Genomic DNA, 251,596 nt, shown 5'->3' with positions numbered 1-251,596 from the left:
GGAGGTTCTGGTGGCCAGGGTTGCGTAAGAGTATTGAGAATTACGTGACAGCTTGTGAAACCTGCGCTCGGTCAAAGGTTGCTCATACTCGACCGCCTGGTTCACTTCTTCCATTGTCTATTCCATCTCGTCCTTGGACGCATTTGTCCATGGACTTTATTACGGACCTGCCGAGTTCCTCCGGGAGAACAGTAATTTTGGTGGTAGTCGACCGTTTCAGTAAAATGGCTCACTTCATACCACTAACTAGTCTGCCTAACGCTAAGACTCTGGCGCAGATTTTTGTGGATAATATTGTGAAATTGCACGGTATTCCTTCGGATGTGGTCTCTGATAGGGGCACGCAGTTTGTCTCCAGGTTTTGGAGGGCGTTCTGCTCTCGACTTGGCATTCAACTTTCTTTCTCGTCAGCTTTTCATCCACAGTCGAATGGTCAGACGGAGCGTACCAATCAAAACCTGGAGACCTACTTGAGGTGCTTTGTGGCTGAGAATCAGGAGGACTGGTCCTCATTCTTGTCCTTAGCAGAATTTGCATTGAATAACCGTAGGCAGGAGTCCACGGGTAAGTAGCAATTTTTTGGCGCATACGGTTTCCATCCTCAGTTTGGTACCTTTTCTGGGTCTGGTTCCTCCGGGATGCCAGAGGAGGAGAGATTCTCTTCTGCCTTGTCCTCTATCTGGCGGAGGATTCAAGGGAAATTGGAGAGGATGGGTGAGAGGTATAAACGAATGGCTGACAGGAGACGTGTGACTGGTCCGGACCTGTAAGAATATCAAGTTGAGAGTGCCTTTTTGGAAACTGGGTCCAAGATTTGTTGGTCCGTATAAAATTTCTGCGGTGATCAATCCTGTGGCGTTTCGACTGGATCTGCCGCAGACTTGGAGGATCCATGATGTCTTCCACAAGTCTTTACTAAAAAAATATGTTAAACCGGTGGTACCATCGCCATTGCCTCCTCCTCCTGTTCTAGTCGAGGGAAACTTGGAGTTCGAGATCTCCAGGATTCTCGACTCGAGAGTTCTGCGGGGTTCCCTCCAGTACCTGGAGCACTGGAGGGGATACGGTCCTGAGGAGAGGATGTGGGTCCCGGCGTCAGATGTCAAGGCCAGCCGACTGGTGAGGGCCTTTCATAGGTCCCATTCGGATAAGGTTGGTCCAGGGTGTCCGGAGGTCACCCGTAGAAGGGGGGGTACTGTCATGCCCCACTCTGACAATGTGCGGAGGTCAGCCAGGGTAGCAGCACGAGTTTAGTATTTGTTTTGGTGCCGTGCTGGATCCGCCTCTCATCAGGTGCACTGGGTGGAGTCATTAGTTTAATTGGCCTCCAGCTAAGTGCTCTGAGCGGATTATACTGATCATTTTGGTCTGGGAAGTTTGGAGGGAAGGTTGGCTGTCAGTTCCTGCTCTCAAGAGATGTGTCATTTCTAGTTTGGTTGTTTGTGTCATCTATCCCATCCAGGTTCTGTGCGAGCAGGCTGCTCCTCTCTCCCCACTTCACCATCTCAGGGAGTTCAGGGTTTTGTCAGTCCAGGCTGGAGGACACAGCACACCTACCTTCAAGGTCTGCCTGTGGGCTGAGCAGTGCAGGGAAAGAGGTCAGGGAGAAACTAGGAGGTGACCCTTCCCCTGTCTCTCGTCCAGAGCCTGGTTGGTTTGTTATCTTTTATACTGAGTGCACGTCCGTCGTGACACCTATAAGCCCTAAGAGCTAAACATATGCTCATGTCCAGGGTAGCATTCTGATTTCTAAGGTGGCCTTATAAAAGCTATTTGTGGCTTTATTCTGCGGAAAAACAGGTTTTACTAACCTGTCAATAATTGAATTAAGGTGCCCAAGCAGGGGAGGTCTGTGGATGCATGGTCCCCGGCCGCATGCATCGCCGTTCGTACCCAGTGCCGCCTTCTACTCCTCAGTGCCGCCTCTCCCTCCCTCCCCCTCCTCCCACTCTTCCCACTTTGAGATCCCTCGCGTGCGCACAGGCTCAGCCTGATGTGCCGTTGCGGACTGCTGGCATCGGCTTCTTCTTGCACTGTGCGCACGCGCCGAGAAGGGTACACTGCTACAGGTTGCCGGAAAGGTTTACTGCAAGTAAACTAGAGATGGGAAGTTCGAATCTTTCACATGAATCGGTTCATTTGAATCAGTTCATCTTCGGTTCATTCGCTGAGTTGACAAGAAGCAAGTAAACCGAAGCTTAGGTTGCGCAATGCGCATGCGCGGGTGCTTCAATTCACTTTCTGACTCACTGAGTCGGCTCTTGGTCTGAGTCAGGAAGTTTATTCTTTAAAACCCTGTGTGTAATTATCTACCCCACTGTAGGAAAAAAACAAGCATCCAGGGGGTGTGAATTTAACACTGGGGTAAATAATATAATTAAAATGGAGGGTTAAATGTGTAAATGTGTTTAAAAAAAATACATCTCTCTCAATAGTTATATAGCTACTGAATGAGACAAAAGAATGGATGCTTTTAACATACAGTATATATCTCCTTAAGAAGCCAATTTGACCCTAAAGGGTTAATTCAACCTGTAATGTAAACTCTGTCCTGTCACTTCTCTTATATCTCTGCTCTGCTATCAGTAAACCTTTCCGGGATATATTGTTTCACATGAGGGTGTAAGGGAGCCGCTATCTAATAGCGGGAGACTCCCTGAACGTCCGGGAGACTTGAGATCCCTGGGTCTGAAGATCTGATATGTGGGTCTGATCTGTTTCTGATATGGGGTCTGAGGATATGATTATGGGGGTCTGATCTGATCTGAGATCTGATATGGGGGTCTGAGAATCTGATATGGAGGTCTGACTCTTATCTGACGTCTGATATGGAAGTCTGAGAATCTGATATGGTGGTCTAAGGATTAGAGTTGAGCGAACACCTGGATTTTCGGGTTTGAGAAGTTCGGCCGAACTTCCCGGAAATGTTCGGGTTCGGGATCCGAACTCGACCCGAACTTCGCCCCGAAGTCAAAGGGGACCCGAACTTTTCGGCTCTAAAAAGGCTGTAAAATAGCCCAGGAAAGGGCTAGAGGGCTGCAAAAGGCAGCAAAATGTAGGTAAATCCCCTGCAAACAAATGTGGATAGGGAAATGAATTAAAATAAAAATAAAATAAATTAAAATTAACCAATAACAATTGGAGAGAGGTCTCATGGCAGAGAATCATGCTTCATGGCATAGCAGAGAATCAGGCTTCATGTCATAGCAGAGAATCAGGCTTCAAGTCATAGCAGAGAATCAGGCTTCAAGTCATAGCAGAGAATCAGGCTTCAAGTCATAGCAGAGAATCAGGCTTCAAGTCATAGCAGAGAATCAGGCTTCATGTCATAGCAGAGAATCAGGCTTCACCTCACCCAACAATGGAACAGGCCATTGTCAGATATTTAGGCCCCGGCACCCAGACAGAGGAGAGAGGTCCCATAGCAGAGAATCAGGCTTCATGTCATAGCAGAGAATCAGGCTTCAAGTCATAGCAGAGAATCAGGCTTCACGTCACCCAACACTGGAACAGGCCATTGTCAGATATTTAGGCCCCGACACCCAGACAGAGGAGAGAGGTCCCATTGCAGAGAATCAGGCTTCATGGCATAGCAGAGAATCAGGCTTCACGTCACCCACCACTGGAACAGGCCATTGTCAGATATTTAGGCCCCGGCACCCAGACAGAGGAGAGAGGTCCCATAGCAGAGAATCAGGCTTCATGTCATAGCAGAGAATCAGGCTTCAAGTCATAGCAGAGAATCAGGCTTCAAGTCATAGCAGAGAATCAGGCTTCAAGTCATAGCAGAGAATCAGGCTTCAAGTCATAGCAGAGAATCAGGCTTCAAGTCATAGCAGAGAATCAGGCTTCATGTCACCCAACACTGGAACAGGCCATTGTCAGATATTTAGGCCCTGGCACCCAGACAGAGGAGAGAGGTCCCATAGCAGAGATTCAGGCTTCATGTCATAGCAGAGAATCAGGCTTCATGTCACCCAACACTGGAACAGGCCACTGTCAGATATTTTTAGGCCCCGACACCCAGACAGAGGAGAGAGGTCACATAGCAGAGATTCAGGGTTCATGTCATAGCAGAGAATCAGGCTTCATGTCACCCAATACTGGAACAGGCCACTGTCAGATATTTTTAGGCCCCGGCACCCAGACAGAGGAGAGAGGTCCCATAGCAGAGATTCAGGCTTCATGTCATAGCAGAGAATCAGGCTTCATGTCACCCAACACTGGAACAGGCCACTGTCAGATATTTTTAGGCCCCGGCACCCAGACAGAGGAGAGGTTCATTCAACTTTGGGTTGCCCCGCAATATAATGGTAAAATGAAAATAAAAAAAGGATTGAACGAGGAAGTGCCCTGGAGTACAATAATATATGGTTAAGGGGAGGTAGTTATAAATGTCTAATCTGCACAAGGGATGGACAGGTCCTGTGGGATCCATGCCTGGTTCATTTTTATGAACGTCAGCTTGTCCACATTGGCTGTAGACAGGCGGCTGCGTTTGTCTGTAATGACGCCCCCTGCCATGCTGAATACACGTTCAGACAAAACGCTGGCCGCCGGGCAGGCCAGCACCTCCAAGGCATAAAAGGCTAGCTCTGGCCACGTGGACAATTTGGAGACCCAGAAGTTGAATGGGGCCGAACCATCAGTCAGTACGTGGAGGGGTGTGCACACGTACTGTTCCACCATGTTAGTGAAATGCTGCCTCCTGCTAACACGTTCCGTATCAGGTGGTGGTGCAGTTAGCTGTGGCGTGGTGACAAAACTTTTCCACATCTCTGCCATGCTAACCCTGCCCTCAGACGAGCTGGCCGTGACACAGCTGCGTTGGCGACCTCTTGCTCCTCCTCTGCCTTCGCCTTGGGCTTCCACTTGTTCCCCTGTGACATTTGGGAATGCTCTCAGTAGCGCTTCTACCAACGTGCGCTTGTACTCGCGCATCTTCCTATCACGCTCCAGTGCAGGAAGTAAGGTGGGCACATTATCTTTGTACAGTGGATCCAGCAGGGTGGCAACCCAGTAGTCCGCACACCTTAAAATGTGGGCAACTCTGCTGTCGTTGCGCAGGCACTGCAGCATGTAGTCGCTCATGTGTGCCAGGCTGCCCAGAGGTAAGGACCAGCTGTCCTCTGTGGGAGGCGTATCGTCATCGTCCTGCGTTTTCCCCCAGCCACGCACCAGTGATGGGCCCGAGCTGCGTTGGATGCCACCCCGCTGTGAACATGCTTCATCCTCATCCACCTCATCCTCGTCCTCCTCGTCCTCCAGTAGTGGGCCCTGTCTGGCCACATTTGTACCTGGCCTCTGCTGTTGCAAAAAACCTCCCTCTGAGTCACTTCGAAGAGACTGGCCTGAAAGTGCTAAAAATGACCCCTCTTCCTCCTCCTCCTCCTGGGCCCCCTCCTCTTCCATCAGCGCCCTAAGTGTTTTCTCAAGGAGACATAGAAGTGGTATTGTAACGCTGATAACGGCGTCATCGCCACTGGCCATGTTGGTGGAGTACTCGAAACAGCGCAACAGGGCACACAGGTCTCGCATGGAGGCCCAGTCATTGGTGGTGAAGTGGTGCTGTTCCGCAGTGCGACTGACCCGTGCGTGCTGCAGCTGAAACTCCACTATGGCCTGTTGCTGCTCGCACAGTCTGTCCAGCATGTGCAAGGTGGAGCTCCACCTGGTGGGAAGCGGGAAGGCCGAAGTTACGCTGTAGCGCAGACAGGCGAGCAGCGGCAGGATGTGAACGCCGGAAGCGCATTGACGGCCGGCACTTTATGCAGCAGCTCTGACATGTCGGGGTAGTTGTGAATGAACTTCTGCACCACCAAATTCAGCACATGCGCCAGGCAAGGGATGTGCGTCAAACCGGCTAGTCCCAGAGCTGCAACGAGATTTCGCCCATTATCGCACACCACCAGGCCGGGCTTGAGGCTCACTGGCAGCAACCACTCGTCGGTCTGTTGTTCTATACCCCGCCACAACTCCTGTGCGGTGTGGGGCCTGTCCCCCAAACATATGAGTTTCAGAATGGCCTGCTGACATTTACCCCGGGCTGTGCTGAAGTTGGTGGTGAAGGTGTGGGGCTGACTGGATGAGCAGGTAGAAGAAGAGGAGGAGGAAACCGAGTAGGAGGAGGAGGCAACAGGAGGCAAAGAATGTTGCCCTGCGATCCTTGGTGGGGGAAGGACGTGCGCCAAACAGCTCTCCGCCTGGGGCCCAGCCGCCACTACATTTACCCAGTGTGCAGTTAGGGAGATATAGCGTCCTTGGCCGTGCTTACTGGTCCACGTATCTGTGGTTAGGTGGACCTTGCCACAGATGGCGTTGCGCAGTGCACACTTGATTTTATCGGATACTTGGTTGTGCAGGGAAGGCACGGCTCTCTTGGAGAAGTAGTGGCGGCTGGGAACAACATACTGTGGGACAGCAAGCGACATGAGCTGTTTGAAGCTGTATGTGTCCACCAGCCTAAATGACAGCATTTCATAGGCCAGTAGTTTAGAAATGCTGGCATTCAGGGCCAGGGATCGAAGGTGGCTAGGTGGGAATTTACGCTTTCTCTCAAATGTTTGTGAGATGGAGAGCTGAACGCTGCAGTGTGAGATGGTTGAGATGCTTGGTGACGCAGGTGGTGGTGTTGGTGGTACATCCTCTGTTTGCTGGGTGGCAGGTGCCAAAGTTCCTCCAGAGGCGGAGGAAGAGGCCGAGGCGGCAGCAGCAGAAGAGGCAGCAGGGGGATCCTGAGTGACTTCCTTGTTTTTAAGGTGTTTACTCCACTGCAGTTCATGCTTTGCATGCAGGTGCCTGGTCATGCAGGTTGTGCTAAGGTTCAGAACGTTAATGCCTCGCTTCAGGCTCTGATGGCACAGCGTGCAAACCACTCGGGTCTTGTCGTCAGCACATTATTTGATGTACTGCCACGCCAGGGAACTCCTTGAAGCTGCCTTTGGGGTGCTTGGTCCCAGATGGCGATGGCCAGTAGCAGACGGACTCTCTTGGCGGCAGGTGTTCTGATTTTGCCACTGCTCCCTCTTTTGCTACGCTGTTGGCTCGGTCTCACCACTGCCTCTTCCTCCGAATTCTGAAAGTCAGTGGCACGACCTTAATTCCATGTGGGGTCTAGGATCTCATTGTCCCCTCCATCGTCTTCCACCCAGTCTTCCTCCCTGACCTCCTGTTCAGTCTGCACACTGCAGAAAGACGCAGCAGTTATCACATGTGTTTCGTCATCATCAGAGACGTGCTGAGGTGGTATTCCCATGTCCTCATCATCAGGAAACATAAGTGGTTGTGCGTCAGTGCATTCTATGTCTTCCACCACTGGGGAAGGGCTAGGTGGATGCCCTTGGGAAACCCTGCCAGCAGAGTCTTCAAACAGCATAAGAGACTGCTGCATAACTTGAGGCTCAGACAGTTTCCCTGATATGCAAGGGGGTGATGTGACAGACTGATGGGCTTGGTTTTCAGGCGCCATCTGTGCGCTTTCTGCAGAAGACTGGGTGGGAGATATTGTGAACACGCTGGATCCACTGTCGGCCACCCAATTGATTAATGCCTGTACCTGCTCTGGCCTTACCATCCTTAGAACGGCATTGGGCCCCACCAAATATCGCTGTAAATTCTGGCTGCTACTGGGACCTGAGGGAGTTTGTTCACTAGGACGTGTGGCTGTGGCAGAACGGCCACGTCCTCTCCCAGCACCAGAGGGTTCACTAACACCACCAAGACCATGTCCGCGTCCCTTACTTTTCCTCATTGTTACCGTTCACCACAATAAGAAAAAAATTATTTGGCCCAATGTATTGAATTCAAATTCAGGCCTTTTTTTGCAGGCACCTAACACTATCTGGCTATCTATTTAGGTACTGTATTACACTAATACAGGCACAACAGTAACGACAGATTTAGCTGAATATAAATTGTAGGCCTATTATTTAGGCCCTGGATGACAGGTATCCCTTTTACGGACAGAATTAGACTTGGAAATGCACGGTAGCGTGTGAAGATATTGAGGATGACCCTATCCGCACCTTCAATGTAATATACCCTTTTATGGATAGATTTAAACTTGGCCTGATACAGTAGAAACCACTGATTTAGGGAATTGCTAAGTTGGGAATTGTATTTCAACCCAGAACAAAAACTGTGCTTCGGCAGACAGCAGACAGTATTACAATTGGCTAGCCACAGCTGAAACACCAGATTTAGGGTACTGCTATTTTGGCAATTGTATTTTACCCCTGAATAAAATAGCAAGCACAGCCAAGCCCCTGATGTAGGATATAGCAAAAAAAAAAAAAAAACACTATTGATGGTTAAAAATGGACTTGGTGGCAGCTTGTGCTGGCGCACCACAAGACACAAAATGGCCGCCGATCACCCCAGAAAAAAGTGACTGTAAAACGCTCTGGGCAGCCTTAAAACCGTGAGCAATTGAATAGCAGAGGTTGTATGATACACAGCTGTATATCGATCACTTCATAAAGTAAATCAGAGCAGAGTGATGTGCGGCGCTACGTGACTCCAGCTTAAATAGAGGCTGGGTCACATGCTGCACTGGCCAATCACAGCCATGCCAATAGTAGTCATGGCTGTGATGGCCTCTTGGGGCAAGTAGTATGACGCTTGTTGATTGGCTGCTTTTCAGCCTTTCAAAAGCGCCAAGAAAGCGCCGAACACCGAACCCGGACTTTTCCGAAAATGTTCGGGTTCGGGTCCGTGTCATGGACACCCCAAAATTCGGTACGAACCCGAACTATACAGTTCGGGTTCGCTGATCCCTACTAAGGATCTTATAAGGGGGTCTGAAGATCTGATATGGGGGTTTGAAGATCTGATATGGGGGTCTGAGGATCTGATATGGGGGTCTAAGGATCTGGTATGGGGGTCTGAGGATCTGATTTAGGGTTCTTATGATCTGATATGGGGTTATGAGGATCTGAAATGGGGGTCTTAGGATCTGATATGGGGGTCTTATCAGAGGTATATTGGGGTCTGATCTAAGGTCTGATATGGAGGTCTGACATGGGGTTCTAAAGGGGGTCTGATCTGAGGTCTGATATGGGGGTGTAAGAAGGTACAAGGAATCATCATGGATGATAAGTGCGTGTCACCAATGTTTCTGGCCTCGGTGTAGTAAGAGCCGGTTTTTATGTGTCAGCAGTAGTTGCTGTTTGACACCTTAATACCTAATATGGCTGTATAGCTGATCCAGGACGGCTCTTTCTGGGAGTAGTCAAAGTGCTGGGTGGGTGACTACTCCCCATGTTCCAGGCCAGGTTTTGCCAGGCCAAAAAAACAGCCAGCACTGCCAGGTGAGATTGATTACCTCAGTCTGACAGTGGAGCTCAGGAGGTGTGTGTGCTGGGATCTGAGGCTTGTGCCGTGCTGTGGGGCTGAGACCCGTCTGTAAGGGAAACGGGCCCCCTAAAATCATGCTATGGACTGCTGGAGGCAGAACTGCCAACAAGGTTATTTTTGTTATGTGGACCTTCCATTGGGTGTGAACTAACACCAAGACAGCAAAGTGATGTTTTGTTTTTGCTTTATGGGTGAATAAACACGGAAGTTTAATTAAAGAACTGGTAACTTGCCTCTGTACTGCGTCCTTACACCCTGTATACCAGAGCGAATCCCACAATTGGTGGAGGATGCGTGCAAGAGCAGTGAGGCTGGCGTGAACGCCGATATTTTGGGGTTCTGCATTTTTCCAGATATGGTTGTATGTTGTACATTAAACCAGCTGTATTACAATCAGTGGCCCATGACAAAATGGAGGCTGTTGTGAAGGCCCTCATGGAGGCTAATCTGCAGCAGCGAGAGACAAACCTGCACCAACGCGAGGCTAATAAGCAGCAGCAGGAAACTAACCAGTTGCTGCTACAACATGTGATGGCTTTGCAGACAGCAGGAGCAACACCGAACATCCACAATGCCCGGAAAGCAGTCCGTGCTGCGATTCTTTCGATGACCCCCGCAGACGACATCGAAACGTACCTGGAGATGTACGAAAAAATGGCCATCAGGGAGAAGCTACCCCGAGACCAGTGGAATGAGGTCGATGCTCCGTTCCTGGCATTCGATTCCCAGCCAGTGTATTTCGACTTGCCGGACGATCAAACGGCCGACTACCAAAAAGTAAAGGGTGAGATTTTGGCAAGACTGGGGTGAATGTGTTGGTCCGGGCACAGTGGGTACATCAGTGGGGGTTTAAGTCGGCGGAGCCTGCGAGACCCCAGTATTATGACTTATTCCACCTCTTGTAAAAGTGGCTACAACCTGATGTGCTGAGTCCCACGGCTATGCTGGATAGACTATTGGCTGATATGTTCTAGAGGGCTCTGGATCGGCCAGGTGTCTCCTGGCAATGCCCTGGAAATGGTGGACCTGGTGGAGCCCTACAAGGCTACTAAGAATCTTATGGGGGGTTCTTTTGGGAGGGGGGCAGTCAAATCCCGTAAATTTCCATCCCAGACCCGGCGAACTGTACCAACCAAACCCACCAGGGATGTAACCCCTACAAACCTGGCTCCGATAATCTGCTGGCGGTGTCAGGAGCCTGGCCATGTAAGAGCTGACTGTCCACATCAGGTGGAACCCATGGATACTAACTATGGCTACCGTCAGTCATCATTATATGCCAGGAAGATGTGTGCAGCTGGTACCCCAGAAACTCTAAACCACTTGTGTCGGGTGGAAGTGGGAGACACTCCAGCGGAGGCTCTACTGGACTCACGGAGTATACTGGCCGGAAAGTCGAGGTCATGTGAATCCATGGAGAATTAAAAGACTAGCCCACCGCCCTGGTGTCTCTAACCACAGGGGCTGGCATGTGGATTCACAAAGTATCAGTTGCCACAAATTTACACTACAAAATTATAATAGGGAGAGGCTTCCCAGCACTGTGGCCTGCTACGAGAGTGACTGATACCTATGAGACAGGGGTAACCCCATCAGAGTGGTCTGGCTCCAGGGAGAGGCCAGAACTCTGGGAACCCGAGGCCGAAGGGCTAGCGGTAGGGATGACCGCCATTTCAGTGGAAGAGGGGGGGTGACAACCCCACAGAATGTAATGGTGGGAGATGTAGAGGACTTGCCTGAGCCTGAGCTGGCTGACCTTAATGTCTCTGGGTATAATTTTGGTACTGCACAACACCTAGACCCAACCCTATCCCGAGCTTGGGGAAATGTATTAATAGTAGCTGGTAAGCCACAACAACCAGGGGCAGAGTCGTTTTGTGGTTCATAAGGATATGTTGTATTGGGTAAACCAACTGCAGGGTGAACATATTGAACAGTTAGTGGTGCCCCAGGCTTATCGCAAACTCGTCTTAGAGTTAGCCCACCAAAATTTTCTCGGGGGGCATCTGGGAATGCAGAAAACACAGGACCAGATAATATAGCGGTTTTACTGGCCCATTGTGTTTAAAGAGATAGACGAATTCTGTAAGTCTTGCCCGACCTGCCAAGCAACTAGCCCCCAGCACCTTTTCCGCAGTTCCTTGGTACCTCTCCCGATCATTGAGGTACTGTTTGAGCGAGTCGCGATAAACCTCGTAGGCCCAGTACCAAAGTCCGCTAGAGGACACCAACACATCCTGGTCATCCTAGATTACGCCACTCGGTACCCGGAGGCGGTGCCACTGAGACATACAGTACAGACCAAGAGTTTGGACACACCTTCTCATTCAAAGAGTTTTCTTTATTTTCATGACTATGAAAATTGTAGATTCACACTGAAGGCATCAAAACTATGAATTAACACATGTGGAATTATATACATGACAAACAAGTGTGAAACAACTGAAAATATGTCATATTCTAGGTTCTTCAAAGTAGCCACCTTTTGCTTTGATTACTGCTTTGCACACTCTTGGCATTCTCTTGATGAGCTTCAAGAGGTAGTCCCCTGAAATGGTCTTCCAATAGTCTTGAAGGAGTTCCCAGAGATGCTTAGCACTTGTTGGCCCTTTTGCCAAAGAGGTGTGGGAACAGCAACCCACTCCACATAGAAGTGTCCTTGAGTATGTTACCAAGATGCAACAGTGGATAGAGACTATTTTGTCTCTTGTCAGGGAGCTTATGGAGGCCGCTATGTGAGAGCAGAGTCGGATCTCTGGTCAGGATCTTTAACCAGGGTGATCGGGTTTTGGTTCTGGTGCCGACCGTGGACAGTTAGTTCCTGGCCAGGTGGCAGGGGCCCTACGAGGTGCATGAAAAAATTGGAGAGGTAAATTACAAGGTACACCAGCCAGGGAGGCGAAAGATGGAGCAGGTGTAGCAGGTGTACCAGGTGAATCTACTCAAACCTGGAAAAATAGGGAAACCTGCACTGAAGACAGTCTGCAGCCATGTTTTCTAGGGGAAGCGGATTTGGCTCCTCTGTCTGAAGCATAGGAAGCGGCTGCCACAGTAAGAATTGCTGACAGCCTCTCCTCTAAGCAGGCTCAGGAGGCCAGGGAGTTTATTAGCCGGAACACGGATGTGTTTTCGGATCTCCCTGGACGCACTTCCACAATTCGGCATGACAAGCCATCTCAGAGGAATTGCAGATGATGCTGAGGCTAGACGTTATTGAAAGAGTCTAAAAGTCAGTGGGCTAACCCTATAGTGCTAATACCCAAGCCGGACGGGACACTCTGGTTCTGTAACGATTTTCATAAACTGAACGAGATTTCCAAATTCGATGTGTATCCCATGCACTGGGTGGATGAGCTTATCGAGAGGTTAGGACAAGCATGGTATTTTTCTGTTTTGGACCTCACAAAAGGGTACTGGCAGGTGCCCTTAATGGAGACTGCCAAAGAGAAAACTGCCTTCATCAGAGAAAACTGCTTTAATCACACCTGAAGGGCTGTATCAGTACAAGGTGCTACCGTTTGGTCTGCATGGTGCCCCTGCCACTTTTCAATGACTTATGGACATTGTGCTGCGTCCACATCGTCAGTACGCTTCGGCTTACCTGGGCGATATTGTCATCTACGGTACCGATTGGGAAAGTCACCTAATCAAAATGCAGGCTGTAGTAGACTCCCTTCGGAAGGCGGAACTAACCCACCCCAAAAAAGTGTGATAGGGTTAGAGGAGACTAAATACCTGGGGTATGTCATTGGGCGTGGCGTGATCAAACCCCAAGTAAACAAAATAGAGGCGATAAGAAATTGGCCCCGACCTGTCACCACTAAACAAGTAAAGTCATTCCTAGGAACGATTGGCTATTACATGAGATTTATTCCCCACTTTGCTACTGTAGCCGCGCCATTGACAGGGTTATTGAAGGGGCGCAAGTCAGTGATGGTTGACTGGAATGACCAGACCGGAAGAGTCTTTCTCCGCTTTGATGTGGGCACTGTGTGGGTCCCCGGTTTTGGTGACGCCCCAATTCAAGCAGGAATTCATAGTGCAGACAGACGCTTCCGAAGTAGGCCTCAGTGTTGTACTGTCTCAGGAAGTCAATGGGGAGGAGCATCCCATTGTCTTTCTAAGCCGCAAGCTCAGCCCAGCCGAGACCAGGTACAGTATAGCGGGGAGAGATTGCCTGGCTATCAAGTGGGCACTCGAGTCTCTCCACTATTATTTGTTAGGGAGAACATTCCGTCTGGTGACTGACCACTCCCCTCTCAAGTGGATGAGCCAGGCCAAAGAGAGAATTGTCCGAGTCACCAGGTGGTTCCTGTCCTTACAAAACTTTAAGTTGTCGGTAGAACATAGAGCAGGCCGGTTGCAGGGAAACGCGGATGCCCTGTCCCGAGTATACTGTATGGCATGTGTTCACCCCCTCAGGGTTGAAAAAAGGGGGGAGGTATGTAGGAAGGTACAAGGAATAATCGTGGATGATAGGTACGTGTCACCGAGGTTCCTGGCCTCGGTGGCGTAAGAGACGGTTTTTATGTGTCAGCAGCAGTTGCTGTTTGACACCTTAATACTTAGTATGGCTGTAAAGCTGATCCAGGACGGCTCTTACTAGGAGTAGTCAAAGTGCTGGGTGGGTGACTACTCCCCATGTTCCAGGCAGGGTTTTGCCAGGCCTAAAAACCAGCCAGCACTGCCAGGGATTGTCTCAGTCTGACAGTGGAGTTTAGGAGGTGTGTGTGCTGGGATATGAGGCTTGTGCCATGCTGGAGGCCTGAGACCCGTCTGTAAGGGAAACGGGCCCCCTAAAAGCCTGCTATAAACGGCTGGAGGCAGAACAGCGAACAAGGTGATTTTTGTTATGTGGACATTCCATTGTGTGTGAACTAACACTAAGACTGCAAAGTGACGTTTTGTTTTTGCTTTATGTGTGAATAAACATGGAAGTTTGATTTAAGAACTGGTAACTTGCCTCTGTACTGTGTCCGCACACCCGGTCTACCAGAGCGAATCCCCACAGGGGTCTAACATGGAGGTCTGATGGGGGGTCTCATCTGAGGTTTGATATGGGGGTCTGAGCATTACTTGCAGGTTACAATATGTAGGTGGCACCACAAATGAAATAAAAAAACAAGCGAGGAAGCATATCAGCACTACAAAAACAGAAACTTCTAAGCAGTCTCCTTGCTCTTTGCTACAGTGCATTTTGGCGATATTACATTTCTCCCTATTCAGAGCCTTGGAAGGGTTAATGCTCTAGTCAGAGAGATCACAAAAGGAAACTGTTGAACAGTGAAACCATCTGGATGTTTCAGCTCAGAACTTGCACTCCTCCTGGCCTAAATAAATGGTGTGAGTTGATTATTGACTGTTAATGTACTAGTTTTTATTTACTAAATATTTTTATATGCTTTATATAATCCAGTCCGGGTTTTCCTTGAATTTGTAAAGATACAAGAAACACGAGTGGGATTGGCTCCTTCAGACTATATATACACTCACCTAAAGAATTATTAGGAACACCATACTAATACGGTGTTGGACCCCCTTTTGCCGTCAGAACTGCCTTAATTCTACATGGCATTGATTCAACAAGGTGCTGATAGCATTCTTTAGAAATGTTGGCCCATATTGATAGGATAGCATCTTGCAGTTGATGGAGATTTGAGGGATGCACATCCAGGGCACGAAGCTCCCGTTCCACCACATCCCAAAGATGCTCTATTGGGTTGAGATCTGGTGACTGGGGGGGGGGCATTTTAGTACAGTGAACTCATTGTCATGTTCAAGAAACCAATTTGAAATGATTCGAGCTTTGTGACATGGTGCATTATCCTGCTGGAAGTAGCCATCAGAGGATGGATACATGTTCTCATTCTGTTTACGCCAAATTCGGACTCTACCATTTGAATGTCTCAACAGAAATCGAGACTCATCAGACTAGGCAACATTTTTCCAGTCTTCAACAGTCCAATTTTGGTGAGCTCGTGCAAATTGTAGCCTCTTTTTCCTATTTGTAGTGGAGATGAGTGGTACCCGGTGGGGTCTTCTGCTGTTGTAGCCCATCCGCCTCAAGGTTGTACGTGTTGTGGCTTCACAAATGCTTTGCTGCATACCTCGGTTGTAACGAGTGGTTATTTCAGTCCACGTTGCTCTTCTATCAGCTTGAATCAGTCGGCCTATTCTCCTCTGACCTCTAGCATCCACAAGGCATTTTTGCCCACAGGACTGCCGCATACTGGACGTTTTTCCCTTTTCACACCATTCTTTATAAACCCTAGAAATGGTTGTGCGTGAAAATCCCAGTAACTGAGCAGATTGTGAAATACTCAGACCGGCCCGTCTGGCACCAACAACCATGCCACACTCAAAATTGCTTAAATCACCTTTCTTTCCCATTCTGACATTCAGTTTGGAGTTCAGGAGATTGTCTTGACCAGGACCACACCCCTAAATGCATTGAAGCAACTGCCATGTGATTGGTTGACTAGATAATTGCATTAATGAGAAATAGAACAGGTGTTCCTAATAATTCTTTTTTAGGTGAGTGTGTATATATATATATATATATATATATATTTTTTTTTTTATATTTTTTTGTCTTGTACAGCATTATGTCATGAGTAAGGGCCTGTATGCAATGACCCGAAACATGTAGACGCTGTAATCTGTGTGTTTGGCTTTTTATCTAGTTGCATAAATAAACTATGGATTTTAATAGAAGCTGGATTTCTCCTTATTTTTGTGTCAAGATTGGTACACTCGATCCAGGTGTTATCCACAGATCAGCTGGACTTTATATTTGGTGCTTTCTACTTGTGCTATATGTTTTAAATCTACCACTGAAATAAAATCTGTGACATTTCAAATAACTATTTTGTCAAATTGTCACCTGGATCATCGGTATTCTTGCAAATATATTGCTTAACAGCACATAATACCTAATTTCCAGATGTACCTTTCTTTCTGTGATTCTAATGACAGATCTGGTTTGTTCCATTTTTATTTAATACAAACGTATCCTAACAGAACAGATGCATCCTGATGTGTTGAATCCATCAGAGCTATGTTCCTGCCCTCCACCTTCCACCTCTCAGTGTTATAAGGGGCAGAAAATCTACAGATGGAACCTTACACAGGCTACAGACAGGGAGGAAAGCACACACAAGGAAGTTTGCAGGGGAACACTGTAGCATCCTTAAGGCCTCTTGCACATGAACATTGTGCATCCGTTCCTTGCATTGGGGACCGCAATTTGTATAGTGCTTCCGATCAGTGCTTCCGTTCTGCATCTCCATGATTGCGGATCCATTCAAGTGCAGAGAGCACACGGGCCAGTGTCTGTGTATTGCGGACCCGCCGTATGAAGGCCGCAACACGACCACACAATGTTCATGTGCAAGAGGCCTAACACATAGATCCAGCATGAATTATGAGGAGGAATACACCCACATTAGAAAAGTTTGAAAAGAGTAAGGGCTATTTCATACGAGCAGATGCTGTGCGTGTCATCTGCAGCGTGAGAGAGAGCCAAACCGCGCTCCGGACAGCAGAGACACGGAGCAGTAACATGAATGATAATGCTCCGTGCCTCTCTGTGATCTTTTTACTACAAAATCACAGTGAGATAAAGTTGTCACTGTGATTTTGTAGTAAAAAGGTCACAGAGAGGCACGGAGCATTATCAGTCATGTTATAGCTCTGTGTCTCTGCTGTCCAGTGAGGGGCTAAGGCTAGTTTCACACCTGCGTCCGGTGATCGGTAAGTAAAGGATTAGGTTTAAGAGAAAAAAAATAAAGATAAAGGAAAATACCGGATACAACTTGAATAATATTTTACCGGATCAGTTTCTCAGATCTTACAAACCACCAGATCCGTTATATCTGGTATATCAGTTTTTTTTTGGTTTTTTTTATTATATAAGATCCATTTAAACTGCATTTCTAGAAAATAGCACCCACGGAAATAAAATTAGGTATCATACCTGATTCAGCAATACCAAATGCTGCCAGAAAGTTATCCAGAAGCAAAATCTGTCAGCTTTGTTTGTGATCCAGTATTTTGGCCAGACAAAAAGCCACTGCATGCTACAGTTTCAAATCTGTCTAAGAGCCCTTGCACATGACCGTATGCCCTCCGAGATATACAGTCCGTGAGTGGGCCATATGTCCCGGAGCGGCATTGATCGTGCGCACGGGATCACACAGCATCATAGATTACAATGATGCTGTGCACATCGGGCTAACCGCAGGGCTATTGTCCCGCACTCATGCGATCTTATGGGAGCAGGACAATAGTCCAGCGGGCGACCCGACATGCACAGCACCATTGCAATCTATGATGCTGTGTGCTCCTGTGCACACGATCAATGCCACTCCGGGACATATGGCCCGCTCACGGACCCTATATCACGGAGGGCATACGGTCATGTGCAAGGGCCCCAATACTGGATTTGTGACAGAACAGATGCACCCTGAAGTAATTTTGGGCCAATAAAAATGTTTTAGATATTCTGATCCTCCGGAAAACCAAACGTAGATGTGAAACTAGTCTGGTTACCAACTGAATATAAGGGAGTCTGGAAAGGAATGAAGGTTGCAGACTGTACCTCAGTGTAACTTTTTTACTCAAGGTGACCACAAACATATCGAACAATCATTTTTTCATGACAAAGACGTCCTTAGACTTTAAGTATTTCCTGTAGCAAGCGATACTACAATAAAACAGTGCTGCTTCACATACAGCATCTATAAAATTTATAAAGTTCAATAAGTAAGGCTGAGTTCACACTTCAGTTATTTGGTCAGTTACTTCCATCAGTTAGGGCTTGTGCATAAGACCGTATGTATTTTGCGGTCCACAAAACATGGATGCCGATGTCGTCCGTGTGCATTCCATATTTTGTGAAACGGAACAGCTGGCCCCTAATAGAACAGTCCGATCCTTGTCCGTTATGCGGACAACAATAGGACATGTTCTATTTTTTTTGCAGAATGGACATGTGGACATATGGAAACAGAATGCACACGGAGTAATTTCAGATTTTTTTGTGGACCCATGGAAATGAATGGTCCAATATACGGTCCGCCCAAAAAAACGGAACAGACGTGGAAAGAAAATATGTTCGTGTGCATGAGCCCTTATTGTGAGTTATAACCAGGTGTGGGTCAAAAACACAGAACAGGTGCAGATCAAATCATTACTCCTGATCTCTGAGTAGCTTCACTGCTGGTTTTGGCTCACAGTAAGGCCTCATGCACACGGCCGTGTTCCGCGGCCGAGAGCGGTCCGTGGTAACACGGCCTGGATTCCTGTAGAGAGCAGGAGCGCACGGCGTCATTGGTTGCTATGACGCCGTGTGCTTCATGCCACTGCTGCACTCCAGTAATACACTATACGAGTGTATTACTGTAGTTCAGCGGCGGCATGAAGCACACGGCGTCATAGCAACCAATGACGCCGTGCGCTCCTGCTCTCAACAGGAACCCAGGCCGTGTTACCACGGACCGCTCTCGGCCGTGGAACACGGCCATGTGCATGAGGCCTAACTGATGGAAATAACTGACCAAATAACTGCATTGTCCCCAATGCACGGAAACTATCTGAGCAGCTGCCGTGACGGATCCAGACCCAACTTGAACATATTCTATTTTTTGCGGTGCACAAGCACAGACAGAAACCCCACGGAAGCACTCATTAGTGCTTCCATGGGGTTCCGTGCCTCCGTTCTGCACTGATTTTCAGGATTGCGGACCTATTCCAGTGATGCGGGGTGCACACGGCCGGTGCCCACATATTGCGGACCTGCTGTTTGCGGGCCGCAATACAGGCATGGTTGTGCATGAGCCTTAAGAGTAGCAGACTAAGGGTTCTTTCACACGACCGTATGCCCTCCGAGACATATGGTCAGTGAGCGGGCCATATGTCCCAGAGCAGCATTGATCGTGCACACGGGAGCACACAGCATCATAGATTACAATGATGCTGTGCACGTTGGGCCGCCCGCGGTGCTATTGTCCTGCACTCATATGATCATATGTGCCCGACGTGCACAGCATCATTGTAATCTATGATGCTGTGTGCTCCCGTGTGCACGATCAATGGCGCTCTGGGACATATGGCCCGCTGCCCTCCGAGACATACAGTCATTTGCAAGAGCCCTAAGTGAACCTGAACTGAAGTCCTCCTTCCCTCAAAACAAAATTAGGGGTGCTTTATGCACCTGCTGGGCAGGGAATGTGAGCAATGCTTTTAGATGAAAGCTTTGTCAGCCAGAGTCTCTCCTATAATCAGTGGTGCAGAGCAATTTCTAGCCTGTCACTTGGGTCTCATGCACACGACCGTATTTTTTTCTGCATCCGATTTACATTTTTTTGTGGATTGGATGGGGACCCATTCATTTCAGTAGGGCTGAAAAAATGCACCCATATGTCTGCATCTTTGCCTGTTTTGCAAACAAGTATAGGCATATTGACAATGGAGCCCGAGGGGTATACATGAACGGTATCCGTGGTTTGCAGGCTACTAAATTCATATGGTGATGTGCATAAGAGCTAAGTGGTAGGCAATTAAGAGTGCCGCATTTGTGTGAGGGGAGGCGGGGCGTTCACTATTTAAACCTGGCCCTCCTCCCCCCACTTGTCGGTTCGAACGATTTCAAATCGGCTTGTGGGTTGGTGCCAGAGAAGGGCATGCGTCACTGGGGGATCGGCTGCGTCGAGCTCGTCGCTACGGTGATTAGGTAGGCAGGGTGGCTTGCACACCCGTCTCGCTATGTATAACATGTGGGTCTGCCGAGCGTGCCGCCGGTCCCCAGCTGCGCTGGAGACTGCCCGCACTCCCGATCGCTTCCGGCACCCCGAGACAGGCACCCCGATCCGCTCCAGGCCCTGCGCTAAGCACCCCCGCTCCCACATGCAGCGTCCCCCAGGCAGGCACCCCTCACCTGTGGCTCAGCAGCGTCGGGTCACGACGTCCGCTCGCATACCCTGAGCATCGGTCACGCCGGCCGTCGGCTCCACGACGCAGCGTTATATATCACTCACTCCCGTATCAGAACGTTCCGCAGTAGAGGAAAACGCCGTCCGCTCATACAGGGATCTATTCATTAGCTGCAATCAGTAAGCGGAGGTCCAGCTGCAGGATCAGGGGACGGAAGCCGAAACCTATAGGCGATTAATACGCCGCGGCTTTCCCTGTACAAATAGTCGATAGCGGTGGGCACGGGATGCAATGTTCCACATGGCGGAGCGCAAATCCCTCACAGCCGATCCTGATGCACGTTCTCCTGGTAATTACAATTAGCGAGGCTGTTAAGGTGGACATGCTTATGTGACTTTCAGTCATGTCTAGGAATCCGCTGCAGAATAAACTCATCTTCTTTACTGCGCCAAACTCAGGCAAGACAAGATAAGCAGATACTCAGACATGTGCACTGTATAACAAGTTAGGATTTCAATGGTTAATTCTAACCTAGAAGGGAATCACTGGCTTGCTGCGCTCCAGCAGGTCCTGGCTTGAGAGAGGGCGGGGGATGGTCGACACCTACAGGCCCATACTGGTACTGCAGTCCAGGTGCAGGGCTCCTCTGCTCAGGCACAGTGGCTAGGTACTAAGGCAGGAGTATAAAAAATAAAAAAATAAAAAAAATATTTAAATAAAATTTGGAATATGTTCAAGGATCAAATATAAAGAGGGCTTCAAGGAGGGGGGCTGGCCACGTCACTTTGCGCACGCAGCCGGGCCGCCCGTAAGCCCATACGGTCAGTCAGGGGGTTGGTTCGGGCGCAGTCACAATAATCCGGTGGTTAGCTAGGTAGCGGTGGCATGAGTGAAGTGTCGCCCAGCTGGCGTGCGCTCACTCACACGTCTGTTCTTGGTTGTTCAGGTCCACAGGTGGTGGGCTAACTTACGATACTGTGGGGTTCGTGGCTGTCATGGCCGCCAGGTGAGTCAGGGGTGGTGCATGCGGGGGCCAACCCCCTCTTTTCTCCTGCATAGGCTTGGGGGACGGGGGATGGTGGACTATTATGTCCAGGCCTCTGGCGCATCTCTTACAGGGTGGCGCCTACAGTCGTGGCCTTTGGTGGGGGGGAAAAGAAAAAAAAAATAAAAAAATAATAATAATGGTATAGATAGGAATGTTGCTTTGCCAGGTCTGTCACGACTACAGACTCCTTATAAAGCCCTGCCACGACTGCAGGCATCAGTCTGTCACGACTACAGACCCGCTCTAAAGCCCTGCCACGACTGCAGGCAACAGTCTGTCACGACTACAGACCCGTTATAAAGCCCTGCCACGACTGCAGGCATCAGTCTGTCACGACTACAGACTCGTTATAAAGTCCTGCCACGACTGCAGGCATCAGTCTGTCACGACTACAGACCCGCTCTAAAGCCCTGCCACGACTGCAGGCACAAATCCGTTACGACTACAGACTCATTATTAAGACCGGCCACGACTGCAGGCATTAGTCTCATGTCAACAGACTCATGAGGTAATACTACCACGTCTACAGGCGATGGTCCGTTACTGCTACTCTCGATGTAGGGTCCCCTCACGACTACAGGGGCTAGTCGGTCACATCCACAGACTCGGTCGCACTCCCGTTAACTACAGGCACTGGGTGGGCATCTACGGGTAGTTGCGTCACGACTACGCACGTGGGTCAGCCACGGCCTGGGAGGTCAGCCTTCACGGTCACAGGTAGGTCCAGTTAGGCTTCAGTCTCCCAGCGGGTTCCAGTCACAATAACCAGCCCCTAGGTGAGGGGGGGCACTCCCGCACCGGCGCACAATGCCAGGGAGCTGTGCGGCTCCTCACGCGGCACACGGTTCAAACCAGCGGGGGCCGGGGCACGGTAAAGGAAGGGCTCCCTCTGATCCGGTGCACATTGCCAGGGAGTGGCGCTGCTCCCCACGCGGTACGAGTGTCCAGCCGGCGGTGGGTCGGCCCTAGCTGAGGAGGGGGGCTCCCCCGCACTGGTGCATTCTGCCAGGGAGCAGCGTGAGCTCCCCACGCGGCTGGGGGTAAAGGCTCCTCATCTTCAATAAAGTCTGGCACGGGCCGCCGTGCCGTTAGGTAGGCAGGGATCAGGGGAAGGAGTACTTGGCTCGGTCAGAGGGAGCAGATCATAGGCGGTGGCTTCCTGCTGCCGGCCGTACATTAGTTTCCAAGGGGGTTATTTAGGCACAGGATGTTAGTTAGTCCGTGCAGGTGATCTGCGTTATACCATGCTATTCATGCTCGTACTCAGAGCTGTGCCCATACGGGAGCTGCTTAAGTGGTTGATAGTGAAAAAAAAAAAAAAAAAATACATTTTTGAGTCTCTCACGCAGAGCTTCTCCGTTTTAGGTTTACACATATGACTCCGCCATTAGAGTCTCTCACGCATGGCTTCCCTGTTTTAGGTTACACATATGACTCCGCCATTAGAGTCTCTCACGCATGGCTTTTCCGTTTTAGGTTACACATATGACTCCGCCATTAGAGTCTCTCACGCATGGCTTTTCCGTTTTAGGTTACACATATGACTCCGCCATTAGAGTCTCTCACGCATGGCTTCTCCGTTTTAGGTTTACACTTATGACTCCGCCATTAGAGTCTCTCACGCATGGCTTCTCCGTTTTAGGTTACACATGTGACTCCGTCATTAGAATCTCTCACGCATGGCTGCTCCGTTTTAGGTTTAAACATATGACTCCGCCATTAGAATCTCTCACGCATGGCTGCTCCGTTTTAGGTTTACACATATGTCTCCGCCATTAGAGTCTCACGCATGGCTTCCCCGCTTTAGGTTACACATATGACTCCGCCATCTGAGTCTCACGCATGGCTTCTCCGTTTTAGGTTTACACATATGACTCCGCCATTAGAGTCTCTCACGCATGGCTTCCCCGTTTTAGGTTACACATATGACTCCGCCATTAGAGTCTCTCACGCATGGCTTCTCCGTTTTAGGTTACACATATGACTCCGCCATCTGAGTCTCACGCATGGCTTCTCCGTTTTAGGTTTACACATATGACTCCGCCATTAGAGTCTCTCACGCATGGCTTCCCCGTTTTAGGTTACACATATGACTCCGCCATTAGAGTCTCTCACGCATGGCTTCCCCGTTTTAGGTTACACATATGACTCCGCCATCTGAGTCTCACGCATGGCTTCTCCGTTTTAGGTTTACACATATGACTCCGCCATTAGAGTCTCTCACGCATGGCTTCCCCGTTTTAGGTTACACATATGACTCCGCCATTAGAGTCTCTCACGCATGGCTTCCCCGTTTTAGGTTACACATATGACTCCGCCATCTGAGTCTCACGCATGGCTTCTCCGTTTTAGGTTTACACATATGACTCCGCCATTAGAGTCTCTCACGCATGGCTTCCCCGTTTTAGGTTACACATATGACTCCGCCATTAGAGTCTCTCACGCATGGCTTCTCCGTTTTAGGTTACACATATGACTCCGTCATTAGAATCTCTCATGCATGGCTTCTCCGTTTTAGGTTACACATATGACTCCGCCATCTGAGTCTCACGCATGGCTTCTCCGTTTTAGGTTTACACATATGACTCCGTCATTAGAATCTCTCACGCATGGCTTCCCCGTTTTAGGTTACACATATGACTCCACCATTAGAGTCCCTCACGCAGAGCTTCTCCGTTTTAGGTTACACATATGACTCCGCCATTAGAGTCTCTCACGCATGGCTTCTCCGTTTTAGGTTTACACATATGACTCCATCATTAGAATCTCTCACGCATGGCTTCTCCGTTTTAGGTTACACATATGACTCCGCCATTAGAGTCCCTCACGCAGAGCTTCTCCGTTTTAGTTTTACACATATGACTCCGCCATTAGTCTCTCACGCATGGCTCCGCCATTAGTCTCTCACGCATGGCTTCTCCGCTTTAGGTTTACACACAGGACTCCGCCATTAGAGTCTCTCACGCATGGAGATTAAAAAAAAAAAAAAAAAAAAAGGGGGGCCTATCACTCACCTATTGGGCTTTGTCGGGGTTTTTGCCACTCTCAATTAAACCTGTCCTATAGCATTGTTAACTATACCTGGCAGGTATTCAGCACCATTGGTACATCCTACATCCGGACCTACCGTCACTCTTCTCCGCCCACCCGATCAAAGCGGCGTTGAAGGGTTTGCGCAATATGTCTGTTGTGAAACGACATGGGCGTCAGCCATTTACCGGTAGCTTGTTCAGGCCGTGACAGGCAAACTGCAGGGGCAAACCGTTCGGGCCACAGGTTAGCGCTCTGGTAGAAACAGCCTTGTACCTGGCCTTCCATGGATTCCTCAGGTCAGGCGAGCTCATGGGCACCAATACGCTGGCTGGGTGCCTGCGGAAAGGTCAGCTCATCCGGCGCGGGTACCTTCAATGCCCTCACCTTGGCCTCGTCCAAGACTTCACGGCCGGGGCAACCAGTGGCGGTCAGATACTTTCCCACGGACAGCAGATGGTGTCCGGTGCAGGCCTTGGAGGCTTGGCTGCGTAGTATTTAGTCCAAGCGGCATGTTCTCCCGTACTCGAACTAGGCAATGCCCGGCTAACCTCCGCGGCCTTTCTTACGTACATTCAGGTTAGTTGACAGGTTCAGGGGTCGGTCCTCGCTGGATCACAGGACATTCCTTCCGCATGGACGCGGCAGCGGCGGCGTCCATGCATTAGGTGCCAGTACATGTCATCAAACGGTTGGGTCGTCGCAGTTCCGCGTGTTCCATGCTTAATATCCCGGATCCTTATACGAAATATCATTGGCTTTCGAGTTTTGGTCTGTAGTTTCTGTTATCAAGTTTTCTAACTCCTATGCATGGTTCTTTTGGCCCCTTTAGGCTACCCTTCGATAAGCAGTTCCGGCATAACTCTGCTGCTTCTAGGTTGGGGGGGGTGGAGTATAGGCTTAGGTAGGGTACCCTCTCAGCATGAGCCGATCCGAGCACAAGTGGTAGGCAATTAAGAGTGCCGCATTTGTGTGAGGGGAGGCGGGGCGTTCACTATTTAAACCTGGCCCTCCTCCCCCCACTTGTCGGTTCGAACGATTTCAACCCACCCAGGAGCCCTCCCTTCTTTCAGGTCTCATCATTGGGGTAGCCCCCTTTAGGCTACCCTTCGATAAGCAGTTCCGGCATAACTCTGCTGCTTCTAGGTTGGGGGGGGTGGAGTATAGGCTTAGGTAGGGTACCCTCTCAGCATGAGCCGATCCGAGCACAATTGGAGGAAAGCTGCTGACTGTTCTCTTCTCTAGCAATTGAGAAGATTAGAGAATGTTTTACCACACCCACAAACAAGTTTTTTTGGGGAAAGGAGTTGTACAATGTTAGCTCTGCTGCATCTATTCTAACTCTGTTATCCTACAGATACCTGTATCTCAATGTCATGACAGTGGTAATGCCATTAAAAGGCATATAATACTTTCTGGCATCTTACCAGTTAAAACAGGAAACGGTCACAGAGAAACCATTCACAATAAGCAAAAGATAAACTTACAATAACTGCAGCTATCCCCTCTGGCTCTGCACATACTGAGATCTCTATATTTGTAAAGAAAAAGATATGTAGATGTGAACCGCATCATGGGTTATTCCCTTGGCAGATGCAAACAATACTTCTCTCTGAAAATAACTTCATCCAGGAAAAAAACATGCTCAGTGTTCCAGTGTATCGTAGCAGCCAGCCAAAAGTTTTCCCCTGCAGCCAAGAGAAGCAGAGATGGCTCCTGTCCAACATAGGGTGTTTTCTGTGCCTGCATGAAGTCATTATTGAACTATGGCATGTTGAAAAAAAAAAAAATCTAAACCTGCACATCTAGGAGTGCCGTGACATGGAGTGTATTCTCTGAAACACACCCCTGGATCTGAAAAGTTTGGAAAATTCACATTTCACCTCCCACTGGGTGGAGCAGGGCTTAAAAGAGAAGCTGGAATGTAGTTTCTGGCAGTGTTTTGCTGCAGACTTGTGTGTTATAGTACCCTATCAAAGCAAACACTAATCAAAGGAGAAGAGAGAACAACTGCTACTTTAACAAAAAGTTCATAAGAAATATCATAAGAAAACACAAGAGAAAAGTGAGGCAGCTGCTCGGCAGAAATTGTGAACATCTGTGAACATGGAAGAAGATACAATTCAAATAGAGAAGAACAACGAAGAGTTTCAGAAAAGTGGTGATCATGAGAGCCAGGAGTTGGTGGTGCCCAGCCACAGCCCTGCAGAGTCACCCAGCTCTAGTCCAACACCACAGCAACTAGCAGCAGACTCCATCAAAGACAGTAATCAAGTCAACGCCATCACAGTTCTCACCCTGCTGGATAAACTGGTGAACATGCTGGATTCAGTGAAAGAAAACCAGCACAAAATGGAAAAGAGGCAGATTGACATAGAAAATTCAGTAAAAGGTATCCAAAATGATATTACCAAACTATCAAAAAGTCATACATCGACCAGCAACACAGTCAGTAAACTTTTGGAGAAATCTCGCAAAGTCAGCGCCAACATGAGAGACGTCAAGGATCGTATGGATAAGCAGACTGTGCAGGTGAAGAAGCTGGAGAGCAACCACAATCAGCTCTTGAGAAGAAACAATTTCAAAGTATTGATCTTCCAGGTGAGTTACACAGGATTTGTACAAAATATTACTTTTTCTGTCATGTATATATTATTTTTATAGTGTTTCTTTTTTGCATAACATGTACCGACTGCTAACCTGGACAGCCACTCCCTTATCACTGTGGAGCCAGTGGTACTTACATTTTAGCTATCATTGTATCTCATGAGGATATATGCAAGTTGTTATAGATAGTTATTGTGTTTCTATTGTTCTCCTTTTGTATATTTAAGGCAAATATGAATATCATATAAAATACAAACACACACATATGTATAGCTGTTATAGCTGTGTGTGTGTGTGTGTGTGTGTATATATATATATATATAATATATATATATAATATATATATATATATATATATTGTGGGGACTTGCTCTGGTAGACAGGATTAGCGGACGCTGTATAGAGGCAACAAGTTCTTTGGATCAAACAATTCAGTGTTTTATTCACACTTTAGGCAAGTGACAAAACAAGCAGTAATATTCAAACAAAAAGTCACCTTGCGGTGTTGGTGGTAATTCACACCATGCGGCAATTCTGCCTCAAAGAGCCCTTGCTGATAGCAGCACCAACCTGTTTTCACGCCAAACAGGTAGCAAACTTTCATCCAGACACAAGGCTCCCAGATCCCAACACAGAGACATGGCTTCTGAGCCCAGCTGCCTATTTAAGGACAGCCAGGTGCTGCCAAAACCCGGACTGGCATTTAAAATCCGGTCCGGTATTTGACCTCACCTGGTTGTAAATCAGCCCGGCAGCACATGCTGGGATGAAAATAACTGTTTTCCCTGACACCTCTCACTGTGTCACAATATATATGTACTGTATATATACACACATACACCAGTCTCAACAAAAATGCTCACTGCAAGAAGTTCCACGATTGCAATGCTTAAAATAAGTACCATATATGGTTGAAAAGAATGGGTGTGGCAATTTTGGATGAAACCATAAACCATGTGGAAGAAATGAATGATCCACAGTTAATGGTTTTTCACTTTGATCTTATACTAAAGTAACAAAGATTTCACTTGTTGTCTAACATATATTAAAGGGATTTTCCCACAAAAAATGTGTTTAAAGATCATGTCAGGAGATGGTGTCAGACTGCCAAGACTGCTGGAAATCCCAAGAACAAGTGTTACTCTAGTGCCCTCTTTGAATGGAGAGGTAGTGTGCATATCGGTCCACTGCTCTATTCAATTGTGCGGCACTCACATAGACAAAGCTTCATCGGTCCCACAGAAATGAAAAGCGTTGTCCCATCTCTCCATTTCCACGGCAAGAAACAGTTGAGCTCCGCTGTTTCCATAACTCCCATTGTAGTGAATGAGAGCTACACAAGAGTGTGCACTACCGCTCAATTCAGAGAGGGGAATCTGGGGACCCTTGTTCTCGGAATTGCTGTGGGTCCCAGAGTCTGACCCATCACAAATCCAATATTTATTACCTGTGAAGAAAAGTGGATGTGGTATTAAAGGGAGCTTGATGATTTAGGCTCCATTCAAAACACGGACACTGGCGATGTGCGTTCCGCATTTTGCGGACCGCACATCGCCGGCACTAATAGAATATGAATACTAATAGAAATGAATGGGTCCGCAACTCCGTTCCGCAAAATGCGGAACAGAATTGCGGACGTGTGAATGGACCCTAATTTGGAGGAAACTGCACCCCTTTTATATTCTAATTAATCCTGCTGTAGATTTAATTTCCTGACTGTCAGGCAGCTTTCACAGTCAGTGTTTGGTCAGTGTTTGATTAGTGATCTCCATCAGTGATTGTCAGCCAAAACCAGGTGTGGGTTTAAGAATACAGAACGGGAGCAAATCTTTCCATTATCTCTGTGTAGCCTCCAGTCGTGGTTTTGGCTAATAATTACAGATGGAAATCACTGTTCAAACACTGACTATGTGAAAGCAACTTTAGATGGATAAAAATGCACTAAATTTCATAAGAGAGGTGTAACTTTTAATACATCTAGTGTGAATTACTCCAACTTCCATCTTTCACCTGCTGTAAACCGGCCGTATACATTAGTGGTATGTACAGAGAAATGAGCATATGACAATTGTCTCTAGAATCTCTAAGAAGCTTTATTTTACATATAGGGGTGACTACCACAGAGGCGGACTGGCCATATACTCTACAGGGAAATTTCCCAGTGGGCCGATGCTCAGAGGGCCGCCCGAGCCCTCCTCACGGCTGCTGGACAGATACATAATGATCTGATGTTCTCAGCATTATTTAATGCTAGGACCATCAGGTACTCATGCACCTGGCCAGGTCCATCCTGAATTCAACTGTATCACTGTCCTCAGAATGGTAATACGGCAGTGTCTTATGCTATGATATATGGTTTTCCTGGGGCCGTATTTTGGGCTACACTAAAGTATTGCTGGCCCCGCCTACTGCTGTTATTATTGCCTACTTGTGGCGTGTGTTGCCCCTCCTTCTGCCAATTTGGACTTGCCTACAACTTGGAGCCACTTTTAGGTTTACTGTTCCAGGGCCACTTTAAATTCCCAGTCACCCCTGGACAACCATATTTGCACCATCCTGCAAAAGTTGATAAGCAAATCATCAGGGCAAGCTGAAAGATATTTGTAATTGCGTTAAAGATTTGCAAACAGAAACAAGAAAAACTGTGGGTGAGAATTATCAAAACTGGTGTAAAGGAAAACTGGCTTGGTTGACCAATCAGATCCAACCCTTTATTTTTCAGAACTCTTTTGTAAAGTGAAATCTGATTCGTTGCTTTGGGCAACTAAGCCAGTTTTCCATTAGACCAGTTTTGATAAATCTCCCCCAAAGTTTGCATTGTAATTATCTATTCCAGTATCCTTCAGACTCCTTAATGCTGATTTATTTATTTATTTGTCCTCTCAGTTGAAATAGTATGTTTGGGCTGTTAGATGACAGTGGAAACCTCTGCTAGCAGGTGACATGATGGCCACTCCACGCTGCTAGTACTGACTGGGGCACAGACTGGTACATTGCACCAGCACCACTGGACACTGTGGCCTACACAGCAAAGTAGATGCATTTAGGTGGTTGGCTGTAAATTGTATGCATAAACTATATGGGATAGTTTCCTTCCCACCCCTACTGTAGTGTTCAGAAGGGCTGGGGTGCTGTTCATGCTTCTTCATGCATCTATTCATATATTACTCAAGAATATTTTAAACATTTATAAACATCACAAACTAAACTGCAGTCTCCGACATAGTATAAAGGACCACTTTATTATGTTTGAGTTTTTCCTTTTCACTAACAGTGAATACCATGTGCTCAAGTTAATCATGAGTAATTCAGACCAAAAATGGAAAAGTTGAATCTTCAACTATTTTACCATGTGTCCAATGCTGTGCAGCGTTTCTTAATTTAACCCTGTGCTGTGACAGTTTTCCTGCTCAGACTGGGCACAGTTGAATGCAGAGAACTAGGGTAAAATGCAAGTGTCCAGCTGTCTGAAGCTCCTTATGGTCTTTACACTCCCTGAAGAAATGAATAAAGCGTATACTGTTTGTCATGTCTTTAAGGTGCTATGCTTTTCAGGACTGTCTACACATCTTATAACTAACATAAAGTTACTTAACAAGAGAGACAAAGTCTATAAACATACTACCCACCATTAACTACTGTAAACTGTAACAATATAATCATAAAGCAGAACACTAAGCAAAGAAAGCCTAACTACTGTTATATCATGAAAGGTTAGCCGATGAAATGTTCTTGAGGCTGCACTGTCCCCAGCTTACCTCTACCCTCCACTGCCTGACATCTGGTGGAGATGGGCGTACAGCCTGGGCATGGCATTTCCTGCTGGGTAGTGAGAGTGGTTGAGGATCAGTTGGGGAAGATGGGATTTTCTTCATCTCCAAGAGAGCAACTATAGAGAGCAGCATTTGACAACTGATTTCTACTGAAATTCCAGAATGATTGCAAATCTAGAACACTCAGATATTGGATGTCTATACAGATGTAAATCATACTCAAGTCAGTTAGCTCCTTGTAGCATAGGACCGCTCTGCAATTAGATGTTACATGCAACACTGGTACATTTTCATTAAATGTCTGCCTTGACAACCTGCAGCAGTTAAAGGATGGGTCCAGATATGATGGATATCTATATCCTTATAAATGTAGCAGTCCATTGTGCATATATAACTAGTTACAAATATTTGTGTGGGCCCTTTTTTTTTATCTGGCAAAGGTTAGGAAAAAATTGGCCTTGTGTCACATTTCTGTATGTGGTGTAAAATCCCAGCTCCAAATAGTTTACATTCCTCTTGAGCAAGCAGACCCAGCCCAGGACTAAGCTGCATTGTTGTGACACTTACAGATAGCCTCTCGTCTCCCACTGCCTCTCATGGAAGCAATGTATTTCCCACAGATATGCCTACTTTATTTTTACACATTTTAAATTTTTTCCCATTAAACTACAAGGAATGTACGAGACGCCGGCACTAGTGACTGTTAGGCCAAGGCCTATCTATTGACGCTCTCTGTGCTTGTTTACACAACTGTTTTTATGCTTCAAGTTCCCATCCCAGTAGAAGATAGCAAGTAAAATACTCCATATGCCAAAACTTAAAAATAATATGTCTAGCTTAAATTAGACTTTTGGGACCGCATGTATAAAAAGCTAGTGTGGACAGAATTGGAGGCTATGCCCATAGCAACCAATCAGAATCCAGCTTATTTTTTTTTTCAAAATAGGTCTAACAGTAAAAATAGTGATTACATTGTTATTGATCCAAGTTTCATAGTGTGTATATGCACCCACATGCTGCTCTACATGGTAAGGCTATATTAACACCGCCGTATCCAGTCCACAAACCGCAGATTCGTAAAATGCAGATACCGGTCTTGTGCATCCCCAACTTTCCATCCCCAACTTTCCGCATGTCACAAAACGGACAAGAATAGGATATGCTCTATAGTTTACAGCATAGCCGCACAGATGCGGACAGCGTCTTCATTTTATGAGGTCACTTAGAAACTAATGAGTTTAATGTGCGATCCACAAAAAATCTGCAGATCAGATGCGGACTAAAAATATGGTTGTGTGAATGAGGTCTTAGGCTGGGTTCACACCTGAGCGTATTCGATACAGGCATTTTTATTGGGCGTCTTTGAAGCGTATTTTGGGGCGTTTTTGTATTTTGGAAACGCGCATCGTACGCGCGTTCTTGCTATTGACCACAGAGGCGTACAATGAAAAACAGAGGTGTTACGCGCGACAATATTCCCCAAAGAAGCTCCTGTACTTCTTGGGGCGTAGGGCGTTTTACAGCACGTTCGTACGCGCTGTAAAACACTCAGATGAGAACCATGCTCATAGGGAAACATTGGTTTTTGCCTGTTGAGCGTTTTACAGCACGTAGGAACGCGCTGTAAAACGCTCAGGTGTGAACCTAGCCTTAGTGATGAATATGAAGGCTGATGATTCTGTCCTGCTTTTATTTTTATATTTTTAAAGAATAAATCATTAAATAATGGTGAGGGCAGAGACTTTGGGGCACATATATCCATATACAGGTGAAATAGAGCTGAATTTGACTTCCCTGCTGTGCTTTGTCATAAAAGCACTGGGACACATTTATTAATAAAGACCCTGTGCTGGTGGTGGATCCGCCAAAGTTATGAAGAGGCATCGGCATCAACATAACTTCGGCACATCCAGCGCCAATTCTAAATGTAAGCCAGCCTCTGAGCTGTCTTACATTTAGACAATTTTCTATGCCCAAAACAGGCTTAGAAAATGATGAATGAGACTGGCCTGCTGGCCCCTCCCCTTTCCTGCCCTTGTCACACCCAGAATTTCAGACCTGCCGTGAGCAGGGAAAAGTTGCAGATAGTGGCGCAACTAACCATTGCCCCGCAATCTGAGCTTGAAATACGCCTACTTTAGGTGTATTTCAGATTAGTAAATGACCCCCAGTATGAACAAAGTTGTCACTGAAGTTTTTCATTTTCAATGTCCCATTCACTATTTCACTTCTGTGTTGGAGGCTCCGTCTCAGGTTCGGCCAAAAAGACCAGACAAAAAAACGTGTGAAAAAAACCTGAAGACTTAGGCCCCTTTCACACGGGCGAGTATTCCGCGCGGATGCGATGCGTGAGTTGAACCCGCCCTGAATCCTGACTCATTCATTTCTATGGGGCTGTGCACACGAGCGGTGATTTTCACGCATCACTTTTGCGTTGCGTGTAAATCGCAGCATTTTGTGCGTTTTTCACGTAACGCAGGCCCCATAGAAATGAATGGGGTTGCGTGAAAATTGCAAGCATCCGCAAGCAAGTGCGGATGTGGTGCGATTTTCACACACGGTTGCTAGGAGACAATGGGGACCCGATCATTATTATTTTCCCTTATAACATGGTTATAAGGGAAAATAATAGCATTCTGAATACAGAATGCATAGTAAAATAGGGCTGGAGGGGTAAAAAAAATAAAAAAATAATTAAACTCACCTTAATCCACTTGCTCGCGCAGCCTGGCTTCTCTTCTGTTTTCTTTTTTGCTGTGTGCAGGAAAAGGACCTGTGGTGACGTCACTCCGGTCATCACATGGTCCATCACATGATCCATCACCATGGTAAAAGATCATTTTTTATTTTTTTTAACCCCTCCAGCGCTATTGTACTATGCATTTGGTATTAAGAATGCTATTATTTTCCCTTATATATATGCTGTAAGGGAAAATAATACAATCTACAGAACACAGATCCCAAGCCCGAACTTCTGTGAAGAAGTTCGGGTTTGGGTACCAAACATGCACAATTTTTCTCACGCGAGTGCAAAACGCATTACAATGTTTTGCACTCGCGCTGAAAAATCGTGCATGTTTCCGCAACGCACCCGCACCTTTTCCCGCAACGCCCGTGTGAAAGAGGCCTTACAAATAACATCTCCTAGCAACTATCAGTGAAAACCGCATTTAGATGCAATGCATTTTTCATTGAAGCCTCATTCACTGAAAAATGCAGAATATAAAACATGCTGCGATTCTTACGCAACGCAGAAATGATGCGTGAAAAACATGCTCATGTGCACAGACCCATTGAAATGAATGGGTCAAGATTCAGTGCGGGTGCTATGCGTTCACTTCATGCATTGCACCCGCGCAGAAAACTCGCTCATGTGAAAGAGGCCTTAGGGAATCTTCACGTGTGGTGTAAAATTCCACCAGAAAATTTTCAAGTGCAGATTTTTACAAAGTTGGAGATTTTTTGGTGTAAATAATGGTGCAGATTTTGTTGTGGATTTACTGTATGAGAATCTCTCCATTCAATTCAAAGGGAAATTTATTCTGTAGTGGAAAACACTGTGGAAAGATTCGCTACAAAATCCAAACATATTTTGTTGCATATTTTTCTTTTGAATTGAAAGGATAGAGTCTCAAAAGGAAATCCCCCAACACAACCGCGAAATGTAAATTCCGCAGCAGAACACAGTGCAGGGATAGACAATTTTCGGGGTTTTTTTCAGTCTGTGCACGAGACTAAAAGCTATGAGCTGGTGTAGATTTCAATCATTTACGCCATGTGTCAGGGCTGATGACCTCACCCACACTTCACCCTTGCCACACACCCTTTTTTTAAATACTGGCTGGGGTGGTGTAAAAATGGCAGTTGTGATTAAATCTAGTCACAATGTCATTAAAGTGTCAGAAAACTAGGCTGTGCGACTTTTTAGCATCAATCCATGGCATAGGGGTTGATAAATCTTCCCCTATGTGTTTTTCAAAAAATATTTTCATCACGCTGGTGGTCATTTACAAAGGCCACCATTTAACAGCTTCTTCCATGCACCAGGAGTGAAAGTCTACTCCACTCCCTACTCCTAAAGCTGGCGTAAATGTAACAGAATATGCCAGGTGTGGCAGGCGCAGCACTATAAACTGCCTTTTGCACTGTGGCATTAGAAGAATTCTGATATCTCTGACTTTTAGTCTAACCAGACTGTCTATTACTCTGTAATTCCTCTAGTGCCGTTCTATGGAAACAGTTGGTTTAAAGAGCACACCAAATGCTTGAAATAACTTCTCTATTAACTTGAAGTTTTCTTCATATATAACACTGCCGTCTTCGCAGCAGATAGTCCATGTACATAACACGTGTTGAAAAGATATCACAAAATGGCGGTATGCATAAGATGGTGGTTTAACTGTTCAATCTTGTCATTCAACATAAAATGGTGGATATATTTCTCTCTTCAGTATCTGCACTCTCACTTTAAGTTATTTAAGCACTTTATGATCTCTCTGAGAGGTATATCTGAGGTCTAACTTATAGTTCTACTTGCTGAATATAGTCGCAATTTGCAGTTAGCAGTAACTATTTGCAGATTGGTTGAGTATGATCTGGTATGGTTGTATGTAATTTGGATTGCAATATGGAATTTGGATTGTGAACTTTGTAGTTTGCAATTGAATTTGTAGTTTGCAATTGGTGAAACTGTAAGTAAACACACATATAACTGGTTCAGTATACAGTTCTAATCACTATATTAACAGTAGGAACATTATACAGGGTGGGCCATTTATATGTATACACCTTAATAAAATGGGAATGGTTGGTGATATTAACTTCCTGTTTGTGGCACATTAGTATATGTGAGTGGGGAAACTTTTCAAGATGGGTGGTGACCATGGCGGCCATTTTGAAGTCGACCATTTTGAATCCAACTTTTGTTTTTTCAATAGTAAGAGGGTCATGTGACACATCAAACTTATTGAGAATTTCAACGTAACTTTATTCTTTCATGAGTTATTTACAAGTTTCTGACCACTTATAAAATGTGTTCAATGTGCTGCCCATTGTGTTGGATTGTCAATGCAACCCTCTTCTCCCACTCTTCACACACTGATAGCAACACCACAAGATAAATGCTAGCACAGGCTTCCAGTATCCGTAGTTTCAGGTGCTGCACATCTCGTATCTTCACAGCATAGACAATTGCCTTCAGATGACCCCAAAGATAAAAGTCTAAGGGGGTCAGATCGGGAGACCTTGGGGGCCATTCAACTGGCCCACGACGACCAATCCACTTTCCAGGAAACTGTTCATCTAGGAATGCTTGGACCTGACACCCATAATGTGGTGGTGCACCATCTTGCTGGAAAAACTCAGGGAACGTGCCAGCTAGATGAACAGTTTCCTGGAAAGTGGATTGGTCATCTTGGGCCAGTTGAATGGCCCCCAAGGTCTCCCAATCTGACCCCCTTAGACTTTTATCTTTGGGGTCATCTGAAGGCAATTGTCTATGCTGTGAAGATACAAGATGTGCAGCACCTGAAACTACGGATACTGGAAGCCTGTGCTAGCATTTATCTTGTGGTGTTGCTATCAGTGTGTGAAGAGTGGGAGAAGAGGGTTGCATTGACAATCCAACACAATGGGCAGCACATTGAACACATTTTATAAGTGGTCAGAAACTTGTAAATAACTCATGAAAGAATAAAGTTACGTTGAAACCAAGCACACCATTGTTTTTCTTGTGAAATTCTCAATAAGTTTGATGTGTCACATGACCCTCTTCCTATTGAAAAAACAAAAGTTGGATTCAAAATGGCCGACTTCAAAATGGCCGCCATGGTCACCACCCATCTTGAAAAGTTTTCCCCCTCACATATACTAATGTGCCACAAACAGGAAGTTAATATCACCAACCATTCCCATTTTATTAAGGTGTATCCATATAAATGGCCCACCCTGTATAACTGTTTTAAATACCTATTTTGGCCTCTCTGCTTCCATAAAACACAGCTCTTAGTGGAGTGAATGTCTGTTCAGCTTCTCTCTTTGGTGAATAATAATTTCTAGCAGCTCCTGCTAGGGAATTTCCCACAGAGGCTGTGTGTGAGGCTGTCTGTGATTGGCCAAGACTCCTGCTGTGTGTGAGGCTGGCTGTGATTGGTCTAGACTCCTACCCAGCATCAACAATTTAACTCTATGCTTCCTGTTGTTTCTGCTGTGTCATTGAGCTTACCTCACATCCATATAATGAATCTTATCTTTTCTGCTTCTGTGAACACAATATATAACAGTTATATGACATGCAAACATTAAGTCACTGTAAATAACTCTTCGTTTTTCTTTAACACACAAACATAGGAACTGTATTAAGGTTATTGGCAGGTTTAGCTGTATAAACATATAAGCTATATTAGCAACCTAGGACAGGTCTTAGCTGGCCAGCTACACCAGGGCAGATGATATGGCCCTGGTGCTGCCCCCTTCCAAGTGGTGAGGATGGTGTAAAAATGCAACGTGCAACAAAATATTGTGGCATGGGCATAAAAAAAAAATAGCAAAAAGGGGTCTTGCAACGTTTTTATTTCCAGTTTTGCGTATTTAGATGACCCCCCGTGTCTCAGTCTGTGGATAAAAAATTTGGTGCATTACTGGTCCTTTTTGTCTAACGCTATGTGAACTATGGGGGTCATTTACAAATGGTGCTATGCCTGTTTTTGGTGTAAAAAAGTCATAAGGGCCTTTTTGTGACTTTTTAAACACCCATTAGACAATAGTTGCGCTGCATTCAACATTTGGGAGTGTTGAGGGAAAGACAGTAGCGTGGCGGGGGCTGGGATATTGGCCCCAATAGATTTACAAACATTTACACCTGGCATTAATGTTGGTGAGAAACTACAACAGCCAGGGACTGGAGTAGTTTTGACTACTGGCGCAGAGACTGCCTAATTTATGATGAAGCACATGTCTCGTCTAAAATTAGGCAGGCAATGGGGAAACAAAGGTGGAGATTTATCGAACTGGTGTAAAGGAAAACTGGCATAGTTCCGCATAGCAACCAATCAGATTCCAACTTTCATTTTCAAAAGAAGCTCTTAAAAATGAAAGGTGGATTCTGATTGGTTGCTATGGGCAACTAAGCTAGTTTTCCTTTACACCAGTTTTGATAAATGCACCCCAAAGACTGGAGTAAAATCTAGTCTTTGTAAGTGACCCCCTATTAGTAGGCTTAGTTTGAGACCGAATTTAACTCCAGAATTTTTGGCACAATTTATATCATAATCTATACAAAACTGTCCAACAGGAAAATTGTCTTAGTTGCCCATAGCAACCAATCAGAACTTACCTTTTATTCCTTAAAGTGTTTTGAAAAAAATGAAAAGTGAACAGTGACAGTTTTGATAAATGAGGCCCAATGTGTGTCATTATTAGATAAAAGAGTACATACAGTCAGGTCCATAAATATTGGGACATCGACACAATTCTAACATTTTTGGCTCTATACATCACCACAATGGATTTGAAATGAAACTAACAAGATGTGTTTTAACTGCAGCTTTAATTTGAGGGTATTTACATCCAAATCAGGTGAACGGTGTAGGAATTACAACAGTTTGCATATGTGCCTCCCACTTGTTAAGAGACCAAATGTAATGGGACATAATAATAATCATAAATCAAACTTTCACTTTTTAATACTTGGTTGCAAATCCTTTGCAGTCAATTACAGCCTGAAGTATGGAACCTATAGACATCACCAGACGCTGGGTTTCATCCCTGGTGATGCTCTGCCAGGCCTCTACTGCAACTGTCTTCAGTTCCTGCTTGTTCTTGGAGCATTTTCCCTTCAGTTTTGTCTTCAGCAAGTGAAATACATGCTCAATTGGATTCAGGTCAGGTGATTGACTTGGCCATTGCATACCATTCCACTTCTTTCCCTTAAAAAACTCTTTGGTTGCTTTTGCAGTATGCTTTGGGTCATTGTCCATCTGCACTGTGAAGCGCCATCCAATGAGTTCTGAAGCATTTGGCTGAATATGAGCAGATAATATTGCCCAAAACACTTCAGAATTCATCCTGCTGCTTTTGTCAGCAGTCACATCATCAATAAATACAAGAGAACCAGTTCCATTGGCAGCCATACATGCCCACGCCATGAAACTACCACCACCATGTGTCACTGATGAGGTGGTATGCTTAGGATTATGAGCAGTTCCTTTCCTTCTCCATACTCTTCTCTTCCCATCACTCTGGTACAAGTTGATCTTGGTCTCATCTGTCCATAGGATGTTGTACCAGAACTGTGAAGGCTTTTTTAGATGTCGTTTGGCAAACTCTAATCTGGCCTTCCTGTTTTTGAGGCTCATCAATGGTTTACATGTTGTGGTGAACCCCCTGTATTCACTCTGGTGAAGTCTTCTCTTGATTGCTGACTTTGACACACATACACCTACCTCCTGGAGAGTGTTCTTGATCTGGCCAACTGTTGTGAAGGGTGTTTTTTTCACCAGGGAAAGAATTCCTCGGTCATCCACCACAGTTGTTTTTTCGTGGTCTTCCGGGTCTTTTGGTGTTGCTGAGCTCACCGGTGCGTTCCTTCTTTTTAAGAATGTTCCAAACAGTTGTTTTGGCCACGCCGAATGTTTTTGCTATCTCTCTGATGTTTTTTTGTTTTTTTTTAAGCCAAATGATGGCTTGCTTCACTGATAGTGACAGGTCTTTGGATCTCATCTTGAGAGTTGACAGCAACAGATTCCAAATGGAAATAGCACACTTGAAATGACCTCTGGACCTTTTATCTGCTCATTGTAATTGGGATAATGAGGGAATAACACACACCTGGCCATGGAACAGCTGAGAAGCCAATTGTCCCATTACTTTTGATCCCTTAACAAGTGGGAGGCACATATGCAAACTGTTGTAATTCCTACACCGTTCACCTGATTTGGATGTAAATACCCTCAAATTAAAGCTGACAGTCTGCAGTTAAAGCACATCTTGTTTGTTTCATTTCAAATCCATTGTGGTGGTGTATAGAGCCAAAAATGTTAGAATTGTGTCGATGTTCCAATATTTATGGACCTGACTGTACATATGGGTCCGCGCTAGACTTGAATGGTGAGTGTTTCACAAACAATAAGTCTTCATGGAGATTTTGCAGCTTCACAGATGCATCACCAGTATATGGTCTCGATACCCACCAGCAAAGCGACTTCCTTCAAGAGGAACAGATCATAGTGCAATACCCGAATCTTTTGTTAAAAGGTATAATTTATTGTACTTACAATAAAACAACTTGCATAAAGCGTGTAAATTATATGATAGTTTCCAGGCCTTTTTTGCCCTTTTTTTTTTTTTTATCCCACCATGCTCTTGGTGTAGTGTATTTTCCCATAGACTATAAACATCTCAAAAAAATAAAAATAAAAATGTTGAGTGACTAAAAAGGACCGCCCCCAAATAAATGCTTGTAAGTAATGCATTCATTTTATGGCATTTTTACAAGCCAAAAAAGCCAAGAAAAAAAAGTCGTGTGGCAGCCACAGAGTTTTAACAAGAAAACATAAAATGATACAAAATTCTATGTGCGACTCCAGCCTTTACTTTACAGTAGCCAAAATGCCCCATCAGCTCTACTGATTGGCCCTGTAAACAACACCTCATAGCACATATTCCTGCACCCTTGTGAGTGTCATATGGGGGAGGGGGAGAAGACAAATGTTTGGATAAGGGTCCATTCACACGTCACAACTGTTTTGCGATCCACAAAGCACGGACACTGGCCATGTGCGTTCAGCATTTTGGGTACAGCACATAGCCGGCACTATGATAGAAATGCCATTTCTTGTCCGTGGCTGCGGACAAGAATAGGACATGTTCTACTTATAAAATTTTTTTAAATGAATGGGTCCGCACATGTTCTATTTTTTTGCGGAACGGAAATACGGACATATGGAAATGGAATGCACATGGAGTACCTTCAGTTTTTTAGTTTTTTTTGCAGACCGCATACGGAACCATTCATTTCAATGGGTCCGCAAAAAAAACAAAAACGTGCATTCCATTTCCATATGTGTGTATTTCCGTTGTGCAAAAAAAATAGAATGGTTCCGTATACGGTCCGCAAAAACGGAATGGACACGGAAATAAAATACATTCGTGTGCAAGAGGCCTTACTGTGTGAATCCTGACCTCAGCAGCATAGACGGACTAAAGGAAGTGGGTGTGCCTTTCTTCACTGGCTGACTGCAGAGCTCAGTGTGCAGAGGCCCCTTTCCCATCCAGAACACAGAGCTTAACCATTGCTGAATGCTCAGCATCTCAATCTGCAGTTTTCGTTGTATGACAGCTACATCTTCCCTCCAGTACATTGTAATGACATTTCTTACTCATTCATTTATGACATGATTGAGTGCCTCTGTATGTTTTAGCTTATTAGTCAGCACCCCTGAATGGACCAATTCTGCATAGCACTTGCCCCATCTGTGCTGGAATCAATTTGTCTTGGTGTCCTGGATCTTTCCCCTCATAAGCCCTCACTCTCCCCCATAAACTGTTTTCTGTGATCTACAATCCGCCTCTCTTTGCTGTTATGAAAATGTGTATTCTGAGTCCTAGATATGTGTGCTATGAATATACGTATGGGAAAAAAAGTCTACAGCAGTTAGTACTGGCAGGCTGCCTGTATTATGACACATCCCAAGGCTTGAAGAGAACTTCTGGATGCAGAAGCACACTGGAGCAGTCCATATAAGCGTACCAGTGCACTGGAGGAGGCTGGAATGTATCCTCACACTGTCCCCAGCAAAAAAGCAGAAGTTAATTTGTGAGAAGGTCTAAGGCTCATGCACACAAATGCGGGTCGGATGCAGACCCATTCACTTCAATAGGGCAGCAAAACATGCGGATGACACACCTGTATGCTGTCCACATCCGTATGTCCATTCTGCGGCGCTGCAAAAAAAAATAAAAAATGGAACATGTCTTATTCTTGTTCGTTTTACGGAGTAGGAGGCTAGGACAGTTCTATAGCTGGCAGGATGTTCTGTTCTGCATAATGCGGAACACATGCGGCAGGTATCAGTGTTTTGCTTATCCACAATTTGCAGACTGTAAAATGGCAACTGCCGTGTGCATGAGCCCTAAAACTAAGTCACTTTAAATTACCTTAACCTTTTGAAGGGGTTAATTTAAATCGATTTTGTGATTAAAGTTTTCCCTTACGTCCTACCAGCAGCACAGATGAGGGGTTAACCACCCCCCGTGGACTGGTAGGACCAGCTGAATTTTTAATGAGCCCAAGCAATAAAACAATAAAACACTTTAAGTATCCCCTATAAAGAAGGGAATCACCTCCAGCCCACTGTGGATTAGGCAGTGATTCCCCCTCTTTTCTAGGGCGATCTTTTTTTCATTTTGTCAGCGGGTTATGCCCTCCTTTTGCTGAGTGATTTGCCGGCAGCTTACCTGTTGCCAGCTCTGCTCAGCGGCGCTTCGCTGCGGTGGGTTTTGCGGCGTCCTCGGTCCAGTTTTCCTGCGGCCGCTGGGCGCCGCCATCTTCCGGAAGTGACGTTGGAGTGCTCTGACGTCACTTCTGGAGCTTCCTTGCGACACGGTTTCGTGTCCTCTTGCGATTTTGTATTATATTCGGCGATCTTTCCTCCTGTTGGAGGATTTCTAGTGTTTGCCTTCTTTGGGGGGAAACTTTTATTTTGTTAATGTGGAGTTTCTCCCTCTGGGGGCAGGGGTTCGTTTCTGGGCCCATACCCTCCCCTATTTAAGGAAGCATTGTGCACCAGGTAGGTCTCTGACTGCACATGTTTTCAAGCTAGCTGCCAGAATCCTATAAGTCTGTGTTTCTCCACTTATTAGTGCCTTTTTCTTCTGGTCCTCATTTTCAGCTTCCGCTGGTCTACCTTTTTACCTTTTCTCCTTAACATTTTGGGTTTTTTACAAATGTTTTACTTGTCTTTTTTTCCCGCAGTTATGTCTTCTCCACGAGATTCGGAAGGCAGAAAGGTGAATTCCAAGAGGAAGCATTTATCCTGCTACAACTGTAGTGCTCTTTTTGAGGATAGCTGTCCCTACTACCTCCGTCCGAGGGTTCAACCTGCTAGTGAACCTACGAGGCAGGACATGTATCAATGGGTGAAGACCTATGTGGATGGGTCTATCAAGGGAGTCGTAAGCATGCTTGATTAAAAGCTTTCTGCTCAGACCCCTATGGAGTCCTCTGCTCCTGTGGAGAGACCTTCTATGGTCTCCTTAGTTTCTTCCTCCTCGGATGAGGAAGAGCTTACTTCATGTTTCTTTCCTCCTGAAAAGATACAAAGATTGCTTAAGTCCATCAGGTCGGGGGACCATGATGTTGACCCGGGGGAGCCCTCCGATCCCGCTAGTCGGGCACTTCGTGTCTTTAAAGCGGATGAGACCCTCCTCTCTGTCATGCGTACAGAGTGGAAGAAACCTGAGAAAGGTCCGGTTCTAACCAAAAGGTTTAAAACCATGTTCCCGATGGCTAAATCCTTGTTGTGGGTCGTGGGGTTCCATTCCCAAGGTGGACATGGCTATTGCCAAATTGTCCAAATGCACTCTGGTTCCAGTAGATGATGGGTCCCCTTGACAGGAGAGTGGAGTGCATTCTGAGAAGAAGTTATACGGCAGCCTACAGCCATTGCTGCTACAGAGGTATCTACGTTCCTCCGGACTCGCCTGAACCAGATTCAGACGGACGTGGATCAGAAGGTGTCTCGGGACGACATTCTGGCTGCTTTCAAGACTATTAACCTGGCGACATATTTCCTGTGTGATACCGCGCAGCTGCAGCTGAAATTGGCGGCCAAATCTATGGCCCTTGTGTCAGCGGCCCGTAGGCCTTTATGGCTTAAGCCTTGGCTCGCTGACAACTCCTCTAAATATAATTTATGTGGCCTTCCCTTTGAGCCCAACCGTTTGTTCGACTCGGAGCTAGATAAGATCATGGAAGGTCTGTCGGATAAGAAGGGGAAGAGTCTTCCCCAGCAGTCCATTCGAGGGCGGGGCAGACCAAACCATGGTGGTAGGTCTGGCTAGCAGTCAAGAGCCCAAAGGGACTGGGGAACACAGCGAAGAGGTTCGAGGCGCTCTCGCGAAGTAGCCAAGGATAAAATATCCACCTCCTAACTACGGGCCTCCTCGAGGCTCTTGGATGACTCCTGTTACTGCTGCCGTCCTGCCAGAAAACTTCCCCACTCCTCTTCCTCATCTTACTGTTGGGGGGTCGTCTCTTCCACTTCAAACACATTTGGATCCGAGAGATTTCGGATCCCTGGGTCCTGAACGTCATCTCCGAGGGGTATTTAATCAATCTTATTTCTCTTCCTCCGGAGAGGTTCATCAGGACCAAGCTCTTACAGGCTGCCAAGCAGTCGGTTCTTTAGGCTTACATTCAGGACTACATCCACAAGGGGACTCTGGAGGATATTCTGGCAGGGGAACAGGGCTTAGGGATCTACTCACCAGTTTTTCTGGTTCCCAAGACGTCAGTGGATCTCCGGATGATTATCAAGATATTTCAATCAATATATAAGAAAGGTGAGGTTTCTATGGAGACCATCAGGTCAGTTGTTTCACGTTCTCAATCCTGGAGACGTGATGGCAACCCTGGACCTCAAGGATGCGTATCTGCACATCCCGATTCATCCTGCTTCCAGGAAATATCTTGCGGTCCAGGTTTCGGGAGTCATCAGACACCTTCAGTTTGTTGCCCTTCCTTTTGGCATTTATTCTGCCCCTCACACTTTTACCAACAGATGCGTCCCATGTAGGCTAGGGCACTCACCTAGATGACACTCCAGTCCACAGTACCTGGTCTCCTCAGGACCGGCTTCTCTCATCCAATCTCTGCAAGATTCGTGCTATCCGGCTAGCCCTCCTTTACTTCGCCCCTCAGATCCGGGGCAAAGATGTGAAAGTCCAGTCGGACAGAATGACTGTGGTACTTTATATCAACAATCAGGGAGGCACAAGATCACTCCCCCTCTTGTCAGAGATCGCAGTGATTCTGTATTGGACAGAGTCGAACCTTTCCCACTTATCTGCAATTCAGATTCGAGGCTCCCACAATATGATAGCGGATCGGCTGAGCCGCGGTCTTCCAACGGTGGAGTGGTCTTTACATCCGGAGATATTCAAGCAGATAGTTCTCAAGTGGGGAATGCCAGAAGTGGATCTTATGGCAACAAGGTTCTATGCCAAGGTGGAGAGGTTTTGTTCCCTTTACAGGGAGGACAACCCCTTGGCAATAGATGCTCTGTCAATATCCTGGAGGTTCAGGCTGGCTTACATCTTCCCTCCGCTTTCCATGTTTCCGAGGGTATTGATGAAAATCCATCAGGATAAGGCCTTGGTGATAGCCATCATACCGTTTTGGCTGAAGAGATCCTGGTTTACCCAGCTCACCCAAACGAGTGAAGGGCAATATTGGAGGCTCCCCCCTCAGCAGACCCTGGTGTCGTGGGACACTTTCCTCTGCTCAGATCTGCACAGGTTCAGCCTGGAGGTTGATCAGTCCCTTCCCAGACTATAAGGGCTTTCAGAGTCGGTCCTGAGAATGCTGTCTCATTCAAGAGCGGACTCTACCAAGAGAGCATACTCATGGATTATGAGGATATTCTCATCCTGGTGTACTTCAAAGTAGGTGGCGTCTGCAGATCCGCCCCTCTCCGCCATCCTTCAGTTCCTGCAAGACTGCCTTGACAAGGGCCTTGCTCCATCTACTCTGAGGGTTCAAGTTTCAGCCATCTCACCTTGCCTCAACAGGTTTTTTTCTCAGGACCCACTCATCAAACGGTTTCTTAAATGAGCTAAAAGATTAAAGCCTACAGTACTGAGACCCATTCCTCAATGGGATTTGTCAGTAGTTCTCAAGGAGTTAGCATCTCTCCCCTTTGAGCCTTTGGAGGAGGTAGATTTCAAGTTCGTCACATGGAAACTTTTTTTTTTTCCTTGCAGTGACTTCGGCCAAGAGGGTCTCTGAGCTTCAAGCTCTCTCAGCACACGAGCCCTATACCATCTTTTTGCAAGACCGGGTCCTTCTAAGATTTCTCCCGTACTTTAGGCCTAAGGTTCCTTTGTTCCAGAATATCAACCAGGTGATATCCCTTCCGGTTCTTTCTACACCTTCTACCTCCTCCGAGGAACCTGTTAGACATCCTCTGGATGTGGATAGATCAAAGGAGTTCAGGAGAGATAAAAATCTTCTAATCCTGTTTGCCGGTAAGTTTAAAGCCTATAAGGCATCTAAGCCGTCCATCAGTCGATGTATTAAGGAGGCTATTAGGGAATCCTTTGTTTCCCAATCTCTAGACCCTCTGGGGTTTGTGAAGGCCCATTTTACCAGGGCCGTAGCTACTTCTTTTGCCAAGAGGAGTCTTCTTAACCCCCCCATCTGTGCTGCTGTTAGGACTAAGGGAAAACATATTATCGTTAGAAATTAACGATTGCTGTGTGTTTTCCCTTTGCTAGGTGCATATTTTTGTAAAAAATGCATGTGTTTTTTGGTGTGTTTTTTTGCCACGCCAAAAACACAGCAGCGATATTTTGCAGCACAATTAAAGGGGTTGTATCACAAAACATTGTCTACATTTTTCAAACCAGCACCTGGATCTGAATACTTCTGTAATTGCATGTAATTAAAAATGTATTATAGCCAGTGAGCTATTCAATAAAATGTTTCTGTATAGCGCCAACTGCTGTTTCTTCTTTTCCTTATTTTTTGTCTGTCTCACTGAGCTAGTTGAACAAGCTCAGTTTAAATCTTTTACTGTCACCATACATATGTTCTGTTAGAAGCTGTGGCAGTTACAGAGAGAGGGAGAGTGTAACGGGGTTCCGAAGGTGCACTCGGTCCCCCATTACCCGCAGACCTGTTGCTTAGCTTTGGGAATGAGGATCTGTGTTTGACCTCATTCCCAGGGCGGCGTTACTAGCTGGGTGGCTCCCTGCTCCTAAGTCTGCCTTGAGCGCCGAGCTGATCACTCGGTGCTCGACTGGTTGGTCTGTCGGTCATGTGACGCTGGCCACGTCACATGACCCTCACTCCCCACTATAAATACAGGCAGCCTGCTGGCCACAGGTTGCCTGTTAATTTAGGTTCCACCTGTGATTTGGTCTTTCCTGGCATACTTACCTCCTGCCGAATTCCTGACGATCCTCTGCCTGCTCCTTGTGTACTTTGATGCTCTCCTGGTATGTATGACCCCGGCTTCTCCTGACAATTCTCTGCTTGCTCCCTTTGTACTTTGTAGCTTTCCTGGTATTGACTCGGTCCGTTCACGTCCTGTTGTTTGTCTGTCTGTCATCCCTGCACTTATTCCAAGTTAGGGATTGCCGTCCAGTTGTCCCCTGTCATTAGGACTCGCGAGGCAAGTAGGCAGGGCCAGGGGTAAGGGTGGAGCGCAGTGGTCACTTCCCTTCCCCCTGTGTGTGTGTGTACGCGACCGTTACAGAGAGAGAGAGAGAGAGACGCAACAGAAAGGACACGCCCCCTAAGCTAACAGGCTGAAGACAATCTAACAGAGCAATTAGAGCAGTAAATGTGGAGATCTCTGGACCCATGTGCTGTACAGGGCTGGCTCTGTTAGAAAGGTATTTCCATGTACTATATAGTGCAGTTTTTTTAATTTACAGTATTTTTCACTGTATAAAACGCTCTTTTCTCCTCCAAAAGTGGAGGGGGAATGGCAGTGCAACTTATAAAGCGAATAGTGCAATTTTTACATTGCTGACACTGATTCATTGCCGGCCGCTATGCTGCACAGCGCGGCCTGCGATGTATCAGAGCTCTATCACATGGGGTGGGAGGAGGTCCTGGAGGCTAACAACTGCTGTTGCACTCGCGGCCGGTTCCCGGTGCAGTCACTGTACTCCATTACACCGGACCCTGCTCACAGCAGTCTTCATATGTAAATTCTAGTCATGTATAATCCTCAACCAGTGGCTCTATCAGTGCGTCATCCACAGATGCCCTCCATAACAGTGTAATCCACAGATCCCCCATAATAGTGTCATCCGCAGACAACCATTAGTTCAAAACCCACCAAAAGCACACTTTTTGGTTCAAAATATTTTATTTTTATTTTCCTCCTCAAAAACCTTATTGCGTCTTATCATTAGGTGCGTCTTATAAAGCAAAAAATACAGTATTCGTGCAGTGTAATAATATTACAGGCTATAGCTACTAGAGATGGGTCGTTAATCCAGGGAGTTACCGTATTTTTCGCCCCATAAGATGCACTTTTGCCCCTGCGTCTTATGGGGGGAATGCTGACAGTTTAACATCGCTGGATGCGATGTACGAGCGAGCGGGGGAGGGACTGGGAGGAGGAGCTGGGGGCCGGAATAGCGGCGGGGCGGTGCAGTCAGTGTACTATAGCCCCGCCCCGCCGCTACGGTATAGTAATATTATGGGCTGGGGGTCTGTGGATGGCGCTCTTATGGGGTGGGGGGGTCTGTGGATGGCACATATATAACAGTGCCATCCACAGATCCCCCCTGTAACAGTGCCATCCACAGATCCCCCCTGTAACAGTGCCATTCACAGATCCCCCCCTGTAACAGTGCCATCCACAGATCCCCCCCTGTAACAGTGCCATCCACAGATCCCCCCTGTAACAGTGCCATCCACAGATCCCCCCATAACAGTGTCCATCATCCACAGATCCCCCCTGTAACAGTGTCCATCATCCACAGATCCCCCCTGTAACAGTGTCCGTCATCCACAGATCCCCCCTGTAACAGTGCCATCCACAGATCCCCCCCCTGTAACAGTGCCATCCACAGATCCCCGCCTGTAACAGTGCCAGCCACAGATCCCCCTGCAACAGTGTCAGACATCCACAGATCCCCCCTGTAACAGTGTCCGTCATCCACAGATCCCCCCTGTAACAGTGTCCGTCATCCACAGATCCCCCCTGTAACACTGCCATCCACAGATCCCCCCATAACAGTGTCCATCATCCACAGATCCCCCCTGTAACAGTGTCCATCATCCACAGATCCCCCCTGTAACAGTGTCCGTCATCCACAGATCCCCCCTGTAACAGTGCCATCCACAGATCCCCCATGTAACAGTGCCATCCACAGATCCCCCCCTGTAACAGTGCCATCCACAGATCCCCGCCTGTAACAGTGTCCGTCATCCACAGATCCCCCCTGTAACAGTGTCCGTCATCCACAGATCCCCCCTGTAACAGTGTCCGTCATCCACAGATCCCCCCATAACAGTGTCCATCATCCACAGATCCCCCCATAACAGTATCCGTCATCCACAGATCCCCCATAACAGTGTCCTTCACAGATCCCCAGTAATAGTGCCATCCACAGACCACTATTAGTTCCAAACCCACCAAAAGCACACCTTTTGGTTAAACATTTTTTTTTTTCTTATTTTCCTCCCCAAAAACCTAGGTGTGTCTTATGGGCCGGTGCGTCTTATAGGGCAAAAAATACGGTATTCTGATTGGAGTCGGGAAGGATTGGCTTCTATCTCACAGGGGTTTTTTGCCTTCCTCTGGATCAACTTGCAGGACAACAGGCTGAACTGGATAGACAGATGTCTTTTTTTAGCTTTACAAACTACACTCACCTAAAGAATTATTAGGAACACCTGTTCTATTTCTCATTAATGCAATTATCTAGTCAACCAATCACATGGCAGTTGCTTTAATGCATTTAGGGGTGTGGTCCTGGTCAAGACAATCTCCTGAACTCCAAACTGAATGTCAGAATGGGAAAGAAAGGTGATTTAAGCAATTTTGAGCTTGGCATGGTTGCTGGTGCCAGACGGGCTGGTCTTGAGTATTTCACAATCTGCTCAGTTACTGGGACTTTCACGCACAACCATTTCTAGGGTTTACAAAGAATGGTGTGAAAAGGGAAAAACATCCAGTATGCGGCAATCCTGTGGGCAAAAATGCCTTGTGGATGCTAGAGGTCAGAGGAGAATGGGCCGACTGATTCAAGCTGATAGAAGAGCAACGTTGACTGAAATAACCACTCATTACAACCGAGGCATGCAGCAAAGCATTTGTGAAGCCACAACACGCACAACCTTGAGACGGATGTGCTACCAAAATTGGACTGTTGAAGACTGGAAAAATGTTGCCTGGTCTGATGAGTCTCGATTTCTGTTGAGACATTCAAATGGTAGAGTCCGAATTTGGCGTAAACAGAATGAGAACATGTATCCATCCTCTGATGGCTACTTCCAGCAGGATAATGCACCATGTCACAAAGCTCGAATCATTTCAAAGGGGTTTCTTGAACATGACAATGAGTTCACTGTACTAAAATGGCCCCCACAGGCACCAGATCTCAACCCAATAGACCATCTTTGGGATGTGGTGGAACGGGAGCTTCGTGCCCTGGATGTGCATCCCTCAAATCTCCATCAACTGCAAGATGCTATCCTATCAATATGGGCCAACATTTCTAAAGAATGCTATTATCACCTTGTTGAATCAATGCCACGTAGAATTATGGCAGTTTTGAAGGCAAAAGGGGGTCCAACACCGTATTAGTATGGTGTTCCTAATAATTCTTTAGGTGAGTGTATGTCACTATGCTGCTTCAGTGACTCTACTGCTACACAGCAATCTTTGGTAGCACAACGTGGTTTGGTGGCAGAGATCACTTTGCAACTCCAGTCTTTAAGGAAAATTTCATTTTGGAACCATAGCAACATTTTACAGTACACATATTTGACATCACAGAAGAATTAAAAGGTTTGTTGTTGGGGTAAACATTCTTTAAGTAAACACTGAACATGAAAAAAGATACTGTATGTTTCCTGTTCATGAACATTTTCCCTAGTAGAACGACAAAATCATTGCTATCAACTTTTAAATAATAATAAAGTTCTATGTGCATCAGAAACAAAAAATAATCAACATTCCAAAAGGTGAAGTTTAGTTCTGGAGATAAAGGCCCCAAACACCCCTGTTCATGAAAGGGTTAAATATTTGTTTCTATTCTTTTCTTCGTCTTTTTTTTTTTTTTTTTGTTCTTTGCTGGTCTCTTATAACCAGACGTACATTTTTTTTAAAGCATAGCTGACACGCCTGACATGTATGTGATATGATACTTTTCATAATTATGTTGTCAAAACAACTGTTTTCTATTGATTTAGTGAGCACAATTTTCCGTAGTGGAAGCAGAACGATTGTTCAGTGCTTTTTGCTTTAGTGCAGAACTAACATACAGTGAATACTAATATAGACTGACACAATGATAAGGAACCACAACAAAATGTCCCTAGATAATTAAACATGCCATTTACCAAATACAATATACAGTAAGACAAAAATTCTCCATCAGAAAATGTGTGGGAAAAGAGAAGGATCATGTTGGAAAGGAACCAATATACATTTAGGCTTCCTTCACACATAGAGGCACATTTAATTATCTAGACCAGAAAAACCTAGGAAGATGTGACAAATTTATCACAGTGGCTTAGGCTGGAAAATAAAGTGGGTGCATTATTAGACACTTTTGTCTAACTTTCTACCAACTATTGGTTGGCCTACTTTAAGACAGAATTATCTGTAATGGCACAATTATAGTGCAAACATTTGTACCTTAGGTCTATTGCTCTTTTCCAATAAGGCACATCCCCTTACCATTAATCCACACCCCTTTATGAGATTCTGTAGGTGCAGTGGACTAGATTTCCCAAATTGCACCAATTTGCACAAAATTGTGTGCATTTTGACAATGTCTTGGTGTACTCACATTAGTAAATTTGAGACACAGACTTATTTAGTGGTAAAAATTGTTTTATTGTGTCACACTCACTTTCACTGACACCACTATAATCAAAGTCACCAATGATCTTCTAGCTGCCAAAGCTAAACACCATTACTCTGTGCTCCTCCTTCTTGACCTATCTCCTGCCTTTGACACAGTCAACCAACAAACTGTCATATCTTGCAGCATCAGAGATTTGGCCCTCTCCTGGATCTCTTCCTGCCTCAACAACAGAACTTTCAGTGTCTCCCATCCACACACCACCTTCTTATCAGACCCTCTCTCTGTTGTGTTCCTTAAGGTTCTGTCTTGGGACCCCTACTTTTCTCCATTTATACCTTTGGCCTTAGATAGCTCATAGTCCTATGGCTTTCAGTTCCACCTCTATTCTGTTGAAACTCAAATTTATCTCTCTGGCCCAGATGTGACTTCTATGCTATCCAGAATCCCAACATGTTTGTCAGCTATATCTCCATTCTTCTTCTCCCATTTTTTAAAACTCAGCATGAAGAAAACAGAATTCATCTTCTCTTCCACATATCACTCAGCACCCCTACATCCATTACAGCTAATGGAACCATGCTTTCTCCAGTCTGAAAGGTCTGTTGTCTTGGGATAACATTTGATTCTGTCCTGTCTTTCAACATCCAAACCCTTATCACCTCCTGCAGCTTTTAACTCAGGAACATCTTTTGTATTTGCTCCTTCCTCAACCCTGCGTACACTAATATGCTGGTGCTTGTCCATTGTCATCTCCCACTGGGATTACTGTACCATAGTCCTCTGTGTTCTCCCATCTAGCACTCTTGCACCCCTCCAATCTATCCCCAATTCTGCTGCCGGTTAATCAATCACTTCCTTTATTTCTCCTTTGCTTCTGCCAATCCCTTCACTGGCTCCCCATTGCCAAGTGAATTCAGTTAAAAACACTAATACCAACATATAAGGCCATTCACAATAAGTTCTGACCTCTTTTCCCAATGCATCCTCACATGAAAATCTTCGATCTTCACAAGACTTCCTTCTTTGTTCTCCTCTTGTCTCTTCCTAGCACAATTGTCTACAACATTTCCAACGTGCATCAGTCATACACTGGAACTCACTGCCCCAGCACATCAGACTCTCCCCCAACATTCAAAACCAACCTAAAGACCCTCCTTTTTCAGAAAATCCTACCACCACACAGCCAGATGAGCAGCTTTACCCTCACTTCCTGGGGATCATTTACAAAAAACAGCATTTTACTCTGGTCTTTGATTCCCCCTGTGCTAGCAGAAGATGTGCATAATTTACGATGAGGCATGCACCTCATCATAAACTAGGAACATTTACAGCACTCTGTGCACCTGGAGTGAAAGACTACTCAACTTCCTTAAAGGGGTTCTACAGCATCTCATCGACTGGGGTCCGACACCCGCCAATCAGCTGTTTGAGAAGTCAGCGGTGCTCCAGCAGCGCCGGGCCTTCTCATTTTTTTCCCGCTGGCCCAGTGACGTCACGACAAGTATCAACTGGCCTGGGCGGGGCTAAGCTCCATTCAAGTGAACAGAGCTTAGCCGTGCCCAGGCCAGTTGACACTTGTCGTGACGTCACTGGGCGAGCAGTACAAAGTGAGAAGGCTGCGGCGCTGCTGATCGGCGGGGGTCTTGGGTGTCGGACCCCCACCGATCAGATGCTGATGATCTATCCAGAGGATAGATCATACGTGAAAACAAACTGCAGAACCCCTTTAATGGAGTAGTTTTTCACCAAATATACTGTTTCCAAGTGTAAGTATTAGTAAATTTGCCCAGGCCAATGTTCCAACCCAAGCTACACCCCCACCACTCCCTCACTAAAATATTGTCCAGCAGACATTTGAAAAGTTGCAAAAAGGGATCTTGTGAATTTTTATAATAAAATCTGGTGTAAAAGTTTTAGTAAATGATCCCCTTTGTCTCTGTAGGCTCCACACCTGGTTTTGGCTTACAAATACTGATGTAGAGTACTGACCAAATACTGACCATATGAAAGTGGCCTAAGTCAGATGAAAGCAGCATAATTTCAGACCGATTTTAATGAATACATTAAAAGGTCTGATTCATGCTTTGTGTTTTGATGTAATAATTTTACATGCAATTTTTTGAGTAAAAAACTGATTCCAAGGAGAGAACCAAAAGTATTCACACGCAACAGATTTGTCCTACTTCTCTAAATTGTGCTTGCAGAAATTCATGCACATGCTGCAAGACTAGCACAATGGAATTTTTTAGTCTCAGACATTTCTGCAATGAACTTGGCAAGTGTAAAAGGAAATATTAATTATTAATATTTAGGGGTTAATATCAATAATGAATCATAAATAGGTGTAAGTTGTCTATTGATGACTCCGCCTATTTTATACTAAAAATACTAACTACCACTATTGGACCACAGCATTTCTGCTGACTTGTAAGCGGTGGGGAGGATGTGGTTAAATGTACTGTGTTTAGCTAAGTGTAGTAGCATTGAGAAGTCCATAATCAGGTTTTGTTGAGAAACCATCTTCTCTGGTGCTGTCTTTCCTGTCCTTGGTTCGCTGCTTGGAGGAGGTCTCTAGTACCCGAAACGCCTTTTCCCGCCCAGCCAGACTTCTTCTGATCAGCTCCAACGGCTATGGTTCTTTCAAAGCGACGGTATGCAACTTCTTCCGTAGACGCTCGCACGTTTTCATGGTTCGTGTAAGTCAGCAACAAATCGTTAAAATACAAAAATCAAAAGATTTAGGTTCTCTAATGTAGATATTAGAAAAACACACTTTATCTGTCCGAACTATCAGGCCCCGGACGCACAGAAACCACTGTCCAAGTCTCTCTTGCCTGATTAGTTCACAGAGTAAGCGGTTTTCCTCACCAAAGCCAAAGACAAAAACAAATTCTTAGCAGTGGGCCTGGCTCGCCAATGTAAAAGAGAATATGAATTATTATTTTGGGTTAATATCAATAATTAATATTCATAAATAAGTGTAAGTTGTCTATTGATGACAAAAAATACTAACTACCTTGTTGCTTTACCTATTTCCTGAACTACGTGTGTTGACTTGCGACGGCTATTAAATGGACTATAAACTGCGTATTGAACAATAAAGGAATTTATTACAACAATACAAGTCTACAGTTTATTACCGTATATTGCTACATCTATATATATATTTATATCACTGGTTATATACAGTCAGGTCCATAAATATTGGGTCATTGACACAATTCTAACATTTTTGGCTCTATACACCACCACAATAGATTTGAAATGAAACTAACAAGATGTGCTTTAACTGCAGACTGTCAGCTTTAATTTGAGGGTATTTACATCCAAATCAGGTGAACAGTGTAGGAATTACAACAGTTTTCATATATGCCTCCCACTTGTTAAGGGACCAAAAGTAATGGGACAATTGGCTTCTCAGCTGTTCCATGGCCAGGTGTGTGTTATTCCCTCATTATCCCAATTACAATGAGCAGATTAAAGGTCCAGAGTTCATTTCAAGTGTGCTATTTGCATTTGGAATCTGTTGCTGTCAAATCAAGATGAGATCCAAAGAGCTGTCACTATCAGTGAAGCAAGCCATCATTAGGCTGAAAAAAAAAAAAAACAAACCCATCAGAGAAATAGCAAAAACATTAAGCGTGGCCAAAGCAACTGTTTGGAACATTCTTAAAAAGAAGAAACGCATCAGTGAGCTCAGCAACACCAAAAGACCCGGAAGACCACGGAAAACAACTGTGGTGAATGACCGAAGAATTCTTTCCCTGGTAAAGAAAACACCCTTCACAACAGTTGGCCAGATCAAGAGCACTCTCCAGGAGGTAGGTGTATGTGTGTCAAAGTCAACAATCAAGAGAAGACTTCACCAGAGTGAATACAGAGGGCTCACCACAAGATGTAAACCATTGGTGAGCCTCAAAAACAGGAAGGCCAGATTAGAGTTTGCCAAACGACATCTAAAAAAGCCTTCACAGTTCTGGAACAACATCCTATGGACAGATGAGACCAAGATCAACTTGTACCAGAGTGATGGGAAGAGAAGAGTATGGAGAAGGAAAGGAACTGCTCATGATCCTAAGCATACCACCTCATCAGTGAAGCATGGTGGTGGTAGTGTCATGGCGTGGGCATGTATGGCTGCCAATGGTACTGGTTCTTGTGTATTTATTGATGATGTGACTGCTGACAAAAGCAGCATGATGAATTCTGAAGTGTTTCGGGCAATATTATCTGCTCATATTCAGCCAAATGCTTCAGAACTCATTGGACGGCGCTTCGCAGTGCAGATGGACAATGACCCAAAGCATACTGCAAAAGCAACCAAAGAGTTTTTTAAGGGAAAGAAGTGGAATGTTATGCAATAGCCAAGTCAATCACCTGACCTGAATCCAATTGAGCATGCTTTTCACTTGCTGAAGACAAAACTGAAGGGGAAATGCCCCAAGAATAAGCAGGAACTGAAGACAGTTGCAGTAGAGGCCTGGCAGAGCATCACCAGGGATGAAACCCAGCGTCTGGTGATGTCTATACGTTCCAGACTTCAGGCTGTAATTAACTGCAAGGATTTGCAACCAAGTATAAAAAAATGAAAGTTTGATTTATGATTATTATTCTGTCCCATTAGTTTTGGTCCCTTAACAAGTGGGAGGCACATATGCAAACTGTTGTAATTCCTGCACTGTTCACCTGATTTGGATGTAAATACCCTCAAATTAAAGCTGACAGTCTGCAGTTAAAGCACATCTTGTCCGTTTCATTTAAAATCCATTGTGGTGGTGTATAGAGCCAAAAATGTTAGAATTGTGTTGATGTCCCAATATTTATGGACCTGACTGTAAATATATATACATATAGACACACACCGCAATACAGTAACAACACTATGATACACCTAAACTACCCTAACACAGTACAATCCCAATTCCACCGCACAAACTACACTCCCTTCTTACCCTATACGCTGTCCTTATGGTGTATACAGGGTTACAGGGGTTAACCGGGGGATAGTGGCACTGCAAGGGTTAATACAATGCAGGCCAGGGGTATAGGCAGGGATGTAGCTGTGGGCTACAGGGTGTGGCACTGCAAGGGTTAACACAGAGGAAAGGGTTAACCCAGGGTTGGTGAAAGGTAGTGGAATCAGGGCAATGCAGAGCAGGGGTTATTGCAGGGATTATAGGGGTTAATGTATAGAGGTAATGCAAGCCAGGGGGTATAGCAGGGGTTATTGGTAGCAGTGAGAATGATAGGGTTAATGATATCAGGGAATTGTTGGTGGTATAGAAAAAGGGTTACTTAGCCATTCCAGGGGGTAATCCAGGGCCTGCACGGCTCAACCCTTCTTCCTTCATGGAGCTGCTTGTTTCATCCTCCCTCTTCCATTCCTCTCTTTGTGGTGATGAGCCCTCCCCTAGTCCCAAATTCTGGACTATTTATCTATCATAAGTAGAGGGAAGGTGTTTGGCCATGGAGCAGATGTGTGGATAACCCATGCTATAAAAAACAGGTTTAGCATGTCACCAACGGCTTGTTTGGGGTCTTCACAAAAGTGGACCTGATACTGATCAGCTGTTATAAACCTTAACAATGCAAGCCATGGCCTACAGGCTATCAACACCAGTGTATCTGTAAACATGGGCCTGTATCAACTAGTGGGATGAAGAGTTGATAGGGAATTGAATCTAGAGAATATTTAATACACTTCCCTCTACAGGGCCCAATATGCATATATGTACAAATATAGATACATACACACAATGGGGCATATACATACAGTACAGACCAAAAGTTTGGACACACCTTCTCATTCAAAAAGTTTTCTTTATTTTCATGACTATGAAAATTGTAGATTCACACTGAAGGCATCAAAACTATGAATTAACACATGTGGAATTATATACATAACAAACAAGTGTGAAACAACTGAAAATATGTAATATTCTAGGTTCTTCAAAGTAGCCTCCTTTTGCTTTGATTACTGCTTTGCACACTCTTGGCATTCTCTTGATGAGCTTCAAGAGGTAGTCCCCTGAAATGGTTTTCACTTCACAGGTGTGCCCTGTCAGGTTTAATAAGTGGGATTTCTTGCCTTATAAATGGGGTTGGGACCATCAGTTGCGTTGAGGAGAAGTCAGGTGGATACACAGCTGATAGTCCTACTGAATAGACTGTTAGAATTTGTATTATGGCAAGAAAAAAGCAGCTAAGTAAAGAAAAACTAGTGGCCATCATTACTTTAAGAAATGAAGGTCAGTCAGACGAAAAATTGGGAAAACTTTGAAAGTAAGGGCTATTTGACCATGAAGGAGAGTGATGGGGTGCTGCGCCAGATGACCTGGCCTCCACAGTCACCGGACCTGAACCCAATCGAGATGGTTTGGGGTAAGCTGGACCGCAGAGTGAAGGCAAAAGGGCCAACAAGTGCTAAGCATCTCTGGGAACTCCTTCAAGACTGTTGGAAGACCATTTCAGGGGACTACCTCTTGAAGCTCATCAAGAGAATGCCAAGAGTGTGCAAAGCAGTAATCAAAGCAAAAGGTGGCTACTTTGAAGAACCTAGAATATGACATATTTTCAGTTGTTTCCCACTTGTTTGTTATGTATATAATTCCACATGTGTTAATTCATAGTTTTGATGCCTTCATAGTCATGAAAATAAAGATAACTCTTTGAATGAGAAGGTATGTCCAAACTTTTGGTCTGTACTGTATATATGTGTATATATATATATATATATATATATATAATGTTGGTAAGGCTGATTTGTCAGCCTGCATTTGTGGGAGGGGCAGAGGCCCTTCATATACGAGCCACAGCCTCACTCACAGGCATGCGTTCTCAGGTGCAGGGGGGGGCGTATTTTCATCCCTGCCCCAAGCAGCTCACACCAACGCTGAAGTGTGCTCGACTCGTAAGTATGCATGGGCCCCGGTGCCCTGAGCCAGCCAAAGTTTCTTACGGTATAAGCGCAACTCGGGTTCAAGGACAACCGCCGCTCTCGGTTTGTTTCTCACTGGGCTTGCAGGTCGGGTAGGGCTCCCGCAGCTCTCAAGCACACGGATCATTCTGATCTCCCTCCCGCCTTGCGCTTTCCTTACCTGCACTCGCGACCACGCCATCAGCTTCCTTGCACGTGCGGCACACTCACGGTCTCGCACGGTGTGGCTGTTTCGTCTGTCTGTTAGTTCGCCCCCTGGTCTCTCGTTCACCGCTTCTAGTGTCGCAGTTACGGGGTGTCTGCCTCCAGCGTTCTCTACCCTATCGGCTATGCTCCCTTGAATCCATCTGTCTGGCACTCAGCTGCCATGTTGTACCAGCATTGCCAGGAGGAATAATGGAGGGATAGCAACAGTTCTGTTAAAGCATAGCTATTTTACTGGAGAGCGGTTCTGTTACAACAAAAAAAAAGCGGTCTGTGGTGCTTGGGTGAGCTGGTTTTTGTGTTACTGTTGCATTCATGCCTCGGTTCTTATTCACTCAGCTTGGTCTCCTTGCCTTTGCTAGTCAAAACAATCTGTTTTGATTTACTTCAGCTGAAGCCAATAATTCAATAGGAATGAGTTCCTACTAGGTATAAGGAAGTTTTACTATTCACTTTGTATGTTTTGGTGAAGGGTCATGATTAGCAAAATGAAATTTGTCTTCTTCTTTCCGCGTCTGGATTTTAGTTTTCACAAAATTTTTTTAAAAAAAGGGGGAAATACAGGTAAGATGGCATTAGGCGTGATGATGTCACGTTGTAGAACCTGTGACGCGCGGCGCTGCTACGAAGTGCTTGATTTGTTGCCCCGAGTCGGTCATGCATCGGACACCGATGCGTCACGGCTTTTCCCCGGACTTCCCGATCTCTTACAGGAGCATTTCGCACTCCCCGCCCCCGTACCGCTTTCCTGGCAGACGCCGCTGTTCTCCAGGCAGCCGCTCCCTCCTCTCAACCACCCCCCCCGCCGCCACGGCCACTCCTCTGAGAGTCGAGGCCAATCCCGCTCCTGTTCCAGTCCCAGCCGCTCCTGCTCCAGACTCGGCACTCTCGCTCTAGAACCCGCCATTCCAGATCCCCCGCTCCCCGTTCCCGCATTAACGGTACTCAGGCCGGTGCCGCTCCCCTGGTGACCCTCGCCGGTACGATGGCTGCAGGAGCAACCAGCTTCAGGGCTCCCCCAGTCACCTCTCCAGTCCAGCCAGTGACCATCATCCTCTGGCCAGCAGAAATGACAGGTACTTTAGTCTGCAGTCGGTCTCAAGTTGGAGCAGGTGCTAGGGCACAATAACATTGTTTTGCCACTGCCGGAGGCAGCAGTCTGGCAGTCCGTGAATGTGAGTACAGTCGCCTTAAAAAAATAAATAAAAAAAAATTACTATTTTTTTTTTTTCACTCAGGGTTTCTGACGAGGGTCGTCTTCATTCCCCTCACGGTTGATGAGTTCTCATCACTTGGTCGATTCATCTGGCTCATGTTTTCAAATTATCAATGTTGCCGCCTGTCACATTGTTAGACTCACGCTCATCACACCGTCCAATGTCTCTTGCCCGGTTGTTTATTCAGGTTTTTACGTTTATCGATCATTAATGTCTGTCACCTGTTTTAAGTCTTTCAGGCTGTATTCATTGGTCATTGATATCTGCTGCCTGTTTACTCTATTCAGGCATACGTTTATTATTTAATGTCCGTTGCCTGTTTAAGTTATTCAGGCTTACATTTATTAATTACTAATGTCTGTTGCCTGTTTGCATTATTTAGGCTTATGTTCACTAACTTCTAATGTCTGTTGACTATTTACATTATTCAGGCTTACATTAATTGATTACCGTTGCCTGTTTATGTTATTCAGGCTTACGTTTACTAACTATTAATGTCTGTTGCCTGTTTATGTTATTCAGGCTTACGTTTTTCTAACTACTAATGTCTGTTGCCTGTTTACGTTATTCAGGCCTACATTCATCGATCATTGATATCTGTCGCCTGCTTACGTTATTCAGGCTTACGTTTACCAACTACCAATGTCTGTCGCCTGTTTACGTTATTCACGTTTACGTTTACCAACTACCAATATCTGTTGCCTGTTTACGTTATTCAGGCTTACGTTTACTAACTTCCAATGTCTGTTGCCTGTTTACATTATTCAGGCATACGTTAATTGATTACTGTTGCCTGTTTACGTTATTCAGGCTTACGTTTGCCAACTACCAATATCTGTTGCCTGTTTACGTTATTCAGGCTTTCGTTTACTAACTATCAATATCTGTTGCCTGTTTACGTTATTCAGGCTTACGTTCACTAACTTCTAATGTCTGTTGCCTGTTTACGTTATTCAGGCTTTTGTTTACCAACTACCAATGTCTGTTGCCTGTTTACGTTATTCAGGCTTACGTTTACTAACTACCAATGTCTGTTGCCTGTTTTACGTTATTCAGGCTTACGTTTGCTAACTACTAATGTCTGTTGCCTGTTTACGTTATTTACGTTTACCAACTACCAATATCTGTTGCCTGTTTACGTTATTCAGGCTTACGTTTACTAACTTCCAATATCTGTTGCCTGTTTACGTTATTCAAGCTTACATAATTAATTACTAATGTTTGTTGCCTGTTTACATTATTCAGGCATACGTTAATTGATTACTGTTGCCTGTTTACGTTATTCACGCTTACGTTTGCCAACTACCAATGTCTGTTGCCTGTTTACGTTATTCAGGCTTTCGTTTACTAACTATCAATATCTGTTGCCTGTTTACGTTATTCAGGCTTACGTTCACTAACTTCTAATGTCCGTTGCCTGTTTACGTTATTCAGGCTTACGTTCACTAACTTCTAATGTCCGTTGCCTGTTTACGTTATTCAGGCTTTCGTTTACTAACTATCAATATCTGTTGCCTGTTTACGTTATTCAGGCTTACGTTCACTAACTTCTAATGTCCGTTGCCTGTTTACGTTATTCAGGCTTACGTTCACTAACTTCTAATGTCTGTTGCCTGTTTACGTTATTCAGGCTTACGTTTACTAACTACCAATGTCTGTTGCCTGTTTTACGTTATTCAGGCTTACGTTCACTAACTTCTAATGTCCGTTGCCTGTTTACGTTATTCAGGCTTACGTTCACTAACTTCTAATGTCCGTTGCCTGTTTACGTTATTCAGGCTTACGTTCACTAACTTCTAATGTCCGTTGCCTGTTTACGTTATTCAGGCTTATGTTCACTAACTTCTAATGTCCGTTGCCTGTTTACGTTATTCAGGCTTTCATTTACTAACTATCAATATCTGTTGCCTGTTTACGTTATTCAGGCTTACGTTCACTAACTTCTAATGTCCGTTGCCTGTTTACGTTATTCAGGCTTACGTTCACTAACTTCTAATGTCCATTGCCTGTTTACGTTATTCAGGCTTACGTTCACTAACTTCTAATGTCTGTTGCCTGTTTACGTTATTCAGGTCCACGTTTATTATTCAATGTCTGTTGCTGTTTACGTTATTCAGGCTTACGTTTACTAACTACCAATGTCTGTTGCCTGTTTTACGTTATTCAGGCTTACGTTTGCTAACTACCAATGTCTGTTGCCTGTTTACGTTATTCAGGCTTTCGTATACTAACTATCAATATGTGTTGCCTGTTTACGTTATTCAGGCTTACGTTTGCCAACTACCAATATCTGTTGCCTGTTTTATGTTATTCAGGTTTACGTTTGCTAACTACTAATGTCTGTTGCCTGTTTACTTTATTTACGTTTACGTTTACCAACTACCAATATCTGTTGCCTGTTTACGTTATTCAGGCTTACGTTTACTAACTTCCAATGTCTGTTTCCTGTTTACGTTATTCAAGCTTACGTTATTAACCACTTGCCGCACGCCTAACGCCGAAAGGCGTCATCGCGGCGGCTCCCTCAGGCTACGCTAACGCCAATAGGCGTCATCTCGCGTGAGCCGAGATTTCCTGTGAACGCGCGCACACAGGCGCGCGCGCTCACAGGAACGGAAGGTAAGAGAGTTGATCTCCAGCCTGCCAGCGGCGATCGTTCGCTGGCAGGCTGGAGATGTGTTTTTTTTAACCCCTAACAGGTATATTAGACGCTGTTTTGATAACAGCGTCTAATATACCTGCTACCTGGTCCTCTGGTGGTCCCCTTTGTTTGGATCGACCACCAGAGGACACAGGCAGCTCAGTAAAGTAGCACCAAGCACCACTACACTACACTACACCCCCCCCCGTCACTTATTAACCCCTTATTAGCCCCTGATCACCCCATATAGACTCCCTGATCACCCCCCTGTCATTGATTACCCCCCTGTCATTGATTACCCCCCTGTAAAGCTCCATTCAGACGTCCGCATGATTTTTACGGATCCACTGATAGATGGATCGGATCCGCAAAACGCATCCGGACGTCTGAATGAAGCCTTACAGGGGCATGATCAATGACTGTGGTGATCACCCCATATAGACTCCCTGATTACCCCCCCTGTCATTGATTACCCCCCTGTCATTGATTACCCCCCTGTAAAGCTCCATTCAGACGTCCGCATGATTTTTACGGATCCACTGATAGATGGATCGGATCCGCAAAACGCATCCGGACGTCTGAATGAAGCCTTACAGGGGCATGATCAATGACTGTGGTGATCACCCCCCTGTCATTGATTACCCCCCTGTAAAGCTCCATTCAGATGTCCGCATGATTTTTACGGATGCACTGATAGATGGATCGGATCCGCAAAACGCATCCGGACGTCTGAATGAAGCCTTACAGGGGCATGATCAATGACTGTGGTGATCACCCCCCTGTCATTGATTACCCCCCTGTAAAGCTCCATTCAGATGTCCGCATGATTTTTACGGATGCACTGATAGATGGATCGGATCCGCAAAACGCATCCGGACGTCTGAATGAAGCCTTACAGGGGCGTGATCAATGACTGTGGTGATCACCCCATATAGACTCCCTGATCACCCCCCTGTCATTGATTACCCCCCTGTAAAGCTCCATTCAGACGTCCGCATGATTTTTACGGATCCACTGATAGATGGATCGGATCCGCAAAACGCATCCGGACGTCTGAATGAAGCCTTACAGGGGCATGATCAATGACTGTGGTGATCACCCCATATAGACTCCCTGATCACCCCCCTGTAAAGCTCCATTCAGATGTCCGCATGATTTTTACGGATGCACTGATAGATGGATCGGATCCGCAAAACGCATCCGGACGTCTGAATGAAGCCTTACAGGGGCGTGATCAATGACTGTGGTGATCACCCCATATAGACTCCCTGATCACCCCCCTGTCATTGATTACCCCCCTGTCATTGATTACCCCCCTGTAAAGCTCCATTCAGACGTCCGCATGATTTTTACGGATCCACTAATAGATGGATCGGATCCGCAAAACGCATCCGGACGTCTGAATGAAGCCTTACAGGGGCGTGATCAATGACTGTGGTGATCACCCCATATAGACTCCCTGATCACCCCCCTGTCATTGATCACCCCCCCTGTCATTGATCACCCCCCTGTCATTGATTACCCCCCTGTAAAGCTCCATTCAGATGTCCGCATGATTTTTACGGATGCACTGATAGATGGATCGGATCCGCAAAACGCATACGGACGTCTGAATGAAGCCTTACACGGGCGTGATCAATGACTGTGGTTATCACCCCATATAGACTCCCTGATCACCCCCCTGTCATTGATCACCCCCCTGTCATTGATCACCCCCCTGTCATTGATCACCCCCCTGTAAGGCTCCATTCAGACATTTTTTTGGCCCAAGTTAGCGGAATTATTATTTTTTTTTTTCTTACAAAGTCTCATATTCCACTAACTTGTGTCAAAAAATAAAATCTCACATGAACTCACCATACCCCTCACGGAAACCAAATGCGTAAAATTTTTTAGATATTTATATTCCAGACTTCTTCTCACGCTTTAGGGCCCCTAGAATGCCAGGGCAGTATAAATACCCCACATGTGACCCCATTTCGGAAAGAAGACACCCCCAGGTATTCCATGAGGGGCATATTGAGTCCATGAAAGATTGAAATTTTTGTCCCAAGTTAGCGGAACGGGAGACTTTGTGAGAAAAAAATTAAAAATATCAATTTCCGCTAACTTGTGCCAAAAAAAAAAAATTTCTATGAACTCGCCATGCCCCTCATTGAATACCTTGGGGTGTCTTCTTTCCAAAATGGGGTCACATGTGGGGTATTTATACTGCCCTGGCATTCTAGGGGCCCCAAAGCGTGAGAAGAAGTCTGGTATCCAAATGTCTAAAAATGCCCTCCTAAAAGGAATTTGGGCACCTTTGCGCATCTAGGCTGCAAAAAAGTGCCACACATCTGGTATCGCCGTACTCAGGAGAAGTTGGGGAATGTGTTTTGGGGTGTCATTTTACATATACCCATGCTGGGTGAGAGAAATATCTTGGTCAAATGCCAACTTTGTATAAAAAAATGGGAAAAGTTGTCTTTTGCCAAGATATTTCTCTCACCCAGCAAGGGTATATGTAAAATGACACCCCAAAACACATTCCCCAACTTCTCCTGAATACGGCGATACCACATGTGTGACACTTTTTTGCAGCCTAGGTGGGCAAAGGGGCCCATATTCCAAAGAGCACCTTTAGGATTTCACAGGTCATTTACCTACTTACCACACATTAGGGCCCCTGGAAAATGCCAGGGCAGTATAACTACCCCACAAGTTACCCCATTTTGGAAAGAAGACACCCCAAGGTATTCCGTGAGGGGCATGGCGAGTTCCTAGAATTTTTTATTTTTTGTCACAAGTTAGTGGAAAATGCTGTTTTTTTTTTTTTGTTTTTTTTTTCATACAAAGTCTCATATTCCACTAACTTGTGACAAAAAATAAAAACTTCCATGAACTCACTATGCCCATCAGCGAATACCTTGGGGTCTCTTCTTTCCAAAATGGGGTCACTTGTGGGGTAGTTATACTGCCCTGGCATTCTAGGGGCCCAAATGTGTGGTAAGGAGTTTGAAATCAAATTCTGTAAAAAATGACCTGTGAAATCCGAAAGGTGCTCTTTGGAATATGGGCCCCTTTGCCCACCTAGGCTGCAAAAAAGTGTCACACATCTGGTATCCCCGTACTCAGGAGAAGTTGGGGAATGTGTTTTGGGGTGTCATTTTACATATACCCATGCTGGGTGAGAGAAATATCTTGGCAAAAGACAACTTTTCCCATTTTTTTATACAAAGTTGGCATTTGACCAAGATATTTATCTCACCCAGCATGGGTATATGTGAAAAGACACCCCAAAACACATTCCTCAACTTCTCCTGAATACAGAGATACCAGATGTGTGACACTTTTTTGCAGCCTAGGTGGGCAAAGGGGCCCATATTCCAAAGAGCACCTTTCGGATTTCACTCGTCATTTTTTACAGAATTTGATTTCAAACTCCTTACCACACATTTGGGCCCCTAGAATGCCAGGGCAGTATAACTACCCCACAAGTGACCCCATTTTGGAAAGAAGAGACCCCAAGGTATTCGCTGATGGGCATAGTGAGTTCATGGAAGTTTTTATTTTTTGTCACAAGTTAGTGGAATATGAGACTTTGTATGAAAAAAAAATAAAAAATAAAAATCATAATTTTCCACTAACTTGTGACAAAAAATAAAAAATTCTAGGAACTTGCCATGCCCCTCACGGAATACCTTGGGGTGTCTTCTTTCCAAAATGGGGTCACTTGTGGGGTAGTTATACTGCCCTGGCATTCTAGGGGCCCGAATGTGTGGTAAGGAGTTTGAAATCAAATTCTGTAAAAAATGACCAGTGAAATCTGAAAGGTGCTCTTTGGAATATGGGCCCCTTTGCCCACCTAGGCTGCAAAAAAGTGTCACACGTCTGGTATTGCCGTACTCAGGAGAAGGTGGGGAATGTGTTTTGGGGTGTCTTTTTACATATACCCATGCTGGGTGAGAGAAATATCTTGGCAAAAGACAACTTTTCCCATTTTTTTTATACAAAGTTGGCATTTGACCAAGATATTTATCTCACCCAGCATGGGTATATGTAAAAAGACACCCCAAAACACATTCCTCAACTTCTCCTGAATACAGAGATACCAGATGTGTGACACTTTTTTGCAGCCTAGGTGGGCAAAGGGGCCCATATTCCAAAGAGCACCTTTCGGATTTCACAGGTCATTTTTTACAGAATATGATTTCAAACTCCTTACCACACATTTGGGCCCCTAGAATGCCAGGGCAGTATAACTACCCCACAAGTGACCCCATTTTGGAAAGAAGAGACCCCAAGGTATTTCGTGATGGGCATAGTGAGTTCATAGAAGTTTTTATTTTTTGTCACAAGTTAGTGGAATATGAGACTTTGTAAGAAAAAAAAAATAAATAAATAAATCATCATTTTCCGCTAACTTGTGACAAAAAATAAAAAGTTCTATGAACTCACTATGCCCATCAGCGAATACCTTAGGGTGTGTACTTTCCGAAATGGGGTCATTTGTGGGGTGTTTGTACTGTCTGGGCATTGTAGAACCTCAGGAAACATGACAGGTGCTCAGAAAGTCAGAGCTGCTTCAAAAAGCGGAAATTCACATTTTTGTACCATAGTTTGTAAACGCTATAACTTTTACCCAAACCATTTTTTTTTTACCCAAACATTTTTTTTTTATCAAAGACATGTAGAACTATAAATTTAGAGCAAAATTTCTATATGGATCTCGTTTTTTTTGCAAAATTTTACAACTGAAAGTGAAAAATGTCATTTTTTTGCAAAAAAATCGTTAAATTTCGATTAATAACAAAAAAAGTAAAAATGTCAGCAGCAATGAAATACCACCAAATGAAAGCTCTATTAGTGAGAAGAAAAGGAGGTAAAATTCATTTGGGTGGTAAGTTGCATGACCGAGCAATAAACGGAGAAAGTAGTGTAGTGCCGATTTGTAAAAAAGGGCCTGGTCTTTAGGGGGGTATAAACCTGTGGTCCTTAAGTGGTTAATTACTAATGTCTGTTGCCTGTTTACATTATTCAGGCATACGTTAATTGATTACTGTTGCCTGTTTACGTTATTCAGGCTTACGTTTGCCAACTACCAATGTCTGTTGCCTGTTTACGTTATTCAGGTCCACGTTTATTATTCAATGTCTGTTGCTGTTTACGTTATTCAGGCTTACGTTTACTAACTACCAATATCCGTTGCCTCTTTACGTTATTCAGGCTTACGTTCACTAACTTCTAATGTCTGTTGCCTGTTTACGTTATTCAGGTCCACGTTTATTATTCAATGTCTGTTGCTGTTTACGTTATTCAGGCTTACGTTTACTAACTACCAATGTCTGTTGCCTGTTTACGTTATTCAGGCTTACGTTCACTAACTTCTAATGTCTGTTGCCTGTTTACGTTATTCAGGTCCACGTTTATTATTCAATGTCTGTTGCTGTTTACGTTATTCAGGCTTACGTTTACTAACTACCAATGTCTGTTGCCAGTTTACGTTATTCAAGCTTACGTTATTAATTACTAATGTCTGTTGCCTGTTATCATTATTCAGGCATACGTTAATTGATTACTGTTGCCTGTTTACGTTATTCAGGCTTACGTTTGCCAACTACCAATGTCTGTTGCCTGTTTACGTTATTCAGGCTTTCGTTTACTAACTATCAATATCTGTTGCCTGTTTACATTATTCAGGCTTACGTTCACTAACTTCTAATGTCCGTTGCCTGTTTACGTTATTCAGGCTTACGTTCACTAACTTCTAATGTCCGTTGCCTGTTTACTTTATTCCGGCTTACGTTCACTAACTTCTAATGTCCGTTGCCTGTTTACGTTATTCAGGCTTACGTTCACTAACTTCTAATGTCTGTTGCCTGTTTACGTTATTCAGGCTTACGTTCACTAACTTCTAATGTCTGTTGCCTGTTTATGTTATTCAGGTCCACGTTTATTATTCAATGTCTGTTGCTGTTTACGTTATTCAGGCTTACGTTTACTAACTACCAATGTCTGTTGCCTGTTTTACGTTATTCAGGCTTACGTTTGCTAACTACTAATGTCTGTTGCCTGTTTACGTTATTCAGGCTTATGTTTACTAACTACCAATATCCGTTGCCTGTTTACGTTATTCAGGCTTACGTTCACTAACTTCTAATGTCTGTTGCCTGTTTACGTTATTCAGGCTTACGTTTGCTAGCAACCAAGGTCTGTTGACTGTTTACGTTATTCAGGCTCACGTTCATTGATTACTAATGTCTGTTGCCTATTTGCGTTATTCAGGCTTACGTTTGCTATCAACCAAGGTCTGTTGCTTGTTTACGTTATTCAGGCTCACGTTCATTAATTACTAATGTCTGTTGCCTGTTTGCGTTATTCAGGCTTACGTTACTAACTTCTAATGTCTGTCGCCTTTTTACGCTATTCAGGCTCACCTTTACTAACTTCTAATGTCTTTTTTTTTTTTTATTCTTTATTTTCAGAATTTTTCAAAACAAACAGACCATTTGGCCATATATAGTAGTATACAAAGTTGATATCACAGGTCATATACATTACATATATTAACTATTTGACGTATCTTTATAGATCCATAAGTAATATCATGCGGTATAGCAATGATCTCAGTCACCTATATGACTCCTAGAGGTGTTAAGTAAAGACCTAATAATTGCATAGCAAAGTATATCAAAGTATCAAGGGAGACCATGGTTGTCTGGACCATATGCCATTTATACATAAAAAAGATAAGATAGAAAAAGATATTGAAAAAGAAAGGGGGAGAGAGGAGATAGAAGGAGAAGAAAGATGAAGAAGAGGAGGGGGAGTGGAGGGGGGATAGATAGTAAGCGAGGTTTAAACTATTTCAGTGCTCAGTAGAACTGTGTATGAGTTGAGGAACTAAGGAACTAAGCTCAAGATCTAGATCAGGGTGTCGGTTAGATGACTCTAGCTCATCAGTGGTTTGTTATGATATGGGGTTATCAGCTAATTTCACATCACTGCCCATCATTCCATGACCTCCAAGGGTGCCAGGTTTTCAGAAATTTCTCGTGGTTTCTGTTGATCCAACTTGTCATTTCTTCGAAACTACAAATTTGATTTACCTTGGTAATCCATTCCTTTATTGAGGGGGCGTTTGCGTCTCTCCAGTGGAGAGGTATGATAGATTTGGCAGCCACTATAAGGTGGGTTACTAAATTGCGTCTGGATGGTCTGTAAAGGTCAGTTGGAAGTGAGAAGAACACCATTTCAAGTGTGATCTTTAGTTCTATAGCCGAGACTGTATTTATTATCTTATTAACGCCTTCCCAGAATGGGGTGATTAGAGGGCATGACCACCATATATGGGATAAAGATCCCTCTCCAATGCCGCATCTCCAGCAAATCCGGTCACCTGACAAACCACATTTGTGTAAGATGTCTGCTTCTTGTTTGTCTGCTACCTGTTCAGGTTATTCAGGCTTAAGTTAATTGGTTACTGTTGCCTGTTTACGTTATTCAGGCTTACGTTCACTAACTTCTAATGTCTGTTGCCTGTTTACGTTATTCAGGCTTACGTTCACTAACTTCTAATGCCTGTTTACGTTACTTAGGCTTGAGTTTTTTAAATTTCTAATGTCTGTGGCCTGTTTACATTATTCAAGCTTACTTTTATTAATCCCGAATGTCCATTGACTGTTACGTTTATTCAAGCTTTGGTTTATCAAATGTCTGTTGCCTGTCACGTTCTTCAGGTTCACTTTTTATCGCTAATGCCTGTCGCTCCCCTGCTAGAAGTGTTTCAGAACTCAATGTCTCGGTTGCCCCTTCCATCCAGGGTCCAAGCAGTAATAAAAAAAATATATATATTTTTTCGCAGCTGCTTTGTCTTGTTTTAATTCTCCATACTTTCTTTTAGGTCATGCGGGGGGATGAACAAGTAGGGCTATCCTCTCCAGCATTTCAGTCTCTGATCACGGTCAAAAGGCATACATCTCTTCAGCCAAGTCTCTCGTGCAAAAGTCGTGGTCTGTTAATACGGTTACAAGTTACTAAACCGCCTGGAGCATTAATAGCAAATTTGCACTCCTTCACCCACGGGAAGACATCGATAGGACCTCGTACATTATGACCTTGCCATATTGACCCTAGACTCTCACAACATAGTTAAATTGTATTTGGCCTAACCTCAGACTCCCTACAACCACGTTGAATCGGGTTTTGAACAAGGTCCAGCATTTTCCTCACGGTAGAAGATTCAGATAGTAGGTCGGTCTTCACGTCTCAAGCGTTAAAACAATTCTCAGGGGCTTACAGTAGAACAACGCGCGGACCACAGCTAGCAGATAGCTGTTGTCTGGGGAACTATTCAAGGATTCTCTTCCTATCTACATGGTTCTTTGGCCCTCATTCCTGCATAGTCTAGGCAGTTAAGTTTCGGTCCCACAATCTCCTGAGGCTGGGGTATTGCCAGTACTCGCACTAGAGCCAAAACTTTACAGGTTCAGTTGGTTTTCATGATCCATTTCTCAACGTATTCCCGGTACTCCATTCCGCTTCGGGGGCAGTATCCGCAATATTGAGCATCATGTCTCTCGCCTTGTCATCCACAAGACGGGTTGTAGGTCTCCTTCTGGCCTTGCCTCACACACCCCGAATTTTCGCTCTAGATTCCTGACGCCTTGCAGTTGGCTTGGGGATCAGTTCGCACATGCCATTTGAGTTCTTTTTCTACCCTACTTGGCTTGGTTTTTGCCCACTTATAGGCCTACCCTCGATCATGGCTTAGGGCACACAACAGACATTTAGTCAGGTTAGTTAAGACACGCCTAGCTGGGTTAGGTTGTTCCCGTTGTTTCTCTCCCAGGGTTCTTCAGACATCTCTTGGCCGTAGCCATGACCACAAGTTGGTAAGGCTGATTTGTCAGCCTGCATTTGTGGGAGGGGCGGAGGCCCTTCATATACGAGCCACAGCCTCACTCACAGGCATGCGTTCTCAGGTGCCCCACCCTCCCTCCCTTATCTTCTCACTTCCACAGGGTATGCTCACTTATAGGCCTACCCTCGATCAGGGCTTAGGGCACACAACAGCCATTTAGTCAGGTTAGTTAAGACACGCCTAGCTGGGTTAGGTTGTTCCCGTTGTTTCTCTCCCCAGGGTTCTTCGGACATCTCTTGGCCGTAGCCATGACCACAAATATATATATACACCTACCAGACACTTCCCTCTACAGCATGAATAAGGCTAGAATCAGATCTGTGCTCTCCAGCAGGGTGTTCCATCACAGAACAGCCTAGGGGTGGGCGATATGGCCTAAAATCTATATTGCGATATAATTTTAAGCATGTGCGATATGCGATATATATTGCGATATATTGTTTTCTATATTTGGGGGGGCGTTTAAACTTTTTTTTACTTTTTATTTAATAACTATTAGTCTCCTTAAGGGCTAGAACGTATAACCCTTGTCATATTCACCCTAATAGAGCTCTATTAGGGTGAATAGGACTTTACACTCTCCCTGCTGCCCTGTGCTTTGTGCACAAAACAGCAGGGAGCTGATCCCCCTCCCCTAAATGGTGCCATCCACAGATCCCCACCTCCCCTAAACGGTGCCATCCCCAGATCCCCCCCCTCCCCTAAACGGTGCCATCCACAGATTCCCCCCCCTTCCCCTAAACTGTGCCATCCACAGATTCCCCCCTCCCCTAAACGGTGCCATCCACAGATCTCCCCCCCCTTTAAACGGTGCCATCCACAGATCTCCCCCCCCACTAAACGGTGCCATCCACAGATCTCCCCCCCCTCCCCTAAACGGTGCCATCCACAGATCCCCCCCTCCCCTAAACGGTGCCATCCACAGATCTCCCCCCCCTCCCCTAAACGGTGCCATCCACAGATCTCCCCCCCCTCCCCTAAACGGTGCAATCCACAGATCTCCCCCCCTCCCCTAAACGGTGCCATCCACAGATCTCCCCCCCCCTAAACGGTGCCATCCACATATCTCCCCCCCTCCCCTAAACGGTGCCATCCACAGATCTCCCCCCCTCCCCTAAACGGTGCCATCCCCAGATCCCCCCCCTCCCCTAAATGGTGCCATCCACAGATCTCCCCCCCTCCCCTAAACGGTGCCATCCCCAGATCCCCCCCTCCCCTAAACGGTGCCATCCCCAGATCCCCCCCCTCCCCTAAATGGTGCCATCCACAGATCCCCACCTCCCCTAAACGGTGCCATCCCCAGATCCCCCCCCTCCCCTAAACGGTGCCATCCACAGATCTCCCCCCCTCCCCTAAACGGTGCCATCCACAGAACTCCCCCCCTCCCCTAAACGGTGCCATCCACAGATCCCCCCCCCCCCCCCCCGACGCTCACAGGAATACATTTAAAAACTAATCAGTAACTTTAACTTTATTCATTGGTGATCTCTTTACTGTATACCTTACTAGGTCTTAGCTCCGATAACAGCAGGCAGTGTGGGGGGCGGCGCTCACTCACTGACGTCACGCGCCTGCGCCGCCTAGTGGGAGGAGCAGGCGCGTGACGTCAGTGAGTGAGCGCCGCCCGCCCGCACTGCCTGCTGTTACCGGAGCTAAGACCTAGTAAGGTATACAGTAAAGAGATCACCAATGAATAAAGTTAAAGTTACTGATTAGTTTTTAAATGTTCTACTGTCAGCGGCGTGGCCCTGTATATTCTAACCCCCAGGCAAGCGTCCCTGTCACCATGGGAACGCCTGGGGTTTAGAATATACCATCGGATTTGAGTTTTCACGCGCTCACTGAGATCGTGAAAACTTACTCAATGATTTACTGTCAGTCCCTCCCCTCCTCCTCTTTTGTCATTGGTGGTCAGCGGCAGCCGTGCATAGTGGGGAGGGAGGGACTCTCTCCTTCTCCAGTGTGCCGGCTAAGGATCATATCGCGGTCCGGCGATATAGGCGATATGCTCAAAATCCATATCGTGGCACAAATTTATATCGCATATCGCCTATATCGTCTATATCGACCACCCCTAGAACAGCCCTCTGCAGTTCTCTTAATCTGGCATTGCTGGATAGTGCCGCTTGCCAGCCGGACCCCATTGACTATAATGGAATCTAGCGGAGATCCATCCACTCCCTGAAAAATATACCAGGATTCGCCTTGACAAAAATTGCTGCACGCAGCTGTATTTGTCCAGCCAATTTCCAGCATTATCTAACCTAACAGCCTGCCAGAAAAACCAGCAACAGATGTGAAAACGAAATATACCCTAACTATTTCAATAAGGCTGGACTCTGGATTTTTGTGGCAGTTTTACTGTTTTTCAAGCCCAACACGAGTGGTTACAAAAGGAATAAAAAGAAGTATAGAAGGAAACTTTTCCTTTCTCTCTACTTCTATGTTTGGCTCAAAAAATCTGTCACTAAGAGCTCTTGCACACGACCGTGTTATTGTCTGCATCTGGTCTGCACTTTTTGTGGATCGGATGCAGACCAATTCACTTCAATGGCACAAAAGCCTTGTACTTTCCGCATTTGTATGTATGTCGGCACCCACAAAAAAATAGAAAATGTCCTATTCTTGTTCTTATTATGGACAAGGACAGGATAGTTCTACAGAGGGCCGGACGTTCCGTTCCACAAAATGCAAAACGCACATGGCCAGTATCTGTGTTTTTCAGACCACAAAAACACCAACAGCCATGTGCATGAGCCATAAGACTGCATGCAATTTCAACCTTATGCATTCTTTAAGCTCCTTTTACTTACAGGTTTTATACAAATGTATGCAAAATCTCTGATGCAGTGTGTTAACAGGTGGGTCTATAATGTACAGGACATGCTCATAGAGTATGCAAACACATTTTGTGAAATGCTCCATTACATACTATATTGTGTAAGTATTTTATTCTAAAAACATCTCTATTCAGGATACCGCACACTACCTTCCTCGCTATCCTTCCTGGTTGTCCTGCCTGAAAAGGACCAAAGGTGCATGCCAATATGTAAACCAAAATTACCTTGCTATTAAACCTGCCTCCGTGGTCTCTGTTTTTCCTCTGTTGCAGGTTTGACTTCAGGGTTTAGCGGGTTTGATCTCTTTCTACTCGAGCACGCCCCGGCTGGTGGCGTTGCTCTGTACTAGTGAATTGAAAGCTTGCACTCATGTGGAGTGACCTAGTGTCGTCAGTATATGAGCTACAGATCATTACGAGTGCCAAACTTTCAACGTGTTTCGGACAAAGTGTTGTCCTTCGTCAGGGACTCAATCTGGCGCTTGTAGATACTACCCTTTATATGCCTGCTCGATTTTCATGTCTTAACCCTTAATGTACCGCATCTTGCTTTCATCTCAGCAATGCTATTCTTCTCATTCTACTTTCTAATTTCCCCCCATTAATCAAAACAAACAATTATATCTCAGCATTTAAACCCATCGGTACCAGCGTGTTTATATTAAAAATCCACATTGTTTCTGTTCTTGACATGCTTTTAATATAATCACTACTGATGGACGAACATCGGCCGTGACGATTCACAAACGCGATCAAACGTTCGCAAACCGCAAGTTCGTGGCAGGCCACATTCACTTTATTGGCAGGCGAACCTGAAAAACCTTCAGGTCATATTTTCAGCCACCAAATAATTACAAGAAGTGCAGAAATCGTCTCAAACCATGGACAGTGACATACCAGAGGAGGATCAATGGCAAAAATTCCTACAAGAAATATGTATTTTAATCAGGGGCCATTTTTATGCATCTTAAAGGGAAACTCTCAAAAATGTGTTATGCTGGAGCCTAGAAATTTTTTATTTTAGGCCACAGGAGAAGTACAGGCCCCAAAAATTAGGCATTCACCTGACAGAAAAGAACAAGCGATTATGTGGCTGGAGGTATATTAGATGGTCATTGGATATCAATTTTACTTCAGGCCAGTGGAGTACAGGCCCCAAAATTGATTCATTCAATGTACAGAAAAGAACAAGTGATTATGTGGCTGGAGGTATATTAGTCGGTCATTAAATAACAATTTTACTGCAGGCCAGTACAAATACATGTCAAATACATATGCTTAAAAGAACTAAAAATATAAAATTAGATAAAAAAACATGGCTAACGAAATCCCCCCTCTTGAAAAAAAACCAAATGATAATAGTTGAAATTCGTTAACACATGGTCGTCACAGGTGTTGAATTCCTTCAAGGTCCCAAACATTAGGAATTCACCGGACAGAAAAGGCCTTTTATGCCGCTGTATTTACATAAGACAGGGACCATTATTTGTTCTGGGTGGTGACGGATATGTGTGAGCTGGCATGAGGAAATTCAGTTAAGTGTGGTCGTCAAAGGTGTTGAATTCCTCCGAGATCCATGCCTCATTCATTTTTAGAAATGTGAGGTAGTCCACACTGTCGTGAGCTAGGCGAGCGCGCTTATCGGTCACGATCCCCCTGCTGCGCTGTACGTCCTTTCGGACAGTAGACTCGACGAGGGGCAAGCCAAGAGTTCCATGGCAAATTGTGCATGCTCTGGCCACAGTTCATGCCTGCGTTAAACCGATGTAGTCGGACACCTGTCGGTCTAGGCGTTCCCTGAGACTGGATCCGGAGGGTGGCTGTCGATGGGTTGTGTGCAAGAATGATCTCATCGGAAGTGACCAAAACATCTTCAAACTGCCCTCTTCTTGCATGCGCTGTAGGATTGGTACTCGCAACTGTTTCTCTGTGGGTGGAAATTCCTCTGCCAGCATCCGCAACAGCAGAATGCAGCATCTCTCAAAGCAAGGCCTGGAAATGCTGTATTCTGACAGCAATCTGTGATGCTGGTAACATGTCCGACATTTTGTGTCTAAGTACGTTGCCACCGAATACTGGTCCTTGCCCTTTATGCTTTTTATACAGGGGTCCCTCTTTAAACACTGGAGCAGGAAGGTCCCCATTTGCACTAAATTGGAAGCGGTGGAGCTGCCTGGCTCTCGCTCATCGCCCAGGAGAATGTCGTCCTCGGTCTCCTCCCCCATCCAAGGAAAAAACCAGGGATCCCCGAAAAGTTTAAAGTCCCCCTCAAAGCCTGCTCTTCTTGCTGCTCCTCCTCCTCCCCCCAGGCACCATCCTCCTCTGACTCCTCTTCAGACTCCTGCTGACTTGTCTCAGATGGAGTAGCCCCCCCTGGGAATTCATTCAGCATTGTGACTTCCTCATCTTCCAGCTCCTGCTCCTTGACGGAATGATCAATGACACAAAGCAATGCAAGCTCCAGAAAGAAGGCATAAGGTACGATGTCACTGATGGCTCCCTGGCTGCGACTGACCAGTTTTTGGTGATCTCAACAAATGGCGGCAGAAGTCTGCATGCATCGCGCATGAGCAGCCACCGGCGTGGTGAAAAAAAAACAAGCTCCCCAGAACCTGTCCTTCCGCAGAGTTTGTACAGGTAGTCGTTAACAGCACGCTTCTGCTGGAGAAGCCTTTCAAGCATATACAAGGTGGAGTTCAGCGCGTCGGGCTGTCACAAATCAGACGTCTGACGGGCAAGTGATTTTGCCGCTGAACATAAGCAAGGCGAGCCATGATCTTCTAAAATGGCCAGAGATTTTCCTGGCCTGCCGTAAGACATCCTGGACCCTGGGGTATTTGGTAACGAATCACTGCATGACTAAGTTCAGAATGTGTGCCATGCACAGCACTTGTGTCATTTTGCCCTGTTTCAGCGCGCTCAGCAGATTGGTACCGTTGTTCCACACCACTTTACCAAATGTCAAATTGAGCGGGGTTAGCCACTGATCGGCCTGTGAACGCAGAGCTGAAAGGAGTGCAGGACCGGTGTGGCTCTTGGCTTCCAGGCACAACAGCCGCAGCACAGCATGGCAACGTCTCACCTGGCACGTCGAATAGGTTCTGGGGAGCTTGGGGGGTGCAGCAGAAGAGGCGGTAGCAGTGGAAAAGGAGGAGTCAGCCGAGGAGGAGACAGACGATGGAGTAGGAGGAGGAGAAGAAGAGGCAGGCCTGCATGCAATCCGTGGCAGTAACAAAAATCCACAAGGGTGCCACGGGTTATATGCTTGACAGCCGTCAGAAGGTTCACCCAGTGGGCAGTAAAAGTTATGTACCTTCCCTGCCCGTGTTTGCTAGACCACGTGTCTGTGGTCAGATGTATCTTGGCACCGACACTGTGTCCCAGATATACATTCACTTGCCGCTGAAAATGGTCAAATGGTCATATAGCTCTGGGATGCCATTCTGGGAGAAATATTTCATTCCGGGGACTTTCCAAATCTAAAGGCATCTGAGTCCGCCAGTCTGTATGGCAGTAGTTGGCAGGCTAGCAGTTGCGACAAGCCGGTGGTCAGCCGTTGGGCAAGAGGGTAATCCGGCGTCATCAACTTTTTACGTTCCAACATTTGGGCCACGGAAGTCTGCCTTTTGCCAGATGAACGCGATGACGGCATGGTGGAAGGTGGAGTAAAGGACAAATGGGAGGAGAGAGGAGAAGCAGAAGAGGCAGGACGTGGAGTGCCGGGAGTGTGGCTTTGTGGGTTCTGATGGTGTTGCTCCCACTGGGTTCCCAACTTGGGCTGATCTGGGTACTGTTGTTAGACCGCTGGGTGGCGGCTGTTGCTACCTCCTCTTCCTTCTCTGATGCCAATAATGGCTGTGCATTGGTTAGGTCTGGAAATTGATGGGAAAATAATTCCTCTGGCTCGAGTGGAGGGTCTGTGGTGGTGTCTTTGGGGTTGCACACAACAAAGAGTGAGGAGGGTGCTGCTACAGAGGATGAGGAGGGTGCAGAAGCGGATGGCTGAGTGAGCCACTCAACCAACTCTGGTGCATCCTTTGACGTAATCGCAATCACCCTCTCCAACTTTCCACTTACAGTCCGGCCTGGTGCACCTGCCTGACCCCTACCACCCCTGCGGAATGGTCTGCCTCTTCCTCTACCTGTCATTAGAGATGTCCCGAACTATTCGCCGGCGAACAGTTCCAGGTGAACATAGATTGTTCGCGTTCGCCGCGGCAGGCGAACATATGCGATGTTCGGTCCGCCCCCTATACATCATCATTGAGCAAACTTTGACCCTGTACCTCACAATCAGCAGACACATTCCAGCCAATCAGCATACCCTCCCTCCCAGACCCTCCCACCTCCTATCTAAAAGCAAGGACAGCATCCATCTTAGATTCATTCTGAAGCTGCAGTGTCACAAAGTTGACTAAGTTGTAATCGCAATGCGATTAATACAGGTTATATTAATCGCATTGCGAATTCAACTTAGAGCTGGGTTCCTAATGGTGGTAGAGCTGGGTTCATAATGGTTGTATTGCTAGAATATAATGAAGATTGAGAATATAGTGCTATATTCGTTATATTCGTCAATTCTAGCAATGCAACCCTTAGGAACTCAGATCTAAGTTGTAATCGCATTGCGATTTAATGCAGGTTAAATTAATCGCATTGCAAATTCAACTTACCACACTCTGCGTCAACTACGTAATTTTCCATGGGAGTTTTGCCATGGATCCCCCTCTGGCATGCCACAGTCCAGGTGTTAGTCCCCTTGAAACAACTTTTCCATCACTATTGTGGCCAGAAAGAGTCCCTGTGGGTTTTAAAATTCGCCTGTCTATTGAAGTCTATGGCGGTTCGCCCGTTCGCGAACATTTGCGGAAATTCGGTTCGCCGCGGAAAATTTTATGTTCGTGACATCTCTACCTGTCATTTTCATGAATGAACCTGTGACAAAAGCCCTATAGAAGAGCAGTATTGGTGGAAGCAGGTATAAAGAACCCCTTAATGAGTATTTGCTGGAAGCAGGTATATCAAACCCCTGAAACAGTTTATTTTGGGGCAACAACAGGTATATCACACCAGTTGCAATTAGTTGTTCCAATAGTGTTTGTCCCTCTGTATAGCTGCGGTATCTCAGCAGAACCACACACAAATGCTGCACAATACAAATTAACTATATATAAAGTATATTTTAAGTATATCACACCCCTGCCTTAATCAGTTTATTTTGGGGGGGCAACTGGTATATCACACCAGTTGCAATTAGTTGTTCCAATAGCGTTTGTCCCTCTGTATAGCTGCGGTATCTCGGCAGAACCGCACACAAATGCTGCATATGCACTATATATAAGTTGTATTACAGGTATATCACACCTCTGCCTCAATCCGTTTTTTTTGGGGGGCAACTGGTACATCACAAGAGTTGCGGGGCAACTGGTACATCACAAGAGTTGCAATTGGACTCCCATATTGTTGAATGGATTAGGCAGTGGCTGAGGGACAGGCAACAGAGGGTTGTAGTCAATGGAGTATATTCAGACCAAGGTCTTGTTACCAGTGGGGTACCTCAGGGATCTGTTCTGGGACCCATATTGTCTAATATCTTTATCAGCGAAATTGCAGAAGGCCTCGATGGTAAGGTGTGTCTTTTTGCTGATGACACAAAGATTTGTAACAGGGTTGATGTTCCTGGAGAAATACACCAAATGGAAAAGGATTTAGAAAAACTAGAGGAATGGTCAAAAATCTGGCAACTAAAATTTAATGTGGATAAGTGCAAAATAATGCACCTGGGGCGTAAAAACCCAAGAGCAGAATATAAAATCAGTGATACAGTCCTAACCTCAGTATCTGAGGAAAGGGATTTAGGGGTCATTATTTCAGAAGACTTAAAGGTAGGCAGACAATGTCATAGAGCAGCAGGAAATGCTAGCAGAATGCTTGGGTGTATAGGGAGAGGAATTACCAGTAGAAAGAGGGAGGTGCTCATGCCGCTCTACAGAGCACTAGTGAGACCTCATTTGGAGTATTGTGCTCAGTACTGGAGACCATATCTCCAGAAGGATATTGATACTTTGGAGAGAGTTCAGAGAAGAGCTACTAAACTGGTACATGGATTGCAGGATAAAACTTACCAGGAAAGATTAAAGGACCCTAACATGTATAGCTTGGAAGAAAGACGAGACAGAGGGGATATGATAGAAACTTTTAAATACATAAAGGGAATCAACAAGGTAAAAGAGGAGAGAATATTTAAAAGAAGAAAAACTGCTACAAGAGGACATAGTTTTAAATTAGAGGGGCAAAGGTTTAAAAGTAATATCAGGAAGTATTACTTTACTGAGAGAGTAGTGGATGCATGGAATAGCCTTCCTGCAGAAGTGGTAGCTGCAAATACAGTGAAGGAGTTTAAGCATGCATGGGATAGGCATAAGGCCATCCTTCATATAAGATAGGGCCAGGGGCTATCCATAGTACTCAGTATATTGGGCAGACTAGATGGGCCAAATGGTTCTTATCTGCCAACACATTCTATGTTTCTATGTTTCTAATTAGTTGTTCCAATAGCGTTGTCCCTCTGTATAGCTGTGGTATCTCAGCATAACCGCACACAAATGCTGCACAATACAAACGCACTATATAGAAAGTATAATATAGGTATATCACACCCCTGCCTCAATAATTTTTTTGGGGGGGCAACTGGTATATCACACCAGTTGCAATTACTTGTTCCAATAGCGTTTGTCCCTTTGTATAGCTGCGGTATCTCAACAGAACCGCACACAAATGCAGCACATACATTATATATAAATTATATGTATATCACACCCCTGCCTCAATCAGTTTTTTTGGGGGGGCAACTGGTATATCACAGCGTACCATAGCGTTTGTCCCTTTGTATAGCTGCGGTATCTCAGCAGAACCGCACACAAATGCTGCACAATAGAAATGCACTGTATAGAAATTATATTATAGATATATCACACCCCTGCCTCAATCAGTTTTTTGGGGGGGAGCATTTGTCTTCTGTATAGCTGCGGTATCTCAGCAGAACTGCACACAAATGCTGCACATGCACTATTTAGAAAGTATATTATAGGTATATCACACCCCTGCCTTAATTAGTTTTCTTGGGGGTCAACTGGTATATCACACCAGTTGCAATTAGTTGTTCCAATGGCGTTTGTCCCTCTGTATAGCTGTGGTGTCGCAAAAGAACCGCACACAACTGCTGCACAATACAAATGCACTATAATATACATTCTATGTTGGAAAGTATGTTATAAGTATATCACATCCGTCAGTTTGTCACACCTATCAATAGCACACCTATACCAGTCCTTAAAAGGACTTTTGTGGCCCTATTAGCTAGCGTTTAGTGTTTCTAACAGTCTGTCTCTGCTCCACACAGCAACCTCTCCCTACACTGGCAAAAGACTGAATGTAAACTGGTGGCAAGATCAGGTTTATTTATAGGGTAGGGGGGGTGTCCATGTGCTGAAACGTCCATGTCCATGTGCTGAAACGTCTCAATGGGCTGTCCTGTCCCACTTGATGGATGTGTCATGGGTCAAAGTTTAGCACAATGCAAAAGAATATGGCGTTGGCGGACATCGCCATATGTTCACCTGTTCGGCGAACCACCACTGAGCAAAATTCACCGCAAAACAACCACCTGGGCGAACCGCAAGACCATCTCTAATAATCACCCCCCCCGTTCATCTATCTTAACTATTTCTAACCCATAAAAAATTGACCCTTCAAACTTTCCTTCATGTTTTTCTTTATAGTGCCTCGATAATGGATGCCCCACAAATCTTCTTTGAATGTTATATACATGTTCTCCCATTCTCTTCTTTAGTTGTCTCTTCGTAGAGCCAATATAGACCTTATCACAGGGACATGTAATTGCGTATATTACCCCCCGATTATTACATGTTATATGTTCCTTAATTTCATATTTATATGAACCATCTCTATTCTCTATCTGAACTTGTTTTTTTTATTTTTTGGGAATTTTTACACCCCAAACATCTTTTACATGGGTAAAAGCCTTTTGGTAAGCTTTTATTTTCCACCTTTCTATTGCCAATTGCCGCACATTCTCTTGTGGATGCCACCATATTCCCTACAGTTCTTGTTTTCAATAGATAAACCTTGGGATATCTGGAATACAATCTCCAATTCCCTTTTTCCTCTTTTAAAATACCCCAATATCTACTCACTACCTTTCTGAACTGTTTAGTTTTGCCATTGTATGGTATAATAATTGGTGAAATTAGTACTTCTCTTATTTTTTGCGGTTCATATATTTTCTTATTTTCCGTATATTCCAACAGGGTTTGTCTATTTAATTGCTCTATTTTATTTTTTTGCTCTATTAATTTTCTTTATTGCACCCCTTAGATTCAAATTTTTTCTGCATGTATTCCGCTTCTTTTTTATATTCCATCTCAGTGCAGTTCCTCTTGATGTGTAAAAGCTGGCTTCTTGGTATATTTTCAAGCCATCATGGTAAATGGCAACTCTCTTTGGAGTTAAAGCTATTGGCATCCATTGGTTTATTTAAAAATTTTAGTGCAAATTTTGTCCCCTTCAGTATAAATAATCAAATCTAAAAAATTTTTTTTTTTCATACTATAATTCGGTGTGAATTCTAAATAAAAATTATTGTTATCTCTTTAAAAAAAACTCCAACAGTGTCTTTTCACCCCCCTCCCATGTAAAAAGGACAACATCAATAAAACGCCGCCATAGGACGAGGCCCGCCCAGAGCCTGCCATTAGGGTGTATAAATTTATGCTCCCACCACCCTACATATAGATTGGCACACCCTAGTGTGAACCTCGTCGTGGTACCCCATGTTTGGAGATAAAAATCTTCTTTATAAATAAAATAATTCCTATGTAAGATAAACAGTGTACACTCCCCTATGTACTCTCTGTGCTTTTGGCATTTTGCCTTTTTTATGTAATAAGAATTGGGCCGCCTCGCATCCCTTTTTATTTTCAATAACAGTATATAATGACGTTACATCTAGTGTACCCATTATGTACTCTGATTTCCATTTTATATTGCTCAAGATTTGCAGCGTATGTTTGGTATCTTTTAAGTATGTAGAAAGGGATTGGGCACATGGTTGTAGATATTGATCAACATATTTTGAAAAGAAACTAGTTAGGCAGGCTATTCCGGACACTATAGGTCTCCCTGGGGGACTGGGGGATGCTGGATGTTTTTGTGTATTTTGGGATTATGATAAAAGGCTGCTATTTCAGGATGTTTAATCTAAATAAATGCTGCCTCATTTTTATGTAAGATCCCTTGCTTCCTACCTTTTAGAACTAGTTCTTTTTTAAAACCTTCTGTGGGATCCCTCATTAGCTGTTTATATGTTTTATCATCTCCTAATTTATTCTGTGCCTCTTTGTCATAATCTTCGCTATTCATAATAACTATGCCTCCGCCCTTATCAGCTGGGCAGATAATGATTTTATTATTTTCTTGCATAGAAATAATGGCTTCTCTTCCCATCTTAGTGATATTACTCATATATTTGGGATTTTTTTTATATCCGTAGTTACTTGGTTCATAAAGGTATTGAAGGCTGGTTAATATTCCTGTAATGGATGATATTTAGACTTGGGCCTTATGTCAGTATGTTTATAACTGTTCCCAGGTTCAATATTATCTTCCTTTTCCATTCCTCTACTTAATCCATTCATATCTCTTTTCATAAAGTATTTTTTCAATGCCAGCCTTTTCATAAATTTTCTCACTCCTATAAATGCCTCGAATCTATTGAAAAAGGTGGTTGGAGCAAACTTTAAGCCCTTTTTGAGGATCATATTTTCCCCCTTTTTGCCCCAAAACCCCTTCTTCACTCTTCTTTCTTATTTGTTGTTGCTTCTTCTTTTTGGTGAGTTTCCCCCTCTGCATCCCCTTTTTATATTTTCCTTTCTCCGAGTCTGAAAGAAAATCCTGTTTCATATTTTTTTTAATCGCAGTTTTTTTCTTATTGTCGTCTATGTTTTCACTGAGGCTCTTTCCTTCCTCTTTTCTTTTTCTATCTTTGTCCTCACTCCCCCTCTTGTTCTCTTTATACTTTTGCCTATTCATTCTCTCTTCTCTATTTTATATGGTGTCAGTTGTTGTCTCTAGAATAGAATTTTCCAACATTTCCCCCTCTCCTTCTTCCTGATCATTGCTTTCCTGGGATAGAAGGTCATATCCATTCCGAGTCGGGACATTTGGGGCAACCATCCTCTCTTGTATTATCACTAGAGATGAGCGAATATTTTAAAAAGGAAAAATTTGGTTTGATCAGAATATATTTCCGGTGAATTACGAAAAAAAATGGCTATTTCCTGGCTGCTGAGAGCCTTTATAGTGGTGTAGAACACTGTGCCTTGCAGTAACACGCATAGGGAGTCTGCTTTGGTAGTGAAATAGTACTGTGAGTCCGAATGCCATGCATATGACAGGCGTCGCTCTTAGAATCCCTGCACACTTCACTTATTTGGGCAGTCATGGGGCCAAAACTGACCAAATAACTCAAATTTGAACTCAGCCTTACAGGTCGATGTTAGCGCCAAGAAGAAGCGCACTCCTTTTACAACATCACCAGCTGATTCCACATAGATGTCTACAGAACCTGTTCTATTAAATGCGTATACAAGTGGAGCCCCCCCCCCCCCCCCCGGACAGAGTGGAAAGGGTGTCAGCAGTAAGTTTGTGTTGATGTCACTGATTAATTTGCTCTTCCTCTGATCCGTCAGAACAATAACCCACAAAAACCGGATAATGTCTGTGGAGCATACTCCTTCACTCGGTCAGCATTTTCTCAATAATCTTTCAGTATTGCTAATGCCAAAAAAAAAACAGGAGTGAATGTAAAACAGAGATGACATGTGAATGGAATATTTGCATGTCTTCTGTATTTTGTACCCACTCCTGCTTTTGGATACCAAATCATAAGCCAATTATGATGGGACCATACAGGCCTTACAGCTGCTACACAGACAGGATCCGTTATGCGTCTCATTTTTCCTTCCTTCTGACAGATCAGAAGAAGGGTCAAATAAATGATGTCAGCCAGGCTGAAAGGCAAAATAGTGGCCCAGACATGAAGTGGGGAGGGTGGTAACACAGAGTGGACCTATGACATAGTGGTGAGGTGGAAGCAGCATAAGAATATCACAAAGTGGCCCAATGACAGAGTCTGGCGGTGGCGGCAGCATAAAGAGGCCACAGAGTGACCCGACGACGAAAGATTGTGGAGGTGTCAGCAGCATGAGGAGGCCACAGAGTAGCACAACAACGAGAGATTGTGGAGGTGTCAGCAGCATGAGGAGGCCAGAGTAGCACGACGATGAGAGATTGTGGAGGTGGCAGCAGCATTAAGAGGCCACAGAGTTTCACGCCGATGAGAGATTGTGGAGGTAGCAGCAGCATGTGGAGGCCAGAGTAGCATGATGACGAGAGATTGTGGAGGTGGCAGCAGCATAAGGAGGCCACAGAGTGGCACAATGACGGAGTCTGAAGTTGGCAGCAGTATGAGGAGGCCACTGAGTGGCACAATGACAGAGTGTGGAGGTGGCAGCAACAGCAGCATCAGGAGGAGTCCACAGAGTGGCACAGTGACCAAGTCTGGAGGTGCCAGCAGTATGAGGACCACAGAGTGGCAAAATGACCTGGAGGTGGCAGCAGTATGAGAAGGCCACCGAGTGGCACAATAAACGAGACTGGAGGTGGTGGCAGCATGAGGAGACCACAGAGTGGCCCAATGGCAGTGTGGAGGTGGCGGCAGCAGCAGCATCAGGAGGAGGCCACCAAGTGGCACAATGACCGAGACTGGAGGTGGCAGCAGCATGAGGAGACCACAGAGTGGTCCATTGAGATAGTCTGGAGGTGGCAACAGCAGCAGCATCAGGAGGATACCATAGAGTGGAAAGGTGAAATAGTGTGGAGATGGCAGCATCATTATCAGGAAACCACAGAGTGGCAAGGTGACATTGTGTGGAAATGGCAGCAGCAGCATACCACAAAGTGGCAAGGTGACATAGTGTGGAGATGGCAGCAGCATCAGGATACCACAGAGTGGCAAGGTGACATAGTGTGGATATAGCAGCAGCATCATCAGGATACCACAGAGTGGCAAGGTGACATAGTGTGGAGATGGCAGCAGCACCATCAGGAAACCACAGAGTGGCAAGGTGACATTGTGTGGAGATGGCAGTAGCAGCATCAGGATACCACACAGTGGCAAGTTGACATAGTGTGGAGATGGCAGCAGTAGCATCAGGATACCACAGAGTGGCAAGGTGAAATAGTGTGGATATGGCAGAAGCAGCATCAGGAGACAACAGAGTGGCAAGGTGACATTGTATGGAGATGGCGGCGGCGGCGGCAGCAGCATCAAGATACCACAGAGTGGCAAGGTGACATTGTGTGGATATGGAAGCAGCAGGATACCAAAGGGTGGCAGCATCAGGATACCACAGAGTAGCTAGGTGACATAGTGTGGATATGGAAGCAGCATCAGGATACCACAGAGTGACAAGGTGACATAGTGTGGAGATGGCAGCAGTAGCAGCATCAGGAGACCACAACGTGACCCAGTGACAGAGTGGGGCGGTGGGTGGCAATACCAGTACCTGCTGCTGAAGGTGGGTGAAAGAAGGAGCACTTGGCATCAGATGTGTGTGATCAGGTGGGTGGCAGCATCAGAGTTGTAGCTGAGGGAGGCAGCCAGAAGAAACCGGTCTCTTTTGTCAAAGTCTTGGTGTGGCACCATGGATGATCTAGTCTGAAACATCAGGAATTGGTGGTTGGAAATCCTGGCTGATCCAACCCTGATTGATCTTGAAAAAAGTCAGTCTCTCCACATTTGAGTGGACAGGCGAGTTTTCCTTGGGGTAACTATGGCCCCCACCGCAATAAACACCCGCCCTGATAGCTTTTCCAGGGCAAACTCTGCTAGTTGCAGCCACAAATCCAGTTTGACTGTCCAGTAGTCCAGCGGATCTTCAGTGTGGATTGCCTGCTGGTTCAGGTCCCGCTCCAGGTCTACCTGCTGCTGCTGGTGAAGAAAGCTACTTATCAGTGACTCTAGACTCAGGCTGCTGCTGATGGAGCTGGTACTGCTCCTGCCACCCCACTCCTTCCCAGTAGCCATGGCATTGGAACGTGAGCACAGAGGGCCCCCCCGGTTAGACCTGCGAGAGGTTGGACGATGGCTCAGATAGGCAGCGGGCTAACTAACTAACTATATAGGATGTCTATGTAGTAGTTCAGTTTGTCCTCCCTCTCAGTGGGTGTAAAAAAGGCCCCCATTCTGGACCAGTAGCGAGGGTCCAACAAGGTGGAGAGCCAGAAGTCATCCCTCTACTGAATGGTGACAATTCAGCTGTCAATACGCAAGCAAGTGAGCATGCATCGGGCCATTTGTGCAAGTGACTCGGTGGGACTCCCTGCCTCCATCTCCACTGCATACTGCCACAGTGTGTCTGGGTCTTCTGTCTCGTCTTCTTTATTGCCCTGCAGCTCATCTGGCTGCGCCTGCTCCTTCTCTCCTGTCACCAGAGTAGAAAAAACACCCATTTCCAATGTCATCCTCCCCCTCCTCCTCCTCTTCCAGTTCAGCCCCCACAAGGTTCATGTGGCTGTGAGATCTAGACACCACGTCTACAGTCCCCTGACCAGCCATTGTTACCACCATCTGTTCCAAGACATGAAGCAGTGGAATGACGTCATTCATCCCTTAGTCCTTGTGACTGACAAATAATGTGGCATCCTCAAAAGGCCTGAGCAAACAGCAGGTGTCACGCATGAGCTGCCACTGGCTAACATCGAAGTTACATAGGGGAGTATTCCTATCCGCTTGCATTATCAAGAAATCGTTGATGGCCTTTCTCTGTTCGTATAGTCAGTCCAACATATGGAGTGTGGAATTCCAACTGGTGGAAACGTTGCATATCAGCCTATGTTGGGGGATGCCATTCTTCCGCTGCAGCTCAAGGAGGGTGTGCTTTGTGGTGTACGAGTGGCTGAAGTGCATGCAAAGTTTCCTGCCCATTTTTAGGATGTCTTGCAGATGGGTGGAAGACTTCAGGAACCGCTTGACAACCAGATTGAACACGTGTGCCATGCAGGGAGCATGGCTCAGCCCTCCTTGACGCAGCGCCGACACAATGTTCTTCCCGTTGTCGGTCACCATGGTTCCGATTTTGAGTTTTCGGGGAGAAAGCCAGGATTTGATTTCTTGCTGAAGTACACGGAGCAGTTCCTCCCCTGTGTGACTCTGTTCGTCAAGGCTAATGATGTCAAAAACAGTGTGACACCGCCGTGCCCTGCACATGTGGTATGCTGGAGGGGCACTGTGACTTGTCCCTGTGGTGGAGGCTGAAGACATGGTGGATGATGAGGAGGCACAGGTGGACATTGTCGCAGGACCAATGCATGACAACGTGGAGGTGGAAGCGGCGTGTCCTGGCCAAGTTGCTGGTGTGGCTGTGCAGGAACCACATTCACCAAGTGGGCCGTAAAGGACATGTATTGTCCCTGACCGTAGTCCACACGTCGGCGCTGCTGTGCACTTTGGCAGACACCGAGAGGCTCAAGGACTGGCCCACCTTCTGTTCTACATATTTGTGCAGGGCTGGTACTGCCTTTTTCGCCAAAAAATGACGGCTTGGGACTCTCCACCTCGGCTTGGCACAAGCCATCAGTTCTCTGAAAGGTACAGAGTCCACCACTTGGAAATGGAGGGACTGCAGCACCAGAAACTTGGACAGGAGCACATTCAGCTTCTGCGCCGTTGGATGAGTGCACGCATACTGCTGTCTCTTGGCAATCGCTTCGGTGATCGATTGCTGATGGAATGACTGAAGAGGAGGAGCATCAGGACCAGCAGAAGATGGGAATGACAGACAGATCCCTTCAGCTGAGGTGGTGGAGCCTTGACTGCCTGAAACCGAGTGCGTCCCAGTGGGTGATGCAGCAGTTTCTGCGGCAGGTTGGACCACTACATCGAAGCCACGGTTCTCCCAGGCCACTTTATGGTGATGCTGCATATGTTGACGCAGGCCGTGGTGCCAACATAGGCACCCTGGCCACGCTTGACCTTCTGCCCACATATTCTACATATGGCCATGTTAACCTCCTCCAGTGGCTTAACAAAAAATTGCCACACCGCCGAGTAGGTGATTTTTTCCCCCATCAGTCTGCACTGACTGACGGCTACCGCCGCTGCCTCCGTGAACCCCTGCACCACTACTTCCCGGGCAGGTAGGATGCTGCGAAGCAGGTGGTCTACCCCGGGCATGTTTGGCTCCCATCCTCCCACTGCTGCCACCCTGCTGACTCCTGGTCACCCTATCAACTTGCTGGCTCCATCGCTGGCTCACGGGAAAGCTGTCACCCTCTTCTCCTGATGATGATGAAGCCCCTACTGTACCCGGCTTCCATGTGCGATCGGCTTCATCATCATCGAGTACTGTCTGCACGTCACTGATGTCCTCCTCAATGGTCTCTGGGTCAGGAGCCTGACCGCTCGCAACACCACCTCACATGCCACTCTCCTCATCACTACTTGCCCGCCTAGCGGAGGAAGCGGCAGATCTCTCCTCCAGATCTTGACTGGGTGGTAGTTGCTGAATGTCCTCTATTAGCTCTTCCTCACTGTATAGTGGAGCTGAGCCCACAGCATACAATACTTCTGTGGCTGAGGGAACAGGAAAGGACAGAGGCAGGTTGAGGACAGATGAGGGCACAGGGCCTGCTCCCGGGCCGTGCCAACTAAGGGTTGTGTCTGACGAACCTAGCGACTGTTGACTGGTGGTGTCTGATGTCGCTCATCGCTTTATTAGTGAACTCATGGAACATCCGTTCCAATTCTTCAATGATTTCATTATTCCCTATGTCACCTGACAATATTTTTTCCACCTTTAGCCCTTAGGGATTATATCCCATTCTAAACATTTTTCTAGAGATGTAATCTCCCTTAAATCCTTCATCTCTATAATCAATAGATACTCTAGTTGCTGGGGAAATTGCTGGGGGGGAATTAGAAAGTAGAATAAGAAGTATAGTGTTGCTGAGATGAAGGCAAGATGTGGTACATTAAGGGTTAAGATGTGAAAATCAAAAGGTATATAAGGGTGGTATCTACAGATTGATTCCCTGATGAAGGACAACGCATTGTCCGAAACGCGTTGGAGGTTTGGCACTCGTAACAATCTGTAGCTCGTATAGTGACATCACTAGGTCTCTCCACGTGAGCGCGAGTTTTCAATTCACTAGTACGGAGCAACACCACCGACCAGGGCGTGCTCGAGTAGAAAGATAACGAACCCGCTAAACCCTAAAGTCAAGCCTGCAACAGAGGAAAAGCAGAGACCACGAAGGAAGGTTCAATAGCAAGGTAATCTTGGTTTACATATTGGCACGCACCTGTGGTCCTTTTCAAGCAGGAGAACCAGGGAGGATAGCGGGGAAGGTAGTGTTTGGTATCCTGAATAGAGATGTTTTACAGTGAGGCATTTTTAGCACCAAGTATTGACAGTGGTGACGTGCATGTAGATGTCACATCCCACTTCCAGGTAAGCAGGGACCAGAATAGAGGAGACGGTAACTGGATCCATAAGAATCTTTTTTAACCTCTACACATATGAAAAGTGGTGCCCCATCTCACAGAATACCTTTAATTAAAATCTAATTATAAAGTCCATTGTAACATGTGAAAGGAATACTCTGGACAGCATGTATACCTTTATTGCAAAATCTAAGGGGGATGTGTATGACAAGAATACAAAGAGCATAAAAGACTACCCCAGTGTCTGCTCTGTTCATATGTATAAATGAGAAAGGGAAAACCAGATGAGCTCAAGACTCCATTCTGCCTATTCTTGACCTCATATTGGCTGGTGCACGATCAAAGCTGCTTCAGCTGTAGTTTTGTGACGAAGAAAAGAGATTCAATCTGGCACTTCGTCCATAAAATCTTCACTCTTTATTTTCTCATTTTCAAAGCAGGAGCTTACAAGGAAAAAGCTCAACCAACGCATTTCGGACAGTTATAATCATGACATGATTATGGATAGATTGTGACTGTCTGAAACGGGTTGGCTGTATTTCTTCCTTGTATGCTCCAGATTTTAAAATGAGAAAATAAAGACTGAAGATTTTATGGATGAAGTGCCAGATTGGATCTCTTTTCTTCATCACAAATCTGTGCACATCTGGTAAGGGATAGCCTTGCCACCAGGCTCTGACACAATAATGGGACCCAAAGGTCTAGCAGAAGACAACTCTATTAGCATATATTTTACATGGAGTGTTAATTTAACCCTGCTCCTTTATAGTAAAAATAAGAAAAGTATGAACTATCGGTAATAGATTGTAACAGTATAACATTGCCTTTTTTCCGGCCTGGGAAGATATGTGATCCCTTCATCAGAAAACACACATGACTATATTTAGATATTAGTTAGTGCTATTCATATGCAATGCAAGTTTATTTTATTAAGAGTCTAAGCGGTTTCCATGACACTTGATAGCATATATATTGCACAGCATTGGCACCATGCTGTGTAGGTTCTTGATGAATTCCCTCAAGAGCCGTTTTACTACAGTAATCAGTTTTCGTAGTGATCATTAGAATAAGTTACTTAATGCTTTTGGTTTTAAATTAAGAAATTCTAGTCTTGCAAAGAGAGATTTCACTTAACGTCATAGCATGTCAGTACACAAAGAAACCGTAGTTCTATGTTTAAACACCTTAGAAAAGATGGAGCGGTACAGGAAGAAGTTTTTCCATCCAAATCAAATGGAAATGATTTATTATTTATGTAATTATTTATATTGAAGGAATAAATCAACTGTAACAGACAGAAAAAATGAGAACCCCTTTTCCCTTTACATATTTACATTTAAATGCTATCCACCTCCTAATTCTGATATTTTTACATTGTTACTTTCCTCACAATTGTATTATTATTACTGGAAATTATTATAAATTCTCTTTTCATGTGATGGACACCTTTTTGCTCGATTCCTAGCAAAAACAGAATTCGGATGCAGTAGGGTACATAGAGAAGTAAGGGCCCCATAGCTAGGATCAACCCCCCACAGACAGGACAGAAGGGTTTCCGCCTCATAGCTCAGGTACATTTTGTGTATGGTGGGACTTAGGGTGGGGGTCTCGGTCTCTTAAAGGGCCAGGGACATGGACGCCATTTCATAAAAGTTTATGGGACGGAACTTTATGACAGGTCCCAGCACGTGAGCGCACTGATCTAAAACATAGCGGTCACAGCAGCAGCAGCCTTAGTGTCTCTCCTTGTCATACACAAAATGTACCTGAGCCATAAGTAAAGTAAATACCTGTAATAAAAGAAGAGACACTAAGGCTGCTGCTGCTGTGACTGCTGTGTAATGGATCCGTGCATCTAAGTGCTTTGCCCAGGCATAAAGATCCATCTTAAATCCTGGACACTTAATGATAGGCTCCTCCCTTCCAGGCTTGGTTGCATGAAGAAAAAGTCCGGCAGTAGTACACGTGACATTATGCTTTGCGCCGCCCCCTCCCCAGACAACCAATGTCTGACACCCGATGTCTAACACCTGACCACTGACGACTGACTGCTGATGGAGTTTTGGCTGATGGCAGACGCCTGACACCTGACGGATGGCACCCGATGTCTGATGCCTGACGGCTGATGGAGTTTTGGCTGAGGGCTGACACGTGATGTCTAACCCCTGACGGCTGACGGCTGATGGAGTTGAGGCTGAAGGCTGACACCTGATGTCTGACCCCTGACTGCTGATGGAGTTTAGGCTGAGGGATGACAACTGATATCTGACCCCTGACGGATGAGAGCTGACACCTGACGGCTGATGGAGTTTGGGCTGAGGGCTGATGGAGGAGATATTTTTTGACTGACGTCTGCAGGACAAGGGAGTTTTGAGTTAGAGGGAAGGGATTTTTGGCTAACGTCTGAAGGAGGAGGGAGTTTTGGATGACGCATGAGGTAGGAGGGAGTTTGGGCTGACGGTGGAGGGAGTTTAGCCTGACTGAGGAGGGAGTTTGGTCTGAGGGAGGAGGACTGATGGAGTTTTGCCTGATAGAGCAGGGAGGGAGTTGTGGATGATGTCTGAGGATGTCCTAATATGTATGCCATACAGCTTGATGGAAATCACAGCTGCAGATATGATTGTTTCCTATTATTACCTCCTCCTCTCCATCCAAGATGTCGGGCCTGCACCGTGGCGCATGCACAGTCCGACTACCTGTTCCTCTGCACATAATGGGCACAGCAGTGCGCAGGTGCGGGACAAGTGTGGAACGGCACAGGCACGAGATCTTGGATGGAGAGGAGGAGGTAATAATAGGAAGCAAGGGTGGGCCAGAGGGGTGGAAGAGGTATGGTTTTCTGGGCACATCGCCGAGGGGCCTGGGCACTTGCTGCAGTAATACCGCCCCTGGGTACTTGCCAAACCTCATTAGCATAAGTTTAAAAAGTCATTTTTTGAAGATCTCAACAGAACACATAAAGGTACCATTGTAATGAGGGCAAAGAAGTCTATAACCTGATCTGATCGGTCAAAAAGGCTCAGATTAGGTGACAGACACCCTTTAAAGGGGTCTTCTGAGATTTTTCTATCCTCTGACCCCGGGAACTACTGCCAATCAACTGCTTGACAAGGCACCAGCACTCAGTAGTGCCAAGGCCTTCTCTCACCTTACCAAGTACAGTGCCTTACATTGCATAGTGGCTGTGCTTGGTATCAGACCATTCAGTTCAGACCATTCAGTTCAGTGGGGCTGAGCTGCGTCCAGGCTATGTGACCGATGAACGTAACTTGACATGGCCTAGGCAAAGCTGCGACACAGCTGATCGGTGTGGGTCCCAGGGATCAGACCCCCACCTATCAGACACTGATGACCTATCCAGAGGACAGTACAAACAAAAATGTAACGGCAGCATCTCCAGCGACTTCTTTATTGGACAGACTTCACAGAAAGTGTGCCATAAAAATAAACAGCAACGTTTCGGCTGCTACATAGCCTTTGTCAAGCCTTGACAGGCTTGACAAAGGCTATGTAGTAGCCAAAACATTGCTGTTTATTTTTATGGCACACTTTTTCTGTGAAGTCTGTCCAATAAAGAAGACGCTGGAGATGCTGCCGTTACCTGTTTGTTTGTACTGTTCGGTGGGCTGCTGAGGATCTGCGGCCGTGGTTTGGTTGATGCATTTCGGTGTGGTCGTTTGATGGTCCGTGGGCGCTGCTTTACATCTACTATTCTTACTATCCAGAGGACAGGTCATCAGTTAAAAAAATCTCTGAAAACCCCTTTCATCTAATTTTTACAGAATTTTTTACATTTATTTAATTTTTATTATTGTACACAAAATAACTTTACAATAAATATATGACTTCCATAATCCATACAGTATCAAGGCCATGTGACTCCAATATTGAAGTTCAGTTTATACAACTTTTCATTCTCCCCAAGAGGAAGCGATGGCGAAACGTACGTCGGGGTGGTGTGTCTCCTGATCGCTAGTTGGTATCCCCACAGTTGTGTCCATGTATGTGTATGCTATTAGGCTGCTCAAGAGTAATAGTGTGTTGGGGACTTGATGTTAGCATTCCCGGCCGAGGGTGCAGACACTTGTCTCTATTACACAGCTAGGCATTGTGCCCTCTGAGTTTGAGTGTTATTGATGGATGCTGGGTTGGTGTAGGATTCGGGCAGTGTTTGTTACTTAACCATGATGGTTATAATTTTATGTTATTGCCTTTGTGTCCTTACCAGTTCAGTGTAATTGGGGGACACACATTGTTTCCATATTCTCTCCTGCATAATCTGTCCCTTATGGGTTTTATTGTGTCTATAATGTAATTAATATGATATTTTGAACATGTGTGCTCTCAAATTGGTGTTTTTCTTACAGATTTCCTAAATGCAGTGGCGTGCCTAGGGTGTTTGGCACCCGGGACGGGTCCTTTCTCTGGCACCCCCACCCCCCAATACTTGACCACATACCTCTTACATCCAGGGACATCTCCTATAATGTAGACCTTCTCTTTCCTCTTCGCCTCCATTAGACCGCCATGACAAATTCTTTCAGCCGCATCTCGTCTCTACAGAGTTTGTAACACAGACACGTTAGATTTCTCAATTTTTCCATCAACCTCCCCATCCTGGTGTCCCCACAGTGTCATCCTGCTGCCACCCCCATTACTGTGCCCGTTGTGCCCCCCAATGACCCAGGTACTGTACTGCTGAAAATATAGTGACATAATTGGGGTAATTTATCAAACTGTTGTAAAGTAGAACTGGATTTCCAAAAGAGCTGTCAAAAATGAATGGTGGAATCTGATTGGCTGCTATGCAACTAAGCCAGTTCTACTTTACACCAGTTGAATAAATTACCCTAAATGTCTCTATAGTGTCCACAGTAGTTATAATGTCCCCTAGAGTGCCCCCAGTAATAATAACATTCTGTATTGTGCTCCAGGCAATAATCCCTGTAAAGTGTCCCCAAAAATAATAGAATTGCCCCTACAGTGCCCCCCAATAGCAAGGCCCCCCATGCTGCCCCCATATAGCAATTTCCCCCACACTACCCACACACAGTAATTTCCTCCACACTTCCCCATACATTAATTTGCCCCACACAGTAATTTCCACCACACTACCCCATACAGTAATTTGCCCCATACTGCCCCATACAGTAGTTTCCCCATACAGTAGTTTCCCCCACACTGCCCCACACAGTAATTTCCCCCACACAGTAGTGTCCCCCACACTTTCCCCACACAGTAGTGTCACCCACCCACACAGTAGTGTCACCCACACAGTAATTTCCCCCACACTGCCCCCATACAGTAGTGTCCCCCACACAGTCGTTTGCCCCACACTGCCCCCACACAGTAGTTTCCCCCACACTGCCCCATACTGTAGTTTTCCCCACACTACCCATACTGTAGTTTCCTCCACACTGCCCCCCACACAGTAGTTTCCCTCACACTGCCCCCCACACAGTAGTTTTCCCCACACTGCTCCCATACAGTAGTGTCCCCCACACAGTAATTTCTCCCACACTGCCCCTATAGAGTAGTTTCCCCTACACCACCCCCATAAAGTAGTGTCCCCCACACAGTAATTTCCCCCACACTGCCCCCACACAGTAGTTTTCCCCACATAGCCCATATAGTAATTCGCCCCCACTTAGTAATCTCTCCCATAATTATTGCCCCCACATAGTAATCCCTCCCATAATAATTTGCCCCCACACAGTATCCCACCATATTTCCCCCCCACATGTCCTCCTGTGTGCATCCTCCTCATGTCCCCCAAAGTTGGCACTGTGCTGCTGACTCCTGGCACAGGCGTGCACGATGACGGCATTGCGCGCGTCTGCGCCGGGATACCACTACCGCATAGGCCTAAGGCCTACTAGGCCTGAAGCCTATGGCGGTTATCGGCAGCGGGGCAGGGAACTATGCGCTCTGCTCCCGTACCCCGCCACAGTATGTGGGCGTCAGTGCTTCAGCAATGAGCGCTTTCATCTGTATTGATGATTTACATATAATTAGATATTTAAAGATGATGTATAGTTCAAATTAACGAAAAAATTATTTATGTCCACAAAAATATGACCCTTAAAACAATAATGTTTAATATAACTTTTTAAATCCTAATGCCAGAACTATGATTGGATTAGGATACCAATCTAACAGATACCTCACTCAAATAACATAGATGTCACAGAATATATATGCTGAGGAATGGGTGGGGGTCTCAGGGGGAGGGGGATAAAATTACCTTAGTTGTCACCCTGTAGTACCCCTCAGCCCAGAGAAAAATCTTAATGGTGGAGACTCTCTGTCCTCGTTCCATAGCCGTTATTCTCTAGATAACCCTAAAGGTGTTCAGGAGGAATGACCCCCCGGAGATCCCGACGCGTTTCCCCCACTACAATGGGTTCATCAGAGGTACGGTATAATTATAACTTCATGCTGATAAGACCGAAGCAAAAAGATTCTAAACATAGATGCAAAAAGATGAATACAAAAAATGATATGGTAAGTAGGTGGCAAAAAAGAAGAAGACAGGTAGAAGATATCAATTTAAGTGTCTGTCTCACGGTTTGGAAGTCCATCAACACGGATAATGGCTGTCTGATATCTGTGGAGAAGATTACTCATAAGGCGTCCATCCCATGATAACTAAATATCCACAAATACAACCTGTATGGACAATCAGAACTTACTTTGACTTCCAAATTCACGTGGCCCGCCACCCCTTACTGATGTCTGATGCTGTGGGCATGCTAGGACCTAGATGAGCTAACCTTAAATAGTGCGCCCGGGCCGCCTCAAAACCATTCCGTCCAGTAAGAGTAAAGCAGATCGCGTCACTGCTAATCGGGCCGTGGATGTCCTGAGCTACTTCCGCCCGGATGTGAGCATCAGGTTGTCATTTAAGTGAGGTATCTGTTAGATTGGTATCCTAATCCAATCATAGTTCGGGCATTAGGTTTTAAAAAGTTATATTAAACATTATAGTTTTAAGGGTCGCATCTGTATTGATGGAAGCGCTCATTGCTTCTGGGCCTGGCAGTGGCACCCCTTTGAGAGGCGGCAACCGGGGTGGACTGCCCCCCCCCCTCCCCGGGCACACCACTGCCCAAATGATAGATTTTTTCCTCATATGACTCATATAGTGACATAAAACAGAGTAAATACAAGGTAAACTGATAAAGGGTAGTGAATACAGATCACAGTGCCTTACAACTAAAAGGGTACGATGACATGGCGCAGTCACAGGGTGATGTCATGCTGTGGTCCAGTACCGTACCACCAAGTAGGCTGCAGATGCCTCTTATTTAACTATTAAAGACCACATTGAATAGCTAGTATGCATTGTTAAAGTAGAACTCTCACAAAAATGTTTATTCTCTGACCTGTTAGAAAGGTACATGATGTAATCTGTAGTGAATGTAATCTTCTCATCAGTGACTGTATTTGTGAGCTATACCTTCTCTTCTGATCCTCAGCTGTGTCATGTGACCAACACTCTCATTTGACACAGAACAGGAAGTCAGTTACTTCTCTATTCATTCCTATGAGGCAGACATTGAGGCTCCCATAGGAATACATAGAGAAACTGACTTCCTGTCCACACATAATATGCTGTGTCAGTTGGAGAGTCTGATTGCTGGTCACATGACACAGCCAAGAAAAATAAGGAAGGTATAGGTTGTGGCAAAAATAACCTCGCCACTGGGTTTTGGAGGGGCCTGGTTGCCAGCCTCTTGCCCCAGGATTATGGGCCCTCTCATCAGCCCATGCAAAACTTAAACCTCATGGCGATTTGACTGTGTTTGTGGCATCTGAGCGCTCAGATCCAAGCCATATGGGGACTTGTGGGGTTTTGAGGTGTGTGACAGAACCATCTGTCTGTGTAATTGTATTGTATGTTATGTGATGGTACCCAGATAGCTAATTTTATTGTATTTGTGTATTCTGAGTGCTATTCACTTAATGATATGCACTCAGACTTGAGCTATCTGGGAATATGTTAAATGTCTGTGTTTGCTGTGAGGGTGTGACATTGTGTGTTTGGGTGGTGATTCCTGTCCTGTTGTTCCCACATGTGTATTGGTGATTTCCCTTTGTCCTGAGAGATAATTGAATTGCTCCTCGGGTGTCTCCAGGGCAGAGAGGAGGAAACCATGATGCATTGTGGGGATGTGTTGTGTCTGTGTATCCTGAGTGCTACGTATCTGTCCTGTGTCACAGTCTTCCTTCTGGTCCCCTAGGGGCGTGTACACCAGATGGGGACCTGCATAAATACGGGCGGGTAGCCCTCAATAAAGTGTTCCTGTTTTTACACTCAACATAGAGCCTCGTCTCATGTGTGTGGGGATTGCTATACTTGTATACTCCCCTGGCTATTACTCCTAGCTCTTGTAAGAGCTGTTCCTTTTCCTGGTTCCTGTGGTGGTATCGGTGTCGAGCGGAGTGCTTGGAGTCCTCGGGAGGCACTGGGAGCATTTATCAACGGAGGTACCCGGTCGGGGTGCTCGGAGATCTGTTACATAGGTATAATTCACAAATACAGCAAATGGTAAGAAAATTTAATTCACTACAGATTACATCATGTACCTTTCTAGCAGGTCAGAGAATAATTTTTTTTGTGGGAGTTCTTCTTTAATTGCCAAACGGCACCTCCAATAACATGCAGCCATTAACAATGCAGACTGGCTATATGATGTGGTCTTCATTGGTTAAATAAGAGGCAAATGGCCTGGCCGTGCAGTAATTAACCGCAGCACAACCATGCCCTGAACGCTCCATTACCATACCATGTGGTAATACCCTACAAGGGTGACGTGCCTATATTCCCTCATACAACCAAAGCTACAATTTAGCAGTTGTGCCTTTTAACTATATTCCGTATACTCACAGGGTATACCCATTCCAGATAACCAGCCTGAGAATTTCCATTAGCTCTTGCTCTTGTTCTGCGTGACTCTGACATCCACATTATTTACCACAACACTTTAGGAGTTTCATTCCAGTATGACAAGTTTCTTTGCAGATAGTTTGTTCACTTTTATGTAGGGCAAACAGACAAGTGTGAAATAAAAAATTCCGCTCAGTGCTGCACAATTGCAAGGAAATTGCCTGTTTATTTATTAGCCATACCATTTTTGTACAGGTTTGGAGGCATTAAAACATATGGGAGGATGATAATATTCAGAAATTGAACAATCAATCAGTGGTACAGCCTCGGAATCCCAAACCAGGCAAAAGTAATTTGATTACCTTATTTAATGAAAATCAGGCCCATATCCATAAATCAACTGAGCATGGCAGACAAAAAAAACCTCTTTTTTATAGTGTTGTCATTGGAAGATTCAGTTGGCAATGTTGCAATGGTATGTAGGTGACATAATTATTAACCACATTTATATAGCATAGTTTTCAGTATGACGCATTTTAGCACAGACATTGCTTTGCTCTAAGTTTCACACTAGTGATGGACGAACATCGGCCGGGACGTTTCGCGAATGCGCGTTCGCAATCAAATGTCCACTAACTGCGCGTTCGCGGCAGGCCCCATTCACTTTAATGGCTGGCGAAACTGAAAAACCTTCAGGTCATATTTGCAGCCACCAAATACTTACTAGAAGTGCACAAATAGTCCAACAACATGGACAGTGACATACCAGAGGGGGATCAATGGCAGAAATTCCCACAAAAAATATGTATTTTAATCAGGGGCCATTTTTATGTGTCTTAAAGGGAAACTCTCAAAAATATGCCCTGCTGGAGCCTAGAATTTTTTTTATTTTAGGCCACAGGAGGAGTACAGGCCCCAAAAATTAGGCATTCACCTGACAGAAAAGAACAAGCGATTATGTGGCTGGAGGTACATTAGGCGGTCACTGGATAACAATTTCACTGTAGGCCAGTGGAGTAGAGGCTCCAAAAATGAGGCATTTATCTGACAGAAAAGGCCTTTTATACAGCTATATATACATAAGACAAGGACCATTCTGTCACGGCCTATGGTGTGCGCTGTGACACTGTTGCTACACTTGCAGTTGCCCGCGGCAACGTGTTGCTGTGTGTGCATGCGGTGGCAGTGTCTCGGCCTTCTGGGTGATTGCTGTGACATGGTTGCCACGCATGTTGTTGCTTTCCATGCTTGTGTGTGCACTTCCCCTTTAAGTTGCTTCCTCCCCTTGTCTGGTGTTGGAAGGGTTAACTCCCTTCCTAGTGTTTTAACACTGAGTTTATGTGTGTGTGGCTGCTTGGGCTATTTAGCCTCTGCTGGATGCCTGTAGCGGAGGGGTACTCCAGCCATGGTGTATGCTGGAGTTATCCCCCTGGTCTTCATATGCCATCTGTCCAGTGAGGGCCACCCTTGTGGTCATAGAAGAGAGTAGATGTTCTTGTGGTGTCTCATGTATTGCAGCTATGGTGTCCTGGGTTCCTGTGTTGTTTGCGGTGTGTGCTGTGTCCTTTTATGTTGGTGTGGACATCAGCACTTGTGCACGGGTTCCAGTCAGTGTGTCTGTGGCAGGTAAGTTTTACTGGTTTCACTTACCTGCCATCTCCATATGCTGTATGTGTTCCCCTCCCATTGCAGCCTGGCCTCAGATAGAGACTCCTGTTCCTCCATTACTGGGATGAACAGGTTGTCTCTCCCCTGCTCCTACGTGAGGGATTACCAGGGCGACTTAGGGTTTCTAGGGGTTTTATAGGGCTCACCCATATGCTCCTTAGTTTGAGATCAAGCCAGTCGGATGTTTATTTATAAGTTCCAGCTTTCTGCAACACCATCCGTGACACATTCTTTGTTCTGGGTGGTGACGGATATGTGTGGGCTGGCATGAGGAAATTCAAATACACGTGGTCATCACAGGTGTTGAATTCCCCCGAGATCCATGCCTCATTAATTTTTAGAAATGTGAGGTACTCCACACTGTCGCGAGCGAGTGCGCTTATCGGTCACAATCCCCCTTGCTGCGCTGAACGTCCTTTCGGACAGGACACTCGACGAAGGGAAAGCCAAGAGTTCCATGGCAAATTAAGCCAGCTCTGGCCACAGGTCAAGCTTGCACACCCAGTAATCCAGGGGTTCCTTTCTTTTCAGAGCGTCCACATCGGCCATTAACCCGATGTAGTCGGACACCTGTCTGTCTAGGCGTTCCCTGAGGCTGGATCCGGAGGGCAGCTGTCGATGGGTTGGCTGAAAGAATGACCTCATATCCGAAGTGACCAACACATCTTCAAACCGCTCTCTTCTTGCGCGGTAGGATTGGTACCCGCACCTGTTTCGCTGTGGGTGGAAATTCCTCTGCCAGCGCCCGCAACATCAGAATGCAGCATCTCTCGCAGCAAGGCCTGGAAATGCTGCATTCTGACAGCCCTCTGGGATGCTGGTAACATGTCCGCAATTTTGTGTTTCTATCGGGGGTCTAAGTATGTTGCCACCCAGTACTGGTCTTTGCCCTTTATGCTTTTTATACGGGGGTCCCTCTTCAAACACTGGAGCATTAAGGCCCCCATTTCCACTAAATTGGAAGCAGTGGAGCGCCCCTGCTCCTGCTCATTGCCCAGGAGAATGTCGTCCTTAGTCTCATCCCCCTAGTTACGGACAACACCAGGGATCCCCGAAAAGTTTAAAGTCCCCCTCAAAACCTGCTCTTCTTGCTCCTTCTTCTCCTCCTCCCCCCAGCCACCATCCTCCTCTGACTCCTCTTCACACTCCTGCTGACATGTCTTAGATGAAGTAGCCCCCCCTGGGAATTAATTTAGCATTTTGACTTCCTCATCTTCCAGCTCCTGCTTCTCGATGGCTTGATCAATGACATAACGCAATGCACAGAAGGCGTAAGGTACGATGTCCCTGATGGTGCCCTGGCTGCGACTGACCAGTTTGGTGATCTCATCAAATGGCCACAGAAGCCTGCATGCGTCGTGCATGAGCAGCCACTGGCACGGTGAAAAGAAACCAAGTTCCCCAGGACCTGTCCTGCTGCAGAGTTCGTACAGGTAGTCGTTAATGACAAGTTGCTGCTGGAGCAGCCTATCAAGCATATACAAGGTGGAGTTCCAGTGCGTCGGGCTGTCACAAATCAGACATCTGATGGGCAGGTGGTGTCACCGCTGAACGTCAGCAAGGCGAGCCATGACCGTGTAAGATCTTCTAAAATGGCCAGAGATTTTCCTGGCCTGCCGCAAGACGTCCTGGACCCCGGGGTATTTTGCAGCGAATCACTGCATGACTAAGTTCAGGACATGTGCCATGCACAGCACGTGTGTCATTTTGCCCTGCTTCAGCGTGCTCAACAGATTGGCACCATTGTCGCACATCACTTTACCAACTGTCAAATTGAGCAGGGTTAGCCACTGATCGGCTTGTTACCGCAGAGCTAAAAGCAGTGCAGGACCAGTGTGGCTGTTGACTTCCATGCACAACAGCCGCAGCACAGCATGGCAACGTCTCACCTGGCACTTCGAATAGGTTCTGGGGAGCTTGAGGGGTGCAGTGGAAGAGGCGGTAGCAGTGGAAAAGAAGGAATCAGTAGAGGAGGAGACAGAGGATGGAGGAGAAGGAGAGGCAGGCCTGCATGCAATCCGTGGCGGTAACACCAAATCCACACGGGTGGCACGGGTTACATGCTTGATGGCCGTCAGATGGTTCACCCAGGGGACAGTAAAAGTTATGTACCTTCCCTGCCTGTGTTTGCTAGACCACGTGTCTGTGGTCAGATGTATCTTGGCAGCGACACTGTGTGCCCGAGATATATTAACTTGCCGCTGAATGTGGCCATATAGCTCTGGGATGCCCTTCTGGGAGAAATATTTCCTTCCAGGGATTTTTCATTGCGGTGTGCCAATGGCCACAAATTTTCTGATGGACCAAGTCCATCAGTTTATACGGCAGTAGATGGCGGGCTAGCAGTTCCGAAAAGCCAGTGGTCAGCCGTTGGGCAAGAGGGTTATCCGACGTCATCAACTTTTTACGCTTGAACACTTGGGCAACGGAAGTCTGCCTTGTGCCAGATGAACGCAACAACGTCAAGGTGGAAGGTGGAGTGGAGGACAAATGGGAGGAGAGAGGAGAAGGAGAAGAGGCAGGACGTGGAGCGCCAGGAGTGTGGCCACAAATTTTCTAAAGGCCTCCAAGTCCATCAGTTTATACGGCAGTAGAAGGCGGGCTAGCAGTTCCGAAAAGCCAGCTGTCAGCCGTTGGGCAAGAGGGTTATCCGGCGTCATCAATTTTTTAAGCTCGAACACTTGGGCAACGAATGTTGACCCCCACGTGAAGTCCATCGACACATTATCATCGTCACCTTCACCACCACTGACATTAGAGATCTCAGAGTAGGCAGCAACAGCGGGGACCACACTCCTTGGGCTGATCTGGGTACTGTCGTCAGACCGCTGGGTGGCGGCCGTTGCTACCTCCTCTTCCTCATCTGATGCCAAGAATGGCTGCGCATCGGTTAGGTCTGGGAATGGATGGGAAAATAATTCCTCTGACTCGAGTGGAGTGGCTATGGTGGTGATGGTGTCTTTGGGGGTGCACACAGCAGAGAGTGAGATAGATGCAGATACAGAGGGTGAGGAGCGTGCAGAAGTGGAAGTATGAGTAAGCCACTCAATCCAACTCTTGTGCGTCCTTTGACGTAATCCCACGCATCTTCTCTAATTTCCCACCTAGGCACCGGCCTGCTGCACCTGCCCAACCCCTGCCACCCCTGCGGAATGGCCTGCCTCTTCCTCTGCCTGTTATTTTCAAAATGACCCTGTGCCAAAGTCCCTAGAGAAGAGCAGTATTTGTGGAAGCAGGTATATCGCAGACCTCAATCAGTATTTGGTGGAAGCCGGTATATCAAACCCCTTAATCAGTATTTTGTGGAAGCAGATGTATCACAGGCATCAATCAATATTTGGTGGAAGCAGATATATTGCACCCCTCAATCAGTATTTTGTGGAAGCAGTAATATAGAACCCCTTAAACACCTCTGGACCGCCGTACGCAGCGACGCGTCCTGGAGGTGGTTGATTCATTCCGACTGGACGCGCCGGCGGGTCCTCTCGCAGACACGAGATTTCTGCGCGCGCTCACAGGAACGGAAGGTAAGAGAGTGGATCTCCAGCCTGCCAGCGGCGATCGTTCGCTGGCAGGCTGGAGATGTGATTTTTTTTAACCCCTAACAGGTATATTAGACGCTGTTTTGATAACAGCGTCTAATATACCTGCTACCTGGTCCTCTGGTGGTCCCCTTTGTTTGGATCGACCACCAGAGGACACAGGTAGCTCAGTAATATGTTGCACTAAGCACCACACTACACTACACCCCCCCTGTCACTTATTAACCCCTTATTCACCCTTGATCACCCCTGATCACCCCATATAGACTCCCTGATCACCCCCCTGTCATTGATTACCCCCCCTGTCATTGATCACCCCCCTGTAAAGCTCCATTTAGACGTCCGCATGATTTTTACGGATCCACTGATAGATGGATCGGATCCGCAAAACGCACACGGACGTCTGAATGGAGCCTTACAGGGGCGTGATCAATGACTGTGGTGATCACCCCATATAGATTCCCTGATCACCCCCCTGTCATTGATTACCCCCCTGTCATTGATCACACCCCTGTAAAGCTCCATTCAGACGTCCGCATGATTTTTACGGATCCACTGATAGATGGATCGGATCCGCAAAACGCACACGGACGTCTGAATGGAGCCTTACAGGGGCGTGATCAATGACTGTGGTGATCACCCCATATAGACTCCCTGATCACCCCCCTGTCATTGATCACACCCCTGTAAAGCTCCATTCAGACGTCCGCATGATTTTTACGGATCCACTGATAGATGGATCGGATGCGCAAAATGCATACGGACGTCTGAATGGAGACTTACAGGGGCGTGATCAATGACTGTGGTGATCACCCCATATAGACTCCCTGATCACCCCCCTGTCATTGATTACCCCCCTGTCATTGATCACACCCCTGTAAAGCTCCATTCAGACGTCCGCATGATTTTTACGGATCCACTGATAGATGGATCGGATCCGCAAAACGCATACGGACGTCTGAATGGAGCCTTACAGGGGCGTGATCAATGACTGTGGTGATCACCCCATATAGACTCCCTGATCATCCCCCTGTCATTGATTACCCCCCTGTCATTGATCACACCCCTGTAAAGCTCCATTCAGACGTCCGCATGATTTTTACGGATCCACTGATAGATGGATCGATCCGCAAAACGCACACGGACGTCTGAATGGAGCCTTACAGGGGCGTGATCAATGACTGTGGTGATCACCCCATATAGACTCTCTGATCACCCCCCTGTCATTGTTCACCCCCCTGTCATTGATCACCACCCTGTAAGGCTACATTCAGAAATTTTTTTGGCCCAAGTTAGCGGAAATTATAATTTTTTTTCTTACAAAGTCTCATATTCCACTAACTTGTGTCAAAAAATAAAATCTCACATGAACTCACCATACCCCTCACGGAATCCAAATGCGTAAAAATTTTTAGACATTTATATTCCAGACTTCTTCTCACGCTTTAGGGCCCCTAGAATGCCAGGGCAGTATAAATACCCCACATGTGACCCCATTTCGGAAAGAAGACACCCCAAGGTATTCCGTGAGGGGCATATTGAGTCCATGAAAGATTGAAATTTTTGTCCCAAGTTAGCGGAAAGGGAGACTTTGTGAGAAAAAAAATAAAATAATCAATTTCTGCTAACTTGTGCCAAAAAAATTTAATTTCTATGAACTCGCCATGCCCCTCATTGAATACCTTGGGGTGTCTTCTTTCCAAAATGGGGTCACATGTGGGGTATTTATACTGCCCTGGCATTCTAGGGGCCCTAAAGCGTGAGAAGAAGTCTGGGATCCAAATGTCTAAAAATGCCCTCATGAAATGAATGTGGGCCCCTTTGCGCATCTAGGCTGCAAAAAAGTGTCACACATGTGGTATCGCCGTACTCAGGAGAAGTTGGGCAATGTGTTTTGGGGTGTCATTTTACATATACCCATGCTGGGTGAGATAAATATCTTGGTCAAATGCCAACTTTGTATAAAAAAATGGGAAAAGTTGTCTTTTGCCGAGATATTTCTCTCACCCAGCATGAGTATATGTAAAATGACACCCCAAAACGCATTCCACAACTTCTCCTGAATACGGTGATACCACATGTGTGACACTTTTTTGCAGCCTAGGTGGGCAAAGGGGCCCACATTCCAAAGAGCACCTTTAGGATTTCACAGGTCATTTACCTACTTACCACACATTAGGGCCCCTGGAAAATGCCAGGGCAGTATAACTACCCCACAAGTGACCCCATTTTGGAAAGAAGACACCCCAAGGTATTCCGTGAGGGGCATGGCGAGTTCCTAGAATTTTATATTTTTTGTCACAAGTTAGCGGAAAATTATGATTTTATTTTTTTTTTTTTCTTACAAAGTCTCATATTCCACTAACTTGTGACAAAAAATAAAAACTTCCATGAACTCACTATGCCCATCACGAAATACCTTGGGGTGTCTTCTTTCCAAAATGGGGTCACTTGTGGGGTAGTTATACTGCCCTGGCATTCTAGGGGCCCAAATGTGTGGTAAGGAGTTTGAAATCAAAATGTGTAAAAAATGACCGGTGAAATCCGAAAGGTGCTCTTTGGAATATGGGCCCCTTTGCCCACCTAGGCTGCAAAAAAGTGTCACACATGTGGTATCTCCGTATTCAGGAGAAGTTGGGGAATGTGTTTTGGGGTGTCATTTTACATATACCCATGCTGGGTGAGAGGAATATCTTGGCAAAAGACAACTTTTACCATTTTTTTATACAAAGTTGTCTTTTGCCAAGATATTTCTCTCACCCAGCATGGGTATATGTAAAATGACACCCCAAAACACATTCCCTAACTTCTCCTGAATACGGAGATACCACATGTGTGACACTTTTTTGCAGCCTAGGTGGGCAAAGGGGCCCACATTCCAAAGAGCACCTTTCGGATTTCACCAGCCATTTTTTACAGAATTTGATTTCAAACTCCTTACCACACATTTGGGCCCCTAAAATGCCAGGGCAGTATAGCTACCCCACAAGTGACCCCATTTTGGAAAGAAGACATCCCAAGGTATTCGCTGATGGGCATAGTGAGTTCATGGAAGTTTTTATTTTTTGTCACAAGTTAGTGGAATATGAGACTTTGTAAGAAAAAAAAAAAAAAAAGAAAAAAAATCATCATTTTCCGCTAACTTGTGACAAAAAATAAAAAGTTCTATGAACTCACTATGCCCATCAGCGAATACATTAGGGTGTCTACTTTCCAAAATGGGGTCATTTGTGGGGTGTTTGAACTGTCTGGGCATTGTAGAACCTCAGGAAACATGACAGGTGCTCAGAAAGTCAGAGCTGCTTCAAAAAGCGGAAATTCACATTTTTGTACCATAGTTTGTAAACGCTATAACTTTTACCCAAACCATTTTTTTTTTTTACCCAAACATTTTTTTTTTATCAAAGACATGTAGAACAATAAATTTAGAGAAAAATTTATATATGGATGTCGTTTTTTTGCAAAATTTTACAACTGAAAGTGAAAAATGACATTTTTTTGCAAAAAAATCGTTAAATTTCGATTAATAACAAAAAATGTAAAAATGTCAGCAGCAATGAAATACCACCAAATGAAAGCTCTATTAGTGAGAAGAAAAGGAGGTAAAATTCATTTGGGTGGTAAGTTGCATGACCGAGCAATAAACGGTGAAAGTAGTGTAGGTCAGAAGTGTAAAAAGTGGCCTGGTCTTTCAGGGTGTTTAAGCCATGGGGGCTGAGGTGGTTAATCAATATTTTGTGGTATATAGAACCCCTTAATCAATATTTTTTGGAAGCAGGTATATTGCGCCCCTCAATCAGTATTTTATGGTTGTGACTCCTGTATCCGCATGCTGTTGCCTGCGGTCTGGTTTGATTGTTCAACCACAGGTGAGGGCCGCTAGTATGTTGCCTCACTTGTGGTTGCCGCTGGCAACATGTGGTTGTATTGCAGTTTGGCAGCCTGAGCTGGTGCTGGGTAGCTTGCTGTGATGTGCATGCGGTTGCACCTGGCAACCTGCCTTTAAATGTGTGCACATTCCCTGTTTGGTGTGCACAGGGTTTGAGTTGTGTGCACTTTCCCTTTAAGTTGCTGTTATGTTTCCCTGGTGTGAGAAGGGTTAATTCCCTTCCTAGTGTGGGTCCACTGGGTGTGTCTGTGTGGGTGTGGCTACTTGGGCTTCAAAGCCTCAGTTGAGACCTGATGTCTGAGGGGTACTCCAGCCTTGTTTGTAAGCTGGAGGCACCCTCCTGGTCCCTTATTCCATCTGCCAGTGAGGGCCACCCTTGTTGTCATAAATTGTGATACACGATGTTATGAAGATGTGTTTGTGTTATGCTTATTTATTGCAGCGTATGGTTTCCTGGGTTCCTGTGTGGTGTGTGCTCTGTCTCTTGTGTTGTTGTGGACAGCAGCACTTATACTTGGGTTCCAGGCTCTGTGTCTGTGGCAGGTAGGTGTGGTACTAGTTGCACTTACCTGACATTGCCATATGTCTGTTTCTGTTCCCTTTGCAGCCCGGCCAGTTTAGACTCCAGTTTCTCCGTATCCAGGAGGAACAGGTGGTCTACCCAGCTCCTAGTTCAGGGATCGGCAGAGGGTGAGTAGGGACCCGAGGTTCCTGAGCATGAGCCCTCCTACCTTCAAGGTCGGCTCATGCAGCTAGGAGTTAGGGTCAGATTAGGGATGCATTAGGAGGTAACCTGCTCCCTTATTCTGTTGTCCTGGCCGAGCAGCCACTAACATCTCGTGGCATCGCACGGCTGAGGGTTTTCCCCATCCTCAGCCGTGACACTTTAATGCTAAATGCTAACATACCAGGGCTAAGCACGGGCGATGTTCAGCCAAAGCCAGAAGTAGAAATCCTTCCTTTACTGTATGTTTCTAATTCCTTTCCAATCCATTTTTGTAGGCAGGTCTGCTTCAAATACTCATCCAAAAAACTTTGTGTATTTAGCCTTAGCGCATTTACATGACCATATTTTTGGTCTGCATCTGATCTACATTTTTTGAGGACCCATTCATTTCAATGGGGGCAAAAAAGATGTGGACAGCACCAAGTGCTGCCTGCATCTGAATGTCTGTTTTGTGCCCCCCCCCCCCCCCCCTCAAGAATATAGAACCTGTTCTATTCTTGTCTGTTTTGAAGGGGGAATTCTTCATTGGCAATACAGGGTGGTCAATATATATTTATTGGCAAAGCACTCAATATGAGGAGGGAGGTCGAAGGAGGATTATATACTGGTACTACTGGTGGAAATGGAGGAGCATTAAGCACTGGAGCCATTAAATATATATATATATATATATATATATATAATCAGTTGCAAGAAAAAGTATGTGAACCCTTTGGAATGATATGGATTTCTGCACAAATTGGTCATAAAATGTGATCTGATCTTCATCTAAGTCACAACAATAGACAATCACAGTCTTCTTAAACTAATAACACACAAAGAATTAAATGTTACCATGTTTTTATTGAACATACCATGTAAACATTCACAGTGCAGGTGAAAAAAGTATGTGAACCCTTGGATTTAATAACTGGTTGAACCTCCTTTGGCAGCAATAACTTCGACCAAACGTTTCCTGTAGTTGCAGATCAGACGTGCACAACGGTCAGGAGTAATTCTTGACCATTCCTCTTTACAGAACTGTTTCAGTTCAGCAATATTCTTGGGATGTCTGGTGTGGATCGCTTTCTTGAGGTCATGCCACAGCATCTCAATCGGGTTGAGGTCAGGACTCTGACTGGGCCACTCCAGAAGGCGTATTTTCTTCTGTTTAAGCCATTCTGTTGTTGATTTACTTCTATGCTTTGGGTTGTCCTGTTGAAACACCCATCTTCTGTTGAGCTTCAGCTGGTGTACAGACGGCCTTAAATTCTCCTGCAAAATGTCTTGATAAACTTAGGAATTAATTTTTCCTTCGATGATAGCAATCCATCCTGGCCCTGACGCAGCAAAGCAGACCCAAATCATGATGCCCCCACCACCATACTTCACAGTTGGGATGAGGTTTTGATGTTGGTGTGCTGTGCCTATTTTTCTCCACACATTGTGTTGTGTGTTTCTTCCAAACAACTCAACTTTGGTAGAATCTGTCCACAGAATATTTTGCCAGTACTGCTGTGGAACATCCAGGTGCTCTTGTGCAAACTGTAAACGTGCAGCAATGGTTTTTTTTGGACAGCAGTGTCTTCCTCTGTGGTATCCTTCCATGAAATCCATTCTTGTTTAGTGTTTTACGTATCGTAGATTCGCTAACCGGGATGTTAGCATATGCCAGAGACGTTTGTAAGTCTTTAGCTGACACACTAGGATTCTTCTTCACCTCATGGAGCAGTCTGCGCTGTGCTCTTGCAGTCATTTTTACAGGACGGTCACTCCTAGGGAGAGTAGCAGCAGTGCTGAACTTTCTCCATTTATAGACAATTTGTCTCACTGTGGACTGATGAACAGCAAGGCTTTTGGAAATACTTTTATAACCCTTTTCATCTTTATGCAAGTCAACAATTCTTAATCGTAGGTCTTCTGAGAGCTCTTTTGTGTGAGGCATCATTCACATCAGGCAATGCTTCTTGTGAAAAGCAAACCCAGAACTGGTGTGTGTTTTTTATAGGGCAGGGCAGCTGTAACCAACACCTCCAATCTCATATCATTGATTGGACTCCAGTTGGCTGACACCTCACTCCAATTAGCTCTTAGAGATGTCATTAGTCTAGGGGTTCACATACTTTTTCCACCTGCACTGTGAATGTTTACATGGTGTGTTCAATAAAAACATGGTAACATTTAATTCTTTGTGTGTTATTAGTTTAAGCAGACTGTGATTGTCTATTGTTGTGACTTAGATGAAGATCAGATCACATTTTATGACCAATTTGTGCAGAAATCCATATCATTCCAAAGGGTTCACATACTTTTTCTTCCAAATGTCTATATATATATATATACACAGACACTTCAGGGGGCATTATAATACAGGGCACAGTACAGGGCAGTTATAACTGCAGAGGGCATTAGAACTACATGTGGACCTACAGGGGCGGCATTATAAATACTGAGGGCACTATGGTGATATTATTACTTGGGCATCGTTGCGTTGGTCGTTATTGAAGAAGATTGCTGCTATTACATGTAGCGATCTACTTCATTGTATTGGGAGGAGCAAACACTAATGTCATCGCTCCTCCCCATATAGAATAGATTGGGAAAGGGTTAAATCACTCAGTCCCAAAGTTGTATTTTACACTTCTGATTGTAAAGTAAATTTTTTATACCTTTTGCTATATTATTTAATTTACTGTCCTTCTGTGTTCATTGTGCCTGCAGTCATATTTTTACTTTACAATTAAAATATAAAACCCAAATCTAAGTACATTCTGTATGACCACACAATATACATTAGGCTACTTTCACACCAGCGTTTCGGTGTCCGCCTGTGAGATCCGTTTCAGGGCTCTCACAAGCGGCCCCAAACGGATCAGTTTAGCCCCATGCATTCTGAATGGATGCGGATCCGTTCAGAATGCATCAGTTTGGCTACGTTCTGCCTCCATTCCGCTCTGGAGGTGGACACCAAAACGCTGCTTGAAGCATTATGGGGTCCGCCTGGCCGTGCGGAGCCAAACGGATCTGTCTTGACTAAGTCAATGGGGACGGATCCGTTTGATGTTGACACTATATGGTGCAATTGCAAACGGATCTGTCCCCCATTGACTTTTAATGTAAAGTCAGTACGGATCCGTCTGACTAACAATTAGACTTAGACTTAGACTTTTTTTTACATAGAATGCAGACGGATCCGTTCTGAACGGATACCATCGTTTGCATTTATAGGTGCGGATCAGCACCTAACGCAGGTGTGAAAGTAGCCTTAAATTTGCAATGGGCAAGTGCTTGTATGTAGCATGGCAGAAATGCTGTTTGTTTAACAAAAAACTTGCTTCAAAACATTCTTGTGTAATGTCTTTTCACACAATAAAACTGTTAATTTACAGAATCTAATAACTTGCAACTTTCTCAGACTGTCAAATTTATAAAGTGAAATACAGCTGGAAAGGGAATGAAACGTCCCAATGGCTGCTGGGATGCTAGTAGTTCTTTATGGCTCTTCCATGGCTGGACTCTGGGCACCCGTAGCAAGGCATTCAAGGTGTCACGGATAATGCCAATCTCTGTTCGGATACTGCCTATTCCGGCATCTGGATAAAATATCCTCCTTCAAGTTGCTGGGCAGAGCTCTCTTTGCCCGACTGCCATCAAAGTTAACAGTCTTGACCCAGGTCAGGTACATCGCATGGGGCACATGCTCTTGGAAGATTGCTTGTGCAAAACGATGCAGCTGTCCGTGACTTGTGGCAAACAATAATTCGGACAGTTCTGGGGGGATGACAGTCAGAGGAATGTCAGGTACAGCTCTCCCAGAGAAGGCACGGATGTCATTTATGGGTAGGTCCAGCATTGCCCGTGGCGGTCTACTAAACCTGTATGGAATTCCAGGAGATTTATAAGGTCAGAAAAAAAGCCAAGGACTAAGCAGGAGTTGATTGATGGGATACTTAAGTTCTTTGATGATGTCCTAACTGTACAACAATGCAACAATTACATTGATCATCTGTATAAAGTCCTTCCATTAGTGATAGAAAAGAAAGGCCATGCCACTGGCATGTAACATTCTGTATCACTAAAGCTTTTCATGTTAGTCATGGAAGAGTAAAGGGCAGACCTAGGTCCATGATGTGGTCCTGGACTACAGCTGCACCATTGTAATTCATTGGGATTGGGAAATGTTGTAAATGAAAATGGTGCAATTATCATTTTCTGCATTAAACCCATAATTTAAAGTTTATTAATAATTAAACCCTGAATCAGGAGTACTCAAGCATTTTTTCTAAAGGACCACATAACTGGGTCTGCCACTGGGTGAAGGTCCGAACCGAAAAAAAAAAATGTAAGGGGGACAAAACCAGTGGCATGTAGTGCTCTGTGGAAATTTTTAGTTTTTTTTCCTTTCTAAAAGTAAGCACCACCTTAGGGACCCAAGACAATAAGGCCCCTTTCACACGGGCGAAAAATCGCAGCATGTTCTATATTCTGCGTTTTTCACACAACGCAGGCCCCATAGAAATTAATAGGGATGCGTGAAAATCGCAAGCATCCGCAAGCAAGTGCGGATGCAGTGCGATTTTCACGCATGGTTGCTAGGAGATGATAGCGATGAGCAACCCCGGACCCCATTAAAGTAAATTCACTGTATTATTTTCCCTTATAACATAGTTATAAGGGAAACTAATAGCATTCTTAATACAGAATGCTTACTAAAATGTGGCTTGAGGGGTTAAAAAATAAATAAAAAACTCACCTTATCCACTTGTTCGCGCAACGGGCATCGTCTTTTTTCTTCTTCTTTCAGGACCTGCCAAAGGACCTTTGAAGATAGAATTTTCTATCTTCATTCAGCAGGACCTGCACTGACGTCACCGCACTCACCACATGGTGAGCGCAATTACATAATCAAAGGTCTTTTGGTAGGTCCTGAAAGAAGAAGAAGAAAGAAGACGATGCCGGCTGTGCGAACAAGTGGATAAGGTGAGTTAATTTTTATTTATTTTTTAACCCCTCAAGCCACATTTTAGTAAGCATTCTGTGTTAAGAATGCTATTATTTTCCCTTATAACCATGTTATAAGGGAAAATAATAAAATCTACTGAACACCTAACCCAATCTGAACTTCGGTGAAGAAGTCCGGGTTCGGGTCTGGGTACCACATACAGTTTTTTTTCACGCGCGTGCAAAACTGAGCAATGCAATCGCAGTCAAAACTGACTGAAATTGCGTACGCACTCGCACGATTTTCCCTGATCACAGACGCAACGCATCCAGACACGCTCGTCTGCAAGGGGCCTAAGAATGTTTTGTTATGTTTTCCAATAGAAACATGAATCGGCTTCTATAACTTATTTAACTTGTAATCAGGCATCATCCACAAGACAGGGAAATACAGGGACTTCTGAAATCCATCAGCACCTCACCCACCTCTCTTTTCTCAGCAGTATGTAAACAGAGCAGAGCTCCTTATCTCTGTATCTGTATAACACTCTCTACAGATACATGGAATAGCTTCATAGACAATATCACACAAGGTAGGATTAAAAACACAGCTCAGCAGACAGTATCACACAGAAAAGGAGTAGATACACAACTCTGCAAACAATATCACACATGATAGGATTAGATACACAGCTGAGCAGACAGTATCACACATGCTAGGATTAGAAACACAACTCAGCAGGCACTATCACACACAATTGGCTTAGATACACGACTCTGCAGACTGTATCACACATGATAGGGTTAGATACACAGCTCAGCAGACAGTATCAAACACAATAGGCTTAGACACACACGACTCTTCAGACAGTATCACACATGATAGGATTAGATACACAGTTCAGCAGATAGTATCACACATGGTAGTATTAGATATCCAGATCAGCAGACAGTATCACACATGATAGGATTAGTTACGCAGCTTAGCAGACAGTATCAAACACAATTGGCTTAGACACACGACTCTGCAGACAGTATCACACATGATAGGATTAGATACACCGCTCAGCAGACAGTATCACACATGATATGATTAGATACACAACTCATCAGGCAGTATCACACATAATAGGATTAGATACGCATCTTAGCAGGCAGTATCACACATAATAGGATTAGATACACCACTCAGCAGACATTATCACACATGATATGACTAGATACACAACTCAACAGGCAGTATCACACATAATAGGATTAGATACACAGCTGAGCAGATAGTATCACACATTATAGGATTAGATATACAGCTGAGCAGACAGTATCACACATGATAGGATTAGATACACAACTCAGCAGACAGTATCAAACACAATAGGCTTAGACACACAACTCTGCAGACAGTATCACACATGATAGGATTAGATACATAGCTCAGCAGACAGCATCACACAGGATTAGATTAGATACATAGCTCAGCAGACAGCATCACACAGGATTAGATTAGATACATCGCTCGGCAGACATTATCACACATGATATGATTAAATACACAACTCATCAGGCAGTATCACACATAATAGGATTAGATACACAACTTAGCAGACAGTATCAAACACAATAGGCTTAGACACACAACTCTGCAGTCAGTATCACACATGGCAGGATTAGATACACAGCTCAGCAGACAATCAATAATCAATAAGTATTTTAAATGTCATGCAAAAATTGCGGTATATACTGACACCCAATGTGTCTGAATTGTATTATATACATTTGTAACATGTAATGGGACTGTTAAAAGTTTATAATAATCTCTGCATAATACTGTGGTTGGTGTGCGTTATTTTGAATATAATAAATATAATACTAGACTAGCACTGTATACTGACACCAAGTGTATCTAAATCCATAGTATACGGCATATAGAATTGTAGTGAACAATGGCACAGGTCAAAATATATGGTAATCTTTGCACAGTAAAAAAAAAACATCCATATTTCATATATGTTAAATGTAAGACAAATTGTAATTCCATTACCAGGTCTTTACCTTAAGTTCAGGTATTTAGCTAGTAACACAATGCGCCACCTGGTGTCTCAACGTTGTATTGCAATTTATCCAATTTAGATATAACGTAATTTCGTGACACAAATCTCAGGGCATGTTGAGATAAGTGATCATTTAAGTGTGGGCACATCTGTAGCTCTTCTCCATTGTGTCTATGGACCATGGGGCTGCTATAAAGAACATCTCTAAATGCTGTTAAGAACACATCAAGCAAGATGGCCGCCCCCATAATCATGTTTAAAATTTGATTAAGAAACTCTGCAATTTGAAAATAAAACAAAAGGATATTTGTTGCTATCTAGTTTTTATTGAAAGAAAATAATTTTGGCTACACATTCCCTTTAAAGCATACCTAACCGTTCAACAAACTTAGCATTAATCAGTAGTACAGAATGTGTACATAGTGATGAGCGGCATAAGCAATATTCGAATTCGCGATTATTTGTGAATTTTTGGCCGAATATTCGCCATAAATTCGCAAATTCTAAAATTCGTGAACTCCATTCATTATTTACTTGATTGCGAAAATCGGCTATGTAATATATTTGCGATAAAAATTTGCGATTAGAATATTCGCGATCAACACTAAGGGGTAGGCAACTTTCCTATTGGTTGCTAGGGATGTTTCTAAGTGCCGATATTCACAATAAATTCGCAATTAGCATATTCGTGAATATGAATATATAGCACTATATTCTAAATATTCGCGAATTCTCGAAGTGGTGATATTTGCGATTAAAATTTGCGATTCGAATATTCGCACTCAACACTATGTGTACATGAGTAATAGCACTTTCTGGCCTCTATATGGCTTGTATCTGGCATTTTTATCAATTTTCTCCTGTGTATGCTACATCTTTCATTTGCAGTTCTCCCAGATCTGGTCGGTGGAGACTACACTGATGAGCAAAAGGGTAACAATGTTTTGAACTGGCTTTATATCTCATTTTATCTCCAATGGAAGTAAAGCTTACTGACTGACATTTAGTTTATTTAGCTCAGCTTGGACAAGTGCAGTGCAGTCTGGAGACAGCATGTTATAGAGCAGGAGAAGATGAGTAGATTGATACATATTTTGTGGGAAAAGATTAAGCAAAACTCATAATTTACATTACCGTATTTAAACTTCTGCTCTTTCTATACTTAAGACCACCTCCATGTACAGTTATCTCTGTATACAGAGTTACACAGGGAATGCTATCAATCACTGATAACACCTCCTCTGTGAGCAGCTATCAGTGAATGACCCCTATCTCCAGGGGCATAACGATCGCGGTCGCAGAGGGTGCGACCGTGACCGGGTCCGGTGGGAGGAGGGGGCCCGCTGCACTCACATGTAATAGGGGTGCTCTGACGGGGCCCTGCATGAAGTATAGTGAAAATGCTGGGCCCCATCAGAGGGCACTTCAAACATGTATAATATGCACCCCGGGCGCCGAGGCAAGGGGGGCTCGCGCACTCACCCGGCACTTCTTGTCACTGCCGGTCTGTTGTCTTCAGAGTGAAGCAGGGATCCCTCTCCGCTCCCTGCTTCACTTTTCTTCTGAGCTCTGGCGATCCCCCTGCAGGCTGCACATGGCGCTGCTGGCTATGGGAGGAGCTCTGCAAGTCTGGGAATCAGCCTCCAGCACAGCCAGCAGCGTGATGTGAGTGTGGGAGCGCGTCATCGGGGAAGAAGGTAAGTATGTGGTTTTTTTTTCCCCCACAAAGCTGCAGACTGGAGGTAAAAGGGGGGCCACAACTAGAGTGAGGGGGCACAAAAGGCATTTTTAATGGGGGCAGAATAATTTTTAATGGGGGCAAAATAACTACTACCATAACTACCTAATCTGCCATAACTACTTTGAGGGGGCACCTAATCTGGCATAACTACTGTGAAGGGGCATATATGTGGGCATAACTACTGTGAGAGGCACATATGTGGGCATAACTACTGTGAGGGGGCACATATGTGGGAATAACTAATGTGAGGGGGCACATATGTGGGCATAACTACTGTGAGGGAGCACATATCTGGGCATAACTACTGTGAGGGGGCACATGTGGGCATAACTACTATGAGGTGGCACATATGAAGACATAACTACTGTGAGGGGGCACTTAATCTGGCATAACTACTGTGAGGGGGCACAATCTGGCATAACTACTGTAATGGGGGCACATATTTGGCCATAACTACTTTGAGGGAGCACATATCTGGCATAACTACTGTGAGGGGGTACATATTGGGGCATAACTACTGTGAGGGGGCACATATTGGGGCATAACTACTGTGAGGGGACACATATTGGGGAATAACTACTTTGAGGGGGCACATATCTGGCATATCTGTGAGGGGGCACGTATCTGGCCATAACTACTGTAAGGGGGCCCATATCTGGGCATATCTACTGTGAGGGGGCACATATCTGGCCATAACTACTGTGAGGGGGCACATATCTGGCCAAAACTACTGTGGGGGGGGGCATATTTTGTATAACTACTGTGAGGGGGCACAAAAGTGGGCATAACTACTGTGACAGGAACAAAGGTGGGTATAGCTGCTGTGAGGGGCCACAAGGAGGACATAAGTTTTGTAAAGAAGCCACGAGGTGGGCTTAATTACTGTGTGTTGCCACAATGTGGGCATTAGTACTGTGTGGTAGCACTTAGGGGAAATGTCCTAGATTACCCTGCTATACATTGGCATGGCTCAGTCTTACAGGACCAGCACAGCGCCCCCGCTGGTGATTTCACAGGTGCAGTCACCATTCCTTCCTTATGTGATTATTCTTTTTTTCTATCACTGCAGGGACCTTATTCCAGATCCAATGGACATCATGCCAACTCCAGCAACATTCTGAGTGAGGTAGGACCAGATTTTATTAGTTAGGACTGGGTGAGTGTAGCCATGCATTGGGCTTAGTGTAAAAAAAAAATTGCCGCCTTACTAATCACTAATAACACCTCCTCTGTGTACAGCTATCAGTGACTGACAGCTATCTCTGTATAACAGTTGCACAGGGAATACTATCAATCACTGATAACACCTCCTCTGTGTAAGATTCACAGCAGTGATTCACAGCAATCTCTGTATACACAGTTACACAGGGAATGCTATCAAGCACTAATAACACCTCCTCTGTGTACAGCTATCAGTGACTGGTAGCTATGTCTGTATAAGAGTTACACAGAGAATGCTATAAATCACTGATAACACCTCCTCTGTGTACAATTATCAGTGACTCACAGCTATCTCTGTATACACAGCTACACAGGGAATGCTATTAATCACTAATAACACCTCCTCTGTGTACAGCTATCAGCGACTGATAGATATCTCTGTATACACTGTTACACAGAGAATGCTATCAATCACTGATAACACCTCCCCTGTGTACAGTTATCAGTGACTGACAGCTATCTCTGTATACACAGTTACCCAGGGAATGCTATCAATCACTGATAACACCTCCCCTGTGTACAGTTATCAGTGACTGACAGCTATGTCTCTATACATACACAGGGAACACCTCTCTGTGTACAACTGAAGTTAGCAAAAGCAGACATTTAAATGTATAGATTCCAAGATTTACTGAATGTTGTCCCATAAAACTATATATCAATGTGCTCAGCTCCTCCTGCTCTAGAACACGGTGCCTGCAGATAGCACTGCATTTTGTGGTGACAGGTTCTCTTTAAGTATTTGACTGGACACATTAACAGCAGCACCACACTGATGTCATTTTTTTTCTGAATGTACATTTGTACATTGCCTTCTATATATGAAAGATGTGTGTCCCATTTTCTGAACTCCCAAATAAGTTAATAGAGAGAAATGCACATATGCAGCCACCTCTCTGTTTTCAGCAACTGCGAGTTAGGCCCCCATTATCAATATAGGTGTGGGTCCCAGAAGCTGGACCTGCGCCTATTAGACGTTTATCCTGTGCATATGTAATAAACATCCAGGTGGTAATGCCCCTTTAACACATAGTTTGCATTGTAACATTGTTTTTAAGGTTGAAAAAAAACATCTGTCCATCCATTTCAGTCTGTTATGCTGCAAAGTTGATCCAGAGGAAGGCAAAAAAAAAAACATGAAGTAAAAGCCAATTTTCCTTATTTTAGGGAAAAAATTCAATCAGGCAAACAGACTAACTCCCTGGATCAACAACTTTTTACCAGAATTACAGTAACTATAATCTGCATTATTATTACATTCCAGAAATACATCCAGGTCCCCCTTAAACTCTTTAAGTGAACTCACCATCACCACATCCTCAGGCAGAGAGTTCCATAGTCTCACTGCTCTTACACAGGGGCGGATAAAGTGCATGAAAGGCCCGGGGCTGTCTACCCAACTTGGGCTCCTTCCTCCATTTTAGTTTAGTTTTTTAGTTTTTGTATGAAGAGGCTGCAGTGCTTCATGAGCGCCACAGTCTCTTCCTAGGCCATATAACATCTTCAGACAAAAACAAATACCCCAAATTACCCCAAATTGGGTCCTAAACTGAAAAATTTGGTCGGCAAATTTAAAATACATATAATTATATATGATTATATATAAATATATTAAAAAGACATGGAGGAGAATACAGCACCACATACCTCTTACATCCAGTGACATCTCCTGTCATGTACAGTCGTGGCCAAAAATTTTGAGAATTACATAAATATTTGAAATTGGAAAAGTTGCTGCTTAAGTTTTTATAATAGCAATTTGCATATACTCCAGAATGTTATGAAGAGTGATCAGATGAATTGCATAGTCCTTCTTTGCCATGAAAATGAACTTAATCCCAAAAAAAACTTTCCACTGCATTTTATTGCTGTCATTAAAGGACCTGCTGAGATCATTTCAGTAATCGTCTTGTTAACTCAGGTGAGAATGTTGACGAGCACAAGGCTGGAGATCATTATGTCAGGCCGATTGGGTTAAAATGGCAGACTTGACATGTTAAAAGGAGGGTGATGCTTGAAATCATTGTTCTTCCATTGTTAACCATGGTGACCTGCAAAGAAACGCGTGCAGCCTTTATTGCATTGCATAAAAATGGCTTCACAGGCAAGGATATTGTGGCTACTAAGATTGCACCTCAATCAACAATTTATAGGATCATCAAGAACTTCAAGGAAAGAGGTTCAATTCTTGTTAAGAAGGCTTCAGGGCGTCCAAGAAAGTCCAACAAGCGCCAGGATCGTCTCCTAAAGAGGATTTAGCTGCGGGATCGGAGTGCCACCAGTGCAGAGCTTGCTCAGGAATGGCAGCAGGCAGGTGTGAGCGCATCTGCACTCACAGTGAGGCGAAGACTTTTGGAAGATGGCCTGGTGTCAAGAAGGGCAGCAAATAAGCCACTTCTCTCCAAAAAAAACATAAGGGACAGATTGATCTTCTGCAGAAAGTATGGTGAATGGACTGCTGAGGACTGGAGCAAAGTCATATTCTCCGATGAAGCCTCTTTCCGATTGTTTGGGGCATCTGGAAAAAGGCTTGTCCGGAGAAAAAACGGTGAGCGCTACCATCAGTCCTGTGTCATGCCAACAGTAAAGCATCCTGAGACCATTCATGTGTGGGGTTGCTTCTCATCCAAGGGAGTGGTCTCACTCACAATTTTGCCCAAAAACACAGCCATGAATAAAGAATGGTACCAAAACACCCTCCAACAGCAACTTCTTCCATCAATCCAACAACAGTTTGGTGAAGAACAAAGAATTTTCCAGCACGATGGAGCACCGTGCCATAAGGCAAAAGTGATAACTAAGTGGCTTGGGGACCAAAACGTTGACATTTTGGGTCCATGGCCTGGAAACTCCCAAGATTTTAATCCCATTGAGAACTTGTGGTCAATCCACAAGAGGCGGGTGGACAAACAAAAACCCACTAATTCTGACAAACTCCAAGAAGGGATTAAGAATAGGTTGCTGTCAGTCAGGAATTGGCCCAGAAGTTGATTGAGAGCATGCCCAGTCGAATTGCAGAGGTCCTGAAAAAGAAGGGCCAACACTGCAAATACTGACTCTTTGCATAAATGTCATGTAATTGTCGATAAAAGCCTTTGAAACGTATGAAGTGCGTGTAATTATATTTCACTACATCACAGAAACAACTGAAACAAAGATCTAAAAGCAGTTTAGCAGCAAACTTTGTGAAAACTAATATTTGTGTCATTCTCAAAACTTTTGGCCACGTCTGTAGACCTTCTCTTTCCTCTTCTCCTCCATTTGACCCAGACCACCATGGCAAATTCTTTCAGCCACATCTTATCTAACACAGACACGTTAGATTTCTAAATTTTTCCATCAACCTCCCCATCCTGGTGTCCCCACAGTGTCATCCTGCTGCCACCCCCAATACTGTGCCCGTTGTGCCCCCCAATGCCCCAGGTACTATACTGCTGAAAAAATAGTGACCCTAATAGACATAATTGGAGTCATTTATCAAACTGGTGTAAAGTAGAACTGGATTTCCAAAAGAGCTGTCAAAAATGAATGGTGGAAATTGATTGGCTGCTATGGGCAACTAAGCTAGTTCTACTTTACACCAGTTTGATAAATTACCCCAAATGTTCCTATAGTGTCCACAGCAGCTATACTGTCCCCTAGAGTTCCCCCAGTAATAATAACATCCTCTATTGTGCTCCAGGCAATAATCCCTGTATAGTGTCCCCAAAAATAATAGAATTTCCCCTACAGTGCCTCCCCAATAGCAACACCCCTATATAGTAATTTCCACCACACTGCCCCCACATAGTATTCCCCCATAGTAATTTGCCCCCACACAGTAATTTCCACCAAACTGCCCCTATATAGTAGTTTGCCCCCACACAGTAATTTCCCCTACATAGTAATTTCCCCCACACTGCCCACACTGTTCCCACATAGCAATTTCCCCACACTGTCCCCACATAGCAATTTCCCCACACTGTCCCCACATAGCAATTTCCCCACACTGTCCCCACATAACAATTCCCCCACACTGTCCCCACATAACAATTCCCCCACACTGTCCCCACATAACAATTCCCCCACACTGTCCCCACATAACAATTCCCCCACACTGTCCCCACATAGCAATTTCCCCACACTGTCCCCACATAGCAATTTCCCCACACTGTCCCCACATAGCAATTTCCCCACACTGTCCCCACATAGCAATTTCCCCACACTGTCCCCACATAGCAATTTCCCCCACACTGCCCCATATAGTAATTTGCCCCCACATAGTAGTCCCTCCCATAATAATTTGCCCCCACATAGTAATTTACCCCTACACTGTCCGATATAGTCATTTGCCCCCACTTAGTAGTCCCTCATATAATAATTTGCCCCCACACTGCCCCCACATAGTAATTTGCCCCCACACTGTCCCATATAGTAATTTGCCCTCACATAGTAGTCCCTCCCATAATAATTTGCCCCCACACTGCCTCCACATAGTAATTTGCCCCCACACTGCCCCATATAGTAATTTGCACCCACATAGTAGTCCCTCCCATAATAATTTTGCCCCAGACAGCCCTCACATTCCCCCCGATGTACTTGATGTCTCTTCACTAATATGTCCTCCTGTGTCCCCCCCCCCCCCACATGTCCCCCAAAGTAGGCACATGAAATAAAAAAATAAAAAAGAAAAGCTAAATACTCCCCTATGTCCAGGGCCAGGCGCTTGCGCGCAGAGGAAGGAGGGATGAGGCAGGCGTGCACACGTCACAGTGCTGCGTCCCAGCACAGGCGCGCAATGACGTCATCACACCCGCCTGCGCCGGGATTTCACTACCGCATAGGCCTCAGGCCTACTAGGCCTGAAGCCTATGGCGGTGATCGGCGACGGGACATGGAGCTATGTGCTCTCATGCCCCGCCGCAGTATGTGGGCGTTCGGGTCGGCGTTGGGCCCCCCAGCGGTGCTGGGCCCGGAGCTGCCGACCCGAACGTCCTTATTGTAATCCGCCACTGCTCTTACGTTAAAGAATCCTCTTCTATGTTTGTGTACAAACCTTCTAGAAACCTCCTCTAGACACAGAGGATGTCCCCTTGTCACAGTCCCGATCACCGGTGGTTGATCTTTTATATGACACTTTATCCGTGGCTTTATTTTTAAGTGGTGTGATTTCTACCTTTACAACTTTTCAGTCTTTTTATACATTGCTGTCTCTTAGGGGGTTGTACAGTTTGCATATTTTTCTTTAGAGACAGTAGCAGAGATATGTAATTGATTTCAGCACTGAGGAAGCCTACTAAGTAAGTTCTGTATAACTGATGTGTACAGACATGGGATTAGAGATATGTGATGCTGAACTTGGATTCCATGCACGAAAAGCGCTCAAGATTTTATCAGAACAAACTCTAATTCACCTTCCAGAAATAGAAACCTGAGATAAGGTTTTCACTCGCATCTATTCATGCTTCCACTAGTACACCATGTACATCTATCTACAAGGGTGCAGAAGAGCTTGTAGGAAAATTTGAAACTGAAAAACAAACTTATTATGTTTTAATGAAAGAATATGTGTACATCTGATGAAATCACCCTCAAACCAGTATAAATTTGTATGGATTAGCATTCTTAACGTTTTCTGGAAAAAATTAATTTGAGGAAATTTACAGTGGAAAACTTTTTCAATCAATTTTTTTTCACACTTTTCATTTTTTCAATCCAGTGGAATCTATCTCTAAATAGTGACCTTATCTAGGTTGACTTAAATGATTGTTGCAGTACTGGCTCCTTACCAGTGGAGTCCTTGTCTGGCAAGACATTGGCCTTGATTAGTCATGTCTGTAAAGCATTCTTGGGCTAGATCTACCAGGCTCTCTCTATATTGGCTCAAGACTGTTTGTAGGGGCAACAAATAATTGCTAGTCATGGCATAGATAGATGCCATATTATAGACTTTTTGTATATTAGGACAACATTTTACTGTGTACCTCTACCTCCAGTTGCAGTCAGCAGATGTGGCTTAGGGTGCACTGCAGACAATGCATCTGTATCCTGGATGGCACAATAGCCATGAAAATCGTATGATGCTAAATGAGTATCCTGCATGGGTCGTATTCTACCTTTGGGTTTCAAATGGTTGCCACTGAAGCTGTATTACACAGTGGCATTAGTATTTCTCAACTCTCTTTGCCATACCGCATGGCTAGTTGCAATTGGAGGGGAAAATTAACAAGTGTGGGTAATGTATAGCAGTCCAGGGTTGGCAGTAGTGGATGCATGCATCCTATTGAGTTTGGTCCAAGTCGCTCAAGGCAATATAGTCCAAAATTGAAGTAGTGAAGGCACCACTCCAAGTGATGCAAAGTTTAGACTGATATAGCCTTTACCAACCATGCTTGATAAAATCTATAAGAGCCAAAATGGGTCAGATACAGTGTCTCAGCAGACAGTATCACATACTCTGCTTCTTTCTTGCACCCTGTTTATTTACTGGGCTGAGTTCTAGTGCTGTGTCTATGTACTGTGCTGACTTCCAGTGAACTCTCTAATGGACTGTGTACACCTATGATGCTGAATGTGTACATATAGGTCTAAATTTCCGGAGCTGCTTAACAACTTAAGAAAAATGCAAATTAACAATCAAAACAGTTCCAATTTACACAGGATGTAGAATACATAAGGCCACTGTGCAAACTAGAATTAGCATCCCAGACATTAGAGTGTTTACATTGTTCAAAGAGTGTTGCGTGTTGTGATTGTCCATATTGCTTCCTTTGTTGGCGAGTGAGTGAGTGCCTTGTATGAACTTTCTCTTCATGATTAATGCCACTTACTGAAGTGAGACAACCCCTTTAAGCTTAGATGACCTCTCAGGAGATAACAAGAGTTGCTGGAGACTGATCTGTCAGAGAGCTTGCCTGACAGACCTGAATATGTACAATACTTTTCAGCATATTATGTACTGTGTTACATAGAAGCTGCGGAAGCCAAACCTTTAAACTTTTTTTTTTACTCAATTAGAAATATCCCCAAGGGTGTCCATGGCCTTTAACCCTATGATGCCATAAATAACACCACAATTGATGAAATGGGGGCTGTCTGTCAGAGGCACGTATGGCTCTAGATTGTTCAATTATCTGTCTTCTGTGCTGACTATTTTCATATATTGTGTACATTACTGAGATGCTTCTTCCATGTTTCATTAATAGTGTTAATAATTATATCCGCTTTTTTGGACTCCTGTCAGCAGAAGCGTGGATACCACATAAATATATTTCTTAGAAAATCCTTATTTCTTGCAAGAAAGTACATCACTCTAAGATGGTATAATAATCCAGTTACTCCAATGCTAATTACATGGAGGTTGTAGGTTAATCAAATACCGCCATGTGAAGACATCATCATGGTTGTTCTACTCTGTTAAAGGAGCAGAACATTGAAAATAACGTAAGTGCCAGATTCGGCACATAACGGACATGAACTGAGCCAAACAGATGCCACTGACTATAATAGGACCCGTTTGTTTCTGTCCGGTGGAATTCTTTTTTAGGAGAAAAAAAAGTCCTGTGTGATGGAGGCCTCAAACAGTGGCTCCAAGGCAGATGTCAACGTGCCCTAAAGTAGGCTAAATAGCCATTCTCCTCCACATAAACAGGACCTGATCTGAAATAGAGATGAAAATTTCTGTGACTTATATACTGAGGTACCCATGTATAGTGTTGATCACTAATATTCGAATTTTGAATTTTTATCGCGAATATAGGTACTTCGAAAATTCGCGAAAATTTCGAATATAGTTATATATATTCGTAATTTCGAATATTCGAAATTTTTTGGGATTTATTTTTTTGGGATTTTTTTTTTTCCTATTTTTTATCAGTACACATGATCCCTCACTGCTTCTAGCTTGTGGGCCAATAAGAAGGCTGCAATATACTTGACTTTAGGAGTAGTAGTCTTTGCAAATTTTGCTCTATATTAGTTTTTTTTTATATATTCTCTATATTGCTATATATTCTTGTTTTAGAATATTACGAATATTCGAAAAAACGAAGTTATAGCAATATAGAGAATATTCAAAAAAAATCGAATAGAGCAATTTAGCTAATATAGTGCTATAATCTTCTTTGTCTAATAGTTGTAAGTTGAAAAATTTGCAATAAAAAATTTGAATACGAAAATCCGAATCCTTAAAATTCGCATATTACACAATCATTACCTTTCCGATTTTTCGAGTAAAAAAAAAAATCGCAAATTTTCGAATTTGCGAATTTTCAACGAATATTCTGCAAAATATTCGCGAAATATCGCGAATTCGAATATGACCCCTGCCGCTCATCACTACCCATGTACAGTACAGACCAAAAGTTTGGACACACCTTCTCATTCAAAGAGTTTTCTTTATTTTCATGACTATGAAAATTGTAATTTCACACTGAAGGCATCAAAACAAAGATTTAATACATGTGGAATTATATACATAACAAACAAGTGTGAAACAACTGAAAATATGTCATATTCTAGGTTCTTCAAAGTAGCCACCTTTTGCTTTGATTACTGCTTTTCACACTCTTGGCATTCTCTTGATGAGCTTCAAGAGGTAGTCCCCTGAAATGGTTTTCACTTCACAGGTGTGCCCTGTCAGGTTTAATAAGTGGGATTTCTTGCCTTATAAATGGGGTTGGGACCATCAGTTGCGTTGAGGAGAAGTCAGGTGGGTACACAGCTGATAGTCCTACTGAATAGACTGTTAGAATTTGTATTATGGCAAGAAAAAAGCAGCTAAGTAAAGAAAAACGAGTGGCCATCATTACTTTAAGAAATTAAGGTCAGTCAGTCAGCCGAAAAATTGGGAAAACTTTGAAAGTAAGGGCTATTTGACCATGAAGGAGAGTGATGGGGTGCTGCGCCAGATGACCTGGCCTCCACAGTCACCGGACCTGAACCCAATCGAGATGGTTAGCCAACAAGTGCTAAGCATCTCTGGGAACTCCTTCAAGACTGTTGGAAGACCATTTCAGGGAACTACCTCTTGAAGTTCATCAAGAGAATGCCAAGAGTGTGCAAAGCAGTAATCAAAGCAAAAGGTGGCTACTTTGAAGAACCTAGAATATGACATATATTCAGTTGTTTCACACTTGTTTGTTATGTACATAATTCCACATGTGTTAATTCATAGTTTTGATGCCTTCATAGTCATGAAAATAAAGAAAACTCTTTGAATGAGAAGGTGTGTCCAAACTTTTGGTCTGTACTGTATATGTCTAATATAATCTACTCTTCTTCAAATTGCAAAGTATGGGATTAATGTACTTTTATTGGATACGAGGTCTGAAAAAGTGCTGGTGCAGTAATTTGTACATGTTTCCACTATTATTTTCTCCTTTCTTAACTCTAAAATGTATGTATACACCATCTGTGCTGAATGTATACATTATTTTCTCTGCTGTTTCACCTTTGCACTAAAACCAACTTTCCATTCAGTAAACATTCTGCTAAGCAAATGGCATTCTCAAGACACTTTCAAAATCCACTGTGTATTCCAAGGCAGAAGTCACTGTGGTTTCTGCCAGGGTTTTTCACTTTGAATGCCGGTGTGGACCTGTTTGCAGTTTAGCTTCATTAAATGGAGCTAAACCTTGAGCAGCTTCCAGCAGCATCTAGCCAGACACTAGAAGAAGAGGCAATTCTGTTCTTGGCACAGCCATGGCTTTAAATCTCTGACCATGTGAATGGCAGTGCTACCCCGCGCTGCTGCTAATGGAATTTTGTCATAGAATGTGCACCAAAATCCAATGGCAAATTGTGCTGTGAGAACCGGCCCTAAAGTTGTTTTCTGGTTTGCATCAACATGCTTTAAAATAATAATTTATGCAGATAGCAATAATTTTCTATTTCTTTACTTTTGCTCCTATCGTCAATTTCTGGACTGAAACAAGACCACGTCCATGCATCATATTTTCTGTCAGGTTATGTCCATGGTCATGTAAAAGCAGCAACAGGGAAAATGATAGGGCAGTGTCTATGTAACTAGCTGGGCAGGAGGAGCTATAACCTGGTTGGATGTTGCCACGGACCATGCCGAGGCTGTGGCAGAGAAAGGAGAAGTGCATCATGGGTTTGGTTGGACACAGCAGCAGGGAGTGCTACATACAGGATGGAAACAAACAAGAGTCCAAATTGAAAAAGGTGTGGGGAAGAGGTAAATGAGGTAAACTTCTACCTGAGCATATCTTTTGAAAACCATAGTAATCCTGGAAGCCACTTTAACCTACTAACAGTCACATTCAAATTGGAAAAAGCCTCCCAAAAAGTCACTTTTTTAATTGTACACTTTTGATGTGTGTCTGCAGTAAATCTTGTTGGCGCACCACTTGGGGTACACAATTGCATTTTTAACCCCTTAGTGACATAATTAATTTTAGCCTTAAAGGGTTTCTGTCACTAGAATTTTCACTATTAAACTGGCTGACATTAGCAATGTGCTAATGTCAGCTGCACCTAACTCTGCTATTCTTGTGATTATTCATGCCCCCGGTAGTGCAGAATTCTTACTTTTATAATATGCAAATTAGCCTGTGCACTGAGAAATCTGCCATTCAGTATTCGGCGCAGGTGCAGTGAAGGACGCGTGCCAGCTTCCTCACCGCACCTGCGCCAAATACTGAATGGCCCAAGACTTCCCCAGCACACAGTGCTGGCAGGAGGATGCGAACGCTGCCTGGCCCTGTCAATCAAGAGTAGAAGGGCATTGAAAGAGGTGGGTGAACGGAGCCTCTAGGAGCAGGTGCAATGCCCCCCTGCACCTAGAGGCTAATTTGCATATTATAAAAGTAAGAATTCTGCATTAACGGGGGCATGAATAATCACAATAATAGCATAGTTAGGTGCATCTGACATTAGCACATTAGTTGTAGGTTTTTAGGAACCATTTTGAGGTGTATATATAGTGTAGTAAATAACTTACTTTTAGGGGAAAGATTAAAAAACTGCAATTTTAACATTATTTTGTGGAATTTATTTATGGTATTCACTGTGTGGTATAACTAACATAACTTTATTATGTGGGTCACTACAATGATGACAATGCCACATTTCTATATATCTTTTACTATTTTTCCCTTCATCCTGCAGGCTGTCAGCTCTGCAACTGCTCCCTCTCCTCCTCCAGACTGAATGAAAGGGGGGCTGCTTTAACTGCTCATATCTCTGGTTTTGTAGCAGCTAGATATGGGCTTTGTATTGCATTGACAATACCAGAATGACAGCAATATCTTCAGTACTTGGGAAGATATCACTGTTAGAATTTGGGATGTAGTGAATGCTGCTGCAAGTGAATGTAAAAGCAGATTTTACCCATGATTATTCCCAACTCGATTTCTATCAGTGATATATCCTGTTTAGCTTGGACTCTAGCTGTCATTTTGGTTTTGTTTGAGAGCCTTGAATGCCAGCTTTGAAAAAAAAGTCACATGCTTCTAGCTGCTACCAATCAGAAGATATCAGCTAAAACAGCCCCCCCCCCCCTTCACTTCTGCCTGAGCCCAGCTGGGGAAGAACAGTTAGGTGGTTAAAGGGAATATGTCACCAGCAACCTCCCTATCTAATTGTTTGTATAGACACATATGTGGTTCACCTGACCTTTAGTGGAATAAGGGCGTCACAATTGCTTTTGTTGCACCCTCCCTTCTGTGGCCAGCCCCCCCATCTCTGCTTTGATTGACAGGGCCAGGCAGTGGCAATGCAACAAAGAAGTTGGTTGAAACAGGAGCTCTCATTGCACCAAAGGCCTAATTTCCATATTAAGAAAGAGTATTATAACTCGGAAAATGAGCTTTGGATCAATAAACGAAAATCCAGTATTTATTCAAGTGAACCATAGTTATGTCTCTATGCTAAGATTTGGATAGGGAGGACGCTGGTGACAGATTCCCTTGAAGTCCTCTTTCAGCTTTTGATCTTTTTCCTACAGTACATCTCCATCTTTAACCTTCACAGACTTACACTTTATTGTTCACTCCTGGCAGGTCATTCTTCTGAATGAGGTTTGCATATATCCATGCACATTGCACATGATGGAAATACAACCTGAATTCATATGCAGAATACAGAATTTAAATTGAACAAAAATATGTAGCAAATCTAACCCCTATGAACATACCCTAACCGTACACAACCAGTTAGTGGCACTGTCATATGTATACGTTAGTTATAATACAATCTTGGTATCTGGCACTAGTGTAAAAAAATAGTCTTTGATTTTTCATATCAAATTCTATTAATCTCCATTTTGATAAGTGGAACAAAAATAGTATGGTTTCTGGCAGTGAATACTTTTTATTTAGCAATTATCACATATCTATGGTCTCCTTTAAACTCTGTTGCCCTAAGCCGTAAAGCTGTATGCTGGTAAGATAAAATCACTCTGGGCTTTTTGGTTTAATGAATTGATGGGCTGCTTTCTTTCAATGTGTCTCAGATGAGCTTTAAAAGTTTAGATTTCTTTTTGAAATGCACTTCTTGAAAGGTCACTTATCCCAAGTTCAAAGATTTTACACTTCATCACTGTATAATGTACTGTACATCAGCTTTATCTTCACTATATGTATAATATCAATCACATCCGGAAAGTTTTCAGTAGAAACATACAGTATGTGGCTCTATTTTCTGTTAGGTACTTACTCTAATGCATATAAGTAACATTTTGGGTACAAGGCTTAAATAAAAAAAAGTATGTTATATCTTCGCTGATACAGAATAGTAAAATATTCATCTCTCTCTATAATCATGCAGGTCTTTTCCCATTTAGTCCCAGTCCAAGAAATTTAGCATAGCAGTTGTGTGACACAACTTCCTTATTGCAAAACCTTTCCTCTGGCCATTTTACTGCTCATTAACTCTTGAACTTGAGCCAGCAGAGCTTCAGCTAACAGAAGTAATCTCATTAAGTGTTCTTACCCCAAGGTAAAGTGAATAGTGCTTAATTAATTGTTCACAATTATTACCTGATGGCCCACACGATGGAAAATAGTTATTTGTGACTGAGCCACTGTTTTGTAAAACAGGTTTTCTTAAAGGCATAATTGGAATTTCTAGCCGTGATAATTGTCCTTGAATAGCTGAAATTTCCTTGGCAACCACATCATGTTTGAAATCCTGGTGGACCAAACAAGACAGTAAATTAACATAGCTTGCATGTGCTGAGAAAATAATACATTCTGACTCCTTATGGCTTGTACTGAATAATTATTGACTGGAAGACATTTATGAAAATACAATAACTCACCTTGCACAATCTTGCCTGGCATTATGCTGAAATAAAAGTTAAAGCAAATGCATTTATATGCTAGAAGCCAATGAGTTTCCATTAGTCAATCTATAAATATAAGGTGAGAAGTGTATGCTAATGAGGAAATAGAATAGATCTGCTGTAATAATTTAGAGTACAGATCAAAGGAGTAATTATGGCCTGTTATAATTCATTTCATTGTTGCTTAATACAATATAATAGCTGCATTATCATTTTGATTCCATAAGATATGCAATAGAGATAATGTGCTATGACTATGAATTCCCTACTGTAGATACTTGTCTCAAAGCAATTGATCATCTGATGAGAGTTAAGCTAGAGACCAGTTATTTAAATGCAATCATAATAATGAGATTAAAATATATTCAATTTTTATTTTTATTAGGTATAATACTTTTTTTTATTAAATGCTGTTAAAAGGTAGACTTTCATAAATCTCATAATTGTCACAATCACAGATATTTAAAAAAATATGATTTGGTTTAATATTGTATGTACAGTACCGTATTTTCTTAAACTCTAAGATGCTCCGGATTATAAAATTCACCTAGGAGCATTATAAAAATAAAAAATAATAAAAGACTCCCAATCCTCATCATACCCCCAAATCACACCCCCATTCTTCATCAGACCTCAGATCAGCCCCCATAATCAGACTCTGAAGCTCCATCAAGCACAAAATCAGACCCCCATCAGATCCCCCAACACTCTATCAGCATTAGATCTGCCCTTCATGAGCTTTAGATCAGACCCCCATCAGCCTCAGATCTGAACCCCTTCAGCCTAAGATCCAACCACCATTAGCCTTAGATCAGACCCCCATTATAACTCAGATCAGACTCCCATCAGACCACAGATCAGACAATAAAAAGAAAGGCATTAATTAACCTCACTTGCTCCATATGGCACTGCCACTCTGCAGATCCAGAAATCACCACTCCCTGATCTTCTTCCAGCCTGCACTGTACTGTGACCTGACAATGCACAGTGTCAGGTCATAGTGCATGCCTACATGCATCCTGACGCCGTACACAGTCAGGATGCAGAGCAGAACCCGGAAGAAGACCAGGGAGGATGAGTACAGTCACGCAGTGCTTCCCTCACTGCTTCACATGCATCCTGCATGCTATTGACTGCTTCCATAATGGAAGCAGTCATTAGCATTTGGACCATAAGACACACTTTTTTGGGGGAGGGTGGATTGTGTCTTATAGTACAAAAATATGGTATATGTTTTCAGTGTTTCAATAGCTCTTCCAAACATTTGTGTGTTTTCTATATTATACTAAAGTATGTATAGCATATAACAAAGTAAAAGAGGAGAAAATATTTAAAAGAAGAAAAACTGCTACAAGAGGACATCATTTTAAATTAGAGGGGCAAATGTTTAAAAGTAATATCAGGAAGTATTACTTTACTGAGAGAGTAGTGGATGCATGGAATAGCCTTTAAGGCGTTTAAGCATGCATGGGATAGGCATAAGGCCATCTGTAACACCCCAGAGTTGTGTTACGAAACTCTTCTACCCCACTATAGTCTCCTAAGAGCCTTAACCTTGTCATCTGATTGTACATTATGTCTTATAAACCAGTTAAATGTAAATTAGTGTTGTATTTTCCATGTTCACCAGCAATTGGCAGCATTGCGTTGGTAAGGACTTAGGTTCAGTTTAGTATTTCTAAGCTGGAATAGTTCATTCCAGCTTAACTCCCCCTCTGTGAGCAGAGTGGGTTGTGCCCACATCCTGCAGCTTGGGTGGAGAAGGAAGTTAGAGGGAGTGTGCCTGCCACCCCTATTGGGGAAGGCTGTGCGTGTTAGGAGCTCCCAGATATAAGGAAGAAAGCCAGGATCTTGTCTCGGCTAAGACATTGATCAAATCTCCAGCCTGAGCACTGCAGCCTCAGCTGGATGAAACAGCAGGCAACCTCCAGTTCCAGGAAGAAAGCATACCCTGAGACGATAACTGTGAGTAAAGTCCAGAGACCCAGGAGAAGCCATATTCCTCCTCAGTTAGTCAGTCCCCATACAGCAGAAGATAGAAAGTGCAGAAGCCAAATTCCTGCCACAGTTTAGAGCTACAAAGCAGACATCCTTTCCAGCAAGCTCCAGGTTGATAGAGCAGAAGATAAATTCCTGCCAACCATTGCTGAAAGCCTGCTGGGACCTAAGACTAAAGCTGTACCTTGCTTGGATGAAAGTTACCCTCAGTAAAGACAAATTTGAACTTTACCCAAGGTCTGGATCTCAATTTCTGTTGCAAAATCCCTCTATTGCTCCTCAATTTATTGCAAGTGAGCCAGGAGCCAAGAGTCCAGCCATACCCAGGTAGGAGACACCGTAGACACAATTTCCACTGCCTCACAGAGACATTACACCACTCTGACATTGCTAACCTGTGATTGTACCCTGGGCACACGGCAATTGGCATCACGAACAAACTACAGACTATTAAACACCCATATCCTGACCCACTGCATAAGTGGCATCAGCGTACCTGTTCCTGCTCATTGCACATCCTTCATATAAGATAGGGCCAGGGGCTATTCATAGTATTCAGTATATTGGGCAGACTAGATGGGCCAAATGGTTCTTATCTGCCGACACATTCTATGTTTCTATGTTTCTATAGCAGGACAAAAGCCGCCTTATAACGTTCTGGGGAAATGTTTCTTTTACTGTCAAACTCTTCTTTATGACCATACTTCCAAATCATAACAATTCCCTATTCACATAAAGTGCCATGAAATTACATCTGATCACTACTATAAACCATGTGCAAAGAAAGGTTTTAGAGCACCCGTGAGTGTGAGATTCTGCAGCAGCTGAGGTGTGTACTTTGACATTTAGAAGTAGCTAAGGTGTGTTGGCTCCATCTACTCCCCCTTCCCTTCTCTGCCTGTTTAAGATCACAGCAAAGAGGGAGAGGAGGAGAAGATCAGAGTGATGAGAGGGGATAAACATCCAAGTCTTCGGCGACTTTAGATTTGACAAGTAGAAGTGTTTTAGAGCATATAGTGAGGAAAGCACACACTAGAACTAGTGGGAAATCACACATGCTGTGAATGAATGTAAAGAGACAGGAATGAACTCACAACAGACGGGACATCCTAAAACATTTAATGTGAAAATGGCTTAATGTAGCTTAATGTACCATAATGTGCCTAAACCTCATTTAATTGCCTTGAAACTTTGCACAACCTAAGATCTCTGCTTCCCAAACCTATCCTGGAAGTTTCATGGATTTTGGCTACCCACAAGGCAAATGAGTGACATTAAGCTTGCTTTTTGGGGAGCTTAATGTGGCTGATCAACTCAGATGTTAACTAATTTCACCCAAACTTCCCATCCTACTAGATTCTCTCTATACCAACATATTCTGAAGATTTTAGGTCATTTAATAAAACATGCCAAAAGTTATTCACATTAAACTATTTTATTCCTTTTCGAAAACATTTAGCTTAATGTAAAAAAAGCTTAATGTGCCATAATGTGCCAAAACCTCAAATGCCGGCTGCCAGCTTCCTCACCCCACAACCTAAGATCTCAGCTTCCCAAACCTATCCTGGAAGTTTCATGGATTTTGGTTACCCTCAAGGCAAATGAGTGACATTAAGCTTGTTTTTTGGGGAGCTTAATGTGGCTTAACGTACAAAAACAACTCAGAGAATTACAGATCTTCCTCCTGTCCCTGTATGGGAATAGATCATCCCAAGGAAAGAAACTACATTAAATCTTTATCTCTCCCCATATCAGTCAGGAGTGAGCAGATGAGCACTTGCTCACCTAATCCCTCATTTAGGTCTAATTAGCTATTTAACCCCTCAAATTATGTGCTCAATTGTAAAAGAAAAATGTTCTTCCTTTTGTACCTTTTTATGTATTATTGAAAAAAGTTATGCTGCAGAAAACATGCCCTTGCACAGTTGAGCCAGAGGAAAAATAAACGTTTTGGGTCTTAGAATGTAGTGATACAAAAACAAATCAATTTGTAAAAAAAGTTTTTATTGTGCAAGCAGCAGAATATAATAAAAGGTGTAAAAAATAAATCCCCCCCCATTTTTTTTTTTAATTACTGTTTTTTTTATGCCTCCCCGCCCCCAAAAATATCATTAATAAAGTTTTAATCCACGAAGTTATATAAAAATTAACTTTGAGGCCTCTCCTCCAAGTACACCCAGGGTGGGCCCACAGGCTGTTGTGTTTCAGGCTCAGAATATTAGCAGCCCCAAAGCCCCTCCCATCTGTTGTGAGTAGCAGAAATGGCGGTGTCATGGTTGGACACTAGAGCTGTCACAGCACAGGGGAGGGGTTTTGTGGCTACTAATACATTGCTAACAAAGCATCTAGTTTTATAATAAAGAATAATTGCAAGTAGAGTGGACATTGTATTTGCTGTTTTGATACTATTGTTCACTTTAATTAAACAGAAAAGTTTATGCCGATACTAGATATTATGGCAGTAATCCCAATGAGCTTTCCCTTCTTCACATTGTGTACATGCCCAGAAATCCTGGGCCTTGCAGGGCTCACAGTGCCATATATTCACACAGTCAGTGTTCAGCCAGTGATTTCCATCAGTGATTGTGAGACAAAACCAGATGCGGCTCTAAACACAGATTAGGGTACAAATCTTTCCCTTATGCCTTATCTCTGTGTGGGCGCTATTACTTTTTTTGGCTCACAATCACTGATGGAAATCATTGACCAAAATACTGACAAGTGAATGAGGCCTTATTCTCAGCATGGTCTTGGGAATTTCCAGCAATCTGCTGTAAGGATAGTGCTAGTTCAGATGAATGTAATTATACCTTTCATATTGCAATCCACTACTGAAGGCCTCATGCACATGATTGTATGTATTCCTATTCTTGACTGGAAGATGCGGACCACGCACCCATTGAAGTCAATGCACCTGCAAAATAAAACATTGAAACATGGATGTGATATGGAAGACATTTGTATTTTACGGATCCGGATTTTGTGGACCGCAAAATATATACAGTCGTGTGCATGAGTCCTAATTCTGAAGAAAAAGTACTTTTAATCCATATGCAAATGAGCATTTAAGTGCACCAAGGGTGGGCTAATCTGCTCCTCTGTGTTCCTCTGCGTGCCCCTCCCTCTCTTCATTAATAGGGCTTCACAACAAGACTTTCAAGGAACCAGGTCCTGTCAATCCAAAGGAAGAGAAGGAGGGAGGGGCTGACAAGGGAACCAGGAGGAGCAAAGGTGCACAGAGTGGCTTGGGCCCACCTTCGGTGCACTTACTTGTTCATTTGCATATGGATAAAAAGTACTTTTTCTTCAGAAGGAAGCAATGGATTTTTAAGTGAAAGGTATCATTACATTTAGCAGAGTTAGCCCTGTTTAATAGTGAATATCCTGGTTACAGAGTCCCAGTACAAGGGTTCAAACTGTGAAGACTCATCAGCTACCATTCTACATTCCATGCATGAAAGTGAATAATTACTCTAAATGTGCCACATACAGTAACTGTGTGTGCGTTCTCAAAAAAAAATTCCAACATGCTTTCATGTATGTGTGCTGATAATTATGTTATATGGTCTGGTCCACTTACAGATCTTCATTTGTAGAGTTATTATTAATACAGCATATTGTTCTGAGTCAGAAATACAAAGCTAAGTGTCTCTGTAATTGTTGATCCATTTAGATTACAAAAAACTGCAAGTTGATTTGCCAAATATTTCACTATATTCTACTTTCTAAAGCTTTACCAACAAGTTCACACATGCCCACAAGCAGCAAGTCTGTGCATAAGCCAAGTTACTTTCACAGCTAAACTGTTTGGTACTGTGTCCAAACAGAATAATTAGACCAAGGGGCAGTTAGTAGGACAGGGTCGAAGAAAACCTGGTCAGAACTAATCACATGGGACAGAACAAAATTCAAATAAATAATTCATCTTTCTTAGGATATGTTTAATCACAAGCTTAAAACCAAGGAGCATCACACACAAAGCGGTGACCACCGGGTCCACATGTTATACACTGCAGCAGTAAATAGCACTAGTATTTAAAAATAACAGGCATACACGTAGAGGTACTGCTCTAAATAAGCAGGTACAAAGCCATTTAGTGATCTGCACAGACTCTTCCATTCCCTGCTCTGTTAGCAAAGGGTCCTGCTGGCAAAGGAAGAGGTCCATAGAGTGAGTGGATTGTGCTTGTGTGTGTGTGTTTTCTTTCCACATTAATTTTTGCTGTGCATAATACAATGATTTATAAAAAGTTGAAATTTCTTCTACTATTATTACTGTAATATACAATAATAATATTGTAACAGCAATAGAAAATATATAATAGTCTTGGCTTCCTGTCAAGTTCTGCTGCAGTTAATGGAAAGGAACTTAGAATGGGGGAACCTTGATTACTGTCCTTATACGCTGAGGTGATGAACAGGAATTGGCAGAAAAATTATTAGCAGTTATCTGCAAATCATCTACTTCCTAACTGAAAATGTCATATCTCAATGAGAAAATGTGCACTTTTTTTGTTTTACCAAGGACACAGATGTACAGAATTTCAGTCATCTAACATTTCACTCTGATATGTAGAGAAAGGGTATAATATCAGAATATTGGAAGCATTGTGTGGCTTACTAGCTTTAATGCAGAATCCCCATACAAAATGAAGAGTATAAGTGCTTGATAAACCCCAAGGACACTAAACTTATACATACTGTAAACTATACTTCAATTGAAATTTATGCGCCACAGGATATTGAATAACTATTAGACTGCCGGGACCCCCACCAATCATGAGTATTGTACAGCACCTTCCAAAATGAATGGTTCAGCTGGTTGAGCATTTGCTGTGTCACTCCATTCATTATCAATGCGACTGCTGGAGACAGTAGAGTACTGTACAAGCGCCCGACTATTTCCAGCACTCCCATAGATATGGATGGAGCAGCAGTGCGCATGCTCAACCTGCTGCTCCATTAATTTCACATGAGGCCCTGCAGGGTAAGGGACCCTCTTCTCATGATTGATGTAGGTCCCAGAAATTGTCTCGTCAGCCTGATTGGACTACTGGTGGCAGCTAAAATGGCTTAGATTTGGATGACCGAGAGCTGACAGATGAAGGCCTAGCTTGACCCTGCAAGCTCCCCTCTTGATTAAGTCATAATCCTGACAAAACACAATGAAATATATACAGAAAGTGCACATTACAATTACCTGCAATACAGTCTTAAATATCATTTTTAGTATTCTTATTTTGCATTTGCTAATCATTTACTTTGAGGTAAAAATAAAATTTCTCTGACTTGTAGAACATGATTTTCTTTGGAAATTTGCAGTAAACAAGTATTTCTTCTTATAATCATGTCTAATCAGTAAAAAAAATTTAAGTACAGTATATTTTGATATTTCATATTCCCTTATCAGATTCAGAAACTAGTCAATCGCTTTACTGACATGTTTATCTAATTGGATTTGTAATTATACTTAGGTTATCAAAATTCAGACCAACTCTCAGTAGCTATTATTTAGCACTTTTTAAATCAATAGCAAATGGTCATTCTGCCTGCTTAATGAATCACTGGAAATATCAGAACTCCTAAGACCTAATACTCTCCATAGGATATATTTAGTTGTCAGGTAGCAGAAAGTAGCAGCACGTCTTGTCTCTAGGTTACAGTTTTTATCATTTACTCGCTTGACATTAAAGTTGTCCTCTGAGCTGAGATAATATATACTTTGGGAGACAATTCTTTTTAAACATTCAGAGTATTGCTCTTGAATGGTATTTCCAATCTAGTTTTACTTGGAGCTTGTTTGTAGTTGATCTATTGCCATAGTACATTGGGTTTCTTCCTAAGTAAATGGTATGCATGTCCCATAAATAAAGGAACCCCAGCTTTGATTTAGCACAGCATTCCTTTTTACAAAAGCAAGAAGTAAATTAATGTTACATGAATTTAATGTTTCCATTACATTGCAAGGATAAATAGAATATAAGCAGATCATTGAGGCGGAGCAAAACCCTTTTGGACTCTCAACAGACTCCTTCAAGTGAACACATTTTTCTTAGCAAGACATAGCTATAGGACAGTGATGGCAAACCTTTTAGAGACCGAGTGCCCAAACTGCAATCCAAAACCCACTTACTTATCGCAAAGGGCCAACACTGCAATTTAACGTGAAAACCAATATAGTATATCTTCCATGTACTCTATCATTTAGCTATATGCCTGCCTACATTCAGTGCACTGCCTGTGCTGTTCATAGCGTGCCCTGCGCTGATGAATGACAGGAAAGGTCTAAGGCATATTGTTATACCATAGACTTTTCCCAGGGGGCATGGGTGCTCACAGAGAGGGCTCTGAGTGTCACCTCTGGCACCCGTGCCACAGGTTCGCCACAATTGCTATAGGAGATGAAGAGGTAGCAGTCTCATCTCGGTCCTGATGTTCAAAGATGCCCAATGGCACTTTTGGCACACTAGAACACACCAGTATTATAAATAGCATATAATTAGAGATCAGCAGAGTTATCAAAAATTCGATTCGGCTGCTTCGCCAAAGAAATTTGATTTGTAACTTATTACTTCGTATCTTATTACGAAGTGCATTCCATTGTATGTAGTGAGCGCAATGACAGGGAACATCGATCACGCTGCTTCCCATCATTAAATACCTCTGATCCCACGTTCATTTCTAATTGTGGCATCTAAAATTAAACTTGAGGCTTTTCAGGGTTTAATCAGTGTAGAAAAAAAAATACATACTTACCTCATTTGCTCGCAGAGAGGCTGTCGCAGCTATCTTGATTGAAGAAACCGTACAAACTCTCACACGGTGATGTGATGATGTCATCACGCTGGCTGGGGCAGTGCGCTGACATGGCCACGTCAACGTGTTTGAGATTTCGCTCGGTTTCTTCAATCGAGATGGCCACAATGGCCTCTCCACGAGAAATTGGATGAGGTGAGAATGTATTTTTTTTTTACCACTATTTCAGGAATAAATGATTTGTTACTACGAAGTGCAAGGAAATTTGGCTACGTGGCAAATCAAATTTTTCCTGAAATTCGGATCAAAGTCAATTTGTTTCGCTTCGATTTGCTCAACACTACATATAATCTGTTTTGAGTGCTATAGCAAATTTTGAATTGGGGCCCAAGAGCTTAAAGTTGTTCTTTATTTTAGATAGAATTTATTTGTAAAGACCAATATATGATAACAATAAATCACAAAAGAAAATGGTCTACACATCACAGAACAAAACTGTTTTGCGCTGTACAGGTATAGCTGCCACTTAAACATAGGTTTCTCCACTAATTGAGCTCACAGTCTAATCTCAAACACATATACACCCACTAGGTCAAGTTCATAGGACACAAATTAACATATCTGTATGTTTTTTGTTTTTTTAAAGATCCTATCTTACCATTTTTCGTATTCACCTCCAATGTGACCCAACATGCACCATGTTAATGCAGATGCTACTCATTGGTTACATATAACAATAAAACAGTGTATAGGGCCGTCTTGTAGCCAATCTATCTATGAGCACTGTACAGGTATTTGTGGTCAGAGCAAGTTAGTGTTATTGTAAAATTTCCCTCAAATATTGCACAGAATGTGGTTGACAGAGCGAGAGGGAAGAGACACAGGGTAGAGCATGGGAAAGGGAGGGAAATAGAAAGCATGCATCTCAGGGAATGTTCCCTGAACTCAGAGCATGCAGCTGTACTTACAGGTACAGATAAGTTCCTCCTTACCTTTTATCCCAAGATGTGTGGCATGAGATGAGCAGCTTTTTAATAACACATGATTTTGTGATGATCTGTGATAAGATGTCTGTCCTATAGATTTCTAGGGTAGGGCATCCAGTAATTGACATATAAAAGCAATCAGTAAGCAACAGAGTGACATTTAAACCTCTCAGAACACAGAAATACATGCACTAAAATGGAAATATAGCCATTATTATTTTACATTATTTACGCCTATAATTAAAACTAATAAAGGTAACAATCATATTTAGAAATAAAAATCATCCCAATAAATGTTCTAATCATTTTACCCATTATTTACAAAAAAAGTACCTTTATAAAAGAAAATCATGTTTCAGCCTCCTTAACTATTTCTACATGCAATAATGACTTTCCATTATAATTGGTGATAGTGATTTGTGCCCAATTTAAAATGTCTAAAGCTAATGTAATCCTCCTTTGAAAGCAATTATTTGTTCTAAGATTAACTAGAACATCTTTAGATCACCTAAGTTTCTTTATTACAGCATTGATTTAGAGTTCTCTCTTCCTTCACATGCAAAAGAATGCCTTTACTACAATATTCTGAATTTAGGTGCAAACTCAAGATAATCAAATTTTCTGCTCTGCTGCTAAATTAACTATTAGTTATGGTTGGATTTGCTTTGATATGCCTCACCCAAGTGCAAAATAAATTTAACATGTTCTAATATGTAAAATAATATTAGTGGTTTTATTTCATCCTTTTTATTACCATTATGGCTTATGCACACAGCCATTGCCCGCCTCAATGCTCAGGCAACATTTGTGAAGTTTCCGCAGATGGATGCAGACCCATTCAAATTAAATGGGTCCATGATCCGTCCGCACCACAAAAAAATAGAACATGTTCTCTTTTTTTGCAGTGCAGAGGCACGAAGAGAAATCCCACAAAAGCTCTCCATAGTGCTTCCGTGTGGTTTTGTGGCTCTGTTTCGCACCGGACCTTCTGGATTGCAGACCCAATAAAGTAAATGTTTGTGGGCTGCAATATGGGCCCAGCCAGCACATGTTCGTGTGCATGAGCCCTTAAACAAAGTTAAAACCAATAATCCTTTTTTCTTAATACTACACCGTAAAAAATAGTGATGAGCAAAGTTTAAATATTTTTTATTTGATTTGGCTGATTTTGACAAGAAATTTGATTCATAACAAAGTACTTAGTCACAAAGCGTATTCCATTATATGTAGAGGGTGCAATGATGGGAAAAGGTGATCGCGCCACCCCATCATTAAACCCATCAGATGCCGCATTCAGCGCTGATCACGGCATCTGAGAGTCACATTGAGGCCTGTCAGGGGTTAATCAGGGGTTAAAAAAGTACATACTTACCTCATTAATTTGATCGCAGAGAGATCATTGTGGCCATCTTGATTGAAAAAAACACACCAAATCTCGTGCACGCTGACATGATGATAACTGATGTTGTCATCGTGCCCGGCCAGCATTATGATATGGTGAAATTACACATCAGTTCGCACAAGATTTGCTGTGTTTTCACGATGGGCTAAGTATGTTTTATTTTTACCGTCATTTCAGGAAAAATGTATTCGTTACCACAAAGCGCAAGTAAATTCACCTTCATGACGAATCAAATTTTTCCTGAAATTCGTATCGAAATCTACTCTGTTAGCTTTGATTCGCTCAGCACTAGTAATAAACATTGTCTGTATTAGAAATGTCAAATCTTTAAAGGTGGATACCTTAGACAGCCCCTGTTGGCATCTGTCTCCGGATAACCCATCTCATCTTTGCATTATATAAAAATGTCATGGAAAGGGCTAGAGGGCTGCAAATGGCAGAAAAATGTGGTTAAGAGCATGGCAAGTGCTCTGCAAACAAATGTGGATAGGGAAATTAAATATGTAAAAATAAAAAATAATAATCTTAATCTAGGAGGACGAGGTCCATATGGAGTAGGAGGTTGAGGAGGCGGTGGGTGTGGCGGGGTATGTGGAAGCGGCGGTGGAGAAGGAGGAGGTAGCCTGCACTGCTTTTTGGTTTAAATTTTATTTATTTTTTTAAATTAGGGTACACCCCAAAACATTGGGAAATATAACCTGTGATAACCCCCTCCAGTCGTGCTAAACATACAACCAGACAATACACTGGCTGCAGGGCAGGCCAGCACCTCCAAGGGGTAAAGGGCAAGCTCAGGCCATGTGCCCAAATTGGAGACCCAGAAGTTGCAGGGGCTGACCCCTGTCAGTCAGTTCGTGTAGGAGTATGCACACTTACTGCCCCACCGTGTCGCACGTTCCCGTGATGTTCACAATCCAATTTGATATCTGCTCTATCAACCTTTGATGTTCTTTTATGCGCCTACCATGGTGATCACGGGTGGCGGGGAATCAGGGTTCCAGGCCGGAGAGGGAGCCTGAGAAAAGGATACCACATGCAAGGGAGGTGAATGGATGAAATTCGATGTAATCGAGCGGAAATGTGGGACAAAGTATTGAAGCATAAGTTTCCAAGTTAAGGAGGGGGCGCGCGGCAATTACCCACTCCCGACTTGGGGAGGTAGTGACGATAAATAACAATACAGGACTCTTAATATGCCCTATAAGTGGAATGATCAATAAAAAATTATAGGGAATGTTACTGTGGGATTTTTTATTTGTAAACATTAGCCAGGAGAGGCCCTGCTGCTGCTTTGTTGATTCTAGCTAACTTCTGCCTGATCGCACGTCCCTGTGACGTCCACCATCCATTTGGATATCTTCTCTATCAACTTTCGATGTTCTTTTCTGAGCCTACCATGTTGATCACGGTTATCGGCGAATCAGGGTTCCACGCCGGAGAGGGAGCATGAGAAAGAGAGACCACATCTAAGGGAAGATTAATGTTTTCAAATTTAAAATTATAGAGCGGAAATATGGGACAAAGTATTAAAGCGTAAAAGTGGGGTAACTTTTTAAAGTTTAAGCATTGAATGAGAGGATGTGGCGCGCATCAATTAATGATGAATTTCTTAAATTTTATTCCCTGTCAACTATGCAGAGCAGGGGTTCCTATCCGGCAAAATTTAAAAAATGTCACCTGACAATGTAACAGACGATTTTTTTAAATTTATGTTCCTGTCACCTATGTAGAGGTGCCCCAGTGACATCCACCATCCATTTCGATATCTTCTCTATCAACTTTCGATGTTATTTTCTGAGCCTACCATGTTGATGACGGTTATCGGCGAATCAGGGTTCCACGCCAGAGAGGGAGCGTGAAGAAGGGAGTCCTCATCCAAGGGAGGTCAATGGCTGCAATGGGATGAAGCGGAAATGTGGGAGAAACTATTGAGGCGCAAATGTGTGACAAATTACAGAAGCGCAAATGTGGGAAAAGTTATTGAGGCGCAAATGTGGGACAAATTACTGAAGCGCAAATGTGGGAAAAGTTATTGAGGCGCAAATGTGGGACAAATTACTGAAGCGCAAATGTGGGACAAATTACTGAAGCGCAAATGTGGGAAAAGTTATTGAGGCGCAAATGTGGGACAAATTATTGAAGCGCAAATGTGGGAAAAGTTATTGAGGCGCAAATGTGGGACAAATTACTGAAGCGCATATGTGGGAAAAGTTATTGAAGCGCAAATGTGGTACAACTTGTTAAAGTTTAAGCATTGAATGAAAGGAGGTGGCACGCATCAATTAAAGAAGAATTTCATAAATTTTATTCCCTGTCACCTATACAGAGCAGGGGTTTATTCACGTCCAAAATTGTAAAATGTCAACCCAAGAATGTAACAGAAAAATGACAGAAATGTATTAACTACTTGGTAGAGCAGGGGTCTATGACAGAAAAAAATTGTTTATGGTAACCCAAAAATGTAGAATAATAATTATTGAAATTTATTAAGCTGTCAACTAGGTAGAGGAGGGGTATATTACACCCAAATATTGGTGAATTTCACCCGAAAATGTAACTGAAATTTTTATTTTTATTTTTTTACCTGTCTAGTAGGTATAGCAGTGGTACATCACACCCAAAAATTGGTGAATTTTACCAGAAAATGTAACTGAAATTTTTATTTTATTTTTTACCTGTCTAGTAGGTATAGCAGTGGTGCATCACACCCAAAAATTGGTGAATTTTACCAGAAAATGTAACTGACAAAGTAGTGAAATTACATAAAATAAAATACGTACAAATAAAAAAAAAATAATAATTGATTTATGAGGTGGAGTTCCATATGGAGTAGGAGTTTAAGGAAGCGGTGGACGTAGCAGTGTAGGTGGAAGCGGCGGTGGAGGAGGACGAAGTAGCCAACACTGGTTTTTGGTTTTAATTATAATTTTTTTTTTAAATTAGGGTACACTCCAAAAGAGTCTGAAATACAAACCGGATTCCAAAAAAGTTGGGACACTAAACAAATTGTGAATAAAAACTGAATGCAATGATGTGGAGATGGCAAATGTCAATATTTTATTTGTAATAGAACGTAGATGACAGATCAAACGTTTAATCCGAGTAAAAATACGTTGATTCCAATTTTCACGGTGTCAACAAATCCCCAAAAAGTTGGGACAAGTAGCAATAAGAGGCTGGAAAAAGTAAATTTGAGCATAACGAAGACCAATTAACACTAATTAGGTCAATTGGCAACATGATTGGGTATAAAAAGAGCTTCTCAGAGTGGCAGTGTCTCTCAGAAGCCAAGATGGGTAGAGGATCACCAATTCCCACAATGTTGTGCAGAAAGATAGTGGAGCAATATCAGAAAGGTGTTACCCAGCGAAAAATTGCAAAGACTTTGCATCTATCATCATCAACTGTGCATAACATCATCCGAAGATTCAGAGAATCTGGAACAATCTCTGTGCGTAAGGGTCAAGGCCGTAAAACCATACTGGATGCCCGTGATCTCCGGGCCCTTAAACGACACTGCACCACAAACAGGAATGCTACTGTAAAGGAAATCACAGAAAGGGCTCAGGAATACTTCCAGAAACCATTGTCAGTGAACACAATCCACCGTTCCATCCGCCGTTGCCAGCTGAAACTCTACAGTGCAAAGAAGAAGCCATTTCTAAGCAAGATCCACAAGCTCAGGCGTTTTCACTGGGCCAGGGATCATTTAAAATGGAGTGTGGCAAAATGGAAGACTGTTCTGTGGTCAGACGAGTCACAATTCGAAGTTCTTTTTGGAAATCTGGGACGCCATGTCATCCGGACCAAAGAGGACAAGGACACCCCAAGTTGTTATCAACGCTCAGTTCAGAAGCCTGCATCTCTGATAGTATGGGGTTGCATGAGTGCGTGTGGCATGGGCAGCTTGCATGTCTGGAAAGGCACCATCAATGCAGAAAAATATATTCAGGTTCTAGAACAACATATGCTCCCATCCAGACGTTATCTCTTTCAGGGAAGACCCTGCATTTTTCAACAAGATAATGCCAGACCACATTCTGCATCAATCACAACATCATGGCTGCGTACGAGAAGGATCCGGGTACTGAAATGGCCAGTCTGCAGTCCAGATCTTTCACCTATAGAGAACATTTGGCGCATCATAAAGAGGAAGGTGCAACAAAGAAGGCCCAAGACGATTGAACAGTTAGAGGCCTGTATTAGACAAGAATGGGAGAGCATTCCTATTTCTAAACTTGAGAAACTGGTCTCCTCGGTCCCCAGAAGTCTGTTGAGTGTTGTAAGAAGAAGGGGAGATGCCACACAGTGGTGAAAATGGCCTTGCCCCAACTTTTTGGGAATTTGTTGACACCATGAAATTCTGATTCAACATATTTTTCCCTTAAAATGGTACATTTTCTCAGTTTAAACTTTTGTTCCGTGATTTATGTTCTATTCTGAATAAAATATTAGAAGTTGGCACCTCCACTTCATTTCATTCAGTTTTTATTCACGATTTGTATAGTGTCCCAACTTTTTTGGAATCCGGTTTGTATCTAAAATACAAGAATGAGCAATTGCGCTGCAGTATAACAATGGCTGGTTAAGGCCGGTATACATGTCTATTCTGCACAAGGTACAGACAAGTCCTGTGGGATCCATGCCTGGTTCATTTTAATGAACGTGAGCTTGTCCACATTGGCTGTGGACAGGCGGCTGCGCTTGTCTGTGATAACGCCCTCTGCCGTGCTAAACACACGTTCAGATAATACACTGGCTGCAAGGCAGGCCAGAACCTCCAAGGCGTAAAGGGCAAGCTCAGACCATGTGCCCAATTTGGAGACCCAGAAGTTGAAGGGGGCAGACCCGTCATTCAGTACGTGTAGGCGTGTGCACACATACTGCTCCACCATGGTGGTGAAATGCTGCCTCCTGCTAAGATGTTCCATATCAGCTGGTGGTGCTGGTTGTTGTGGCGTGCTGACAAAGCTTTTCCACATTTCGGCCATGCTAACCCTGTCTTCTGAGGTGCTGGCGGTGCACCAGCTGCGTTGGCGACCTCTTCATCTTCCTCTGCCTTCGCTTTGTGCTTCCACTGTGCCCCCGCTGTCTGGTGGGAATGCCACCAGCAGCGCGTCTACCAGCGTGCACTTGTACTCACGCATCTTACGATCACGCTCCAGTGACGGAATTAAGGATGATACGTTGTCCTTGTAATGGGGATCCATCAGCGTGGCCACCCACTCGGCGGTCGTTGCGGAGACACTGCAGCATGTAATCGCTCATGTGTGCCAGGCTGCCCAGAGGCAACGGAAAGCTGTGCTCTGTGGAAGGTTTATCATCTGTGTCCTATGTATCCCCCCAGCCACGCACCAGTGATGGCCATGAACTGGTCTGGGTGCTAACCTGCTATGAACATGGTTCCTCCTCCATCTCCTCCTCATCCTCCACCTCGTTATCCTCCAAAACTTTGCCCTGGCTGGACAATTGTGTACCTGGTGTTTGTGGGTGCAGGAACCCACCCTCAGAGCCACTTGTGAATGGCTGGCCGGAAACCCTATGAAATGATCCCTCTTCCTCCTCCTCCTCATCCTGTCCCACATCTTCTTCCATTATCGCCAGCAGCGTTTTGGCACTGGCCATGTTGGTGGAGTACTTGAATCAGCGCAACAAGGAACACAGGTCTCGCATGGAGGCCCAGTCATTGGTGGTGAAGTGGTGCTGTTCCGCCGAGCGACTCACCCGTGCGTGCTGCAGCTGAAACTCCACTATCGCCTGCTGCTGCTCGCACAGTCTGGCCAGCATGTGCAAGGTGGAGTTCCACCTTGTGGGCACGTCGCATATGAGGCGGTGAGCGGGAAGGCCGAAGTTACGTTGCAGCGCAGACAGGCAAGAAGCAGCAGGGATAGAACGCCAAAAGCGCGCACAGACGGCCCGCACTTTATGCAGCAGCTCTGACATATCGGGGTAATTTTTAAGGAATCTCTGCACCACCAAATTCAGCACATACGCCAGGCAAGGGATGTGCGTCAAACAGGCTAGTCCCAGAGCTGCTACGAGATTTCACCAATTATCACATACCACCAGGCCAGGCTTGAGGCTCACTGGCACAAACCACTCATCGGTCTGTTGTTCAAGGCCAGTCCACAGCTCCTGCGCGGTGTGGGGTTTGTCCCGCAAACAGATAAGTTTTAAAACTGCCTGCTGTCGTTTACCCCTGGCTGTGCTGAAGTTGGTGGTGAAAGTGTTACGCTGACCAGATGAGAAGCCGGTAGAGGATGAGGAAGCGGAGTAGGAGGAGGAAGCAACAGGAGGCAAACTGAAGCGCCCTGCAATCCTCGGTGGTGGAAGGACATGCGCCAAACTGCTATCCGCCTCAGGCCCAGCCACCACTGCATTTACCCAGTGTGCTGTTATGGAGATATAACGTCCCTGACTGTGCTAACTGGTCCACGTATCCTTAGTGAGGTGCACCTTGCCACAGATGGTGTTGCGCAGTGCACACCTGATTTTGTCCCCTACTTGGTTGTGCAGGGAAGGGATGGCTCGCCTGAAAAAATAGTGGCGGCTGGGCACGACGTACTGTGGAACAGCCACCGCCATAAGGCCTTTAAAATTTCCGTCTCCACCAGACGGAATGACAGCCTTTCAAAGGCCAGTAATTTAGAAATGCTGGCATTCAGGGCTAGGGATCACGGGTGGGCAGGGGGTACTTCTTCTTCCTCTCCAGTGTTTGGGAGATGGAGAGCTGAATGCTTCCGTGGGACATTGTGGAGATGTTTTGTGACCCAGGTGGTGGTGTTGCTGGAAGATCCTCTGTTTTAGGGGTGGCAGGTGGCACTGTCACTCCAGAGGTGGATAAAGAGACCGAGACTGCAGCAGAAGAGGAAGCAGGAGGAGCCAGAGACCTTTCTTTGTTTTTGAGGTGTCTACACCACTGCAGCTTGTGCTTAGCACTTAAATGCCTGGTCATGCAGGTTGTGCTCAGGTTGAGAACGTTTATGCCTCGCTTCAGGCTCTGATTGCACAGCATGCAAACCACTCGTGTCTTGTCGTCAGCACATTGTCTGAAGAACTGCCATGCCAGGGAACTCTTTGAGCTGGCTTTGGTGTGCTCAGTACCTTGCTGCGGTGGGCAGTAGCAGGCGTACTATCTAGAGGACAGCCGCTCCGCTTTTGCACCCTACTCCCTCTTCTGCTGTGCTGGTGGCTTTGTGCGACCACCGCCTCTTCCTCCGAACTACATAGGTCACTCGCATGACCTTGATTCCCCGTGGGGTCGAGGACCTCATCGTCCTCCACATCATCTTCCACCCAGTCTTCACCCGTGCCCTCCTTGTCGTACTGCACACTTTCGAAAGCCCCAGCAGTTGGCACCTGTATTTCGGCATCATCTGAGACGTGCTGCGATGGTCCTCCCATGTACTCATCGAGATAAGTGGTTGGGCATCGGTGCACTCAATCTCTTCCTTTTCTGGGGCAGGGCTAGGTGGATAGCCCTGGGAAACCCTGCTAACAGAGTAATCAGAAAGCAGAGGAGACTGCTGCATGACTTGGGGCTCAGACTGCTTGGCTGATTTGCAAAGGGGTGAGGAGAAAGACTGATGGACATGGTCTGCAGGTGCCACCTCTGATCTTTCAGCAGGAAACTGGGTAGGAGACAATATGAAGGAACTGGAGCCACTGTCAGAAACCCAATCTACTATCGCCTGTACTTGTTCAGGCCTCACCATTCGTAGAGGCGCATTAGGCCCGACCAAATACCGCTGCAGGTTCTGTCGCCTACTCGCACCGGAGGAAGGGGTATTACTTGTGCGTGTAGCTGGCGCAGATCAACCATGTCCTCTCCCTGCAACAGGAGCTCCACCAACAGCACCACGACCTGGGCCACGTCCCTTATTTGACGCTCTCCTCATATTTCTCAAATTTAGGCTCTTGCCCTAAATGGGTGTTTAATAGCATAATAGAACGACAGTATGTACAGGGTGTATCTCACACGCCCTGATCCAGACTAGGCCTTAAAGGGTTTCTGTCACCCCACAAAACTCTTTTTTTTTTTTTTGGATAGTTAGATTCCTTATAGGGCGATATAGGAGAATATAATAGTCTTACTAACTTTCATGCGGCCGATTCTTTATAAAACGAAGTTTTATAATATGTAAATGAGGGCTCTACCAGCAAGTAGGGCGTCTACTTGCTGGTAGCCGCAGCAGCAATCCGCCCCCTCGCCGTGTTGATTGACAGGGCCAGCCGGGATCTCCTCCTCCGGCCAGCCCTGTCGGCGTTTCAAAAATCGCGCGCCCGTGTTGAATCTGCGCAGGCGCTCTGAGATGAGGAGGCTCGTCTCCTCAGAACTCCTTCAGTGCGCCTGCGCCGATGACGTCTCCTCTTTCGGTGATGTCATCGGCGCAGGCGCACTGAGGAGACGAGCCTCCTCATCTCAGAGCGCCTGCGCCGGATGACCAGAGGCGCGCGATTTTTGAATTACTGACAGGGCCGGCCGGAGGAGGAGATCACGGCTGGCCCTATCAATCAACACGGCGAGGGGGCGGATTGCTGCTGCGGCTACCAGCAAGTAGACGCCCTACTTGCTGGTAGAGCCCTCATTTACATATTATAAAACTTCGTTTTATAAAGAATCGGCCGCATGAAAGTAAGTAAGACTATTATATTCTCCTATATCGCCCTATAAGGAATCTAACGATCCAAAAAAAAAAAATGAGTTTTGTGGGGTGACAGAAACCCTTTAATTAAATTTGTTTGCCCAAAATGGCTGTATTTCAAATAACTGAATATAACCCCTGTATATAAAAGGTGTATCTCACACGCCCTGACCCACACTAGGCCTCAATTAAAGATTTGTGCCCAAAATGGCTGTATTTTAAATAACTGAATATAACCCCTGTATATAAAGGGTGTATCTCACACGCCCTGACCCACACTAGGCCACAATTAATGATTTGTGCCCAAAATGGCTGTATTTCAAATAACTGAATATAACCCCTGTATATAAAGGGTGTATTTCACACGCCCTGACCCACACTAGGCCGCAATTAAAGATTTGTGCACAAAATGGCTGTATTTCAAAAACGGAATATAACCCCTGTATATAAAGGGTGTATCTCACACGCCCTGATCCAGATTAGTCCTCAATTAAATTTGTTTGCCCAAAATGGCTGCATTTCAACTACCTGAATAGAGCCACAGTATGTAAAGGCTGTATCTCACAATGACATATGCAGCAAAGGCTGCCAAATAAACTTTTTTTTGCCCAAACGGGTGTTTGTTTAATAACTGAATATGACAGCAGTATATAACCCTGGAATTTCAAACGTCTTGATGCTGCAAGGGCAGAAAAATTGTGTATTGTGCCCAAAAAAGGGTGTTTTATTAATAGAAGAATATAACCCCTGTATATAAAGAGTGTATCTCACACGCCCTGACCCACACTAGGCCGCAATTAAAGATTTATGCCCAAAATGGCTGTATTTCAAATACCTGAATAGAACCACAGTATCTAAAGTGTGTATCTCACAATGACATATGCAGCAAAGGCTGCAAAATAAACTTTTTTTTCCAAAACGTGTGTTTGTTTAAAAAATGAATATGACAGCAGTATATAACCCTTGAATTTCACACATGCTGATGCTGCAAGGGCTGTAAAATGGTGTATTTTGGCAAAAAAAGTGTGTTTATAAAAACCCAGAGAATTATGGCCATATTTCTAGCTTAAATTGCACACTGACTAATCCAGATGTTGTATATTGTCAAAAAAGTGGGTTTTTTTACTAACAGAATATGAAAGCTGTATATAACGTTTGAATTTCACATGTCCAGATGCAACTAGGGATGTAAAATAATGTATTTTGCACAAAAACTGTGTTTTAAAAAACCCAGAAAATTATGGCTGTATTTCTAGCTTAAATTGCACACTGACTAATCCTGCAAATGCACCAGATGTTGTATATTGCCAAAAAAGGGTGATTTTTTTACAACCAGATTATTAGTGCAGTTTTCCAAGATTGGATTTCAATTTTCACAAATGCTCAGATGCAGTACTGGTGCACTGAGCTTGCATAAAATGGCCGCCGTCGCCCACCTAACTAACAGACGGATAAAAGTTATTTTTTTCTGTCACTGGGCTCAGGGCAGGGTAAATAGATTGTGCCCTGCACCCACACAACTAAATGTATGTCGATCACTGAGTTAGATTCACGTTCTGAACTAAGATTCTCTCCTATTCTCTCCCTGTAATCACCAGCAGCATCCTCTCCCTACACTAGTAACAGCAGAGTGACGTGCAGCGCTACGTGACTCCAGCTTATATAGAGGTTGGGTCACATGCTGCACTGGCCAATCACAATCAATGTGATGGCTTCTAAGGGCACAGAGTTAAACGCTTGTTGATTGGCTGCTCTGCAGCCTTTTAAAAAGCACCGAGAAATCGCCCAACACCGAACCCGAACCCGAACTTTTACTGAAATGTTCGGGTTTGGGTCCGGGGTCCAAAAATCCTAAAGTTTGGTACGAACCCAAACTTTACAGTTCGGGTTCGCTCAACCCTATTGACTTTTTATATGATAAGCCTTTTGAGTCCTGTTAACATTTGACCATAACTACTACTGTACATTAAGAATTTGTACTTGAGGCTTAGGCAATTGTTTCCTATGAGCATAATCTGTGGAGCTTCTTTATTTGTTCTTCTGTATTGTCTGAAACGTGATCAATATGGCAAGATAAGTAGATGAAGATATGTCTCCATGTGCCTCCAAATGTTATTGATTATTAAGACATTTACTTGTGAGATGGCATGGTGGCAATTCCTAATCCATAAATTTGGCTTTAATTCATGTTAGGTCTGCAGTACGTACGAGCAGCCCTTCTGCTGTTCCCTGTGGGCGTTGACGTTGCACCACTTACCATGTCATTGAGCTTCCTGGTTGCAGACTTCCTCTCCATGCTACTTCCTCGATGCAGCACGCATGCGCTCACCTACTGCCTGTTAAAGGACCAGTGCACACGCTCCCAAATCCTTCACCAGTCAAAGGCTAAGGGGCCCTAGGTATTTAAGCCACACACAGGAGGGTGCGTGATCTTTAGGTTTCTTGGTGGCTAGCAATGGTGTTCTTATAGTCTACTGCTTTTATGATTTACCTAAAGTTTATCCTGAGATATACTGTACATGTGTATATATATATGTGTGTGTATATATTGTGAGACAGTAGTAAGTATTTTTCCTCCAGAATCCTGTCATATTCTTCAACTGGATCAAAACAGCCTTGCGTTAACAAGGGTGTACCTCCTTAATATGTATCAACAAAGATAATCGGTACAACATATTACCTAATAAAGTTAAATTTTATTATGACATAAAACAACATACAAACATAAATGTAGAGACCATACAGCGTGCCTCCAGAGGCAGTTCACAGTACATCCACTTCTAGCAGATCTGGATTGTTTCAATTATTGCATTCACATGGAGGAAGTTGTGAGTGCAGGGTCTAGATCAGCATATATTATTTAGAGCTGTATCTAGCCATATTATCACACCTATCTCCAATGTGAGGCCAATTAAACATAGGTATAAAACGGGCAGAAGTGACATCCATATACTTTGATCATATCCATCCAAACCATAAGTTTATCATCAATAGTCAAGGTAAATGTATCGGACCGATCTGAGTTATTCACCTACCCGATATCCAGTGGCGTGCGTGTGGGCTGTCTCTGTCTGGCGTACTCCTCGACGTACGTTTCGCTAATGCTTCTTCAGGAGGATTTCTTTCTAATGGCTAAGGAGGTCCTTTTACGTGACTGGTGGCCAATAGCTGTTCATCCCTGCGTCATGTGATTCTGTTGTTAATGATTCCTATATTGGCGCATCCTGTAATCGCCGGATATGGGTACTAATGGGACTTCCGCCCGACGCAGGGATGAACAGCTATTGGCCACCAGTCACGTAAAAGGACCTCCTTAGCCATTAGAAAGAAATCCTCCTGAAGAAGCATTAGCGAAACGTACGTCGAGGAGTACGCCAGACAGAGACAGCCCACACGCACGCCACTGGATATCGGGTAGGTGAATAACTCAGATCGGTCCGATACATTTACCTTGACTATTGATGATAAACTTATGGTTTGGATGGATATGATCAAAGTATATGGATGTCACTTCTGCCCGTTTTATACCTATGTTTAATTGGCCTCACATTGGAGATAGGTGTGATAATATGGCTAGATACAGCTCTAAATAATATATGCTGATATAGACCCTGCACTCACAACATCCTCCATGTGAATGCAATAATTGAAACAATACAGATCTGCTAGAAGTGGATGTACTGTGAACTGCCTCTGGAGGCACGCTGTATGGTCTCTACATTTATGTTTGTATGTTGTTTTATGTCATAATAAAATTTATCTTTATTAGGTAATATGTTGTACCGATTCTCTTTGTTGATACAGAATCCTGTCATATGCAGATTAAGCTCCAGGGAGTGCCCAGTATGTTACAGAAAGCCCAAGCTTTCCTGAGGTAGCTTTGTAAAAAGCCAATATAGGGCCTGGAGTTTTGGATTGGGGAAGAGTTGGGCGGGTTCCCCAATCTGCAGTCCACTTCTGGTAAGCGTTCTAGCCTGCTGTCTCTGATTAGCTGCACCTGCAGTATTCTCATAAAAGAGTCTGGGCTGAGAGCTGGAACTGATATGGTGGTGTTTGTGAGTAACTTGCTGTGAGAGGAACTTCAGGGCTGACAGAACCATCTATAGCATAGTTAGTGAAAAACTGTTTAGGTAGTGCTCAGACGAGCAGGATTTGTTTTTTGTGTTCTACCTGAAATGTAAAGGCCCCTTTTGTTTTGCTGTTGAAACCACAATAAAGTGGAACTTTGTTTGGAGTTAATTCCGTGTGTCACCGTCTCTGACTGTCTGCAAACCGGCCAATCCTGAGTCTACCAGAGCTAATTCCCACTATAAATACATATATACAGTGGATATAAAAAGTCTACACACCCCTGTTTAAATGTCAGGTTTCTGTGATGTAAAAAAAATTAGACAAAGATAAATCATTTCAGAACTTTTTCAACCTTTATTGTGACCTATAAACTGTACAACTCAATTGAAAAACAAACTGAAATCTTTTAGGTAAGGCCGAATGCACACGGCCGTGTTCCGCGACCGTGAGCGGTCCGTGGTATGCCGGCCTGAATTCCTGCTGACAGCAGGAGCGCGCGGCGTCATTGGTTGCTATGATGCCGTGCGCTTCATGCTGCCGCTGCACTACAGTAATACACTCGTATAGATCATATGAGTGTATCACTGTAGTGCAGCGGCGGCAACCAATGACGCCGTGCGCTCCTGCTATCAGCAGGAATCCAGGCCGGCATACCACGGACCGCTCACGGCCGCGGAACACGGCCGTGTGCATTCGGCCTAAAGGGAAGAAAAAAATATAAAAATAGTCTTTTTGGGTATGAGTCTATCAGCATGGCACATTTTGACTTGGCAAGATTTGCCCACTCTTCTTTGCAAAAACACTCAAAATCTGTCAGATTGCGAGGGCATCTCCTGTGCACAGACCTCTTCAGATCACTCCACAGATTTTCAATTGGATTTAGGTCTGGGCTCTTGCTAGGCCATTCCAAAACTTGAATCTTCTTCTGGTCAAGCCATTCCTTTGTTGATTTGGATGTATGCTTTGGGTCGTTGTCATGCTGAAAGATGAAGTTCCTCTTCATGTTCAGCTTTCTAGCAAAAGCAAGAAGGTTTTGTGCCAATATTGACTGGTATATGGAACTGTTCATAACTCCTTCTTAACCAAGGCCCCAGTTCCAGCTAAAGAAAAACAGCCCCAAAGCATGATGCTGCCACCACCATGCTTCCCTGTGGGTATGGTGTTCTTTTGGTGATGTGCAGTGTTGTTTTTGCACCAAACATATCTTTTGGAATTATGGCCAAAAAGTTCAACCTTGGTTTCATCAGACCATAACACCTTTTCCCACATGCTTTTGGGAGACTTCAGATGTTTTTTTTGAAAAATGTAGCCTGGCTTGGATGTTTTTCTTCGTAATAAAAGACTTTCGTCTTGCCACTCTACCCCATAGCCCAGACAAATGAAGAATAAGGGAGATTGTTGTCACATGTACCACACAGTAAGTTCTTCTCAGATATTCCTGTAGCTCCTTTAATGTTGCTGTAGGCCTCTTGGTAGCCTCCCAGACCAGCTTTATTCTCGTCTTTACATCAATTTTGGAGGGACGTCCAGTTCTTAGTAATGTCACTGTTGTGCCACATTTTATCCACTTGATGACTGTCTTCACTGTGTTCAATGGTATATCTAATGCCTTGAAAATTCTTTTGTACTCTTCTCCTGACTGATCCCTCTGATGCTTTGGAAGCTTTCTGTGGACCATGGCTTTTGCTGTGGTATGCGACTAAGAAAATTTCAGGAAAGAACAACTAGAGCAGCTGAACTTTATTTGGGGTTAATCAGAGGCACTTTAAATGATGGCAGGTGTATGCTGACTCCTATTTAACATGATTATGAATGTGATTGCTTAATTCTGAACACTGCTACATCCCCAGTTATAAGAGGGTGTGCACACTTATGCAACCACATTATTTTAATTTATTTATTTTTTCTTCCCTCCACCGAAAATATTTCAGTTTGTTTTTCAATTGAGTGGTACAGTTTATAGGTCACATTAAAGGTGGAAAAAGTTCTGAAATGATTTATCTTTGTATCATGTTTTTACAGCACAGAAAACTGACATTTTAACAGGGGTGTGTAGATTTTTTATATCCACTGTGTGTGTATATATATATATATATATATATATATATATACACACACACACACACACACATATATTGGGAATCGCCACATCCGTAACAACCTGCTGTATAAAAATATTAAATGACCAACCACCTCAGGTAAACAGCAAGAAAAAAAATGAATAAAAACTGTTCCAAAAAAGAATTTTTTTTGTCACGTTATATCACAAAAAGTGTAATACCAAGCGATCAAAAAAAATATTATGTACCCAAAAATGTTACCAATAAAAACATCAACTCTTTCTGCCAAAAATTTGCCCCTGCACAAGATAATTGACAGAAAAAAAAAAGAAAAAGTATAGCTTTCAGAAAATGGTGACACAAAAAAAACATGATTTGTTTTGTTTGGCCAGGGATGTCATGTGATCACTCCTCTGAAGATGCTTGCTGTGATGCATGCTGGGATTTTTACTTTCACTTTGAAGCAGCTCCACCCACACAGCCTCTCATCAATGGGAGCATGCTATGCTGAACACATTAGAAAAATTATATGTACACAGTATATCTCTCATGATACAAATACCTTGTGGCTTTAGTTATTATCTGGGACCCTTTATTTATTTTTTATGCATATGGTGGCCAACCCCTTTAACAATATTTTAAAGGGAACCTGTCATTAACTTTATGCTGCCCTCACTCAGAGCAGCATAATGTTATGACTGTCACTTGTGAGCTAAAAGTAAGTAGTTGCCGAGAAGCAGCATCATAATCCTGCTCTCCCTGCCCATTTGCTGATGATGCATTCTTCTCCTTATTTTACTCCCTAGAAGAGAATTGCCAATTATCAGCAGATGGACGGGGAGAGCAGGAGCTTATGAATAACTCTGACTCTTCTCAGGTAGATTTGACTTTTTTCAAGACCGGGGCTGCAATGATTATGATGCTGGTTCTTGGCAACCACTTACTTTTAGCTCATGAGTGACACCGCTGACATCAGTGCATCTGTCACTATTTTATGCGGTCCTCGAGTTCAGCATAAAATTAATGACATGTTCCCTTTAACATACTCACTAGTGTTGATCGAAGCCAGTTCACACTGCTCTGCCTGAACCAGATACATTCCTAAACTTTGTTCATAATATGTGCTCTGTGCAGGATTACAATGTATGGGCTTCGCTGAGGCAATCTTCCTACCACACTCAGTAATGTGAGACTTGTTTAGTCTCATGTCTCTGCCATTATAGTTAGTTTCTGCACATTCATTAATGTTTCAAAAACCGAATCCAAACTTGGGTTTGTGGCTTATGCCACGGTCATTAACAAAGGTTCGGATTTGGATTTTGAAACATTAATGTATGCGCAGAAACTAACTGTAGCGGCCCAGGCATGAGATTAAACAAGTCTTGCGTTACTGTTGGTGATAAGAAGATTGCCTCAGTGAAGCCCATACATTGTGATGTTGTATGGCGCACATTTTATGAACAAAGTTTAGGAACGTATCGGGTTCGGACAGAGCAGTCTAAACAGGCTTCGTGCAACACTAGTAGTCACCTTTTTATGCTTTTTTTAAATTTAAATAATAGATTTCATATTTGTCTTAAAGAAAATCTATTACCATGACAATGGAGTATAATCTGCCAGCAGCATTGAATAGAGCAGGAGCAGGTGAGCAGAATTATATACAGTTTTTTTGTGGGAAAAGACTGGTAGCATTTGTATAAATTCCTTCTTATTTTCAGCTTTGAAGCCAAGCCAGCTGTACTATAAGTGATTGACAGCTATCTGTGTATGCACAGTCATAGAGGGAAGGCTGTCAATCACTGATAAGACCGCTTCCTTTACGTCAAAGGTCAGAATGAGCAGGCATTTAAGTGAATGAAATGCAAGTTATACTCAGTCTTTTCCCACAAAATAGATAGATAGATAGATATTCCATGTTACAGTTTCCCTTTAAACTTTATAAAACAGCACAATGCAAATAAATCTTTTACTTTGAAGAATTATATTTTTGTTTTGTTTAGTCTGCACTAGTTCTAATTTCAATCTGTTCTTTTCCATAAAGGAAGAAAATGAAATCCCTGCAAGTGTATTTGTGAAAGAACCAACACCTGTACCTAGTATAACAGAAGGTCCAGAAGAACCTACTGACCCTAATAAGTCTCAGGAAGAGACCATGCATACAATCGACCTTTCTTCAGATGATGAAATTAATCATGAGGATGATGGTCATGATGACAGTGTCGATGAAAAATTAGAGCCAAGCAGAGCTGAGAAAATGAAAAGATCCAGTCTGAAGAAAGTAGACAGTCTGAAGAAAGCATTTTCACGTCAAAATATCGAAAAGAAAATGAATAAGATCAGCACGAAAATAGTGTCCCCAGAAAGAAGAGAAAAAATTAAAAAGTCTTTCACCCAATCAGAAAAAAAATCCTCAAAAAGTTCATCAATCAAAGTTCCAATAGGTTTTAGTGTGGAGAAATCCAGTGATGACCAAGTTCTTACAGAGGGTGAGGAGAAATCTCCTAGTCAAGCTGAAGGAGAAAAGGCTGTAAATGGTCAGGATGACAGCCCAATGGATAAAATACCTTCCGAGGTACTTCCTGATGAGGAAGTAAAAACAACTGAAATCTCAATAGATAAAGAACCTACACCAGCAGATGAGAGGAAAAACATTGAGTTGTCTATTGTTGAAGATGACGAAGAACATGATATAGACTTTGAAAGTGAGAATCCATTTAGCACTGAGTACAAGCCAAAGCCTGGAGAATTAGAAGAATCATATGAAGCACCTACACAATCAACTGCTCTACAAATAAACCAAACTGCATAAAAGCTGTCTCATTATGCAGTCATCTGGTTAAAAGTGATTTTACACATAAATATGTGAATCCAATACATAAAATATTATATGTATTTATGTAAACATAACATGTTAAGAGTTTAGATGGGAGCAATATTTTTAGGTAAATAACCCTGCCCATTACCCAGTAGACTAATGAACATCGGAAGATATTTTTTGGAATAAATAATTTTTGGCATTTGAAAATTAGAAAATACCATTTTACATAAAATACCACTTATACATTTTGGAAACATCTGTCTATCTATCTATCTATCTATCTATCTATCTATCTATCTATCTATCTATCCATCTATCCATCCTATAAACATTTATTCCATAACATACGTTGCAAGGTTGGTCATAATTGTGCTACTAAATATTTCTTAATACACTTCAGGGGCCTATAAAGGAAGTAAAAACAAAAAGTATACACACATTATGTAGACTGAGTGACCTAATAAATTAATTATGGTAGTTTACTTAGACGAGGATATGGGACCAATGTTTTAGGGAACAGCACTACTCCTAATGTTACTATATTAATACTAACAAAATATACCATTAATGAAATTATGATTTTATATATATATATATATATATATAGATATATATAGAGAGGTATACAATATTATCAAGTAAAGTTCTTAATCTCCAGTTATTATTTAACTTTTTTTTTCCCGTAGTTTTACTTTCTTCCTTTTTTAGCATATTCTAGTTTCTTTTATAGGCAATTATCTGGAATGAAACAGATATTCTCTATAATTTCCTGATAAACAAAGGTGATTAGGGCTGCATTTACTGTACATGCAGCAATCACCTACACTGTATAGGGCAAGTGATTGCAACAGAGATCACTTGTCTTTATAGACAATCATTGCTCCAAGCAGCAGATCCCTGTTTAGATAGCATGATTTGCTGCACAGAAATAAAAAAAAAAATGGTGTCAGCAGAACAACAGGATCACCCAATGAACAAACTTTTGCTTGTTCATCTGGTGATCACCAGAACATTTTATAAAGACTAATCATTAGGAACAGGTCTTTCTACAAACGCTCATTCCCAATAATCAGCCTGATTATTGGGTCTGTGTAAGCTGACCTTTAGACAACTGAACTTTAATTATATATGTGAATGGACACATATTGTATTTAGAACAAGTTTACTTCAAGCAAGCAATAGAGGACTTATAGGTGACTTCTATTAAGAGGCTTTGTTAAAAAATACAGACAGAATAGCACAGCATGCTGTATTATTTTGTATGGTAAACTGTTGGGCCCCCTGACAGAAACTCTATGGGTCCTCTATGATGCTGATTATCATTGATATACATATATGTATATATATACACGTATAGCGGTAACACAAATATTTGGAAAAGGACACACATTTAGAATTTAATGTCCTATTAAAAATTAAATCTACAATTTAGTTGTAGGGAACTTTATGTAGTATCTGCAGAATATGCTGTATGTTGAAAGGCTCCAGAGGGATTATGGGAGCGAAGACTATTTGAAGAGGGCCCTTTTGTTTAAATAGGCCCCATTATTTCTTTCTAGTAATGTATTGTACTCCATTTCACCTCTGTGACTCCTTAATTAAACACTACCATTAAAGTACAATTAAATTGTTGCACATGGAACGATCTGAAGGAGAAACTGTCAGGAGATTCATGCTGTGCGAACCCTAACACGCTCCATTACAAACAGCCATGTTTTACTATGAATGCTTCAGCATTTCAGAGAAAATATTGCTTAAATGGTTCTCCAGGTCCATAATATTGATGACCTATCCTTAGAATAGATCATCAATATAAGATCGGAGGGGGTCCAACTACTGGCACCCCCCACCGATCAGCTGTCTAATGAGGCCACTGCTCTCCTGTGAGCGCCGCAGCCTCGGTGCAGCTAGCAGCTGTGCTTGGTATTGTAGCTCAACCCCATTCACTTAAATGGGACTGAGCTGTGTCTAGGCCTTGTGACTGATGAATGTGATGTCACAGGCCTGGGAAGAGGCCACAGCACTCACCAGAGAGCAGCGACCTCTTCAAACAGCTGATTGGCTGGGGTGCTGGGATTAGAGGATAAGCATCAATGTCAAAATCTTGGACAACCCAAAGATTTTAGTTGGGAACAGGGAGAAGAGTTATGGAGATTGCTCCCCTTCCACTTTTGTTTGCCTGGGTTAGTTCGCAGATCTCTTCATATTTGCATTTTTTAGCATTGTGTATTATTATTCCTTGAGGCATATATTGCATTGCACATTACTCTACTTTGTACACATGACAAGTTTATTAAGGCACCTATATGTTTAAGGTATATATATATTGCTGTTGGTTGTATAGAAAATATTATATCCCCTGAAGACTGCTGTAGAAGATTTGGGATGTTATATTAATAAATAATACAAATATATTTCTTCTCTGGTGGGAGTGTGTGAAGATTAAAGAACTATCTTTGCAAGATATTTTTACAGAGCTATGAAAAGGGAGTAATCTACATTTGTAAGAATGTAATGCTAGATAAGAATTTCAGTTACCTTTATTTAGAAATACAGATGTTATCCTACAAAGGTATTCTGTTACGCTAGAAGTGTGGACTATATGGGCTCTGCACCATCTACTTATACTATACAAATCATGACAGAATAACTTTACTACAGAATATGTGTTTTTCCAAAGCTTGGGTTTTCACTTTTCAAAGTACTAAATGCAGCATGTAATTGTTATACACAGTACATATATTAATCATTGGCATAAATACTTTTACATCCCCACCTATCCCTTGGTGGAACCTGATAGACTGATGTCTTTTTTAAAATATATTAATTATGTAACTATAAGATTCTTGACCTAGGCAACCTTGCCTATTGATCCCCTGCTTTAGCTCTTATTTTGGGGGGCAAGGGATGGACATTCAAAGTAAGCTACATACTTTGCCATCAAAAGCGCATGCTCATGGTGTTTTCCAACAGTAATTTATTGCAACCAGGGGACCTTACGATTCACATCAGCAGTTTTTAAAGGCTAAAAGACAATTCTGTAAAGACATTTAAAACCATACTGTTTGTGTATTAATAATAACCAAATAACTATGCTGCATAGATACATTTACTGAACTAAAATATATTAAAATATTCTACTATCTGTCTGAACAGTTGAAAAAGTGGAAAAAAAAAAAAAAAAACACTTATAACCACTATAATCTTATAGTGTGAACTGATCTTGTATTTCTCAACAGTTAAACCATAAAAAAATATAATAATAATGATAGAACATAATGTATTAAAATAATAAGTAAAAAGGGTCACAAGGTATTTAGCTGTACACCTATTATATACCATCTTCTAAGTGTTGAGATAAGAAATCTGGGCTAAGATCCTAAATCTAACATGCTCATAAGGCCCTGTATCAGTTTGGCACTATGTGTATGAGTTGGGAAATACTTCTGTCATATGGGACATATACATTTAATGTACCATTGGATTTGTTTTGGCTACAAGTGCAGCAAAAGAGCATCTCTTCAGTATGTCTGAGTGGTTTGTGGCAGCCTTTTATACAACTATATTGAAAAGCATAGTTGAACTGATTTTTTAAAGCCACAAGATCCTGCAAAACTTTCCCCAATTTGCCAAATGTTGGACTCCTGCCAATTCTATATTGACCTATTCTGAGGATAGGTCATCACTCATCAACATAAACAGGCTGCACAACATCTTTAAATGCTTTTGTATTGCTGTTCGCATTATTTTAATCTTATTTTTTTTTTTGTGTCAGACCCAAAATATATAAATAAAAAAATAAAAATAGGTATGGAGCCCACCATACCGGTAGTTAAACACTGAATTAGGATAATCTGAAAGTAAACATGTATTAATATATTGATGGAGTAATCCATGTTGGGTTGAATTTATTGCACTGTTATTTTTCTCATACCACATGCAGATGGACAACACTAGTGATACAGTATCTTGACTTGCAATGGACCTCAAAAACATTTGTCCATTTAGATTTATTTGCTAATAGTAGGTAAGGATTATTCGATTAGAAATTTATCAGTATTTAAGAATAAAGCAGGCTTCATAGTTGATCTCATCATTAAGGGTCAATAGTATGATAAATGACTTGACCTCTTTACGATTTTAATTACAAAGATCCATTTGTTGAGTGATGCAGCAGATTAATTCCTAAGACTAATTCTGACTAATTATCTTTGCCATCTGCAATAAAAATGAGAAGAAGAAGCTAAGCCTCTAATTATACATTTCCTCTGTTTAGGATGTATTCCTAAACTTGGCTAATAAAAAAAAGTATCTGTGGATATGCCATAAATGTCCAAGATAGGAAGCGGCTTTTAATGCTTTTATGATGGGGGAAAAGTCCTTGGCAATCTGAAAAGATTGCCAGAGTTATGACCATGTAATATGGCACTGAGTTTACGTGACCAAAAGTCATCCTTTTAGATGAATTACCCGCTGTTATTGCTATCACAGTGGCTGACAAAAACAATCATCAATGGTGAGAGAAGAGTACATATAAGGCTTGCATAAACACACAGCCATATTACTGCTCACTGCAAAAAGGCATGGAACCTACTGTACATCATATGCCTTGATTCTCATAAAGAGGCATGCAGAGTTTTCTGTTGGCTCTCATATTGAAAGTCATTCAAAAGATCAATTAAAAGTTTCTTACCATTGTTTAATTAAGAATCAAGATGAGGAATGCTACATCTGTACCCCAATACATAGAGCACCCAACTGAGCATTGTATTGACCTCAGTGTGCCATCAGTGTGCCATCCCATAGGCTTTGTGCTGTGTGCATGAGGCCTTATACAAAAAATTATCGTAAGAGCAGGTGATGCATCAACACAAAAATGCGGAATCGTTTGAATGACTTAATGTCTTCCTCAAATAGCAAAGAAGACAACCCTGCAAACAATGAGTGTACTATTTACATTATATATATTCACCTCAGATCTAATGCAGATAAAACATTATTTTCTTTTAAAATGCCAAACCTGCAACAAAGTCCTAAAATGTAGCACATCATTAATTTGGAACAACTTTGCCTTAGTCTAGTCTGCTTTACATAGATACCATAATGAGATAATGGAATATGCTGCAATTCTGCGACTGGCATAAGGAAAACAAGTTAGAGTGGAATAATAGGTCAACCTGCTGATAAATAGGATAGATATTTGGACTGACATCGTTTTGCCATATTTGACTGCTACTATGTCCACTGTCCCCTAATATTTCATTTAAAATAACAAGTGTGCACTTCAGGAGATACACACTAATGTGAATACTTTTTTCTTTTTCTTTTTAAAATCTTTTTATTAATTTTGAAGTGCAGATCACGGTACAAATTACAGTACAAATTAGAACATGTGCACAATACTATGGTATGGAAGCGGATCATGTGGAGAAACAAATGTATGTTGCCAAACTAGGTACAAAGAGTTACCGCAGCATATCACAACAAGCAAATTTCTGCTCCTGGCCGTGTTCTGAAGACTATTTATTTAAGACCAGGTGCTCCTTGTTGTTCCTTGCATTAATGGTGAGGCAACATTTCTATAACAACGAACGAGAACAGTCAAAAAGGGGAACAATCAGAGAGAAGGGTGGGTGAGGGGGGAGGGATGGAAGGTAGGGTTCCAAACCTGTTATACATGTCTCAGGATAAAGTGTTGTGGCACATAATGGTTTCTCTTCAGGACTATGAGTAATTTTAAATCTACTGTCCATATTTAAAATTGTGAGAGGTGTATGACATCCAATCATGTCCCCAAAAAAAGTCCCCACCAAAAAGAAAAAAAAAGGTCACTCTAATATTTTGTTGGACTGCCTTTAGCTTTGATTAGGGCACACATTGCTGTGGCATTGTTTCGATAAGCTTCTGCAATGTAACAAGATTTATTTCCATCCAGTGTTGCATGAATTTTTCACCAAGATCTTGATGATGGTAGAGTCTGACTGCTGCGCAAAGCCTTCTCAGGGCACATCCTAAAGATTCTCAATGGGGTTAAGGTCTGGACTCTGTGGTGGTCAATCCATGTGTGAAAATGATGCTTAATGCTCCCTGAACCACTCTTTCACAATTTGAGCCCGATGAATTGTCATCTTGGAATATGCCCGTGCCATCAGGGAAGAAAAAATACATTGATGGAATAACCTGGTCATTCAGTATGTTCAGGTAGTCAGCTGACCTCATTCTTGGAGCACATACTGTTGCTGAACCTAGACCTGACCAACTGCAGCAACCCCAGACCATAGCACTGCCCCCACAGGCTTGTACAGTAGGCACTAGGCATGATGGGTGCATCACTTCATATGCCTCTCTTCTTACCCTGATGCACCCATCACTCTGGAACAGGGTAAATCTGGACTCATCAGACCACAAGACCTTCTTCCATTGCTCCAGAGTCCAATCTTTATGCTCCCTAGCAAATTGAAGCATTTTTTCTGGTTTGCCTCAATGATTAGTGGTTTTCTTACGGCTACACAGCTGTTCAGTCCCAATCCCTTGAGTTCCCTTTGCATTGTGCGTGTGGAAATGCTCTTACTTTCACTATTAAACATAGCCCTGAGTTCTACTGTTGTTTTTCTTCGATTTGATTTCACCAAAAGTTCACGATCATTCAGGATTTTTCCCGCCACATTTCTTCGTCGAATACAATGGGTCCCCACTATCCTTCCAGTATTTAATAATGCATTGGACAGTTCTTAACCCAATTTTAGTAGTTTCTGCAATCTCCTTAGATGTTTTCTCTGCTTGATGCATGCCAATGATTTGACCCTTCTCAAACAGACTAACATCTTTTCCACGACCACGAGATGTGTCTTTCGACATGGTTGTTTAAGAAATGAGAAGCAACTCATTGCACCAGTTGGGGTTAAATAACTTATTGCCAGCTGAAAGACAATCGCCCATGCAGTAACTATCCAATAGGAGGCTCATAACTATTTGCTTAGTTAAATCCAGGTGTCGACTTTTTTTTTTTGGACAGGCAGTGTATTTCTGGTTGGTTCTTAGTTCCCTATGTGAAAGCTCCTCTAATCTGGAGAGGGATTCTACTTTGTCGATCCATTGTGATTGGGTAGGAGGTAATTCTAATTTCCACTTGTAAGCAATTAGTAGTCTTGCTGCCGCTAGCATTGTTCTCAGCAAACTTTTCTCTAGTCTAGAGAGGGAGTCTGGTAATATGTTTAATAGTGCAATCTCTGGACAAGTCTGCAATTTAGTGCTTCCTGACCTGAGAATACTATTTTAGATTTTCTAAAATCTTACTCCAAAAAAACTTTAGAGGTGTGCAGGACCACCATATGTGCATAAAGGAGCCTTTGTCTGTTTTGCACCTCCAGCACCTATCAGATGTGGAACCGTACATCTGTTTCAGCTTTACAGTTGTCAGGTACCATCTGAAAATTACTTTATAAGTATTCTCTTGTACATTTACACATCTCAAAGTTAGTTTAGGAGATGTTAGGATAGTTGTATTGTCTGTGTCTGAGAATTATGTATGTAAGTCTCTTTCTCACTCCCTAATGAAATATAATGAGGTGGGGGTTTTGGTTTTAATGAAGTTCTGGCATATGGTGTAGATTATTCTGCTTGGGGGTTGCGATTGTGATATTAGTTTTTCAAACCAGGTTAATTGAGTAAATTGGTTGTCTAGTGTTAAGACAGTTTTAAGGGCAGCACGTATGATAGCATATTGCATGTCATTCAACTGTGGTAGTTGAAACTTCTTTCTAACGGTCTCTATGTCTAGGAATGCACCATCCTGATCTAGTATTTCATCTTTAAGGATTATAAGGGATGTTTTGTGGGTCGGAAAGAATCAATCCTTTAAGTGGATAGTTAGCTAGTTTTTCTTTTATCCAAATCCAGTGTTTATGGGACGGCTTTCTGATCCAATCAACCACTCGGCTAAGGTGGGTTGCTCTATAATATCTTGATAGGGGTGGAATACCAATCCCTCCCTTGTTGAATGGAAGTTGTAGGATCTTGGCAGCGATTCTCGGCTTCACTTTACCCTATACGTATTTAGTACATGTTTTGTGGAAGTTAGCCAAAAAATGGCTTGGGAGAGCTATAGGGAGAACTTGTAAGAGGTATGTGATTTTAGGGAAAATTTGAGTGTTGAACATATTTCTACGCCCTATCCAGGATATAAAGATTGGTGACCAGGAGCCTAGAAGCTTCGGTATGGATTTTAGTAGGGGGAGGTAATTTAAGTCGGATAATTTATTGAAGTCTGGTGGTATATTAATTCCTAAGAATTTCAAAGATTTCTCAGTCCACTCAAAGGGTAAATCTGTGCGTAATTTTCTGAGAACTTTAGTCTATATGTTTACCCCCATAGCTTGGGATTTAGAAATGTTGATTTTGAAATTAGAGATTTTACCGAATGAGTTGAAGCTCTCAATAATTGCTGGGAAGGCCTGTGTGGGGTAAGAAACTAGAAGGAGTAAGTCGTAAGCATAGGCAGCTTGTTTGAATTCTAAATCTCTGCAAACTAGGCCTGTAATTTCTTTGGATCGTCTAATATGTTGTAATAAAGGTTCCACTGTTAAAACAAATAAAATCGGAGAGAGGGGGCAGCCCTGTCTGATACCATTATTGATAATAACTGCTTGGGATAAGATGTCATTTACTTTAATATGGGCACTTGGGGACTCGTACATCGCAAATATTGCCTTGATGAAGGAGTCTGGGAATCCGAACTTAGTCAGTGTACATTTAATAAAGGGCCAATACACTCTATCAGAAGTTTTCTCTGCATTGGTCCCTAATAGAACTAAAAAGTTATTGCTCTTCCTCACCAAAGCAATTGCATTCACAATTTTGTATGTATTGTCTTTACCTTCTCTACTGGGTATGAACCCTGTTTGATCAGGATGGATCAACTCCTTGAGTAGGGGTTTGATCCTTGCTGATAATATTCTTGCATATATTTTGAGATCTAGGTTCAGTAGGGAGATAGGCCTATTGTTTGAACATAAAGTCAGATCTTTTTTGTGGCTTGTGAATTAAAGTAATGTGGGCATTCAGGATCTGGGGTAGAAATGGGATACCAGTTAAAAGGTTGGCGCATAAAGAGTGAGAGAGTATCAATAAAGGTCGTGTAACATATGACCGGAAGGCCATCCGGGCCTGGGGATTTTCCTTTTGCAATGTGTTTCAGGGTCTCTGTTACTTCCCTTGAGGAAATTGGAGTACATAGTTTTAATGCTTGATCTTCAGATATAGATGGTAGATGTAACTTTTGCAGGAAATCTTTTGTGAGTTTAGCTTTTGAGTTTCTAGAGGCCTCTGAGTCTTCAGTGTTAATGTTATACAGTTCAGAATAAAAGCTGTGGAAGGCTTTAGCTATGCTGATGTCATCTCTTTTTAACATGTTCCCTTCTAATTTAATAGCGGGGATTCTTGATTTTCATTTACGCTGTTTTAAAAGTGCAAGCATGAACTTCGTAGGTTTTTTCCCATGGACAAAATACTTCTGCTTTAGGGATAAATATAGTTTAGTGGACTGTGAATTTAATAACTGCGTTTTTGGAATCGTTTGTATGTGTGTTCTAATTTAGAAAGTTTATCATACAGATCTTTTATGTTCTTGCGTCTTTCTTTATTTAAGTGATAAGCAATAGATATGAATTCACCTCTTATAACCGACTTATGCACCTCCCAAACCATATGAGGGGATATATCTTCCATTGCGTTGATAGAGAAAAATTCCTTTAGTTTTTTGTCTATTCTTTCTTTGACAGTTGGGTTATCAATGAGAGTATTATTTAACCTCCAGATGGGCATCCTTTGATGAGAATCTGGGAAATCAAAGGAGGCAAATATTGGAGCATGGTCTGAGTGAGTCAATCAGCCAATTTTTACTTCAGTACATAAATGTAGCTGAGTCTCTAGGAATAAAATATAATCTAATCTCTGGTAAGTGTTGTATGGTGGGGAGTAGTGGGTATAATCTTTTGTGTTGGGATTGAGTATTCTCCATGTATCTGCAAGGGCACTTTTATGCATTAGCTTTTTAATGGTATTCAGAGTTTCTTTAGGAATGGCTGACTTCCGGGTTGAAGTGTCTATACGAGGGTTAAGGGCGATATTAAAGTATCCTATTATAATGACTGTACCCTCTCTGAACTGTTCCATTTCCTGCCAGAACTCTTTGAATCACTGTCTGTGTGAGAAATCAGGTGCGTAAATGTTAACCAGAGTGTAGAGATGGTTGTCAATTTTCCCCTTTACCATTATGTAGCAACCTTTATCATCTGATCCATTATCTACTAATACGAAATCAGTGCTCGCTCCTAGTCTATTAGAGTAGGCGGATAAACTATGGAACCAAAGATTGTAACTAGAGCGTGAGAGGACCTGTATATTATTGTGTTTAAAGTGTGTTTCTTGTATAAAAATGGTCTTCTCTTTATGTAGTTGATGTAGGATTTGGCTCCTTTTCACTGGGGATTTGAAGCCCCGTACATTGTAAGTTGCAATTCTAAGGTTGGTCATAATGATATGTTTGGGATTGCAGGGCATGCTTGATTATACTCACAGACCCAAAGATGTGATGTAGAAGAGATTCGGAAGTGATAGGAGGCTTGGTGCCCAAGACGTGGTTGGTAGATCGGGACCGCTTGGGGAGGGAAGGGCTAAGGCAGGTATGATAAAGAGCAAAAACAAACATTAATAACATTGATAACAACATTCCTTCAAGTTTGAAAACCATAGGGTCCGTTCTAAACCTTAAATGCAACCTGGTTAAGTCAGGTTGTCTGACTCTTGTCAGAAGCTGGTAGACCGCAGTAAGAATATGGTACTGTCGGTACATATTGAGAATGAAATAGGTGGTTTATGTGACTGTTAACACATTGAGACTAACTCAAAAATAAATTAGCTTAACAAGTAGAACACCTGAGAGTAGTTTCTAGGACCTTTGGTAAGCTCAGTGACAGAGTTAACCCCCACGCTCGGTCGACTATATCAAACAAGCAGCCAGAATGTTAGCAATTGGTTGAAACGAGCTTGTGGGTTCACCATCCGGTCCTGTTGACCAAACGAGGGATAAGGGCCAGTGAAAATTCACTAATACCTAGGCCTTAAATAGAAATGTCATGTACTCTACAGGGCCTTCAGTCCTCTTCAGTGATGATACGTCTTGATGTCATCCTTCCCTGTTTCTTTCTTGTTCTTTTCCAGGGATGCCCAACCTGCGGCCCTCCAGCTGTTGCAAAACTACAACCCCCAGCATGTCTACAGCTATTAGGGCATGCTGAGAGTTGTAGTTTTGCAACATCTGGAGGGCCGCTAGTTGAGCATCCCTGTTCTTTGCGATTTACTGAAGTCGACAGTCTCCCACAAATTGGAGATGGGTATTTCTGAGGGAACGCAGACATCGTTAGTGGCTGACCAATCTGGGATGTCAATATCTTCGATCTCTAGTGCCGCAAACACGTCAGGAAGGTCTTTTGGGGATCTGATGATGTATTTCCTCTCTTTCCAAGTGATCATCAATCCAAAATAAAATAACCATCTGAAGGCGATTTGTTTGCTTCTCAGATAGTCCGTCAAGGGTTTGAGCATTTGTCTCTTGTTCAGGGTGGCTGGGGCCAGATCTTGAAAGAGTAGAACCTTCGTATTCTATATGGGCAGTTTCTCTTGTTCCTTTTGTGCAAAATTTTGAAGCTTGCAGATTATATCTCTTGGAGCGTCACCAGGTGTGGGCTTGGGATGTAAAGATCTATGGGCTCTTTCAATTGTGATGGGATCAGTATGGTCTTCACCCAGCAAAGATTTGCATATTTCAGTCACAGCTTTAGGTACTGCCTCAGGTGCTACCGATTCTGGGACTCCTCTGAAGCGTATGTTGTTCCTTCTGCTTCTATTGTCCTGGTCCGCAATGTAATCATACAGCTGGTTTATATGTTGTTGATACGTGGAAAGGGTTTCTGTGGTTTGTTTTGAATAATTTGGTAATGGCAGTTTGATAAGATTCTAAAGCTTCAACTCTGGATCCAATCTGTCTCATCTCTTTTTTGATTTTTGAAAGTTCTTCCATAACTGGACTGAGGGCTTTTGAGAGAGCTTGAGAGATAAAGGATCTGGAAATCGGGAGATTATGTGGAGTGTCTGTATTTTCTTCTTCTTCACTAGCTCTGTCATGTTGTGTCATTGCTTGACTAGTATGAGAGCTTTTCTGAGTTGAAGAGTGGGCTCCTGGTATTGTTTGTGCTTTTTTCATGATAAACCTGTCTAGATATGATTGTGATAACAACTGAATCCTTGTAGGTCTTTGAGTATCTTGGCTGGTGCCTCTATATCTTCCCACCTTTACCATATGTGCTCTAGATCTGTGCCTCTTAAGCAACCTTAAACCACCTTAATCATAGAGTGTGATGCTAAATCGTAGTTCTTTCTCCGGGTAGGAGGTGCTGATGGGAGCTTAGGAGGGGTCAGCTCCTCTGTTTACTAATGAATGGAAGGTATATTAGTTATGCTTTAGCAAGAAAGAGATAGCTGAGTATATAATGGCTGAATATACAATGGCTGAGTATCAGATGTCTGAATATAGGAGGCTGAGTATAGAGTAGCTGAGTATATAAAGGCTAGCTATAAACCTGGTATATAGGCAGTTGGGTCTGTGATGTCCATACCGCGAAAAGAAAAAATTGGGTCACTGACCCTTTAAATTTTACATTTAGTATACCTCCTCTAAACCAGTTTGGAAGAAGGTCCTAAAAAAAATGAGGCAGTGTCTATGAATGAGCGGCTAGAAAACTGCGAGTTCAGAAGAAATACCTAGGCACTCAGATTCTATTAGGGGTGAACAAGAATCACCTCAGGCAGTGGTGAGAGGAGGGGGTTGGTTATGATGGGACTCTGGCGCTCTGATGCACCGAGAGCTTCTCTCCACTCATTAGTGAGTCCGACTGCTGCGTCCCTTGATTGTGTGTGGCGGCCTCTGTTCTCTCGGATCGCTGAGGCAGTAATGCTGTGATGTAGTGCTGGACTTGAGTCCGCAGCTTGACTGGTGAGATGGCGGGCCTGCCGCTTCACCGGTGAGATGGCGGGCCTACCGCTTCACTCTTATACTCAGCGGGGTCTCGTTGTTCTCTGCAGCCCCTGCCCAGTCTCCCAGTAGGCGAAGTAACCTCCAGGTAAGCCAATGTCTCGCAAAGTCGGGCCCATAGCCCGGCAGCCGCTTGCGCAGTGAACTTAAGGCCGTGGTCTGCCACACGAGGTAGGCCAGGGGTGGATCTCCGGTTCTGTTGGTTCAAACTTGCCACGAGATAGCTGAAGTGGGAGCCCGGTGTGATGGCCACCTATATGTCAGCTTTAGGAGCTCTTTGATAGCTTATGGAGGGTAGGTGACCTTGGATTTGTTCTCTCCTGTCAGAGCTGCTCATAAAGCCGTCTGTTCTCCCCGGCTTCCGGACACGCCCCCCTAATGTGAATACTTCTATTTTGTCATCTACCACTGCATTTTACATTGATTAACTTGTGGCTTATTATTTTAGTAAAATACAGATATCCTGTAAGTCTCTTATGTGAAGTTCAGATATTGTATGTGTAATTTCTTTGGACGCAATGTAACTGTTATCAGCTAGCTTGTTAGGCACATTAGTAGATACACTAAAATGGAAAGTTTAATATGCTGTCTCACGCATTTCTAGATTATATTTACTGCTCAGTTGTGTATGTGCATGATATAATGGTATCAGTGGGTCTTTCAGAGAGATCATATTTTATGCTTAAAACTACAGTAGGTCCGTATAAATATATTTTTGTATGCCAATAGTTTGACACTTCTGCATCTGTAACAAGCAATATATTGTAAATAAATCACACATAAAATGCTAAGAGTTTTGTATTTTTTCTGAACTTATATTGGTATTGTGATAATAACAAATAGCATCAAATACCAAAACAGATGATACCCCTCTGAAAAGTGGTTGTTTAGAAGATAGAAATAAAAATAACGGAATACTTTCTTCACTAACCCCCTTCTCTGACTGTTCAGAAGCTTACCAGATCTCCCACTGGTCTATACTTCCTGTAACCTGTCTCAGCCAGTGATTGTTAGATCAGGCATATGCTGCATATTGAGAGGGACCAAGAAGTAGAGGCTAGAGAGGCATCTGGTAACCTTTGGAATTTCTGGTCATTGCCTAATGGCATTTCTGGTCAGACAAAGCATGGGTTGAGGTAGGTGCAATTTAGCTGTCAACAGTAGTCAGGTTGAAGTCAGGGCATAAAGCAAACAGGTAGACAAGGTCAAATAAACAATTTGTGTTGGCAACAGAAGAATTAGAAAAAAAAAACATTTTAGGAGACAATAGGAACTTAATGGAAGTAGGATGATTGGGAGAAAGCACCCCCAAAGTTTAAACACGGGTCATAATGCATATTGTGATCTCCTTATTAAGTGTTATCCAACTCTTCCTTAATTTTCAACACACCCCTCTAAGTATTGTTTTCTACACCCATCTTTAAATCATATCATGTATAAACACTCAGATCATCTAGTATCACCCATATGGATAAATAACATGATCTGTATCATGAAAACGCCCCATCACTTGCATATTCAGTATGTATCTTTATGGAAGTGGCACTTAGCACTTCTTTGGATTCTCTTACTAGCCCCACCGGGCATGCATAACTATAGCTGACAACGTGGCGGTGGACTCCCCACCACTTACAAATTCAGTATGTAGCTCCGCCCCCTGTGTATTCCTATGAAGGCAGCACTTAGCACTGCACGCCATTGGCCTTATTGGCCTTACTGAGCATGCACAACTATGTATGACAAGGCGGTGAAACCCAACAACTGGCGTATGCACACCAAAACCTTTGACGCTGCGGGCACCATATGGGAATGTGCGTCTGTCGTCATCACACTGTCCACATGGTGGTTCTGGCTGATGAAATCATACTCACTGATTGGACAGCCATATACATCACCTACTGGCGCAAGTGTCGTACCTCTCCTTGAATGCTGGTGAGTTTTTTAATGGGCTATTTAAATTTAGTATAAGTTGCGGACCCAGCAGTTACTGGACATATCTTCTTCTGGCTACTATGCCCAATGAAGTCCCTTGATGAACCTATAGCAACTTATGGGGGAAACTCATCAGGATGCTATCTTTAGGAATGGGGGACAGTGGGGGGCAGGAGCAGCACCAGCTCCAACAGCAACTTAAGACTTGAGACTCTAATGAGCACTTTTCTTCACCCACCTACTGAAGAAACCAGCCAGCAGCAGCTGGACACAGAGCAGAACCTGAACTAGCAGGTGGTGGCATACTTGGACTGCACCCTGCCACCCCAGAGCCCAGAATCTCTGGATTACTGGGCAGTCAAACTTTCAACTTTTCCTGCCCAGCCATTAGTGTGGTATCAGAGAGTGGGTTTAGTGCAGCGGGGGACATAGTTACCCCAAAGAGAACTTGCCTTACAACAAAAACTGCTGAGTGAGTAACCTTTGTATAGATGAATAAGGCATGGATCAGCCAGGATTTCCAGCCAGGGGAAGCCTGATGCATCAGAATAGATCATTCTAGGAGCCACACCAAAAAATTTTGAAAAATGGCCCATTACTTCTGGCCATGTGCTTCAGCCACTATTCTGATGCTACCACCATCATGACGCCACACACCTGCTGCCTCTGATGCTATCTTCTCCTACTCCCACTATCTTGTGCTGTTACTGCCACTTCTGTTCTCCCCACCTCTCCACTCTGTGACCGGGCCACTATGTTGACTCCTCATGCTGTTGCCACCCTCCCAACTGTGTGACTGGGCTACTATGTTGACTTCTCATGCTGTTGCCACCCTCCATACTCTGTAACTTGACCGCTATGTTGACTCCTCATGCTGTTTCCACTCTCTCTGTGACTTGGCCACTATGTTGACTCCTCATGCTGTTGCCACCCTCCGCACTACCCCACTACAGTATGTGACTTGGCCACTATGTTGACTCCTCATGCTGTTTCCGCCCTCACCACTCTGTGACTGGGCCGCTATAGTAACTCCTTATGCTGTTGCAACCCTTCCCATTCTGTGACTTGGCCACTATGTTGGCTGCTCATGCTGTTTCCACCCTCCCCACTCTGTAACAGGGCCACTAGTGTCCCTGTTGGCCTTGTTGACATCACCATTTATTTTACCCCTCTTCTGATCTATCAGAAGATAAACTAAAAATGGAAAACACAACGGATCCTGGCCTCTAGCACATTTTCAGTATTTTGCATCAGCATTTGATCAGGATTTGGAAGCCAAAAGCAGGAGTGGGTAAAAAATACAGAAGACATGCTAATATTCCCATCATACATCATCTCTGTTTTGGACCCACTCCTGTTTTTTTTTTTTTTTGGGCATTACCAAAAGTGATCGATTACTGAAGAAATGCTGACCATGTGAAGGTGGATGCTCAAAAGACAGGATCCGGTTTTTGGGGTTGTTCATCTGATGGGTTAGAAGAAGGGAAAAATAAACAGTGACATCAACACAAACTTAATGCTAACACCCTCTCCACAGGTTCTCTATCAATCTATGTGGAATCAGCTGACGGTGTAAAAGGAGATGGCTCTTTCACTCTATAGTAGAATCTTGGGCCACTGCATGGTTTAGTACATTATACCTGACGCTAACATTGACCTGTAAGTTTGAGTTCACACTCCAGTTATTTAGTAAATTTTTGAACTTTAGCTGACCTAATAAGTGAAGTGTGAACTGAGTATTAGGCCCCTTTCACACGGGCATTGCGGGAAAATGTGCAGGTGCGTTACGGGAACACCCGCGATTTTTCCGCGCGAGTGCAAAACATTGTAATGCGTTTTGCACGCGCGTGAGAAAAATCGTGCATGTTTGGTACCCAAACCCGAACTTCTTCACAGAAGTTCGGGCTTGGGATCAGTGTTCTGTAGATTGTGTTATTTTCCCTTATAACATGGTTATAAGGGAAAATAATAGCATTCTGAATACAGAATGCATAGCAAAATAGCGCTGGAGGGGTTAAAACTTTTTAAAAATTATTTAACTCACCTTAGTCCACTTGATCGCGAAGCCCGGCTTCTCGTCTGTCTCCTTTGTTGAACAGGACCTGTGGTGAGCATTAATTACAGGAAAAGGATCTGTGGTGACGTCACTCCGGTCATCACATGATCCATCACATGATCCATCACCATGGTAAAAGATCATGTGATGGATCATGTGATGACCGGAGTGACATCATCACAGGTCCTGTTCCTGTAATTAATGCTGATCACAGGTCCTGTTCAACAAAGGAGACAGACGAGAAGTCGGGCTTCGCGATCAAGTGGACTAAGGTGAGTTAAATAATTATTATTTTTTTAACCCCTCCAGCGCTATTTTACTATGCATTCTGTATTCAGAATGTTATTATTTTCCCTTATAACCATGTTATAAGGGAAAATAATAATGATCGGGTCTCCATCCCGATCGTCTCCTAGCAACCGTGTGTGAAAATCGCACCGCATCCGCACTTGCTTGCGAATGCTTGCGATTTTCATGCAACCCCATTCACTTCTATGGGGCCTGCATTGCGTGAAAAACGCAGAATATAGAGCATGCTGCGATTTTTTACGCAACGCACAAGTGATGCGTGAAAATCACCGCTCATGTGAACAGCCCCATAGAAATGAATGGGTCGGTATTCAGTGCGGGTGCAATATGTTCACCTCACGCATCGCATCCAAGCGGAATACTCGCCCGTTTGAAAGGGGCCTAAGAGTAACGCCCGTCACCTGCCTGTCATACTGACGCACACTAACTGTTTCACTACTACAGTGGACCAGCTATGCATGTTTCTGCAATGCGTAGTGATGTATACCGAGAGTATCTCCCTGCAGGCCGGGAAATAGCTGATTTATAATGTGCTTCGTGATGAATAAATTTGGATCGCATCACATTTTTAGGAAAAATTCTGTGAAGTGTCTAAATCGAATTTTTTAAAACTTCACTCATCTCTAGTTATAACTGTGCCATTGAATGCATAATTCAGACATTTCTCCTCAGAAATTGCATTGTCTTATGCGTGATATTGAACGGATAGTTAAAAAAGAATTTTTTTCACAAACATGGCGTTGTTATACGGTATTTGTGTTAGCAAACACATTTCTGCATCAGACCATGTAGTTCAAATACATTTTACCACAAAATTGCAGTAATAACTGTGCTATTAAATGCATAGTTCATAGACACTTTACTTCAAACACTGCAGTTTTATATCCTGTTATGATATTCATTACTGTATCAGACCATGTGGTTTAAAGACATTTAATTGCACAAATTACAATTTTATATGCATTTTAGTAGACACATTACTGAAACAGACCATGTAGTTCGAAGACATTTAACCGTAAAAATGTTATTGTTATACTTGTGATATTGAACATATTGCATTTTTATATCTTTGTTAGTGGACATATTAATACATAAGACCATGTAGTTCAAAGACATTTTACTATATTATTTGCTAATTTACAAAAAATTTACTAAAAATTGCAGTTATAACTACGCAGTTATAACTAGGCATTTTACCGCAAAAAAATTCATCTTTGGCTATTCTAGTATGGGGTATTCTATAGATATAGTCTGTTATATTGCTTCTTTTTTACTGATTACTCATAATTCCTTTCTTCCCGACCACCATATGGCTATTTAAGTCGGTGGTTGTGACTTTAAAGATGGCGCCTACTCCTGTATGGAGTGGGCGCCATAGCCATTGGGTGCCTGCTGATTCATACAGCAGACCCCCGTGGCTAATGTGTGCAAATGGGGGTAATGCCTATAGCGGTCATTAAACACTTCAGATGCCATGGTCAAAAACCTGGAAAGGGTGAACTTCTAGGTGTGCTCCGGCTCACCACGGTGGGGATCGGGGGAGAAGGAGTGTGTTAGCAGAAGCCCCTGTTCTCCTATGTTACAGGAGGCTGCTGCTTAGTAATTTCTATGGAGCCCCTTCCTGTAGCAGGACGCCATAGAAATACACAGCAGCCAATCAACAAGCGACATACTACTTGCCCCAAAAGGCCATCACAGCCATGCCTACTATTGGCATGGCTGTGATTGGCCAACTGCAGCATGTGACCCAGCCTCTATTTAAAGGGACACTGACAGGCCAAATCAGCATATATAGTTAGATATATGACATTACAGGTCTTATAGAGTCTTTTAAAAGCCTATAAGTATCCCCCCTGTCCACCTTATAAAGAGCGAAATATAAAGTTTTATAACCTGCTTGTCCAGTCAGCAATCTGCCCAAGGGGTGGCGTTTCATGTGAAAATGCGCCCAGCCAGCCTTCCCAACTGCCGTTCTTAAGCCCCGCCCAGCTCATCATTATTCACTTCGCTGGGCGGCGGCTAGAACTCTCCCCAGTCCCGATCCTGCGCATGGGCAATTCAATCCTCTGGGCATCGTTCATGCCCAATCTTCTGCGCCTGCGCCCCGCCGTGGTTAGATCGCGCATGCGTACACACACAGCCTGCCTGCGTCTTGGAGGCAGCTGCAGCCTCAGCCTCAGCCATGCACTGTTCAGAGCAGCGCTTCAGAGCGCTGCTCACTCACATCGTCAAAGGGGTTAATAGTGCGTCCCAGAGGATTGAATTGCCCATGCGCAGGATCGGGACTGGGGAGAGTTCTAGCCGCCGCCCAGCGAAGTGAATAATGATGAGCTGGGCGGGGCTTAAGAACGGCAGTTGGGAAGGCTGGCTGGGCGCATTTTCACATGAAACACCGCCCCTTGGGCAGATTGCTCACCGGACAAGCAAGTTATAAAACTTTATATTTCGCTCTTTATAAGGTGGACAGGGGGGATACTTATATGCTTTTAAAAGACTCTATAAGACCTGTAATGTCATATATCTAACTATATATGCTGATTTGGCCTGTCAGTGTCCCTTTAAACTGGAGTCACGTAGCGCCGCCCGTCACTCTGCTCGGATTAGTGTAGGGAGAGGCTGCAGCTGCTGTGAGGGAGAGATCAGGGAGAAATCTTATCAAGAACTGTTTTTTGTACTCAGCGATCTACAGCAAATGTGTTTAGTGGGTGCAGTGCACAATTTTTTTAAGCCTGCCCTGAACCAACTACTGCTGAAAACAAACTTTTTTTCTTCAGTTAGTCAATATCAATACATAATCGGCAGCCATTTTATGCAACGATAGTGCACCAGCACAGGCTATCTGCATGTCTGCAAGTCCAGAAATACAGCTTTTTGCTTACTGGGGTTAAAAAAAATACATCTGTTAAATATAATGCACATCTGGGATTACACGTGCATAAGTGATTGTCACATTTAGGCCAGAAATACAGCTTTTTGGTTACTGGGGTGAAAAAACCCTCTAGTATACCGCACATCTGGGATTAGACAAGCATAAGTGACTGTCACATTTAGGCCAGAAATACGGCTTTTTGGTTACTGGGGTGAAAAAAGCCTCTGATATATTGCACATCTGGGATTACACATGCAAAAGTGACTGTCACATTCAGGCCATAAAAACGGCTTTGGCATACTGGGGTGAAAAAAGCCTCTGATATACTGCACATCTGGGATTACACGTGCATAAGTGACTGTCACATTTAGGCCAGAAATACGGCTTTTTGGTTACTGGGATGAAAAAAGCCTCTGTATATTGCACATCTGGGATTAAACATGCATAAGTGACTGTCACATTTAGGCCAGAAATACGGCTTTGGCATACTGGGGTGAAAAAAGCCTCTGATATACTGCACATCTAGGATTAGACAAGCATAAGTGACTGTCACATTTAGGCCAGAAATACAGCTTTTTGGTTACTGGGGTGAAAAAACCCTCTAATATACTGCACATCTGGGATTAGACAAGCATAAGTGACTGTCACATTTAGGCCAGAAATACGGCTTTTTGGTTACTGGGGTGAAAAAACCCTCTGATATACTGCACATCTGGGATTAGACAAGCATAAGTGACTGTCATATTTAGGCCAGAAATACGGATTTTTGGTTACTGGGGTGAAAAAAGCCTTTGATATACTGCACATCTGGGATTAGACAAGCATAAGTGACTGTCACATTTAGGCCAGAAATACGGCTTTTTGGTTACTGGGGTGAAAAAAGCATCTAATATATTGCACATCTGGGATTACACATGCATAAGTGACTGTCATATTTAGGCCATAAATATGGCTTTTGCATACTGGGGTGAAAAAAGCCTCTGATACACTGCACATCTGGGATTACACGTGCATAAGTGACTATCACATTTAGGTCAGAAATACGGCTTTTTGGTTACTGGGGTGAAAAAAGCCTCTGATATACTGCCCATCTGGGATTAGACAAGCATAAGTGACTGTCAAATTTAGGCCAGAAATACACCTTTTTGGTTACTGGGGTGAAAAAACCCTTTGATATACTGCACATCTGGGATTAGACAAGCATAGTGACTGTCACATTTAGGCCAGAAATACGGCTTTTTGGTTACTGGGGTGAAAAAAGTCTCTAATATATTGCACATCTGGGATTACACATGCATAAGTGACTGTCATATTTAGGCCATAAATATGGCTTTGGCATACTGGGGTGAAAAAAGCCTCTGATACACTGCACATTTGGGATTACACGTGCATAAGTGACTGTCACATTTAGGCCATCAATACGGCTTTTTGGTTACTGGGGTGAAAAAACCCTCTGATATACTGCACATCTGGGATAAGACGTGCATAAGTGAGTGTCACATTTAGGCCACAAATACGGCTTTGGCATACTGGGATGAAAAAAGCCTCTGATATACTGCACATCTGGTATTACACATGCATAAGTGACTGTCACATTTAGGCCAGAAATACGGCTTTTTGGTTACTGGGGTCAAAAAAGCCTCTAATATATTGCACATCTGGGATTACACATGCATAAGTGACTGTCACATTTAGGCCATAAAAACGGCTTTGGCATACTGGGGTGAAAAAAGCCTCTGATATACTGCACATCTGGTATTACACGTGCATAAGTGACTGTCACATTTAGGCCAGAAATACGCCTTTTTGGTTACTGGGATGAAAAAAGCCTCTGATATATTGCACATCTGGGATTACACGTGCATAAGTGACTGTCACATTTAGGCCAGAAATACGGCTTTGGCATACTGGGGTGAAAAAAGCCTCTGATATACTGCACATGTAGGATTAGACAGGCATAAGTGACTGGCACATTTAGGCCAGAAATACAGCTTTTTGGTTACTGGGGTGAAAAAAGCCTTTGATATACTGCACATCTGGGATTAGACAAGCATAAGTGACTGTCACATTTAGGCCAGAAATACGGCTTTTTGGTTACTGGGGTGAAAAAAACCTGTAATATACTGCACAGCTGGGATTAGACAAGCATAAGTGACTGTCACATTTAGGCCAGAAATACGGCTTTTTGGTTACTGGGCTGAAAAATCCCTCTGATATACTGCACATCTGGGATAAGACGTGCATAAGTGAGTGTCACATTTAGGCCACAAACACCGCTGTCATATAGAGTAAAAAAAAAAAAATTGAATGTAATACCCTACATCAGGGTTTTTATTGGCGGTTAATTATTTTTAACAGACCTAACCACTTTTTACTTTGCTTTGTAAACGCTAACTATGAGGCAAACATCTAATAAGGGACGCGGTCATGGTCGTGGTGGTGGTGTTGGTGGAGCCTCTATTGCAGGGAGAGGACGTGGCCGTTCTGCCATAGCTACACGTCCTACTGAACCTACTACCTCAGGTCCCAGTAGCCGCCAGAATCTACAGCGATATTTGGTCAGGCCTAATGCCATTCTAAGGATGGTAAGGCTTGAGCAAGTACAGGCGCTGTCAATTGGGTGGCCGACAGTGGATCCAGCACGTTCACATTATCTCCCACCCAGTCTTCTGCAGAAAGCGCACAGGTGGCGCCTGAAACCCAGTCCATCAGTCTGTCACATCACCCCCATGCATATCGGGGAACCTGTCTGAGCCTCAAGTCATGCAGCAGTCTCTTATGCTGTTTGAAGCAGAATTTTTCAAGGGTCATGCGACCAAAGCGTGGCTTGAATCACCTACTGACTAATTTTTTATTTGTGTACATAAAACTTGTATCTTTATTATTTCACTTTAAAAGTTAAACTCTAAATTTGTGATTAAAACTCCTCAGAATGAGCGGTGAGACTGTTGTATATATTTATATACCTCTACTCAGTATATACCACTGGATGAAAAGGCTGCCTGATACCATTCTCAGGGCTTACCCAAACTCCTAAATCTTCACAGCAACTTTATATTTAGTTGCTTGTGTGTCTCTACTATGAGGGCTCACTACGCTCTATCTGATTCTAAAAAGTATGCTCCCGCTTCCCTACATGTTTCGCCGAACCTTCGGCGTCCTCAGGGGATATGCAGGTTTGCAATGGAGGGGGCGGTCCCTAGGTTTTATGGGTTCGGTTCATGAGGGTCGGATGGCTGCGGCCAATCCGAACTGTACTTTCAATGATTGGCATGGCTTGATACCAGTTATCCACGTCACCAACCCCTGGTGACGTGATCTCAGACACTCCCATTAGCCCGCGTCACTTCCACTTCCGCCTGTGACGTAAACGGGCCTCCGAATGATGGAGCATCCGGTATCTAAAAAGTTCCGGTGCATAGGTAACTATGTAATTGGTCCTTTACTAATGACGTACATCCCTGCGTCCAGCGCTTGGAGATGACGTCTATTTACAATCGTCGTCCTGTGTTATACCTACGCATGCGCCGGTACTTTAGGATATTTGCAGAATAAGTTGTCCGATATTTGTACAGGTATTGTGCCTTATGAATGGGCCTACATAAACACTTGGGGGAGTACTTAAGATATACCTCTTATGTCCCTTATTCTCTCAGAGCCAGGGGTGAATTAATATAGAATAATGAATATACAATCCATATAATAGATATTCTGTTCGGTTTCATACTGTATATTGTAATTCATAATTACTACATGTTCTATTGGTCAACATGGGTATATATCGAATATTACTTCATATTTAGGTAAAGTATTCACTCTCTATTATACTATGCCATATATCCCTCTTATATAATATTTAATTATTTCCACATTGATCACTCATTAATGTATACTCCGAAAAAGACAAAAAGCAAAAGGTGTTCTTCTTTTTTTATTTTTTTATTTTATTTTTTATTTTTTATTTATTGTTTTTGATTTTTATATATTTTTTTTATATTTTTATAGTGTATTTTTTGTTTATTGTTTTATTTATAATCAAATTCTAATCAGAAAATTTTTCCCTTTTTTTTACTATACTAGTGCCCGTTTCTATATTAATTTTTACTTAGTTATTTCGGTCTTGTCTTATTTTAGACAACCTACACCTCTGAAATGGTGATATTCGATTTATATTTTTCCCTATAGTTGATTAATTTATTATTCGAATTATTTTAATTTTTCACTGTTTTACATCCGATATTTATTTAGTTTGCTTTTCAATTTTTAGATTAAATTTTACGGTTTTTACGCCCCCGGAGATTAGGATTTTTTATTCTCTATCTATTTATATATATTATATACATCATCTTCATATATATACATTATTCTTTTTGAAAAGGACTGATTTCTATTTATTTTTTTTATATTAATTGATTCTCCATTTATTTTTATCATCTACTTTTATTTCTTTTATTTCTTTTATTTCTGAAGATATATTTTATTCTATCATTTTTTGTTTTCTATAATATTACGTTATTTGATTGTTTCCTCACCAATATACAATTCCCTCTTAGGCTATCCTGGTCCAGAAAGTACTCTCCCTGAGTGTGTTTTTGGGCTCTTCTATTTTCAGATGTTATTTATTTTATTTCTTTTAATATCCGACTTCTTATTATTTTATCCTATTTCTCTTTGGATTTGGGGAGATTTTAATAATGTTCCAAGATTTATATATTTTTCTTTTATCAGGTCTTCCTACTGTTTTTATTTTTTATTTATTTTGTATTTTATTTTTTAGCTTTTTTTGGACTAACTGGTTACCCTTCTTATTTTATTTTATTTTATATTTTTATTCGTTCATTTTTATTTTCTGAAGATACTTCATGCTTATTTTCTTCTTTTTTCAGGTTTCTTCACTTCTATGCCCGTCCTATATGGTAAGTCGTATTTTCTTTAAAGGGATCCCTCCTAAAATTCTCTTTAGAGTATTACTATTCGTTCTTGTTTTTTATTTTCCATTTATTTATTCAATTCTTCTATGCCTTTTATTTTATTCAATTCTTCTATGCCTTTTATTTTCTTAATTATAAGAAGGAAGCGAACGTGAATCCTTCATTGAGACCATTCGGTGCAAGTGACTTTAGACGGTGTATCCACCTGGTCTCTTCTTGCTGTAGCTTTTTATCAATGCTTCCTTGTCTAGGATTACCTTTTAATTTTTGTATTCCCCAAATTTTGAGGCCGGTTGTTTGCCCCCTGTGAAATCTTTTTAGATGTCTCGAAAGGGGTGTTTCTTCATCTGTATTTAGGACGCTAAAGTGCTTCGATATTGGTCTTCTAAATTCCTGAATCGTTTTCCCAATGTATAGCAGGTCACATTCACATTGTATTGCATATATGAGGCCCTTACTTCTGCAATTGATGTATTCCCTGATTTTATATTTCTTGCCATCCACTGGGTTGATGAACTCTTTTTTCACCATCATGTATTTGCAGAAAGTGCATGTTCCACAGGGGTACGACCCTTTAGTTTTTAACCATGTTTCCTTTTTCTGGATGTTTTTTTGGAAGTGGCTTCTTACCACCATCTCTTTTAGGTTCGTACCATGCCTGTATGTAATGCTCGGGTTCCTTGGGAGTATCAATCCCAGATCCCTGTCTGCTCTTAAAACATGCCAATGTTTTTTTAGGATGTTGTACACTTGTTTGTTTTGAATGTCGAATGTCCCTTTGCACCTGATCGTTTTTTCATCACCTCTCTGTTTCTCAACAAGGAGATCTTCTCTGTTCGTGCTTTTAGCCCTATTATAGGCTTGATGCAATACCTTTTTCGGGTATCCCCTCTTCCGGAATCTGGAATATAGTGTTTGGCACTCATTGAATGCATCGATGTTGGTACTGTTCCGTCTAGCTCTTAAATACTGTCCAATGGGGATTCCTTTCTTTAAAGGCTGAGGGTGATAGCTTTGCCAATGTAAAAAGCTGTTGCTAGATGTCGGTTTTCTGTATATTTCTGTTAGTACCCTCCCACTGCCATCCAGGATGATCTTCAAATCCAGGAAGGCTATGCTCTTGTCTTGGATTTCTGTGGTGAATTTCAAGCCCAGACTTTTGTTGTTGAGTTTTTCCGTGAACTGATTGAATTCTGTTTTGGTCCCGTCCCAGAAAATAAGGATGTCATCAATAAACCTTCCCCAAAATAAAATTAAATCCGTGTAATGTGTATTATCATCAGTGAAAACGTGCTGATCTTCCCACCACCCTAAAAAGAGATTGGCAAAACTGGGCGCACAAACCGTGCCCATTGCTGTCCCGTGTGTCTGTAAATAATAAGTGCCATTAAACATAAAATAATTGTGAGTAAGAAGAAATCGTAGCAATTGTACTACAAATTCATTATGTGAGTGAAATTGTGTTCCCTTTGTGTAAAGGTACTTCTTGACGGCTTCTATACCCAGTTCGTGATCAATGCTGGTATACAGAGCCTCTACATCTAGACTCGCTAGAAATGTGTTAGGGCCTACTTGGACATCATTTAGTTTCCTGACCATATCCAGTGTGTCTTTTACATATGATGGGAGACTGGCAACAAAGGGTCTGATCAATGTATCTACATAGGTGCTTATGCCTTCGCATAAGTTCTCATTCCCAGAGACTATAGGTCTGCCCGGTACAGGATCTCTCTTCTTGTGTACCTTGGGCAGAGCATAGAAAGTGGCTGTTGAGGGGTTGGGATTGTACAATACTTTAAATTCTTCCTTAGTAATTAGATGGTTTTCTTTTGCTCCTTTTAGAATGGTTTCAAGCTCCTTTTGATATTTTTCTTTAGGATTGTACTCTAGTTTCTTGTAGGTTTTTTCATCTTTAAGAAGTTTTAACACCATTTCAATATAATATTCTCAATCGAGTATCACGATATTGCCCCCTTTATCAGAGGGTTTTATAACCACATCATCCCTTTTCATTAGATCCTCCAGGGCTTCTTTTTCTTGTATACTAAGATTACTACCTATCTCACTCCTTTTTGTTTTTATTGTCTCTAGGTCTCTCGTTACAAGCTTTACAAAAGTTTCTACACTTGCGTAACCTGAGAAAGGAGGTGTATATTTGGATTTAGGATGGAGGTTTGTGAATGGTGCTTGAATTGACGGAATTTCACCCCTACTCTCTCTATATAGGTCTTCCAGAATATTAATGGCTTCCCGTTCCTTTTGATCTGGGTCTCTCTTTTCTTTCTCTTTAAATTCTTTATGAAGTGCCAGCTTCCTGGCAAAAAGGTTGATGTCTTTGACCCAGGTGCAGCAATCGAATCCAGGTGTCGGTGTGTAAGAGAGGCCTTTATTCAAGAGGGAGATAAGCTGGGGTTCCAGAGATATATTGGCAAGGTTGATAATTTGCATGTTAGTAATCTCCTCTAGATTCTCTGTTGGTTGTATCCCCACTATTTTTTGTTGTGTGTATGTCTCTAGGCTGATGATCTCCCAGAGGGACCTCACATACCTTCTATAAGTCTTGTTAATTTCTTTAAACGCCTGGGAAATATCTAGGCTATTGAGGGGAAGGCTGTCGTTTGAGAAAACGATATTGGCATCAGATAGGAATTGCTGTGTATTCAAACCAGTTGAATACACAGCAATTCCTATCTGATGCCAATATCGTTTTCTCAAACGACAGCCTTCCCCTCAATAGCCTAGATATTTCCCAGGCGTTTAAAGAAATTAACAAGACTTATAGAAGGTATGTGAGGTCCCTCTGGGAGATCATCAGCCTAGAGACATACACACAACAAAAAATAGTGTATAGAAGAATGCGCATTAGGATCACTCCTAATGCCCATCATGAAGACACAGAATTCATTAAAGGGTGGGAAGACCTGCTAACAGAGAATTCTCTGCGGATGCAAACCTATATATGCGACTATGAGAAAAAATTGTTGACTAAACTAGCGTCACAATTGGAAAAAGAAATAACTGATATACAGATTTTTCGAAATCAATCTGAGTTTGTGACCCTAGAGAATAAATTACAAAAAAATATAGAAAGCCAACAGTCAGAGACAAAAGAAAGAAAACATAAGAAATATCTAAGGGATAAAAGAGATTTTGATACCGGGTATATATATAGTAACGCAAATAGAAGTGTACCCTTTTTCTCTAGAGGCACAGACTCAAGGGAGTATACAGATATATCAGAAACAGATAACTCTGAGTCTGAAGGAGGTGGAAAACCTCAGAGAATAGGAAATAAAAAGAAAAATAAATTCTATAGAGGACCATACCAAAAACAGCATCAGAAAAATTTCCCGCAGAATCCATCAGGAAATAAAGGACCCAGTCAGAGTAGAGAATGGCAGGCCAACCCACAAACGAGCGGGCAGGGGAATATCATTCCAAATTTACAGAGAGAAGGCACGTATCCATCTTTACCATATTTATCTGCCTTACCGGCCTCATCGAGTTATGGTTTACTGGGTGGCCCTTTACAGAGTGGGAGTCAAGGGGGACAAACAACTACCCCATCTTTTTTAGTACCAGGTGTGCAATTGAGGGACAGGGACAAGTGGGGATACAACCAACAGAGAATCTAGAGGAGATTACTAACATGCAAATTATCAACCTTGCCAATATATCTCTGGAACCCCAGCTTATCTCCCTCTTGAATAAAGGCCTCTCTTACACACCGACACCTGGATTCGATTGCTTCACCTGGGTCAAAGACATCAACCTTTTTGCCAGGAAGCTGGCACTTCATAAAGAATTTAAAGAGAAAGAAAAGAGAGACCCAGATCAAAAGGAACGGGAAGCCATTAATATTCTGGAAGACCTATATAGAGAGAGTAGGGGTGAAATTCCGTCAATTCAAGCACCATTCACAAACCTCCATCCTAAATCCAAATATACACCTCCTTTCTCAGGTTACGCAAGTGTAGAAACTTTTGTAAAGCTTGTAACGAGAGACCTAGAGACAATAAAAACAAAAAGGAGTGAGATAGGTAGTAATCTTAGTATACAAGAAAAAGAAGCCCTGGAGGATCTAATGAAAAGGGATGATGTGGTTATAAAACCCTCTGATAAAGGGGGCAATATCGTGATACTCGATCGAGAATATTATATTGAAATGGTGTTAAAACTTCTTAAAGATGAAAAAACCTACAAGAAACTAAAGTACAATCCTAAAGAAAAATATCAAAAGGAGCTTGAAACCATTCTAAAAGGAGCAAAAGAAAACCATCTAATTACTAAGGAAGAATTTAAAGTATTGTACAATCCCAACCCCACAACAGCCACTTTCTATGCTCTGCCCAAGGTACACAAGAAGAGAGATCCTGTACCGGGCAGACCTATAGTCTCTGGGAATGAGAACTTATGCGAAGGCATAAGTACCTATGTAGATACATTGATCAGACCCTTTGTTGCTAGTCTCCCATCATATGTAAAAGACACACTGGATATGGTCAGGAAACTAAATGATGTCCAAGTAGGCCCTAACACATTTCTAGCGAGTCTAGATGTAGAGGCTCTGTATACCAGCATTGATCACGAACTGGGTATAGAAGCCGTCAAGAAGTACCTTTACACAAAGGGAACACAATTTCACTCACATAATGAATTTGTAGTACAATTGCTACGATTTCTTCTTACTCACAATTATTTTATGTTTAATGGCACTTATTATTTACAGACACACGGGACGGCAATGGGCACGGTTTGTGCGCCCAGTTTTGCCAATCTCTTTTTAGGGTGGTGGGAAGATCAGCACGTTTTCACTGATGATAATACACATTACACAGATTTAATTTTATTTTGGGGAAGGTTTATTGATGACATCCTTATTTTCTGGGACGGGACCAAAACAGAATTCAATCAGTTCACGGAAAAACTCAACAACAATAGTCTGGGCTTGAAATTCACCACAGAAATCCAAGACAAGAGCATAGCCTTCCTGGATTTGAAGATCATCCTGGATGGCAGTGGGAGGGTACTAACAGAAATATACAGAAAACCGACATCTAGCAACAGCTTTTTACATTGGCAAAGCTATCACCCTCAGCCTTTAAAGAAAGGAATCCCCATTGGACAGTATTTAAGAGCTAGACGGAACTGTACCAACATCGATGCATTCAATAATGAGTGCCAAACACTATATTCCAGATTCCGGAAGAGGGGATACCCGAAAAAGGTATTGCATCAAGCCTATAATAGGGCTAAAAGCACGAACAGAGAAGATCTCCTTGTTGAGAAACAGAGAGGTGATGAAAAAACGATCAGGTGCAAAGGGACATTCGACATTCAAAACAAACAAGTGTACAACATCCTAAAAAAACATTGGCATGTTTTAAGAGCAGACAGGGATCTGGGATTGATACTCCCAAGGAACCCGAGCATTACATACAGGCGTGGTACGAACCTAAAAGAGATGGTGGTAAGAAGCCACTTCCAAAAAAACATCCAGAAAAAGGAAACATGGTTAAAAACTAAATGGTCGTACCCCTGTGGTACATGCACTTTCTGCAAATACATGATGGTGAAAAAAGAGTTCATCAACCCAGTGGATGGCAAGAAATATAAAATCAGGGAATACATCAATTGCAGAAGTAAGGGCCTCATATATGCAATACAATGTGAATGTGACCTGCTATACATTGGGAAAACGATTCAGGAATTTAGAAGACGAATATCGAAGCACTTTAGCGTCCTAAATACAGATGAAGAAACACCCCTTTCGAGACATCTAAAAAGATTTCACAGGGGGCAAACAACCGGCCTCAAAATTTGGGGAATACAAAAATTAAAAGGTAATCCTAGACAAGGAAGCATTGATAAAAAGCTACAGCAAGAAGAGACCAGGTGGATACACCGTCTAAAGTCACTTGCACCGAATGGTCTCAATGAAGGATTCACGTTCGCTTCCTTCTTATAATTAAGAAAATAAAAGGCATAGAAGAATTGAATAAAATAAAAGGCATAGAAGAATTGAATAAATAAATGGAAAATAAAAAACAAGAACGAATAGTAATACTCTAAAGAGAATTTTAGGAGGGATCCCTTTAAAGAAAATACGACTTACCATATAGGACGGGCATAGAAGTGAAGAAACCTGAAAAAAGAAGAAAATAAGCATGAAGTATCTTCAGAAAATAAAAATGAACGAATAAAAATATAAAATAAAATAAAATAAGAAGGGTAACCAGTTAGTCCAAAAAAAGCTAAAAAATAAAATACAAAATAAATAAAAAATAAAAACAGTAGGAAGACCTGATAAAAGAAAAATATATAAATCTTGGAACATTATTAAAATCTCCCCAAATCCAAAGAGAAATAGGATAAAATAATAAGAAGTCGGATATTAAAAGAAATAAAATAAATAACATCTGAAAATAGAAGAGCCCAAAAACACACTCAGGGAGAGTACTTTCTGGACCAGGATAGCCTAAGAGGGAATTGTATATTGGTGAGGAAACAATCAAATAACGTAATATTATAGAAAACAAAAAATGATAGAATAAAATATATCTTCAGAAATAAAAGAAATAAAATAAATAAAAGTAGATGATAAAAATAAATGGAGAATCAATTAATATATAAAAAATAAATAGAAATCAGTCCTTTTCAAAAAGAATAATGTATATATATGAAGATGATGTATATAATATATATAAATAGATAGAGAATAAAAAATCCTAATCTCCGGGGGCGTAAAAACCGTAAAATTTAATCTAAAAATTGAAAAGCAAACTAAATAAATATCGGATGTAAAACAGTGAAAAATTAAAATAATTCGAATAATAAATTAATCAACTATAGGGAAAAATATAAATCGAAAATCACCATTTCAGAGGTGTAGGTTGTCTAAAATAAGACAAGACCGAAATAACTAAGTAAAAATTAATATAGAAACGGGCACTAGTATAGTAAAAAAAAGGGAAAAATTTTCTGATTAGAATTTGATTATAAATAAAACAATAAACAAAAAATACACTATAAAAATATAAAAAAATATATAAAAATCAAAAACAATAAATAAAAAAAAATAAAAAAAAAAAAAAAATAAAAAGAAGAACACCTTTTGCTTTTTGTTTTTTTCGGAGTATACATTAATGAGTGATCAATGGGGAAATAATTAAATATTATATAAGAGGGATATATGGCATAGTATAATAGAGAGTGAATACTTTACCTAAATATGAAGTAATATTCGATATATACCCATGTTGACCAATAGAACATGTAGTAATTATGAATTACAATATACAGTATGAAACCGAACAGAATATCTATTATATGGATTGTATATTCATTATTCTATATTAATTCACCCCTGGCTCTGAGAGAATAAGGGACATAAGAGGTATATCTTAAGTACTCCCCCAAGTGTTTATGTAGGCCCATTCATAAGGCACAATACCTGTACAAATATCGGACAACTTATTCTGCAAATATCCTAAAGTACCGGCGCATGCGTAGGTATAACACAGGACGACGATTGTAAATAGACGTCATCTCCAAGCGCTGGACGCAGGGATGTACGTCATTAGTAAAGGACCAATTACATAGTTACCTATGCACCGGAACTTTTTAGATACCGGATGCTCCATCATTCGGAGGCCCGTTTACGTCACAGGCGGAAGTGGAAGTGACGCGGGCTAATGGGAGTGTCTGAGATCAAGTCACCAGGGGTTGGTGACGTGGATAACTGGTATCAAGCCATGCCAATCATTGAAAGTACAGTTCGGATTGGCCGCAGCCATCCGACCCTCATGAACCGAACCCATAAAACCTAGGGACCGCCCCCTCCATTGCAAACCTGCATATCCCCTGAGGACGCCGAAGGTTCGGCGAAACATGTAGGGAAGCGGGAGCATACTTTTTAGAATCAGATAGAGCGTAGTGAGCCCTCATAGTAGAGACACACAAGCAACTAAATATAAAGTTGCTGTGAAGATTTAGGAGTTTGGGTAAGCCCTGAGAATGGTATCAGGCAGCCTTTTCATCCAGTGGTATATACTGAGTAGAGGTATATAAATATATACAACAGTCTCACCGCTCATTCTGAGGAGTTTTAATCACAAATTTAGAGTTTAACTTTTAAAGTGAAATAATAAAGATACAAGTTTTATGTACACAAATAAAAAATTAGTCAGTAGGTGATTCAAGCCACGCTTTGGTCGCATGACCCTTGAAAAATTCTGCTATATACTGTAATAGCGTTGCCACCTCCTGTAGGACCTAATAGTCTGTTGCACACATCATTATGCTGTTTGAAGACTCTGCTGGCAGGGTTTCCCAAAGGCATCCACCTAGCCCATTCCCAGCGGTGGAAGACATAGAATGCACAGACGCACAACCACTTATGTTTCCTGATGAGGACATGGGAAAACCTCCTCAGCACGTCTCTGATGATGACCAAACACAGGTGCCAACTGCTGCTTCTTTCTGCAGTGTGCAGACCGAAAAGGAGGTCAGGGAGGAAGACTGGGTGGAACACGATGCAGGGGACGATGAGGTCCTAGACCCCACATGGAATGAAGGTCGTGCCACTGACTTTCAGAGTTCGGAGGAAGAGGCAGTGGTGAGACCGAGCCAACAGCGTAGCAAAAGCGGGAGCAGGGTGCAAAAGCAGAGCAGCCGTCGTCAAAACAGTTCGTCTGCTACTGGCCACCGTCACCTGGGACCGAGCACACCAAAGGCAGCTTCAAGGAGTTCCCTAGCATGGCACTTCTTCACACAATGTGCTGATAACAAGACCCGAGTGGTTTGCACGCTGTGCCATCAGAGCCTGAAACGAGGCATTAACGTTCTGAACCTTAGCACAACATGCATGACCAGGCATCTACATGCGAGACACGGGCTGCAGTGGAGTAAGCACCTTCAAAACCAAGAAAGGCTGCTGCCTCGGCCTCTTCCTCCGCCTCTGGAGAAACGTTGGCACCTGCCGCTTAGCAAACAGAGGATGTGCCACCAACAACACCACCTCCGTCACCAAGCATCTCCACCACGGAAGCGTTCAGCTCTCCATCTCACAAACCTTTGAGAGAAAGCGTCAATTCCCACCTGGCCACCCTCAATCCCTGGCCCTGAATGCCAGCATTTCTATACTGCTGGCCTTTGAAATGCTGTCATTAAGGCTGGTGGAGACGGACAGCTTCAAACAGCTCATGTCGCTTGCTGTCCCACAGTACGTCGTTCCCAGCCGGCACTTCTTCTCCAGGAGAGCCGTGCCCTCCCTGCACAACCAAGTATCGGATAAAATCAAGTGTGCACTGCGCAACGCCATCTGTTGCAAGGTCCACCTAACCACAGATACGTGGACCAGTAAGCACGGCCAGGGACACTCTATCTCCCTAACTGCACACTGATTAAATGTAGTGGCGACTGGGCCCCAGGCGGAGAGCTGTTTGGCGCACGTCCTTCCGCCGCCAAGGATCGCAGGGCATCATTCTTTGCCTCCTGTTTCCTCCTCTTCCTACTCGGCTTCCTCCTCCTCTTCTACCACCTCCTCATCCGGTCTTTGACAGACCTTCACCACCAACTTCAACACAGCCCGGGGTAAACGTCAGCAGGCCATTCTGAAACTGATGTGTTTGGGGGACAGGCCCCACACCGTGCAGGAGTTGTGGCAGGGTATAGAACAACAGACCGACGAGTGCTCTACAGCGTAACTTTGGCCTTCCTGCTCACCGCCTCATATGCCACGTGCCCTCCAGGTGGAACTCCACCTTGCACATGCTGGAGAGACTGTGTGAGCAGCAGTAGGCCATAGTGGAGTTTCAGCTGCAGTACGCACTGGTGAGTCGCACTGCGGAACAGCACCACTTCACCACCAATGACTGGGCCTCCATGCGAGACCTGTGTGCCCTGTTGCGCTGTTTCGAGTACTCCAGCAAAATGGCCAGTGGCAATGACGCCGTTATCAGCGTTACAATACCACTTCTATGTCTCCTTGAGAAAACACTTAGGGCGATGATGGAAGAGGATGTGGCCCAGGACGAGCAGGGGGAAGAAGGGTCATCTCTAACACTTTCAGGCCAGTCTTTTAGAAGTGGCTCAGAAAGAGGATTTTTGTAACAGCAGAGGCCAGGTACAAATTTGGCCAGCCAGGGCCCACTACTGGAGGACGAGGAGGAGAAGGATGATGAGGAGGAGGAGGATGGGGATGAAGCATGTTCACAGCGGGGTGACATCCAACGCAGCTCGGGCCCATCACTGGTGCGTGGCTAGGGGGATACGGAGGACGCAGACGATACGCCTCCCACAGAGGACAGCTTGTCCTTACCTCTGGGCAGCTGCGCACACATGAGCGACTACATACTGCAGTGCCTGCGCAACGACTGCAGAGTTGCCCACATTTTAACGTGTGCTGACTACAGGTTGGCCATCCTGCTGGATCCCCGTTACAAAGACAATGTGCCGTCCTTAATTCCCTCACTGGAGCGTGATCGGAAGATGTGCGACTACAGGCGCACGCTGGTAGACGCGCTCCTGAGAGCATTCCCGACTGACGCCGGGGTCCAAGTGGAAGCACAAGGTGAAGGCAGGGGAGGAGGAAGAGGTAGCCAACACAGCTGTGTCAGCTCCAGCACCTCAGAAGGCAGGGTTAGCATGGCCGACATGTGGAAAAGCTTTTTCACCTCGCCGCAACAACCGGCCCCAACTAATGATATAGAGCGTGTTAGCAGGAGGCAGCATTTGAACAACATGGTGGAACAGTACCTGTGCATACGACTACACGTACTGACTGATGGCTCTGCCCCCTTCAAGTTCTGGGTCTCCAAATTGTCCACATGGCCAGAGCTTGCCCTGTATGCCTTGGAGGTGCTGGCCTGCCCTGCAGCCAGTGTACTCTCTGAACGAGTATTTAGCACGGCAGGAGGCGTCATTACAGACAGACGCAGCCGCCTGTCCACAGCCAACGTGGACAAGCTCACGTTCATTAAAATGAACCAGGCTTGGATGCCACAAGACTTGTCTGTACCTTGTGCAGAATAGACATTTATACCACCATCAAACATACATTCTTGTACTCATGTCAAGTGCAATGATTCTTTGTTTTCTGGGGGCTACCTACCCCAATAAAAAAAATAATATAACTTTGTTGACTACCTCCTCCTCCTCCATTGCTGCCTCCACCTACAACACCATATTCACTGCCTCCTCAACCTCCGACTCCATATCCACCTCATTCTCTGAGTTGCAGGTTAATAATTAGCAATTTTTTTTTTTTTTTATTTCATTTTAAGTTATTTCCCTATCCACATTTGTTTGCAAAGCAGTTGCCATGCTCTTAAGCACATTTTACTGCCTTTTACATCCCTCTAGCCTTTTCAAGTACTATTTTGAAATTCTTATTTTCAATTGTCGGGTGACATTTTACCATTTTTGGCATATACAAACCCCTGCTGTGCCTGGGTGACAGGGGCCTAAATCTCTCAAAATCCTCTGTTGTATTGCTGGGTGACATGAACCCCCTTTTGCCGTGAATGAACCCCTGCTGTACCGAGGTGACAGCGGCCTAAATCTCTCAAAATACTCTGTTCTATTGCTGGGTGACAAGAACCCCCTTTTGCCGTGAAGGAACCCCTTCTGTGCCTGGGTGACAGGGGCCTAAATCTCTCAAAATCCTCTGTTCTATTGCTGGGTGACATTAACCCCCTTTTGCCGTGAATGAACCCCTGCTGTGCCTGGGTGACAGGGGCCTATATCTCTCAAAATCATCTGTTCTATTGCTGGGTATCATGAACCCCCTTTTGCCGTGAATGAACCCCTGCTGTGCCTGGGAGACGGGGCCTAAATCTCTCAAAATCGTCTGTTCTATTGCTGGGTGACATGAACCCCCTTTTGCCGTGAATGAACCCCTGCTGTGCCTGGGTGACGGGGGCCTAAATCTCTCAAAATAGTCTGTTGTATTGCTGGGTGATGTTGTGGCAGGCCAAGGGTCAGCCACGTGATGAACATTGCCTCGTGTTCAGGTGAATGACGTCGATGGAGGAAAATGACAGAAGTCTGAGTATAGTTCAAAACCTTGTCGGGAACCCAACATGAAAGTGTCCTGGACCCTTTATTTATACACAGTTCAAAGGGTATAACCCCTCAAAGTAAAACATGATTGGTTTACAGACATTTCAATAATGGCTTTTGATTTGTACACAAATAATACTTCTTGATTGGTTAGTATTTTACAAGTTTCACTTTTCCAAAAATGTGTTAACTGAAGAGTTTAGTTTTTTTTTTAGCAAGAGATGCATATTTGCGATTTAGCACATACAAATCTTATCTTATCTTAACACACACAGTTCACTTCTATAGGTTTTTAGCTTACGTTTGTTCTTTTCCAAATGTCACCACATTATATCATGTATACAGAGAAAAATGAAAAACATCTTATGAATTTTATATCCTCTTTCAGAAAAGCTGGATAATTTCCTTAACATTTCCCTCCTTTTATTTCAATTTTTCTCTTCACGTGGTAGATGTTTTGTTCTGAAGGTTTCATTTTATCATGTTTGTGTGTGTGTCTTGCTAACTACTAACCTGCCTGGACAAACAAATTACCCCTTAGACAGCCCGTACTTCACAGAGTATACAGATAAGCTGCATAGACCATGCGATGTAAGCATCGATTCCAGTCTGTCTAGTAGTTGTCATTTGATTAAGCATACATACATTTTATTAAAACAACATACGGCACACAAACACATACTAAGTGGATGTAGGTGCAGCATTGTTGTTCCATGCATCATTGTCTATAGTTCTAGATACACCTTCTTCTGCTCCTGTGTTGGAATCTCTAGGAGCTGGTAGGTCAGCTATACCTGCTAGGAGCATCAGCAGTAAGCCTAAAAGTTTCTGTGTAGCTGTTGTCCTCTGTTGTAGAATCAGGAAGATGAACATCATCTTGGGCGTTGCTGTCCCTTGTTTGGACAGTGCTGTCAATCATGGCATATCCCTTGACCAATATGGTGCGACCTGGAAGTGTAGCTACGTGGAGTAGGCCTCGAACCGCCTTGAAAGTCCACCTCCGTCCTCCTCTAGTCAACGTTATGGACACTTCGGTGATGGGAAACCTGGGATGGACACTTCCTTCCTGCCAAAGATGCGTCTCCATCCGAACTTCCACTTAGGGCCTGGAGCTACTTAATACAGAACAGATAGTAATAAACGCAGTAACTGTACAACCTGAGTGATTCCATCTGGGACCACCACTATAGTGACTCCATACTGTTGAGAATGTAGAGCTTGTGTGATCCCTAGGATCTTCAGTATGTGTCCCATTGTCTCCCCAGTGAAGTGGGTACCTCTGTCTGATTCTATCACCTCTGGAATCCCATATCTGCAGACTACCTCTGACAATATTTTCTTAGCAGTATTTTTGGCCTTGGCCGTAGTTATTGGCCATCCTGAGAATACATCAATGGCTACAAGGACATACTCATATGTGCTCACCTTGGGTAGCTGTATGTAATCCACCTGCACTCTTTGAAACGGGTACAAGGGTTTGGGAGTGTGTTTCTTGGGGGTCTTTACAAACCTCCCAGGGTTATGTCTGGCACATGTAAGACAACCCTAAAGAAACTTCAAAGAGGGTCTGAATTCCAGGTGCAAACCAATGTTCTAACACTAGTGCGCTCATAGCTCCTTTTGACAAATGAGTAGGGCCATGTGCTAAATTGGCCATCATCGGATACAAACTCCGAGGCAAACATGTTCTGCCATTTACCTGCCAGTGCTCTCCTGTCTTCGTGGTCCCCGCCTCCATCCATATCTTTTTGTCTTGAGGCGTTATCTGGGCCTGTAATTTCTGCAAGAGCGACAAATCTGGCATAGTTGGAAATAACAATGTTAGAAGCGGCAGACCGGCTGCTTGTTTGGCTGCTTGGTCTGCTTGAGCATTTTCCACAGCTAGCGGATCATCTTGCTTCACATGGGCTGGCACTTTAACAATGGCTACCTCTGTGGGCAGCTCTAGGGCCTCTATGAGGCTCTGTACTGCTTCAGAATTTTTAATTGGTTTGCCCGATGAAGTCAGAAATCCCCTAGTTTTCCAGATAACACCAAAGTCATGTGCTACCCCGAAACCATACCTGGAATCAGTGTAACAATTTATTCTCAGTCCCTTACCCATTGTACATGCGTCAGTGAGTGCCTTCAACTCCGCCTCCTGTGCAGACGCACAAGATGGGAGTGGCTTTTGTATGATTACCTTACCATCTTGGATTACCGCATATCCGGTGACAAAGTGTCCTTGTTCTTCATTCCACCATCTGGAGCCATCTACAAAATACTCAGCATCAGGATTAGTTAATGGTGTTTCAGTAACATTTAGTAACCCTTTTGTTTCTGCAATCATCAATTCATGACAGTTATGATTTGCAACTGGATCAGGCATTTCTACTACTCCCACTCCCCCCTCCTCTTCTAAATACACTGGTATCAAAGTAGCTGGATTTAGAATAGTACATCGCTGTAAGGTAATGTGGGGACTGAGTATGTCACGAGGGTGTCGAGGACCACGCCTGACTCCGTTATACCCGGGGTCAGGAAGTCGCAGCGGTTGGCTGCACGCTCTATTTAAGATAGGGCTGTTTTCCTTATGGTAGCTTTCTGGGTTTGCTTAGCAAACCCTTTTGGCTCACTCAGGGATCCGTAGCTCCTTCTCCTCAGCTGTTCCTTGTCCAGCACTCCCAGACCTCCTTATATTTCTCTCTCACACTTCTCTGGTTGCCAGAGATAGAGCTTCCTGCCTGGACATCTATTCTGACCTTCTGGAGCTGTGTTGCTGCGTTCGCTGGTAGTTGGTCCAGTACGCTACCCTCCAGATCCCTGTTGGACCTTTTTGGTTTATTGTGGTCGCCCACCTGGGTGTATGTGTTTGTATGTTTTGTCTGTCCTCTCCCTGGTGTTTCCCTCTTAGTGATAGTGGTGTGGACTAGCGATCCCACCGGCCTGTTCACTATCCAGGGCTCATATTAGGGAAAGCCAGGATTTAGGCACGCGATCGCCGCACGGGTGAGGAACCCGTCTAGGGACGTCAGGGCAGTCAGGTGCCAGCCGCAAGGTGAGTTAGGGGTCACCACCTTTCCCTCTCCCTTGGGCAGGGCTTTCCCTGTTTTCCTCCCTGTGCGTGTCGTCGGTCATTACATTATCTCTGGCCAATTATTTTGTGTAGGTAAAAAAAAAAAAAAAAAAATATTTTTTACCTACTTAGAATCCAGTATGGATCAAATTGCTGCTCTATCCAAACAATTTCATGGCCTGTCTTTGGAGGTGGTAGGATTGAAGGCGTCGGTCCTCCAGCAACAGCAGCAATTACAACTGACTGCAAGCCCAGCGGTTGCTACTGGTAACCAGGTTGTTGCGGAACCCAAGGTCCCTCTCCCTGACAGATTTTCTGGGGGAAGGGACAAGTTTTTGACATTCCGTGAGGCCTGTAAGTTATATTTTAAACTGCGCCCTTACTCCTCTGGTAATGAAGATCAGCGGGTGGGGGTTGTTATTTCCCTGCTGCAGGGGGATCCGCAGTCCTGGGCGTTCTCTTTACCTACTGATTCCCAGGCTCTTCGGTCAGTGGATGAGTTTTTTGGGGCCTTGGGTCTCATATATGATGATCCTGACCGAGTCGCCCTGGCTGAATCAAGATTACGGAGACTCTTACAAGGAGAGCGGCCGGTAGAGGAGTATTGCTCTGAATTCCGTAGGTGGGCTACGGATACCCAATGGAACGACCCGGCTCTCAGGAGTCAGTTCTGCTCTGGGTTATCCGAAAGGGTTAAGGATGCGCTTGCATTATATGAGACCCCCTTTTCCCTTGATGCGGTTATGTCCCTTTCTATCCGAATAGATAGACGCCTTAGGGTCAGGTTGAAAAAACCGGAGCAATTGGTAACCCCTCCCAAGCAGCAGTTAGTCTGTACGGACTTAGACGAGCCTATGCAGCTAGGAGGAACTACTCGTCAGGTCCGTCCTCCTGAGGCTCGCCGTAGGCGTGGGGTTTGTTTTTTTTGTGGGGAGAGGGGTCATTTCATTAATGTCTGTCCTTCTTTCCTCAGAAACAAAAGACCGTCGGAAAAACTACTAACCCCAGGCTGTGTGGAGGATGTCAGCCGGGGGGTATACGTTTCCTCCATACGTACATCGCAATTTGTGTTGCCAGCGGTTATTATTTTTGGTGATAAGACGGAGACTATTTCTTTCTTTCTAGACAGTGGAGCAGGGGTAAATTTGATAGATGCCCATTTTGCCCGCACTTTGGGTTTGTCTCTCTGTACTTTACAGAGACCCATTCCCATATTCGCTATTGATTCTGCTCCCCTGTCTCAGAGAAACCTCACGCACATGGTTCATAATTTACACCTTCGGGTAGGGGACCACCATAACGAGATGCTTTCAGGTTATGTTCTGGAGGGGCTTCCCACTCCGGTAGTGCTGGGTCTTCCCTGGTTGGTAGCGCACAATCCAGTGGTGGATTGGCAGGCCAGGGAGATATTGGAGTGGAGTGAGCAGTGCAGAGAAAATTGCTTAAATAGCAATTGCTTAGTCGCCTCCATAACTACCCTACCTACATTTATTTCGGACTTTGAGGATGTTTTTTCTGAAAAGGGTTGTCAGAAGTTACCACCTCATCGTCCTTATGATTGCCCGGTTAACCTTATTCCCGGCGCAAAATTACCCAAGACCAGGTTATATAATCTTTCGGGTCCAGAGAGACAAGCCATGAAAGATTATATCTCAGAGAGCTTGGCTAAGGGACACATCAGACCCTCTTCTTCACCCGTGGCTGCAGGGTTTTTCTTCGTTAAAAAGAAAGATGGGGGCCTGCGTCCTTGCTTAGATTTTCGCGAATTAAATCGGATAACCATCCGAGACCCATACCCTCTTCCTCTCATTCCTGACCTGTTTAATCAGATTGCGGGTGCTAGGTGGTTCTCCAAACTTGATCTTAGGGGTGCCTACAATCTGATTCATATTAAGGAGGGGGATGAGTGGAAGACAGCGTTTAACACCCCTGAGGGGCATTATGAAAATCTAGTTATGCCTTTCGGTCTGACCAATGCTCCTGCCGTCTTTCAACATTTCGTTAATGACATTTTTAGTCATCTAATCGGCAGGTTTGTGGTAATATACCTAGATGATATTTTAATTTATTCGTCCGATCTGAAAACACATGAGGTGCATGTCAGACAAGTACTGCAGGTCCTACGGACGAATTAATTATATGCTAAAATTGAAAAATGTGTCTTCGCCGTTCAGGAGATACAATTCCTGGGTTATTTTTTATCTGCGTCAGGTTTCCGTATGGATCCTAGGAAGGTCCAGGCAATTTTAGATTGGGATCTTCCTGAGAACCTCAAAGCACTACAACGGTTCTTGGGCTTCGCGAATTTCTATAGGAAATTCATTAAAAATTATTCACTTATTGTAAAACCGCTTACTGACATGACTAGGAAGGGGACTGATTTTTCTAAATGGTCTGACGCCGCTAAAGTTGCTTTTTCCTCTCTAAAAGAGAGGTTTACCTCAGCACCTGTACTGGTCCAACCTGATGTCTCTCAGCCTTTTATTGTTGAAGTCGATGCGTCAGAGGTGGGAGTGGGGGCTGTGCTGTCTTAGGGTCCGTCTCCTGGCAAATGGCGTCCTTGTGCTTTCTTTTCTAAAAAACTATCTGCAGCAGAAAAGAACTACGATATTGGCAATAGGGAACTATTAGCTATTAAACTTGCGTTTGAGGAGTGGCGTCATTTCTTAGAGGGGGCAGTCCACCCCGTCACTGTAATTACGGACCACAAAAATCTTCTGTACCTCGAATCAGCTAAGCGTCTCACCCCTAGACAGGCTAGGTGGTCGCTATTTTTTACCAGGTTTAACTTTGTGATTACCTATCGTCCTGGGGCAAAGAACACCAAGGCTGATGCACTATCTCGTTGTTTCCCTGGAGGGGGTAATGTGAGTGATCCGGTACCCATTCTTCAAAGAGGAGTGGTTGTTTCTGCGGTACACTCTGTTTTGGAGGGGAAGGTGTTAGAGGCCCAGGGGGACGCCCCGGTCTCTTGCCCCTCAGAGAAATTGTTTGTACCGTTGAACTTACGTTTCGAATTTTTAAAGGAACATCATAATTCGGCACTTGCTGGGCACCCGGGTAGTAAAGCAACCTTGGAACTATTGTCTCGTCGTTTTTGGTGGCCAAGGTTGCGTCAGGATGTATTGGATTTTGTGTCTTCTTGTTCTACCTGTGCGCGCGCAAAAGTTTCACATACACGTCCTGCAGGGTCTCTATTACCACTCGTCATTCCCAATAGACCGTGGACACATCTGTCAATGGATTTTATCACTGACTTACCTTTGTCTGCGGGTAAAACAGTTATTTTGGTAGTAGTGGACAGGTTTAGCAAAATGGTACACTTCATTGCGTTACCCGCACTACCTAATGCTAAGACTCTTGCTCAGGTATTCGTCAGTGAAATCGTGAAGCTTCACGGGGTCCCCTCCGATGTTGTTTCGGATCGGGGTACCCAGTTTATTTCTAAATTTTGGAAAGCTTTTTGTTCTCGTTTGGGGGTACACTTGTCCTTTTCCTCTGCTTTCCATCCTCAGTCGAATGGACAGACTGAGCGTACCAACCAAAACCTTGAGACATATCTAAGATGTTTTGTGTCTGAAAACCAAGAGTTGTGGTCATCATATTTACCGTTAGCTGAGTTTGCCATAAATAATCGTCGTCAGGAATCCACTGGCAAGTCACCATTTCTTGGTGCATATGGTTTTCATCCCCAATTCTGTACTTTCAAAGAGGGGGGGTCTTCTGGGGTTCCCGAAGAGGAACGGTTTTCGTCATCTCTTTCATCGGTATGGCAGAAGGTGCAAGATAACTTGAAAAATATGGGAGGTAAATACAAATGCATGGCTGATAAGAGACGGTCGCCAGGTCCGGACCTAGGAGTGAATGACTATGTGTGGTTGTCTACTAGGAATATTAAATTGAAGGTTCCCTCTTTGAAACTGGGTCCTAGGTTTATTGGCCCTTACAAAATTGTAGCCATCATCAACCCGTGGCTTTTCGCCTGGAGTTACCTCAGACTTTTAAAATTCATAATGTTTTTCATAAGTCGTTACTCAAAAAATATGTTCCACCTTTAGAACCATCACCGCTGCCACCCCCTCCTGTTGTCGTGGATGGTAACCTAGAATTTCAGATATCCAAAATTGTTAATTCTCGTCGGGTCCACCGCTCTCTTCAATATCTGGTGCATTGGAGAGGTTACGGTCCCGAGGAAAGAATGTGGGTTCCTGCGTCTGAGGTAAACGCCGACAGGTTAGTTCGGGTTTTTCATGCCTCTCATCCTGGGAGACCTGGTCCTGAGTGTCCGGAGGCCCCTCGTAGAGAGGGGGGTACTGTCACGAGGGTGTCGAGGACCACGCCTGACTCCGTTATACCCGGGGTCAGGAAGTCGCAGCGGTTGGCTGCACGCTCTATTTAAGATAGGGCTGTTTTCCTTATGGTAGCTTTCTGGGTTTGCTTAGCAAACCCTTTTGGCTCACTCAGGGATCCGTAGCTCCTTCTCCTCAGCTGTTCCTTGTCCAGCACTCCCAGACCTCCTTATATTTCTCTCTCACACTTCTCTGGTTGCCAGAGATAGAGCTTCCTGCCTGGACATCTATTCTGACCTTCTGGAGCTGTGTTGCTGCGTTCGCTGGTAGTTGGTCCAGTACGCTACCCTCCAGATCCCTGTTGGACCTTTTTGGTTTATTGTGGTCGCCCACCTGGGTGTATGTGTTTGTATGTTTTGTCTGTCCTCTCCCTGGTGTTTCCCTCTTAGTGATAGTGGTGTGGACTAGCGATCCCACCGGCCTGTTCACTATCCAGGGCTCATATTAGGGAAAGCCAGGGTTTAGGCACGCGATCGCCGCACGGGTGAGGAACCCGTCTAGGGACGTCAGGGCAGTCAGGTGCCAGCCGCAAGGTGAGTTAGGGGTCACCACCTTTCCCTCTCCCTTGGGCAGGGCTTTCCCTGTTTTCCTCCCTGTGCGTGTCGTCGGTCATTACAGAGTAGTGTCATCATATTTTGTGATTCTGGACAAATGTTTCAGTTTGGTGGTGTGTTAATACAATCCAAACTGGTAAAATAGTATGCAATGGGCCGCATACGGTCCCCGTGTTTCTGCGTCAGTACACCTGAGGCAAATCCCCCTTGCTCGTGACAATACAATGTGAAAGTTTGTTTGTAATTGGGGATGCCCAATGCTGGTGTTGTGGTGAGAGTTAGTTGTAATGCATGAAATGCACTCACAGCTTCTGGTGTGAGTTCAAAGATCTCTCCTTTGAGGCAGTCATATAGAGGCTGCATCATCTGAGAGCAATCCTTAATCCAGGGGCGACAGTAACTGACAAGTCTAATAAAGGCACGCAGAGCCCTTGGAGTACTTGGCAGGGGGTGCTGCTGTATAGCAGTAACCCTCTCAGTTGTGAGGTGTTTAGTACCTGGAGAAATACAGTGACCTAGGAAAATCACAGTAGATTTACAAAGTTGCAGCTTCTCTTTGGAGGCTTTACAACCATTTTCAGCAAGGAAAATAAGCAAAGATAAAGTTTCTTCATTACACTGTTCAGAGCTGTGGCAACAAAGCAACAGATCATCAATATATTGTAAAAGAACAGTGTCCGGATAGGCCGGCTGCCAGGACTGCAACACAGAATGTAAAGCAGTAGAGAAGATATATCTGAGCTTACCAACACACGTGTGACAATAGATAAGGCATCATGAATGTTAAGTTTAACAGGCTTTGTTAGTGGGAGTTTAACAGACGTTCCCTCAACCCCTTGACTAGGGATGAGCGAACCCGAACTGTATAGTTCGGGTTCGTACCGAATTTTGGGGTGTCCGTGACACGGACCCGAACCCGAACATTTTCGTAAAAGTCCGTGTTCGGGTTCGGTGTTCGGCGCTTTCATGGCGCTTTTTGAAAGGCTGCAAAGCAGCCAATCAACAAGCGTCATACTACTTGCCCCAAGAGGCCATCACAGCCTTGCCTACTATTGGGATGGCTGTGATTGGCCAGTGCAGCATGTGACCCAGCCTCTATATAAGCTTGGGTCACGTTGCGCTGCACGTCACTCTGCTGATTCAAGCATAGGGAGAGGTTGCAGCTGCGACGTTAGGGCGAGATTAGGCAGTGATTAACTCCTCCAAAAGACTTCATTCTGTGATCGATCTGCAGCTGTGGATCATTGAAGTGCTAGTATTGACTTGCTCACTTTTTTGAGGCTGCCCAGAGCGTTTTTAGATCACTTTTTTTCTGGGGTGATCGGCGGCCATTTTGTGACTTGTGGTGCGCCAGCACAAGCTATCACCAAGTGTATTTAACCATCAATAGTGTGGTTATTTTGTGCTATATCCTACATCAGCTGCAGGCTGAGCCTGTGTCACCGAAGTGCATTTAACCATCAACAGTCTGGTTATTTTTTGGCCATATACTACATCAGCTGCAGGCTGAGCCTGTGTCACCGAAGTGCATTTAACCATCAACAGTCTGATTATTTTTTGGTCATATACTACATCTGGTGCAGGCTGAGCCTGTGTCACCAAAGTGCATTTAACCATCAACAGTCTGGTTATTTTTTGGCCATATACTACATCAGCTGCAGGCTGAGCCTGTGTCACCGAAGTGCATTTAACCATCAACAGTCTGATTATTTTTTGGCCATATACTACATCTGGTGCAGGCTGAGCCTGTGTCACCCAAGTGCATTTAACCATCAACAGTGTGGTTATTTTTTGGCCATATACTACATCAGGGGCAAGTTGAGCCTGTCACCCAGCGCCTAAAAAATAGACCTGACATTTCTATTCAACCAAATCTGTACTGTTTTAGCTGGTCAAGTTATTTGTAGCGACCGTAAAAGCCCTTTTTTTTTTCTGGGTTGAAAAACTATTTCCAAATTTGCCATTCTCAAAATAACTAGTTTCTGGTATTTGAGGCCTACTTGAAATCTATCCCAAAAAGGATATCTTACATTGAAGGTACTGATAGTGTCATTCAGAAAAACCTAAGACACACGCTACTGTGCAGATAGAAGTCTGATTCTGTGATTAAACCTTAACCTGTCACACAGTGCAAAAAAAAACAGGTCTCACATTTCTATTCAAGCAAATCTGTACTGTTTTAGCTGGTCAAGTTATTTGTAGTGACCGTAAAAGCACACTTTTTATTCTGGGTTGAAAAACTATTCCCAAATTTGCCATTCTCAAAATAACTAGTTTCTGGTATTGGAGGCCTACTTGAAATCTATCCCAAAAAGGATATCTTACATTGAAGGTACTGATAGTGTCATTCAGAAAAACCTAAGACACACGCTACCGTGCAGATAGAAGTCTGATTCTGAGATTAAACCTTAACCTGTCACACAGTGCAAAAAAAAACAGGTCTCACATTTCTATTCAAGCAAATCTGTACTGTTTTAGCTGGTCAAGTTATTTGTAGTGACCGTAAAAGCACACTTTTTTTTCTGGGTTGAAAAACTATTCCCAAATTTGCCATTCTCAAAATAACTAGTTTCTGGTATTGGAGGCCTACTTGAAATCTATCCCAAAAAGGATATCTTACATTGAAGGTACTGATAGTGTCATTCAGAAAAACCTAAGACACACGCTACTGTGCAGATAGAAGTCTGATTCTGAGATTAAACCTTAACCTGTCACACAGTGCAAAAAAAAACAGGTCTCACATTTCTATTCAAGCAAATCTGTACTGTTTTAGCTGGTCAAGTTATTTGTAGTGACCGTAAAAGCACACTTTTTTTTCTGGGTTGAAAAACTATTCCCAAATTTGCCATTCTCAAAATAACTAGTTTCTGGTATTGGAGGCCTACTTGAAATCTATCCCAAAAAGGATATCTTACATTGAAGGTACTGATAGTGTCATTCAGAAAAACCTAAGGCACACGCTACCGTGCAGATAGAAGTCTGATTCTGTGATTAAACCTTAACCTGTCACACAGTGCAAAAAAAAAACAGGTCTCACATTTCTATTCAATGGTCTGCCGGGTGTTCACTCCAAGGTCATGGAAGTCACGCCTGCGGCCACCCCGTTCTCCGAGGGATATGTCCTGAAATCCAGCTGAAAGCTGCAGAACATCAGTCGGAGGTCTCTCCACTACTGGCGGGCCTCTCTGGCGCCCTCTTCCCACAAGCAAAGGCTCGGCTAGTGGCTGCTGGGGTCTTTCAATGCGTCTAGGTTCTTGAGCCTCTTGCTCCTGTCCAGGCTGTCCCTGGCTGGGCTGCCCCCTGGCACGTGCTCTTTTGCGGGCTCTGGCTCATCCACTCATCTTTTATTCCTATGAGGATATAAACCGCTAATAAGGTCAATCTGCCGCCTAGCAGCTCCGCCGTGGCACAATCACCTCAGAACTCGCACACTGGTGACTTTAGGTATCTTCACTGGTCACTTTGAGCAGAATGATGACATCCGAGTCACGGCACCAAATGTAACCCTCTTTTCCTTGCACCATCTGCGACACCTCCAGCTTTCACACTCACTCGGTCACCAGCTCCTCCAGGCATAAACTCTAAGTGGACTCTAAGGGACGACACTCAGGTCTTCTGTGGTTTAAAGCTTTATTGAAGGGAGTGCACTTGACTGGAGCCTGTAATACAACAGGGAAACACTGCCACTATGTGGTATACAGCCAGGTCACCAGCCCACCTATATCATAACAGGCAGTCATTATATTACATTCCCACATACATGTTACAGGATATAACAAAGCATACAGAAAAATGAACAAGAGAAAATCATTTACAAAGATATTGCAGCAGGGTGACCTGGAATACAGCAGCATGTCTTGCAGCCATTTTAGGAAGAACACATGGCTCTCTAACTGTACATCATCTACTCAGCCTAGCATGTACTGCAGGGTTTAAAGGCTGCTAAAAAACATACAGTCACCTCTTTACATTCTACAGAACTATTATGGGTATATATTATAACTTTTTACAATAGATAAATGAACTTTAGCTTTAGAGAACTTAGACAGAGATCCTACCTCCTTCACAGTAAATGTCTGCACTGAGGAGACCAAACCAAGTAGCAGAATACACAGGGGGCTTTCTGGAAGAGTCCACTGTAAAGACTCTGTCTGTTAAAACTTTCCTCAGTTATCTAATAGCACATTTGAAGAGGTTTATTTAGCATGTCCTGAATATTTGCTAACAGCTTATGAATATATGGAACTATATTTAACAAGTGATCATTGCTGCAGCTCCTGTATATTGGTATGACCCTATTGCAAACCTGCAGACTGAATATTTGGTGAAACTTCATGTGGTTCATATCGACTGTACTACACCACTGACTTGGTGCCTGGGCCTAATTATGTGACAGTGGCCTGTTCCAGTGGTGGGTGACGTGATGCCTGATTCTCTGCTATGACATGAAGACAGATTCTGTGCTGACATAAGGCCAGATTCTCTGTTACGGGACCTCTCTCCTCTGCCTGGGTGCCTGGGCCTAAATGTGTGACAGTGGCCTGTTCCAGTGGTGGGTGACGTGAAGCCTGATTCTCTGCTATGACATGAAGACTGATTCTGCGCTGACATAAGGCCAGATTCTCTGTTACGGGACCTCTCTCCTCTGCCTGGGTGCCTGGGCCTAAATGTGTGACAGTGGCCTGGTCCAGTGGTGGGTGACGTGAAGCCTGATTCTCTGCTATGACATGAAGTCTGATTCTGCGCTGACATAAGGCCAGATTCTCTGTTACGGGACCTCTCTCCTCTGCCTGGGTGCCTGGGCCTAAATGTGTGACAGTGGCCTGTTCCAGTGGTGGGTGACGTGATGCCTGATTCTCTGCTATGACATGAAGACAGATTCTGTGCTGACATAAGGCCAGATTCTCTGTTACAGGACCTCTCTCCTCTGCCTGGGTGCCTGGGCCTAAATGTGTGACAGTGGCCTGTTGCAGTGGTGGGTGACGTGATGCCTGATTCTCTGCTATGACATGAAGACAGATTCTGTGCTGACATAAGGCCAGATTCTCTGTTACAGAACCTCTCTCCTCTGCCTGGGCCTAAATGTGTGACAGTGGCCTGGTCCAGTGGTGGGTGACGTGAAGCCTGATTCTCTGCTATGACATGAAGTCTGATTCTGCGCTGACATAAGGCCAGATTCTCTGTTACGGGACCTCTCTCCTCTGCCTGGGTGCCTGGGCCTAAATGTGTGACAGTGGCCTGTTCCAGTGGTGGGTGACGTGAAGCCTGATTCTCTGCTATGACATGAAGACAGATTCTGTGCTGACATAAGGCCAGATTCTCTGTTACGGGACCTCTCTCCTCTGCCTGGGTGCCTGGGCCTAAATGTGTGACAGTGGACTGTTCCAGTGGTGGGTGACGTGATGCCTGATTCTCTGCTATGACATGAAGACTGATTCTGCGCTGACATAAGGCCAGATTCTCTGTTACGGGAACTCTCTCCTCTGCCTGGGTGCCTGGGCCTAAATGTGTGACAGTGGACTGTTCCAGTGGTGGGTGACGTGATGCCTGATTCTCTGCTATGACATGAAGACAGATTCTGTGCTGACATAAGGCTAGATTCTCTGTTACGGGACCTCTCTCCTCTGTCTGGGTGCCGGGGCCTAAATGTGTGACAGTGGCCTGTTCCAGTGGTGGGTGACGTGATGCCTGATTCTCTGCTATGACATGAAGACAGATTCTGTGTTGACATAAGGTCAGATTCTCTGTTACGGGACCTCTCTCCTCTGCCTGGGCCTAAATGTGTGACAGTGGCCTGTTCCAGTGGTGGGTGACGTGATGCCTGATTCTCTGCTATGACATGAAGACAGATTTTGTGCTGACATAAGGCCAGATTCTCTGTTACAGGACCTCTCTCCTCTGTCTGGGTGCCGGGGCCTAAATGTGTGACAGTGGCCTGTTCCAGTGGTGGGTGACGTGATGCCTGATTCTCTGCTATGACATGAAGACAGATTCTGTGCTGACATAAGGCTAGATTCTCTGTTACGGGACCTCTCTCCTCTGTCTGGGTGCCGGGGCCTAAATGTGTGACAGTGGCCTGTTCCAGTGGTGGGTGACGTGATGCCTGATTCTCTGCTATGACATGAAGACAGATTCTGTGCTGACATAAGGCCAGATTCTCTGTTACGGGACCTCTCTCCTCTGCCTGGGCCTAAATGTGTGACAGTGGCCTGTTCCAGTGGTGGGTGACTTGAAGCCTGATTCTCTGATATGACATGAAGACAGATTCTGTGCTGACATAAGGCCAGATTCTCTGTTAAGGGACCTCTCTCCTCTGCCTGGGTGCCTGGGCCTAAATGTGTGACAGTGGCCTGTTCCAGTGGTGGGTGACGTGAAGCCTGATTCTCTGCTATGACATGAAGACTGATTCTGCGCTGACATAAGGCCAGATTCTCTGTTACGGGACCTCTCTCCTCTGCCTGGGTGCCTGGGCCTAAATGTGTGACAGTGGCCTGTTCCAGTTGTGGGTGAGGTGATGCCTGATTCTCTGCTATGACATGAAGACAGATTCTGTGCTGACATAAGGCCAGATTCTCTGTTACGGGACCTCTCTCCTCTGCCTGAGTGCCTGGGCCTAAATGTGTGACAGTGGCCTGTTCCAGTGGTGGGTGACGTGAAGCCTGATTCTCTGCTATGACATGAAGACTGATTCTGCGCTGACATAAGGCCAGATTCTCTGTTACGGGACCTATCTCCTCTGCCTGGGTGCCTGGGCCTAAATGTGTGACAGTGGCCTGTTCCAGTGGTGGGTGACGTGATGCCTGATTCTCTGCTATGAAATGAAGACAGATTCTGTGCTGACATAAGGCCAGATTCTCTGATACAGGACCTCTCTCCTCTGTCTGGGTGCCGGGGCCTAAATGTGTGACAGTGGCCTGTTCCAGTGGTGGGTGACGTAATGCCTGATTCTCTGCTATGACATGAAGACAAATTTTGTGCTGACATAAGGCCAGATTCTCTGTTACAGGACCTCTCTCCTCTGTCTGGGTGCCTGGGCCTAAATGTGTGACAGTGGCCTGTTCCAGTGGTGGGTGACGTGATGCCTGATTCTCTGCTATGACATGAAGACAGATTCTGTGCTTACATAAGGCCAGATTCTCTGTTACGGGACCTCTCTCCTCTGCCTGGGCCTAAATGTGTGACAGTGGCCTGTTCCAGTGGTGGGTGACGTGATGCCTGATTCTCTGCTATGACATAAAGACAGATTCTGTGCTGACATAAGGCCAGATTCTCTGTTACAGGACCTCTCTCCTCTGCCTGGGTGCCGGGGCCTAAATGTGTGACAGTGGCCTGTTCCAGTGGTGGGTGACGTGAAGCCTGATTCTCTGCTAGGACATGAAGACTGATTCTGCGCTGACATAAGGCCAGATTCTCTGCTACGGGACCTCTCTCCTCTGCCTGGGTGCCTGGGCCTAAATGTTTGACAGTGGCCTGTTCCAGTGGTGGGTGACGTGATGCCTGATTCTCTGCTATGACATGAAGACAGATTCTGTGCTTACATAAGGCCAGATTCTCTGTTACGGGACCTTTCTCCTCTGCCTGGGTGCCTGGGCCTAAATGTGTGACAGTGGCCTGTTCCAGTGGTGGGTGACGTGAAGCCTGATTCTCTGCTATGACATGAAGACTGATTCTGTGCTGACATGAGGCCAGATTCTCTGTTACGGGACCTCTCTCCTCTGCCTGGGTGCCTGGGCCTAAATGTGTGACAGTGGCCTGTTCCAGTGGTGGGTGACGTGATGCCTGATTCTCTGCTATGACATGAAGACAGATTCTGTGCTGACATAAGGCCAGATTCTCTGTTACGGGACCTCTCTCCTCTGTCTGGGTGCCGGGGCCTAAATGTGTGACAGTGGCCTGTTCCAGTGGTGGGTGACGTGATGCCTGATTCTCTGCTATGACATGAAGACAGATTCTGTGCTGACATAAGGCCAGATTCTCTGTTACGGGACCTCTCTCCTCTGCCTGGGCCTAAATGTGTGACAGTGGCCTGTTCCAGTGGTGGGTGACGTGATGCCTGATTCTCTGCTATGACATAAAGACAGATTCTGTGCTGACATAAGGCCAGATTCTCTGTTACAGGACCTCTCTCCTCTGCCTGGGTGCCGGGGCCTAAATGTGTGACAGTGGCCTGTTCCAGTGGTGGGTGACGTGAAGCCTGATTCTCTGCTATGACATGAAGACTGATTCTGCACTGACATAAGGCCAGATTCTCTGTTACGGGACCACTATCCTCTGCCTGGGTGCCTGGGCCTAAATGTGTGACAGTGGCCTGTTCCATTTGTGGGTGACGTGATGCCTGATTCTCTGCTATGACATGAAGACAGATTCTGTGCTGACATAAGGCCAGATTCTCTGTTACGGGACCTCTCTCCTCTGCCTGGGTGCCTGGGCCTAAATGTGTGACAGTGGCCTGTTCCAGTGGTGGGTGACGTGAAGCCTGATTCTCTGCTATGACATGAAGACTGATTCTGCGCTGACATAAGGCCAGATTCTATGTTACGGGACCTCTCTCCTCTGCCTGGGTGCCTGGGCCTAAATGTGTGACAGTGGCCTGTTCCAGTGGTGGGTGACGTGATGCCTGATTCTCTGCTATGACATGAAGACAGATTCTGTGCTGACATAAGGCCAGATTCTCTGATACAGGACCTCTCTCCTCTGTCTGGGTGCCGGGGCCTAAATGTGTGACAGTGGCCTGTTCCAGTGGTGTGTGACGTAATGCCTGATTCTCTGCTATGACATGAAGACAAATTTTGTGCTGACATAAGGCCAGATTCTCTGTTACAGGACCTCTCTCCTCTGTCTGGGTGCCTGGGCCTAAATGTGTGACAGTGGCCTGTTCCAGTGGTGGGTGACGTGATGCCTGATGCTCTGCTATGACATGAAGACAGATTTTGTTCTGACATAAGGCCAGATTCTCTGTTACGGGACCTCTCTCCTCTGCCTGGGCCTAAATGTGTGACAGTGGCCTGTTCCAGTGGTGGGAGACGTGATGCCTGATTCTCTGCTATGACATAAAGACAGATTCTGTGCTGACATAAGGCCAGATTCTCTGATACAGGACCTCTCTCCTCTGCCTGGGTGCCGGGGCCTAAATGTGTGACAGTGGCCTGTTCCAGTGGTGGGTGACGTGAAGCCTGATTCTCTGCTATGACATGAAGACTGATTCTGCGCTGACATAAGGCCAGATTCTCTGCTACGGGACCTCTCTCCTCTGCCTGGGTGCCTGGGCCTAAATGTTTGACAGTGGCCTGTTCCAGTGGTGGGTGACGTGATGCCTGATTCTCTGCTATGACATGAAGACAGATTCTGTGCTGACATAAGGCCAGATTCTCTGTTACGGGACCTCTCTCCTCTGCCTGGGTGCCTGGGCCTAAATGTGTGACAGTGGCCTGTTCCAGTGGTGGGTGACGTGAAGCCTGATTCTCTGCTATGACATGAAGACTGATTCTGCGCTGACATGAGGCCAGATTCTCTGTTACGGGACCTCTCTCCTCTGCCTGGGTGCCTGGGCCTAAATGTGTGACAGTGGCCTGTTCCAGTGGTGGGTGACGTGATGCCTGATTCTCTGCTATGACATGAAGACAGATTCTGTGCTGACATAAGGCCAGATTCTCTGTTACGGGATCTCTCTCCTCTGTCTGGGTGCCGGGGCCTAAATGTGTGACAGTGGCCTGTTCCAGTGGTGGGTGACGTGATGCCTGATTCTCTGCTATGACATGAAGACAGATTCTGTGCTGACATAAGGCCAGATTCTCTGTTACGGGACCTCTCTCCTCTGCCTGGGCCTAAATGTGTGACAGTGGCCTGTTCCAGTGGTGGGTGACGTGATGCCTGATTCTCTGCTATGACATAAAGACAGATTCTGTGCTGACATAAGGCCAGATTCTCTGTTACAGGACCTCTCTCCTCTGCCTGGGTGCCGGGGCCTAAATGTGTGACAGTGGCCTGTTCCAGTGGTGGGTGACGTGAAACCTGATTCTCTGCTATGACATGAAGACTGATTCTGCGCTGACATAAGGCCAGATTCTCTGCTACGGGACCTCTCTCCTCTGCCTGGGTGCCTGGGCCTAAATGTTTGACAGTGGCCTGTTCCAGTGGTGGGTGACGTGATGCCTGATTCTCTGCTATGACATGAAGACAGATTCTGTGCTGACATAAGGCCAGATTCTCTGTTACGGGACCTCTCTCCTCTGCCTGGGTGCCTGGGCCTAAATGTGTGACAGTGGCCTGTTCCAGTGGTGGGTGACGTGAAGCCTGATTCTCTGCTATGACATGAAGACTGATTCTGCGCTGACATGAGGCCAGATTCTCTGTTACGGGACCTCTCTCCTCTGCCTGGGTGCCTGGGCCTAAATGTGTGACAGTGGCCTGTTCCAGTGGTGGGTGACGTGATGCCTGATTCTCTGCTATGACATGAAGACAGATTCTGTGCTGACATAAGGCCAGGTTCTCTGTTACGGGACCTCTCTCCTCTGCCTGGGTGCCTGGGCCTAAATGTGTGACAGTGGCCTGTTCCAGTGGTGAGTGACGTGATGCCTGATTCTCTGCTATGACATGAAGACAGATTCTGTGCTGACATAAGGCCAGATTCTCTGTTACAGGACCTCTCTCCTCTGTCTGGGTGCCGGGGCCTAAATTTGTGACAGTGGCCTGTTCCAGTGGTGGGTGACGTGATGCCTGATTCTCTGCTATGACATGAAGACAAATTTTGTGCTGACATAAGGCCAGATTCTCTGTTACAGGACCTCTCTCCTCTGTCTGGGTGCCTGGGCCTAAATGTGTGACAGTGGCCTGTTCCAGTGGTGGGTGACGTGATGCCTGATTCTCTGCTATGACATGAAGACAGATTCTGTGCTGACATAAGGCCAGATTCTCTGTTACGGGACCTCTCTCCTCTGCCTGGGCCTAAATGTGTGACAGTGGCCTGTTCCAGTGGTGGGTGACGTGATGCCTGATTCTCTGCTATGACATGAAGACAGATTTTGTGCTGACATAAGGCCAGATTCTCTGTTACAGGACCTCTCTCCTCTGTCTGGGTGCCGGGGCCTAAATGTGTGACAGTGGCCTGTTCCAGTGGTGGGTGACGTGATGCCTGATTCTCTGCTATGACATGAAGACAGATTCTGCGCTGACATAAGGCTAGATTCTCTGTTACGGGACCTCTCTCCTCTGTCTGGGTGCCGGGGCCTAAATGTGTGACAGTGGCCTGTTCCAGTGGTGGGTGACGTGATGCCTGATTCTCTGCTATGACATGAAGACAGATTCTGTGCTGACATAAGGCTAGATTCTCTGTTACGGGACCTCTCTCCTCTGTCTGGGTGCCGGGGCCTAAATGTGTGACAGTGGCCTGTTCCAGTGGTGGGTGACGTGATGCCTGATTCTCTGCTATGACATGAAGACAGATTCTGTGTTGACATAAGGCCAGATTCTCTGTTACGGGACCTCTCTCCTCTGCCTGGGCCTAAATGTGTGACAGTGGCCTGTTCCAGTGGTGGGTGACGTGATGCCTGATTCTCTGATATGACATGAAGACAGATTTTGTGCTGACATAAGGCCAGATTCTCTGTTAAGGGACCTCTCTCCTCTGCCTGGGTGCCTGGGCCTAAATGTGTGACAGTGGCCTGTTCCAGTGGTGGGTGACGTGAAGCCTGATTCTCTGCTATGACATGAAGACTGATTCTGCGCTGACATAAGGCCAGATTCTCTGTTACGGGACCTCTCTCCTCTGCCTGGGTGCCTGGGCCTAAATGTGTGACAGTGGCCTGTTCCAGTTGTGGGTGAGGTGATGCCTGATTCTCTGCTATGACATGAAGACAGATTCTGTGCTGACATAAGGCCAGATTCTCTGTTACGGGACCTCTCTCCTCTGCCTGAGTGCCTGGGCCTAAATGTGTGACAGTGGCCTGTTCCAGTGGTGGGTGACGTGAAGCCTGATTCTCTGCTATGACATGAAGACTGATTCTGCGCTGACATAAGGCCAGATTCTCTGTTACGGGACCTATCTCCTCTGCCTGGGTGCCTGGGCCTAAATGTGTGACAGTGGCCTGTTCCAGTGGTGGGTGACGTGATGCCTGATTCTCTGCTATGAAATGAAGACAGATTCTGTGCTGACATAAGGCCAGATTCTCTGATACAGGACCTCTCTCCTCTGTCTGGGTGCCGGGGCCTAAATGTGTGACAGTGGCCTGTTCCAGTGGTGTGTGACGTAATGCCTGATTCTCTGCTATGACATGAAGACAAATTTTGTGCTGACATAAGGCCAGATTCTCTGTTACAGGACCTCTCTCCTCTGTCTGGGTGCCTGGGCCTAAATGTGTGACAGTGGCCTGTTCCAGTGGTGGGTGACGTGATGCCTGATTCTCTGCTATGACATGAAGACAGATTCTGTGCTTACATAAGGCCAGATTCTCTGTTACGGGACCTCTCTCCTCTGCCTGGGCCTAAATGTGTGACAGTGGCCTGTTCCAGTGGTGGGTGACGTGATGCCTGATTCTCTGCTATGACATAAAGACAGATTCTGTGCTGACATAAGGCCAGATTCTCTGTTACAGGACCTCTCTCCTCTGCCTGGGTGCCGGGGCCTAAATGTGTGACAGTGGCCTGTTCCAGTGGTGGGTGACGTGAAGCCTGATTCTCTGCTAGGACATGAAGACTGATTCTGCGCTGACATAAGGCCAGATTCTCTGCTACGGGACCTCTCTCCTCTGCCTGGGTGCCTGGGCCTAAATGTTTGACAGTGGCCTGTTCCAGTGGTGGGTGACGTGATGCCTGATTCTCTGCTATGACATGAAGACAGATTCTGTGCTGACATAAGGCCAGATTCTCTGTTACGGGACCTTTCTCCTCTGCCTGGGTGCCTGGGCCTAAATGTGTGACAGTGGCCTGTTCCAGTGGTGGGTGACGTGAAGCCTGATTCTCTGCTATGACATGAAGACTGATTCTGTGCTGACATGAGGCCAGATTCTCTGTTACGGGACCTCTCTCCTCTGCCTGGGTGCCTGGGCCTAAATGTGTGACAGTGGCCTGTTCCAGTGGTGGGTGACGTGATGCCTGATTCTCTGCTATGACATGAAGACAGATTCTGTGCTGACATAAGGCCAGATTCTCTGTTACGGGACCTCTCTCCTCTGTCTGGGTGCCGGGGCCTAAATGTGTGACAGTGGCCTGTTCCAGTGGTGGGTGACGTGATGCCTGATTCTCTGCTATGACATGAAGACAGATTCTGTGCTGACATAAGGCCAGATTCTCTGTTACGGGACCTCTCTCCTCTGCCTGGGCCTAAATGTGTGACAGTGGCCTGTTCCAGTGGTGGGTGACGTGATGCCTGATTCTCTGCTATGACATAAAGACAGATTCTGTGCTGACATAAGGCCAGATTCTCTGTTACAGGACCTCTCTCCTCTGCCTGGGTGCCGGGGCCTAAATGTGTGACAGTGGCCTGTTCCAGTGGTGGGTGACGTGAAGCCTGATTCTCTGCTATGACATGAAGACTGATTCTGCACTGACATAAGGCCAGATTCTCTGTTACGGGACCACTATCCTCTGCCTGGGTGCCTGGGCCTAAATGTGTGACAGTGGCCTGTTCCAGTTGTGGGTGACGTGATGCCTGATTCTCTGCTATGACATGAAGACAGATTCTGTGCTGACATAAGGCCAGATTCTCTGTTACGGGACCTCTCTCCTCTGCCTGGGTGCCTGGGCCTAAATGTGTGACAGTGGCCTGTTCCAGTGGTGGGTGACGTGAAGCCTGATTCTCTGCTATGACATGAAGACTGATTCTGCGCTGACATAAGGCCAGATTCTATGTTACGGGACCTCTCTCCTCTGCCTGGGTGCCTGGGCCTAAATGTGTGACAGTGGCCTGTTCCAGTGGTGGGTGACGTGATGCCTGATTCTCTGCTATGACATGAAGACAGATTCTGTGCTGACATAAGGCCAGATTCTCTGATACAGGACCTCTCTCCTCTGTCTGGGTGCCGGGGCCTAAATGTGTGACAGTGGCCTGTTCCAGTGGTGTGTGACGTAATGCCTGATTCTCTGCTATGACATGAAGACAAATTTTGTGCTGACATAAGGCCAGATTCTCTGTTACAGGACCTCTCTCCTCTGTCTGGGTGCCTGGGCCTAAATGTGTGACAGTGGCCTGTTCCAGTGGTGGGTGACGTGATGCCTGATGCTCTGCTATGACATGAAGACAGATTTTGTTCTGACATAAGGCCAGATTCTCTGTTACGGGACCTCTCTCCTCTGCCTGGGCCTAAATGTGTGACAGTGGCCTGTTCCAGTGGTGGGAGACGTGATGCCTGATTCTCTGCTATGACATAAAGACAGATTCTGTGCTGACATAAGGCCAGATTCTCTGATACAGGACCTCTCTCCTCTGCCTGGGTGCCGGGGCCTAAATGTGTGACAGTGGCCTGTTCCAGTGGTGGGTGACGTGAAGCCTGATTCTCTGCTATGACATGAAGACTGATTCTGCGCTGACATAAGGCCAGATTCTCTGCTACGGGACCTCTCTCCTCTGCCTGGGTGCCTGGGCCTAAATGTTTGACAGTGGCCTGTTCCAGTGGTGGGTGACGTGATGCCTGATTCTCTGCTATGACATGAAGACAGATTCTGTGCTGACATAAGGCCAGATTCTCTGTTACGGGACCTCTCTCCTCTGCCTGGGTGCCTGGGCCTAAATGTGTGACAGTGGCCTGTTCCAGTGGTGGGTGACGTGAAGCCTGATTCTCTGCTATGACATGAAGACTGATTCTGCGCTGACATGAGGCCAGATTCTCTGTTACGGGACCTCTCTCCTCTGCCTGGGTGCCTGGGCCTAAATGTGTGACAGTGGCCTGTTCCAGTGGTGGGTGACGTGATGCCTGATTCTCTGCTATGACATGAAGACAGATTCTGTGCTGACATAAGGCCAGATTCTCTGTTACGGGACCTCTCTCCTCTGTCTGGGTGCCGGGGCCTAAATGTGTGACAGTGGCCTGTTCCAGTGGTGGGTGACGTGATGCCTGATTCTCTGCTATGACATGAAGACAGATTCTGTGCTGACATAAGGCCAGATTCTCTGTTACGGGACCTCTCTCCTCTGCCTGGGCCTAAATGTGTGACAGTGGCCTGTTCCAGTGGTGGGTGACGTGATGCCTGATTCTCTGCTATGACATAAAGACAGATTCTGTGCTGACATAAGGCCAGATTCTCTGTTACAGGACCTCTCTCCTCTGCCTGGGTGCCGGGGCCTAAATGTGTGACAGTGGCCTGTTCCAGTGGTGGGTGACGTGAAACCTGATTCTCTGCTATGACATGAAGACTGATTCTGCGCTGACATAAGGCCAGATTCTCTGCTACGGGACCTCTCTCCTCTGCCTGGGTGCCTGGGCCTAAATGTTTGACAGTGGCCTGTTCCAGTGGTGGGTGACGTGATGCCTGATTCTCTGCTATGACATGAAGACAGATTCTGTGCTGACATAAGGCCAGATTCTCTGTTACGGGACCTCTCTCCTCTGCCTGGGTGCCTGGGCCTAAATGTGTGACAGTGGCCTGTTCCAGTGGTGGGTGACGTGAAGCCTGATTCTCTGCTATGACATGAAGACTGATTCTGCGCTGACATGAGGCCAGATTCTCTGTTACGGGACCTCTCTCCTCTGCCTGGGTGCCTGGGCCTAAATGTGTGACAGTGGCCTGTTCCAGTGGTGGGTGACGTGATGCCTGATTCTCTGCTATGACATGAAGACAGATTCTGTGCTGACATAAGGCCAGGTTCTCTGTTACGGGACCTCTCTCCTCTGCCTGGGTGCCTGGGCCTAAATGTGTGACAGTGGCCTGTTCCAGTGGTGAGTGACGTGATGCCTGATTCTCTGCTATGACATGAAGACAGATTCTGTGCTGACATAAGGCCAGATTCTCTGTTACAGGACCTCTCTCCTCTGTCTGGGTGCCGGGGCCTAAATTTGTGACAGTGGCCTGTTCCAGTGGTGGGTGACGTGATGCCTGATTCTCTGCTATGACATGAAGACAAATTTTGTGCTGACATAAGGCCAGATTCTCTGTTACAGGACCTCTCTCCTCTGTCTGGGTGCCTGGGCCTAAATGTGTGACAGTGGCCTGTTCCAGTGGTGGGTGACGTGATGCCTGATTCTCTGCTATGACATGAAGACAGATTCTGTGCTGACATAAGGCCAGATTCTCTGTTACGGGACCTCTCTCCTCTGCCTGGGCCTAAATGTGTGACAGTGGCCTGTTCCAGTGGTGGGTGACGTGATGCCTGATTCTCTGCTATGACATGAAGACAGATTTTGTGCTGACATAAGGCCAGATTCTCTGTTACAGGACCTCTCTCCTCTGTCTGGGTGCCGGGGCCTAAATGTGTGACAGTGGCCTGTTCCAGTGGTGGGTGACGTGATGCCTGATTCTCTGCTATGACATGAAGACAGATTCTGTGCTGACATAAGGCTAGATTCTCTGTTAAGGGACCTCTCTCCTCTGTCTGGGTGCCGGGGCCTAAATGTGTGACAGTGGCCTGTTCCAGTGGTGGGTGACGTGATGCCTGATTCTCTGCTATGACATGAAGACAGATTCTGTGCTGACATAAGGCTAGATTCTCTGTTACGGGACCTCTCTCCTCTGTCTGGGTGCCGGGGCCTAAATGTGTGACAGTGGCCTGTTCCAGTGGTGGGTGACGTGATGCCTGATTCTCTGCTATGACATGAAGACAGATTCTGTGTTGACATAAGGCCAGATTCTCTGTTACGGGACCTCTCTCCTCTGCCTGGGCCTAAATGTGTGACAGTGGCCTGTTCCAGTGGTGGGTGACGTGATGCCTGATTCTCTGATATGACATGAAGACAGATTTTGTGCTGACATAAGGCCAGATTCTCTGTTACAGGACCTCTCTCCTCTGTCTGGGTGCCGGGGCCTAAATGTGTGACAGTGGCCTGTTCCAGTGGTGGGTGACGTGATGCCTGATTCTCTGCTATGACATGAAGACAGATTCTGTGCTGACATAAGGCTAGATTCTCTGTTACGGGACCTCTCTCCTCTGTCTGGGTGCCGGGGCCTAAATGTGTGACAGTGGCCTGTTCCAGTGGTGGGTGACGTGATGCCTGATTCTCTGCTATGACATGAAGACAGATTCTGTGCTGACATAAGGCCAGATTCTCTGTTACGGGACCTCTCTCCTCTGCCTGGGCCTAAATGTGTGACAGTGGCCTGTTCCAGTGGTGGGTGACTTGAAGCCTGATTCTCTGCTATGACATGAAGACAGATTCTGTGCTGACATAAGGCCAGATTCTCTGTTACGGGACCTCTCTCCTCTGCCTGGGTGCCTGGGCCTAAATGTGTGACAGTGGCCTGTTCCAGTGGTGGGTGACGTGAAGCCTGATTCTCTGCTATGACATGAAGACTGATTCTGCGCTGACATAAGGCCAGATTCTCTGTTACGGGACCTCTCTCCTCTGCCTGGGTGCCTGGGCCTAAATGTGTGACAGTGGCCTGTTCCAGTTGTGGGTGACGTGATGCCTGATTCTCTGCTATGACATGAAGACAGATTCTGTGCTGACATAAGGCCAGATTCTCTGTTACGGGACCTCTCTCCTCTGCCTGGGTGCCTGGGCCTAAATGTGTGACAGTGGCCTGTTCCAGTGGTGGGTGACGTGAAGCCTGATTCTCTGCTATGACATGAAGACTGATTCTGCGCTGACATAAGGCCAGATTCTATGTTACGGGACCTCTCTCCTCTGCCTGGGTGCCTGGGCCTAAATGTGTGACAGTGGCCTGTTCCAGTGGTGGGTGACGTGATGCCTCATTCTCTGCTATGACATGAAGACAGATTCTGTGCTGACATAAGGCCAGATTCTCTGATACAGGACCTCTCTCCTCTGTCTGGGTGCCGGGGCCTAAATGTGTGACAGTGGCCTGTTCCAGTGGTGTGTGACGTAATGCCTGATTCTCTGCTATGACATGAAGACAAATTTTGTGCTGACATAAGGCCAGATTCTCTGTTACAGGACCTCTCTCCTCTGTCTGGGTGCCTGGGCCTAAATGTGTGACAGTGGCCTGTTCCAGTGGTGGGTGACGTGATGCCTGATTCTCTGCTATGACATGAAGACAGATTCTGTGCTGACATAAGGCCAGATTCTCTGTTACGGGACCTCTCTCCTCTGCCTGGGCCTAAATGTGTGACAGTGGCCTGTTCCAGTGGTGGGTGACGTGATGCCTGATTCTCTGCTATGACATAAAGACAGATTCTGTGCTGACATAAGGCCAGATTCTCTGTTACAGGACCTCTCTCCTCTGCCTGGGTGCCGGGGCCTAAATGTGTGACAGTGGCCTGTTCCAGTGGTGGGTGACGTGAAGCCTGATTCTCTGCTATGACATGAAGACTGATTCTGCGCTGACATAAGGCCAGATTCTCTGCTACGGGACCTCTCTCCTCTGCCTGGGTGCCTGGGCCTAAATGTTTGACAGTGGCCTGTTCCAGTGGTGGGTGACGTGATGCCTGATTCTCTGCTATGACATGAAGACAGATTCTGTGCTGACATAAGGCCAGATTCTCTGTTACGGGACCTCTCTCCTCTGCCTGGGTGCCTGGGCCTAAATGTGTGACAGTGGCCTGTTCCAGTGGTGGGTGACGTGAAGCCTGATTCTCTGCTATGACATGAAGACTGATTCTGCGCTGACATGAGGCCAGATTCTCTGTTACGGGACCTCTCTCCTCTGCCTGGGTGCCTGGGCCTAAATGTGTGACAGTGGCCTGTTCCAGTGGTGGGTGACGTGATGCCTGATTCTCTGCTATGACATGAAGACAGATTCTGTGCTGACATAAGGCCAGATTCTCTGTTACGGGACCTCTCTCCTCTGTCTGGGTGCCGGGGCCTAAATGTGTGACAGTGGCCTGTTCCAGTGGTGGGTGACGTGATGCCTGATTCTCTGCTATGACATGAAGACAGATTCTGTGCTGACATAAGGCCAGATTCTCTGTTACGGGACCTCTCTCCTCTGCCTGGGCCTAAATGTGTGACAGTGGCCTGTTCCAGTGGTGGGTGACGTGATGCCTGATTCTCTGCTATGACATAAAGACAGATTCTGTGCTGACATAAGGCCAGATTCTCTGTTACAGGACCTCTCTCCTCTGCCTGGGTGCCGGGGCCTAAATGTGTGACAGTGGCCTGTTCCAGTGGTGGGTGACGTGAAACCTGATTCTCTGCTATGACATGAAGACTGATTCTGCGCTGACATAAGGCCAGATTCTCTGCTACGGGACCTCTCTCCTCTGCCTGGGTGCCTGGGCCTAAATGTTTGACAGTGGCCTGTTCCAGTGGTGGGTGACGTGATGCCTGATTCTCTGCTATGACATGAAGACAGATTCTGTGCTGACATAAGGCCAGATTCTCTGTTATGGGACCTCTCTCCTCTGCCTGGGTGCCTGGGCCTAAATGTGTGACAGTGGCCTGTTCCAGTGGTGGGTGAAGTGAAGCCTGATTCTCTGCTATGACATGAAGACTGATTCTGCGCTGACATGAGGCCAGATTCTCTGTTACGGGACCTCTCTCCTCTGCCTGGGTGCCTGGGCCTAAATGTGTGACAGTGGCCTGTTCCAGTGGTGGGTGACGTGAAGCCTGATTCTCTGCTATGACATGAAGACAGATTCTGTGCTGACATAAGGCCAGGTTCTCTGTTACGGGACCTCTCTCCTCTGCCTGGGTGCCTGGGCCTAAATGTGTGACAGTGGCCTGTTCCAGTGGTGAGTGACGTGATGCCTGATTCTCTGCTATGACATGAAGACAGATTCTGTGCTGACATAAGGCCAGATTCTCTGTTACAGGACCTCTCTCCTCTGTCTGGGTGCCGGGGCCTAAATGTGTGACAGTGGCCTGTTCCAGTGGTGGGTGACGTGATGCCTGATTCTCTGCTATGACATGAAGACAAATTTTGTGCTGACATAAGGCCAGATTCTCTGTTACAGGACCTCTCTCCTCTGTCTGGGTGCCTGGGCCTAAATGTGTGACAGTGGCCTGTTCCAGTGGTGGGTGACGTGATGCCTGATTCTCTGCTATGACATGAAGACAGATTCTGTGCTGACATAAGGCCAGATTCTCTGTTACGGGACCTCTCTCCTCTGCCTGGGCCTAAATGTGTGACAGTGGCCTGTTCCAGTGGTGGGTGACGTGATGCCTGATTCTCTGCTATGACATGAAGACAGATTTTGTGCTGACATAAGGCCAGATTCTCTGTTACAGGACCTCTCTCCTCTGTCTGGGTGCCGGGGCCTAAATGTGTGACAGTGGCCTGTTCCAGTGGTGGGTGACGTGATGCCTGATTCTCTGCTATGACATGAAGACAGATTCTGTGCTGACATAAGGCTAGATTCTCTGTTACGGGACCTCTCTCCTCTGTCTGGGTGCCGGGGCCTAAATGTGTGACAGTGGCCTGTTCCAGTGGTGGGTGACGTGATGCCAGATTCTCTGCTATGACATGAAGACAGATTCTGTGCTGACATAAGGCTAGATTCTCTGTTAAGGGACCTCTCTCCTCTGTCTGTGTGCCGGGGCCTAAATGTGTGACAGTGGCCTGTTTCAGTGGTGGGTGACGTGATGCCTGATTCTCTGCTATGACATGAAGACTGATTCTGTGCTGACATAAGGCCAGATTCTCTGTTACGGGACCTCTCTCCTCTGCCTGGGCCTAAATGTGTGACAGTGGCCTGTTCCAGTGGTGGGTGACTTGAAGCCTGATTCTCTGCTATGACATGAAGACAGATTCTGTGCTGACATAAGGCCAGATTCTCTGTTACGGGACCTCTCTCCTCTGCCTGGGTGCCTGGGCCTAAATGTGTGACAGTGGCCTGTTCCAGTGGTGGGTGACGTGAAGCCTGATTCTCTGCTATGACATGAAGACTGATTCTGCGCTGACATAAGGCCAGATTCTCTGTTACGGGACCTCTCTCCTCTGCCTGGGTGCCTGGGCCTAAATGTGTGACAGTGGCCTGTTCCATTTGTGGGTGACGTGATGCCTGATTCTCTGCTATGACATGAAGACAGATTCTGTGCTGACATAAGGCCAGATTCTCTGTTACGGGACCTCTCTCCTCTGCCTGGGTGCCTGGGCCTAAATGTGTGACAGTGGCCTGTTCCAGTGGTGGGTGACGTGAAGCCTGATTCTCTGCTATGACATGAAGACTGATTCTGCGCTGACATAAGGCCAGATTCTCTGTTACGGGACCTCTCTCCTCTGCCTGGGTGCCTGGGCCTAAATGTGTGACAGTGGCCTGTTCCAGTGGTGGGTGACGTGATGCCTGATTCTCTGCTATGACATGAAGACAGATTCTGTGCTGACATAAGGCCAGATTCTCTGATACAGGACCTCTCTCCTCTGTCTGGGTGCCGGGGCCTAAATGTGTGACAGTGGCCTGTTCCAGTGGTGGGTGACGTGATGCCTGATTCGCTGCTATGACATGAAGACAGATTCTGTGCTGACATAATGCCAGATTCTCTGTTACGGGACCTCTCTCCTCTGCCTGGGCCTAAATGTGTGTCAGTGGCCTGTTCCAGTGGTGGGTGACGTGAAGCCTGATTCTCTGCTATGACATGAAGACTGATTCTGCGCTGACATAAGGCCAGATTCTCTGTTACGGGACCTCTCTCCTCTGCCTGGGTGCCTGGGCCTAAATGTGTGACAGTGGCCTGTTCCAGTGGTGGGTGACGTGAAGCCTGATTCTCTGCTATGACTTGAAGACTGATTCTGTGCTGACATGAAGCCAGATTCTCATTCTCTGCTATGGCATGAAGAGACTGATTCTGTGCTGACATGAAGCCAGATTCTTTGCTATGGCATGAAGAGTCTGATTCTCTGCTGACGTGAAGCCAGATTCTCTGCTATGGGACCTCTGTCCAATTGATATTGGGTCATTTTTTAATTTATTTTTTTAATTCATTTCCCTATCCACATTTGTTTGCAGGGGATTTACCTACATGTTGCTGCCTTTTGCAGCCCTCTAGCTCTTTCCTGGGCTGTTTTACAGCCTTTTTAGTGCCCAAAAGTTCGGGTCCCCATTGACTTCAATGGGGTTCGGGTTCGGGACGAAGTTCGGTTCGGGTTCGGATCCCGAACCCGAACATTTCCGTGAAGTTCGGCCGAACTTCTCGAACCCGAACATCCAGGTGTTCGCTCATCTCTACCCTTGACATATAAATGTAATCTGAGGAGATAAGCTCCTCAGCACATATTTTTCTTGTATTAGGGTATGGGCTGCTCCTGTGTCTACCAAAAAATCAATTGAATACCCTGTGTCCTCACATGTAGATGTGATGATTAGTTGTGGACCTGGGGTTGCATCAAGGGGGTAGTTAACGTTGAGGGAACTCACAGGATTGCCATCACTTCATTTAGAGGTCTGGGCAGTAGCCTGACCTCTCGGGAACATTTGACTGAGTAATGCCCCTTTTTCCCACAATTCCAGCATGTTACTTGGTCCCAGTTACGTGGAGACTGATCCCCACCTGGTACCCTTTCTTGGAACCTGCCCTTAGGTTTAAAGGGTTGGTTAGCCATTATTGGCTTCTTTTTTTATTTTGCAAGTCTAGCTCAGCTCCCTTTGCTATGGCCACTAGGTCAGGGAACTGGCAGGTCCGCCAATCATGGCGAGCCTTCTTTACAGCATCCTGTATGGGTACTTTTAATCCAGACATAAATGTATGTTTTAGTAGTCTCATGTCTTTACTGTCTCCTGTCTCATACCCATAGTCAAGCCAGAGCTGTTCTAAAGCTGTGGCATAGTCAGCTACAGTCTGCTTAGCGTCTTGTGTTTGCATCATAAAAGTGTCAGTCTGATTGTCCTGTTGCTCTTTTACCCAGGGTTTAAGGGCCATGATAAATTCCTCGACTGACTGGTCTGTGGCCTTATCCACAGGGACAGTACCATGTGCCTTTGCCATCATTTGATTCTTAAGTACTTTCCCCCCTTTAGTCTCTAGAAGACTCTCCAGATCCGCCCAAGTGGCTTTATATGCGGTCTGGATACTTTCCAATTTACAAAGGAAAGTACTGGGGACAGTACGGGGGTCTGGCAAAGTGTTACACATAGCCAGCAACTCACTAGGAGTCCATGGCCTATAAACCTCATAATCATGTGTTTCCAGTTGCCCAGCTTTTACTGTGGGGAGGGTCTTATTGATTAATGGGTATAAGCCGACACGAGAGTGTGACTTGGGCCGCCCACAGGCTGAGCATCTCTCTCTTGAGTCTCGGTTCTGTTGTCCACAATTAGGACAAGTCCACCCCTCCGGGCCATTATATGGAGGTGGTGCTGTGGGAGGGAGAGATTTTTGTGGTTTATGGGGGATAATACACCGTACTGCAGAAGGGTTTTTTAATTCTTTTGTTGGCAATTTAATTTCATCCCATATTTCATACATAGTCCCTTTGTCAGTGTCTTGTGTTATGGGCAGTCAAAGTCATTCGCTGGGCTACATCATACCACATTGTGGCCTGGTCATATTTGTTATGGTCTTCCAACCACCCCTTAAAATTAGTGAGAAATTTCTGCGATACTGGTTCATCCAATGTTCCATTCACACCTACTCCCAATTTCTTTAGCATTTGTCTACAGTCTTTGGTTGCTTCAGTGCCCTTTGCGCATTGAATAATATCAATTGCAGAGACCTATTTCTCTGCTTCCTTCTCAGAGGAACGCTTACTCTGTGTAGCCCCCATCCCGTGGGTGGCTCCTTGTAATTCACTATACAGGTACTCGCACACCTGGTGAATTTCAACAGTGCTGTGGACACACTTCCGAGGCAGCACTATCAGTGGTGCCGTGGACACACTTCCGAGGCGGCACTACTTTTTCTACTACCAGTGGTGCTGTGGGCAAACTTCCGAGGCAGCACTGATCCACTGGTCTGGCAATACTACAATATAGTCTTGCCCTCACACAGAGTAACTCACACGTCCTCTCTGGGGTTACTCGCTGACCTCCCCTTAAACCCCTCTACGTTCTTTCTATGGCACAGGAAGCAAACAAATACTGCAATCCAAATGATTATAACTGCAACCACCCAATCCAAACTGGTATCATAATACCCACGCATGTATACACTGTACAGCACAGGAATTGGCAACAATGCAGTAATTGTTCCTCACACAATATCAGCAGGCACTCAGTACATGTGAAACCACACAGTATGACATATATTTGGAACAACCCCTGACCTCAGGCGCCTTTTCAGGTACCAACAAGGAACTGCAGGGCCCCTATCCAATCTTACTGGACAGCTTTATACACTGCCACTTCTCACAGCCTCCTCCAGGATAGGTTCGTCAACCCTTTCTCCACCAGAACCAGAAGCCTCCAGAGTCAGGGACCGGACAAGCCAGTCAGCGAGCTCTAGACTTTCAGCTTGGCTCAGGAGGAGCAGGGCCAGACCCCTCCAAGATTCAGCTTCTCTCAGCCACTCACACATTCGTACATTCATACGCCTAAAGACAGTTTTGCACATATAGGGGAAATAATACATTCACCAGAACACGGTACAGGCACCACGTTCACACACCACACTGCAGAACAGCGAGCAGAGCTCAGGAGACAGGCAGTAACACAATGGGTTACTTGCTGCGGTCTTCCTGGGTCCTGGTCTCCGTATCACAATCTGCAGCTAGGAGCGTTGTTGTTGTGGTGCCCGTATTCTCCACCAGAAAATTTTGTGGCAGGCCAAGGGTCAGCCACGTGATGATCGTTGCCTCGTGTTCAGGTGAATGACGTCGACGGAGGAAAATGACAAAAGTCTGAGTATAGTTCAAAACCTTGTCAGGAACCCAGCATGAAAGTGTCCTGGACCCTTTATTTATACACAGTTCAAAGGGTGTAACCCCTCAAAGTAAAACATGATTGGTTTACAGACATTTCAATAATGGCTTTTGATTTGTACACAAATAATACTTCTTGATTAGTATTTTAGGTTAGTATTTTACAAGTTTCACGTTTCAAAAATGTGTTAACTGATGAGTTTAGTTTTTTTTTAGCAAGAGATGCATATTTGCGATTTAGCACGTACAAATCTTATCTTATCACACACAGTTCACTTCTATAGGTTTTTAGCTTACGCTTGTTCTTTTCCAAATACTTGTATAGAAAGGACCGGCACTCACTTTAGTTGTAATTTTCAAATGATTTTAATGGTCACATACATGTTCACATACTTGTTCTTTTCCAAATGTAGCCACATTATATCACGTATACAGAGAAAAATGAAAAACATCTTATGAATTTTATGTCCACTTTCAGAAAAGCTGGATAATTTCCTTAACAGTGACAAGAACCTCCTTTTGCCGTGAATGAACCACTGCTGTGCCTGGGTGACATGGGCCTAAATCTCTCAAAATCCTCTGTTCTATTGCTGGGTGACAAGAACCCCCTTTTGCCGTGAATTAACCCCTGCTGTGCCTGGGTGACAGGGGCCTAAATCTCTTAAAATCCTCTGTTCTATTGCTGGGTGACATGAACCCCCTTTTGCCGTGAATGAACCCCTGCTGTGCCCTGGTGACAGGGGCCTAAATCTCTCAAAATCCTTTGTTGTATTGCTGGGTGACAAGATCCCCCTTTTGTCGTGAATGAACCCCTGCTGTGCCTGGGTGACAGGGGCCTAAATGTCTCAAAATCCTCTGTTGTATTGCTGGGTGACATGAACCCCCTTTTGCCGTGAATGAACCCCTGCTGTGCCTGGGTGACATGGGCCTAAATCTCTCAAAATCCCCTGTTCTATTACTCGGTGACAAGATCCCCCTTTTGCCGTGAATGAACCCCTGCTGTGCCTGGGTGACAGGGGCCTAAATCTCTCAAAATCCTCTGTTCTATTGCTGGGTGACAAGATCCCCCTTTTGCCGTGAATGTACCCCTGCTGTGCCTGGGTGACAGGGGCCTAAATCTCTCAAACTCCTCTGTTCTATTGCTGGGTGACATGAACTCCCTTTTGCCGTGAATGAACCCCTGCTGTGCCCGGGTGACAGGGGCCTAAATCTCTCAAAATCATCTGTTCTATTGCTGGGTGACATGAACCCCCTTTTGCCGTGAATGAACCCCTGCTGTGCCTGGGTGACATGGGCCTAAAACTCTCAAAATTGTCTGTTCTATTGCTGGATGACATGAACCCCCTTTTGCCGTGAATGAACCCCTGCTGTGCCTGGGTGACATGTGCCTAAATCTCTCAAAATCCTCTGTTCTATTGCTGGGTGACAAGAACCCCCTTTTGCCGTGAATTAACCCCTGCTGTGCCTGGGTGACAGGGGCCTAAATCTCTTAAAATCCTCTGTTCTATTGCTGGGTGACATGAACCCCCTTTTGCCGTGAATGAACCCCTGCTGTGCCCTGGTGACAGGGGCCTAAATCTCTCAAAATCCTTTGTTGTATTGCTGGGTAACAAGATCCCCCTTTTGTCGTGAATGAACCCCTGCTGTGCCTGGGTGACAGGGGCCTAAATGTCTCAAAATCCTCTGTTGTATTGCTGGGTGACATGAACCCCCTTTTGCCGTGAATGAACCCCTGCTGTGCCTGGGTGACATGGGCCTAAATCTCTCAAAATCCTCTGTTCTATTACTCGGTGACAAGATCCCCCTTTTGCCGTGAATGAACCCCTGCTGTGCCTGGGTGACAGGGGCCTAAATCTCTCAAAATCCTCTGTTCTATTGCTGGGTGACAAGATCCCCCTTTTGCCGTGAATGTACCCCTGCTGTGCCTGGGTGACAGGGGCCTAAATCTCTCAAAATCCTTTGTTGTAATGCTGGGAGACAAGAACCTCTTTTTGTCGTGAATGAACCCCTGCTGTGCCTGGGTGACAGGGGCCTAAATCTCTCAGCAAATGTTGTATTGCTGGACTTTTTTATTAAAATATAAATAAGTAATTTACATAATGCCAGCCGTATATAAAAAACAAATATACAAATATACAAAACACAAGCAGAAACTTTAACTTAAATACTAACTATTGAACCCTTCACCAACCCCCACTGCAAACAAACAAACTGACCACCCTCAAAGTTCAAAGGGAAAAGAAAACCCTGAGCTCTGTCAGTCCGTAAGTTCATCCCCAGTTGGACCGGGTCGACCAGTTTGTATCACACACCATTTTTTTATTTTTTTATTATTATAATTATTTTTTTGATATTTTCCTTTTATTGAATTTTTTTATGATTATATATTTTTTTATATTCCCCCCTTATATACACATATATACATATATCCCCCCTCCTCCCCCACACCCCCCTCCCAACCTAACTAAGCCCCACTACACCTCTACTAATATAATACAACATATTACAACATAACTTAATATAATATGATATAATACAGTACAAATTAACTACTTTCCAAAATCTACAACACTGAACACTTCCCACAACTTGTCAGCTATGGTTCAGTAGCCTGTAAGCCTTTTCATCCTATTCTTATACAAAACAAAACAAAACTCTAACTGTGTCTTCTAGATCAGCAAACCACCAGGACAAGGAGTATTACTCAGTCAGGGAACCCTAAAACAAAAGCCCCTCCACAGGCGAGAGGCCTTGGGGTCCCCCCACTTTTCATACTCCAGAGAGCGCACCTTCACCAGGTCACCCATAATGTTCCTAAGTACCGTTTCCACTGGGAGGATTTTACGACTCGTCGACACTAGACACCGTGCACACCAGATGTGATGCCTAACCACTGCACTAACTAAAAATAAAGTTCAACGGTCCCTCCCACCAAGGTCTTTGAATGCGCCATAGGCCCATTCCGCATAAGACAAGGCGGCCAGCCTAGGCCAACCGATGGAAGCCCCCACCCTTTTGTACACCTCTTTATTAAAGAGACAGTGAAGCAGGAAGTGGTCCATGCTTTCTAGCATGCCTCCACACTCCTCCCGGGGACAACCCCTTTCCTCAGAGTTCCTGCACTTCACATTATCCCTTACATATAGCTTTCCATGAAAGCAGCGCCAAGTCACATCCCAAACCTTCTTAGGGATCCTTTCTGAATTAAGCAAAAGAAGCCCACCCTCCAGATCCTGACTTGGGCAATCCTTCAAGGCCAACGGAGCCTGGAAGAAAGAAGACAGGACCCCCCTGTCAAGGGAACCCCTCGACATGGTCTCTATCTCAGTACTTCTCAAGCCCCACCGCCTTATGATCTTCAGAACCGGGGCAACATAAGCCGGGAGATGTCCATGTGACACACGCAGGTCTTTCACACGCCCTCCAGTCTCCCATTCCTGGAAGAACGTCCGGAACCATTCCCTACAGGAAATTACCCACAAAGGAGCCCTCTCTTTCCAGAGGTTCGCAATGTTTATTTTCAAGAAGGTATTTGTTAAAAATACCACCGGGTTGACCATATCCAACCCGCCTAGTCTCGTTGTGCGTTAAGTAACCTCTCTCCTGATTAGGTTCAGCCTATTTCCCCATAACATCTGGAAAAAGAGGCTGTAGACCGTTGCCCAGAGAGAGCCCGGCAAGACACAGACACTGCTCATATATAAAAGCACAGAAATCAGGTAAGCTTTGCACAAGTGAACCCTTTCACTGAGGGATAAAGACCATCCCTTCCAGCGGTCCACCTTTTGGGCGACATCTTTCAGTCTACCCTCCCAATTTTGTTGATGATAATCCTCATCTTGGCCAAAGTTGATGCCTAAGATCTTTACTAATTTCTGGGGTTCTGGAAGAGTGCCCTGGAGATCGAAGACAGGATCCCCTTCCCCCAGCCAGAGAGTCTCACATTTGTCCCGGTTAATCTGTGACCAGGAAACTTCCGAATAGCAATTCACCTCCGACATCAACCATCCCACCTCCTCTTCCGAAGAGGTAAAAATAGAGACATCATCAGCGTACGCTACCACCTTCAGAGATGGCCCCCCCACCGCCAGTTCCATCCCCACCCCCGCCAACGGTCCACGATCTACCCTTCTGATGAAAGGATCGATCGCAAACACGTACAGCAGAGGGCTTAAAGGACATCCCTGGCGGACACCGGAAGCCACCTCAAAAGGACGACCCAGCCAACAATTAACCAACGGGAAACTCTCGGCCCCTTTGTACAAGGTTTTTAGCCAACCTACAAACCCTGCCGGATAGACCATACCACAAGAGGACAGACCACAGGTATTCGTGATTTACTCGGTCAAAAGCCTTAGCCTGATCCAGGGATAACAAATGCCCCTTCCAAAGACCCGCCCTGCCCCGTTCCACGGCCTCCCGTACACTGAGAACGGCGCTAAAAGCGCTCTGCCCGGGAACTGACCAATGCTGGGACCCCGAAAGGAGCTTCGGTGCAAATTTCGCCAGTCTGCAAAAGAGTATCTTTGCCAAAATCTTTCTGTCCACATTGAGAAGCGATATGGGTCTCCAATTCTCAATGCAGGATAGATCCCTACAGAAGAATCAGGGCAGACATACCCATTGACCTTGGCAGAGTGCCCGAGGAAAGACACTCATTATAGACCTCGGTCAAGAGAGGAACTAATTGTTCCCTAAAAGTCTTATACCACTCGGATGTTAAGCCATCCGGACTTGGTGATTTTCTGGGCCTAAGCCCATCAATGGCCAGTCTCACTTCCTCTTCCCTGATAGGTTCTGTCAAAATATCAAGAGAGGGGTCCATTCCCGCCCCGGGAATCGCCCCAGCCAAGAAAGCTGAAAGACTGTCCCGATTTAGTTCTTTCCTACCCAAGAGGTGAGAGTAGAAGGACCTGACGACCTCCAGGATCCCTGATTTGGACCTATTCAGGGAGCCTGTACTGTCAATCAGGCCCATCACTAGTTTACTTCTTACTGCCATCTTACAGTTCCCGTAAGGCTCGGGCGAGCGGTATTTTCCGAAATCCCTCTCGGCAACCAAAGAGGCGTACCTATCATACTGACACCTCTTGAGCAAGGATTTTACACGAGAGATATCCTCACGGCTATCTCCAGTCGACACAAGTCTTTCAAGTTTCTTCCTCAGTTCCTGGTACAGACGGTATCTGTCCCAGCTCCCGAGGTTAGAGAGCTTTCGGAAAAACCTTGCCGTCCTTTTTTTAAACATCTCCCACCACTCCGACTTACTGTTGCACATGTCCACCAAAGGTTCCTGGCTCTGAAGGAAATCCTCAAAGGATTGTCTTACCATCGCTTCTTCCAGGATAGACAAATTCAACTTCCATATTCCTTTTCCCATGCGGGGAGTCTCTGTAACATTCAGAGAGAAACTAATTAAACAGTGATCTGAGAATTCCACTTCCTCAGCTTGTACTGCCTCCTCCTTCAAATAAAACCTATCTATTCTAGACCTACGATTTCCCTGATGAAAGGTGAAATCCACATGATCCTGTTTGTGCCGTAAGCATCCACCAGACGAGCTTCCTCAACTATTCTACGCCATCAAGCCCACCTCTGGAGACTCCCCTATCACAGACTCTAGTCACATTGTTAAAGTCTCCTCCAAAGATCACTTGTCGGCTGGTAAAAAGAAAAGGCTTAATCCTCATAAGAAGACATTTACGGTCCCACCTACTTTGTGGTCCATAGATGTTGATTAATCTTAATTCTTGTCTTCCCATGAGGACATCTAGAATCAGGCACCTTCCCATTTCCAGCTCGATAATCCTCCTGCATTCTACTCTTTCGGCGGATTTAAAAAGGACCGCCAGACGCAAGAGATCAGAATAACGGGCCGAGCCGCCATTCCTGCTTGGCTTTCGCCAGCAACTCAACACAGTTAACCAGGTCTCTTGCAAAAATAAAATATCAGCATCAATATGGCTGAAAAAATCAAAGGCCATAAAATGGGCCAAGTCTGACTTAATGCTAGCAACATTAATACTTGCTAGCGTCAACAGGGTGAGTTCCGCCATCATACATGATCGAGTTGGATAGCTTTCTTTTTCCCCCCTCCTCATCATTATCTCCTGATCCTTCATTTTCCTTTTGCCTTTTCAGACACACTGATACATCCATACCGTTCTGTTTGCCCACGGAATCAGGCTTAGCCCCCCCTCCAGAAGAAGGAGGGCAGGGGCCGGCAACCTGCGAGGAGGCCTTTGCGCCCTCCGGTACCACATCCTCCTCCTCCCCAACTGGAGTTGGGGGATCCTCGTCAAGGACCTGATACCGGTTGGAGAGATCCACAGGAGGGGCCCCGACTAATTCTTCCTCTGGCATCTGGTCAAGGGTGAGTGGGACAGATGAATCCCACTCCAGAGAGGGCTTGCGACCCTCTCCTTTCTTTTTCCTCCTGCTCCGTTTGTTCCTCCTATCCCTCAACCACATCCTGTAATCCTCGTCCATGCTTTCGCCGTACGAGGATGCAGATGTAGCAGAGGGGTTGGCTTCCTCAGGCTGAACACCAGGTCCTCCCTCCTCATCGCTGTACGCTGGGTTGCTACAACCTGGATCCACAGCTAAAAGGCCTGCCAGAGGATCAACTAAGGGACCAGCTGCCGCCTGCTCCCTATCTCTACGGCGTTTTTCTTGCCGTTTAATCTTGGAAGGCCTTAAGTTCTTAACTGGACCCTGTCTGCTTCTTCCAGTGCTGGTATCACCGGCACTTGTCCCTTCACCAACTGGCCCAGTCCCGGCAGCAGGCCCTTCCTCAACAACAGACCCAGCTTCATGGCTAGCATCCGCTTGAGTCTGGGCCTGGCCCTGAGCCTTGCTGGAAAAGGCAAGCGGACAACGACTGAAGGGATGACCCAGGTCCCCGCACAGGTAACACCGAATCCGCCTACAGGATGCGGCAAGATGGCCAATGTCCCCACACTTTGCACACTTGCGTACGTCGCATTGTGCGCTAAAGTGGGTGGGACTACCACACCTATAGCAGACCTTCGGCTGTCCCTGATAGAAAACCATAATTCTATCTCTACCCAAGAAAGCAGAGGAGGGAATATGAGCAACTGAGTTGCCCTGTGCCCTCAGCTTTACGCTGAAGGTCCAGGCACCTGACCAGATGCCGTGATCATCCAAAACTTTGGATCATCCAAAACTTTGGGGAATTGTCCAACCTCGCCATAATGACTGAGCCATATCATTATGTCCACGCTAGAAAGTGATTCGTTACAGGTTAAGACCGTCACTTTCTTGACCATCGTCTGGTGGGTTATAGCCTGGACAGAAAATCCCCGCCAGGCCGGGGTGTTCTTTGCCAGCTCATATTTAGACTAACATCGAAACTCTTGGTGCCGTAGGGATGGATTAGGGCAAAGATGTCATTTGCCACAAAGCCCATCCCCAGGAGAAGCTCCACAACGTCTTTCCTAGAAGGCATTGCTTCTTCACTCCTCCAAGAGAGACGGGCCACATTCCTACGGCTCCCCCCGAATTTAGGGAGAGACCAATCGGTCTCTCCCGCTCTTTCCTCTCGGAAGGTTCTCAGACCATGTTTCTCTGTCCAAAAAGACAGGTTAACCGGTTCACCCTCCACCTGTATGGAAGTCTCTTTCCCCTTCCTCAAAGCCTCCAAGAGGTGCCGTTGCAAGTTACCATTACCTGATTCCCTGGGCAAAGAGTCACCTGCAGCCACACTAGCATATGATCTCCTATTTGGACGAACACAATCCCCTGCTTCCCTTGCAACCTGCCTCCTCCCGTCAGCCTCTTCCTCAGCCTCTTCCTCCTCGACTTCCGTATCTGCTGCATAAGCAGCTACCAATTCCTCATTCATACTCTCACCAGTTATATCTTTATTTGCCTCACCATTCATTTCACTATTTACATCCTTATTTGTAACAATGTTCTCATTCATACTCTCATTCATACTCTCATTCATACTCTCATTTGCGTCTCCTCCTAAGTTACCACTTGCAACAACCTTGCTTACAATCTCATCGCTCTTCACTCACCTCCGACTGGTCGGGTTCCCTAGAGAAGTACTGGTGTCATTGGGGAAGTACTGGCGTCATTGGGGCCAGGGTTTGAAGGGCCCCCCATTTCAGGAACTGCAGAGGACTTCTTATCCCCCACACCCCTCACAATCTCTGCAGCCCGCACAGTCCCTGAAGATTCTTAAAATTCTGCATCTGCAACCTCCACAGAATTTAATGGTTTCTTTACTGGTTTCTTTATAAACCTTCCAGATTTTGCTCTGGCCCCTTCAACTGTCTTTTCCTGAGCCTTGTCCGCAACCATTCCATCCTTCACCTTGTCCGCAACACTGTTAGGGTTTTTAACCCTATCTGCTCCTGTGTTCTCCTTTCCACTGCAGGAAAGGGGGACACCTTCTGCCACATCTCAGAATCATTCTCCCATGCTGTTTGGCCCGATTCCACTACAGGAACCTGTCTGGGCTCAACAATGGGTTCAGAAGGCACAAAACATAATACTTCTTCTTTTATGATCTTCTTTTTCTTTTCTCTTATCACCTCATCTTCCGGGACCTCCTCGTCACCGAAATACAATTTGCCCACCGGGGATTCCAGCTGCCTGATCTCCACCATTAGTCTCCCCCCAGACCTACCTTCATACCCAGAGGATGACATAAGTGGTTCAGAGGTGTCCCCTTGACCACCCGGTAATGAGTCCACCTCTGATTCCACTGCCAACTCCTTCACCTTCCTCTGGCTTCCAGACCGCAGCCCAATCTCCTCCTCCAGCTTCTCCAGCCTGGAGGAGAGGACGACTCTTTTACTTCTTGGTAACATGCTGTCCTGAAATTTCATATTCTTATACTCCAATTTAAGGCTACTTTCACACCTGCGTTAGGTGTGGATCCGTCTGGTATCTGCACAGACGGATCCGCAACTATAATGCAAACGCTTAGATCCGTTCAGAACGGATCCGTTTGCATTAGCATGAACAAAAAAAAAAAATATATATATAAATTATTCTTTTTTTTTTTTTTGTTCATGATAATGCAAATGGATCCGTTTTGACTTTACATTGAAAGTCAATGGGGGACGGATCCGTTTGAAAATTGAGCCATATTGTGTCAGCTTCAAACGGATCCGTCCCCATTGACTCCGCACGGCCAGGCGGACACCCGAACGCTGCAAGCTGCGTTCAGGGGTCCGCCTGCTGAGCGGAGCGGAGGACAAACGGTGCCAAACTGATGCATTCTGAGCGGATCCGCATCCATTCAGAATGCATTAGGGCTGGACGGGGCCGCTTGTGAGAGCCTTCAAACGGAACTCACAAGCGGAGCCCCGAACGCTAGTGTGAAAGTAGCCTAAGTCGTTTTAATTCCTTCTTTACCTCCTCATACTGGTTTAAAAAATACGCCACCCTTGATGAGTATGACGAGGGGGTTTCAGTGGGGCCCATGACACCCCAATTAAACAGTCTCCTGGCCTCTCCAGCTGGTACACCAGAGGAGATACCAGGAGAACCAGAAACACCAGCAAAAACACCAGGAGCTAAGTTACTGCTAGTTACACCTGAAGCACCCCTTCTGGGCTGAGGCACAGAAACACTACTCCTAGCTTCACATACCTCACCCTTTGGGGTTCCAGGCTCCATTCCTGCAGCTTTTATTGGTCCAGAGACTTGGCAGGCTGCTCTGGCTGCTTGTTCAGCAACCCGACCCGACGGCTCTGCTCTCTGTTCACCCGCTGCTTGCTCAGCAGCAGGCCTTTCTTTTCCATCCAGCTTTTCCGGGTGCAGAGTTATCTGCTCTGAAGAGGAGCTCAGAGAGGATCCTAGGCTTGTTTTCCTCCCAGGACCTCTCCTGACCCCGCCCAGTGCATTGCTAGAGTCACACAAGGATTCCTGTAGTGGATCTCTGCTGCTCCTGGTTGCTGGTCCTCTCCTGCCCTCAGTCTGAGCGGGGCTGTCATCTGCTCCCTGTGGCTGGGTGACATGAACTCCCTTTTGCCGTGAATGAACCCCTGCTGTGCCTGGGTGACAGGGGCCTAAATCTCTCAAAATCGTCTGTTCTATTGCTGGGTGACATGAACCCCTTTTTGCCGTGAATGAACCCCTGCTGTGCCTGGGTGACATGTGCCTAAATCTCTCAAAATCCTCTGTTCTATTGCTGGATGACAAGAACCCCCTTTTGCCGTGAATGAACCCCTGCTGTGCCTGGGTGACAGGGGCCTAAATCTCTCAAAATCCTCTGTTCTATTGCTGGGTGACATGAACCCCCTTTTGCCGTGAATGAACCCCTGCTGTGCCCTGGTGACAGGAGCCTAACTCTCTCAAAATCCTCTGTTCTATTGCTGGGTGACATAAATCCCCTTTTGCCGTGAATGAACTCTGCATTGCTGACAGGGAACAAAATTTAGTGAAAACATCTGTTACTGATCGGAAGATGACCCTGATGATAGCATTCCCACCTGACAGCGAGGGCACAGTGGAAGCACAAGGCGAAGGCAGAGGAGGAGGAAGAGGTCTCCAACACAGCTGGGGCACCACCAGCACCTGAGAAGGCAGGGTTAGCATGGCCCAAATGTGGAAAAGCTTTGTCAGCCTTGGAGGTGCTGACCTGCCCTGCAGCCAGTGTATAGTGTGAACGTGTGTTTAGCACGGCAGAGAGCATTATCACAAGCCACAGCCAATGTGGACAAGCTTACGTTTATTAAAATGAACCAGGCATGGATCCCACAGGACTTGTCCGTACCTTGTGCAGAATAGACATTTATACCAGCCTCAACCATCCATTCTTGTACTCAAGTGCACTTATTCTTTGTTTTATTTTGTTATATGTCCCAATATTTTTGGGGATACCCCAATAAAAAAAAAAAAATAACACAAATCAGTGTTGGCTACCTATTCCTCCTTCACCGCCGCTTCCACCTACACCGCCACTTAAACCTACACCACCACATCCACCCATCCACCACCTCCTCAGCTTCCTACTCCTAGATCCAGATTGTTATTTTTAATTTTTCTGTATTTTATGTTATTTTAAGTCATTTCCCTATCCACATTTGTTTGCAGAACAGTTGTCATGCTCTTAAGCACATTTTGATGCCTTTTGCAGCCCTCTAGCCCTTTCCAGGACTATTTTAGAGCCATTTTAGTGCCCAAAAGTTTGGGTCCCCTTTGACTTCAGGGGTCAAGTTCGGGTCAAGTTCGAGTCCTGAACCCAAACTTTTTTTTCAAGTTCGGCCGAACCCGAACATCCAGCTGTCTGCTCAACTCTACTTGTGTTCATTCTATCATATGTTGATATTTTATTGCTTCAGCTAAGAATTACAGCATTACAGTCATTCACCTTTGCCTCTAGTGTCACCCCCTTTACATATACTTTTATTGAATATCCAGACAGTCACTTTTGTTTGCCCCAGATGGCAATGCCAGTTGCAGATTCTATTCCTCTTTGTTATGGTTGTAACATCAGCTATATTTTGGTGGCATCCATCTCTTATTTGCAATTCACTTATAACACTTATAACAGATTGCATATTTATGACTATTTTACTTATACATTTTATCTGTCTGGTGTTTCTTTGCTAGTGATGAGCGGCATAGGGAATATTCTAATTCGCGATATTTCGCAAATTTTTAGCTGATTATTCGCCATAAATTCGCAAATTTGAGAATTTGTGATCTCAAGTCATTGTTTACTTGATTGTGAAAATCGGCAATGTAATATATTCGCTATAAATTTGCGATTAGAATATTCAACACTATTCGCGAATATGAATATATAGCACTATATTCTAATTATTTGCGAATTCTCGAAGTGCTGATATTCGCGATTAAAATTCACTATTCGAATATTCGCGCTCAACAATATTCTTTGCTACAGATAGTACTTTTGATCCCACATGAACTAAGCAACACTATAGGACAGACATTGTACTTATCATATACTATTATATGTGGACTCTTATTATATTTGAATTTTTGTGTATATCCATCTGTTTTTTTATTTTCCTGTGTTTTACTTCTCCTCTTGAGACTTTTGTACTTTGGTCATCTATTTATTTTGTCATCGCTGTACATGTATATTTCCAGCATCATTACATTTTGTAATATATTTTGTTATATGTGTATGCATTGTAGGAAAGCGCAAGGGGCCGTCATTGGCGGAAGATATGTGTCACCGAGGTTCCTGGCCTCGGTGAGGTAAGAGCTGGTATTTGTAAGTCTCAGCGGCAGCTAGTGCTGACTGACACTATTGATTATTTAGTGTGGCTGTAAAGCCGATCCGGGCCTGCTCTTACTGGGAGCAGCCTAAGTGCAGGGTGGGTGGCTGTTCCCTACGTTCCAGGCCGGGTTTTGGTTTGGGATAAAAACCCAGCCAGCAGTCTCAGCTATGTGGATTATCCTCCATCTGATAGTGGAGCTTTGTCAGACTGGGTGTTGGAGCCTGAGAGTTTGGTCCGGGACTAAGGCCTGCTATACTGTTTGGGAAAAAGCAAGTGGACTTCTGCTTCACCCAAGAACTTATCTGCTGTAGCCTGGTGTTTCCCTGAAACTGCCTTTTTTGTTGTCACTTTACGTATGTGTGAATAAAACACTGCACTGTTTAAGTTAAAGACGTCTTTGCCTCTGTACTGCGTCTGCAAGCCTGTCTACCAGAGCAAATCCCGACAATTGGTGGAGGATGCGGGCTAACATAGTGAGGTAGGCCTGAAGGCCGAAAAATTTTAGACAAGTGCATGTCCTACATTAAGCCGACAAGGTTACGACCCGTGTCACCTGACAAAATGGAGGCTGTCGTGATGGCCCTTGTGGAGGCTAACTTGCAGCAGCGGGAGTCTAACAAGCAGCAACAAGAAACTAACCAGCTGCTATTGCAACATGTAATGGCGTTGCAGGCGGCAGGAGCGTCCCAGAATGTTCATGATGCCCGGAATGCTGTCCGTGCAGCGATTCTGAAGATGACTTCGAGACCTATCTGGCGGTCTTCGAAAAAGTGGCAGTGAGGGAAAAGTTACCTCGAGACCAGTGGGCTGAGGTCGTTGCTCTGTTCCTGGCGCTGTCCCCAGCAAGTATTGTTTGATCTCCCAGATGATCAAGCAGCCGACTACCTGACAGTAAAAGGTGAGCTCCTGGTGAGACTCGGGGTGAATGTATTGGTCCGGGCCCAGAGGGTACATCAGTGAGAATTTAACCCGGCTGAACCCGCCAGACCACAGTATTCCGATCTGCTGCACCGATTACAAAAATGGCTGCAGCCTGACATATTGATTCCCACTGCTATGTTGCATCGGCTGTTGGCGGATGTGTTTTGAAGGGCTTTGCCGTACCCTCTCCAACAGTGGATCGGCCAGGTGTCTCCGAATAATGCCTTGGAGATGGTCAACCTGGTGGAGCGCTATGAGGCCACCAGAAATCTGCAGGGGGGTTCTTTTGGGAGGGGACCAGCTATACCCCAGAAATATCCACTCCAAACCCGGCAGCTGGTGCCAGCCAAACCTGCCAAGGATGTACCTCCTGCAGACCCGGCCCCGGTGGTCTGCTGGCGGTGTCACGAACCTGGACATATAAGAGCTGACTGTCCCCATCAGGGTGAACCCATGGATACCATCTATGGCTACCACCACTCATTGTATGCCAGGAAGCTATGTGCCACAGGTACCTCTGAGACTGTAGACAATAGTCACCTATGCCAGGTCTAAGTGGGGGACACTCTAGCGGTGGCACTGCTGGATTCAGGGAGCCTGGTGTTCCTGGTAAGAGCTGCCCTGGTGCAGCCGGCCGAGTATACTGGCCGAAAAGTCGTCTTTGTCTGCATTCATGGGGACTTAAAGGAGTATCCCACCGCCCTGGTCTCTCTGTCAACGTTGGTCGGCAGGTGGATGCATGAGGTGGCCGTCGCCACAGAGTTACCGTATGAGTTGATAATTGGGCGAGACTTCCCCGGTTTCCCAGCACTCTGGCCGGACAGGAAAGTTACCGATACCCGGGAGACAGATGTAACCCTAGCAGAGTGGCCTGGCTCAGGGGGGAGGCCAGAACCTTGGGAACCTGAGTCAGAAGGGCCAGCAGTAGGGGTGACTGCCACTTCGGTGGAAGAGGGGGAGACAACCCTGCTAAATGTGATGGTGGGAGACATGGAGGACTTGCCGCCGGGTCCTGAGCTGGCAGACCTCAATGTCTCTGGGTATAATTTTGGTACAGCACAGCACCAGGACACAACTCTATCCCGAGCCAGGGAGAATGTGGTAGTAGTTGAGGGTGAGCCGCAACAATCGGGGGCCGAGTCTATGTTCCCCCGTTTTGTGGTTCAACAGGAGATGTTGTACCGGGTAAATAAACTACGGGGTGAGCATATTGAACAGCTGGTGGTGGCCAAGGCGTATTGCAAGCTCTTGTTGGAGTTAGCCCACCAATATGTTCTTGGGGAACACCTGGGCCAGCAGAAAATGCAGGACCGGATTCTACAGCGGTTCTACTGGCCCATTGTGTTCAGAAAGGTGGAAGAGTATTGCAAGTCTCGTCCAACCGTCCAACCTGCCAGATAACCAGCCCCCAGCCACATTTCTGTAGTCCTCTGGTACCTCTCCCGATTATTGAGGTTCCATTCGAGCGGATCGCTATGGATCTCGTAGCCCCAGTACCGAAGTTTGCTAGAGGGCACCAACACATCTTGGTCCTCCTCGACTACGCCACTCGGTACCCGGAGGCGGTGCCACTGTGTCATACATCAGCCAAACTCATAGCTAAGGAGTTAATGGAGATGTTTTCTTGAGTGGGTCTGCTTAAGGAGGTTCTGACTGACCAAGGGACCCCGTTTATGTCTAAGGTCATGAGGGAACTCTGTAAGTTGCTCCACATAAAACAGTTATGGACGTCCGTATATCATCAGCAAACAGATGGCCTGGTAGAAAGGTTTAATCAAACATTAAAAAATATGTTAAAAAGAGTGGTGTCTAAGGATGGGAGGGACTGGGACCTTCTTCTGCCCTATCTCATGTTCGCAGTGCGAGAAGTGCCCCAGGCCCAGATGCAAGGATGAATGGAAACAGTGTTACATTTGGTTAGGGAGCATATGAATCTGTTCAAACCCTGGAAAGACCGGGAAACCTGTACGGAAGACAGCCCACATCCAGGGTTTCTAGGGGAAGCGGATTTGGTCCCTCTGTCTGAAGCAAGGGAAGCGGCTGCCACAGTGAAAATTGCTGACAGCCTCTCCTCTAAACAGGCTCAGGAGGCCAGGGAGTTCGTTAGTCGGAACACAGATGTGTTATCGGACCTTGCTGGATGCACTTCTATAATCAAACATGACATTATCACTGAGCCTCAGGCAAAAGTCCAGTTAAAACCATACAAGCCATCGTGGAGGAAGTGCAGCTGATGCTGCAGCTAGGTGTCATCGAGGAGTCAAAAAGTGAATGGGCCAGTCCGATAGTCTTAATACCCAAGCCGGATGAGACATTGCGCTTCTGTAACGACTTCCGCAAACTTAATGAGGTGTCCAAATTAGATGAGTGCCCCGAGTAGATGAGCTTATTGAGAAGTTAGGCCAAGCCCGGTATTTTTCTGTGTTGGACCACACCAAAGGGTACTGGCAGGTACACGTGACGGAGGCTGCCAAGGAAAAAACGGCCTTCATCACGCCAGAGAGGTTGTATCAGTACAAGGTATTACCCTTTGGTCTACATGGCGCTCCCGCAACGATTCAAAGGCTAATGGACATTGTACTCCGTCCACATTGTTGGTACGCTTTGGTGTACTTGGACAATATCATTATCCACAGTACCGACTGGGAAAGTCACCTCCCTAATGTACAGGCTGTAGTGAACTCCCTTAGGAAGGCTGGCTTAACTGCTAACCCGAAAAAGTGCGCAATAGGGTTAAAAGAGACCAAGTACCTGGAGTATGTAATTGGGCACAAAATTATTAAACCTCAGCTAAAAAAATTTTAGGCAATTAGGAATTGGCCCCGACCTGTCACTACTCGGCAAGTAAAGTCGTTCCTGGGTATGGTGGTGTACTATATGAGGTTTGTCCCCAATTTTGCTACAGTCGCCGCACCATTGACAGGCCTTTTGAAGGGACGCAAGTCCATGACGGTTCAGTGGAATGAACAGGCGGAAAAGGCTTTCTCTGATCTAAAGTTGGCCCTGTGTGGGTCCCCGGTGTTGGTTACGCCCGACTTCAAGAGGGAGTTTGCGGTACAGACAGTTGCCTCTGAAGTAGGCCTCGGAGCTGTACTCTCTCAGGACATCAATGGGGAGGAGCATCCCGTTATTTTCTTGAGCCGAAAACTTACCCCAGCTGAGACTAGGTACAGTATAGTGGAGAGAGAGTGCCTGGCCATCAAGTGGGCACTCGAGTCTCTCAATATTACCTGTTGGGAAGAAAGTTCCGTCTTGTAACCGACCACTCCCCTCTCAAGTGGATGAGCCAAGAAAGAGAGGAATGCTCGGGTCACCAGGTCGTTTTTGTCTCTACAGAACTTCAAGTTTTCCGTGGAACATAGGGCAGGCAGGCTACAGGTAAACGCAGTGTTGAACAAAGGGGGGAGGTATGTAGGAAAGCGCAAGGGGCCGTCATTGACGGAAGATATGTGTCACCAGCCTCAGTGAGGTAAGAGCCGGTATTTGTAAGTGGCAGTGGCAGCTAGTGCTGACTGACACTATTGATTATTTAGTGTGGCTGTAAAGCCGATCTGGGCCGGCTCTTACTGGGAGCAGGTAAAGTGCAGGGTGGGTGGCTGTTCCCCACATTCCAGGCCGGGCTTTGGTTTGGGATAAAAACCCAGCCAGAAGTCTCAGCTGTGCAGATTATCCTCCATCTGATAGTGGAGCTTTGTCAGACTGGGTGTTGGAGCCTGAGAGTTTGGGTCGGGACTAAGGACTGCTATACTGTTTGGGAAAAAACACGTGGACTTCTGCTTCACCCAAGTTCTTATGTGCTGCAGCCTGGTGTGAACAAACACCAGACTCAAGGTGACTGTTTTTCACTGAAACTGCCTTTCTTGTTGTCACTTTACGTGTGTGAATAAAACACTGCACTATTTAAGTTAAAGACGTTGTCATTGCCTCAGTTCTGCATCCGCAAGCCTGTCTACTGGAGCAAATCCCCACAGTATGTAAATAAATATTCTATTGGTTTCATGTGTTTATTCAGGTGGTGACCAAGGTCTGGGTGAAATCAAAATACTAGTGTTGACCTCCTTGTGTGATTGCTGAAAATACTTATGAATAATATAAGCTCAATTAATGCATGAGAATTTGAGTGTCATGATTACTTTTTCTATGTAGACATGGATGTATTCATACCACTGACCACCTCCCTAAATGTTACCAAAGTATCAACCATTATTTTACAAGTTTTTAATTTATAGCAAACCTGTGACTTTTCATTTAGAGGCCTCATAATTAAATTTGTGGAATAAAATGTCTCATCCGAGAGTCAGAATGTGGCAGCAGTAGCAGCACCAGCCATCTGTCCAGCAGTGGTAGTTAGTAGTAATATTGGCACTTGTAGGTACAGTGGTGGTGGTAGGAACAGTGGTAGCAACAGTGGCACTCATTGCAAATGCAAAGCACGGAATCAGAGCCCACAATGACATATCACAGTATAATAAAAGTGTCAGGGAAGTTGAGGACTATGATGCTGACTGTGTGTTGGACAGGGCCTGGGAGCCACGTTGGGGTGCTGAGGAGGAGGTGACATCAGAGAAGGAAGGCAGTGGCCATAGTGACAATAAGTAGACACAATGTACGGCCAGGATGCAGGCTAAAAACATGCCAGAACTAAACCAAGCTTGGCTGCTGTTAGCTCTGTTGTGAGCAACTCCTGTATGGCGTTTTTTTCTCCACGAGGCCGGCACACAAAACCACAGTCGTGTGCAAGATCTGCAGGATTAAAATAATATATGGACGTTCAGTCACAAACATAGGTAACAGTTGTCACGGGTAAGGAAGGTAGAGAGGAAGTGCACCCCCTAAACTGCCATCCTCAACCCTGTCCTTGCCTACTTGCACCACCCGCCCTAGGTGACGGGGCGCAACTTGGTGACGGTCCTTAACCTACGTAAGTGTACAGCAGAGCGAACAGAGAAGGAGAGGAACAGACAGCCAAGGCAGAAGGCGGTACACAAGAATAAGGCAAACGGATAGACAGGGAGGTAGATAAGACAACAGAACCCAGTGATGGGAAAGGCAATGGCGTTTCAACTAGCCGGGAGGTCACGTCAATACAAGGGATGAGGCAGGAGACGAAATCCGAGAACGAGCCGAGTTCAAATCCGAGAGATTACGTAGGTACCAAGGGAGCGGGCAAAGCGAGATCAGGAAACAAAAAAGGTCAATACCAGAGGTCAAGTAGGAAGCAATAATAATAGTACACAGCCCTAGAGATGAAAATCACAGGCAACCTGTAGCCAGCAGGCCGCCTGTATTTATAGTGGGGAGTGAGGGTCATGTGACGTGGCCAGTGTCACATGACCGACAGACAGACGAGTCGAGCACCGAGTGATCAGCTCGGCGCTCAAGGCAGACCTAGGAGCAGGGAGCCTCCCAGCTAGCAAAGCCGCCCTGGGAACGAGGCCAAACACAGATCCTCGCTCCCGAAGCTAAGCAGCAGGTCTGCGGCTGATGGGAGGCCGAGTGTGCCTTCGGCGCCCCATAACACCGGTGCTCGATTGCAGCACATGAGGCAACATCTCTGGATCCTGTGGAAAATAGAACTGGCCAGTATTCGGAATCAGAACAAGTCTATACTCTTTCTCCTGGTCTTCTTTGTGGCAGCCAGCCCGCATCCCAAAGCAGTACAGTGTCTTTGTCATCAACAGGCTCTTCTTCTCCTGCTCAGACTTCTCCTTCTCCTTGTTTTCTGCTCTATTGTGACCCATCCATAACAGAATGTGTGGCCATATGAAAACTATTCATGACTAGCAATTAGCTTGTGTGTAAGCTTAAATCCCACCTGGCCAAGTTATGGTGGTGCAGTTGCATCCGCATAGGGTGAGTTCACATCAACGTTATGAATTCTGTTATTGATTTCTGTTATAACATGGTTATAACTAGAGTTGAGCGGACACCTGGATGTTCGGGTTCGACGGGTTCGGCCGAAGTTCACAAAAAACTTAACCCGAACTTGACCCCGAACCCGAACCCCATTGAAGTCAATGTGGACCGAAACTTTTGAGCACTAAAATGGCTGTAAAAATGTCATGGAAAGGGCTAGAGGGCTTCAAATGGCATCAAAATGTGGTTAAGAGCATGGCAAGTGCTCTGCAAACAAATGTGGATAGGGAAATGACTTTAAATAACATAAAATACGTTAAAAAAAAGTAGGAGGTTGAGGAGGCGGTGGATGGGGCGGTGTAGGTGGAAGCGGCGGTGGTGGAGGAGGAGGTAGCCTACACTGCTTTTTGGTTTTAAATTTATTTTTTACATTTTTTTAATTAGGGTACACCCCAAAACATTGGGAAATATAACCTGTGATAACCCCCTCCAGTCATGCTAAACACACGTTCAGACAATACACTGGCTGCAGGGAAAGCCAGCACCTCCGAGGCGTAAAGGGCAAGCTCAGGCCATGTGCCCAATTTGGAGACCCAGAAGTTGCAGGGGCTGACCTCTGTCAGTCAGTTCATGTAGGCGTGTGCTAACAAACTGTCCCACCATGTTGCACGTCCCCGTGATGTTCACGATCCAATTGGATATGTGCTCTATCAACTTTCGATGTTCTTTTCTGCACCTACCATGTTGATCACGGGTGGCGGGGAATCAGGGTTCCAGGCCGGAGATGGAGCCTGAGAAAGGGATACCACATCTAAGGAAGGTCAATGGATGAAATTAAATGTAATCGAGCGGAAATGTGGGACAAAGAATTGAAGCATAAGCTTCCAATTTAAGGAGGGGGCGCGCGGTAATTACCCACTCCCGACTCGAAAGGTAGTGACGATAAATAACAATACAGGACCCTTAAGATGCCCTGTTATTGGAATGATAACTTTCGATGTTCTTTCCTGAGCCTACCATGTTGATCACG

General features: G+C 44.6%; 1 protein-coding gene across 2 annotated transcripts; it reads left to right on the top strand.

The window, feature by feature from the left end:
• Nucleotides 1–26,204: 26,204 nt before the first annotated feature.
• Nucleotides 26,205–162,259, top strand: CAVIN2 (caveolae associated protein 2). Of its 2 annotated transcripts, XM_040439365.1 has the most exons (3): nt 26,205–26,965; nt 119,342–119,398; nt 160,738–162,259. In XM_040439365.1, the coding sequence occupies exons 1-3, from the start codon at nt 26,471–26,473 to the stop codon at nt 161,503–161,505; spliced, it is 1,320 nt and encodes a 439-aa protein (XP_040295299.1). In that variant the 5' UTR covers nt 26,205–26,470; the 3' UTR covers nt 161,506–162,259. The 2 variants fall into 2 exon arrangements, with proteins under 2 accessions (XP_040295299.1, XP_040295300.1); XM_040439366.1 differs by lacking the exon at nt 119,342–119,398 and having other exon boundaries at nt 26,246–26,965.
• The last annotated feature ends 89,337 nt before the right edge of the window (nt 162,260–251,596 follow it).

The sequence above is a fragment of the Bufo bufo genome, chromosome 7 (genome assembly GCF_905171765.1).
Source record: "Bufo bufo chromosome 7, aBufBuf1.1, whole genome shotgun sequence".
In the NCBI taxonomy this organism is placed as follows: Eukaryota; Metazoa; Chordata; class Amphibia; order Anura; family Bufonidae; genus Bufo; species Bufo bufo.
This window is presented reverse-complemented; position numbering and strand designations above follow the sequence as displayed.

Bases quoted from the DNA above. Each gene is read 5' to 3' on its own strand.
- CAVIN2 (XM_040439365.1), top strand. From the start codon at position 26,471: ATGGAAGAAGATACAATTCAAATAGAGAAGAACAACGAAGAGTTTCAG. The intron at 26,966-119,341 runs GTGAGTTACACA...CTATCACTGCAG, and splicing joins TCAAAGTATTGATCTTCCAG to GGACCTTATTCCAGATCCAA. The intron at 119,399-160,737 runs GTAGGACCAGAT...TTTTCCATAAAG, and splicing joins CCAGCAACATTCTGAGTGAG to GAAGAAAATGAAATCCCTGC.